Source organism: Lissotriton helveticus, chromosome 11 (assembly GCF_964261635.1).
Source record: "Lissotriton helveticus chromosome 11, aLisHel1.1, whole genome shotgun sequence".
NCBI classification, from domain to species: Eukaryota; Metazoa; Chordata; class Amphibia; order Caudata; family Salamandridae; genus Lissotriton; species Lissotriton helveticus.
Window position 1 is genome coordinate 783,477,401 of NC_136072.1, and position 243,793 is coordinate 783,721,193.

At 45.5% G+C, this 243,793-nt stretch overlaps 1 protein-coding gene across 1 annotated transcript; it reads left to right on the forward strand.

The window, feature by feature from the left end:
* The first annotated feature begins 102,368 nt into the window (after window positions 1-102,368).
* Window positions 102,369-243,037, forward strand: C11H2orf42 (chromosome 11 C2orf42 homolog). Its single transcript, XM_078666721.1, has 8 exons — window positions 102,369-102,663; window positions 127,076-127,920; window positions 155,375-155,476; window positions 160,648-160,752; window positions 174,743-174,850; window positions 187,098-187,198; window positions 226,320-226,479; window positions 241,892-243,037. Exons 2-8 carry the CDS (start codon window positions 127,092-127,094, stop codon window positions 242,098-242,100), a joined length of 1,614 nt encoding a protein of 537 aa, XP_078522847.1. The 5' UTR covers window positions 102,369-102,663; window positions 127,076-127,091; the 3' UTR covers window positions 242,101-243,037.
* The last annotated feature ends 756 nt before the right edge of the window (window positions 243,038-243,793 follow it).

The window sequence follows — 243,793 nt, forward strand, 5'->3', positions numbered from 1 at the left end:
AGCGGTGAGGGAGGGTGAGAAAAGAGCAGTGAGTGTAAGTAAAGAGGGGTGAAAGAGGGTGGATAAAAGTGAATAAGGGTAAGACATGGGGAGTGACAGAGAGAAAGGACAGAGAGAGTAAAGGAAGGAGTGACTGAAAGGGACTGAGTGAAGCAGCAAAGAAAGGTAAGTGAGGGAGTGTGGGTGAGTTATAGGGAGTGAGCATGACGAAAGAGTAGTGACAGAGTGAGGGGACAGAGACAGTGACGGTAAGAGAGACAGAGTGAGGGAACGGGAGTGAGGAACTGTGAGGACAGATGGACTGAGAGAAGGAGTGAGAGGAGTGAAGTAAGTGAGTAAGGGAAAGGGAATGAGTGATGGAGCGAAGGAAGGGAACAGAGGGTAAGGGAAGTAAAGCAGGGGAACTGAAAGAAGTTGAATGTGGTAGGAGAGTAAAGGAAAGAGGAGTAAACATGGAGGATAAGAATAAATGAGGGAAGCAGAGTAAGGAAACAGGAGTGAGGTAGGGTGAGAGAATAGTAGTGAGCTTAAAGCAAAGGGTGATGACAAACTACATTTTTGTAGTCACACTTACCATATAATTAATGTAAATTTAATTACATGTTTTTACTACACTTTGTATCTGTGAAAGAGAGAAGAAAAAATAAGTTATGATTAGTAAAATATATATTTTAAAATAGAAGAGACAGGTCAAGAAGTTAAAAATCATAAAAGTGTACTAAGAAATAAAGTAAGAGTGAACGACACAGAAAGGGAAATAAAATAATGTAGAAGGACAAAAAGAGGGATAAAGAAATAGAAGGAGAGCAAATTACTAAGAGTAAGGCAGATACATTCAGTGACAGAGAGGAAGAGAAGAAGAGAGAAATGAACTGAAGGTAAGAAAGATACTAAAAGAATGTGAGTTAGCAAAACTAAATCAGGAAAGAGGAGTAAGTAAAAAGGGAATGACTGAGAGGGAAAGGAGTCTGATTGAGGATGCATTTACAAGAATGAGGAATGGAAGATGACTGAGAGTGAGTGAAGGGGAGTCACAGAGTGAAGGGATGAAGGGAGAGAGGATAATATAGAAGGATTGAGGGAAAAGGAGTGAGGAAGTTAGTAGACAGAGGAACTAAGGGAAGGACTGAGTGAAGTGGAGTACAATGAGTGAGGAAAGGAAAATGAGTAAGCGAGCAAAAGAAGGAAAGATAGGGGAAGAGGACTAAAGCATTGGTACTGAGAGAATGTGATTCAGTCATGAAAGTAAAGAGAAGGACACTGAAAGATAGGAAATGAGGGGTAGTAATGGAACCGGACTAAAAGAAATGGGGTGAAGAACGATGAGAAAGGAGCAGTGAAGTTGTTGTAAGAGAAGTGATAGAAGGTAGATAAACACAAGTGAGCATAACACAAGGAGAGTGAGGGACTGAGGACATAGAGGTAGTGAACGAAAAATAGAGAGAAGAGGTCAAAAGAAAGGAGCAAAGAAAGATAAGTGAGGGAGAGTGGGTGAATTATAGTGACAGAGCGCGATAAAAGAGGCGAGTGAGTAAAGAGGAATTACTAAAAGAGCAAAGGAGGAAAAGACGGAAAAGGGAAGTAAAGCAAAGAGACTGAAAGCTGAAAAGTGGTGCAAGGGAGAGAGGGGATGCAGACAGTTGAAATGGGAATTAGGGGTTGTGAAAGAAGTGGAGTAAAGGAACGGGGGTGAAACAGAGTGAGAGAAAGACAGTGTGAGTAAGTAAAGAGAGCTGAAAGAGGGTGGAAAAAGGAAAATGAGTGTGAGACAATGGGAATACAATTTAAATTACACAATACAAACTATAGAATAACTTGTACAACATGTTACATAGTTTATTTTTGCTGTTGTCAGAATATATTGAATTTCACTAAAAATAGTGAGTTCAAACTACTCATCATATGACAGCGGGAAAAAAAAACACAATCTAAAAGATTGTGTTAAAAAAAACATATAAACTTACAAATCACATATGTACACTAATCTTTGATTCACTTACTTTTCTTTTAAGCCAAATAGTACATCATGAAGGTCCTTATCGTTGGAAAATACGCTGCTGTTCTCTAAAACTTCCATTTCATCGACTTTCTATAAGAAAAGCTCCAAGAACATGTGAAATATTTTTCAATGTTTTCATTTCCTTCTTGTGTTCAGTCATGACTCTTTGCTTATTCCTTCACTTTTCCATAAGGCCACATAGTGTCAGATGTATTAGTATGTTTTAAATTACTCAAAACAAACTCTGAAATTACCGTTTTCCCAACGTTCTGAAAGAAAAGCTCATACAACATTTTCACAATGTTTAAATATTCATATTTCCATCTCTGGCTCACTGATATTCAACATTTCCTATAATATTGATATCACTTACTATGAGATCCATTTACAGTACCTATATGACAACTAGAATTTTTATATTATCTTGAACACTTTTACTCACAATATAATTTTAAACAGCAGACTAACTTTTATTAACTGCTCCCGTCTTCATAGGCCAATTACCTTTACTTAAATTTTGGTTGTAAAAACACTAGGTATGAATTTTTTAAGTCAAAAGGCAAACGTTGTTTGAAAGTCAAATGAGTATCATTACAGTTAGTCCAACCTTTTCGACATTTTAAATAAATTGTATAATGCCCTGATGTTGTTGAAGGACCGTCATGATAAATAATAGCTACAGTTGCAAAAGTTCTTCCTGAAATTGATAAATGAGAAGCCACGAAATTTTTAATAGAAGTTGTCAATTTAGTTCCATCAGGTCTACATCGTTGGAACATTAAAATGACATACCGACCATAATTTTGTATAAATAATGTGGACAGCATTGCAGACTTACATTGGGTACACACCATATTGTGATCAGCTGCTTTAACTAGATTATTAAAAGACACTGATTTGCAGTCTGGTAAAGTCAAATATATAAATCTTTCGGTTTCTATTGTAGTACTACTTGATAAACTACAGTTGTCGCAGTCATGCTGCCATTGATAAGAAAGGCTAACAAGATTTTTTATATCTACACCTTCATCTTCCAATACATCAAACATATACATTAAAAATTCCTGACAATCTTGCTGAATATTCTGTGAAAATTGTTTTTGACCAGAACATATGTCTAAAAGATTTCGAATTTCTGAAACACTTTCTATTTTTGCTCTATCACTGCTACATTTCTCAAACACAGAATATAATAAACAACAGAATCTTTGATCCCGATTTTCAACAATCTGTTCTTGTAAAGTTTGAAGAAAAAAAACAACATTAACCACTACATTAGCATAGCAGTTGACACCAGAACTGTTTTCAAACTGAAATACAACAACATCTTCAACAGAATCCTTTTTCTTTCTGCTTACAATTACAGTTTCATCTACTTTTTGTCTTTTTGCTACTACCTAACTCAAGTCAAGTCAAGTCAAATGATCTTTATTCGGATTGTAAAACATCCATAAAAGTACACGTAAAATCCAGCAAAGATAAAAACACAAATAACATCCCACTTGATTACAGATTCATAACGATATACAATTTTATCATATGCAAAAATACAATCATTAGTGCAAAATATGCAATGTGCAATGGGCAATGTGCAAAGTGTGCATAGTGCAAGTGTTTCAGTCAATTAACAGAGAAGCATGAGACCGTACAGCGGCTTTGAGAAAGCAACTCACTCTAAAGATGGCCTCATCTGTTTTTAACATTAATAAGTCTTTAAGAGCCAATTTAAAATCGATCAGAGCGTTTTTCCTACAGTACGGCAATAGAAAGTGCAAAATGTGCATTCTATAAAAACCACAAAATAAAATAAAATGAAGCAGACTTTGTGTGCCGCCTAAGTTGCAGGGACAGTTTAGGTTTTCCACATGTTTGTTGAAGCCTAACGGGAAGCAGAGTAAATTTATAATACTTCCGTCCCTAAACCGAAATAGCAAACTCCTATTCCATCTGCCAAGCTTCAAGCGGAGGTAGCCCTGGGGCAGAGCAGGTGATTTCTCACTTGTCTCCACGAAGGAGGTGTATCTAATTGTAGTGGGTTTTACCAAATCACGCATTGATCTCTCCTTGCGGTAACGAGCATAGAGGGCCTTTTTTGTTAAATTCTTATGCGTGTGATCAATAAGTTGTGGAGTAGTAAAAAGATGGCCCATCCCCACACTCGATAGACTATTTTCCACAGCTTTAAGCCAAGGTATACAATTAGCCCTCTCACAGTTTAAACAGTCCATGATAATATCACGTGACAGGGAGGCAGCAGGATTACACCAGATTTTTATCCAGAACAGTGGGGGTCTAGATCTTAAAAAGTCTTCTGTATAAGGGAGGTTTAGTTCCCTATGACAGATGTAAGTTGGTGCACTAATGACCCCCCCAAAATCTTCCGGCAAAATCTATTTTCTTCGGTCTGTAATTGGGTACAGTTAGAATGACCCCATACCTCAGCACCATAGGTTCCCACGGGCAGGCATTGTGTTTTATAGATTTGTAAAAGTGACACAATCACATCTGCCTCATTGGGTTGACGAAGGGAGGTTAGAGAATTTATGGCCTTGCTCATTTTGTTCCTTGCTTGGGCAACGTGAGGTTGCCAGGAGCCAGTATTGGAAAATAACAAACCAAGATAAGGGAAAGTGCAAGTGCTTTTTAAAATGTCAACCCCTGATTGAATATGGCTCACTGCAATTATTCTCATTTCTTCTTTTTCGGCCTACCACACGTTTTTCAAACAGAGGATATTGAGGCAAATGTGGAGCATACTCTCTTCTTAACCTATTGTATTCTTTAACACAATCTAGATCTGCACAAATCTTTGTTTCATCACACTCAATCAAGTACAATCCTGATAAAGTTCTGACTCGTGATAATGCCACATATGCCATACCCTCTTTAAACACAGAACTTCCAATGTTCACCAAAGCACTATCTACACTTAAACCTTGAGATTTATGAATTGTCACCGCATATGCCAAACAAACAGGAAACTGTTTTCGGCGAACATATAAGTCTATTACAAGCAAAAATCTAGCAGAACAACGACTGATTTGTTGTACTTCCTCAATGCCATCAAATTTTATTTTTAAAAATTCAATTCCATCTATATTTCTGTAATTCAGAAATTCAACAACATGACCCATTGCTCCATTTACCAGACCTCTGTCAACATTTAAATTCCTTCTCAAAATGATACGACAATTTAAACACATATTCAGAGTCTTTTCAAAACCAGCAGTTTTAGATATACTCTTCTCTAATGAATCCAATTTTGATTTCAAATTTTCTGACTAAATAATTGTTGCTCCCATATGCTCTATTTTATCTATAGCTTCCAGTTTCACTATCTCTTCATTTTCTAACTTTAACATTTTGTTGTTGAAGATGAAACATTCTTGCAGAGTTGGCATCAAACATATCCCAGATTTGTTCTCATTAATTTTCTTAAAAATATTCTCTGTAAGAATGTTTTCATTTGGATACAAATTTGAAATTAATCGTGCATGTAAAGCTTCTTTCCCATGCTCACTTACTTTTCCGATTCTTACATCTTGTAAAATATTTTTATAATCTTCATCCTTTGCCTGTCGCATATTTTGAAGTAGTTCTGCATATTTGAAATGTAACCATATATTAACGTTTCCAATGCTTCCTAGGCACTTCCTGGTATCTTCATGCGTGACCATTTTAAACACTGGTTGTCCTTTCACTGGAGTCAACTGCAGTAGATCTCCAAAAACATTAATGTGTTTCCCTCCAAATAACACATCATACTCTGTTCTAAGAATTTCTTGCATTCTCAAATGCACAAAATCAAGCATTAGATTTGAGACCATGCTTACTTCATCAATGATAAGAAGTTTCATTTTCTTCAGGACTCTGGAAACTTCAGAACACGCATCTTCAGATAGCTTGTGGTATTGCAATTTATTATCATGCTCAACTGGTAGCATCAGTAAACGATATAAAGTAATCCCTTTAATGTTATGTGCTGCCAGCCCAGTTGGAGCGGTAACAACACAAGATAGCGGTGATTCAGTCCTTTTCTGCAGATAAGTTGCAATTGCTTTAATCAGAAAACTTTTTCCAGTTCCCGCTTCTCCACTCACGTACAGTCGGACAGGCTTAAATGATGTACATGAGCACTCTTTTTTCTCATGACTGAATCCATGTTCAATCTGTTCTGTGACTTCGTCATATATCTGTTTCTGCTCAAGGTTTAGTTGTTTCACCAAATCTTCTAAGTTAACTACATCATCTTGAGCTTGTTCCATAGCTCTTTCCACCTCATCCATGGCAGTGGCAGCTTCAGTTTGGATAATTGGTCCTCCTAGTGGATCCTGACTCAATGAAGTAGAACTCTGACTGTCTTGAGAACTGTCTCTAGCAATCTCTACAGCAATTGTGGCTTCTTGCTCTATTTCTTCGTTCAACATTTGCAGATAATTTGGAAAAACAGGACATTCTATGGTATCCTTGGTTGCATTAAAAGAATCTTCGTAACAGAGAAAATCTCCAAGTAGTTCCTCTTCTGTACGCCATGGCTTAAAGAGTTGCAAAAGAGCTAAATAGTAAAATTCCCTTTTCTCTGGATTTTCACAACTCAATTTTCGATGATTAATCAAATGGCCTTTTCTCTGCTTCACTAGACATCCTTCACACCCAATGACAGCATATATTCCATTATTGATATCTTCTGTGATGTTCCTCTTATAAATATAGTTTTGCAGAACTTCATACAAACAACTGTTCTCAAGATGACTACTTCTATTTGGATAGTATGTATCCAACATGTTTGTTTTCAAAATATCTGTACTGTTTGGTTCTTTCTCCGCCAAATACTCAATTTCTTGTACAGATTTCAAAACTCGGTTTCGTGTTGCAGCAAGACCTAGACTCGCCCAAATAATTGTTCTAGATTTGGTGTAGAGACTTGCTGATGATAACCGATCAGAACATTCATATGCTCCAATTTCTCGATGCGACAACATCTTCAGACTGAAACTGTATAATTTTTTACTTATACTCTTTTCATGTGAAATGTCCTCCCACATTTCCTTCAGTTCTGTCTTTTCTTTTTTTGTGATGTAAGACGTCACATATCGAGCCACAGCAATAGAGTTGTCAGCAACGAACTGAATATCCATGTTAGCATTCCACATGGACAAAATCACTGGGTTGTAGTCGTTGATGTACTTGGACTCTTCGTTTCTTTTTAAATTGTATGTATTTTTTGGTGATTTCCTCGTCACAGTATGACGCAGAGAAGACATCAAATTATTTACTCTTCCTTTAGAAATCACTTGTCGTGGAAACCCGAATCGACATTTTGTGTAGAACTTGTCCTTGTTTCTGAATTTTCGACGACAGTACTTTCCACAACGATGGGATTGAAAGCGTAAAACTTGTTGCCTTAAACTGTTTTCTTCTGTAGTTTTCGGAACAGCACATGTTGAATACTCTTCAATGAAACTCATCACTGTGTCATCCGAATCTGTTCCAAATTTGGGTGCATCTTTAATCCATAACAACATATGTATGTGAGATGCACCTCTCGCTTGATACTCTTTTCTCCAAAAGAAATCCAAAACCTCTCCAAGGGTAGGATTTTTTTTATTGGTAATGAAAGACATCATAGCTTCAAATCTATGATTGAAATATCTGCATACATTCACTGGATCCAAAGAACACAGTTCTCCAGGTGTTTTGAATTCTATATTTTGTATGTTTGCATTTGCCTCTCGTAGAAATTGAAGTAAGTCGTCCCATGCATACTCAGCACAGCTAAGAGTGAAGAACCATGTAGGAGTTCCTAAGTTTCTTAGCATACATTTCAATTCCCCATGACGATGGTACCAATACTCATTTGTACCACGCTGACATGCCATGAGATTGATTAGATGAGATTCCAAAATATTGTCTTGCAGATTGACTTTTTCCATAAAGTCCCTCGCCGAAACATTTTGCAGATGTGCTCCACTTTTCAGTATATGGTTTACTCCATAAGAAAGCCCAGACAAGTCACTTTCATACAGTAGATGAAACAAATGTGGAATGCATTGACGAAACCTTGGATCTTCAGCATATAATCTTAAAGTCCGGTATTCAGATGCAGGAATTTGAACTGGTCGATCGTCATATCGTCCACCTCGACCTGTTGGAAATAAATGTGGAAAACAACGAGCTTCCAAACTTTCTTCCCATACACTAATGGGACTTCCTTTTGCTGCTTTCATTTGAAACGAGTCAATTGCATTCCCCATTACTTCTTTGGAATGAAAAGGATGAACAGTATAATGTTCATATATTTCTTAACTTCTAGACACATCAACTTTTTCAATTTGGCCAGCTGAACAATCACTGTCTTCTTCTGCAGCTGTTTCCTCTGCTCCAACACATACATGTTTGTAGTACTCATTGTTTTTGACCAAATACAACGTTGCCTTTTTGACTTTCCTAACATCCACTAAATCTTGCCAGATTTTCTTACTCTTTGTCGGAACCCCATTAACTAGAATAACCAGAGGTTCCTCTTCCACTTTCTCTACACCAATTGTATCAATATTTTTCTTGAAATCTAGAGGCAAATAAACAACTCTTCCCTTTAATCCTCTCTGTAAATCTGAAGGAGGCAATTTCCCTATCTTAGGCTCCATGCGAACAATAGCCTGAAAAGGATGGACACATTGAATTAAAATAGATTCATATGTATTTAAATCCATCAATTCAGGAGGAATGTCTACCAACTCAAGATTATTATGAACAGCTCTAGCAGGTATTCTGTTTTCATTTAATTTATTATAACAATATTTACAAATACGCTGATCAGAACTCAAATCAAAAGAATTCTCCACCAACAAATAAGTTGCGAAATTCTTCCATTCACTATTATTTTCCATTTCCCTTTCTGCATATAAATCAACTAACCTAGTCTGAATCTTATAATGAGTCCGTCGACAACACACACAAGTAAAATTAGGCCTTTCACTTGATTTCACCTTAAACTTGGTAATTTCCTGGTCAAACTTTTCTGTACTTGAAATCTGTACATTGTCTTCCACATTACCTTCTATTACTGTGTCAATTTCTACACTGTCCTCTTTTTCACCAAAATAACAAATCTCAATTTCTTCACAAATCTTCTTCACATCTAATTCAGTTCCATGCAAAAGAGCACTGTTTAATTGTTTAAGCTTAAGTGCTGGACTTTTTGCATAATACAACCTTCTCACTAATTTCCTCATTTTGTTATGATGCACTGCTAACATCCTAAAATGATGAAAAACACTCTGACATACTTTTCTAGAAAGACAAGCCAGTGAATGCCCATGCAAACCTGTGTTTTCTCTCACTCTGCAAGGATCTAAGTCTTGCAACATCTTCATTTCTGTTTTAGACTTTTCTTACTATATGTACGTAAGAAATTACGAAGCAAATCGATTGAATCCTGTTGCACACTACAAATACTACTACACTTCCAAGTGTACACTGGACCCTTAGTACGTCTCCCTAAAAATTCATCAGTTAACACCTCTTCTGCATCTCTAGACACAAGTTTCTCTTTTTCAATCGGACAACCGTCTTTCACCTCATATGCTCGACCACTGGTGTCAACTGCATGCACCAAATCATTCTCCTGGAAGTAACTCTCCTCATTAAAAAATGGCTCACAACTTGAACTATGCATCCATTCTCCAGAAAAAACTTTACAAAAATTAGTCCGATTAATTACTCTTTTGCATCTACTGTTTGATTTGAAAAAATCAATTGTCTTGTTAAGTGTCCTAATTCTATTGATTACTAAAATAAATCATTTTTTCTTAACTTCAAAAGCCTGATCAACAATCTTCTCTACACTTTTCTTTTTCTTATAAAAAGCAGCTCTCTGTTTACCTTTCTTAATATTTTTTAACAAATTTAAAACTACCCTATTGCGAAACATTCGTTTACGAATGTCCCTAAATTTGTTTTGCCTTCTATTCCTATACATATTATTCTCTCCTGCTCCAGTAGTAACATTTTTGGGGGGGCCTCTCCTTCCTTTTCAAATTTGCTCTCTCCTTCTGTATATTCACATTCTCATTTTTTTTTGATCTACATATGTTCCGAAAGAAAGACTTAGTTGTCTTACCAGGAGCTTTTTTCCTGTTTTTTGAAGTATTTGTTGTAGAGGAGTGCTTTAATTCCGTTGCTGTTTTTGATTTTTTCCGCTTGGCATCTTTTCTTCTCCTCTGCCTGGAGGGCATATTTCCTTACTATTGAAATCTTGATTTCAATCTGTGTTAAAGAAAAAATAACACATTATAGACCACTATTACCAAACAACAAAGCAATGACAATAAGCAAACGATATAAACACTAGTTTACAACATATCTAAGTTTATATCACAGCAACTATGTAACTAGGAGTAAGACAGAGAAAAAGAGCTAAAGGAACTAACACAAAAAGACAGAGAGAGTCAGACAAAGAAACAGGTACAGGGAGTAAAACATAGAGAAGGAGTAAGACAGAAATAGTGTATAATATGTTGTAAGACAGAATAAGGATGTAATAGGGAGAGGGAGTAAGTCAAAGAAAGGGAGAAAGGGAGTAAGTCAGAAAAAGGATGTAACAGAGTGTAAGAGAGAGAGAGGGTGTAAAACGATGTAAGACAGAGAAAGGGTGTTAGAAGGTGAGAGAATGTAAAAGAGACTAAAACAGAGAGAGGCTGTAAAAGGTAGACAGAGAGAGTAAGTTTGAGAGAGGGTGTAAGAGGAAGTAAATCAGAGAGAGGATGTAACAAGGAGTAATGAGAGAGAGGGAATAAATCAGAGACAGGGTGTAAGAGAAAGTAAGTCAAAGAGAAAGTGTAAGAGAGTGTAACACAGAGTCAGGATGTAAAAAGGAATAAGTCAGAGAGAGGGTGTTAGAAGGGGACTGGTGGAAAAATAGAGTAAGTCAGGAAGAGAATATAAGAGAGACTTATACATTCTTGATAATACTTGGTAAAGAAATGTTGGTGCATAAAGGAATTGTATTTTATAAATGAGCGAGGTTTCAGTAGTGTAATGAAATGCTTATACATATGACCTTTTCTCTGTTTTTTAAATGTTATTCTAAAAAAAGATTTCGGGCACATGAATTGGTTTTACATTATTGACAAGGATTAGATAGTATATACATGATTTAAAAAATATATTAGCACATTTCACAATCATGTCACCTGTGTTTTCTCAGATTAGTAAGTATATTATGCACATGAGGTGAGGCCTGTCCAGGGATGCAGAGGAGGTGAGGCCTGTGTCCAAGAGTGCAATGGACAGGACTCACCTCCTCTGACCCTTGAACAAGCCTCACCTCCTCCGTGCACCCTGGACAGGCCTCAATGTATTGGGTATAATTGATGGTAACAGGATGCAGATAAGGTGAGGCCTAACCAGGAGTGCAGATGAGGTGAGGCCTGTCCAGGGGAGCAGAGGAGGTGAGGCCTGTGTCCAAGAGTACAGTGGACAGGACTTTATAAAGCCTCTCCCCACTGCACTCTTAGACACAGGCCTCACCTCCTCAGCAACTTTCACAATCATGAAAGCCATTTCGACTTTCCTCACCTCCTCTGCACCTTTCGCAATCATGTCAGGTGTGTTTCCTCATATTATGAATCAGATTGTGTTTTTTTATTGTTGCTTTCTGTTATTTTTTTGTTAATGCTTGGTAAAACATTTCTGCGGCATAGAGGAATTGTATTTTGTAAAAAAATGAGGTTTCAGTAGTGAAATGGAATGCTTGTACATATGACATGTGCTCAGTTTTTTTTAATGTTAATATAAAAACGATTAAAGGGCAAATGAATGGCTTTAGCATTTTTCAGAAGGATTAGAAAGTGAATAAATAAATATACCTGCACTTTTCACAAACATGTCTTATTTCTTGATAATACTTGGTAAAGAAATGTTACTACATAGAGGAATTGTATTTTGTAAAAAAATGAGGTTTCAGTAGCGCAATGAAATGCTTCTATATATGACCTGTGCTCTGTTTTTTAAATATTAATTAAAAATCGATTTAGGGCACATGAATTGGACCCCTGGACAGGCCTCACCTCATGTACACCCCTGGACAGGCCTCACCTCATCTGCACCCTGTTACCATCAATTATACCCAATACATTTAGGCCTGTTTAATAAACGATTTAGGTTTGCAGATGAGGTGAGGATTGTCCAGGGGTACAGAGGAGGTGAGGCCTGTGTTCAAGAGTGTAGTGGGAGAGAGGCGTGTCCTGGGGAGCAGAGGTGGTGAGGCCTGTGTCTAAGAGTGCAGTGGGCTGGACTTCATGAAGCCTCTCCCCCACTGCACTCTTAGACACAGGCCTCACCTCCTTTGCACCCCTGGACAGGCCTCTCTCCCACTACACTCTTGAACACATGCCTCACCTCCTCTGCACCCCTGGACAATCCTCACCTCATCTGCAACCCTGAACAGACCTCACCTCATCTGCACCCCTAGACAGGCCACTCTCCCACTACACTCTTGAACACAGGCCTCACCTCCTCTGCACCCCTGGACAATCCTCACCTCATCTACACCCCTGGACACGCCTCACCTCATCTGCACCCTGTTACCATCAATTATACCCAATACATTGAGGCCTGTCCAGGGGGCACAGAGGAGGTGAGTCTTGTCCAAGGGTCAGAGGAGGTGAGTCCTCTCCACTGCACTCATGGACACAGGCCTCACCTCCTTTGCACCCCTGGACATGCCTCACCTCATCTGCACAATCTACTTCCTAATCTGAGGAAACACAGGTGACATGATTTTAAAAGGTTCAAATATATTTATTTAATCTTGCAGACACTATTTATTCCTTCTCAAAAATGTAAAAGCCATTCATTTGCTCCAAAATCGTGTTTCCAATAACATTTACGAAACAGAGCGCATGTCATATGTACAAGCATTCCATTTCACTACTGAAACCTCACTATTTTTCAAAATACAATTCTTCTATCTAGGAAATGTTGATACCAAACATTATCATTAAACCTAACAAAAAGCAAGAAGAAAAAAGCTCAATCTGCTCCCTAATCTAGAGTAACACACGTGACATGATTGTGAAAACTGCAAATATATTTATTTAATCATGCACACACTATTTATTCCTAGTCAAAAATATAAAAGCTATTCATTTGCCCAAAAATCATTTTTCAAATAAGATTTAAGAAACAGAGCGCAGGTCCTATGTACAAGCATTCCATTTCACTACTGAAACCTCACTATTTTACAAAATACATTTCCTCTCTCTTGCAAACATTGATACCAAGCATAATCGAAAACCATGACACAATTCAACAAGAAAAAAGCTCAATCTGCTTCCTAATCTGAAGTAACACAGGTAACATCATTGTGAAAGCTTCAAATATATTTATTTAATCATGCAGACACTATTTATTCCTTCTCAAAAATGTAAAAGTCATTCATTTGCCCCAAAATCGTTTTTTAAATAACATTTAATAAACAGTGCGCAGATCCTATGTACAAGCATTCAATTTCACTAGTGAAACATTACTATTTTACAAAATACAATTCCTCTATCTTGCAAATATTGATACCAAGCTTTATCAAAAAACATGACACAAACCAACAAGAAAGAAGCTCAATCTGCTTCCTAATCTGAGGTAACACAGGTGACATCATTGTGAAAGGTTCAAAAATATTTATTTAATCATGCAGACACTATTTATTCCTTCTCAAAAATATAAAAGTCATTGATATGCCCCAAAATTGTTTTTTAAATAACATTTTAGAAACTGAGTGCAGGTCCTATGTACAAGCATTCAATTTCACTACTGAAACCTCACTATTTCACAAAATACAAATCCTCTATCTTGCAAATGTTCATACCAAGCATTATCAAAAAACATGACACAAACCAACAAGAAAGAAGCTCAATGTGCTTCCTAATTTGAGATAACACAGGTGACATCATTGTGAAAGGTTCATAAATATTTATTTAATCATGCAGACACTATTTATTCCTTCGCAAAAATATAAAAGCCATTGATTTGCCTCAAAATCGTGTTTTAAATAACATTTTAGAAACAGAGCGCAGGTCCTATGTACAAGCATTCAATTTCACTACTGAAACCTCACTATTTCACAAAATACAAATCCTCTGTCTTGCAAATGTTCATACCAAGCATTATCAAAAAACATGACACAAACCAACAAGAAAGAAGCTCAATGTGCTTCCTAATCTGAGATAACACAGGTGACATCATTGTGAAAGGTTCAAATATATTTCTTTAATCATGTAGACACTATTTATTCCTTCTCAAAAATGTAAACGCCATTCATTTTCCCCAAAATCTTTTTTCACATCACATTTATGAAACACAGCATAGGTCCTATGTGCAAGCATTCCATGTCACTACTGAAACTTCACAATTTTACAAAATACAATTCCTCTATGCAGCAAAAACTTTTTACCAAGCATTATCAAAAAACATGACACAAAGCAACATTAAAAAAACACATTTTGCTTCCAAATCTTCTCCATAGAGTATACAAGTCTCTATCAATATTAAATGAATCATTACTCACCTTTACAAATGCTTTGGGAGATTGAGAACAGTGTCAGACACACACACCAATATTTCTTTAGCAGAGCAAAAGGTATGCACTCCAGGCACTGCAACCATGAATGGCACAGAAAACCTCTAATTCTACACACATATCCCTCATGTTAACCAATTAAAACTCTTCCCTCTCTATTTTCAAACCAACACCCTTCCCCCCCCTCAGCCCTTTCTACCTGTTACCATAGCAACTCCCTCCTCACTGAACTCTCAGGTTTAAAAGTTTATTCTACAATGTTGCAAATGAACTCAGCAAGGATGTTTGACCTCTCAATACACCAGCTTATCCGGTGCAATGTTTCTTTAAATGACTTTTTCTTAACCATTCAAATTACTTCTTTCACAGAACAGAAGCATGCACCCTAACTTTCAGTTTTCAACTATCTGAATCCACCAATCATTGCACTGAAACTCCACAGTTTTTTTTGCAAACTCCTACTGTTCCAACTGCCATTTCATTCCTACACTTCATCTGACTGCACCAGAACCTCCTCTCACCATGTATTCTGTCTGGATTATTGGACATAGCTACATCCACTGGGCTCAAAGGTATGCAGCTATCAGAAATTTTCACAACCTTGATTTACCAAATGTAGACATCAAGTGGATTGGTCAGAGAGGATTGAGATGTCATCAATTGATACCATTGGTGAAAACCTTTCACCATCTGCCACACCCTGACCTCATAATTTTGCACTGTGGTGGAAATGACCTAGGCACTTTGACTGGGGTAGGTCTGGATATGCTTTTAAAGGACACCTTTGGGCAATTGATGACACTTTTTCCACAAACTGCCTTGGTATATTCCAATATATGCCAAAGACAGAAATGGAAGAGGTCCAACCAATTTTGTCCACAATTTGAGAAAGCACGGAAACATATGAATAAATCTGTTTCTGCTTACATGAGAGACTATGGAATGGGTTCAATATACAACAATAACTTGCGTTACAACATGCAAGATATCTACAGAGGAGATGGTGTGCACTTCTCAGATGAGGGGAATAGAATATTCCTCCTGAATTTAAGACTGTGCATTGGAACCTACTTGTAGGTACCTAAATCAGCCACAGAACCCAAAAGCTCTTTTCAGGGCTACCCTACCTCTCATCACTCAAAATGATTACTTTACTCTAACTTTTTTCACTGTTTTTCACCAAAGTACACTCCCCGGTACACTTCCGGGTGCGCTCCCCGGTACACTTCCCGGTGCGCGTACCGGGCGCTTCCCCCGCGAAAATTAAAAAAATATATAATTTTTTATGGCCTATATGGGCCTCCTAAGCCCCTCTCAGAAAACCTAGAGGGTCATGGGGTGGCTACCGTGCCCCCTTATACCCATTCCCAACGGTGTTTATCCTCCATCTTGTGTCTCAATTCTACCGAAACACAAGATGGAGGACTCCCGTTGCGCTGCCGGTGCGCGTACCGGGGCGCGCACCTGTAAGCGCCCCCAAAAATTTTTGTAAGTCAATTTACTTAAAAACCACTGGAGAAACTTTCACCAAATATAGAATAGGCCCTACTACATAACAGTCCCTACCATTTTCCCAAATTTGGTGGAATTCCATTGAGCCATTTGGGCTGTAGCCCTGTCTAAATATCCTGAGGTAAATGACATGACAAAAACACATATAAAGTGTTAGAATTTACAACCAATTAAAATGTTACTTTCATTTTCTACTTTTATGTGCTGACATTTGATTGGTTATGTACATGAATATATATGAAAAATGAGAGGGAAACACGGCCATTTTGACTAGAACTACCTGAGGTACATTTATACAGGATATTCTCAGAAAACTTCAACAGCTTTCTGTAAGGTAAGTTGTTAATTTGTAAGGGGAACTATGTTGTGCACTTTAAGTTAATTTGAAAAAACGTTTTCTGATAGTTATTTACTGTCCCTCTGTTATTGTTATAGATTGAGATAGGCTTCTCTGTTATAGTTATGGATTGAGTTAAGCTTCTCTGATATAATTATGAATTTACTTAGGCTTCATCACATGCACTTTTTTATATTTCTACTTCCTGCCTGAAACCATACACTGCCCAAAGATAACTTCACTGTTAAAAACTCAGAAGTACCTGTCTGAACTTAAACCCAACAGTGCCCTAACTCTACTGATATAGTTATTTTTTATGCAATTTACAGCAAGAAAATGGAAGGAAAAGAAGACACAATTAATATTTCTTTCGAAATTATGATTGAGAACAATCCTGAAGAAGATATTGATGACTTGGAATTTATGGATCAATCTCTGGACCAAGAATTAATTGACTGTGTTGAAAGCATAGAATCATGGAATCAAAATGAGGAGATTCCAGATGATCTAATGTTGGAAGTTCTTTTAAATTTTGAAAAATCAGAACAATACATTTATATTTAATAATTAAAAATTGTTCGAGACATTATTCATTTTTATATGTAATTCATGAAATAGTACCAAAATGATTATAATATAAAGTGAGACTTATAGTATACTATGCAACTTTTTTATGTTACATAGTAATTTTGCTCATAGTTACTTCCTTTCTCCCACTATATTATCTCCAATGTAAATGTAAATATAAATGTATTTGAGCTTGTAAAGTGCACTGCTACCCGTCCGTAGGTTTCCTGGCGCTGTATAACTCTGGGGAACCCATCCTGGCTTTCCCTGTGGGATGGTCCCTTCTGGGAGTCCCCAAGGTGGAGCCAGGCATCCCCAGAATTGATGGGGCCATTGTGGAGATTAGGTAAGCTAATGCCCAGAGTTGCCGAGTGGAACCCCTGATTAGAGTAAGCACCGAAGCGAGAATTATCGAGTCCGCTGACCCAAGTCCACGACCCTGCCGCGTCGGGAATTGAACCCTGGTCCCGGCCAAGTTCTGCTCCCGGGTCTGCCGCCTCTAACCAGTGAGCCACACTACTCCACCAATGTGTATTTGACATCTCTTTTTCATCTCCTGCCTCCATGTTGTTTCTGCTTTCCTGACAGACTATGGTATAGATTCCATATACCACAATAACTTCTGTAACAACATGCAAATTATCTACAGAGGAGACGGTGTACATTGAATTTAAGACTCTGCATTGGTACCTAAATGTTGGTACTTAAATCACCCACACAACACAACAACTCTATGCAGAGCTACCCTACCTCTAAGCACTTTAAATTATTATTTTACTGTTTCACTGGCTTTCCCCATGGTACACTCCCCGGTACGCTCCCCGTTGCGCGTACCGGGCGCTGCCCCCGCGAAAATCGGAAAAAAAAAAATTTTTTTTTTTGCCCCGCGAAGCCCTTTTATAGCTTCCACATCAAACCTAAGGGTTTAGGGGGGTTCTACCCTGCCCCCTTTTGGTCATTTCCCCCTTTGTTTTTGCCACCTCTTGTGTCTCGATCCTACCGAGACACAAGATGGCGGCCGCTCCGGACTGTTTGGAATATTGACAGACACCCGAGAGCCAATCAGCTTTCCGCTCGCGTACTCGCGTAGCGCGCTGGTACGCACCCCCGTGCGCGTACCGGGGCGCGCTTATAGATATATATTTTTTTTTTAACCTAAATTACTCAAAATCCACTGGAGCACATATCTTGAGACATAGCAAAGGCACATCGGGCTACCAGTCCCTACAATTTTGCCAAGTTTGGTGGAAATCCATTCAGCCGTTCGGGCTAAAAGTGAGTCCAACCGCCCTTTGGAAATTAACATGTGGAAAACATGTTTTGGAACCCCCAAAATATCTCGGCCCCCGCTTGACGAATCCCCCCCAAACTTTCAGGGAAGGAGCAGAGCGGAGCGGGCCATCTTCTTTGAGAAATTCGCGAAGATTCGTCCACCGGTGCCAAAGTTATTCCCAATAGAATGTTGGGGATTTCCTATGGAAAACAATCCTAACTATAACCACCTACTGGCGACCGCCAGTAGGTAATATATATATATCTTGCATACTTCGCTTCAGTCACTTCCTTCTACTCGACAAAAGACGGACACGGTGGACAACTGTTGAATTGTGTTGGTAATTTTATTTCAGACTGTCAGCCATAATGTGTTACACCCTTGATCACATGACAGTGCTGTATTGTGGGATCAGCTTATTTATTTATTTTTATTTTTTCATTTATTTTTTAAAATTTGTAAAGTGCGACGTATGCCCGTAGGCGTCTTGGCGCTATGACTCAACTTATTGTCCCAGTGGGATCAGTGTCAAATTATTTAAAAAGTAATGGGGTAAAGAGGGAGACTACTGGTCGAACAACCAAGTCTTCAACAGTTTCCTAAACTGAAACAGTGTAGGTGTGGATCTGATCACCAGCGGAAGAGTATTACAAAGTCTGGCTGCAGTGTTGGTGAAACATCTGTCACCCCAGGTGACAGTCCTGGTCCGTGGCACCACTAATTGGTGTAAATTTACGGATCTTAAATGTCGAGTGGGGCGATAGAGAATGAGCTTCTGTTTGAGAAACTCCGGCCCCAGATGATGAAAGGCTTTGAAGGTGAGACATAGAGTTTTGAATCTGATCCGGTTTTTAATCGTCAACCAGTGATAGTTCCTGATTACTTGCCTGATTGGTTTAAATTTGGGGGTCCCAGATAGCATTCTTGCCGCCGCATTCTGTACCAGTTGTAATTTGGCGACCACCCGAGATTGAGCATTTGCAAATAAACCGTTACAGTAATCTAGGGATGACAGTACCAGTGATCTCACCACAGTTTTCCCAGCACTTTCTGGAAGAAATGGAATTATTTTTCTTAAAAGTTTAAGTTTGTAGAATGCTGAGGACGCTATCTGATTAGCATGATTAACACAATTCAGTTTTTCGTCAAAGATAACCCCCAAATTCCTAACCTTCTGAACAGGGGTTGGTAAAGCTCCGAGTGATGGGGGCCACCAGACTGATGACCACATAGGTGACAGTTTCCCGAAAATAATCACCTCGGTCTTCTCGGAATTAAGCCTTAAGCAATTACAGGCTATCCACTCCTTGATTGCCAGCATGCCTTCTTGAAACCGAGCCGCCACCTTTTCTCCATCGTTATTGATGGCTAGCACCAACTGGGTGTCATCGGCATATGTGGTAAGGCTCATCCGGTAGGTCTTGATAACCCTAAATCAGGTACCTAAATCAGCCACAGAACCCAAAAGCTCTTTTCAGGGCTACCCTACCTCTCATCACTCAAAATGATTACTTTTCTCTAACTTTTTTAACTGTTTTTCACCAAAGTACACTCCCCGGTACACTTCCGGGTGCGCTCCCCGGTACACTTCCCGGTGCGCGTACCGGGCGCTTCCCCCGCGAAAATTAAAAAAATATATAATTTTTTATGGCCTATATGGGCCTCCTAAGCCCCTCTCAGAAAACCTAGGGGGTCATGGGGTGGCTACCGTGCCCCCTTATACCCATTCCCAACGGTGTTTATCCTCCATCTTGTGTCTCAATTCTACCGAAACACAAGATGGAGGACTCCCGTTGCGCTGCCGGTGCGCGTACCGGGGCGCGCACCTGTAAGCGCCCCCAAAAAATTTTTGTAAGTCAATTTACTTAAAAACCACTGGAGAAACTTTCACCAAATATAGAATAGGCCCTACTACATAACAGTCCCTACCATTTTCCCAAATTTGGTGGAATTCCATTGAGCCATTTGGGCTGTAGCCCTGTCTAAATATCCTGAGGTAAATGACATGACAAAAACACATATAAAGTGTTAGAATTTACAACCAATTAAAATGTTACTTTCATTTTCTACTTTTATGTGCTGACATTTGATTGGTTATGTACATGAATATATATGAAAAATGAGAGGGAAACACGGCCATTTTGACTAGAACTACCTGAGGTACATTTATACAGGATATTCTCAGAAAACTTCAACAGCTTTCTGTAAGGTAAGTTGTTAATTTGTAAGGGGAACTATGTTGTGCACTTTAAGTTAATTTGAAAAAACGTTTTCTGATAGTTATTTACTGTCCCTCTGTTATTGTTATAGATTGAGATAGGCTTCTCTGTTATAGTTATGGATTGAGTTAAGCTTCTCTGATATAATTATGAATTTACTTAGGCTTCATCACATGCACTTTTTTATATTTCTACTTCCTGCCTGAAACCATACACTGCCCAAAGATAACTTCACTGTTAAAAACTCAGAAGTACCTGTCTGAACTTAAACCCAACAGTGCCCTAACTCTACTGATATAGTTATTTTTTATGCAATTTACAGCAAGAAAATGGAAGGAAAAGAAGACACAATTAATATTTCTTTCGAAATTATGATTGAGAACAATCCTGAAGAAGATATTGATGACTTGGAATTTATGGATCAATCTCTGGACCAAGAATTAATTGACTGTGTTGAAAGCATAGAATCATGGAATCAAAATGAGGAGATTCCAGATGATCTAATGTTGGAAGTTCTTTTAAATTTTGAAAAATCAGAACAATACATTTATATTTAATAATTAAAAATTGTTCGAGACATTATTCATTTTTATATGTAATTCATGAAATAGTACCAAAATGATTATAATATAAAGTGAGACTTATAGTATACTATGCAACTTTTTTATGTTACATAGTAATTTTGCTCATAGTTACTTCCTTTCTCCCACTATATTATCTCCAATGTAAATGTAAATATAAATGTATTTGAGCTTGTAAAGCGCACTGCTACCCGTCCGTAGGTTTCCTGGCGCTGTATAACTCTGGGGAACCCATCCTGGCTTTCCCTGTGGGATGGTCCCTTCTGGGAGTCCCCAAGGTGGAGCCAGGCATCCCCAGAATTGATGGGACCATTGTGGAGATTAGGTAAGCTAATGCCCAGAGTTGCCGAGTGGAACCCCTGATTAGAGTAAGCACCGAAGCGAGAATTATCGAGTCCGCTGACCCAAGTCCACGACCCTGCCGCGTCGGGAATTGAACCCTGGTCCCGGCCAAGTTCTGCTCCCGGGTCTGCCGCCTCTAACCAGTGAGCCACACTACTCCACCAATGTGTATTTGACATCTCTTTTTCATCTCCTGCCTCCATGTTGTTTCTGCTTTCCTGACAGACTATGGTATAGATTCCATATACCACAATAACTTCTGTAACAACATGCAAATTATCTACAGAGGAGACGGTGTACATTGAATTTAAGACTCTGCATTGGTACCTAAATGTTGGTACTTAAATCACCCACACAACAACTCTATGCAGAGCTACCCTACCTCTAAGCACTTTAAATTATTATTTTACTGTTTCACTGGCTTTCCCCATGGTACACACCCCGGTACGCTCCCCGTTGCGCGTACCGGGCGCTGCCCCCGCGAAAATCGAAAAAAAAAAAAAAATGTTTTTTGCCCCGCGAAGCCCTTTTATAGCTTCCACATCAAACCTAAGGGTTTAGGGGGGGTCTACCCTGCCCCCTTTTGGTCATTTCCCCCTTTGTTTTTGCCACCTCTTGTGTCTCGATCCTACCGAGACACAAGATGGCGGCCGCTCCGGACTGTTTGGAATATTGACAGACACCCGAGAGCCAATCAGCTTTCCGCTCGCGTACTCGCGTAGCGCGCTGGTACGCACCCCCGTGCGCGTACCGGGGCGCGCTTATAGATATATATATTTTTTTTAACCTAAATTACTCAAAATCCACTGGAGCACATATCTTGAGACATAGCAAAGGCACATCGGGCTACCAGTCCCTACAATTTTGCCAAGTTTGGTGGAAATCCATTCAGCCGTTCGGGCTAAAAGTGAGTCCAACCGCCCTTTGGAAATTAACATGTGGAAAACATGTTTTGGAACCCCCAAAATATCTCGGCCCCCGCTTGACGAATCCCCCCCAAACTTTCAGGGAAGGAGCAGAGCGGAGCGGGCCATCTTCTTTGAGAAATTCGCGAAGATTCGTCCACCGGTGCCAAAATTATTCCCAATAGAATGTTGCGGATTTCCTATGGAAAACAATCCTAACTATAACCACCTACTGGCGACCGCCAGTAGGTAATATATATATATCTCGCATACTTCGCTTCAGTCACTTCCTTCTACTCGACAAAAGACGGACACGGTGGACAACTGTTGAATTGTGTTGGTAATTTTATTTCAGACTGTCAGCCATAATGTGTTACACCCTTGATCACATGACAGTGCTGTATTGTGGGATCAGCTTATTTATTTATTTTTATTTTTTCATTTATTTTTTAAAATTTGTAAAGTGCGACGTATGCCCGTAGGCGTCTTGGCGCTATGACTCAACTTATTGTCCCAGTGGGATCAGTGTCAAATTATTTAAAAAGTAATGGGGTAAAGAGGGAGACTATTGGTCGAACAACCAAGTCTTCAACAGTTTCCTAAACTGAAACAGTGTAGGTGTGGATCTGATCACCAGCGGAAGAGTATTACAAAGTCTGGCTGCAGTGTTGGTGAAACATCTGTCACCCCAGGTGACAGTCCTGGTCCGTGGCACCACTAATTGGTGTAAATTTACGGATCTTAAATGTCGAGTGGGGCGATAGAGAATGAGCTTCTGTTTGAGAAACTCCGGCCCCAGATGATGAAAGGCTTTGAAGGTGAGACATAGAGTTTTGAATCTGATCCGGTTTTTAATCGTCAACCAGTGATAGTTCCTTATTACTTGCCTGATTGGTTTAAATTTGGGGGTCCCAGATAGCATTCTTGCCGCCGCATTCTGTACCAGTTGTAATTTGGCGACCACCCGAGATTGAGCATTTGCAAATAAACCGTTACAGTAATCTAGGGATGACAGTACCAGTGATCTCACCACAGTTTTCCCAGCACTTTCTGGAAGAAATGGAATTATTTTTCTTAAAAGTTTAAGTTTGTAGAATGCTGAGGACGCTATCTGATTAGCATGATTAACACAATTCAGTTTTTCGTCAAAGATACCCCCAAATTCCTAACCTTCTGAACAGGGGTTGGTAAAGCTCCGAGTGATGGGGGCCACCAGACTGATGACCACATAGGTGACAGTTTCCCGAAAATAATCACCTCGGTCTTCTCGGAATTAAGCCTTAAGCAATTACAGGCTATCCACTCCTTGATTGCCAGCATGCCTTCTTGAAACCGAGCCGCCACCTTTTCTCCATCGTTATTGATGGCTAGCACCAACTGGGTGTCATCGGCATATGTGGTAAGGCTCATCCGGTAGGTCTTGATAACCCTAGCTAAGTCCGACACATAGATATTAAAAAGTGTCGGACTTAGGGATGAGCCTTGAGGAACCCCACAGGGTAAAGCCAAATCAGCCGATTTAAATGACCCCAGTGTTACGGCCTGGGTTCTACCAGACAGAAAGGAGGCAAGCAGGGCCCTGGCCCTGGATTGGATGCACAACTCTCCGACACGGTCAATCAAGATGGAATGATTGACCGTGTCGAAGGCCGCAGACAAGTCCAACAGAACCAGTACCGCCGTACCCCCCTGGTCTCTGATAGTTCTGATGTCATCAGCGGCTTTAATGAGCGCGGTCTCGGTGCCGTGCATTTTCCGAAACCCAAACTGCGAGTCATCGAGCAGTGCATTTTGTTCAATGTACTCTGAGAGTTGCTCATTCATTACTCTCTCGGCCACCTTGGCTAAAAAAGGCAGGCTGGCGATGGGTCTGTAGTTTTTCAATGAATCCTTATCTAGGCCGGGTTTTTTAAGAAGTGGTTTTAATAACGTGTTCTTTAGCCCATCCGGGAAGACCCCTGATTTAAACATCCCATTACAAATTTGCGTGATGATTTCACTAATCAGATCGATTACTGGAGGAAAGATCTTAGGAGGGCAGGGGTCTAGAGCTGAGCCCGTTTTTATGAGTGTGATGATGTCAACTATTTGATCCTCATTTGTTTCTTTAAATTGAGCTAGTGAACAATCCAGGTGTTTACTTAAGGAGGTGGGTCCGGAGGTAGTTGGTTTATCGACCGCTGAAAACTCGGAGTAAATATCATTTACTTTCAAGAAAAAGAAATTTGCCAAAGCGTCACAGAGCGCCTGGGAGGGAAGTGGGACCAAATCTGGAGATTTCCCAGCCAATGATTTCACCACCTCATACAGTTGTCTACTTGAGTTTTTGGCGTTATCAATTTGTTCCCCCAAAAATTTCTTTTTAGCCTCATTGATCATCTTTTTGTAGACGACCAGCGTCTCTTTGTATAGGAGTTTACTTTCTCTATCATAAGCCCTTCGCCAATTTCTTTCATGGTTCCTACAGATTTGTTTTTGCTTTCTTAAAGTTTCTGAGAACCATGGTGCAGAAGGGACCTTCCTATTTCTGGAGATTGACTTGAGTGGCACAAGTGCCTCCACCGCACTACCTAGCCAGACCGAAAATTGTTTTGCAGCTATGTTAGAATCTGCAGAAATGATGGGGCGGGAGTTGATTAGCGATGCTCTCAGGGTCGCATTATCAATGTCCTTCCAGACTCTAAAAGGTTCTTGACTTAGAGAAACCTGTTTGGGTGTGAAAGCCTGGGCAGTGGAAACATTACACAAGATGGCGTAATGATCGGACCAAGTAATGGGCAGTATATCGTATACTGTTATCTCTTTTACATTAGAAAAGATGCCGTCTAATGTGTGACCGGCCTCATGTGTGGGTGCTGTTACCAACTGGGTTAATCCTAGTGTTTCAAGATCGGCTATTAGAGATAGGGTTTCAATATCATCCTTTTTTTCAAGATGGAAGTTTAAATCTCCCAGGACCATAAAGGTGTCCTCAATTGCCAGAGACTCCATAAGCGACATAAAGGTGGACACAAATTCAGATCGTGCACCCGGGGGTCTATAGATAAGCGCTCCTTTAAGATTATATGAGGGAGTAAGCTTAATGGCGAAATGTAGGGCTTCACATGTTGTTGAGAATATGGGAGATATTCTAACCGGGAAAATAGTCTGGGCAATAATTGCCAAGCCCCCGCCTTTTTTCCCCTGTCTATCTAGCCGGTGTACAGAAAAACCATGCGGCACTGCCACCACTAAATCGGGACCGGACGATTCATCCATCCATGTCTCTGTAATAAAAAGTAAATCTATTTTCCTGTCCAGAATCAAGTCACCAATCTCCTGCCTATGCCTGCCCAAGGAGCGAGCATTAATGAGAGATATTGTGATGTTCTTAATTTTAGTGTTAGGAGCTTCTGAAGGGGTGGCTTTGGTATTAATAAGTGGTATAAAAGACTTACAGCTGGGGCAGCAAGAGATTATCACCTCGGAAATGGTTTCGGGGGTATACTGAGGACAGGTAACCCCACAAGGTGGTCTCAGCCGCCTAAGATCAGCTGAAGAGTATCTGGTCCAATCCATTGCGGCTGAGCCAGGGATCCTGGCGCTAGGCGCGAGTCCGGCGCGGACGGGCGCAGACGGGCTTGCCTTTGGCGCGCCCGCTGCGCCCGCCCGCTGCGCGGACGGGATGACGATCTCCTTTTATCCAGTTTGGAGTAGGGTGGGAAGCGGCCAGCTACTGGAGCGCCACCCTTCCTTCCCCCAATATGGCGGCTGCTCACCCTCTAATCCCCGGCGTCAGCACGTAGTCTGCTGCGCTGGGAACAGCGTGAGGAAGCGGCAGTTTTCGGCAAGTAAGGCTCGCAGAGTTTTAAAAAGGTCAAAGATTGAAAAGAAATGCCACAACTAAAAATATAATGCACACTTTTAAAATAACAATTCTGAGCCCCCGGCTTCCGCCTCAGGGGTGAGACTACAAATCAAGTCAGCGCACTCGCGCTATGAGGATGTTTAAATAGCCTGGGAGGGCGGGAAGCGGCCAGCTACTGGAGCGCCACCCTTCCTTCCCTCAATATAGTGGCTGCTCACCCTCTAATCCCCGGCGTCAGCACGTAGTCTGCTGCGCTGGGAACAGCGTGACGAAGCGGCAGTTTTCGGGAAGTAAGGCTCGCAGAGTTTTAAAAAGGTCAAAGTTTGAAAAGAAATGCCACAACTAAAAATATAATGCACACTTTTATAATTTATAGTGATAAGTACCTTTAACCAGGCAAATGGACACTGAAAACAGACTGCTTTAACATATGAATGTATATAAATATATACACATTTAAATATATGCAGAAATAAATACATGTGGACTTCGATAAGACATATATACTATGGTTTTACAATTACTGTAAAATACCTATTAACACCTGTATTGTCAAGATTCATATTCCCATATACATTGATAACTTGTCTAGTGTGAAGTTGCCTCCCATCTACAATATTGGCATAAATAATCCTTCTATCTCCCTCACATCTATTATCACAACTCATCAATAAGCAGTCTAAATTAATGTGCGGGGGGAACTTCAAGGAGAAAGGAATTTCTAGCAGCATTGAAGAGAGTGGCAAGCCTTAGGGTGCATTGGACGTAGTTGTACCTCTTCCCTGCCAAGTGAGGTAGAGAGGGGCCACATGAGACAGTGGGAGTTCAGTGGGAAAATCGATGTTTACCATATTTGGGAGCCCAGATATACCACGACCAAGCGGACCTACTAGAGGGCAATGTGGGGAGAGCATTGAGGGGAGTGAAAGCTAGTTTTGATTTCTGGGGAACCCTTCCCCTATCAGTAGCAAGCAGAGTAGCCTTACTGAAGATGGTGACCTTACCGAGACTCCTATACTATTTCGGAGTGCTGCCGGTTTGGATCCCAGCGGGGATGTTTAAACAGCTACAAGCATTGACAATGGCGTTTTTATGGGGAACGGAATGGCGCAGAGTAGCATTCTCAACGAGGCCATGGGCAGCAGGAGGGTTGGCGGCGACAGATTTTGAGTATTATTATATAGTGACCAAACAACAATGGCTCACAAAATGGATAGCAAACTGCGTGAGAGGGACGGTGCAACAAGGCGATAAAACACCAAGTCTGGAGCTCCTTTCACGTGCGGTATTGAGACTCCCCATTCAGGAATGAGAAATGACCACTGAACAAAACATAACTCGCAAATGCTGGAATAGAAGCCTGCAGAGATCTAAAACTAAATGCCCATATGCCCCTGAGATCCCACTGTCTATATGTGAAGCACTTTCGCAAGGGGGAGACTGGCGAAGATGCAGACCGTTGTGAATCTTACAGACCACTCTCTCTCATAAACACAGATACTAAGATACTTGCTAAGTTACTAGTGAATCGCCTAAGTCTTCTACTGGACAAATTGGTCCTTCCAGATCAGGCGGGATTCATTCCTGAGAGGGGACATCCCATAACCTTAGGACACTATTCCCCATCTTGCAAACTGTCGATCCCAAATTGGCGCCAGTGGCGGTGTTTCTGGACGCCTCCAAGGCTTTTGATTCGGTGGAGTGGGACTACCTATTCACTGTCTTACAATACATGGGGCTCCCCATGGGCTTCCTATCCTGGGTCCGACTACCGTATACCTCACCAATGGCAAGAGTTTTGATCAACAGACCACCTCACCCTCTTTCTTCCTATCCTGCGGCACTTGTCAGGGGTGTCCACTCTCCCCTATCCTCTTTGCCCTAGTAATGGAACCACTGGCAGCCAAGATTAGGCAACACTGCAATCACGTAGGCCTACCCTGCCTTCTATGCCACATCCTCATCTCTCTGTACGCTGTCACCCTCTACATTAAAGACCGTCGTCAAAATTTAAATCGACGACTGTCTATGTAGCTAGGGGCAGACCCAGGGCGTGGACGAAGATTTGGGGTCAGTGGAACGAATATCGTGGAAATATTTGTACTCCTCCCTTGGTTGACGCACCCGATGTCACCCTGTCTCCCTAGGCTGGTGTTCCCGAGATTTCTTATGCTGTTTTATGATTTGCCTTTCCTCCCCGCTGCCCCCCCCCCCGCCTTGCTGAGTCCTATCGATTGTGATTCCGTCTTCCTGATTAGTGACTTTCCCCTCCGCCTTCTGGGCTGACTTTGATTAGTATGCATTCGCCTTTTTGTGGTTTGTTGTTTTTTGTATGTATATAACAGAAAATTGTTGTGTCCTGTTCTATATTTCGAGTAACATTTGGTATCTGATCTGTGCCTGACCACGGGAGTGATCGTATGATCTTTACATTGTGCCTTGATTTTAGCGGCCAGCCCGTGTGGTTGTAGGCCCATCCTTGTAACCTTTATTTGATTGCTCAATAAAAGTTTTTACCCAAAAAAAAAAAAAAAAAAAATTTAAACCGACTAATGCACAAATTTGTTAAATTTGGGGGCCAATCAGGTATTAATATTAACTGGTCTAAATCACAAATATTTTCATTGACCAGCTCAGCTACCCCTTTTGAACCATATTTTCCCATTGTGTATTGTGAAGACAAGGTTAAATACTTGGGGATCCACGTTACAGTGGATCAGGATGAGCTTATGCGACTCAATTATGGGTGTGCTATGGATCATGTCACTGGCTGCATCAACCGTTGGATTGCACTACCCTTAACTATGGATGGTCGCATATCCCTCATAAAAATGGTTATTCTTCCCAAATTCTTATATTTATTGCTCAACATTCCTTACGATCCCAGTCGGCATTTTTTCATCACCCTTAGATCAGAACTGATTAGACTAGTTTGGGGCGGTAAGCAGCCACACATTCAGTGGGACACGCTGGTGCGGCCTTATGCGCATGGAGGCTTCGATGTCCCAAATTTCGAATTATACTATATAAGCGCTCAGGCGCACTTTACTCACTTCTGGTTTCACTCACCTCGCTATACCCCACATGTCGCCGCTGAACATTGGCTCGCAGACCCAATCCCGCAAGATGGTGTCTTACTCTCTAGTGTTGAACCTCGGGGGCGATGCCCCACCTCCGTGGACTGCACGATAAAGGCCTGGTACCGCATCTTGGATCGCACGTCCGAGTCCTGCCTCTATTCTCCCCTTCTGCCACACACCTATCACCCAGAGGTGGCATTATTGCAGGAAGGTATATTTAAGAAGATGGCTCGCACACAGAATATTCAGTGCTGGGGAGACCTATATATTGGAGGCAAGTTCCGCACTCTCCAACAACTGTGTCATGACCCCCCACCATCTACCATGGAAACCTTTTTATATGCTCGCCTTCGTCATGGCATCCAGGCTTGTCACCCCACATATCCCTCTGAACCGATTACCCTGACTCCATTGCACAAAATCTTGCGTGCTACCTCCGCTTCACACTTGGTGTCCACACTCTATCACACCTTGTATGTTGATAATGACTACCCGCCATGCGCAGCCCGTGCTAAATGGGCTATGGAACTAGGTCAGGACCTCACTGATGAACAATGGACGTTCTGCTGCAGGCAGAAGGAGCATGTCTCCTCCAATAGCAGGCTCTGCATCATCCACTATAGATTCCTACACCGCAGTTAATATACCCCGGTCAGGCTTCACAATCTTGGTTTACGGGACACAAACAGGTGCGACAGATGTAAGGCAGAACATGCTGACTTTTTGCACCTTGCATGGTGGTGTCCTGAGGTACTTCTCTATTGGCGTCAGGTCCTCACGGCCCTGGACTCTATGACTTCTATACCCATCTCCAGATCACCACTTATTACCCTCCTAGGGAACACTGAACACATTCCCGCCACATATCGGAAATTCGTGTCCTTTTGTCTTGTATTAGCTAAGCGGCGAGTGGCCTGTAGATGGGGCCGTGGCCGGGCACCCAAATTTAAGGAATGGCTGGGCGACATGATCCTCTGGAAAGATCAACTCTGCACATATGCTCAACTACTCCCCCATTCCTCACGCCCACGACATTTGGGGCACACTGCAGACATACCTGCTGGAACATCCTATCAATGCTACAGATATGCCAAGAGACTTACACGCTTTGTAACTTGGTACATACTATGGTCCCCTCTGGAAAGGGCCCTGCTGGATGTGCCCCTCCTTCCTCTGTCCTTGGTGTCCCGGGGCAGATCCCCCTGACTTCCTGAGTATACGGATGATTGTCATAGCAGCTGTACAGATTGCCCCTTCACTCTTCCATATACCTCAATATTACTCGCTGGCAATGTATATTTGTCTTCACTGATGTCTGTCATTTGCTCCTAGTATTACAGATGTTCATTGGATGTATATTCCTCAGTACAGCTCATAATATGGCTGCATATCTATTGTAACTGCTGACGTATTGATTGTATGTCATTGACGTAACTTCAATAAATTAATTTGAAAAAAAAAAAGAAGGTTAGAAGCGGGGGGTGTAGGGGTGATAATAGGGAGGCCCCTCTGCCTATACAGACACGAAACGAAGATGAGAGAACAACATGAAAGGACGGGGAAACTATGACATGCATCACTCCTTGGGAAAATAAGATGGTTACCATACATGACACGCCTGGTAAGGGGGAGGGGAGGGGGGAGTTTTTTTGCTGATTTGTGACTTTTGTTTCTTGGCCTATGACAAGAGGCGTGAGAAACGATGTAATACGCTTAAACTTACATCCTATTGAGGATTATTGATGTAAATAAGGGATTGTAGGGAGGCTGGGGACTTCAACAAAGATAAGAATTAAACATGCAATGATGAAAAGCCTTGAGATCTGGCAACAGCAGGAACTATGGGAACGAGTGAACTTTGAAAAATGCTTGAATGTAACAGTGACTGTAAGCGAATGTAAGATGGAATGAATAAATGCTCAATAAAATTTGTTTAAAAAAAATCAATAAGCAGCAATGTGCGTCACCACCTTAGTGAGAATATGAACTTACTGTAAAGTGCCAAAGTTCCATAAACAAAATTAGATAGCAGCAGTAATCACTATGAAGTAGTGTGTTAGTCCTAAAAAATCTTTCTTTACTTTCTTAATTCTTTATAATGGCACGGATGTCTTATAACCTTCGGTACATTGAATAAATAATATCAATTCACCATATTGTTCTTTGATAAAACCAATGCCAAATATAATGGTGGGGGATTATTCATATCATGATTGCTGTATGGCCAATTGACAACCCATATCAAAAATGCAGACTAGTAAAGAAATCCTCACTAGTATTGAGCCCCCCTGGTATATTGGTATCTAATTCCAAGATATAAAGAGTTTCAATTTTCTTAGCAATGCATCTCTTTTACCTCCTCTCCTAAGATGAGGCACTGCATCCAATAGATAATACCTCAGAGGTTTCAAATTATTCTCATGTTTCTCTTTGAAGTGGCGGGCGGCAGGATAAGTGGGATCTGATTTGTTGATGGCCCTGATATGCTGTAATATGCGTTTGTGGGCCTGTAATTTAGTGTTCCCAATGTACCCGAGTCCACAACTGCATTCCAGCACATAAATTACATGATCTTCTTTGCATGTAAGAAATTTGTTCATATTTGTTACCTTATCACTGAAAGCCTTTTCTAGTGGATTACCAAGTCCCCCCCTTCCCCTAACTCTGGACTGCTGTTAACCAGGGCATCACGCATGGAGGCAGATTTTCTGTATGTGATAGAGGGAACTTTAGGCAGTGTGTGACCGATAATAGGATCATCCAATACTAGTGGTCAGTTGCGTCTGATGATGTTCCTCAATTGTTTTTCCTGTTTGCTGTATGTGAAAATCAATCTAATTTGATCGAAATCTTGTGTTATCTGTAAAGGTCGGCAAGCTGTCTCACATCTAGTGTTGCCAAACAGTAGCTCAGATTTATTTTGTAGTTATGATTTTGCAATTGCTGTTTCTAACATCTTGATGGAATAGCCACTTGCTAGGACTCTCAATTTACTCTCATGTTGCACCTTTGTTAAATCCACATTGTTACTGCAAGTACGCCTCAATCTAAGTATGTCCCCATAGTGTATACTTTAGATCGGGTGATTTGGATGGGAGCTGTTGGCATGCAGTACTGAATTCCCTGCTGTTTCCTTGGGATTTAATGAAGTCAATAGTTTGCTGTCAACGGTACTGATCTGCACATCTAAAAAATTAACTGTGTGGGAGCTAACTGTTGCTGTGAAATTTATTTAGACTATCCTTTGTGCCTTGCCAAATTATAAAAAAATCGTCATTGAATCTTAACCACGTCACCACATGTTCATTCAATATGGCCCCGTATTTCACCCTGAGGACCAGCTCGTCCCAGCAGCCCATGTTTAGATACGGATAGCTGGGAGAGAAGCTGGACCCCATGGCAACACCCTGTGATTGGTGAGTTTGCTGTGTTTGCTGACAGATTTAATTTGGTAACATGAACAGGTTATTTTCCAGACAAAACAAAGTCATATTGATTAACATTTTACTATGTTGTAATAATTAAATTGGACTGTTACTCAGATAGTGTTCCAGTGCTCGAATAACATGTATAATACTTGTATAGAGCGATGTAACGTCAGGTTACATTTATTTATTTATTATTTATTTATTTATTTTAATGTTTTATATGGTGCAAACCAGACTCCAGGGGGTATCAGATTATTGGGTTTCCAAATTACATCCATTACATGAGCATAGCGAGATACAGTAAAAAAAAAACTGAGTTGTGAGAGTTTGTGGGAGGGAGGGAAAGGAGGAAGGAGCCAAAAACAGGGAGACAAGAAGCAACTGTGACCAATGTCCGGCCGGGTAGGTGACGGTCGAGGGGGATACCAGGGCCAATCTCCTCATTAGCTGTCTAGCAGCTCCACCAGGTATCAGCCATGTTGCTCAGGTCTCAGCATTCAGGTTTAAAAATAGATTAGACTCGAAGGTATCAAAGCGCTTTACATGACTTCCATATTGATCTAAAATTACATCAGTTACAGGTTACATCGGTTGCAGGGAACAGATGGAGATCTTGAGGACGAGATCAGAGGAACGTAGAGGGGTAAGGGGTGGGGTAACAGGGTAGGGGGGGAGATACGACGGAGAGACAAAAGGAAAAATCTGCCCAAAGTCCAGCTGGGCAGGTGACGGCCAAGGGGGAAGTCCACTGCCCATCTTCTCAATAGCTAACAAGTAGCTCCACCGGGCATCAGCCAAATAGCTAGGTCTCCACAAAACAGCATTTAAAAAATCATAGAAGACAGGATGAATGGAGAGTAGAGGGGTAGGGTGAGGGGGAAGGAGGGAGGTATGACAGAGAGACGAAGGAAGGTTTGTCCAAGGACCGGCCGCGTAGGTCACGGCCAAAGGGAAAGTCCACAACCCATCACCTCTTTAGCTATCCAGTAGCTCCACCGGGCATCTGTCAGAGAGCTAGGTCTCCACTGAACAACATTAAGGATCATAGAAGGCAGAATGAATGGAGCGAGAGGGGTAGGGTGATGGGGAAGGAGGAAGGTACGACAGAGAGACAAAGGAAGGACTGTCCAAGGACCGGCTGGGTAGGGGACAGCTGAGGGGGAAAAACCACAACCCATCTCCTCTTTACCTATCCAGTAGCTCCACCGGGCATCAGCCAGAAGGCTAGGTCTCAACTGCCAGAGGAAAGATCAGCAAGGTCTAAGTCCTGAGGGGTAATCATGATGGGGGATAATTATAAGGTCGGGTCGTAGTTTGGTTTATGTCCCAGAACAGTAGCAGAGCGTGGTAGGGACTACTGTGGGAGCCCTCATGAGGTCAGTTGAGGGCATTCTGACATTGGTGTTACATTCGCCTGGTCCCAATGTTATCTTTTGCTCGAAAGGGGGTATTTGTAGAGCAGTGGGGCAGCTAGAGGTCAGGGTTAGTGACCGCTCGCCTCCCAAGGAGGAGGAGAGTATAGCAGTATTGTAGCAACAAGGGGGAGAAACGGCCGACATTTTGGGATCAGGCGGTGCGCCTCCTATATCCCTCTTACTCTTCACTTAGCGATAACAACAAAAATGAGGACAGGTCTTGAGGCGCTGTTGGTTGAATGGAAGGTGGGTGGCAGGGTTTCAGCTGGATATTTAAATGATAGTGATCCCGGCCGTGGGAGCTTCTTGTCCAGCTTCAGATCGGCGGCCATCTTGGTGCTGGCTGACTTAGTGCTGCAGGTCCTTGGAGTTCAATGGACCAACTTTAATTCAGGCGTGCAAGCCTTAGGGCAAGGACTCTGCAAAACCTGCTGTTTTAGGGCCACCAGTGGATGTTTGCACAGTGGCGATCCTCCGCTTCACACTGCTCCCCCCTCCCAAAAAGAGAAATAAAAAGTCTTGGCGTCTGGCTTGACAAGGACCTCACCTTTCATACCCAAGCCAAGAAAACCGCTGGTGTGTGCTTTGGCCTGCTTTGCACCGCACGAAAATCCTCCCTCTTCTACCACCCCACTCTAGAAAACTTCTCATTCAGGGTCTCATCCTCACCAGGTTAGATTACGGCAACACCCTATACTTAGGTGCCCCGGAGACTGTCATAAACAAACTCCAACTCATCCAGAATTGGGCAGCCAGATTGCTCACAGGAACAAAAAAGCGATTTTCAGCTAAACCCGCCCTGAGATCCTTCCACTGGCTCCCAATCCAGGAAAGAATCAAATTTAAGTCCTTATGTCTATCGCTCAAAATTCTCCAGGGCAAGGGCCCCCCATTCTGAGAGCCTTGATCACTCCCTACAAAGCCAACAGAGTGTTAAGATCTGATCATCTCTTCCTGGCAAACACTCCCAGAATAAAGAAGGCACGAACAGGTGGACGTCTCTTCTCCCACAACGCCGCAAAGCTCTGGAACTCCCTCCCCCTCAACATACGTGAAGAAGCCAACCTTCTTAAATTCCGCAAACTCCTAAAAACCTTCCTTTTTCCCTAGGTTACTCTTGCTCCTTAGTCATGTCCATACACTCAGCGCTGGGATGCCCACAAGTAGCCATGCGCTCTACAAATTCATTTCCATTCCATTCCATTCCACTGCCTTGCGATAATGGTGGGATTCGGTCAACGCAGCCATTAAGGGGGTCAGGCAGCCCGGCGCCTGTCTGTGACAGCCTCCATTTTAAGGTCCGGCACCCCGCGTTGATTAGCACACCTCAGAGGCAAAGAACCTTTACCTCCAAAGCTTGCGGTGGCTGTATCTCAGGATCCCCAGTTCTCAGTGGGGACGTCGGAGCCAACGCCCGCCACCCCTCTTACTGTGTCAAACGTCTGGGTAAAAGAAGGCGGTGCAGGCTTCACCGCTGCGGCGCAGTCTCTCCAGACAGGCTGTCCAGTCTCGTAGCCCTCCTCTTGTCGGTCCATACGCTGTCGCCTCACTGCATGTTGGGATTGGCTCTTGTGGCAGCTTTCAGGGCTCCTTCCAAGTGCAGAAGTGGAGTCGTTGCGGTAACGACAGCCGCCATTGAGGGAGCTTCTGCTGCTCCACCTCGCTTCAATCAGGCTGTTAGGCTCGTCGGCGATGTCTCTCTGGACCCTGAAGAGAGAGGTAATGCGGGGGGATAGGGTTGGGGGTGAGATGGCAGGGTAACACAAGGATTTTCACTAGAAGTGATCCCGACCCTCAGGAGCTCATCGAGAGCCCTCTTGTTTTGAAGCCAACTTGAAAATCCTATACTCAAAGGCGTAGTCATCTTGCCAACCTATATCATGTATCCTCCACAGGAAGTCACTCGCATCTTGGATATATATATTATTATATTACTTACTGGCGGTCACCCGTAGGTACTTATTGTTAGGACCTAGTTTCAATAGGAAAAACGCTTTTTGTTTGGCCAATAACTTTGGTGCCATTTGATGAATCTTCACGAAATTTGCAAAATTAGTATGACACTCAGTTCAGCTGCTGTCTGGAAAGAGTGGGATGATTCGTGAAGCGGGGCCGAAAAAATGGAGGGTGGGGCCAAAACGCTTTTCAACCATGCAATTTTCCCTTGGGATTTTGAACATGACTACAGCCCGAACCGCTCGACGGAAGGACACCACATTTGACAGAAAGCTAGATCTTGGGCCAGATGGAGCCCTTTATGTAATTTGGTGGAAATCTGTACAGTAGTTTTGGAGTTATTAAAGGAAAAGAAATCGTATATCTGGGCGGAGCCTAAGAACAGATCTCATGGTGAGATCTGACTGGCTGCCAGCACTTCAACCAGAAGAGCTGGCAGCCATCTTGGGACTTGAACTCAGCCAAGTCCCAAGTGGGGATTCCACTTCTGTGGGAGAGTAAGAAAAAGGGTGTATGAATAGAAGGACATAAAGAAAAGTAGAGAAGGGTGGAAAGGGTCAGTTGTGTCTACAAATTGAGTCATGAACCTTAGGGTATTTTTACTCTTAATCTACTCCAAGGCCATCGGCACGCCGTTTTATGTAGAATGGTGTTTACGAATGTTAAAATTGTATGGTGTTGTCTTCGGAGAAGGGGCTATTGCAAGTTAAGCTCCTCCTTATCTAGGCATGCTCGAGGGTTAAATGAAGCATGTGCCTCTTTTGGTTAATAAGAGTGAATCTGGGCTTTCTGGCACACTCTGCATTTCTCCTGCTGTAACCAGTTGTTGGTGTGTTACCACGGGGTTAACCAAGGCTTGCTGACACGCTGCGCACTATTTATACACCAAGTTATTAAGTGAGACAGTGCGAGAGTTAGTACTCTGGTGACCTGAGCTGGCGGTGACTTGCAGCTAATCCATGGCAGCGCATCTTGTGTGGTCTGCCAGCATGGGCAGCTTCTTCTGCATTGTCAGGCGGCGCTTCAAACGAAGGTGCCAGAAGCGATCCAAGCGCAAAGGTAGAGTATTGTCTTTGGGGCATGTGAGTGAGTTGTTCAGGAAAGTATCCTTGCAGGAAACGGGCTACTACGCTCAAAGCATCTGCGAACAAACTTTTCCGATTTTACTCTCTATTGTTTAATGCTGCCATTTTCTTAAACGTATTTGTCAATAGGCAGTGCGTTAACAAGAAACCATTCATCTTGTTCTCTTTTTTTATTTTTCTTAAATTTTTATTGAAAAATACCTGGTATAGACAGCAATAAATAAATACATATTATCTCATCATACGAATTATTTAAAAACTATCCAATTTCATATAAAAGATGCATGCAACATTTCTTTACACAAAAGTAAAAATACCATAATACAAATGATAATTTCCTAGAAAGAGAGAGCAATAAAAACACATAGCAGCAGATACTTCAAAAATAGTAGATCACATTTTCCCAGTTTCCGTTCTTATTATCCTATATACAATTAGACGTTATACTTGTCCCTATATATGCGATGTCAACCAGCTAGTAACAGGACCCTAGATGGCCTGCCCCCTGCCCCTCATTTTCTTACCCCTTCGGGAGTAAAGAGCAGATTCTATATTATATATCCCTAAAAGTCTAGTCAGCCACATCTGATAAGACAGTGGAGCTAGATCTTTCCAACCAATTGCTATCAAGAGCCGTAAGACCGCTACACTAATAAATATAAAGGCTTCATTCTCCTTATTAAGATTCAGCGTGCTGTCCGTTCCTAATAACATCAAGGTAGGGGATAGATAGATCTTACAACCTAGCAGCTCCTCCAAGTAATCCTTGATCTGACCCCTAATTAAAATTGATTTGTCACAATGGAGGAACATATGTAATAAATTGGCTGGACCTTTTTGGTATCTAGGGCATTTGTCATCCTCACTTTTCCCCCAATTAAATAATTTGGCAGGAGTAAAATACAGATTAAAAATCGTTTTGTAGTGTAGAGCTTTCAAGTTTGATGACCTGAATGCTCCATCGGCCAACTGCAAAGATTTGTATATGTCAACATCAGAGTCAGACACTTTAGCCACCCAAGGCATCTCAAATTTTTCCAGAGCATCCTGTACACTTGCCAATAATGAGCCATAAATCATTCTAATTTTTGTACCACCTTTAAGCAAATATTTTATCATGTTAATCCGGCCTCCTGGGGCCAAGCAAGGCCTAATTCCATTAATAAGGGCCGAAATTTGTATAAACTTAAAGCTCTGATTCAAAGGGATTTTACATTTTTGCTGTAATTCATTAAAACTGAGAAGATTATCATTTTCATATATACCGCCCACTGTTTTAATCCCTCGTTGCTCCCATGTTGTACCCATATTATCATAGCTAAGTTGCGGAAAGATGCTGGAGTGCCATAAAGGTGTATAATAATTAATGAGAGGGATCCCCAGCACTTTTCGTGTCTGTTTCCAGACTTCCCAGAGACTGTTGATAACCTTATAATGCGACTTCTTATAATAACGCCTAGTATTTTTCCGTAACAGGACTCCAAGGGCCTCTCTACCTAGCAGTAGCTCATAAATAGTGGGAATTTCCTGGTTAGCATAGCAGGTATCTGATATTTTTGTAGCTGGATCAAATGCTATCGCCATCTGGCTCAGGAGACAGGCGAGTTGGTAAAACTTAATGTTAAGCATTGCCAGCCCTCCCCTTTGTTGTGGAAGTGATATATATTTCAATGACTGCCTGATTTTACCATAGCCCCAGATGAAATTCATAAAAGTACACGCAATTGATTTTAAAATTGCTTCGTCAATCAGATAGGGAATTGAACGGAAGAGGTATAATATTTTAGGGAGCATAGTCATCTTAAGTACATTTGATCTTCCTATTATAGATAGGTGTAGCACGTCTATTCTTCTAAGATCTGTATCCATTGTTTTCATCAACGGAATAAAATTTACTTTTCCGACCTCACTCATCACAGAATTTATCTTGTTCTCTTTTTATGCTCAAATATATTTTATTTTAGTGTTGAAATGCTGCCTCACAGACCAGACAGAACTCAAATAAAAATTTATTTTTCAAGATTTATTTTGGTCTGCCAGTTTTCGAAAGGCCTTTAGTGGAAATAATAATGGTTGCAAATTTCCACGAGAGTCAAGTAAAGCGCCTATAAGTGTTAATGTCGTAGGCTTACATTTTCTTCTTTTGCCTATTTTGTGTTTTTAGAAAAGCCTGCAGTTAAATGATTTTAGTCATTTGTCTTTTACGTTTAATGTACTCACATTGTTTTATGATATCAATGTTTATTTCTGTGCCTCTTTCAACCATAGAATATGGAGTCAAAGTGCAACTGACCCTTGTTGAGGCAAATGGTCCTTTTGTATAAAGCAAGTAGTGGCTTGAATTACGGTACGGTTCATTGTGACAGCCAAGTCTGCCGTGGAGGTAGCAGAGTTCACACAAATATTTAGGGGATACATGGGAAAACATTTTGATGTTTAACAATTCAAGTTTCTTGGAATAATTTGCTCTCAAATGTGTTGCTGTCAGTTGGAAATGTTCTGCTGCCATTTACATAGATCCATTATTCTTATTCCATGCCACCTATGCACAAATTGACTGAGGAGAGAGATATATTGTCCTTTTTTTATATGATGAATACCAGTCTTCCAATGCCATTCAATAATTCCTTATCTTTTACGTTTAATGGAGGCAATGCTTTAAAATATATATCTAGTTTTCTTTCTAATGAGAGCTGACTTGGCTAAATTTGTTTTGTAGAATCCGTATTTTAGGCACCAATTTGCCCACCTCTCCCTTGGCACTACATATGTAGTCCTAACACTGTATATGCTAAGAGCAAAATGCAAACTGTACAGAAGGTCAAACAGATTATCAAGCCAAATTGGATGAATGGAGAGGATTGGAATTAATCAGTCCAGATGAATACAAGTACTTGTGCAATGGTTTTCTTAAAATACTGATCATGTATCTCATTCCAAAAATTCACAAAGATGCAGCGACACCACCTGGCAGCCTACTATTTCCGCCAATGAGAGCTTACTGGAAAATACATCAATGTACATAAATTATTTCCTACAACCCTATGTGCGAAACTTGCCTTCTTACATCAAGGAAACAGGTGATTTTTGTAAGCACATTTACGATTTACCTTGGAGTTATGACTACTGTTTGATGACATTGGATGTGTCTACTCTTTATACCAGCATCAAACATCAGATGCAATACGTGCTGTAGTTTTTTCTTGCAGACTAGGCCTGTTAAATTGTACAAACACACGGAAATCTTAATATGATTAAATGGTGCTTAACAAGTATTTTTTTTGTTTAACAATCTGATTTTCAGACAAGTGTGTGGGACTGTAATGGGCACCTGCTTTGCCCCCAGCTACATGTGTTTACACATGGCTGGTGGGAGGAGCAGGTGCTAATCACAGAACACAAAAAGATGTGGGAGGATCATGTAGTTACATGGCTTTGTGTCCTTGACGACCTCTTTGTTATTCGGAAAGGGTCTGAAATTTCTGCTAGGGATTTCATCAATTGAATAAATCAGAACCAGCTAAATTTACACTTTAGTGGTACGATCAGCAAAGAGCAAGATGAATTCCTGGACTTACAAGCGTTCGTGAAACAGGGTAAGGTACAAACACAGCTTTTTAGAAAAGTTACCGCAGGGAATTCCACACTCTGTGCGGATAGTTTTCATCCAATCCATTTGAAGGCCAGCATCCCCTTTGAGGAGCTGCTTAGGTTAAAAAGAAACACCAGCCTAATTGAAGGTTGGCATATGGGAAAAGATGAAATAATAGACATTTCAGGGAGCAGAGTTATTCCTCTCAAACTTAGAAAACAGCACTTAACAAAGAACAGGCCAAGAATAGGGAAAATGTTTTGTTCCACAAGGCCAATAAGAAGGATTTAAACAAACAACCTATCAGGATGATACTTACTTTCAATTAGCAGGAAGAGCCATTACGAAAACAACATCTAGTGGCAGCTAGTGAGAGGAGATGCCATCTAGGGGCCCCTATGGCAAAATCACTGCAACTAACATTCAGAAGAGCATTCTCCATGAAAGATGCCCTAGTACGTAGTAGCCCTGAGGTAAATACATCAGGAACTTGGTTACAACAAGGCAATGGTTTTTAAAAATGTCATTGATGCAAAGTGTGTCTTCATGGAATCAATCATCTTTCCAGATCAAAGGCATGTATAACTTTAAGACAGAATTTGCAGTATATGTTCCTACTTGCAAATGTGGCCTAGCGTACATAGGCAGTACAATTCTCCAAGTCCACTGCCGTATTCTTCAACATCTAAGGGCAGTTAAGAACAAAGACTGGTCCTATCCGGTGGCCAGACATGTGCATGATCTGCATAACAAGGATGTGGATTCCTTATCATATTTGTAATTGATGAGGTCCCTAAATCTTTAAGAGGAGGGGACAGAGAAAGGCAACTTAGACAGATGGAATAGAAATACCTAGTAAACCTCGATACTAAGTTTCCAAATGTGTTGAATGTTGAGGAAGAGTTGTTATGCATTCCTTTAACTCGTGCTAAAATTGGAAAAATAATTCCTGTAGGAAAGTAGGATCTGCCTTCATGGTCACCCTCACTTTTTGCTGGTGTCATTATGTTTTACTGACTAGTCTGACTGGTATCCTGCTAATCAGGACTCTAGTGCTTCTTCCCTAAATTAGACATGCCGAGTACTTAGGTACACTCCAGATTGGCTACTGGGGTACCCTTGTAAGTCCCTAGCATATGGTTCTAAGGTAACCAGGGCATAGGTACACCAGGCGTCTCCCATGGGCTGAAGCATGTATTCTGCCACCCATGAGAGACCACTACAATTGTGACTACAGGCCTGCCATTGCAACCTGTATTAGCTGCTGCTAGCACCACTTATGACAGATATAAGTTTCCTTATATCTGAGCTCACTGAACTTCAAACCCTATAAGGCACCCCTAAGGCAGGCTATCAATCCTGAAGGCAGGGTGCTTGGTTATAAGTGAGAGGGTGCCCCTGCATGAGCAGGCCACCCCTACAACCTTCGGAGTCCATTCTTCTGGGTTGTAAGTGCATCAGAAATTAAGATACATAGAGTGGCCATGTGTCATTACGCAATGGCTATCTCTAAACTGGCTGTAACAAACCCTGTCGTGTTTGGTATCAAACATGTTGGAATCAGTATAATTCCATGCACTGTAAATCTCCTCTGGGAGGCCCTCAGTGCTCCCGGTACCAGGCTTCTCCATCCGGACAGCAAACTATGGCTTCTGCCGACCAGAGACACGATTCTGCCCTCCTGCTGCTGAGCCAAGCTTGAGCAGGGGAACGCAGGACAATAGGTTTCCTGTCACAGGGAGGTGTGACTACATCCCAGACAGGTCTAAGTGTATTGGGACAGGGTGGGGGCACTTGCTAGCGCCACTAGACTGCTTTGAAGGGCACATTTGGTGCCCTCCTTGCATACTCCAGTCCAAACTAGTTCAGGGAGCCATTGGCTCCCGCTCTGGCACGAAACTGGGCAAAGCACATGGGAGTATCCTCCCCACTGTCCAGCCCCTCCTCTGGGAGCGACCCCTGAATCGTCCCAACCCTTTCCTTAGGGTACTAAGAGCTTACCTGTGGATGGATTCCTAGATTTGTCGTGGGACAAGATTCAGATCCAAAACCACTTCAACTTCAACCGTCTGGGCTCTTTGGACTTTGCTGGACTTCGCTTTGGGAACCGAGACTGCAACTGGGAAGCCTGCTGCTGCTCCCGGTCTCGTTGTCCTGCAAGTCTGATGAATCATCACATGTCTGTGCTCCATACAGGTTCCTCACAGGGCGTGTGGACATCCAAGACACCAGAAGGACTCCCCCTTGGAGTGAAGGAGTCACTCCCCTGCATCTGCAGGCACCGCAACTTAGCTGACTGGTCTGCTGATCCGAGGCTCCCATGAACTACGAAAGGCTCAGCAACACAAGTGGTGGTTCTGCAACTCCCTCGAGGCCTGCACTGTCTGCTCACCGAGTTTGGGGCCAGTATCATTCGTCGGAACCGGTGGAATAGAACCCCTGTGCTCCGCGTTGACTTGCAGTTGCCAAGGCTTGTTGACTCTCTCCTCCAGCGATCTTTGGGCTCCAATAAGCTCCAGCCTCAAGCATCCCCTGCAGCCAAGATCTTTGCCTGACCGCATCCTTTGCACCGTGGGCCTGCATCCTTTGGTGAGCTGCTCGAGGTCCTCTGGCAACTCCTGTGGCTTCAGCCCGTGGGTCCTCTCAAGGGTCTTCTTTGGCTCCAGTGGGCTCCCCTGCTTGCTCAGACCTGCTCTGACTTACCTGCTCATGGTGAGTCACTTGGACCTTGCAGGTCCCAACACTGCACCTTTTTCTATGACTAAGTTGGTTGCCGTTTTCAAGGCTTGTTGGTGCCCTTGCCGGACACTGACCCCTTGGCTCTTGAAATCCGACATAAGACAGCTTGTGAACGGCTCCTGGTCTTCTACAGTGTGGTCTATGGCGGTTTCTGACATCACTTCGCACCTATTCACCCGGCTTCCCTGGCGTAGGTATTCTGGTTCCTGGGGTATCCGAGGGTGGGGTGACTTTCCAACCTTCCATCTTCCACAGGGTTTCTCCAGGGTCTGCTGAGAAGGGTAATTTTTCTGTAAACCTGCAACCCTGACTTACCTATTGACTTATGCGGTTGTGTTCCCACTCTGCACACAACCTCTGTGGGGTTCCTAGATACTCACCTTGGGTGGTTCCTTGGGTCCCTGGCTCTTCTATGTCTTCTTGGTCCATTCTCCACTTAGGTCGTGGTTTGCATTCCACTATTTTAATATATGGTTTGGTCTCCCCCTGGGGACCAATGTGTATTTGTGCTACTAACGTGTTCTATTTCCAAAGTATTTGTGTGTATTGTGTTTATATCTACGGGTAGGAGATATTGCAATGTGTTAGTGAGTGTTTATAATAAATACATATTTTTATAACTACACGGTGTTGTTCTTTTTCACTTAACCTACACCATAAGATTAAGTACCGGTAAAACAAGCTGCTTTACACTCCTTCTGGACTAAGCCTGAAGGATGCTCTCCACAGCTACCACTTAGAGAGCTTTGTAAGTTGTTAAAGACCACTAAAATCACCATGAGGGTTATCTGGATTAGAGCAGGGTGCTGCACTTACATAAGTGATCACGTTATACTAAGCCAGCCTCCTACACATCCCTATCTAAACTGCATCGGAATGAAGGCTAGACATGAGTGAAGTAGAGGCCAGAGAGTGGTCGAGGCGCGCATACGTTTTATGCGAGGGGAGTAATATGTATAGTTTGCTCAGTGGGGTGCTGAGCCCGCCACACATCATGCAATCCACTATCTTCCAGCCATCCCCTCCCCGTCGATGAGGTAGCCCCAGCTTAGTGCGTCCGCTGCCCCGACCTGTCCAGCCATCACGAGATTCAAATCTCCCCCAACCAGAATCGCGGCATCCGGGGCAGAGAGAACCTCCGCCAAGGCTGAGAGAAGGAAGGGTTCCTGTTTCTCATTTGGGGCATATAGTGACCCGATAGTAAGGTGTGTCCCCCCCATTGTACCCTTATGGCCAACATCCATCCCTTTATTTCTGCCACAGTCGATATTACCTTGCATGGGCAACGGGCTCCCAGTAAGATAGCCACCCCCTTTTTCTTGGACGGCCCAGCTGACCAAATCTGTTGCGGAAATCGTCTATCACGCATCCTTGATCACCTTGCAGCGCCGCCGGCAATTCCGCCCAGTGACAGAACACCTCAGGCAACAAGGCATTCAGTACTCTTGCGGTCATCCATTTCGCCTCATCTTTCGCTTCATCGGCAAGCTCCATCAGCTGCGATAGCTCACTGACTCTTGCCGACTGCTGGGCCTGGCGGTGCCTAGCGAGGAAGACGACCACCAAAGTACCAGTTCAGGGCCCGAGACCACGCCTTCGGGATGGCAGTGCCAGGGCCGACGTCGACGGGTCCGGAAGCCAAACGAAGCAGATATAGCAAAAAGCCAGCAGGATGCGCTAGCTTCTGCAACCGAGTGAACAGTTGATAATTGCACCTTTCTGGAACTGGCTCTCCGACTCCTGGATGGCAGCGGGGGGAGCCGGACCCCCCTCTTGGTCACACTACGAGCCCCACTTTTATGACCTCCTGGTTGTTCTGTGATGGCGGACACTGTTCTTGGAACTTGACTTTCTTCTTTGTTTTTTTTTTCATTTTTATAGTTGGGACACTAATTTTGAAAGTAGTTTTGGGGTTTTGTTTTGGTTATGGGTTCCCTCGTCCACCTCCTTTTATTGCCCTTCTGGAACCTTTTAGCACATGAGCCCGTGGCCCACTCCATCGACTCCTGTTATTTGATATAACCTGCAGCACACACCGCAACTCAGTTTGTCCAAGGTCCCCTGATGCCACACGGCTCCCTTAAGGTCCTTACGCTTAATGTGAGGGGTTTGAACAACCCAATCAAACGCAGAGCCATTCTCCACTACTTAGAGCACTCAAAAGCAGACATATGCCTCCTGCAGGAGACTCACCTTCTCTCCAAAGACCACCATAGATTGAAGTCCCGGGCCTTTCCAACACAGATGTTCTCCTCTAACACCTCCAAATCGGCTGGGGTAGCCATATTGGTCTCCCGCTCCTTTACCGGAAGGGTCATACAGAAAGAGGTGGAGATTAAGGGCCGCCTACTCACATATCAGTTCCCACTGGGTGGGATGACATTCGTAGTTGATTCTATATACGCACCTAATGATGGTCAGATCAAGTTCCTCCTCAATGCACTTCTGGAGGCGGCAGCTGCCGCGGACCGCCACCTGTTGCTGGGCGGTGATCTTAATATTGTTTTTGACAATGACATGGACCATTCCTGCCAGAGAACAAGCCAAGCGGGCATACTCACATCTACGGGGTGGACCCATCTTCAGGACCTGAGGCTGCTGGACCTCTGGCGCCACTTTCATCCACGCACTCGCAGCTACACTTTTTACTCAGGGACCCATAAAACATATGTGCGATTAGATTACTTCCTTAGCTCCTCATCACTTCAGGCACACGCATTAGGCGCCAAAATTGTGACAGCCTCCCTCTCAGACCATTCCCGTCATAGCCACTTTCCAGCTGCCGCCTCCTACGTGGCCTTTCAGACATTGGCGCCTACGAGACACGCTGCTACACCTCCCATCTGTAACTGAACAGGTCCAGAAAGCCATCAAAGACTTCGTCACCCTTAATGCTACCCCAGACACATCCCTGGCGACACAATGAGGGGCACTGAAGTCAGTCATACGGGGGGAATTTATAGCTATATCCTCAGCCCATAACCGGGAGAGGAGTCGCGAGCGAGTGGAACTCACCCAGGGGGTTTCAGAGCTTGATCAGATGCATCAACGAACCGGTGCCTCCCGTGCCTGGCGCCAGCTATGTGTAGAGTGGAAGCAGCTAACAGCCCTAGACCAGGGCAGAGCTGAGTATGCGACCCTCAGGCTTCGTCACTCCTACTATATGGGGGGACTGATGCGGCCATCTCCTGGCCAACAAGTTGCGAGAAGCCAGGCTGAGACAAGGTGTTCACACTATTCAGACACCGGGGGCGAGTCAGTTTCTGACAATGCGGCTATAGCTGAAACATTCCGAGATTTCTACGCTGGCCTCTACACGGGAGACCCACTAGATGCCCAGAATAGCTCCAACTATATAGCTACAGCTCGCATGCCCTCTTTGTCTCAGGCACAGGCTGAGCACCTAGATAGAGCCATACAGATAGAGGAGGTTGTCTCTGAGATCTCACGCCTCAAGCTAGGCAAATCACCCGGCCCAGATGGCTACAGGGCTACCTTCTACAAGGCGTTCTGCAGCCAGCTGGCCCCTATTCTGACAGGTTTGTTTAATACTTTCGAACAAGCAGGAGCCATACCGGGAGAAATGTTGGAGGCGGCAATAGCTGTTATCCCGAAACCTGGGAAGGACAGGACGGTCTGTAGCGCATATAGGCCTATATCTCTTTTGAACATAGATATTACAATATATACCAGCGTCATAGTGGCCCAATTAGCCCCATATATGATCGAACTGGCTGAACCGGACCAGGCGGGCTTTGTCCCGCAGAGGCAGACCAGTGATAAAACTAAACGCATCCTACACCTGATCGAAAAGGCGTCCCGTACTCAGGGAGAATACATGCTTCTGGCCAGCGATGCGGAGAAGGCCTTCGACAGGGTGCATTGGCTTTACCTGGAGATGGTCCTGATGGCTGCCGGCTTTGGTGAGAAGCTGTGTACTCTGATTTTACATTCCTACCGTTCCCCTATGGCGATGGTCCGAGTTAACGGTTACACGTCCTCCCGTTTTCCCATCAGGAGGGGCACTAGGCAGGGGTGCCCTCTGTCACACCTCCTTTTTCCGCTTTATATGGAACCTCTGGTGCTTAGAATTCGACAGCACCCTCTTATATCTGGGATTAAATTCGGGGTAGATGTCCACATCATAAGCCTTTACACGGATGATATCCTGCTCTCTCTCTCCAATCCGATCCCGGCTCTGCGCTCCCTCTTTATTGAGCTACATAGTTTTGTGCAAGGGTCGGGATTTAAAATTATTATGGACAAATCTATAGCTCTTAATATCTCACTCTCTCCGCATACTCTCACCCACCTGCAGTAGGAACACCCGATGCTGTGGGCATCTGCCGCGATTCCCTATCTAGGAATTCAATTGGCCCCCACCATACAGGCTACCACTGAGATTAACTATTCTAACCTCTGCACCCACATACGCAAGGAATTAAACAGGTGGAAACACTGCACAATATCTTGGCTAGGAAGGATTGCAGCTACCAAAATGACTATTCTTCCCCAGATTCTGTACCTTTTCCAGACCCTTCCCCTTCACCCCCCACTGGGTTGGATCCAACAGACCCAAGCAGACCTATCGTGCTTTATCTGGCATGGGTGTAAACCACGATTCTGTCACCAGATTGCGGTTTTCCACTGGAGAGTGAGGGTGCCTGACCTTCAACTGTGCTTCCATGCTGCCCAGCTTAGATACCTAGTGGAGTGGCACCGCCTGGAATCGGAGAAACACTGGCTGTTTCAGGACCAGGCAGTGGCAGGCAGGCCGCTGCAGGGTGTGCCCTTTCTCCGCAGACAGCACAGGCCGCCAAACCTCTATGCCTCATACATTACAAGCACTATTATGGAATCCGGGGATCGCACTAACGTTTCCAATCAGCTGACCACCTTCCCATCACGCCTCACATCATTATTTGACAATCCTGAGTTTCACCCCGGCACGTCGTCCGAACCTTTCAGGCCTGGCGCTCTTCCCCCTGCAGGTCTTTGGGTCACCTCTTCGACATAGATAGCATCATTCCATTTCCACGGCTTAAAGAGGACTACGGCCTCTTGGAACTAGAACGTTTGCCATATCTCCAAGTCAGACACTGGGCACTTCATCCACATGTTAGACCACAGGCACAAGGTCTCCTGACCCCATACGAAAAATGGCTTGTAACACGCACCTCTGACTACAAAATTATCTCCGACCTATATAAAATGCCTCTAACCACTACCACCCACACATATAATGCGGGCCGTGCCAGATGGGAAAGGGATTTAGGGAGAACATGAAGTCACAAGGAATGGGAAGGCATTTACCATAGGGCACGGCACTCGGCCTATCATATGGGCCTCACGGAGACCCTGACCAAGATTGCCACCTATTGGTACTACACGCCGGAGCGCATACATCGCTTCGACCCCCACCGGAGCGACCTGTGCTGGAGGGAGTGCGGGGAGGTGGGTACCCTAGAACACGTCCTCTGGAGCTGGGCTTGTATACAACTATATTGGTCCCAAGTCCTTGACGAAATAGACCTACATTTCGAGACACAGTTCCCACGTTGCCCCACTTACGACCTCTTGGGCCTGCCCAACTCATTGACATATCCACTTAAATACCGGAAGGGCCGGCTGATTGCTATTGCTCTAGGAGCAGCGATATAAAACATCCTGATACACTGGCGCTCTGCCCAACTCACAGCGCACTCTGGCTGGCTCCAGAGACTTTGGCTGGTGTTGGGCATGGAGAAACTCACTCATACGTTGGCCGGTAGAGGGTCTGAATTCCCTAAGTTGTGGCGGCCCTTCCTCACTTTACTAGTGTCCGAGTTCTGGGAAGCTTGTTTCCGGTCCAGGGAAGGCATGGCTTGGCAGTTCGGGCTGGACTGTTCCCATGAGGCACAGGGTCAGACTGATTTGCATATGGCCATGTCTGAACTGGGGTGGCAGAGTGGGCTAAAGAATGGTGATGGATTAAACCCAGATCAGTTGACTGGGGGTGAGTGCTTGTATTGTCAACGCTCCGTCCATCATTTCCTTTGGTTTTGCTTTGTTCGCCATAAGTTGGCAGGGTATGCTCAGACGTGAGTGCCTTGCTCACTCTGCCACTGGATTCAATCTAGCCTGGCTGAAGACGGCTGCAATTCCACAAACCGGTCCTTTGAAGCTTGTTTCCGGTTCAGGGAAGGCATGGCTTGGCAGTTCGGGCTGGACTGTTCCCATGAGGCACAGAGTCAGACTGATTTGCATATGGCCATGTCTGAACTGGGGTGGCAGAGTGGGCTAAAGAATGGTGATGGATTAAACCCAGATCAGTTGACTGGGGGTGAGTGCTTGTATTGTCAATGCTCCGTAAATCATTTCCTTTGGTTTTGCCGAGTTCTGAGCGTTGACATGCCCTCTGTATCTCCGACTACTTCGCCTTCCAGACACACAGGTTCCAAGTGGCGATCCCAGGAAAAAACGTAAACAACGTCGCTGAACACTGGGCTGCTTCCCCTTTTTATCTTTACGTTAAGGGTGGACGAGGGGAGGGCGCGGGAGGTGGGAGGATGGGGGGTATTTGGTTTTTTCCACTTGTTTCCCTATTTTGTTCAGTTTTGGGGGCCCGCTCCACGCTTATTACCTTTGGTAACGAAATGTATTGCGACCTTGTTGTCTCATGCACTATATTTAAGGAGCTGAGAGCCTTGTCTTTTCTACCGGTTTGAAAATCAATAAAAGATTTAAACCATTATATCTTCTGGGATCTGAGGGCGGGGACTATTTAGATCTCTTCCAAAAATTAAAGTCCTTGATGGTGAAGATAATTATGATGAGTCTGAGAAGGCTAAGCATAGATTAGAGGAATGGTTTAAACCCATTGTCAGTAAAACACTACAGATTCCATTTCTATACTAAGTATCAAAAAGAAAATGAGAGCTTTGATGACTCGTTAACAGCACTGAGAAGCCTTTCTCGTTCATGTAGTCTTGGGTCCACAACAGATGAGGTGATTTTGGACCAGCTGATGTTCAATATGAACTGTAACAACATAAACACTACGGTGAGGTAGGACCCAGGGGAGTATTTAAAGACCAAACTCTGTGAACAGTCCCCACAGATACAGAACAACAACAGGGTTCCAGAGGGTCTGAAAGAAAAGTGAGTTTATAGTGGGCAGTAAACCAGCCAAAACAAAAAACCCAAACTGACTACAGAAAAAGGTATGCAATGACAACTCGATGGATGGTCAAAGATACCCATCAGTTACCACTCGAAACCGCCCTTCATCATTTGGGATTTTTTTGGAACCATCCATGCAAGTATGTGTTTTACAGACGTGAGGAGACCAGGTGGTAAATAGTTCTCCTCCGCTGAACGAGCAATAGTATGGTCTACCACTCTCTGAGACTGATAAGTGGTGAAGCGTGGTGTGACTGGGGGGGGGTGCAGTGCAAAAACAGGACTTAAACGTGAAAAAGTAAAAGTACAAAAAGTGTATCTAAAATTGAATTAAGGAGCATAGAACAAACTTTATTCGGATGATTCTCGCTTCGCCAAAATAAAAATTATTTAAAGACAGTTTGAAAAATGCGCTGTCTAGAAATGGAGCCAGGCCAACATGTTTCAGCAATATATGGAAATGGTTGTCCTTGTTTTCTTCGGGACCTCATAACAATCGAATGCTACTGCAAAAAATATATGTTTAAATAATAGGTGACAGTATAAGACAGACAAGTACAACAAATCACCTTTTTTTGTAGTCAGTCTGGGTTTTTTGTTTTGGCTGGTTTACTGCCCACTATAAACTCACTTTTCTTTCAGACCCTCTGGAACCCTGTTGTTGTTCTGTATCTGTGGGGACTGTTCACAGAGTTTGGTCTTTAAATACTCCCCTGGGTCCTACCTCACCGTAGTGTTTATGTTGTTTTCTGAGCAGTCGTTTGGCTGCGGACCCTGTGTCTATGCGATAATTCTATATCGTGTACATGGCTTGCGACTAATGGTTGTTAAGCCTACTCTCTTTCCTTAGAGTGCAACACCTTCATTTTAATTCCCTCTGTCTCCTTCCCTTAAATATGGGCGAGAATTCGGGTCTTTCTTTTACTGACGACGATTTGTTAGCAGCACTTGCTGAACACCCTGATTTGGTTGAAACTACACCCACCATTATCTCTATCAATGAGGATGAATGGGGTAAACTACTGGGCCTAAAAAAATCACAGACCAGAACGGCACTGCATGGCGCGATAATGGCTCAGTATTTGCGCAATGATTGTGCCCCCACTGGCCTCATAGTAACGAATGCCCCGAGATTATTCCTCACAGATAAAGAGTTCCTAAAGAGTTGGGCGATGATCGCTTGGCGGTGTACCAGAGACTGGTTGATTTTAATTATCCAGACCGCCAAACTTATAGCAGACACTATACTTATTGAAATACAGATCATGGAGTCCAAAATTAAAACCACTCTCTCCTCAAAAGCCTTTCAAAAGAATCTGGATGATTCCAATAAGAATAACAGAGAATATAAGGAATATAAGGAATATACACTATCAGTAAAAATAGAGAAATTCAGGAAAGACCTCGATAAGTTCCAATTTGAAAAGGTATATCAATATTCCAGTGACTCCTACGTCCCTTCGGATTCAAATGGTCGGAGTATGGGCTCCACGTATGGTACATCAAGTTCTGATGACAACACCTCTGGGAGTGATACTAGCAACAGCAATTCTAACTCGCGAGGTCGAGGACGTGGTAAAAGGAATGCCAGAAATAATTGGAGAGGCAACCAGCAACAACAATGGTGGCCACCGAATCCGTGGCAGTTCGGAGGAGTTCCGCCTTTCTTTCCTCCTCAGCAACCACCCCCTTTTCAACAACCCATGGGCCCATGTATGCCCAATTTCCCGGCTAACTTCCAACCAAGTTTCCAAGGCAATTTTTCAGGCCAGGCTTTTTTAGGGTTTGGCCGAGGCAGGTCCCGAGGGAGAAGAAGAGCACAAACTCAACTCCAGGTCCATTACAGCCCCCGTCCACTTCAACAGGGACGAGGAACATGAGGAGCAATTCTGCCAAGACCAAGGAAGCAGCGCAGAACAGTGCGGCGCCGGAATAGTAATGAATCTTAGCAGACATATCCTGACTCCAATAGAGGATAAGGCCCTTAACAGAGGACTCGGTTTTGTACCTACCCATCGAAACGACCATTTTGAAACCCGTTTGGAGCTCGCCAATTTTCTCAGAAAGATAAGATTACATTTCTTTTTTTCAGAGAAAGAAACTCCATCACAAGATGAGAAAGATATCAATACTGGGCTGAAGTGCAAGTCTACTTTTACACCACCCACCCACTTGATGCCACCACAGGTCCTAGCCTATGAACAGGCTATCGAGAAAGAAGTAGAGAATCTATTTTCCGAAAACAGTGACATTTTTTATAACCTACCTAAATCAGAACATCTGGCACTGAAATCCCTCACAGCGAATAAAGAACTTACGATTAAACCGGCTGATAAGGGCGGATCGATTGTTCTTCTCGATACGGATGTTTACCGTTCGGAATGTCTGCGGCAACTCAACAACAGGAACGCTTACAGCCTTCTTGATCGAGATCCCACTGAAGAATTAAAACGAACTATCATGACAATGATTGAAGAGGCGTCATCCGAAGGCTGGATTACCCAAGCTGAAGCTGCCTTCTTGTTCACTGAACATCCGAAGATGCCCTATTTCTATGCCTTGCCCAAGGTCCACAAAGAACAGCGGCCACCCCCAGGCCGCCCTATAATTTCAGGTATAGGGTTGGCCCTGGAACCATTGTCCACTTTTGTGGACCATTTTTTACGACCGATGGTGCAAAAGATGCCCACGTATCTGAAGGATACCACGGACCTGCTACGTCTGCTACCCAACATTGAATTCGATATCACTACAGACCTCTTGGTCTCCTTCGATGTCGAGGCTCTTTATACCTCCATCCCCCAGGACGAGACCTTGGAAGTAATCCATTCTCTGCTGGACTCCAATGATCTGAATAGTATAACACCGGTTCATTTTATCACGGCCTGTGCCACTTTGGCCATGAAGCAGAATTTCTTTCAATTTGAGGATAACATCTACCTGCAGGTGTCGGGCACAGGCATGGGGAGAGTTTACGACCCCAGTCTAGCTAATTTATATGTTCACTCCTTTGAGCAGCAGCATATTTTCAGCAACCTCAATCCTTACATCGATAACTTGAAAACCTGGAAAAGGTATATCGATGACGTCCTGGTGACCTGGCGAGGCACTAAGGAAAGATGTCTGGAATTCCTTGAATGGTTGAACACCAGGAACTCCTTTCTCAAATTTACCATCGAGATAGGGGGTCATAAACTTGCTTTCCTTGACCTATTGATACTGGCCAAACCAGAGGGTCTACAATCAGAATTATATAGGAAACCCACCTCAAGGAATTCACTCCTGTTGTTTGATAGCCATCACCCTAGATCCCTAAGGGAAAATCTCCCCTTTGGGCAATTTTTGCGGGTCCAAAGGAACTGTTCCACGACTGCAGCTTACAAAAAACACTCTAGCACTTTGTGCAATCAGCTAATTGCACGCAAGTATCCGCCGAAGCTGGTAAAACAATCCATGAAACGGGCTATGAATAACAACCGTTCAGCTCTGTTGGAGCCCACGACACCAAAAGCTCCTTTGGAACGACTCACCTTCGTGCATACGTTTGGGACCATGTCGAATAGGATCCAGAAACTGGTTAAAAAACATTGGCCTATTCTCAATTCCGGACGTTTGACTTTGCAACAGCCATTGTTCTCATTTATGAGAGGTTCTAACTTGAGAGACAGGCTGGTACATACTAGACCCCTTGAAGTGCAACCCAGGGCTCTCGGATCACTATGGAACCTTCCTCCAGCTACAGGACACCATCCCTGTGGTATATGCCAAGCTTGCCCACAAACTAAAAAAACAACGGAGGTAGATATAGGAACATCAAGACCATGGAAACAAGTGAAATTCACAAACTGCAACAGTGACCGACTAGTTTATCTTATCACATGCCCATGTGGACTTAATTACGTAGGGATGACCACTCGTAAGATACGCATCAGAATATCGGAACATAAGAGCACAATCCGTTGCAAACGACAAGCTACTAAACTTACTGCACACTTTTTAGAAGCCAATCACTTGTCTACTGAATTCCAATGGACTGTGTTAGAACAACCCTTTATCCCATCCCACACTGCAGATGTAGCTAAATTTCTCATGGTCAAAGAACAAAAGTGGGTCCTGAAGATTAATACCCACAAGCAGGGGCTTAATGATGAGATCCCGCGGTCTACTCTGTAAACTGTAGTACTATTGTTAAAATCCAGTCCTATTACCTACACTGCCTCAGATTGGTTTTAAATGGATATGTATCCAGACACCTGTAATTCGACCCTCTGTGCCATGACAATACAACCATTTAATACCTTGTTCCTTTATCCAATTTTAGATACACTTTTTGTACTTTAACTTTTTCACGTTTAAGTCATGTTTTTGCACTGCACCCCCCCCCCCCCCCCAGTCACACCACGCTTCACCACTTATCAGTCTCAGAGAGTGGTAGACCATACTATTGCTCGTTCAGCGGAGGAGAACTATTTACCACCTGGTCTCCTCACGTCTGTAAAACACATACTTGCATGGATGGTTCCAAAAAAATCCCAAATGATGAAGGGCGGTTTCGAGTGGTGACTGATGGGTATCTTTGACCATCCATCGAGTTGTCATTGCATACCTTTTTTTGTAGTCAGTCTGGGTTTTTTGTTTTGGCTGGTTTACTGCCCACTATAACCTCACTTTTCTTTCAGACCCTCTGGAACCCTGTTGTTGTTCTGTATCTGTGGGGACTGTTCACAGAGTTTGGTCTTTAAATACTCCCCTGGGTCCAACCTCACCGTAGTGTTTATGTTGTTTTCTGAGCAGTCGTTTGGCTGCGGACCCTGTGTCTATGCGATAATTCTATATCGTGTACATGGCTTGCGACTAATGGTTGTTAAGCCTACGCTCTTTCCTTAGTGTGCAACACCTTCATTTTAATTCCCTCTGTCTCCTTCCCTTAAATATGGGCGAGAATTCGGGTCTTTCTTTTACTGACGACGATTTGTTAGCAGCACTTGCTGAACACCCTGATTTGGTTGAAACTACACCCACCATTATCTCTATCAATGAGGATGAATGGGGTAAACTACTGGGCCTCAAAAAATCACAGACCAGAACGGCACTGCATGGCGCGATAATGGCTCAGTATTTGCGCAATGATTGTGCCCCCACTGGCCTCATAGTAATAAATGCCCCGAGATTATTCATCACAGATAAAGAGTTCCTAAAGAGTTGGGCGATGATCGCTTGGCGGTGTACCAGAGACTGGTTGATTTTAATTATCCAGACCGCCAAACTTATAGCAGACACTATACTTATTGAAATACAGATCATGGAGTCCAAAATTAAAACCACTCTCTCCTCAAAAGCCTTTCAAAAGAATCTGGATGATTCCAATAAGAATAACAGAGAATATAAGGAATATACACTATCAGTAAAAATAGAGAAATTCAGGAAAGACCTCGATAAGTTCAAATTTGAAAAGGTATATCCATATTCCAGTGACTCCTACGTCCCTCCGGATTCTAATACTAATGGTCGGAGTATGGGCTCCACGTATGGTAGATCAAGTTCTGATGACAACACCTCTGGGTGTGATACTGGCAACAGCAATTCTAACTCGCGAGGTCGAGGACGTGGTAAAAGGAATGCCAGAAATAATTGGAGAGGCAACCAGCAACAACAATGGTGGCCACCGAATCCGTGGCAGTTCGGAGGAGTTCCGCCTTTCTTTCCTCCTCAGCAACCACCCCCTTTTCAACAACCCATGGGCCCATGTATGCCCAATTTCCCGGCTAACTTCCAACCAAGTTTCCAAGGCAATTTTTCAGGCTAGCATTTTTTAGGGTTTGGCCGAGGCAGGTCCCGAGGGAGAAGAGCACAAACTCAACTCCAGGTCCATTACAGCCCCCCGTCCACTTCAACGGGGAAGAGGAACCTGAGGAGCAATTCTGCCAAGACCAAGGAAGCAGCGCAGAACATTGCGGCGCCGGAATAGTAATGAATCTTAGCAGACATATCCTGACTCCAATAGAGGATAAGGCCCTTAACAGAGGACTCGGTTTTGTACCTACCCATCGAAACGACCATTTTGAAACCCGTTTGGAGCTCGCCAATTTTCTCAGAAAGATAAGATTACATTTCTTTTTTTCAGAGAAAGAAACTCCATCACAAGATGAGAAAGATATCAATACTGGGCTAAAGTGCAAGTCTACTTTTACACCACCCACCCACTTGATGCCACCACAGGTCCTAGCCTATGAACAGGCTATCGAGAAAGAAGTAGAGAATCTATTTTCCGAAAACAGTGACATTTTTTATAACCTACCTAAATCAGAACATCTGGCACTGAAATCCCTCACAGCGAATAAAGAACTTACGATTAAACCGGCTGATAAGGGCGGATCGATTGTTTTTCTCGATACGGATGTTTACCGTTCGGAATGTCTGCGTCAACTCAACAACAGGAATGCTTACATCCTTCTTGATCGAGATCCCACTGAAGAATTAAAACGAACTATCATGACAATGATTGAAGAGGTGTCATCCGAAGGCTGGATTACCCAAGCTGAAGCTGCCTTCTTGTACACTGAACATCCGAAGATGCCCTATTTCTATGCCTTGCCCAAGGTCCACAAAGAACAGCGGCCACCCCCAGGCCGCCCTATAATTTCAGGTATAGGGTCGGCCCTGGAACCATTGTCCACTTTTGTGGACCATTTTTTACGACCGATGGTGCAAAAGATGCCCACGTATCTGAAGGATACCACGGACCTGCTACGTCTGCTACCCGACATTGAATTCGATATCACTACAGACCTCTTGGTCTCCTTCGATGTCGAGGCTCTTTATACCTCCATCCCCCAGGACGAGACCTTGGAAGTCATCCATTCTCTGCTGGACTCCAATGATCTGAATAGTATAACACCGGTTCATTTTATCATGGCCTGTGCCACTTTGGCCATGAAGCAGAATTTCTTTCAATTTGAGGATAACATCTACCTGCAGGTGTCGGGCACAAGCATGGGGAGCGTTTACGCCCCCAGTCTAGCTAATTTATACGTTCACTCCTTTGAGCAGCAGCATATTTTCAGCAACCTCAATCCTTACATCGATAACTTGAAAACCTGGAAAAGGTATATCGATGACGTCCTGGTGACCTGGCGAGGCACTAAGGAAAGATGTCTGGAATTCCTTGAATGGTTGAACACCAGGAACTCCTTTCTCAAATTTACCATCGAGATAGGGGGGTCATAAACTTGCTTTCCTTGACCTATTGACACTGGCCAAACCAGCGGGTCTACAATCAGAATTATATAGGAACACCACCTCAAGGAATTCACTCCTGTTGTTTGATAGCCATCACCCTAGATCCCTAAGGGAAAATCTCCCCTTTGGGCAATTTTTGTGGGTCCAAAGGAACTGTTCCACGACTGCAGCTTACAAAAAACACTCTAGCACTTTGTGCAATCAGCTAATTGCACGCAAGTATCCGCCGAAGCTGGTAAAACAATCCATGAAACGGGCTATGAATAACAACCGTTCAGCTCTGTTGGAGCCCACGACACCAAAAGCTCCTTTGGAACGACTCACCTTCGTGCATACGTTTGGGACCATGTCGAATAGGATCCAGAAACTGGTTAAAAAACATTGGCCTATTCTCAATTCCGGACGTTTGACTTTGCAACAGCCATTGTTCTCATTTAAGAGAGGTTCTAACTTGAGAGACAGGCTGGTACATACTAGACCCCTTGAAGAGCAACCCAGGGCTCTCGGATCACTATGGAACCTTCCTCCAGTTACAGGACACCATCCCTGTGGTATATGCCAAGCTTGCCCACAAACTAAAAAAACAACGGAGGTAGATATAGGAACATCAAGACCATGGAAACAAGTGAAATTCACAAATTGCAACAGTGACCGACTAGTTTATCTTATCACATGCCCATGTGGACTTAATTACGTAGGGATGACCACTCGTAAGATACGCATCAGGATATCGGAACATAAGAGCACAATCCGTTGCAAACGACAAGCTACTAAACTTACTGCACACTTTTTAGAAGCCAATCACTTGTCTACTGAATTCCAATGGACTGTGTTAGAACAACCCTTTATCCCATCCCACACTGCAGATGTAGCTAAATTTCTCCTGGTCAAAGAACAAAAGTGGTCCTGAAGCTTAATACCCACAAGCAGGGGCTTAATGATGAGATCCTGTGGTCTACTCTGTAAACTGTAGTACTATTGTTAAAATCCAGTCCTATTACCTACACTGCCTCAGATTGGTTTTAAATGGATATGTATCCAGACACCTGTTATTCGACCCTCTGTGCCGTGACAATACAACCATTTAATACCTTGTGTATAAATCAGGTCTCATGTGCTATGGCCGGTGAGATTGCATTAGGGTGAATCGGCCTCGTAATAATAGCCGCTTCCCATCGGCTTCGTAATAAAGTCGTTTCCCATCAATTTCTGGGTTCTGTTCCTTTGCTTCTCGTAGGTCCTAAATAATGCACTGATGTGACTACCGTCCTGTATATTTTTGCGGGCTGATTTTACATTCTAGAGTGAACGACCTGTTCGCCCTCGATGTTTTGAAACACTTGTTACCCGGTGTGGTTCTGAAAATTCTGGATTCATATAATCGTTCTGGACTCGAGAATTAAAACTTCGTCGAAATATGACGAATTTGGTATCAAAAGACCGAGAATGACGAGCGCACCATGTACATGTATTTTCAGCACATTCGAGTGACGGTTTCACCTCGAAATCGTCATTTTCGTTCTGAACCCTTGGCTTCCATTTATGTGTTGCCCTTTACATAGGCCTTAATCCAGCTGAATTCAATTCCACAAGGACACATACTCCTTAATCGACTTTTCTTTGACCTATGCAAGTTGGAACCATTGCCCTAGGCCAAACTCGTTAGGTCAGTTCCCCTCCCAGTGGCCGAACAAGATAGCATCAAGGCTCAACAAGCCATAAAACCATTTCAGCGCGCACACCTGCCGTATCTCGCTCACATCTGTCTCCACTCATTTTCTTCATTTTCTTTATGATGGGGAGGTGCCCGTTTTTATTGGGGGTCCAGCGATATCTGATGAAATGTTGGGCCTTGCCAGGTGATTTGTTATGGGCAGCACGACATGAAATATGTACATGTCATCATGACTCTGTTTTTCTTTTGTAACCAAAACCTGTAAATGATATATTGCAAATTCGAAGAATGTTTGCCTGAAGCCGAATATTCTGTATAAAGAGAGAAGCCTGACTTTGTAAATTCGAGCAGTCTCCTGAGAATATACTTCCCCGTGTGTTGTACTTCTAGGACACTTGTTACCTTGGTGGCAGCCAATAAATCGATCTTTGATTTCACCTAGAAGACTCTGAGTTTCTGTGGTCTGGATCAGGAAGAACCCGAGGTCTCTGGGTGTACCCTGACACCGCTGGGTTACCGGTTCTGTGCCGGTTCTTAAAAACCCAGTACCTCAGCTGGCGCCCAACGTTTGGGGCGATTCCAGTGGTACCAGTCAGCCAGAGGTTCGTGAGGAGCTTCGTGTGAAAATTCCGGAGGACGGCCAACCACCTCATCGACCCCTGCATGTCGACGTGGTCCGAAGGTCTTTGCTGCGAGGTTCCCCGCTTACCGACGGCTACGAAGGACTGCTGCCCTGGCTATCGCCCTGATTTGGACCCTTGAAGTTTGGTAGAGCGAAACACTAAGACGAGTCTTCTGGTGACGTCATCGATATTTCAGTTAAGTATAAGTGGAGCGTCTCCCAGTCCTTAGTTGGTCTTAGTTTTTGGTATCCTTTGGAATAATTATTGGTACTTGCAAGCACCAAAACCGAACGACTCGTGTATTCACGAGAAAATATGGTAATCGATAATCCTTTGAAGTTTGGAACTAGACTAGAGAGCGAAGATGCCTGGTCTTAGACTTGGGAATTTGTTATGTCTTGGTTTTAATAATAGGGACTCCCGATTGGAGGACTCATGTCCGGTTCCTCCGGTTGGAACTCCAACTTACGAGTTATATGTGAAACATGGGGTAGGCCCCATCACATACAATGAAGTGTGGATCAAATACACCAGAAAAGATGGTGTTTTAAAATGGCCCCAATATGGTAGCTTTGATACCGAAATCTTAGATAACCTTGAAGTTAAACTGTTCAAAAAGAAAGCCCGGCCGGCGATGTTTGACTCTTTTCGCCTATGGCGTAAGGAGGCCAAACAAAAGGAAATTAAATTAGCGAAGAAAAATAAGAGAGAAGGGAATATGTCAGTAATGCAAGCTGCTATGCAGTTTAAAGACAATGAAGAAGAACAGATGAGTGAGCAGTTGCACAGGCAACATAAAATGGCAATAGATAAATGCTATCCAGTTTTGCCGTCTCTTCATCAAGAGGCCTCAAAAGAGCGTGAAAAAGATCCGTTAATGTCACATTTATTAAGTTCGCCACCACCCTATGCACAAAATGCCACAGCACCTCCGCAACCTTCAGTTGCGCCCCCTATAGTTGTTATGCCTGCTCCTCTACAGCACCCACCAGCTACTCTTCAGCTGGCTTCTGTCTCTCTGGTGCAGCCTCCTCAAGGCCCACCGATCACATCTACTTCTCCTAATGCTCCCTCTACGATTTTGCCTAGCACACCTTCTATTTCTCCTGATGCTCGTTCTGCAATTGCCTCTGTTTCTGCCTTATCTGACACTATTTTTCCACCCGTTCTTCCTTTAGTTTCACCTTCCGTTCGGCAGAAAATGGCCAACACTGTTACTAACCTTCTCTCACCCCTTTTCGGGTCGCCTACTACGACCCCTAACATAGGACGAAGACAGTTGCGAAGTCAACTGCCTGACTACCAAGAGAGAGATTTATTGAATCGTTTAGCGCGTAAATGGGCTATGGATACTGTAAAGTATGATGTAGAGTCTGTCATGGAAGTCTTCCGTCAATGGGTAGCACCGACGCAAAGATATGTTTTTGAACAAATGTGTGTTTTTCTTTGTGAGGATTTGGAAGACAATGATCTGGAATGCAACCCGCAAGAGTTGTGTCGTGTACGGTTTAAGTTTGGGGAAGGCATGATTGTAGGTCCTGATGTAGAGAAAGCGGTGGAAATATTGTTATCATATCGGAGTAAGGGGAGCAGTTCTGGGTCACAATCTGAGCCTGGTACATCTAGTAGGAAAAAGGCACGACAATACCCCATGAGGGAAGTTCCCCCACAATGGAGAGAGGGTGACACATCTGTTGACCCCCCCATTCTGCCACACTTTCAGCGTGTATGGGTACATGTCCCATGGAAGCGAGCTGAAGTTTTAGCACTCAAACAGACATTACCTGATCCGCGTAAAAATCCTGCAGGGTATTACAAAGAGTTGTCACAGACTGCTGGATCATGTATAATGAATTTGGCCGATATCGATATGCTATTTGGGAATGTTGTTCCACAGCCTTTATGGGGAAAAATTTGTCATACAGATCATGATCAGGAATTAGGGGACTCATGGGCCAATATTGCTGCCGCAGATGCCCGACAGGTTGGTGGTGCCAAGCCTGAGCCTTTGATAGCAGAACTCCCCGGTAAAATAGTAGATTACATGAAAACGATAATGCCTGCAATACGTGTAAATTGGGACAAGTTGTCTGCATGCAAGCAGAAGAAAGAAGAAACTGTCTCAGATTTCTTCACCAGGTTTGAAGAAACATTTGTCGATCACAGTGGTCAGGATATGACCACCGAAGGTGGTCAGAGATTGTTTGTCGATAAATTTGTGCACAATCTGCTTCCAGAATTGTGTAAAAAGTTAAAGGATTCAGAGAGTTCTTGGGCAGTTTCGTCTTCAGTGCAGATATTGGCTACTGCACAATATTACGAGAATAGAGACAAAGACGAGAAAGGTAGAGTAGAAAATAAAACCAAGGAATTAAAAACTAAGGTTCTGCTACAACAAGCATATCTGCCACGTGGTGGTGGTAATCAGAATAATAGTGGCCAGAATAACTATCAGAATAATTTTCAGCAGCCTCAACAGTATCAGAGGAACTCGCAAAGAGTCGAGTACATACAGCCACGTGTCCCTGTAGGCCCTAACCAGTGTTCATATTGCAAGGAAGAGGGTCATTTCAAGTATAATTGCCCTATTCTATTACAGCGTGCAAATGGTGCTTCTAGTGCGAGAGGTCGTGGTATTCAGCAAGCACCTAGAGGTAGAGGACGTGGAAACGTCCCCCAGAACGCACGTCCACTTCCACCACAAAATTCTATGAATAGGTTCGATCAACAGAACAACGCATCTGACAGGACAGCTCAATACTATGTTGATAATTACTATACAGAAGATGAGTATTTGGAGGGTAATGATTGCTAGGACAGCCATAGACAAAGAGAGGGAGTTGTTTCAGTTCCAGTAGATCAGAGTGGACCATACGTTGAGGTGATTACATCAGGTGTGTCAGAACCTTTTCTGTTGGATACTGGTGCTACAAAGAGTTCTATTATGCACTCCAAACTCCCTGGCGCACCTTTGTCTGGCGAAATGAACGTTTCTGTAGGTTTTTCTGGCGCCCTAGTTAGAAATCCGATTTCTGACCCTTTGTCTCTTTCTGTTGGTCCTTGCGAATTCGAAGAACCCCTTATTCTGACAACAGGTTGTGGCGAAAACTTGTTAGGATTGGATTTATTAAAAAGATTGTATGCGACTTTGTACTGTTCTCCTTCAGGAGTACAACTTACTTTAGGTAAGAAAGTGGTTTCTCCCATGTACCTGTCAAGAGATACACTTCCAGTAGAATTGTCGTTTCTTCCAGACATTCTTTGGGCCGCTGGTCCTAATGATGTAGGTCTTTTAGAAATTCCACCATATGTTGTAACATTGAAAGCCAACGTTAAAATGCCACGAATTCCCCAATACAAAATATCGAGTGAATGTGAAAAAGCATTGCTAGCGATCGTTTACGAATTGATTGAAAAGGATGTGATTGAAGAAACACGAGGCAACGTTTGCAATAGTCCTGTTCTGCCTGTTTTAAAACGAACTGACCCTTCTCAGCCACCTGTGTACAGATTCGTGATTGACCTTAGAGAGGTGAATAAAATAGTTGTGCCACAATTCCCAGTTGTCCCCGACATTACCACATTATTGACTATGATCCCAGCCTCTGCCTCATGGTTTTCGGTGATTGACCTGAAGAATGCTTTCTTCAGCATCCCAATTGCTGAGGAGAGCAGGGATATTTTTTCCTTCAGTTTAGGAGGTCGCAGCTTCCGCTTTAAACGCGCTCCTCAGGGCTACTGTGAAAGTCTGTCAATATACAGTCAAGCTCTAAAAACACAGCTTGATACGATTGTTTTGCCTAAAGGTGCTACTCTTGTACAGTATGTGGATGATTTGCTCATTGCTGCAGACACTGAGAAAATTTGTAAAAAGGCCACGCTGTCATTATTGCGTCATCTGTGTGATTTACATCACAAGGTGTCACTTTCCAAGCTTCAATATTGCCGACAAGAAGTGACCTACTTAGGTCACCTCTTATCGAAGGAGGGAAGAAAACTGACCCCAGAAAGAATTCAGGCAATAGCGAAATTGAGTGTGCCTAAAACACAAAGAGAAGTGCGTGCTTTCTTGGGCATTACATCATACTGTAGACAGTGGATTCCAAATTTCTCGTTATTAGCCAAACCTTTGGTGGCATTAACATGTAAAGGCACACCCAATCCTGTACCTTGGTCTGAAGAGTGCCAGAAAAGTTTTCTCGAATTGCGCACAGCATTATGTTCGGCTCCTGTGTTGGGTACCCCCGATTACAGTAAGCCTTTCACATTGTATGTCCACGAGAAGGAGGGCTGTGCATTGTCTGTGTTGACTCAGTTGTTTGGGGGCAGGCAGCGTCCATGTGCCTACTTTTCGTCGACTTTGGATCTGGTAGCTAAAGCATTGCCAAGTTGTTTAAGAGCCACAGCAGCAGCAGCTGTTTCTATTCGACAGTCTGCTGGTCTAGTAATGAATAACACACTGGTCGTGATGGTCCCACATGCAGTAGACACGTTGTTAAATAGAACCAAGACACAGCACTTAACTAGTGCTCGTCTGTCCAGTTACGAACTGACATTACTAGCGAGTCATGTGCACATAAAAAGGTGCAGCTCCTTAAACCTAGCTACGTTGTTGCCAATTGCAGAGGAATCAGATGTTTCAGAACAGCACGATTGTTTTCTCAGAACAGAGGAGGAGACGAAAGGGAGAGTAGACCTATCCGATACTCCTCTTGCTGAATGTGATGGTACATTATGGGTGGATGGTTCATGCTTCAAGCTCCCGAGTGGTGACACGACTGCAGCATATGCTGTCACGACTTTGCATACAGTTGTTGAAGCTGCACGTGTCCCACATAATTCGGCTCAAGCAGCAGAATTAATTGCACTCACGAGAGCATGTGTATTGTCCAAGGGAATGAAAGTGACTATCTACACTGATAGTCAGTATGCATTTGGAGTGGCTCACAGTTTTGGACGATTGTGGAGAGAACGTGGGTTCCTGACTTCGCATGGAGCTAAGATCCAGCATGGTCAGTTGGTGAATGAGCTTCTTGACTCACTGACCTTGCCCCTGCAAATGGCGATTGTGAAATGTAGTGCTCACAAGAAGGTGACTGATGATGCAGGTCGTGGAAATGCATTTGCTGACGAGGTCGCGAAAGAGACGGCAAAAAAATGTAATGAGCCGAATGTATGTTACAGGCCCTGCAAGATGGACTGGTGATGTTGGAATGTGTGAAGACACAATAGAGAGTGTGAAGTCCATTCAAGCTGAGGCCACAGAGAAAGAATTGAGTACGTGGAGAGAAAGTACGTGTAGAATGAATGCAAATGGTTGCTGGATTGAACTATCAGAGCATCAGAGATGGTTGTTACCCGATGCATATGTGTTTGCAGTGGTTACAATGGCTCATGGAATGGCTCATATCAGCGTGAAAGGGATTTGCGAGTTGTTGGCTCCAGTATGGAAGAATTCAGGGATTCCCAAGTGTGCAGAGAATGTTGTCAAGAATTGCATGGTATGTTTGAAACACAACCCAGGTAGGGGAACCCCAACTCCAGCTGGTCATTTTGCACCTCCTACGTATCCGTTCGAGGTTTTGCAGCTAGATTTCATCCACATGGAGAGGTGCAACAATTTAAAATACGTGCTCGTTGTTGTTTGTGCTTTCTCAAGATGGGTAGAAGCCTATCCCCTAAAAGACAATACTGCCTTGTCCACAGCAAAAGCCCTTGTGAAAGAGTACTTCCCCAGGTTTGGAATGCCTAGAATGGTCTGGTCTGATAATGGGAGTGAATTTGTGGGTCGTGTGATGAAGAGAGTGTGTGAAGGGCTAGGTATTAGGCAGAAGTTCCACGCTGCAAATCACCCCCAATCAGCTGGATTAGTAGAATGCTACAACGGCACTTTAAAACTTGAACTGGCCAAAATCCAAGCGAGCACAGGTCTTAAGTGGCCTGACGCTCTACCCTTAGCACTCCTGTCCACTAGAATGACTGTGCATTCACGAGTAAAACTTAGCCCGTATGAGATCGTTTTTGGCCGGCCAGCCAACATATGGGGAGTGCCTAGACCCACGAAATTTAGTGAGCTGGAACACCCTGTTTTGCTCGATTATCTGTATGAATTGACGGCTAAATTGCGTGTTTTGCATCAACAGGTCCACAACACCCTGCCTCCGGTCTCTGAGACTCCGGGTCACACCATTGACCCTGGTTCCTGGATTCTTGTCAGAAACTTTCAAAGAACAAAGAACGACCAGCCCAGGTGGACCGGGCCTCACCTCGTCCTTCTTTATACAAGATCTGCGGTTCGGGTGGAGGGGAAGGCCAACTGGGTCCACGGGATCCATTGTAAGAAAATCCCTTTTCCTCTGCCTCATGACCAGTGGGTCCAGAAGGGTGTCACTGACCCAGAACCTGATACCGTGTCACATGCCGTCCCTTTTAATGATTTGCACGTAAAAAGAACTGACTCTGAACCAGAAAATGAGAACATTTCGCACAAGGCTGTGCCACCATCCAAGCTATTGAACACTGCAGAGCCTGACCTTTTGTTCCAGGATCAGACAATACCTGGAAAACAACGATATAACTTGAGACCGAGAAAAACGAACTAATAAAACAATTTCTTTTGCAAATTTAAGACCAAGATCCATGGACTAATAAACAGATATTTTCTTTTTCCTCCCAAGTACTATTTTTTGAAAGCGCAGCTCTCCCATCTAAGAAACTTGCTTATTTTAGTTTTTTCGAACCGCCATCCGGGTTCCGCTGCTAGGGCCGCGGTTGATTAAAGTCTTTGGGGTGCAGCTGACGACGTTAGGTCGGTAGTTCTGGTTGGTCCAAGGGAGCTGCCCTAGAACCGACCACGTCCACACAGGGTACCGACTGAACTCATCATTTCTTTCGCAACTTTGGCTTTGAAGAAGAACTTCTTCACCTTTGAGGACGAGATGTTCCTACAGATCAAAGGCTCGGCAATGGGCTGTCCATTTGCCCCTGAGATGGCTATTCTGTTCATGGGCCAATTCGAAGAGAAATATGTTTTGAACAACAACCCATACAGAGGTCATATCGCCCAATGGCTCCGTTTCATAGACGACGTGTGGTGTGTGTGGAACGGGACACCGGCACAACTTGAGGAGTTCCACGTGTGGTTGAACGATAGGAGTCCAGATATAAAATTCAGCCTGACGCACAATGAGAAGTCCTTACCATTTCTTGATGTCGAGATATCTGTGAGAAATGATGTGCTCACATGCTCACTTTACCAGAAGAAAACTGACAAGAATAATGCCTTGCATTATAAGAGCTACCACCCGCGGAGTTTAAGAGACAATCTGCCCTATGGACAGTATCTCCGGGTGAGACGGAACTGTTCCACCATTCAACAGTTCGAGTTACATGGACAAGGACTGACTACGAAATTACAGGAACGTGGATACCCTCGCAAGCTCCTAAAACACTCTATGAAGAGAGCGAGATGGACACCAAGGGAACATCTTCTTGAGAAGAGACTGAGACCGACGACGGAAAGGATGGTCTGTGTGTCTACTTTTGGTCCCCATACCAATCAGCTCCAAAACATAATCAGAACAAGTTGGCATTTGGTGCAGGAAATAATGCCTGATATAGGCACACCTCTCTTTGCCTTAAAAAAGAACAGGAGCATTGGCCAAATGATTACATCGACCCGCCCTCCTCCAAAAAAGGATTCACAAGGTACGATTTTTGGAGCCAATCCAGTTTTGGGCCATCGGAAGTGCGGGACATGCTCGGTCTGTAACCTAACAATAGAAGGTTCCCTGTTTACAGATGGCAAAAAGTTCTGGCGACACAATGAACACACGAACTGTAAGACAAAATACACTGTGTATGCCATCCAGTGTCCGTGTAAAAAACTGTACATTGGTAAAACCACGCAGGAAGTCCGCCAAAGAATTATTCAACACCGCTCACGGATCAATAACAAGATCTTGACTGCTCCTCTTGTCTCTCATTTTTTGCAACAGAAACACTCCAGCCAGGATATAAGATGGACTGTCCTGGCGGTTATCAGGGGTGGCAGTGGATATCCTGACCTTCGCCTTTCTCAAAAAGAGGCGTATCTTATCCTGAAGTTCGATACATCCAATTCCGGATTGAACGAGATGTCTGAAACTGTCAATTTATGATTCCGCCCTTGATGTTGTCCAGTTTGGCTGTGCTGCACTACTATAACTTTCGCTGTGTAATTATTTTCCATTTTCTACTCACGTTTTTAACAATATCCACTGAGTCGCACAAGGTCTAGTATTGAGTCACCTTGTCTTTTGAGTCATGGCAGTGTCTATGGGTGCAATGCAATTATTGCTGTTCAGAACTCTGAAATGTACAATGAATTCAGAATTTTCATGTGCTAGATGGGTATATTGGCATGTACTACTGTAGTGAAAACAACGTGTATGAGGACGTGTAGTGATATTGTGTAAATATTGCTCATTTCGACTGATGAAAATGTCTTTTTTTTAAAGTGGCCTTGTAAATATGCCCATGCGCGGGGAGGAATGTCGCGTTTGGATGTGTATATGTACATGCACCATGTTGGGGAAAACAAGGGATATGATGAAATAGAGTGTTATTGTGTAAATGTGGCTCATTGTATTGACCTTGTAAATATGCCCATGTGCGGGGAGGAAAGTCATGAAAATCAGTTGAGCAAGCAGTTGTATTACGAAAATGGGGTTGCTTCTGGCATGCCTCCAAGCATAATATCAGCCGAGACGCTAGTCTTTAGTTGCATCAAAACTACAGATCCCAGCATTCCTCAGGGGCATCACGGTCACTGTGAACCGGATCCAAAATACCTTCTGGTGTCCAGGCGTCCCATCTACAAATTGCACGCCTGTAGAATTATGAAATTGCGAGGCTTTGGGCAGGCTTCCTTGTATAATATCAGCCGACAGGCCAGTCTTCAGTGTTCCCAAAAACTACAGATCCCAGCATTCTTAGGGGCTCCATTCCGTTTTTTGACCACACCCCCTGTTACTGTGAACTGGATTCAAAACACCCACTGGTGTCCCGGCGCTCCACCTACAGACAGCTTGTTCCTGGGAGAGAGTGAGCAACACGGACCTTCTGTGGCTTGATTACTTCATTCAGAAAAGTAAGCATTGCTATGCGCAGCGGTTTGTAACCAGCTCCGCTGCTGCCTCTTGACCCTGGCGCTCACAAAGGGTTTCTCTCTTTTTTCAGCGGGCCAACTTTAACTGCCGGCCTGAACTGAGGCCAGTGACCGGCCGCTTCCCTCCCTGTGGTCTGCATAGCCAGGTAGGAACCTCGCGCAAGCCGTTCTTGGCGATTGGGGGGGTGTTGTGCTGTGCACCCATGCCTTGAGAGATATATATTCCATACTTGATTTTGTATCACCCATCTAGACCTACACGCGCAAAATAATGTGAGCCGCCCTGATACCTGCAAGCTTCTGAAGCCTGACACCACGCCTTAAGTCCTGCTCTGCGCCTATTGCAGGTATGATTCATACATAGGACAGCCCGTTCGCCTTTCCTAGTGCGACCCTTTTAATTCCCGTGCACTAAGCACCTTTATATATGTCTTTTAGGTGTGAACACGACATACCTACGCCACGGCAACCTTTGTGCCCGCGTGCAGGTAAATACTTTCCACTTCTCATGGAGTCTGAGTAGGCATTTTACAGTACGTCAATGTACGTCTGACACCAAATTCTGTACTTTTTTGCAGAATCTGTTTCCCAGTCCCTGTCCTGAAGAGAACCTTGAATACTTAGGTTCGAAACGCGTCGACAATACCACCCTGTGGCTACAACAAAGGGTGCCGCTAGGATGTAAATCATACCACCACTCTGTATCCTAGCCTTGCAACCCTATTTAACATTACACCACAGGCTTTCGTTGACAGGCAGGCTTGTTTTTGATCTCAACCCCGCCTGTCACTTGGTTTTTTCAATCTCTAGGACTGGTTCCCGTTTGTTCGCTTATGGATTAATCTCTGCACTGTATATAATTGCAATTTATTTGAATTATTATACATTTGTGATTGTCTTTTGGTGTGTCTAACCAATCTTTTGTTTGATTCTTTGTTGGAAATTTGTAAATGTGTGCATTTGTAGATACTGTATATATGAACCTTTTGAATTGACAGTGGTTTTGTTTGTGCTTGTGTTTCAAAAAATTGCTGATAAATGTAAAAAAGAAAAATAAACTTGTTTGGAAAATTAAATCCAGTGGTCACACGGTACAGATTGACTGTGTGTCTGGGGAATTGTTTCACGAATAATCCTGTCCAGCCACCCTGTTCTGTTTTTCCTATTGTTGAGATCCGGGTTGGTCAGATGTAGGATCCAATACCTTTACTGTTTCACAGCTAGACTGACAAAAGCACCCCTTAGCAGAGGCAACCTCCCACCGCGGGCAGCACTTTAGAGAGGATGGAGTTTCCTGATGTGGAGAAACCTGCCAAACTAATGAACTGTAAACGCAAATTATGCAACGTGATGACAAAGAAAAGTTTTTTAATACTATGCATTTGTATGTTATTCAGTATGATGATATTTTTGATAAGTTACGTTTTATTCTCTTTTTGTGTAACATTTGCACCCACTGCATCGCCCATACCTCCTCCTACTGTTTCCTCTCATTATTTCCACCCCCTTCCTGACCATGAATCCAATAGAAGGTTAGAGTTCATTAATAACTCCTTTGTTCAACTGTTACACCAACACTAACTAGTAATGAACACGACTAACTGTTGGGTGTGTGGCCTTATGCCTCACACAACAGATAAAGGTATCCCGTATCTGGTTCTGCCTTTTAGTCGTAATGGGTCTGTGTGGGCATACAGAACAATGTTCATATACGCTCGTGAAGCCCACCCCCTACGTTCTTTAAAAGATAACCGTTAGACCTGGCACCTTGGCGTGAGTTTCCCTTCCACTTTTTGCTGTTGTGCCTCAAATGTTTTGCTGGTGTCTGCTACTCAGGGCACTGCGCCACGGCCAACCCGTGCCGCAGTGCAAGTGCTCCCTACTGTAAAGTGTACATGTGATTGATGTCCATGATTGGTTCATTGGATTTACTGTTAGTCCCTAGTAAAGTGCACCAGGAGTGCCAGGGCTTGTGAATGCCAACACTGCTAGTGGGCCTGCAGCGCTGGTTGCGCCACCCACAGAAGCAGCCTTAAAATGTGTCTAGGGTCTGCCATTGCAGAACCTGCGTGCAGTCTGGTACTGTCATGCTGGCTGGGCAAGTGCACACACTTGCCCACCCCTAAACCTTCCCTTAACTTCATATTAGTCACCCCTATGGTAGGCCTGAGGGCAGGGTGCATTGTAAGTGTAAGGTAGAACATGCCCTAATGTGTGTGGCATGTTCTAATAGTGAATTACTGCCAAATTCGTTTTTCACTATTGCAAGGCTACCAGTTCCCTTTAGGCCAGATGGGCTGCTGGAATTATTACACTCTATAATCCCCGCAGGCTCAGGGAACATGGTAGAAATTAATGTTTAGTATGCCTGAACTCAAAATAATAAAATACTTCTTTTAGTAAAGTTTATTTTAATATCCTGTGTTTGCAAATGCTACTTTTAGAAAGTTAGCATTTGCTGGCCTAACCATTTCAGCCCGCCTCTGCTTGGATGTGGATCTGACTGTCTGGTTTGTGTGAGTGACAGGGCTGGGAGTTGACAGGTAGTGAATAGCCAGATGACACCTTAGTGGGTGGTGGGAGTTTCCCCTGAATGATGCATCAGGCTGTGCTCTGCCACCACAATGCTGGCTCCGCCCTCCTGGGGAGCGACTGATGACTCAGCCTGCACCTGGCCCAGGAAGGACCGAAGCTTGTCAACAAAGTGCTCAAGCTGCCTCTGTCTTCACAATGCCGGCTCCGCCTGGGGAGCGGCTGATGTGCCTGCCCTCACACTGCATGCAGAAGCCAGAAGTACCCACAACAAGTGCTCAGAGACTGGAGCAGTTATGCAGAGGCCCCCCTGGCTTGCTAGAACAAAAGAAACTGGGTATAAAAGAAGGAGCCCTGCTCCTTGTAAATTAGATCCTGTTTGTGCTACAGAAGAAACTCTGCCCGAAGAGAAGGACCTGGAAGGACTACAAGGAGGAGTGCTGACTCTGGCCTGTGTCTGGTGCCTTGCTGCCAAAGGAGAGGAAGAGAAAAGCCTACAAGAGACTTTTACTTTTATTTTGAACTTTGTGCCAAACTCTGCTGAGAGATCTCCAAGGGCTTGCTGTTGAACTTGCCCCCTGACCAGCGCTCCAGGAACAGTGAGCGCTACCTTCCCTGACTAAGGCATCAGCTGTGTGTGCTGCTTATCGCTGCAGCGCTGACTGAGGAAGACGAGAGCATCAAGTCCCCCTGCACACCGTGACCGTGGGTGAGCAGATCGCCATAACAACGTGAAGCCCAGCCCGCCGCTGGCCTGAACACCGTGACGGCATCTGCACCTGGCCCCACGAGAGCAAAGTAACGGAGGACCCGTCCGGTCCAAGCACCGAAGTCTACTGGCCTCTGAAACCGAGACTCGCACTGCTCCTGGTCCGCGAGGCCCACGCGGAAAGCGTGAGCTTTTGCCGGCCGGGCCCGATCTCCTCTCTGAAGCGAGCGGAGACAGCGGAACGCGCATTGAGGCGCTGCAAGACACTGAACCTTGCTGAACCTGGGCAGAAGGCCCAAAAGATTGCTTATTGCTAAGAAAGAACTGTGGCAACGTGAAACTAAGTAAACTGGAACCGCTATTGAGAGTTTGAAGACTGTATTTACAAGCCTGCTTGAAATTATATAAAGAAGATATATTTTTACAAATACAGTTTGGTGTCATTGTGTGGTGGGTTGGTTGTGACGGTGTAATATTGCAAATGTTTAACCCTATGTGCCCCAGAGATTAGCCTAAGACTGCTTAAGCCACACTACCTAGAGGGTAAGCAGAGGTTGTCTTGAAGGTAACCCTCAGCCCTGACGGGGAAGAGAGAGTCCCTGCTTGTCGCCAGTGCTGCACTACGCCAACGAGAGACTCCCCCTTCCTACATTGGCAGCAGCGAGAGGATTTCGCGAATTTACATTTGCAGTGTTTTACCTTAGCTACTGACCATTGCATAGTGATTACAGTCCAGTAACTTAGCCACAGACTTTTTGATTTTTGATTTTGCTAAAAGAAGAAGATCCCTAGTGTTGAAACCATGCCTGGCACAAACAGCATTGATGGAGGAGAGTCCATAGCCTCTGGTGCGTTGGAGCTAGAATGGGATGCATCAAAGCTGGATAACTACACAAGAAACGAACTGAAGTTCTTCTGCAGGAAACTCAAGGTTCCACACGTGGGGTGCAGAAACAAACCTGAGCTCTACAAGGCCCTGAAGGCCTGGATGGAATCTAGGAAGGCGCCTGAGGATCAGGATGCACCTGTGGATCCTGTGAGTCTGGAAAAACCAGACAGCGTTCTTAGCTTTGGCAGAGGCCTGTCGCCAGAGGAGCTGGCAGACAGACAGGCAACCAGGGATCATGAGATAAAGCTGGCAGAATTGAATTTAAAGGGCCAAATGGAACTTGAAAGCAAAAGAATGGCTCTGGAAGAGCGAAAACTCCAAATGGAGTATGACGTGAAAATGAGGGAGATGAGTCTAAAAGAGAAAACCTTGGATCATCCTCCCTCTGGTGGCAGCGCAACGCCGGTGCAGGTAGAGTCTAGAGTGCACATCCCCAAAGATGTAGTTAAAGAGTTCTTTAAGGGGGATGACATAGGACAGTGGTTTAGGGCATATGAGGTAGCCATGTTTTCCCACCGGGTCCCTGAGAAGGATTGGGGAGCGGGGTTATGGGGAAGGTTCCTTAGCGAAGGGCGGGACACCCTGCTAGATTTGCCCACTGAAGACCAGAGATCCTATCCCCATATGAAAGAAGCTTTAATGACCAGGTATGGGCTTACCCCTGAAATGTATAGACAGAAGTTTAGGGGGTGTAATAAGCGGCCTGGGAATACCTATGTGGAGTTTGTGACTTTTTTTTGCAGAGCACTGGATGGTTGGGTGAAGGGTAACAAAGTGAATGATTTTCAAGGTCTCTTTGATTTAATTGCATGGGAGCACTTGTCTGATCAATGTTTTCCTGAGTTACGCCAGCACCTGATTGATAGCAAGCTGTCCAACCCGAGGAAGCTTGCTGAGGAGGCGGACCGCTGGCTCAGCACCAGGGTCCACAAGGGTCCAGTGGGAGACTCCGCCAAGGGTGGGCAGAGTCCCCAGCAGAAGAGTGGGGGGGACAAGGGAAAACAGAAAGGGTTCCAAAAAGGCCCCCAAAGTAATCCCCAAGGGGACCAGCTGAAAGGTTCTCAGCCTCCCCCACCCCCAAAGCAGAATGGGGCCCCGACAGGTAGACCTGTTCCAAAGGGGCCCTTCAATTGTTTCAAATGTGGTGACCCGGGGCACATAGCCAGTGACCCCAAGTGTCGCCTGTTTGGAAAACCAGCACCCACTGGTGCTCCGCCCCGACAAGTGACCAGTGTTCACTTAGGAGAAGAAGTGATGGTCCCGGGGGTGGAGATCCTGTTCAGATGACCCTAGTCTCACTAGGAGACAGTGAGATGGTCCCTACAAACTACCTGCCCTCAAACACTAAAAAATATGGGCAGGTGGTTACCATCAATGGTAGGAAAGCTGAGGCTCTTAGAGACACAGGAGCCAGTGTGACTGCAGTGAGGCATCACCTGGTGTCTCAAGAGCAGGTTGTACCCCATGCCTATTGTAGGGTTGTCAATGCTGACAACTCAGAGAGCCAATGTCCAATGGCTCAAGTTCCCTTCGAGTGGGGGGGGTCTCTGGTACTCTGCAGGTCTGTGTGAGGAAAGCCATGCCTGTTGACTGTTTGCTAGGGAATGACTTGGAGGACTCCCCTTGGGAAAAGGTGGAGAAAACAACTCACCTGAAGATGGTGGGTCTACCTGACTGGGCGTGCGTGACCACCCGGTCAATGGCAGCCAGTAGGGGTGATCAAGAGGTCCTGGGGCCTGACGGAGAGGCCCAGGAACCGGCCTTAGGGAGAAGGCGCAGGGTGCACGGGAAACCGGCCCCTGAAGTTCCCACGGTTCAGGAGGAAGCAGACCTTGAGGGGGATGCCCTGGAGCCTACTGGGGAACAGATTGCCGAACTGGGGGACCTGCCTGAGCTGACCCATTGGCAGCAAGAAGGAGGCCCCTCCAGGGAGGAATTCTGCAGGGAGCAGAAAGAATGCCCTTCTCTCGTGGGTATGCGGCAGCAGGCTGCAGACCAGGCCAATGGTGTTCAGGCCAAAACACATTATGTGTACTGGGAGAATGACCTCCTGTATTCAGAGCCTAAGGCTGCTGAACCTGGGTCAGCCCGTGTGCTGGTGGTACCCCAGAAGTTCAGAGCCTTCCTACTGGGACTGGCTCATGATGTGCCTTTAGCAGGACATTTGGGGATGGACAAGACCTATGACAGGCTTGTCACCCACTTCTACTGGCCCCAAATGCACAAGAGCTCAGATGCTCATTGTAGGACCTGTCCAACTTGCCAGGCAAGTGGGAAGAGCGGAGGGAAGAACAAGGCTCCCCTCCAACCCTTCCCTGTGGTCAGTACTCCATTCCAACGAGTGGGTATTGACATTGTTGGGCCTCTGGACCCCAAGACAGCCATGGGCAACAGGTTCATCCTGGTCTTGGTGGATCATGCCACCCGGTACCCTGAAGCCATCCCTCTGAGGACAGTGACGGCCCCCGTGGTGGGGCGTGCACTGATGGGAATTTTCTCCAGAGTGGGATTCCCTCTAGAGGTGGTGAGCGACAGGGGGACCAACTTTATATCCAAGTATATGAAGTCCCTTTGGCAAGAGTGTGGTGTAACCTACAAGTTCACCACACCTTACCATCCCCAAGGAAATGGGTTGGTTGAAAGATTCAACCGAACCCTGAAGGGCATGATCATGGGCCTGGAAGGCCCAATGAGGCGTAAGTGGGACGTCCTCTTACCATGCCTGCTCTTTGCATACCGCGAGGTGCCACAGAAGTCCCTAGGGTTCAGCCCCTTTGAACTGCTGTATGGTCACCCCGTGAGAGGACCACTGAGTTTGGTAAAGGAAGGCTGGGAGCAATCTCCCAGGAAACCTCCCCAGAATGTATATAGCTACATGCTGGCCTTCAGAAACCAAACCAGGCGCTTCAGACAACTTGCTGAGGCAAATCTGGAAGCTAGCCAGGAGGAGATGAAGCGGTGGTACGACCAGAATGCCACTCTGGTAGAGCTTCAGCCTGGACAGGAGGTGTATGTCTTGGCCCCAGTGGAACCCTGTGCACTTCAGGATAAGTGGACAGGCCCATTTGAGGTTGTGGAGCGCAAGAGCTCAGTGGCATACTTGGTGAACATGAAGACGCCCAGGAATCCTTTACGGGTCCTACATGTTAACCGCCTCAAGCCCCACTTGAAAAGGTCCGAAGTGGGCATGCTGTTGGCCACTGATGATGGAATGGAAGAGGAGTCTGAGCCTCTTCCTGACCTCTTAGTGGCCTGTGAGAAAGATGGGTCAGTGGATGGAGTTAACCTCTCACCCACCCTGACCCCTGAGCAACAGGAAGACTGCCGCCAATTGCTGGGGCAGTTTCCAGATCTGTTCTCCCTGGTTCCTAGTGTCACAGATTGGTGCGTCCATGATGTGGACACAGGAGACAGCTTACCTGTGAAGCATAAGGCTTACAGGGTAACTGACAGGGTCAGGGCCTGCATCAAGGAGGAGGTCTCCAAGATGCTTGCTCTTAGGGTGGTTGAGTCTTCCAGCAGTCCTTGGTCCAGCCCCGTGGTCTTGGTCCCAAAGGCTGCTGCGCCGGGAGCCACACCTGAACTCCGGTTCTGTGTGGACTACAGAGGACTCAATTCAGTCACCAAGACTGACGCGCACCCTATCCCCAGAGCTGATGAGCTCATTGATCGGCTAGGGGCTGCCCGGTTCCTCAGCACGTTTGATTTAACGTCTGGGTACTGGCAGATCGCCTTGACCGATGGGGCAAAGGAGAGGTCCGCATTCTCCACACCAGATGGGCATTTCCAGTTTCGGGTTATGCCATTTGGGATGAGGAATGCCCCTGCCACCTTTCAGAGGTTGGTCAACCAGGTGTTGGTTGGGCTGGATGAGTTCAGTGCCGCCTACCTGGATGACATCGCAGTGTTCAGTGGCACCTGGACAGAACACCTGCGACACCTCTGGGAAGTGTTGATGGCGCTGCGCAAGGCAGGCCTCACAATCAAGGCAAGCAAGTGCCAGATTGGGCAGGGTTCAGTGGTGTACTTGGGACACCAAGTGGGGAGTGGCAAGGTGGCACCCTTGCAACCCAAAATTGCAACCATCCTGGCTTGGGAACCCCCCAAGACCCAGACTGCAGTGAGAGCCTTCCTGGGGCTCACTGGGTATTACAGGAGGTTTGTCAAGGGCTATGGCACTATTGTGACCCCCTTGACAGAGCTGACTTCTAAGAAGCAGCCCAGGAATGTGATTTGGACTGACACCTGTCAGAAGGCTTTTGACACCCTGAAGACTGCCATGTGCACGGCGCCCGTGCTCCTGGCTCCTGATTTCTCCAAGGAATTCATAGTGCAAACAGACGCTTCAGAGCATGGTGTAGGGGCTGTTCTCTCACAGATGACTGAGGAGGGCTGGGACCAACCCGTAGCCTTCATCAGTAGGAGGTTACTTCCACGGGAAAGTAGGTGGAGTGCAATAGAGCGAGAAGCATTTGCTGTGGTCTGGGCGCTGAAGAAGCTAAGACCCTACTTGTTTGGGTCTCACTTCCGGGTTCAGACAGACCACAGGCCCCTCAGATGGTTGATGCGAATGAGGGGTGAGAACCCAAAACTGTTGAGGTGGTCCATCTCCCTTACAGGGTATGGACTTCACGGTGGAACACCGCCCTGGCACAGATCACGCCAATGCTGATGGTCTGTCCAGATTTTTCCGCCTTAGTGATGAGGAACTCCCTGGGGAAGGGTAGTTCCCCCCACATTTCAGCTGGAGGGGACACGTGTTAGACCTGGCACCTTGGCGTGAGTTTCCCTTCCACTTTTTGCTGTTGTGCCTCAAATGTTTTGCTGGTGTCTGCTACTCAGGGCACTGCGCCACGGCCAACCCGTGCCGCAGTGCAAGTGCTCCCTACTGTAAAGTGTACATGTGATTGATGTCCATGATTGGTTCATTGGATTTACTGTTAGTCCCTAGTAAAGTGCACCAGGAGTGCCAGGGCTTGTGAATGCCAACACTGCTAGTGGGCCTGCAGCGCTGGTTGCGCCACCCACAGAAGCAGCCTTAAAATGTGTCTAGGGTCTGCCATTGCAGAACCTGCGTGCAGTCTGGTACTGTCATGCTGGCTGGGCAAGTGCACACACTTGCCCACCCCTAAACCTTCCCTTAACTTCATATTAGTCACCCCTATGGTAGGCCTGAGGGCAGGGTGCATTGTAAGTGTAAGGTAGAACATGCCCTAATGTGTGTGGCATGTTCTAATAGTGAATTACTGCCAAATTCGTTTTTCACTATTGCAAGGCTACCAGTTCCCTTTAGGCCAGATGGGCTGCTGGAATTATTACACTCTATAATCCCCGCAGGCTCAGGGAACATGGTAGAAATTAATGTTTAGTATGCCTGAACTCAGAATAATAAAATACTTCTTTTAGTAAAGTTTATTTTAATATCCTGTGTTTGCAAATGCTACTTTTAGAAAGTTAGCATTTGCTGGCCTAACCATTTCAGCCCGCCTCTGCTTGGATGTGGATCTGACTGTCTGGTGTGTGTGAGTGACAGGGCTGGGAGTTGACAGGTAGTGAATAGCCAGATGACACCTTAGTGGGTGGTGGGAGTTTCCCCTGAATGATGCATCAGGCTGTGCTCTGCCACCACAATGCTGGCTCCGCCCTCCTGGGGAGTGACTGATGACTCAGCCTGCACCTGGCCCAGGAAGGACCGAAGCTTGTCAACAAAGTGCTCAAGCTGCCTCTGTCTTCACAATGCCGGCTCCGCCCCCCTGGGGAGCGGCTGATGTGCCTGCCCTCACACTGCATGCAGAAGCCAGAAGTACCCACAACAAGTGCTCAGAGACTGGAGCAGTTATGCAGAGGCCCCCCTGGCTTGCTAGAACAAAAGAAACTGGGTATAAAAGAAGGAGCCCTGCTCCTTGTAAATTAGATCCTGTTTGTGCTACAGAAGAAACTCTGCCCGAAGAGAAGGACCTGGAAGGACTACAAGGAGGAGTGCTGACTCTGGCCTGTGTCTGGTGCCTTGCTGCCAAAGGAGAGGAAGAGAAAAGCCTACAAGAGACTTTTACTTTTATTTTGAACTTTGTGCCAAACTCTGCTGAGAGATCTCCAAGGGCTTGCTGTTGAACTTGCCCCCTGACCAGCGCTCCAGGAACAGTGAGCGCTACCTTCCCTGACTAAGGCATCAGCTGTGTGTGCTGCTTATCGCTGCAGCGCTGACTGAGGAAGACGAGAGCATCAAGCCCCCCTGCACACCGTGACCGTGGGTGAGCAGATCGCCATAACAACGTGAAGCCCAGCCCGCCGCTGGCCTGAACACCGTGACGGCATCTGCACCTGGCCCCACGAGAGCAAAGTAACGGAGGACCCGTCCGGTCCAAGCACCGAAGTCTACTGGGCTCAAGCGCCGTAGATTCCCCTGCAAAGACGGACTGCCGCCCTTTGTCCTCTCCCTCGAACAGCGTCCTGCCTTCTGCCCCGCTGAACGGAGCACCAGCGCGACCAGCACTTTGGCTGGGTACGTCCCGCACTTGGGGACCGTACTGCCACTGCGCCACACCTAGCTGCCGCCGTCAGGACCGAAGCGAACCCTGAGAAGGGGGCCTGTGAACCCATCGAGCACCGCCGCCCGCCCGGGAAGCAACGCGACGTGGGACAGCTCCCCTGGAAGCCGTCCGCTTCAGAAATCCAAGGTACTGTGTTCTTTGTCCTCACGGTGCGAGCGTCCTGCGACCTGAGCTCGCACCGCGCTGCCTGCTTCACAGCGCGAGCCGCCTCTGAAACCGAGGCTCGCACTGCTCCTGGTCCGCGAGGCCCACGCGGAAAGCGTGAGCTTTGGCCGGCCGGGCCCGATCTCCTCTCTGAAGCGAGCGGAGACAGCGGAACGCGCATTGAGGCGCTGCAAGACACTGAACCTTGCTGAACCTGGGCAGAAGGCCCAAAAGATTGCTTATTGCTAAGAAAGAACTGTGGCAACGTGAAACTAAGTAAACTGGAACCGCTATTGAGAGTTTGAAGACTGTATTTACAAGCCTGCTTGAAATTATATAAAGAAGATATATTTTTACAAATACAGTTTGGTGTCATTGTGTGGTGGGTTGGTTGTGACGGTGTAATATTGCAAATGTTTAACCCTATGTGCCCCAGAGATTAGCCTAAGACTGCTTAAGCCACACTACCTAGAGGGTAAGCAGAGGTTGTCTTGAAGGTAACCCTCAGCCCTGACGGGGAAGAGAGAGTCCCTGCTTGTCGCCAGTGCTGCACTGCGCCAACGAGAGACTCCCGCTTCCTACAATAACCCCAAGAATAGTGCTCTAGTTAGGGGTATAGTCGACATGATTAAGGGAGAAATCTCTTATGAAAATACCCCGAGCGAAGAGATATTCGCATATGTAAATTGGAACGTGACCGGATATGAAGCCACTCTTAGTGAGAAACAGCAAGCTAAAGGATCCTCCCCAATCTGGATTGTACCCCATCAGGGTCACCTGTGTCTGCAAGGTACTGGCAAGAATCCCAGAGCTCAGCTAGGGAAGAGTATCTGTACAGAAACTTATGTTTTTGGATCTCAGACTTCCCCTGCGTTTTCGGCCGCTAAGGGTACTTATTTCATCTGCCATGATAGAGCCTATACATGGTTGCCCCCTGACTTCTCGGGCTCATGTTTTGTTTCATTCCTGTTACCTCCCACCTACACAGCAGCGGCGGGTTACCACAGGACAAGGGTAGTTAGAGGTGTCTTGAGTGAAGAAGACACTGCAGGTCAAGAATTTGGGGACTTTGCAAAGGGTTTTCTGCCGTTCTGGGGATCTATGGCTAACAGTAGGAACCTAAGGCAACTGACAAGGGTAGTTGAGTCCACCGTGATTGAAACTGCCGGTGCCCTTAGTAACCTGACTGCTGAGCTCCAGTCGGATCGTCTTATGACCCTTCAGAACAGGGTCGCATTAGATGTCATCCTTGCAGACCGAGGTGGAGTATGTAAATTGATCCAATCGAGTTGTTGCATTTTCATCCCAGATAACGCTCCAACAGTGTACCAGGCCATCTCCAAACTACATAAGATTTCCGAATCTATTCATGTGGATAAAGGAGATTGGTCGTTAATGGGATGGTTCTGGGAACTGATATCTGCCTGGGGATGGAAAATTCTAATGGTCATTGGGATGGTCTTAGCCATTCTTTTCCTGTTCTGTCTGTGCATACAGTGTGCTCCTGCAATATGTGGCCTCTGTGTTACATCATGTGTAAGGAAGCCTGTGTCAAGAGATGAACTAAGTACTAGGATGATGTTACAGCAACATCTCAATGACTTTAGGAATATAGATCTGGACTCAGACTAACATGGGGATAGATTAATTGCCTATGCAAGGGCAAAAGGAGGGTTTGTGGTTCTGAAAATTCAGGATTCATATAATCGTTCTGGACTCGAGAATTAAAACTTCGTCGAAATATGATGAATTTGGTATCAAAAGACCGAGAATGACGAGCGCACCATGTACATGTATTTTCAGCACATTCAAGTGACGATATCACCTCGAAATCGTCATTTTCGTTCTGAACCCTTGGCTTCCGTTTATGTGTTGCCCTTTACATAGGCCTTAATCCAGCTGAATTCAATTCCACAAGGACACATACTCCTTAATCGACTTTTCTTTGACCTATGCAAGTTGGCACCATTGCCCCAGGCCAAACTCGTTAGGTCAGTTCCCCTCCCAGTGGCCGAACAAGATAGCATCAAGGCTCAACAAGCCATAAAACCATTTCAGCGCGCACACCTGCCGTATCTCGCTCACATCTGTCTCCACTCCTTTTCTTCATTTTCTTTATGATGGGGAGGTGCCCGTTTTTATTGGGGGTCCAGCGATATCTGATGAAATGTTGGGCCTTGCCAGGTGATTTGTTATGGGCAGCACGACATGAAATATGTACATGTCATCATGACTCTGCTTTTCTTTTGTAACCAAAACCTGTAAATGATATATTGCAAATTCGAAGAATGTTTGCCTGAAGCCGAATATTCTGTATAAAGAGAGAAGCCTGACTTTGTAAATTCGAGCAGTCTCCTGAGAATATACTTCCCCGTGTGTTGTACTTTTAGGACACTTGTTACCTTGGTTGCAGCCTATAAATCGATCTTTGACTTCACCTAGAAGACTCTGAGTTTCTGTGGTCTGGATCATGAAGAACCCGAGGTCTCTGGGTGTACCCTGACACCGCTGGGTTACCGGTTCTGTGCCAGTTCTTAAAAACCCAGTACCTCACCGGGCGACGCTAGACAGCCAATAGCGAGCATCATTACTTCTTGCCTTGCTAACGAGCCAATCATAGTTCAGAACGAGCATGTCACGTGTGCCTTTGACCAACCAGCACTCTCCTTATAACGCAACACTTTCCGCCCGTTCGGTGCCTCCACAGTCGGTTCAGACGCCGGCTAAGGAGTACCGACGGTTAGGTAAGATTGTTTTTCTGCCTTTGCCAACAGCGTAGACCCATTATTTAACGCGCATTTTGCTAGAGATAGACGAGCCTTTTCTCTATATCGAGTTCGAGTTTTTGGACTCACTAATTAATGCGCACTCCACCAGAGACATACGAGCTGTTTCCCTACGTGGGTGTTTAGATTGATACCCCGGAAGGGTGTACGAAATTGAAGTGAGGTTATTGATGACTCCGTTTTGGTTTACACTGAAATGGGGTTACTGAACACCTTCCGTTTCTTTAATTGCTTTGCATACCTCCAGTTCATGGAAGGTTTTTTAATGTGAAGGTTTTTGCACACTTTGGTAAACATGTTTTCATTCATTTTTACGTGTTCTATAGAGCGGTGCTTCACTCTACTCCTGAGCCACTGCCAGGTGGGGTGAGGTCTTCACGTCTCACAGACTATGGTAAGATGTTATTTCTATACAATTTGGCATATAAACTATATATCCAGATAGTGGTCACTTAACTACACTACTGTTATGAGTGTTTTTAGTCAATACCATTAGTTTGACTCGGTCTAAGGTCCATACTGATTGTACCTAGTTTCTATGTGAGTTGATGTGGGTATTTAGCTAGTCTGACCCTTGACCCCTGTTTGTTCTGACCTTTCAGTGAACGACATTAGCCGTGAGCTAAAGACAAGACCCTTCACCTGGAGACTGCAGGTGATTTGTTGTACTTGTCTGTCTTATACTGTCACCTATTATTTAAACATATATTTTTTGCAGTAGCATTCGATTGTTATGAGGTCCTGAAGAAAGCAAGGACAACCATGTCCATATATTGCTGAAACATGTTGGCCTGGCTCCATTTCTAGACAGCGCATTTTTCAAACTGTCTTTAAATAATTTTTATTTTGGCGAAGCGAGCATCATCCGAATAAAGTTTGTTCTATGCTCCTTTATCCAATTTTAGATACACTTTTTGTACTTTTACTTTTTCACGTTTAAGTCCTGTTTTTGCACTGCACCCCCCCAGTCACACCACGCTTCACCACTTATCAGTCTCAGAGAGTGGTAGACCATACTATTGCTCGTTCAGCGGAGGAGAACTATTTACCACCTGGTCTCCTCACGTCTGTAAAACACATACTTGCATGGATGGTTCCAAAAAAATCCCAAATGATGAAGGGCGGTTTCGAGGGGTGACTGATGGGTATCTTTGACCATCCATCGAGTTGTCATTGCATACCTTTTTTTGTAGTCAGTCTGGGTTTTTTGTTTTGGCTGGTTTACTGCCCACTATAACCTCACTTTTCTTTCAGACCCTCTGGAACCCTGTTGTTGTTCAATATGAACTGTAAACATATTGAAGAACATCCTCTGGGTGATAGAAGACCCACCACTGGATGAAGTAAATCTGTCAAGGCCTTTGAACAATCTATGGTGTGGGTCAAAGAGGTAAATGAGGACAAGCAAAACAGCAAAACTGGTGAAGTATGTTTCACACTAGCAATACATATAAAGGGATTGTGTATACGAAAGGAAAACGTTATCAAAGTATATATGCTACTGGTGTGGGAGCAATTTCCATGTGGTAAATTATAATGGATATCTGGCTATGAAGAAAGATTGCAGTGTCTGCAAACCAAATGACAGGGGCATTTTGCTTAAATGTGCAGACAAAGGAACAGAAGTGGAAGAGTACAGTTGGCTCAAGTTTTTTAGGATAGCACAGGTGACACAGTTGTGGATGAAGAGATGTCAGACAGTATAACATTGGTACTAATAGTGAGAGAAGAAGGAGAACAAGTTCACAACCAACCGTCCAAGCTACCCATGTGCATTCTGAGAGTAATTGGGGTTGATGTAACATTCCTATCAGAGTCTGGTTCACCTTTCACTATTATTGCAAAGGACATTTTTGAAACTGTCTTCTCCTACAAAGTTGTACGTTGAATTGCTCCTGATGTCAGAGCTGGATCTTATGATGGGGATGTACTACATATCTTTTGGTCCTTTGTGGCAGCTGCGGAAATTAAAAACAGGTCTGTCGGGATCTAAATTTACGTTGCTAGAAAAGAGATTTGCATACTAGATTGAATGACCAAAGGTCTCTTGAAATAAAACTCAATCCATGTGATTCGGATCCAATGATGGTAATCACAGAAAGTTAAGAACATGTTTCCTAAAGTATTTAACAATGGTAATGGCAAAAACTAAAAGAGCGCCCCTTTGCATAAACTTGAAGAGAAACACAACCCATGTGAAAGAAATGTTCCTTTCAGTGTCTGTAGGGGACTCCAACTGCTACAGGAGAATCTCTAAAGAGAAGGCATCATCGTAGAAACTGAAGGCTTGGATTGGATTTCCTAACCAAGAAATGCAATGGGGACTTGAGACTGTGTAGATTTATGTCCTAAATGCTAGTATCACCATTGATAGTCATCTGTTGCCTAAAGGGAACAACCTCCTGGCTATGTTAGATATTGCATCCTTTTTTCCCACATTGGATCTCCGTAGAGTTTATCACACAATCGAACTGGCTGAGCAGTCTAGATCACTCACTGCATTTGCAGGGTATCAATTCACCAAAATGCCTGGGGTAGCGGAAGGGATATTGTGAGAAAGGGCCTCTTTTTGCATGGTGGGCCCCTAGTTTTGCCTGGTTTTGAAGTGGTTTCAAATGTAGTTCACAGGGTCCCTGCCAACCAGGTCCCCTGTGCCAGTGCTTCTTCCCCAAAACCAAATCCCCAATTGCTACTTCTAACCCTTGTAAGTCCCTGGTAAATGGCACCCTGGGTACCAAGCGCCTGGGAACTGAAGAGGGTCCCCTAGGTCCCCCCTCACTGGGACCATGCCACTGCCCTTGAAGGCCCTTGTGAGGGAGAAAACGACAAAGTTGACATGGCACCCTGCCTGGGTGCAATACCAAATGCCACTGCCTGAAGGCAAAGGTAAGTCACCCATCTAGCAGGGTGCACTATACCACTGGTGAGGGCACATCAGCATGAGTAAATATGCCCCTACAATATTGAGGTCCATTTCCTAATATTGTAAGTGCCAGGGAAGCCATAGAGACTACATGGGCTGGAAACTTAACAACTCTAGTTCCCCAGACCCATGGTGGCTTCACTGAACCCAGAAGTGTTTGGTACCAAACTACTCCTTTCAATAAATCCACATTGATGCTAGTGTAGAATGTATTGTACCATGTACACAGAGGGCACCTCAGAGGTGGCCTCCGAAAACCCACCAACCCTGGAGTCGTCTCTGACTGGCTGTAGGCAGCCAGCCACCACCAGACATGTTTCTTGACCCCTGGGTGGAGAGAACCTGCTCCCTCGGACCAGAAACAATGCACATCCTGGGCAGAGGTGTCACACCTGCTCCCCCATGATGGGCCAGTGCTCAGAGGGGCAAGTTTCAAATGCCTGTCACCTTTGTAATCCGGCCCCCACTTTGGGCATAAAAAACATTGGGAAAACTAGGAAGAATAGGAAGTGTGCTCCCCTCTGCCAACCCCACGCTTAAGGTGGGGAAGGCGAGGTGAAGCACATCTTTCAGTCCCCATCATCTTGAAGATGGGGACACCCCTCTAATCAAGGCTAGGTCTATGCCCCCTCCCACAGGAGCATGGCATAATAGAGGGTGTAGTCATCCCAGGTAAGGTGCATAGTGTCCCTACCTGCTACTCACCTAAAACGCCTTCTACATTTAGTATTTAGATGGCTCCCCCAGACCTAGAAACTATATATGCGATGACCTAAGAAGAAAGAAGATAACTCTGCAGAGAAGACTGAAGACGACGACTGTCTTGGTCCCAGCCCTACCGGCCTGTTTCCAGCTTCTGTGAACCTGCGACCAGTATTGCAGCCAGCTACTTCTGGAAACCTTGGGAGGACTGCTGCCTTCGAAAAAAGACTCCAATCTCCTGTGGATAATGGACATGTCCAAGAACAAACAAACTCCAAGGACTCTGGATCCAGGCGGATCCGCGTCTCCTTCTCACTCTGCACCCGACGCCCACGGCCCGAGTGGCTCACCTGTGCAGTGAAGTCTCCCCAGCGATCCTGACTACTTATCCAGTGTTGGCTGACTGCTCTGGACCTCCACGACAGTGCCTGCAGTGTGAAACCAGAGGTTCCCCCTGACTGCGACCGGCTCTGGTATGAAGACTCCGATGTTGAAAGACACACCTGAACCCAAAGCCCCTGGGCCTTGGTGAGCTGATCCGACGGTGCACCTATCCCCTACATCTCCACTTACCTCTGCTGTCATTGGTCTTCCTTCTGTAACCTCCGGTGCCACGCCTACAGCCTCTTTGCGGAAAGAAGAATCCCCATAGAAAATAATTGGGCTCCTGACGTAGAAATTTCACCCTGCACCCTGTACCTCTGGTGGTGTATGTTTGGTGCTGCTTTGTGGCCTCTCCCTGTGCTTAATCTAACATTTAAAGCTTGGCCCCTGTAATCGATCTACTTACCCGCAAGCAGTGTGACTCCAGGCACCCCCTGTCTCCATTGGAAATCATTGGGCCGAATTCTGAATTTGACTTTTGCACCTGGCTGCCTCTGTGCTGCTGCTGGTGCAGTTTTGGTACTTACCTGACCCCTGGCTCTTGCTAAATGTTGGGTCCGAAGACTGGATCTGTAAGTGCTTTACTTACCTGGTTAACAGCAATATTGTTTTCCGCAAAGGATAACATTGAACTGTTCGGCAAAGTTTCAAAGTGTCGATTTTTCAAAGTGAAAAGTTTTTTTTTTTTAAAACATACTTACCTTATTAAGAAGATATTGGTCTTAAAAAAAAGTATAAACAAAGTATAGATAAGTACCTGATTAGGAGGACCTATCCAGTCACCAATGCTAGCAATATCACCACAAGCTAAGCCATGGCTCTGGTCACTTTGGACTTGGGGGTGGGGGGAGTGGTTAGACAAAAAGAAGTAGTTGGGTCTCCAACCGTCCCTGTAGATTGTCTGCTTGGAAATGATTTGTAGACTTCCCCTTGACTGAAGTCGAACTGGGGACCCATGCCAGCAAGGTAAGTCTCTCAGGGTGGGGTTTTTATTACAACCAGAGCACAGAGCAAAGCTGTGAGTGGAAAAGAGGTGCTGGATCCTAGAAGAATGGACCAGCCCTCCAAGAGCAAGGGCAAGACTTGGGGACCAACTTCTAAACAGACCGCAAGTCATAACCCCTCTTCTCAGGACGAGGACTTGGTATTCTCAAAGGAAACTTAGCATGAAGAGGTTGGGCCTTAACAGGCAGATCTCTTGGGACCAGGGGACCTTCTAGGATCGATCTGTGCTAGGGACAAGAAACCTTTCCCACTCTTGAAAGCCTGAGACCAAAAACTGCTGCACAGGAAAAGTGTGATATCAGTGGCACCCACAGAGTCTATACACTGAGGCGAGAGACCCCAAAACTGGTGCAACCAGGAGGGTGGTAGTGCCTCAGTGTTTTAGAGAGATCCTCCTTACTTTGGCCCCTGATATCCTTTTAGCTGGGCACCTTGACCAGGATAAACTTGGAGTAGACTGGTCAATCACTTCTACTGGCCAGGGATGTCCCAGAAGGTTAATTTGTCAGTCCTGCATCATCTACCAAGCCTGTGGCAAGGCAGGTGGCCACCGAAAGGCCCTCTTAATTCCACTTCCAGTGGTTGAGGTACCCTTTGTAAGGGTATGGGTGACATTGTGGGCCCCCTTGCCCCTCAAACAGCCTCAGGTAACAGATATATTCTGGTGGTAGTGGATCATGGCACCAGGCATCCAGAAGCTATTCCACTAAGGACAACTACTTCTCCAGCAGTCGCAAATGCCCTCCTTGGTGTCTTTACCAGAGTTGGTTTTCCAAAGGAGGTAGTATCATACAGAGGTACAAACTTCATGTCTGCATACTTAAAACACATGTGGGATGAGTGTGGAGTGAACAACAGATTCACCACACCCTATCACCCACAAACCAATGACCTGGTAGAGAGATTCAACCAGACATTTAAATGCATTATTGGTGGGCTCCCTGAAAAACTCAGAAGGAGATGGGATGTCCTACTTCCATACCTGTGTTTTGCCTACAGAGGTGATGTTCAATGAACGAATTTCCACTTTGGCTGTTCTATATTTCTTGATGGGTATTTTCACCTACGAAAGTTAACCTGAGTGTCTTGTTACTGATAATGGGGTGTAATTTGCGTCTGAAGGAATGAGGGCTTCCCGGAACACTCATAATATAAAACATCTCAGATCAACACTTAATGACCCCTTGTGTAATAGGTTAGTAGAATGATTTAACAATTGGGTTTATTTGAAATGGTTCCCTGTACTGTAGTCATTAAGAAGAATCTTTGGGCATATGGAATTTCCCCAAATTCTGTAACAGGCTGTAGGAAGGTGGCTACCTGACTATGGTTACCCCAGATTTTTTGCCTGTGTTTAGCTGGTTTTTTGACTTAGTTGACCTGGTTCCCTGCTAATCAGGGCCCCAGGCCATCTGCTCTCTCTGTAAAATGGATTCCATGTACCCTAGGTACATACCACAATTGGAAATGGACTCCTTGTCAGCCCCTGTAGAATGCACTATAGGTGCACAGGGCACAGGAGCCACTAAGGCCTACCAGGGGCTGCAGCATATCTTTTGCCACCCCTGGCTGGTTCTTAAATTGACACAACTGGCTGATCACTCAGCTGGGGTAAGGTGGTGTACACACCCCTTGCTTAGATATAGTATACCTATGTCTAAACCTATATCTGGACACATGTAAACCTGTGAGCCACTCCTATAGACAGGCCTCACCAATCCTGGAGGCTGGGTGCATGGTTTTTATGTGAGATGGAGCTCTAGCATGAGCTGAGCCTGTCTGCAGCCGTCGGGAACAAATCCCTAAGCTGTTTCAGGATAATGCCATACCATATACTATTAAGTGCCTTATAATCCTCGCGGTTATTTAGCAACTTTGGTTTGGCTTTATCAAAACATGTCGTGTAAGGTGTCATACGCTTTGGAATACCATCCCCTCGCCAGTTCTGGCGACGGGGATGGCATTCCACCCCTCTAGAGGGGTAAGACATGTTACTTTGCTTTAATGCGGTTGATTTCTCCAAAGACCTTAGGATCCACAAAATGGATGCCTCTGCCACAGACAAATGTCTGGACCCCTGGAGCTGACCGAAACCCAGTCAAGGGGGTCCTGGACAAAGGGTTTCCTGTCACAGGAGGGTGTCACCGCCCTCCAGACAGGAGATAGTGTATTGTAGCAGGGAGGTTTGAAAGAAACCAGACACTGCCTGGGGCGCACAAGGCTGCCCCTTGCATAATCCGGCCAAACCGGTTCTGGGGCACTCCAGCCCTCGTGCCAGGGCGGCCTGGATCAAAGGAAGGGGGTGTATCCACCCACTTCCTGGGTCCCACCCATAGGAGGGGACCTAGCAGGTAATCACGCCCACCAGATTCGAATAAGAGTGGGAGCAGTGCCAATGCACATCAGATTTTCTGGAAGAAACATTTGAAACGATATTCTGGACCCTTCGCCCTCCATCTCAACGTGGAAGCCCGAAGAATCTCCCTTGTGGTCAAGGAGTGACCACCCTGCAGCAGCAGGCACCATCCAGCCCTCGACGTCTACTTGGTTGCAGTTCCCGCCGGAACTCGAGCGACTGAGATCGACGAGATCAAGCCTGCCCAGCTTCTAACAGCCCGATCCACAGTCCCTGCAAAGCTGAGACCCGTGGAGGCGACCGGAAGCGTGGGGCACGCCATCTTGAAGTGACCACGAGACGCTGACCGTGCAGCCCACGAGTGACCCTCGAAGCTGTACACCGGGGTTTGAGAAGCCCCCACCCTGAGCTACTCCTGAGCCGAAGTTCAGCCCTCCACACTCGACGAGTGCTGCGTGGGGCCCTTTGGCACGATTTGGCTCAACGCGTTGGCCCGGTCACTTGCCAGCTGGCTTGTGGTCCCTGTGCCGACGAACTACAAAAGAAGACTCGTGATTCTGGTTGCTCCAGATCCACACCAGCTCCCCTGAAAGGGAGCTCCGACTCTGACCTTCCTGGTCCGAGTGAGACGCCATCTTCCAATCCCGCGTGGATTGCTCTTACCAAGGCTTGTTTGCTCCAAACCGGAAGCCGACTGCACCGACGGTGAGAGCCTGCGTGGGACAGATCGTGACCTGCTCCTGGACGTCGCAGATGCCCCAGAGCCCACGTGACAGCGAAGAGAAGCGCCTCGACGACCACCTGATTGCGCCCGACATTGCCTGGTTCCGTCTTGGTTCCACCCTGGTCACTGCTGAGTGACCCAGACTCTGTCCCCTCTGCTTTCAGGTACTCTACAACTTGAGTCCACCCTTGGACTCCACCGGACACTTCGTCTTCACCCTGCCTGCAGCCCTTTCAGCTTCAAGCACCAAGAGCCTGCGTGTCAAAACCCGACGCCACTTCGACCCTGTGCACCCACTTCCTGTGGGTGAGGTAACTTTGCTCCGCCGGTGTTCCCACACTGGTGCACACCTCTAGGGTCTGTGTGTTAAGTTTTGTTCCTCTAGGTTCAGCGGAAGTGTCCTTAAACTTTAACTATTTGACTTTTACGCACCATTGGTTAACATTGGTGCATGCGTGCGCTTTCCGCACATCTCCCGAATCCCGAGGGCCATTCCCGACTTCAGCATTGCTTGTCCTGACTGCTCCCAGCGATTCCCTAGGCCCTAGGCCTAACCACTGTTCGAGTGGCCTCTCTTATACCACTTGTTTAGTATATGGTTTGAGTGGCCCCCTGCCCTCATCCATAATTGTGCAACTTTGTATGTTTAAACAGTGCTTTTGATTTAACGCTTGTGCCCCTTTATTCATAAAGAATACTGGGGATTGTTTTTAGTAATAAACACATATATTTTTATAATATATACTTGTGTGGTGTCCTTTCATTTGGTATTACAGGATTGTATGTGGTAAAACAGCTCGCTTAACACGACCTCTTAAGTTAAGCCTTTAGGCTGCTTAGTCCATGCTACCCCTAGGATAGCTTGTCTAATAAGGTTGACTTACAACCAGACACCATAAGGGGATTGTTTGGTCAGGTAGTAGGTGGTTCCAGAATTGGAAACATCCCCTACCAGGCCAACTTCTCACATTGGTGAGCAGCGGTGCGGATTTGAGCTTGCTGTTGTTTTACCATTGCAATCTTTATATCAAATTGAAAGATCACATCAAGTACCTCTAGGTACATATAAAATCAAAAGCTTAGCATATTAAGTTCTACTGAACTTAGTAGTTGTAGGTTGAAGGGAGTAGCACACCCCTGACTACAACTCACTAGCAAGGTCCAGTAGGAAAACACTTAGTGTAGGTAAGTGCACCACTTACACCTCACTAGTAACCATGTCCGACACAGGAAAGGCCTCAGGGTCTAGTCCTGTGACAGTTGACCCTACCCAGGCAACTTCTGGATATGACAAACTAACCCGCAGAGACTTGATTGTCTTGTGCAAAGCAAGAGGGTTAAAAAGGGGCAGAAGCCCCACCTGCCTAATCCTGATAGAACTCCTAGAACAGGATGACTTAGAGAAGGCAAAAGCAGCTTCCCTAGATACAGGAACTGGAGGGAACCCCCCTGCAGTTGATCCCCCTGAAGAGGAGGATGATGATGACTTGGATGAGGACTCAGAGGTTGAGGACTTAGAAGTACAGGATCAGGGTAGCCAGGTTCCAGTTGGTAGGCTTAGCCAGGCCAACTTGGACCTACTGGGGAATGGAGAGGGCCAGCACCTCCCCAGAACCCAACATATGATTCCCCCAGGCAACAGAAGAGTGAGATCTCCCTCAGGGGACTCTCATCTTTCTAGTGCCTCCAGAGAATCACAGAGGGGCATGAATGCTTCTCAAAAGTTAGAGCATAGGGCCAGAATGAGGGCTGTCAAACTCCAGATAGAGAGGGAGGAGGTAGCCTTGGCTCAAGCTAAACTTGCCTTGGCAAGAGAGCAGAAATTGTGTGGCTTAGATGCCACTGGTGGCAGCAATATTCCTAAAGAGAAACCCAGGTCCTATGATAGTAGAAACCTGACAAAGATTGTGCCCCCCTTCAAAGAAGGGGATGACATCCACAAATGGATGACTGCTCTTGAGAGAGCCTGCATGGTACAGCAGGTTCCTGAGGAACAGTGGGCAGCAATCTTATGGTACTCCTTTTCAGAGAAAGGGAGGGACAAGCTCCTCACTGTCAGACATGAGGATGCAAACAATTACAAAGTCCTGAAGAGTGTTCTGATAGATGGGTTTGGCTTAACCACTGAACAGTACAGGTTCAAGTTCAGAGACACCCAGAAGACACAGACTCAGGACTGGACTGATTTTGTAGATTGTGCTACTAAGGCTCTGGAGGGTTGGCTACATGGCAGCAAAGTACATGACTTTACAGGATTGTATAATTTGATTATGAGGGAGCAGATCCTAAGTAATTGTCAGAACCAGCTCTTACACCAGCACCTGGTAGACTCTGATCTGACCTCTCCCCAAGAATTGGGAAAGAAGGCAGACAAATGGGTCAGAACCAGGATTAGGCCTAAGAATCAGGACAGTAACCAGAAGAAGGAGTCTACCCAGCCTCAAGATAAGGGTGGGGATAAAAGTAAAGAAAAGACTTCCCCAGGGCCCCAAAACTCCAAGGATGGGGGTGGGTCCCAAGACACTTCTTCAACTGAGAAAAAACCCTATTGTTATCCCTGTAAACAGGTGGGGCATTACAAAACAGACAACTGTTGTCCCAAGAATAACAATAAAGAAAATATACCTCCAAAGCCAGCTTCAACACCTCCTGTTACTGTCAGCAGTAATCCCCCAGGAAGTGGAAGCACACCCAGGAATCTGGGTGGGTTTACTTTTGGAAATCAGGTGGACCCTGGCCTATCCAGGTCCCCATCACCCAATGATCTTGTTTATGAGGTTGGCATGGGGTTTGCCAACTTCTCTGCTTGCCCAAATACTTTGAGCAAGTATAGACAAGAACCCATCATCAATGGTTTGAAAGTTGAGGCTTTTAGAGACACAGGGGCTAGCATCACCATGGTGGCTGATGGCATAGTCCCCTCTAAGCAACTTTTACCTGGTGCCACATACCAGGTTACAAACATTGATGGAATCCAAACAAATCATCCCATGGCAGTAGTAAGTCTCAGCTGGGGAGGTGTCACTGGCCCAAAGAGAGTGGCAGTGTCCCCAAACTTGCCTGTAGACTGTCTACTGGGTAATGATTTAGAAATCTCAGCCTGGGCTGGGGTTGAACAGGAAATCCATTCTAGGATGGTAAATTCCAATGGAAAGGTTAGTGGGGCTGTAATGGCTACAGCCCCAATTCAAGATGTCCTTCCTGAAAAGGTTGGTAGGGCGGAGATACTCCCTGGCCCATCTTTAGCAAAAGCTCTTCCTGAACAGAATAGCAAAGCTGTTATGATAACAGCAGAAACCCAAACTGAGTCTCCTCCTGAAAAGGTTGGTGGGGCTGTGATGGCCACAGCCCAAACTCAAACTGACATGTGTGTTGTGAAACCTGAAATGATGGATAACTCCACACAAACTGAGAGCATGGAGGAGGAAGAGAAATCTCCCCCTCACCAGACTTTAGGACAGGATCAGCCTCCTCAGGGAACTGATCTTACCCCTGATGAGGGAGCTGCCCCAGAGGTGGTTGGGCCTAGCCTGACAGAACCTCTGATGTCAGTGGACCCTTCTCAGGTGGGACCCAGTCTGGAGCAGGTAACCTGCCCCTCTCTACCTTGCCTTAGCCAGCCCAGGGCTGCAGAGGACAAGAAGGACAGTGAGACCCAGAGGGCCCCCTGTCAAATAAAGCACCCCCATCAAAAGATTAGGTGCACCAAAACTAGTAGCCCTAGTAAGGTGAAAACTTTAAAAACTCCTGAGGGAGCCCCCTTAAAAACAGTTAGGGACCTCCCACAGATGGATTCTGTTGGGCACAGCCAAACCTGGGACCCAAGGGGCCCAAACCTGAACTGTCCCTCCAGCAAGCCAAACAGAGGGACCCAGCCTCCAGCTTTAGGTAGCCAGAGGTTGACCCTGAGAGCACAGTGCAACTCAGTTAAAGAGAGAAAGGCACACATGGTGGAAGATAATTGGAGGAAGCTAAGCCCTAAATTAGTAGAGCCTCGCTTCAATACTCCATATCCAAACCAGCCTTTAACTTTGCATAAACACACCCAAGGTAGTGATTCCCTATGGTGGAGACCCTCTAATACCCAAAGGGTGAGGGACTGCTTAGTGGACCATGAGACAGGGGGTACCCATGCTAGTGCAGGTACTTCCTTATATGGCCACTCAGGCAATATAGGCTTACCTGGCCAAGGATAGCCTTATCTCCTTTCGTTTGGGGGGGGGTTATGTAGGAAGGTGGCTACCTGACTATGGTTACCCCAGATTTTTTGCCTGTGTTTAGCTGGTTTTTTGACTTAGTTGACCTGGTTCCCTGCTAATCAGGGCCCCAGGCCATCTGCTCTCTCTGTAAAATGGATTCCATGTACCCTAGGTACATACCACAATTGGAAATGGACTCCTTGTCAGCCCCTGTAGAATGCACTATAGGTGCACAGGGCACAGGAGCCACTAAGGCCTACCAGGGGCTGCAGCATATCTTTTGCCACCCCTGGCTGGTTCTTAAATTGACACAACTGGCTGATCACTCAGCTGGGGTAAGGTGGTGTACACACCCCTTGCTTAGATATAGTATACCTATGTCTAAACCTATATCTGGACACATGTAAACCTGTGAGCCACTCCTATAGACAGGCCTCACCAATCCTGGAGGCTGGGTGCATGGTTTTTATGTGAGATGGAGCTCTAGCATGAGCTGAGCCTGTCTGCAGCCGTCGGGAACAAATCCCTAAGCTGTTTCAGGATAATGCCATACCATATACTATTAAGTGCCTTATAATCCTCGCGGTTATTTAGCAACTTTGGTTTGGCTTTATCAAAACATGTCGTGTAAGGTGTCATACGCTTTGGAATACCATCCCCTCGCCAGTTCTGGCGACGGGGATGGCATTCCACCCCTCTAGAGGGGTAAGACATGTTACTTTGCTTTAATGCGGTTGATTTCTCCAAAGACCTTAGGATCCACAAAATGGATGCCTCTGCCACAGACAAATGTCTGGACCCCTGGAGCTGACCGAAACCCAGTCAAGGGGGTCCTGGACAAAGGGTTTCCTGTCACAGGAGGGTGTCACCGCCCTCCAGACAGGAGATAGTGTATTGTAGCAGGGAGGTTTGAAAGAAACCAGACACTGCCTGGGGCGCACAAGGCTGCCCCTTGCATAATCCGGCCAAACCGGTTCTGGGGCACTCCAGCCCTCGTGCCAGGGCGGCCTGGATCAAAGGAAGGGGGTGTATCCACCCACTTCCTGGGTCCCACCCATAGGAGGGGACCTAGCAGGTAATCACGCCCACCAGATTCGAATAAGAGTGGGAGCAGTGCCAATGCACATCAGATTTTCTGGAAGAAACATTTGAAACGATATTCTGGACCCTTCGCCCTCCATCTCAACGTGGAAGCCCGAAGAATCTCCCTTGTGGTCAAGGAGTGACCACCCTGCAGCAGCAGGCACCATCCAGCCCTCGACGTCTACTTGGTTGCAGTTCCCGCCGGAACTCGAGCGACTGAGATCGACGAGATCAAGCCTGCCCAGCTTCTAACAGCCCGATCCACAGTCCCTGCAAAGCTGAGACCCGTGGAGGCGACCGGAAGCGTGGGGCACGCCATCTTGAAGTGACCACGAGACGCTGACCGTGCAGCCCACGAGTGACCCTCGAAGCTGTACACCGGGGTTTGAGAAGCCCCCACCCTGAGCTACTCCTGAGCCGAAGTTCAGCCCTCCACACTCGACGAGTGCTGCGTGGGGCCCTTTGGCACGATTTGGCTCAACGCGTTGGCCCGGTCACTTGCCAGCTGGCTTGTGGTCCCTGTGCCGACGAACTACAAAAGAAGACTCGTGATTCTGGTTGCTCCAGATCCACACCAGCTCCCCTGAAAGGGAGCTCCGACTCTGACCTTCCTGGTCCGAGTGAGACGCCATCTTCCAATCCCGCGTGGATTGCTCTTACCAAGGCTTGTTTGCTCCAAACCGGAAGCCGACTGCACCGACGGTGAGAGCCTGCGTGGGACAGATCGTGACCTGCTCCTGGACGTCGCAGATGCCCCAGAGCCCACGTGACAGCGAAGAGAAGCGCCTCGACGACCACCTGATTGCGCCCGACATTGCCTGGTTCCGTCTTGGTTCCACCCTGGTCACTGCTGAGTGACCCAGACTCTGTCCCCTCTGCTTTCAGGTACTCTACAACTTGAGTCCACCCTTGGACTCCACCGGACACTTCGTCTTCACCCTGCCTGCAGCCCTTTCAGCTTCAAGCACCAAGAGCCTGCGTGTCAAAACCCGACGCCACTTCGACCCTGTGCACCCACTTCCTGTGGGTGAGGTAACTTTGCTCCGCCGGTGTTCCCACACTGGTGCACACCTCTAGGGTCTGTGTGTTAAGTTTTGTTCCTCTAGGTTCAGCGGAAGTGTCCTTAAACTTTAACTATTTGACTTTTACGCACCATTGGTTAACATTGGTGCATGCGTGCGCTTTCCGCACATCTCCCGAATCCCGAGGGCCATTCCCGACTTCAGCATTGCTTGTCCTGACTGCTCCCAGCGATTCCCTAGGCCCTAGGCCTAACCACTGTTCGAGTGGCCTCTCTTATACCACTTGTTTAGTATATGGTTTGAGTGGCCCCCTGCCCTCATCCATAATTGTGCAACTTTGTATGTTTAAACAGTGCTTTTGATTTAACGCTTGTGCCCCTTTATTCATAAAGAATACTGGGGATTGTTTTTAGTAATAAACACATATATTTTTATAATATATACTTGTGTGGTGTCCTTTCATTTGGTATTACAGGATTGTATGTGGTAAAACAGCTCGCTTAACACGACCTCTTAAGTTAAGCCTTTAGGCTGCTTAGTCCATGCTACCCCTAGGATAGCTTGTCTAATAAGGTTGACTTACAACCAGACACCATAAGGGGATTGTTTGGTCAGGTAGTAGGTGGTTCCAGAATTGGAAACATCCCCTACCAGGCCAACTTCTCACACAGGCAAATCCCTATCTTTCCTTGTTAAGGTCAGAAAACCCACTTCATCCTTTTGACCCTGGTGGCTCAAATCATCAAGTCTAATGAGGACACAGACAAGGTCCTGAAAAGAGTGCAACATCACCAGGAAAAGTCCAAAATACATTTTGATGTGCACCACAAGGTGATGGATGCTAAAATTAATGTTGGGGATTTTTGTTAGGATCTGCATTCCCAGGAGGGAGAAAAAGGGGACCAGTAAGTACCATAAGCCGATCAGAGTAGTAAAACTCAATAAGAGAAGCGTTGTCACTCAAGATGGGAACTGCTGGGAGTCTAAATCCAGTGTCCAAATGTTCCAATAGATTGTCTCCTCAGTGTTGACATTTGTAAAAGAGATTTTTCTGGAGGTGGCCTTGATTTAGTACTACCCAGACTAGAATGTGCCCAACTTGTATGAAGAGTGTTATGACTCAATCTGAAGCATTAGCCTCCTCAGTGCCAGCCACTATATCTCCATGTTTAGCTGAAGGTGTCACATCACAGTCTGAGAAACTTACTTCTGCAAAATTACGTTTCAGCACAGGTCTAATCTGAGCTAGGGTCGGTAGTGGAACATGTCAAATATTCACCATATGTAAGACTTCCATCCTGGAAAGTTTTCCACAATTACTAAATTGTGAGTTTCCTTTGACAAAGATGGGATGTGCTGTATTATTTTTATTTGTTTTCATTACTGCCATTCACACATTGTATACTGTTTCTACATTTTCCCCTTTGCCTCTCTCACTCCACTCTGCCCTATATTTATTCCTCATAATTTCTTCATGCCACCTCCCTCATTCCCTGGTTGGTTTAACTCTTAGAATGCAGTTTGTTCGGGTTCCACTGTTAACAGATATTGCCAGCAATGGTGAACTATTGTTTAGCTCACATGCTCACCCAACCCTTTCTCAAAAACCAGTTCTTTTACCAGTCTGTGTTGGGACGCTGAGCAGTCCTTGTAAGGTATGTTCACCCTACTGCTTTCCATTAGACCCAGCGCAGAAAAATAGGGGGAACACGCAGGAACCGGGTTCCGGCAGCTACTTCTAGGCGGATCCCCAGGAAAACATGCTGATTTTGCTCTGATGGACTTTTCAGACACAATGACATAATTCGGTACAAAAGGGGGTGGTGATGGACGGAGCATCTGAACCAATCAAACACTCACACCCAGTCAAAAGATCTGGGTTTAATCCATCACTGTTCTTTAGCCCACTCTGCCACCCCAGTTCAGACATGGCCATATGCAAATCAGTCTGACCCTGTGCCTCATGGGAACAGTCCAGCCCGAACTGCCAAGCCATGCCTTCCCTGGACCGGAAACAAGCTTCCCAGGACCGGTTTTTGGCATTGCAGCCGTCTTCAGCCGGGCTAGCTTGAATCCAGTGGCAAAGTGAGCACGGGACTCACGTCTGAGCATACCCTGCCAACTTATGGCGAACAAAGCAAAACCAAAGGAAATGATGGACGGAGCGTTGACAATACAAGCACTCACCCCCTGTCAACTGATCTGGATTTAATCCATCACCATTCTTTAGCCCACTCTGCCACCCCAGTTCAGACATGGCCATATGCAAATCAGTCTGACCCAGTGCCTCATGGGAACAGTCCAGCTCGAATTGCCAAGCCATGCCTTCCCTGGACCGGAAACAAGCTTCTCAATGACATAATTCAGCAGCACCTGCATGTTACCTGCGTTATGTGCAGAGCAGCAACCTGCAGACAAGAGAGGGGGCTTTCATATTTTTACTTCCAACCAGGCCTAAAACAAAGGCCTGATTTAAAGAGTCATCGGCCCTTCTTTTGTTAAACTATCATCTTCACAGGGAGGCACCTGGAGCCTAACACCTAGATGACATGGAAACAAAAGCCCATTTGTCATTTTGAGGCTGCACACGCCACGCAGAAGCAGGTCTCCGAACGCCGAGCTGCTCCATCAGCATCCGCTCAGGCTATCAAGCCTGTACCTCTACATTTTATCTGAGCCTGCTGCCTAAATAAGCACCAAGTTGCTTCATCAGCTCCGCCTTTTACATGTCCGGCCTGCTACCTAACAACTATCCCAGCTTGCCATCTCAATCACTACGCAGCTGCACATATCCGAACCCTGAGCAACTCACCAGCTACAAGATGGTAGCGTCCTGAGGAAGACACTTAGGTGTTGAAACGCGTAGACGAAAAACCATCTTTCCTTCAGATCATTGGGAACATCTACACATAAAGCAATACATATCTATTGATTCTCCAATGAAATGAAAAATATTTTTATTGTTAACTGTCAATTTTGTCCATGTCATTGATTATCCTTATGACTATTTTTATCACTTTTATCAAATTAAATTTCTAACTGCTAACTTTTGTGCTTGATTTTGTTATCATTTTCTATTTTAAATTGTCATTGCTTGAACCTTGCCAGTACATTTGTTTTTTGCCTGGGTAAATTACCTTTTCACACATTGTTTGCCCTGACCCAGGAATTATACCTTTCTCAGGGGGTCCTTGTTTGTTACATATGGAAACAAAAGCACCCAGCTTATAACTTCACAAGTCCTTTAGAGAAACAATAACTTTGAGGCAGGTTACTTCCACAAATAATGATTTAAATGGCACCTTTTTATTAATTATGTTATAGCTCTACTCATCCCAGTGCAGTCAAAGAATCTTGTATAGCGCACAAATCACCGTTAGGTCTCAGGGTAGGGTGTCAGAGCACTTTACATCTCACAGAGAGGCATAATAAATGATACAAGTAATAAATAAATGTCTAGGAAATGTAACAAAAGACATGATGAGTATAAGGTGTAAGAATCCCATATCGTACTTACTTGTAAAACATTATATGTTAAGAATGAATGGTCAGGAGAAACACAAAGTTAGGATATATAACGTAGTACAGTGATTGTCTGTACTAAAAAGACTGTATTACTTCCCAAAGAAACCCTTCTTTGCAATCTTAGAACAGCAACAGATTGAGAAAGAAAACAATAAGGATCTAAACCAATGACTTACCATTTGGATGCAGCTCTTTGATGCCAGTAAATCGATCACTGTGTTATGTTAGAAGGATTGCAACTTATGAACTGGAAGTAAGAAAAGTATTTCAGTGTCAAAAGAGGTAGCCCACTTACATATCTACATGAAATGCAAACCTCTGGGAATGCCCCAAAAATCTGGAACTCTCTCCCCACTCACATCAGGACGAATCCCTCTTTCACGATCTTCAAGAGGCAACTAAAATAATTTCTCCTCAACCGCCACCTCTATGCTTCCGGACAATGACTTCGTTACTCTTGGTACCCAATATCCTTGTGATTCCAATTATACTTTATTGCTTATATTTTCACTTGTATGCTGTGAAGCGCTCTGATACCCCCGGGTCTTGCAAGTGCTATATAAAACTCCAAAAATAAAAAATAAATAAATAAGCATGACTCAAGCATATTAACCATGTCTGCTACTATTAACCATATTAAACATGTATGCTACTTTATGAGTCAAAACTGTGACTGGACAAAACACTGAACTCTCCATGAATTTCCTTAACCACTAGAGATCTCTTCTTGCTATTATAACTTCCTCATAATTGCTGGCCACATAAAGGTCTCTGCAATAAGTGTCTTTTTTTATGTATTTATTTAAAGCGATTTTCTATAGCGCGAATATTACCCGAAGGTGTCAGATCGTTTTACAAAAGAACCAATTCTACTTAAGGATTTAGGATTACATGAGTTACATAAAAGATACAAACAGGGAAAAAATTGCAAATGTACAAGTTGTAAAGTCACACAGGGAAGAGATACAAATAGAAATGGATATTGTAAAATGCAGCCTCTTTGTGACCAATTAAGTAAACTAGAATAGATTTACTGCCATGTCTTGTCAATTTATTTGCAGCCGATTTCTTTTGCAGATTATTATTTTTTTAAATGTAGGAGTTGACAGTCTGATTCTACTTTTCAAGCTCCGCCCTTTGTGACTCCACCTTCTTTTCTCTGCCACTCCTTGACCCCCGATGTATGGATTCCCATAGTGAATTGTTTTTAATTCCAGCACTTGGGCCCTACTATGTAGCTGACAGATTACATGCTATAGGCTGAAAACAGCTTCAATGCCTCGTCCATGGTCTTAGGCGCTCTATAAATACATTTACATTATTACTAATACGTAACTTTTCAGAAAACTCCTCAGTAGATTAGCGCTGCAAAGCGTTGAAATGGAATACATTATACACAAATCCCGTAAAAGGATAAGCGGTACAGTAGTTCTACAACCTCAGTAATACGAACGAAAATGAACACGAATTTTAGGTTAGGGGCGGGAAGTTGTGCTAGAACTACAACTTCCGGTAGCCTTACCTTCTCTAACGTGCTACGTGACTACGTTGAATGAGGCACCGCCCAATCCCTACTTTCGTTACAGGAAGCAGTCATCCATGTTTAGTAAGGAGCTGGAGCTGTGGTAATAGACCCAGGAAAGGGACGGGGCTAAATTCGCCGGCTCGGGCAGCTGTTAACACAGGCTGCAGGTCCAACCGGACCGTCCGACCTCACTGCTTCTGGCTGCTTCGACAAGCACCCGAAGGCGGGGCCGCACCGGCCTAAGGAAGATCGGGGGCGGATGCGAGCCTGGACTGAGACTGACCGGAAGTGGTATCCGAGAGACGTAAGTGGATGTTCTTGTTAGATTTCTTTCTTGATGCCCATCAATACACATTTCAGGCTGCCAGCAGTGAAGGGAAACCTGCACTGTGGTCGGCGTTGGGCCACTTTTCCTTTTAGAGATTCACCACTGGATCTTGCGTTGCTCGTTAGTATTTAACTCAGAAATATAAAATTATGAAGTGGCGAATGAGAGAGGCCTGCAGGGTTCATTATGACGATGGGGCAAAGAACAGATCGTGTAGTATCTTCCCGTGCTTTATAAATTACTTTGTTTCACCACTTGTGGATCTTTCTTGATGAACGGACGATTTAGCCTTATTTTGTGGACGATATACGGTGGTGAGTGCACCCATTTGTTGGGCGGCCAACCGTTTCACCCCGTCTGCTTAGCCATCAACGTGACGAGACCGTTTGACATCTGAAACTGCCCGTGTGAGGGTAGATGACTCGGAATTAGTATCCACAAGGACCGAAAACGCCCCGTGCGCTGAAACCTCTATTAAGTTATATGACCATAGGAAGCCTACCTAACTGTCAGTGATGCTAGCTGTAGTACATTGTAGTGTTTTTTATCGCTCTAGTCTTTCTAGAATATTACTACACTAGCCTCTTCGTGTTGGGAGTAGTCCTGCTCCAACCGCAGGATAACAACAAAGGGACCCCTGTATGTACCAGTTTGGCATCGGCCATTACAACGCAGAGATATTAACTTGAAGAAAACGCGCAATCACAGTTTTGTGTGGTGCAGATATTTTCTCGTTGAAGTCACTGGACCGCCAGAATTGTCCGCTTCAATTATACCTGCAGACGTGTGAAGTGTTTGTTTCCCTCGTATGCACACACAAGCTCGAAGCAGGTTTTAGGAACACATAGATTGCTCTATACTAGATACGCCCTGGACATACAGGAAACATGTCTGATAAGCTCCTCTGCCACAGCAACTGTCTTTTACAGAATGCTCAACCATGGGACCTATCCTTGTCACAACATGTCCTACATTCTCCCACTTTATAAGTATACAACCATAAACCCCTACCCTTTTCGCTTAAATAAAACCTAATTACAATAGATCAAGGAATATAACACATTGGAGAAGCAGATGAAAATACACAAAAAGTCAGAAATACAATACTCCATTATCACTAGAACAATATAACAATGGCAATAAGCCATATGAGAGTAAGTAAACTTAACCCACAACATAATCCTACAACCACCCAGGTAATTCCCGCTTCCTTCTTTCGCAGTTTGACACAGTCACTGTAGGTTTCAGTGCATCCTCACATTCTACATTACCACCCATAGTACGCTCCACTGAAACTGCACTGGACGTTCCTGCTCCCCCAACCCCACCTGTCCCATAGACTGTTACTCTGCATGTCTTTCAACCAAAGGGAATTCCTACTTCCGCTTCTAGGATTACCATCAGTACTTCCACTGATCCATTTAACCTAAAGCCACATGCTTAAGGTTCCACACTTTTCCACTCTTAAGTCTGACTGCATTTTGCAAATTTTCCCCTGCCTGTTCTGGTGCAAAATATTGGCTTTCATCCTTAGGAACCTAATTAGGTTTCTTCACACGTACCCAGTCACCACTTGTACGTGAACTATTTTGACTGCATGGACACTGTTGTAGTAAGACTTACTCTTCGTGTGTGCCTCTTCCAGTCTTTTTATTTTTTAAACTCTGTTCGGTGACGGTTGTTCCACCACACTGTCACACAACCAGGCTGTAGTGAACTTTCACTTGGTCTTCTTCCTCTCATAATCACAAATGGGGACAACCCTGTAGAATCATTCACAGTCACCCTATTTGCCCACACCACTTTTTGCACAGCAATCCACCAATCACACTGCTTCCCCACTGCACTCTGACTAACCCCTTGATCTTCCAGTTAATTTTTTGTATGTTGGCATTTCTACTGTGATTATAAAGAGACGTGGTCTTGTGATTCACACACACTTTCTTGAAATATGTCTTTGCAGCATTATAAACAAATTGCACACCATTAGCACTTATCAATATAGCAGGAACACCTTCCGACTCAAAGGTTCTGTCCAAAAACGTTAAAACTGTGGCTGTATCAGCTTTCTCCACTATGTCCACCACAAGCCATTTTAATAAAAGATCCATTAATACAAAAACATACTCCTGCAAATCCCCAACCAGACTTAACAAATCCACAGCCACACACTTCCAATGTTGCCTTTGGAATAAGGCACTCACTCATTGGTGGTCTCAAAGTCCCCAAAGATTTGTGAGCAGAGCAGCACATTTCATAGGTTCTGACAAACCTCTCCACTGCCTTGTCCACTCCCGGCCATCAAAATAAATCTTTGACAGCGGATTTAGTCCTTACTATACCAAAATGTCCCTCATGGTAGAGACTTAAAATCCTTTCATGGAAATCACCCGAAGGAATAATCTTACTACTTCTAAGAATCTACGGAAAGCTCCGATCTAACTTTCCAAAAAGGCATCAGCCAATTGTTCCTTCTTGGGCTAGCCTTCCAACATATACTGAAAAATAATCTGAAACCCATTATCCTCCCTCTGTTCATTTTCCAAATCTTTCTTTTTAATTGCTGGTGAGCCAGTCATGTACCAATGCAATCTTAGTGATTCCATTGATCGTCCTCCCTGTTCTCTAACGGGAAAGGCATTCTAGATAGGCAATTGGCCACCCTATTATCTTTACCGGGAACATACACTATGCAATAGATGTAATCCATCATCATCATTGACAACCTCACAATCCTGGCTGAAGAAGTAACACTCTTCTCTGTGGTCAGTAACTTAATGAGAGGTTTGTGGTCGCACTGGATAGTAACTGGTCTACCGCACACAAAAGTAAAAAATTGTTCCAGGGCCATGCACATGCAAGCGCCTCCTTCTCAATTATAGGATATTTCTCTTCAGCTGGAGATAACGACCTGGACACAAACGGGATAATATTCTTATTACCCCTAGCATCTTTCTGTGTTAATACTTCCTCAAACCCTTGGTTATTTGCATCCCTTGTGATACAAACAATCCAAGGCTGGTTCAAAACTGCCCGAAGCAGGTACTCTTTCCATGTCACACTTAATTTAGCAAAACTCCTCTTCACATTACGAGTCCCACACAAACTTCACAAGTTTTTTTGAGCAATTGCCTAATGTTATACACTGTCAGCAAAATTTGGGATGAATTTCGTCCAATACTCTGCGATTTCCAAAAACGAGCTCACTTCATCCGTACTTGCAGGCGCTGAGGCCCCAGTAATACCACTGATCAATGAAGGCTTATGTTTGACCCCCTACTCACTAATCACATGCCCCAAGTAAGTCACACTCCTCTCTGCAAACTTGTACTTGTTAAACTCTGTAGACAGTCCTTTACTTTCCAGTGTACTCAAAAGTTCAGCAACCTCTCGTTATGCTTTGTTCTGTTCTCCACAAATACTAAAATATCATCCTGGAAGAACATCACCCCCCTCTCTTTTCCCAACAGCTCATACATTAGACGCTGGGAAACAGCCACAAAAACACCTAAAGGGTGTGATCAATGACGGGACCTTCTTGGACATAGGCATGAGAACAATCTGATGATACGCAGCAGAGAGGTCTATAGTTGATAACCCCTTCGCCCCTTTCAAAAACAAGACTATCTTCATGATCTTTGGTATGGGAAAGCGATCAATGATATTATTGTTCAAGTATCTCAAATCCACACAGAGACGGATTTTGCCATTACTAAAGCATGCAACACAAATGGCGAAATCCAATCGGAACTCTCAATTGGTTCGATCTCATCCAGCTCCACTAGCTTGTCCAGCTCTTTAGAGACCTCCTCCCGTTCCATCATTGGTACCATCCCTAATTTATTTTCCATTAGTAGCGGTATCACCCGTGAGCACAATGTTGTGTTCAAACCCATGTAGCATTTCTAAACCTTTGCTGAGAACTTTTGGGAGCTTTTTTGCCTTGTCCTTTCACACAGAATTACTTTCATCCAACAGCTTTTCTGTGCTGTTGGGGTCCAGAACTATATGTAGGTGACCTTGATCCTGCCATCCCAGGAAAGTTGGTCCTCTGTTTGCTACATACTGTTTACCTCTTGTGTGTTGACCCTTAAAACAAGGGTCAACCACCGGAAGTCCAAAATATAAATTCTTTCCCCAGTGTAACTTTCAGGAATAATGTCGGATGGAGATGTGTGTGCAAATTTTTCTGCACAAACTTGTTCTTCCATATATCCTCAGTGAAAATAATAAGGGAGATCCAGAATTCGCATACATCCTGATAGGACATCGCCTATCGTGACGGCTTACCTTTTGACACTTCTCTTACTAATGTAAAGGACAAATTTCTCTAGTAAACTCATGACACTGTCCAATTTTGTAGTTTCTTTCTCCGTATCGCTCTCACTTGGACCTTCGTGGATGCGTTTTACATTACTCTTTATTTTATTATTTTTTTGCACTCTTTTGCAAAGTGACCCATAATGCCACAACTGCTGAATTTCTGCTTAAGCGCAGGACATGTCTTACAATCCGCCAGATGTTCCTTGCTGTAGCAGTGATAACATCTTCTATATTTACTCACGTTTTTCTTTGATACTACTTTTTTGATTTTGATGTTTCCCTATTTTACAAGCCATCACTTTGCAAATACAGTCTAGCCCTAATATTAAAGGCTTTCAATTATTAAACCATAAATACAAGTTTGAACAGCATTAACATATAAGCAAAAATGTTACTTTAGCTGCAGACCGTGTCCTTCCCTGATCCATAATGTGGTACTGCAAACTGGCAGCCAAAGGGTTTGTGCTGCAGGGGGTTGGGCCTACTTGTCCCAAGGACAAAATACACATAATACTTGTTGCCCTTGACCCCAAACAATATGTCCTGGGCGTCTGGCTATAGAAATTCCACATCCCTGCCTCTACCTGAAATCTATGACTTGCTGGCTCTTGCGGGTGTCTCCTCAAGTGGTGAATCACCATAATCGCTTCTGAATGATTGGGCTGTTGGCGTGCGTGACTAACTGATCCCTTGTCATCATGAAGGACTCCAAACTTACAATCCATTGCCAGTTTCTTCAAGCCTGCCACAGTCATTCAGACTCCCCACCTCCTTACTGTGCTTGCCCTGGAAAATCTAAATCTAGTAATGGCAATACATACTTTCAGCACAAAGTATTTATCTGAATCCTGTAATGCCACCACAAAAACATTAACATCCCTACTCGCAGTGCCCTTTGGTATATGAATGGAAAGTCTTCAACCCCACAGGACCCAAAGAGTGCAGCTGAATTATTTTGTTATGCTCACCACCACCATCAATTATTGAGAAGCAATTATAATCCTTCCACTCCACCCACTTGATAGAGGGCTCTATTTCGGATACCAAAAATGCATGTAGAGGACTGATTGTGAAATTTTGCTGCACCGTATTGATAATGTAACTGGTTAAAAAAAACAACGTTTCACAGCCCACACAATACCATGTAAGATGACCAGGGATCAATACCCTCACCTGTTTCCTTTAGTACTTCTGCCCCAACAGCCATCGGTAATTGCAACCGAAGAGGCCGAGATGCTCTCCCAGCTGTGCTCCAGGAGCCAAACCCGACCAAGATGGTCCCCCAGAAAGGTTACACGGCGTCCCCTGCTGCACAATACACTTAGAGACTTCCAGTCAATCAAGCACACTCTGTAGACGTTGCTTGAACGCAGGCACTCACCAATGCGGCACACATGCGTCAGACACTCAACAATGCGGCTACGTATCCAGAATCAGACATGTAGTTCATGGCCCTACCTCTGAGTTGCTGGCACCACACACTGGCAGAGACATTTGCTGACACCCGCATGCCGCAGCACGGCCTATACTTCGAATCACCAACCCTCTCGGGTTTGAAAGTAACAATGTAACGTACCATACTGCAGGGTAAAAGCCAATCCTTACTTCGGGCACCGGTGTGATGTATATTGTAGTGCTGTAAAGCGCCAAATTCTTCATAACTCTTGTTCAAGCGAGGCCGTTTCAGCAGGCACTTGTAGGTGTGCAGTAATAATAGACAACAATTCATCCAAATCAGCTCGTCGCCAAATTGTAGTGTGTGTGTGTGTGTGTGTGTGTGTCGCAGCCATGTATTAATAGATCTGGGCGGGTGACAACGGTGGGACAATGTCGTCACTGGTATGTACTGCCGTGTTGGTTGTTGCATCCTGATCTAGCTCTGCCGATTAAAAATCTAACAATATTGCATCCCATTCTGGGGCCAATGGTTGCCTACGTATCCCTATCGCTTCTTCGCGGCAAAGTGCAACACTCCGCCTGTGCCCAGCATAAGAGGGAGTGGTACCAGGCATGGGCAACTGGGGTTTCAGGAGATTTCCAACGGCGTGTGAGTAACCGTTTAGCCACTATGAGGCCTAAGTCTATGTATCTGGATGGCACTTTTTGTGTCTTAGACATGTGATAAAGACCCAGGATACACACCTCCCAGTTCCAATCCAGTGCCCGCTCTGTGCAAAATGCCAGTCCCGAGTAACTTCGGCCAAGTATGGCTGAATAATAGTGCAGGACTACAGCACATGTAAAAGATCTACCCCCAATTCGTTGCATCTGGCACACTTGGGCGTCTGCACAATTAAAAATTATATTAATTTTGGCAGGTGTAAGGTAAGCCCTGTGGGGGATATAGTACTGGATGAGCCTAAATTGTGTGTTACGAGGAATTTGCATAGGGCTCTCAAGTATGTGGCTCCATTCACGGTCTGTGAAGGTACACATCCCAATGGACTCGCAGAGACAGCGGCGGCGTTGTGTGGGCCCTTAGTGAGTCCGCGAACCATTTGGTGAGATGGCGACCAGCTCCAAGTTCGTGCAAATATTGTATGGTAAGATGTGTGTCTGGCTCCTGTAGCATGGTTCCCCACTGTTTGGTGAGCGTGCGAGTCACTGCTGCATGCTGTAGGAAATGCCCGCATGGCAGGCCAGTATTTTCTGCTAGGTCTTCAAAAGGGATAAGTTGTCCATCATTAAATAACGCTCCCACAGTTAGTATGCCCACTTCCTCCCATTGTATGATTTCCGCATTAGATACCACTTGTTTCCTTCTGGGAGTACCCAGTATAGGCAGAGCGGGCGCCTAAGGTACCAAGTGGTGTGTCGGGCGAAGGCAGCGGCGATGGCATTGATAAGCTATCTTTCGCAATAATGGTATAGTCGGGCTCCCTTTCCTGTTAGGGTTAAAGAGCACCACTATTTGAGGCTGGGTGTATCTGAGTGCCTGTGTTGCCGTGTCTCCATGATTGCGGGCACTGAGCCAGCGTGCCACCCACTGAAGTAGTGCTACTAAGTAGTAGTGTTCCATATTTGGTAATGACAGGCCTCCTTGTGTGGTTGACGGGTACATTTTAACCATTGGCACCCTGCTGCGTGAATCATGCCAGATAAAGTGCCGTATATCAGACTCCAAATCCTTGAACATAGGAAGACGGAGATAAAGGGGCAAGTTAGTAAAATTATAGCGTAATCGTGGCAAGACCACCCTTTTTATTAGCGCGATTCGGCCCATAACTGCTAGCGGTAAGGTATTCCAGAAGGACATTTGTGCCCGTATTGCCGTGTTGGCATGCGTCAGATTGCCCTCAAAGAGATCCTGCTGCTGTATATATGAACTCTGAGATAACAGACCGCTGTCATTTGCCAATGCACTGGTTTACCATTAATAACTAAGTGCGGGTCTTGGACAGGCTACACGAAGGAATAGAGGCATGATTTGTCCCAATTCCCTTTTTAGTCCAGATACTAAGGCAAAATGTTCCAGCGTACGCTCGACTGACCGGCAAGGCCATCGAATGTCTCAAAGATAAATGAGGAGGTCATCTGCATACACCGATACTGAATGTATGCCATCGCCTAGTGGAATCCCCCATTCATCTTTTGTGTTGCGAAGTGCCTCCGCTAAAGGTTCTACCGCCAGTGCGAACAGTAAGGGAGAGAGTGGACAACCATGCCACGTGCCACACCTAATGGGCATTTGGGTCGACACATATTGTCCAGTCCTGACTTTGTCTGTGGGGTTCGTGTATAACAGTTTAGCGATACTTAGAAACACCTCACCTAGGTCATACCTTTGTAACGATTGAAACAGAAAAATACATTCAAGGGTGTCAAAAGCCTTTTCTAGGTCCAGGACCAAGCACCCAGCACGTTGTAAAACACACTTGTTAGTTGCTGTTGGTGACTGGAGCTCGTCTGATCAATAGAAGTGGACAAAGTCATTCTGAAAATAGATAAGATATATTTGCACTGCTTGGTATTCCCTTCAAGATCCACACAGACAGCGGTCCACTATTATAGGGCAGGGATTTTGCATCTTACCTCCATTTTCGTACATCGAAAGTTCATTCCATTGTGGATACAGGCAAATAGCCAGGCAGAGATTTATCTGAACTTTAAGGTTATCTGCGTCTCTGAGCTGGAAAAAGACAACATAGAGTGGACATTGTATAGTGTCCTCAGGAATACCACAGCACTCCCCATGCATCTGCTAGGAACTTGCCATAGTCAAGTTGCTTGAATGCTCATCTGTTCACTGACTTCCATACCACTTTTCATAGATATGACCGTGAATACCTGTTTGTCAATTCAAGAAAGCTGAAAGGTGAATGATAAAATAAGGAGGAGGGCAAAAGGCATTGCTTTGTTGCAGGACTGTCGTCTTTACAGCAAGTACTAGCCAGTGTTTGAACCTCCTCTATCTCCAGTAACTGACAAAAAAAAACACTGGTGTCTGCTCTATGGTGGGACAATATTGTCACTGGTAATATATCCCTGTTTAAAAAATTCAACATTTGTAACGCCAGAGTCGTTACTGATTTGTTGCAAGAATATAGCGCTACAGTGACACCAGAAGTCAACATCAATGTGATGCTGTGGCTTGAAACACTGCAAACCAACAGCAGAGATGTACTTCCTGCTCTGGTCCACTCTTTTATAAACAAAAGGGTACCTGGCCACCAATTCACAGGACTGCTTATTTATTTTAGCAGATTTAAGGTGCAACACATTCAGTTGCTGTACCTTACTTCATCACTTGTAATAATTTAGAATAACCTTAAAGCAACCTTTTGTTTTTCATTGATGCATTCAAAGGATACATTCTTCATTTTTCAGATAGAAAACTTGATCAACGTATGGAACAAACTTGTGCAAAATATAACAAAACATTAAAAAAATTTAAATACATAACATTACAACTCGTGCATTTACAAACAATTGCACCAGTCGTTACTACTAATACTCAGCCTGCGTATAACTAAGATTATTTATACTTTATTTCTTTAAGTACAGACTAACTATGGGGAAATGAAAGTTTGAGTTCTCTCTGTGTGTGCTTCTTGCTGGAAAACCCTCTTGAGAGTCCAAGTCAAATTTAGTTCCCTCATAAATTCAAAGGAAAAAGGCCTATGGTCCAATCTTGGGCATCAGTTTGTAAGGATGGGTCAGAGACATACCAGGTCATGAGGATTTTCTTAGGTCACAAGGTCTCTATGGCATTGATATTTCACAACCTGTACTGAAGTCACTAAATCAGGATTTATAAAGTACGGTTTATCACCCAATTGTGTATCCAGGAGCTTGCAGGTCCTAGGAGCGAGGCTTATTTGAACAGCCAGGTCGTGAAGGCCATTTGGAATTCCAGAAGTTAGGTGACAGTCTGGAGTTGCGTGGGAATGCTGTTCCAGGTCTTTGCTGCAAAATGGGGAAAAGAGCGTACTCTACTTCATCTTCGGTGGATGCTGCGATTATAGGCAAATGAGAGGGAGGCGGAGCATAGTCTTCTCGCTGGCTGGTGGAAGTTCAGGTGGTGGTTAATGTCAGCGGGTCCTTGGTTGTGGGGAGCCTTTTTTACATCTAATACCTGAATTGTTTTGGGTTAGTTTGGTGAATTTAGCATCCTGTGTTTCTGAAGCAATGTTTAGAGACCACTCTAGCGTAAGGCTGCTGATATTTAAAACTTGTGGTGTTCTCGGAGTTGGTTGCAGCCAATTGACGTTTAGCTCAGCATACAATAAACAAATGGAACGTGTGGGGAAAATTAATGGATGTGTGCGCAGAGACCCGTATGTTTTTATCGGTCTCATTTAACTGCATAACCACTACTGTCAGATGAAAGTGTCCTCCCAACTAACCGGTCCCCTGCTAGAGAATGTCTATGCAGGCGATGGGTGCAAATGATACTGAAAAAAATGGTTTGATGTCCCAACGTGCTGCACAGTATACCCCACAGTCTGAAGGTCTTCTCTTCTTTACTTGAAGCAGGTAACCTATCTAACCTCAAAAAGAGACAACCTTTAAAAATATTCCCTCCGATAACAGTGTGGACATGGCAACTTTTTGCCATAATACAAGTTCCACTTTTTATTTTATATAAATGTTTTCATTGAGTTTTACTATATGAAACAATTGACACCCCACATTAAACCAGCACATGACCCATTTATATCAAAAGGAACATTATGCCCAACCCCCTCAATATTATAGATCAGCAATTGGATAAAAATTTCGACTGCCAGTCCTGATCATTTCCCACCTCCTCAACACGGTGTACCCCACACACACCCTTGGAATCTGTCCGGGTCTAGGGACCAGGCCTCCCACAGTAACACAACAAACTAATACTTCCCAACTCTCCTGTCCAAGCCTGCGGTATTCTCTCCATCTGGTCACTACTCTATCAATCTTTTTTGGGCAGCCCCTACTAGTATATGTCACTTTTTCTGCTTCCATGCACATGAGCCATTGTTATGTTATAACTAGATTTGTAGCGCGCACTGTTAGTCAAGACTGTCCTGGCGCGTGGGAGAAACAATGGCAGATAGAGCTGAGGAGTTAAACTACTTGATGAAACAGATGTGTTTTTAAGAGTTTTTTAAAGATGGGCAACTCAGCAGTATGTCTTAATCGGTCTGGTAGGTCGTTCCACATGGTGGCAGCTCTAACAGCCAGAGACTGACCACCTAGACGTGATTTCCTAAATCTGGAGACCACCAGGCGTCTAAGGGTCGCCGAGCGGAGTTGGCGCGTCGGTTGGTAGAACGTAAATCTGGCCCTCAGATAAGATGGACACGGGCCGTGTAGGGCTTTGTGAGTCAGGACCAACGCCTTGAATCGCACTCTTTGAGCCACCGGGAGCCAATGAAGATCACGAAGCTGTTTGCAGATACTTCGTCTCCTGGGGATGTCAAAGAGGAGCCGAACCTCCGCATTTTGAACCACTTGGAGTTTGTCCAGGAGAAAGCCGATGTAAAGGGCATTGGCGTAGTCCAGGCGCGAGAGTATCAGCGCCGTGGCGACTGCCTCCTTGGCAGCTTGGGGCAGAAGAGGAAAAAACTTCCTTAGGGTTGTTAGGATGCCGAAACATGAACCCGCCAGAAGCACAAGTCAGCCCCAAACCAAATCCCAAGGTTCTTTGCTACCCCACAATTCCCTTGGGGCAGGGGAATCCTTTAGGCCATAGTGAATCATTAAAGGCCACTGGAAATTGGCCATAGAGGAGTATTTCCGATTTATCCTCCTTGCATTTGAGGCTGGCCTGGGCAAGCCAAGCAAATACTGAGGACAGACAATGTTGGGCTTCATCAGTGCGCAGGTCACTGCCTTTCCAGGTAAAGAGGAGTTCGGCGTCATCGGCGTAGGCCATAATTTTGGCACCCAACCTCTCTGCTAGGTAGATAAGGGGGGGTCAGATAAACATTTAAAAGCAAGGGGCTCAAAGTCAACCGCTGCGGGACCCCTGTTTCTACTTTATCTGAGGAGTGGAAGGGTGGCATCCATACTTGCTGGAAACGGTCATTAAGAAATGATTCGACCCAGCTTAGAGCAGCGCCCGTGATGCCTATATCCGACAGCCTGGAGAGCAGCTGAAGATGGGGTACCGTATCGAACGCGGCAGAGAGGTCCAATAAAATCGGTGCCGCTCTGCCGCCCCCATCCAGACATTCTCTAATGGCCTCGGTGACCTCCGTCTCAGTGCTAAAAGATGTTCGGAAGCCGGATTGTGCGGGATGCAAGGCACCCGAGGACGCCACACATTTTTCTAGCTGTCTAAAAGCTACCTTCTCACAGACCTTGGCTAGTGCTGGGAGAAGGGAAATGGGGCGGTAATTAGATGGAAGCAGAGGGTCTGCCATCGGTTTCTTGATCAAAGGGAGAAGTTTTGCTTGTTTCCATTAGAGGGGCATCACACCTGACGTCAGGGATTCATTGACCAAGGACCCCACAAAAGGTGCGATAATTTCCGCCACCCCACTTAAAACCCTCGCTGGGCAGGGATCCGTTGGTGACCCTGATTTTAGTGATTTTAAGATAGCCATCACGTCCTTCACCTCTACCCGTTCAAAGCATGGAAAGAACTGGGATGGTTAATTACTGGCCTGAGCCAGCATAGTGGGGGGAGGATAAGTCAGGGCCATTGGCGTGTAGTTGTTACTTGTGACCCACCCCACAGCTTGGCAATGTCCATCTTTTCTAACATGAATCCTTGATTACAGAACAAGAGTCAGGCTCTCTTAAATTCTACATCACAGTCTATTACCAATAGGATGAACTGTGACAATTTAGTAATTGTCTCCAGGATGGCCTTCATTTCTTTGATGGTGTTCCAGTACCTGGTGATAAGGGTGCAGGACCAGAGAGTGTGTAGAAATGTAACCTCTCCCACACCACATCACTGACAGTGGGTGTTTGGAGTTGTACCCATTTGATACAATTCTCCTCTATTATAATAGGTCCTGTGTTGGATTTTTACCTGTGTTAATCTCAGTATGGACTTAATGGCCACTACTCTAGGATGCATTAAGGCAGATTCCCATTCCACTTTCTCCATGGAGCCAAGGTCTTTCTCTCAGGTTGCCCTGAGTTTTAGATGTCTGTCTGGTTTATTGTTTATAATGGTGTGATATGTTTGGAATATTTGCAAAACAGAACATGGCAGGGGCACAGTGCCTTGACATCCCAGCAATCGGATGCATTCTGATAAATGCAGTGCATGATAAACTTCTATTAAACAATCTTTTGTTTTCAACATGGTTGATGTAGCCAGTGCTCAGTATCTGCAGTCATAAGCTCATGTTTCAGAATAGTTGTCCTTCATCAATAAAGAGTTACACATACAGTAAGAAGTGCTTGAAATACTGCTCAAGTCTTTTCAGATGCACCTGTGCTCAGTGAGTTGTACAGAGACCAGAAAAGACTAAGAAGCATGGCGAGCACGCTTGAAATAAAGTGTTACTCTCTGCTGAAGATGGACAAATATCCTCAAGCCTTGAAAAATCATATAAATGTTACTAGACCGGCAGGCCTTGTAACTTGAATAATCTACTTGAGCTAACTGTAATGTACTTGACCCATAAACTCGTCTCATTATGTCATCCTTGGCAAATGTTTTATTTTGCAGAGCCACCCTTTTCTTCAATATCACATAGGAGAGCACATTCCAGTATGTGAGTTCAACATTCCTGCTGTACCAAAAACCTATTTAGTTTGATTTAATAGACTAAACGTTTGCTCCATGCATAATAAGAATCTAGCTCACTTATATTGGTACACATGACCTTTGACTTGCCTCTTAGTTCACTAACAGCATTGCTTACAGGGAAGGGGCAGGAATGTTTCTCAGTTCATCTATAAAAACATTAAAAAAATTACTATCAATCAGTAGATTTGTTGAGTGCTAAGTGCTATTTGTCACCTGTGAGGGTATTCAGGTTAAAGCATGAGGTGGTAGCGCACTGCCATTTACAGACTTAAAGGTTCTGTGGGACTTTTTATTTTATTTGTATTTTTCCCCGCGATTAATGATTCTCTCTTTTATTTATGTTCCTATTCTCCTCCATTTATTCTCCAAAATGGGTACAGTTCAGCATATACGTGGAAAAAAAACTGCAGATGTCGTAGTGGTCAAAAGTGTGATAATGTGCTACTTTTACAGTGATGCAAATATACAAGTGGGTTGTCTGCAGAGTTTGAAAATACAAAAAACACAGCCTCCCCAGCAACTGCCCACTCGCTGTAGCAGAAGATGGATTTAAATACCTGGGAGTTTTTGTCTCCACAGGCAAGGCTGTCCTGTATGACAGGAATCTGCTGCCGCCCTTGAAACGGCTCCAACGTGACTCCAGCACTTGGCAGAGGCTTCCGCTCTCCCTACTGGGCCGGGCGGCCCTCTTCAAAATGATGGCCCTGCCCAGATTTCTCTACGCCCTACAGAACTACCCGGATCTTGTGCCAAACTCCTACTTCGTGGCAGTTGAGGCGGCACAGCGTGCTCTCCTCTGGTCGAGTGCGCCCAGAATAGCGCTCCGCAAACTCACGCTGGGCTGGTACGACGGGGGGATAGCCCTTCCAGATATCCGTAAGTACTACTGGGCCGCCCACCTGTCAGCTATCAACCAGGGGACATATAGCGACGGTAACGACCCAGGCTACGGAATGGACAAGTGGCTACTCCCTGGGGGAACTATGAAGCAGCACTCTATTCTAGACCCGGGAAATACCAGCTGACGGGGCCGACAAAACACTCGGTACAAGTCTGGCATGCGGCACAGAGAAAGCTTGGATGGGCCAATACCCTGACCATGGCTACTCCCCTGTGGGCATCCGAGAAGCTGGGCAATCTGGGACGCACGAAGGGGTTCCGAAGCTGGGACCTTATCGGCATCTCGCAAATAAAAGACTTGTGGGGCCCCAAGGGAATCGGGTCCTTCACCTACCTGCAAGAGACGTACGATTTGGCACACACTGAATTTTTCAGATACATGCAGATCAGGCACTCCCTCCAATCCAACATACCACCGGACACAAAACCCCCTCAGGCCTCCTCACTTGAGGATAGGCTGCTTGACGGCCACATACCGGAACACGCCATCTCCCTGACATACAAAAAGCTAATAAACAACCCCCCTGACCCACTCCAATCCCTTAAAGAGAAGTGGGTGGCCGATGGGCTTGAAATTGACGATGAAGAATGGTTGGCGGCGCTAGCGTCCCCATGGGAGGTGGCGATTTCGGCCAGGCTTAGGCTCATACACCTCAAAATACTGCACAGAGTCTACATCTCCTGCACCAGATTACAGACGATGGGAGGTGGGGGGGAGGGGCTCTGTAGGCGAGGCTGCGGCGAGACTGGCTCCTTTTTTCATATACTTTGGGATTGCCCCTTAGTACAGAGGTACTGGAGACGTGTTCTGCACTGTATGCAGGAGGTGTGGGAGGTGGACATACGCCTAGAAGCGAAGAGATGCCTTCTGAACATTTGGGAGCCCACGGACTTGCCAGCGAAAGGGAGACTCTGGGTAGCGCTGGGGCAGATGGTGGCGAAAAGGAACATTGCCCGTCTCTGGGGTGTACCCGCCCTGCCGAAACTGGCCGACTGGCAAAGAGACATGGATTGGTGCATGCTGCAAGAGAAAACTGTATATATAGTGCGGGGTTGCCCTCGAAAGGGGGGGGGGCGGTGGCATCTGTGAGCCTCCGCAGGCCCATCGAAATGGGGTGGCAGATATGGTGTGACAGTTTGCTCTTCCAAGTCTACTCAATACACGTTCTAAAAGTTACTGCTGATGTACTTTGCTGGTGCTGTGAATGACTCTACTACATGAAAAGTGCTGATCGTACCCTGTTAATGTTACTTTGCAAATAAAAAGAATTAAAAAAAAAAGAGAATACAAAAAACTGTCTGCATTGTATTCAGTGATTCCTGTCTACAAGTGAATGGCAGACAATCCCTTCTAAAATTGGCGACATTTTGACCCTATAATCGATGTGCATGGGTCTCCTCAGGACAAGAAATGCCATCTGACACTTTACCTATGTAGGTGAGAATATAAGGAGGCCAATTTACGATATGCTTCAGACATATCTGTTTTAGTGAAGGAATACTTAATAAACCACAACTCCACCTCCAAGCAGTACACGTTTTTCACATGCAGGGGTGTCATATGATCCACACTAAAACAAATCAATGAAACAAATTCAGAATCTAAACGTGTATGTGCTGTTTTTGCATTTCATATCTACATAGCACCGTCTCATTGTCATTACCCATCTAATGTGTCATATCCCAATTCTACCAAATTACTGTGGGTTGATACCCGCTAGTAAGCCAAACCTCTGGTGGGTGGGGATCCAAAAAATGCATCAGCCCATTGCTGGGGAATTTGTAACTGGCCAACGCCCCAGTAACTCTGAACTATGTTGCGTACTGTTTGAGCTATAATGAATATCAAGCAAACACCCATTGTGGGGGATCACAAAATAAGCCAATCGCCATTGCGGCTTACCTTTACGTTACATACTGACTGAGCTATAATGAATACCCCAAACGGGAGCACCCCTTAGGGTGGGGTCACACTATTACCTAATAATTCTATAGCCAATATTAGTTGTCCATCTACACACCCATCGTAGGGAACACGGAATAGGTCAGACTCCATTGCGGCTTGACCTATATGTTACATTTTATCTTCCACAGTCCTCTCTGTGCACTAGACCATTAACCCTGTTGGCCATCTCATATATAATGAATAACATTGTGAATACCTCATAGGATCATGTTGCTATTCACACCCAGGGTTGCGTTTAACGAGTTTGATCATAACACTGAGATATGATGCAGGGAACTTTTTCTGACAGCACCTCCATTCTGAGCATGTTTTGAAGCCCCATACGCGATGCGAATGAAAAAGGGGAGTTATGATAGTATAATCTACCCAAGTATCTGTCTAAACTTCCAAATGGGCACATGTAAGAATATTATTCAAGCAACAGTGACAACCATTCCTGGAAGACAAATTCTAATAGTTCAATCTACTACAGTAACGATCTATTCATGTATCAGTGAGGACACTGATTATTGGTGGGAATTAATCCACATATAACAATTCCTATTGCAGAGTGGCTGCCATCCCCCTTAGTTCACATATGCCATTCAGTCCTTTTTCTGTGCTTTTCAGGAGGTTCATCTATCTGCACTCATGGGTCACCAATGGATCTCCTAGGTTCCTACCTCTTGTAGCCAGTCTCCACAAAGTACCACTGTAGCATATCTTGCGTTTGTTGAGCCTAGCTGTAATGTTTGACCAGTGTTGCATGTTCAGTTTTGCATCGGATGTGTCTTCATTGCTGGCAAGTTCTTTGTTTTCCTTCTGTGTTTGTCCTACGCACATCAATTCACAAGGGCATATAGGTAAGCCCACCACATTTTTACTGATTCAGTTAGTGTCCCCTCAATTGTATTCTTGTTCCTGCTACTTTAGTCACCTTAGTGTAATTTGCGGATTTCCATACCGCACAGTTCCCGCATCGAAATGGCCTATGATAGGTGGTAGTCCCCAAGCCTGTGCAATGGTCTCTATTTTTGTCTTCTCTCTATATATCCTGTATGCTTTTTTCCTTTTTGGTGGCGAACAGGGGACAATCACATTCCCTAGTTATATGCCAACCCCTATTAATGATTTTTCTAATGGACATGCTAGCAGGATTAAATGTGGATCCCATTATTGGGGGAAAAAGGCATAAGGGGCAGGGTTAAGATACACTGACCCCCTAGGCCTGGTGGTGGGGTTCCAGAAGGACCCCACCTGGTGCCATAACATTTTTTTTTGTAAACATTTTGCTGCAAATTCCCGAAGTAAAAAAAAAATACCTCTGGGTGGGCCATACGCAGTACACGTGTAATTTAGGGAAAATGGGGGGGAGCCCTAAATAATTGTTTTTGATCCACGGGGCCTATTAAGTGATTGGGGGGGCGGGTTGATTGACTTTCCAAAAACGGCTAATTTTGCATAATTTCTTCATGGATAGTTTCGGGATAACCTATCAGGTGGGGGCCGAGAAAGTGGTGGTGGGGGGGGGCAAAATGCACATGCAATTTCCATAAGGATTTTTGAATAGTGCGACAACCAAACTGACTGGATGGAATTGAACCAAATATAGCAAGGTGGTAGATATTGGCCCAGAAAGTCTACTTTTTTGTGATTTGCTATAAATCTATTCAGTGGTCTTGTTAGTTAAGGTTCAAAAGTATTTGTATACCTAGGCAGTTGGGCTCGTGGGACTCTTGCGAGAGTTCCGCGATCACAACGTAAGCAAATAGAGCATTAATATTGACCTAATAGGCTTTTTCCCCCCTTGGACCATCTTGCTCCTGCAGTAGTGAAGGTCCTTCAGGAGAGAGCGCTCTGAAGGGCTGACTGCAGCTTGAACATGGTGGTGGTCATTACAGGACTTTGCGGAGGGGGGGGGGGGTGTAATCCCGTGTCCTGAAAAATTAGTTTGAAAAAAAGGATATAAGGGGGCATGGATACCCTGTCCACCCTAGCAAGGGAAGTGGGAGGAGTCCCAGAGGGACCCCTAAACCACCCCCAAAAAGCTTTTGCCCCAAATTAATTAGTACTTGCACCCTCACCATAGTCTTCCATTTTATTAGAGCAGAAATAAAAGTAAAATTTAAAAAAAATGTATGATAACAATGGAAATCTAAAGAGTAGGTGAGTGATGGGGAGTGTTGAGAGAGTATAGACAGGAGGCAACGCGTTAGAAAGTGAATGATGAATATGTGGATGGGGTTTTGAGGAGAAAATCGGAGCAAAAAGGCAATGTGACTGCGTTAGACTAATTCATCTGAGTCGACTGTAAATTAATTAAACAAAGGGGACTGCAGATTTCTGTTTGCACTAATAAACGATAAATAATTTTATGGAGAACAAATTAGTTATTTTATTTACTTGTGCTCTAATGTGTAGCGCTTACAAATGTGTGTTGGTGTTTTTGACTGGAAGCAATAAGCTGTTGAGGCACAAAGTTTGTCTGGAGCCCTAGTTCACATCTCCTGTCAAGGACCTTAAATTAAGCTGACCTTCCTCATCATAATGTCCATAGATGAGCCACGTTCTGTTTTTTGTGCAATAGATGTGCCTTTCTTTCAGACATGTCTTCTCTCTTCCTTCCCTTCAATAAAATATCCCTATCTCATTGTATTTCTTTGGTTGCTGTTGAGGTCACAAAAACCTCGATTTGGTAAAAGACCAGCTTTAATTCAAGAAATGTATATTTGTAAAGCACATGTTGCCATTTGTGAATCTGAATTTGCAAACGGCTGCCGTAGAATAATGAATTTGTCTTCTATGTCAGAAAAGCCTGTTGATACATATATTAAATATTTGCGAACTGCTTTGTTGCTTTTTATTGAATAGTTTATTTACCTTTTTCTGGGCGGGGGGCCTGGTTTATGGTGGTGTTTTTAGGTCTCGCCTGTCGATGCGCATGCGCATCGAGCTTGCGAGCCTATTGCGGCTCAAACAACGTTTAACTACGAAGCAAGGAATCGTGGCGATTCCTTGCAGTGCCCGTGACTTTTAAGCTCAATGCGCATGTGCATTGAGCTTAAAAGCGCGTGCACAGCCGCCCGCATTCCTCCGACACCTTTGAAGTGAAGCTTAGCTTCACTTCAAAGGCCCGGCTTCTTCACACCCACATGCCGCTCTCGCTCTCCCCGCTCCGCTCCGCCCCCTCCCCTGCCCAGCCGGCTTCTTCACACCCACATGCCGCTCTCGCTCTCCCCGCTCCGCCCCCTCCCCTGCCCGCCGTGTGACCTCGGCTTACACTCACCCCTCCTTTCTCCCCTTTAGGCTGCTTTCGGATGCTTTGTTCGCAGCTTGTCATTTACTTTTGCATTGTGGGCGTATTATGATTCCTCATCAACATTCACTTGGATGAGTCAGAACATATTGGCCCTCAATATGGTAAACTTGAGCAATTATTGATTTAGCTGATCCAGTCCTTTTTCTGTTTGATTGTTTAACAGCACCACACCCATAATCTTTACTGTCCTAAATAGTCAGAAATCGTCAAGTAGAAGTGGGAGAAGGTCTGGTCTCAGTGGCGCAAATACAGAGGGAGTTGAGGTGCCTAAAAGTGTGTATTAAATGTATGGATGTATAATCGATCTTGCCTGTTTCATATACATCTAAAGTTGCCGCTCTGGCCATAAACTCTTGTAGCCGACCCTAGGGTCGCTCTTGGGGGTCGATGAATGTACTTGACATCCAACAAATGTTACACAAATTGACAACTGTATTGCATGCATGATTAACAATGAAAAGTATGTATTCAACTTGAGCTTGTTTTAATAAAAAAGATTTTGGGATTAAAGATCTTGCCCTAGCTTCTTGTATGCATGGTGGGGAAAGCTGTGATGAGTCCGGGGAACTAATGTGCATACTGGACCATGCAGTTTTGTTTTCCACCTTTAAAATGATTCTAATGTTTTAGGAGAGGACGCTTTGCAGTCTGGGACTAGTAGTTTCAGGTTTTACCATTACAAATAAGGCCATATACATCTCGCTAGGCAATCTCCTGTTCTTAAAGCATGGTGATGGTGCCATTGCACAGTTAAAAGTACAAAATAACAATAGCACGTTGCAGGGCTCCACTTAGTAGTTATTGAGCCGACTTCACTATTGGGGGTAACTGAATAACGAGAGAAAGCTGGGCGGATTTAAGCATCGTAGTTCATCCAGTCACAGACAGATGACCCGCGTCGTATATAACCGCCTCAGCCCGCCTTAACTATATTTTGTTTCAAACTGTAATTTATATTCTAGACCGGCCTGACTTGTAGGTCCTGATTAATGTAAAACCTGAAACTACATGTCCCACAATGCTTGTGCGTTGCTGAGACTAGAAGGCAGTGTCACATGGATGCATTTGGGCAAATCCTAGTAATTCCGTCGTTAATCTGCTTCAGCGCCACGATCCGGAAATAATGCGCTGCATTAATACAAATGCAGTGAGCAGTGTTAGCTTTTCTCGGCTCCTTTCCCCTCCCCCAGGTGCATATCCCACATTCCTGCAAAACAAAAGTTGCTATAGTTTCTAAAATCAACAGGCACCCTAAGTGTGTGTTCCCGTGCGTCCATGTAAATGTGTGATGGTATTGTAAATATGCAAAATATAGCTTTAGCAAATTATTACCTGCTTTATGTTCCTATTTAGAACAAAAATTCCTTTTTTATGTGAAAATAAATTCAGTTTTAGCAAACTAAAAGTGTTTGGAAGGTTAGTCTTGGTGTTTATGTATTCAAGGCTTTACAGCGACTCACTGGCACACGGCGCTGCTTGCAGTTAAGTTACTCTCCCGTATATCTTCCCCAAACACCTACCGCCCCTCACGGCTTGTTATTTAAGAGTAAGATTGTTCGTAATTGTGCCACTACACCCATTTTGTGAAAAAAAAACTCACTCCCTTACATAAAGAACAAAATGCTGCGCTGCAGGAAATAACTGATTACACTGATTACACGCCCAAAAGGACATTAAGCTGTCAACAGATATACAATCCAGAGCGAAACATAATACGAAAATAAACCGCAAAGCAAAATACGGGCTTTCCTACTCCGCTTACCCAGGCTCTTCCTAGGTGGCTTCCCCCTTTCATTTCACTGCGTTTCCATAGGCCTTTTTCAAATTTTTTCCTCTGGCTGTTTTCTCTCCCATCCCCCCCACTTTCTGTCGCTCCACACCCGTTTCCAAATATAATGTCCTGCTCCAACTGCTAATCCAGGAGGTGCCTGCCCCCCCGCAGCTCTCCAGTTTGCGCTTCAAGTCTGGGATCCAGTGTAGATCGATTCATAGAGCAGGACAGCCAGGGAAGTAATGCTGCCAGCAGCTACTTTTACCTACCTCACTTGGCCCTGCTGCCTCCTACCTATCTGCTCTACGTTCTATCTCAGGGGTCAACAGTGGACACTGCCAACACTCTAACAGCTGCCATTAATACATAAACAGTGAACAGTACCATCACAGCACTAACTAGGAGTGGCGTGCTACTGTAACCGCACAGCTGTGTCTACCGCAGTGATAACACACTAATAATGGGCACTAACAACACTACACGTTCACTGACAGCTGCCATTCCATATTGGGCGCAAGTATCCGCTTGCTTACTGTAATATGTTCTCTTAGCCTGGCATATTTCTTTGTGACCCGAGCTGGGTTGCTGCAGGTTGGCGTCTGCACTTCCCCCAAATAGTTCCCATATGTACAATTAATAACACTCACCCTCACTCACCCTCACTCACCCTCACTCACCCTCACTCACCCTCACTCACCCTCACTCACCCTCACTCACCCTCACTCACCCTCACTCACCCTCACTCACCCTCACTCACCCTCACTCACCCTCACTCACCCTCACTCACCCTCACTCACCCTCACTCACCCTCACTCACCCTCACTCACCCTCACTCACCCTCAAACCCTCACCCACACTCACCCTCACTCACCCTCACTCACCCTCACCCTCAACCCCTCACCCTAACTCACCCTCAACCCCTCACCCTCACTCACCCTCACTCACCCTCACTCACCCTCACTCACCCTCACTCACCCTCACCCACCCTCACCCTCACTCACCCTCACCCTCACTCACCCTCAACCCCTCACCCTCACCCACCCTCAACCCCTCACCCACCCTCAACCCCTCACCCTCCCTCAACCCCTCACCCTCACTCACAACACATATTGTGTTACAATAGGTGTCACATTTGCGAAAGATAAAACTATCTAGAGATGTAGCATAACGACCAGAGCTGCCATATAAGTCACATAAATACAAAACATGTTGCATTCCAAATGCTATAGGTGTCACATTCGCAAAAGTTATAACTATTGGCATTGTAAATGACAAAGCCATCAATTTAGCAATTTTTAACGACCAGAGCTGCCATATAAGTCACATAAATACAAAACATGTTGCATTCCAAATGCTATAGGTGTCACATTCGCAAAAGTTATAACTATTGGCATTGTAAATGACAAAGCCATCAATTTAGCAATTTTAACAACGAAAAAATAAATAAATTGTCATTTACAAGACCAATAACTACAACTTTTCTAATGCGAAACCTATTGCATTCCAACCCCACTCACCCACGCAACGCCACTCTCACACGCAACGCCACTCTCACACGCAACGCCACTCTCACACGCCACTCATCCACGCAACGCCACTCATCCACGCAACGCCACTCATCCATTTGCAAAACGAAAAAAGTTAAACTCTTCTATTGCGAGACCTATTGCATTTTCAATGCTTGTTTGTTGATGAGTTGGCATATTCAATTCTGTAGGCCTTGTCCTCGGCAATATTGCAGTGAGGTTGTAGTAGTGTCATGCAGTGCTTGCGCATTCGAGCACAAATTCTTAGCAACCAAGTTTTTTATTTTTTTGGGGGTTAAGGGAAAAGGTGAAGTGCAATATGTGGTAGTGACAGTTATTTCAGATGTGGAGTAGCAGTGGTCAAACTCTGAGGCATCCTGCATAAACCCCATCCTGTAAGACTAGATTGGTTACTTTTTGTCATGGCTTCAGGTATAGAGGAACAAATGGATGCTCTCAAAGACTGTAATTGAAATTTCTATTGATGTTTGCATTCCCTTCAACAGAATGTTAAGGTCCATCGTGTCATATATTGCTCAGATATCGAGACATATACATTTTGCATACTCTGGGAACTGTGCCCTCCCCAAAACATTTTTTCACACTCCTTTTTGAGCCTGATGTTCTATGTACTTCTGAAAATGTCTTGCCAGTTCTTTCATTGATTGGATCAGGTAAGAGGGGTTTAGGATATGCCAGTATTTTGCTAGCTTTTTTTTTGCGTTAACTATGAAATAAGTTCTCGAGTTCCTAAGCAGACTTAAAGGACTGGAGACTACACACCAAGATGGTCACGTTTATAAGGACTGTTGATTCCTGGGGCTTTATGGCTCTACAGGGATTCTGGAAAGAGAGTAGGATTTCTACAACAGTACACAGAACCTTAAAACGAGTCACACTTGAACCATGTTATTGTCTTTGAACTAATTTTTTAGTAATTTTATTGAACTGACTGAATTGTCAGGCTGGGACTGATAGTTCAGAGGGTGATCTGCAAACGACCCGAGCATACTGGTTTACCCCACCCACCCATGCTGTATCTGTACACTTACAACACAGCTTAAATGCAAATTCTTATTATTGTGTTGGTCTGTTGTAAGAGCTGGCCACACATACATTGTTGGCATACATCAATTTTCATACTCTTGAATCCAAGCTTCTAGTCCCCTGCTCGTGGGCTGGACACATTGCTCACCAGAACCAGCAATGCAACAAGTGGTGGTGGTGAATTTTCAGTTACTTTTCATAATGTGGAATGAATTTTAATTGTTTTATTATATTTTGGGGGACATGCTTTGTCATGTAAGTAATCAAGGGATAAGGGTGCAAACTCAAGCTGGAACTGACTAGTAGTTCTGTTATATTCTATGTCTTATTTGGCAGATCTACAAATAATTGTTTCTCTCTACAGGGACAGAAGACACAAGATGGATGCTTCTGCAGAAAAAGCCAAGGCAGCTGCATTTCTGTCAGATCTGGGGAAAGCCACTCTGCGGGGAATCCGTAAGTGTCCACAATGCGGTACCTTTAATGGCACCCGTGGCCTCAGTTGTAAGAACAAGTCCTGCGGGGCTGTTTTCCGCTGTGGTGTCCAGAAGGCTCCCAACATGGACGCTGTGCGGGTCATTACAGGATCAGAAATGCAGGTGTTTTCTGTCCGACTAAAAGATAAGGGGCCCGACTATCGATGTTTTGTGGAACTGGGCATCACAGAGACTGCCATAGAGACTGCTGATGGTATGTTTATAACCCAGCTCCAGTCCAGTCACTGCTATGCAGCTGCATGCATGAAGGTTGCTAACCAAGGCATAGAGGATACAAACTGCCAGCACATCAAACTGGCCCTGAATTGTCAGAGGGAAGCGACACCCCTCACATTGAAGAGCTCTGTCCTGAATGCCATGCAGGTCCCTGCAGAAACCAAATCTGTTATCTGGCAGCTGGCCACGGAGCCCACAGGACCACTTGTCCAGAGGATCACCAAGTCCATCATGGTAGTAAAATGCAAGATCAGCCCTAAACACAGCCTTGGGTACCTGCATGTTTCATTTGTAAGGAAGCCACGAAGCCAGTTTGTACCAGAGCACCGGTTCCTATGCACCTGTCAGCTAGGGCCAAAATCATCAGGCAAGGCGACTCCCAATGTTGAGGAGGCTACCGACAGATGCATTCATTTCTATGCATGCATTAGTGCTTTTGCCAGTGACGAGGCACTCTCTCAGGAGTTCTCAACCTTCCTTCGCTTCGAAAACAATGGTAAGTGTGTTTGTGTGTGTCTGTCTGCAATGTTGGTTGTAAATGTATTCTCCAAATTGAAAGGTGGAACTCGGGGGTTGGTGTGGATGTTTGTTTACGGCCTTCTGGGTCAGATTAGTCTCCTTTTAAGATTAACATACTATCTTAAAGTAGGCAGGCGCTTGCTTTAACCATTAGTCCTGAGCATTATTGAAGTTGTAAATTCAATTTGAACCTTCTATCTACTTGAGCAAGACACCAGTGCTATTTTCCTAACTGTAAGCTTAGCGCTAGAAACCACAGCAGTAGAGACTTGTATCTAACATTCCAAATAGGACATTGTGTTGAAATTAGACGATGGGTGGTCACAGAGGAGTGGGACAGCTAAAGCAGACAACACAGGTACAAAAGTGTTGACCTGGTACACCTATACAGGAAGCAGAATAACTTGCCTGCTTGTCCTTAACCGTTCTAGCTTTTCTATTCCAGCAACATCCTGTCATTTTACCTCCTTAAGGCTTTTATTGCTGCAGCCGATTATGTGCTGCTAAATATCTACCTTTCACTTTAGATATAGCGTTGAGGTTTTCAGAATTTCCCAGTTCTCCCTAAGTGCATTGTGGTAAATGTAGATCAAAGCAGTCTTTAACTTACAATTTTGAGTACTGAAGTGCAGCCTATGCTCCTAGGCCTTGGCACTTGAAGAGGAAAGAGTCCTTAGGAAGTAACTTGACCGTCTGCTTTTCTGTGTGGGGAAGTGTCAAACAGCCCCCAGGTGCAGGGCCCGGACTCCAAAAACCAAAGCAATCACCAGATCCCCGTAGTGAGAGGAGCTTGTATATATAGTCTTGGAGTCAGCATGCACTTATGCCACTGGTCTGTCTTGGTCCTCCCTAGTGCACCATGGCAAGGTTTTCAGCTGACACCCTCTTTAGATAATTGGTTGGTTACTCTGTGGTGATTGGAAAATGGTACATCTCTTACAATGAGCTTGGTTTTACAAGTGTTCATCTTAATCCTACCGAAAACTCGATTTACCACTATATATCACTTTAGAGGTAACATACTAATTCAACTCTTCTATGAAGTAACATCATACATTTGATGCAGAAGAGGTAAGTCAAATCTGGTCTCTTGCACCATTTTAATGTTGATTTTATGTTGAAGCCTTCATGTTGTTTCATGCTTCATTTAGTGATTGCTTATACTTACTGCCCGTAATGAAAGTTGCATAGGTCAAACTTTACGGTCAGCCTTTGCAGTTTTTAATTAGTGTATGCTTTTTATGGCAGATTGTTTTTTTTTCCTAAGCAGAACTGATTGTCATGGGTTTTGACACAAATCCTTATGTACAGACATTGGTAGACAGGAACTTGTGCCTCCACGATGCTGGTGCAAAGAGGAGAAATGTTTTTATTTCTCCTTGTTTTTCCAACTTTACTGCGATGCATTATGCAAAGTAGGAAAAGCATAGTTTTTGTACTGGAAGACTCCTTCCAGTAAAGAAGCCTATCCTTCAGGGAACGCCTACATCCGTGTATTATGGTGCATGGGTGTGTCCATCAGCGCATGGCTGCTAAGTGTACCAGCGCATGGGAAGGGAAAAATGCACAATATCTAGGTTGATACAACACATTTTTTCCTCTCTCTCCCTTAAAGGAAGGCCGCCAAGCAACTTTGGTGCAGCCTTGCCTTGAGACAAAAAATAGTAAATATGACATCCCCCGCCCCCCCCCCCCGCTCACCCACATCTGTGCAATATTACTTTTAGCTTCCATCATGCCCATTGTAATCCAGGTTTGGTCTGCCCGCAGTAGATCTGTGACCTCCCAGGTGTTAAGGAGGCATATCTTGGCCAATAGCCTCGTTGTTATACCTGTGACTTCATTCATGCATGCTAGGACCGCACTCCAGTAGGTTTGGACATTTGAGCATTCCCGCAATATATGGAAAAAAAATCCTACTTGACCACATTTGCTTAGACACGTTATCTTGGATACATCCCGTCCCTCTGTCTGCCCATATTTACCTGTGTAGTGCAGGAGACGTACACTCTGAAGAATTTTTGTTTCATTAATCGAAGGCTTAGTCGCACAGCGACTTCTCTCAGTGAAGCCAGGGCTTCTTCCCAGTCTTCGTTCTGAAAATCTTCTAAATCTGTCTGTATCCCAGCGTTTTCGGAGCTGGTTGACCGTGCCAGGGGAGTGTAAGAAACTGGCTCTATATACACTGCACCAAAGTGAGGTACATTGTGTATAGAGTCCAATAGACTTCAGAGGTTTGGCAGAGGTTAAAGTTAGATAGAACCTTACTCTCTAAAGTGGTAGCTTGGTCGAGCAGTAAGGCAGTATCAGAGGACCGTGTAAAGCATTTAATGTACACATTCAGTCAGCAAATGAATCCACACACTCAAGAATTGAACTCTAGGCCAATTGTTTTGTATAAAAAAATATACTGTTTTATTACTAGAACCAAGCAAGCCGGGTTCAGGTAAGCATAAAAATACTCTTCAGTAGTAAATTAATTGTATGAACAGAGTTCAAAATTGCAGTGCAACTTGTACTGGTTTTGGTTACAGTTTTAAGTAAGCAGTTTGCAACACATTGCTGGTATAGTACATTTAATTGAATGGGCTTTTGAAGTAAAATGCAGTTAATTACTTTTCAGATTACTTTTACTACCACAGGACTGGATCCTAGATTCAGCCCTGGGACATTTTCTGAAAACAGGCGAGTAAATGCGTTTTGGTTAAAGGTACGATTTTTAAAGAATATTATTGCATTTCAAAAGTTGACACTTAGAAACTTTTTCACGTAGAATCACCAATGTTATCCTATCGAAGGAAATTCACTTAGCAGGTAAGTTATGTTATCAATACTTTTTCTAACTCTGTGCTGGATCCTAGATTCAGCACTGGGACATTTCCTGAAAACAGTTGAGAAAATGCGTTTTTGTTATTCGGCTGTCTTTTAAGGAATATTTGTAGTTTTCAAAAGTCGACACTTTGACACTTTTTCTCCCAAAAAGTTTCTATGTTATCCTATGAGGAAAAATGAGTTATCGGTTTCAAGGCAAGTAATCTGTCTTTTGAATTAGGGTTCTGGGGTTAGACTTGGGGGTCTCCCAGGGTCAGTGATTCACTGTTGTTGCACGCTCAGCGGCACTAGGGCCACCGGGTGCAGAGTGTTGAGGCCCAATGTTTCCCTATGGGGATAGGGTGACTCCGGTTGGTGGCAGCTGGCGAGCAGGCCTCAGGGTTGTGGGAGCAAAGCTCCTAGGGTTAAGCTCAGGGCAAGTTGGGCAACAGGTTAGCACAAAAAGGGGCACCGTCAGCGGCACTAGGGTGCCGGGTGCTGTTTTGAGGTTGGGCGCCCTGTTGATTTCAGTGGAGATTCTCCGGAACAAAGAAACACTGCAGGCTTGGGGACGAGGATCTTCCAGGAGTGACCACCATTTTAAGGGGTAAGTTGGGATGTAGAGGGATGGTTAGGCACCGCTGGGCTGGGCATACAAGGGCGTAGGGTGCAGGGGTGCCTTTGGACGTCGGATTTTCTTACCCGCTCTGGTCGCGGTAAGGGGGGTCCTCTGGATTGAGTCTGCAGGCGTTTGGAGGCTTGAGCCAGGTCAGGGGTCGCCGGATCTCGGGTCAGGATCGCTGGGGGGACCTCCTCGTGGTGTTTGTTCACTCAAACACAGGCCGGGCTCAGCGGATGCAGAGTGGGCTGGATTTGCGGTTTCTGGCTGGCACCAGAAGCTGCCGTTAAACACGTCCGGTGTTCACAGGAGAAATAGCTTGGGAAGTGAATGCAGGCAAGTTATCTGGGGTTTTTGAGGTTGTCTGCCGCTGGACACGCCGGGGTTTCGCAGGAGCAGGTTTGAGGGGAGACCGGGCTGGGGCCAAGTCGGTGGGCGTCGTCCTCTTGTTAGCTTCTGCGCGACTTTTCGTCCTTCTTCTCCTTCTTTTCTTGTGGTTGCCGGATCTGAGGAAGGAAGGTTCAGGGTGCTCCTAAACACTAAATTTAGGGGTGTAACAGGTAGGTAAAGGGGCGGGACCAATGGGTCCCTTCCCTGGGGTGGGTACACCCCCTATTCTGCCACTCTCCAGTGGGTGGGGGCACGAGCCTGTCCCTGGTTGGCTGGGTCCCCGCCATCCTCAAGATGGCGGGGACTCTAGGTTGTGCTTCACCTCCCCTCCCCCACCTTATGGATGGAGTTGGCAGAGGTGGGCACACCTCTCTTCCTAACTTGTTTTTCCAGCTGGTTCTCCTGCCCAAAGTGGGGGGGTAGAACCAGTGGGGACCAGTTGCTGAGTACAGCAAGTGGTCTGGAGAGGCTCACAAAGGCGGGATGCCTTTGAAGCTTCTCCTTCGTGAACCCTGCCCATCCTGGGGGAGGCGGCTTGGCACCTCGTCCCAGGTTGTGCATTGTTTCAGGCCCCCAAGAGAAGCAAGCTCTCGACCCAGGGTCCAGAAACATGTCTGGTGGTGGCAGCCACCCAGTCAGATCAGTAGGAGTTGGCAGAGTTTCAGGGGGCGTCTCTAAGTTGCCCTCAGTCGTGCATTTTAGATTAAATCCCACAGTGGCATCAGTATGGGTTTAATGTGCTGTGAAGTTTGGTACCTGTTGGACTTGGCCCTTAGGGCAGGTTCACCCCTAAACTTTTTTGCTTTTATTTGTGACCCTGTGTTAGTGATTTTTGGGTCTCTGCGCACTTTTCCCTGTGTCCCAGAGTGAAAGTGCGTGCGTGTAGTATGGCTGGCCTGCCCTCCCATAGGAATGCATGGGGAATGTGTGTGTCCCTGGTAGTTCTGATGCGTGGGGAGTGCAGGCTCGAGTTTGGTATGTGTGAACTCGTGAGAGTGAATGCTGCGAAATGGTATGTGCGGCTTGTATGTGTCTAGTGGGGAAGTGCCATTCCTAGACATGGCTGTACGTGTGCCGTGAGGGTGCTGGAGCATGATTGGCTGGAGCTGGCTGGCATGCCAGGCTCCAGGAAGTCTGGATGGGTCTGCCCGGTGGTGAGTGTGAGATTAGCATGAGTGATGTGTGGGAGGAGTGTACCTGTGTCCTGGATGGGCTGGGTTTTCCCCCACACAATGCTGGCTCCGCCCCCCTGTGGTGTGTCTAACGACCCTAGCCTCCCCAGTGAATGAAAGGGGTGGTTGGGCCATCAAGGGTACTCCAAGACCAGCTGCAACTGGTCCCCCCCCCCCCCCCCCCCCCCCCCCACCCTGCACCTCCAAACAAAGGATTCTCTAGTATAAAAATGGGGCTGTGTCCCCACAGATGTTGTTCTCTTTTCTGATCCTGCCAGAGGGGGCTGTTGCTGCTGCTGGGGCCAGGAGGACCGCCACTTGGACTGTCTCCCTGCCTGGAGACCCAGTGTGCTGGCTCTGGGCCCAGCCTTGCCCCCCTGCCTGCCTCCAGCCCCTGCTGGAGCTTGTGCTGTGCATACAGAACTGAGAGCGCTGCTCTCTGCCCTTCAGCGCTGGGGAGCGCTGGAATCCCTTGGCTAGCGCTTGAGAGCGCTTTATTTGGCTCCTAGCGCTGTGAGCGCTGTATCTTGTCCTGTGGCGCTTGGGAGCGCCTTGCCTTCGTTGTTAGCGCTGTTAGCGCTTTGAGAGCCCAGCCGGTGCCCACCCGGCATCTGCTGATTGGGTGGTGCCAACCGTTTGATGTCCAAACGAAGGCCCCACGTGTTCGAAAGTCCCCCGTGAGGGGCCCCACTGGCCCAGAAAGCCGCATTCTTGTTTGGAGCCCCGAGGCTCCTGGGGGCGATTTGTATCTACGAGCCTGAGAGGCTCAGGGCATTCCTGTTTTTGAGCCCCGAGAGGCTCCACGCCCACAGTAGTTTAGCGAGCCCAGAGGAGGCTCGAGAAGCTCATCGCCCACATTTGCTATAGAGCCCTGAGAGAGGCTCGAGTGCCAGTTCATTAATGTAGAGCCCTGAGAGGCTCTGGGGCATTTTCATTGTTTTAGAGCGCTGAAGCTCTATAGTGCCAGCATAATTGTTTTGCGAGCCTAGAGAGGCTCAGGGGCACAGTTGTTCTGGAGAGTAGAGCCTGCAGGGCTCACAGGTGGTTCTTGAGCCCACGAGGCTCCAACGTTGCCCTAACTTTATCTGCACCAGTTGCCCAGCACTTTGTGGGCAACTGCCACGTTTAGGCCCCCTGACTTTGGGACACAGGGCGTCCTAGCCCTAGAGAGGCCAATTGGCCTAGGGACAGTCACAGGTGGTGACTTATGTGGGTTTGGCGCAATTGTTCATTTTCTACACCTCTGAATGTATTGTTGATGCATCATGTGTTTTCCTTCCTTACACCTCTGAATGAATGTTATGCATTGCATCATGTGTTCTGTTCTTACACCCCTACAGGTATTGTGATACTTAGGTGGTTGTTTTTCTCCTAGTGCAGGTGGTGCTAGTGAGGTCCTGGTTACCAGTAGTTACTGGTTGTATGCTCTCTTTTTATATTGTGTGCTACAGTGATTTTACATTCTTAAGTGCTATTTCTAAAAGTGCGTACCCCTGACAGTGGTCCAGGTGGCCCTGTCCTGTACAATATCCCTTGTAAATTTTGCCCGTGCCTCCTGCACAGTGTAACAAGATGTGTGTCTTATCTAATGTATGTTTATTATAATACAAAGGCTATTTTTTATATAACCTTGTGTGGAGTTTCCTTTGTGGTGGGCCCTGGGTGTTGTTGCTGGGGTGCGTGCGCAAATACTTAACTTACATCGCCTCCAAGTTTAGCCTTGCTGCTCGCGCCACGTTACCTAGAGGGTGAGCAGGGGTTATCTTGGCGTGTAACTCCCTTGCCCTGACTTGGCAGTGGTGGTCTCTGACTGACTTTGGCGAAAGCCCTGGCCAGCCGGGGATCCCATTTCCAACAGTACCTAACTTCCCATTCTTCAGTACAGCCATTATGGTGCTGTGGAGTTCATAATGACAAACTCCCAGCACCATATACTCTTAATGGCACCACTGCACTTACAGTGCCCAGGAATGGACCTGGGTACTGTAGGGGTACAGGGCTCATGCACCTGTACCCTCACCACTGGCATAGGGCACCCACCTAGAGGGGTGACTGATGTATGCCAGGGCAGTGGGTTGTAGGCATGGCACATAGGGATATGTGCCATGTAGACTCTTAACTTTGTTCTGCACCAAAACACGCAGCCTGCAAAAGCAGTGTGTGTAAAGGTACAGGTCCTCTAACGGTGGCACAGTAAGTGCTGCAGTCCTTAGAGGTCTTCCCTGGTCACAGTGCCCTGGGTACCAGTGGTACCATTTACCAGGGGCTGACCTGTGGCCAGAGAGGCCTATTGGGTTCGTTTTGTGGAAAGAACACAGGCTCTGGGAACCTGATTGGCAAGGACCCAGGGCACATCAAGTGAAAGTGCATAGTAGTCTGGCAAAAAGTGGGGGGTTACTGCAAAAGAAACCCACTTTCCTACAACAACCACCACCACTCGCGCTACGGGCTGTGAGTATAGTAGTTGCAGCCAGGATAAAGACATCGGGCCAAAGCCCATATGGCAGAGAACAGCAAAAAGTTAAGGCCATTCCACGGTATCCAAGGCCATGCGGGCGTAGAGTGACATGATCACTGCGTCCTCTTTGATTTTGTGTGACCGACCCAAGACTTCTTGGAGTCTTCATAGATTTAGCGTCTTATTGCGGCCAGGGATAAACCCTGATTTATCAGATGGACCAATTTTATATTAGTAATTTGTGAGGTCAAACGGAGGGCAAGGAGTTTAGCTAGTATCTTCAGTTGCATTCTGTAAGGAGATGGGCCTGTAGGAAGCGCATTGTTCCGGTGGTCTACAGTCCTTATAAATTACAACCACTGATGCAAGCCTCTGTTCCTCTGGAAGTGTGCCCACTTTTCTACATTCTTCAAACATTTTCAAAAGCTAGGGCCCGATGATGGGTTCCGTGAGTTTGTATAGTTATATGGGCATACCATTGGGCCCGTAGCTTTGCCCGGTTGTAGTGCTCGGACGGCTTGCTTCACTTCCTCTTCTGTGAGGTCGCTGTCTAAGAATAATACCTCATCCGGAGAAAGGGTCGGGAGGGGTCTGTCTGCTAGGAAGGTTAGGGAGTCCTCTTCCGCGGTCAATACGTTGGATGAGTATAATTTTGAATAATAGGCTGCGAAAGCGTCTGCGAATAGCTTGTGGGTCTCTCAGGCGCTCTCCATCTGGTGACTCCACTTTCGTCGCATCATTTTTCATTAAAATAGTGGGTTGTTTGTTGGGGGGGGGGGCTTCAATATCTCTCTCGCTATGTGCGTCACATCACGGAACTTCATTAGGGAAGAGGTCCATAAAATGAAAAGGTCCATTCGGGACAGGCTACCATGGACCCCAGAGTGAAAACTGAAATGTTCTAAAAATGGATTGAGGATTTTCCAGACCTCCACCATCCCCAGTGCAGTTAGAAAGTCTATCAGTTGGGTTTTAAGAGGGGGTGGGGGGTTGCCTCAAGGGAGGTCTGTCCATAGTGTCGTTCAGTGTCATATTGAAAACTCCTCCTATTAAGAACTCACCCTCCGGTGCCTGGAGCATGAGCGCACCTATGTCTGGGAGGATAGCGTTGTGCAAACCCGGGGGTACGTAGACCAATATGATGTTGGTCAGCTCCCCCCACACACAGGCCCGTCAAGACAGCATATCTACCCTGCTTGTCTGTCCAAGTCTTTTTAATTGAAATGTGGACGTTTTTTTAAAGAAGGATACCCGTTGCGCCTTAACTGGAGGTATAGTCTGTGTGCGCCGTCATTTTGTAACCCCAACGGTCAAGCGCCTTGCATGCAATACCCAGAAAATGTCTCTTGTAATAGAACGACATCTGGAGAGTGCCGTTTGATGTATTGTGACACTATTCCCCCTTTTAATTTTGTCCCCCAACATTCCAGGCTAGAATACGCAGCTCCGGGATCTTTATATCTGTTCCTGCTTTCATAAATCTATATGGGATATTTTCCCTTCCTCTCTCCTGGCCCTGTCATGGGATTCTCTTATACGGTTTCGTTCCTGCAGTGGCCCTACCAACCGTAGCTGGGGGTGCAATCCAGTGGCCCTAAACTTAAGTGTCAGTAACAATGATACACAGTTACAACCTAGGAAAAAGAAAAACAGAAAAAGATTTAACCACCCCCACCCCGCATCCCTGCCTGACGGACGTAGAAGTGCCCGCCCCGCCAACTCTGCAGAGTGCGTGTTGTCCCAACCCAACATGGTGTACTTAAGAGGTTGTAGGATGTTCCCTCGGCCCACCACCCATCTCCATATCCAATGTAATGTGTAGCGCCAACAAAGCCAGTAATTGAAAGTCTGACCCTCACGCTGGGGCATTTCTTGCTGTCTCTGGTCTCGCAGTGCCTTTTTGACTTCTAGAAAGTTATGTTTTTGTCTCTTGACCTTCAGTATAAAATCTGGAAAAAGGTTATTCTCACGTTGTCATAAAGGACTGGCGGTTCGGGCAGTCTGGAGAATTGAATCATGATCTCTGAAGTGAAAAAGCCGGGCAAGTGGAGAGTGCAGAGGAGCTCCAGGGTGAGGGCTATTTATTTATGTATTTTTCCCCCCTCCCCTTCCCCCAGCACTCCATGTGCTCCCTCCACGGAGAAAAACTTGGAGAGTCCACAGGGTTGGAGGTGTTTTAAGGATGAGTTCCTTCACAAAGCGGTCAGCAGCTGGCTCCTTGGCGCTTTCTGGGACCACCAAAATGTGGACATTGTTGTGTTGGGATTTACCCTCATAGTCTTTCAGCCGCTCCACGAAGAATCTGTTGGAGGCCTCCAAATCCTTCACCTGTGTTTTGAGACCTTTTGTATCTTGTAGTAAGGTGGACGTTGATTCTTCCACTTCCTGAACGCAAAACCCTAAGTTGCATAGGTCTGCACACAGCAGGGAAACTTCGGTAATAACATGGTCTGTCTATACAAAGTTCCAGTGCGGTACAGGCTCCCTGTATGGCTGCCATGATGTTGCGTAAAGACGCAGAGGCTTCATCTGGTGCCTGCGAGATGTCAGGAGCCGGTTAGTCTTGAGACATCTTCATGGATTTGGGCCTCTTGCTTGTGCAAACTTATCAATCTTTGTCTGATGGGACCCTTTTGTAGCCTTTCTGCTGGTCATCATGTAAGGGTAGAGGTGCAATATTGATGGGGGAAGGAGGGGAGATGGGGTAATCGCTGCTGCTTGTCTGTTATTTCCAAAGTATCCAACGCTGCCTCTCTGCATTCTCTCCGCTTGACACCCTCCAACACGCTCAGCTCCTTTGCTTGTGGTTCTACCAGCTCTAGGCCCTCACCGAGCACGTGCCCCTCGCTGCACTCACGGCAGTGTTACTATAGATGTGATGGTATAGCTCTACGGGAGATCTCTCCCCTCTGCAGGAGTGAGTGTGGGCTCACACTCCTCCTGTACAACTCCCCTAGATCGGGTGGTTATAGGGTCATGCCCTCTATGCTTTATTTTCACCCCCGCCTTCCTGAGGTGACTCCGCATGGATTGGTATGTGTGTGTGCAGAGTGAGTCGGGGGCTGCTCGGTAGGTTCTGGTGTCACCAGCAATGGGTCGTGGCTCTAGGGAACGTGATACGTGCGCCCCACGTCTGGGAGTCTAATGCACCCTCAGGTGGGCAAGTATGCTGCCATACTCAGAATTTCAAACAAACTGCCAGGTATGCTCCTCTTTACTGAGTGAGGGTAATCTGACCGGTATTCAGTGCTGTTCTATCCAGGTGCCCCCTGCTTGCTCTCCCGGTGTATGTGCCCAGCACCAGGCTGGCGGTGTGCTCGTCCGCAACGGGGGGAGGAGGGGCTTGAGGCCGGGTGGGCCAATTTTCAATTATTTACGCCCCTCCTGAGTTCCAGCATGCAGCCTCCTCTCACTGCCACCCCAGGCCCCACTCACACAAAGGGTCTGCTGGGGTCTCTCCGGCACAGTCATCCAGATCAAGCTGCATGCCTCAACCCCGCCGGGTGAGAGTTCTCCTTGCGGTGGCAGTCCCGCTGCTTCATGTCTTCACGGCTAAGGGATCGGGTGCCGCAGCCTCTGCTCCCTCGGATGTACGTTGTTACAAAGCATGTTGTAACAACGCATGCCTTTACCACGCAAGTCTTACAACGACTTGCGTTGGAGGGCGTGGATTTAGGAATCTTATAATTTTATATTCCAACACCAGTCCCCGTAACAGTAGGGAAGGTGTTGGAATATAAAATTGCAAGATTCCTTATCCCACAGCGCCATCCAGCGCAAGTCGTAGTAACGACTTGCGTAGTAATAGCTGCGGGGTAAAGGCACTGCGGTGTAAAAACCGCGTCGTAAACGATGTTCCCCTGGTCCCTCCCATGGTCCTGGCCAGCAGGTCGATTTATGCGCCCAGGAGGGCTTGCAGCCTTACGGACCTCCAGGCAGCGAACTAGAATCTAGGCCGGGTCATCGCGCCTTTCTCCTTCCCTGTGCTCCAGAACTGGGTGACTGAGCAGCCCCCACACCCCAGTGGCAGACCGACCTCTGTCGTGATTTTAGGTAGTTGGCGCTCTCATCGGATTGACAGGGGATTGTGGTGACGGTTGCCCTTTTGTCTCCAATTCAAACCATTTTTACTTACCTCCGCAGCTTCCATAGGTCCTGGCCCAGTTAAGTTTATTATATTTTGGTATTAAGGAAACCGTGAGAAAATAAAGCAGAGCCACCCAGAGTACTGATGTTGCCACCTGTGAGGCCTGGGGTGGCAGCCTGTGACCCATGGAGAACACTCCACAACGTCCATTAGTAAAACCTTAAAAAGTACTTCTACATAGGCGTTCTAGTTAAAGCGCAATTTTTACCTTGTGCAAGTCCTTGTATTATAATAGACAATCATGCAAGGCTTTTTAGGTCTCGCCTAGCGAACGCAGCACATGCGTTGCTTTGCCTTGGCGAGCCCTATAGTCGCCGGTTTCCCTGCCGAAGGGAGACAAGAGATGTGCACGCGTGGACAGGAGATGTGCACTCTGTACGCGTGCACGTCTCCTGTCCCCGCGTCAACACAGCGCGTGCATGGCGCACTTTCACTTTCCCTCTCTCCCCTTCAAAACATGAACTCGGACATTCCACGGCCACGACTTGTTGTATTTTGTTAACGTCTTTCTTCTTTGCCGTTCATCCAACAGTTGCAGGTCACTGCATTCCTAAGCGACTTCTCTGGAAGAAATAATTACATTTATAATTAACCGGCTCGTTTGTTCAAGTCACGAAGGTGATTCGAGCGGGAGAAAAATAAAGTGACTGAAACTGAACCAGTGCTTAATCACGCGTGCAAACACGCTGATAAGAGTGTCAGGAAAAAAAACATGACTGATAGATTAAATAGCAAACCGCCTTCACAGCCAGGAGGCATTTGTTTGTGAAAAAAGAAAATGCTTCATTCTCGCGCGGTCTGTCACCTTGTGGTGCCGAAAGGCTTACATGTAATGTGGCTGCATCAAATGAAACTGAGACAATCCAATACAATTGTATCTGATACATATCCATTCAGGGTTCAAATTAATAAAATACTGTCTACTACAGAATTTTAAAAAAAGTACCTTGTCGTCGGACGCTTGACTACTTGTATAAAATGTCAAAGGTCAAATAGAATTTGAAGATATCTTTGAACGTCCTGCCAGCCGAAAAATTGAACAAGCATATGCAATAGGACTCTCATTACTGAAAGTTTGAGCTATTGGTGTTGCAAGTAATAAAGCAATGCCACTAGCTCAAACTTTCAGTAATGCGAGACCTATTGCATTGCAAATGCTTGTTCTTGAGCTTCCAGGCAACCAGTGTTCTTGTCCAGCAACTGGGATGGTTAGTAATGTAATGACCAAGTAGTATATATTTTTTTGTAACACTCCACTTTTTAGGTCTCGCCAAGGCAGTGCATGCGCTTTCTCTTTGAGCATGCTGTATCTAGAATGTGTTTTATAGTTCAAAAGAGATTTTATTAAGGTAAAGTGATATAATGACAAGCAATAGCATAAAAATAAGAAAAACAATAAGCAAATGCATACTGTATAATACAACAGTTGAATTGGAAATCATACTAATAAGAAAAATGTAGCCTGTTCAAAGCTGAAATAGTAGAAACGGTTCTATCATGAAACGTAAGAAAAAATGAGAGCAAATGTTACAAAATTGGTAAAAACATTATAATACATAAGAAATGTAAACAGAATTCAATAATAGGAGAAGGAAGTCAAGGAGGTTTAGCTACTACTTGTTGTAAGGGAGTAAAAGAGGAAAGGCGCCTAGCACTAGAGTCAATAAATGATAGAACTGGTTCCCACAGCACTAACCGTTTGGGTGTTAAATGTTGTGGGTAAACAAATGTGGGATCTAGTCTATGATTGTAACAAACAGCATACCACCATGCTTGATATGAAATTTTGGTAAAGTCCTTCTAATTTGTGGTAATTTGTTGGAAAGCTACTGCTATCAATAAATCAATGATTCGTGTATTCGTGGGATGGTGTTCCCAAATAGGAGATAAACTACCCAGAAAGATATGCAAAAAAGGATTGGAATGAAAAATCAGATTAAGTTGTCACCAAACTCTTTCCCCAAAAACTTGAACAAATGGGCATGTAAACAACATATGAGATAAATCTGCCTGTGGCGATGAGCAAGCAAGACCAGCATGCATGTGAGGTGTCTGAACAATATGAGTGAAGGACAGAGGGAGTAAAAAGAAGTCTGTTGTAAATAAAAAGAGGGTTTGATTCGTGTTTGCAGCTCTAGAGGACTTCCGAAGCTTGAGCCATATTCTATTCCAAAAATATACATTCCAGAAAACGTACAGATCTTTTTCCCAAGCGAGTTCTGTTTTAGTTTTGTTTCGCGAAATAGGAGAAGAGTGAAAAAATGTATAAGTAGTAGAAGCTTTAGGACCACGAAGCAACAAAGTACGCAAGGTATCCGAAGAAGCAAGCTCGAGAGGAGCAACAACAGAGGGCGCTGTGTAATGGATGAGAGCAGATTGAATAGCACATGTTAAAAGGGAGTATTTTATGCGACAGGAGGAGGGAAAATCTAAATCACACACCTGTTTAAAGGACAAAAGTGAACTTTGACGATATAATTGATGGACCCAGAGTAATCCCCGGCGATGCCAAGATTTCCAGAAGAAAGGTTTATTATTTATTAAAATATGTTTATTGTGCCATATAGGTAAGTCAAAAAAAGATGTGGAAGAAGGAGCAGGAATAAGTTTTGAAGAGTATTTAAGGATAGGATTAAAAGTAAAGTGTGGTTTGCGCATGAAAGATAAGTATTCGCGAAAGGTAAAAGAGGAAATGAAAGATTGTTCAAGCTTCACCCAAAGAGGACGAGATGCAGATGGGATCGGATAGCCAATGAGAGGATTGGGCAAGTAAAAAAGATTTGTGATAAAGGGGAATGTCAGGAAAGTTTACCCTTCCCTCTGATTTAGGCCGAATTAATTAACGAATGGACATTCGTGATTTCTTATTCCCCATAGGAAGGCAGATAAAATAGAATTAATTTTTTAAAAATATTTAAGGGGAATCGGTAATGGAATGTTAGAAATTGTGTATAAAGCTATAGGGGAAAGCATCATTTTAATAGTATCTAAGCGGCCCACCAAGATAAATACAAGGGGTGGTATCTTGTTGTCAAAGAGGATAACCTATCAATACACTTTTCCATACAACGGGATATCCTACCTGGGCCTGTAGAGGTGAAATGTAGACCTAAGTATTTAATAGATTGTGAACTCCAAGAGAATCCTGAGGCAAAAAAGTCGGCACGAAAAGTATACTTCGTCAAGGGTAAAATTTCACACTTTTCCTTATATAATTTGTAGCCAGAGACTGACGCAAAGGATGCCACCTCACCTAAGAAAGCGGGTAGGGAAGACTGGGGATTTGAGAAAAATAACAGAGCATCATCTGCATAAGCCGCCATTTTGATGTCAAAGTCTTGAAAGGTGAAACCATGAATATTTGGGTTTTGTCGAATTCTGAGCAAGAAAGGCTCAAGAGCAATATTGAAAAGAAAGGGGGAAGAGGACATCCCTGTCGAACTCCCCTTCAAGGTTGAAATAAGAAGAAATGCTTCCATTCGCAGTAACAGCAGCTCTCGGGTTGGAGTACAAAATGGATATTAAAGAAATAATTTTGGGGCCAAACCATTCGAGTGTACGAAAGAGGTAAGGCCATTCAACTCTATCGAATGCCGTTTCTGCATCCAAAGCTATGGCAGCTAGAGGATGAGATATGAGATACTTTTGAAAGAATGTCGAAAAATAAACAAGTATTATCCGTAATAAGCCTCCCTTTAACAAAGCCGGATTGTTCAGACCCCAACAGCTCAGGAAGGAGAGATTCCAAACGCAATGCCAGAGCCTTCGAAAAAATCTTAGTCTATGTTGACCAGAGAAATAGGTCTATAATTTTTGCAATATTGGGAATCCTTGCCATCCTTAGGAATAAGACAAATAAGGGCATCAGAAAAGGAGCCAATTGAACATTCAGATTGCGAAAAAGAAAGAATAAGGGTGTGTAGCGGAGAGCATCATGAAGTTCTTTCTGAGTAATGTCAAGTTCTAAGGAGGAGAGATCCAGAAGTGACTGAGGAAGAATGAATCTCGTAGAGAAAGTGAGAAATAGAAAGTGCAGATGGTAAAGTGTCAGATGTATATAATGTTTGATAAAAGTTAGGGAATTCATTCAAAATATCTTCATCCTTGAATTTTAATGAATTATCAGGGCTGAAAACAGATTCTATAGTAAGTTTATTCTGTTTAGTTTTTAAATAATTGGCTAGCAATTTCCGGCCTTATTTCGACCGCCATAAAATTTCGCACTTGACTTTAATAAATAATTAGAAGCATTATTAGTGGTGTCTTGATTAAACTGAAATTTCATTTTTAGAAGTTCAGACAGACACTCCTTTGATTTGGAAGAATAATAAACATGTTCCAGTGCTTTTAATTTTGGAAAGAAGAGCAGTAGTTTTTTGGCTCACTTTTTTACGTTTATTAGAAGCAAAGCGGATAATGAAGTCCCTGGCAGAGGCCTTGAAGGCGTCCCAAATTGTATGAAAAGCCAGATCTTCAGTTTGGTTTAGAATGAAATATTCATTAAAAAACGAAGTAAAAGAGGAAGAAAAAGCAGGATCAAGAAGAGCCTTATTAAAACGCCACTTACGGGGAGAATTAGGTTTATTTAGAACATCAAGATGCACAGTGACAGGAGCATGATCAGATATCAAAATAGAACCAATATCTGATCTAACGAGTGATTGAGAGAGCCAACCTGCACGAAGGGATGAGAGATGTAGCCGAATGGATGACGACCAGCCGCCTGAAACTGAACTCTGACAAGACGGAGGTCCTCATCCTGGGATCCTCGCCCTCCGCCTGGGACGACTCCTGGTGGCCCCCCGCCCTGGGCACCGCACCCAAACCGACGGACCACGCACGCAACCTGGGCTTCATCCTGGACTCCTCCCTCTCCATGACCAGACAAGTCAACGCCGTCTCCTCATCTTGCTTCAACATCCTGCGCATGCTACGCAAGATCTTCCGATGGATCCCCACCGAGACGCGGCAGACGGTCACCCAGGCCCTCGTCACCAGCCGACTGGACTACGGCAACGCCCTCTACGCCGGAACCACCGCCAAGCTCCAGAAGAGACTCCAGCGGATCCAGAACGCCTCGGCCAGACTCATCCTCGACATCCCCCGACGCAGCCACATCTCCGGACACCTGAGAGATCTGCACTGGCTCCCGGTCAACAAGAGAATCACCTTCCGTCTCCTCACCCACGCACACAAAGCCCTACACGACCAAGGCCCGAGCTACCTCAACAACCGGATCAACTTCTACACTCCCAAGCGCCTCCTCAGATCAACCAACCACGCCCTCGCCGCCGTCCCCCGCATCCGAAGAGCGACAACAGGAGGAAGGTCCTTCTCCTACCTGGCCGCCAAGACCTGGAACTCACTCCCGACGAACCTGCGCCTGACCCAGGACCACCTCTCCTTCAGGAAGAAGCTCAAGACCTGGCTGTTCGAGCAGTAGCGGCACCCCCCCCTCCCAGCGCCTTGAGACCCTACGGGTGAGTAGTGCGCTCTATAAATGACCTGATTGATTGATTGATTGAGTGTGATACAAAAATGTAATCTAGACGAGATTGAGTGTGATGTGTCTGTGTAGAAGGAGTACTCCCTCATCATGGTATTGCAAAGTCTCCAGGCATCAATGAGTTTATGTTGTTTTATGGTATGTAAGAAGGATTTGTGAGATATATGGGGTGTGAAAGGGCTTGATAAGTGATGATTCAAAAAGCAGGCAAAAACTTTATTGCAGTCACCTGCAAGAATAAAATTTTCGTCATGAAACTGTGTAATTTGTTCGGAAAGGGACGTCCAAAAGGAAAGGTCACCCACTGTCGGAGCATAAACATTCAATAAGGAAACCGGGAGGTTGTCAATCAGAAAGTGAACAAACAGCCACCACCTAACTGATCGTGACAATGAGACAAAATTTTAATGGGTAGGAATTTACAAAAAAGAATAGCGACTACATTGCGCTTACCATCACCTGGGGAGAAGAGAACCTCGCCCACCCAGCCCCTCTTTAACTTAGCAGATTCAACATCCGATAAATGAGATTCTTGTAAACAAGCAATGTCTGTATCTAACTTAGCTAAATGCGTCATGGCTCTTTGGCGCTTAATAGGCGAATGTAAACCTCTGACATTCCATGAGAATTTTTACAGTCATAGAAAAAAATTGCACCAGTAGAAAACATTCCAATAAGTAGAACATCCTAAAGCAAACAAGGGATAATAAGTAACCAACCAACTGAGCAAGGAATAAAAAAGCAATACAAAAGAGATAAGACAAAAGAGAATGAAGAACAAGCGCTGAAAAAAGAGGGAAACGTAAGGTGAAGAAAATACATGAGTTAAAAAGATACATGAGAAAAGAGAAAGGAAAGATAAAAGGGAGAAAAAAGATGATAAAAGAAAGAAACTTGCATAAGATCCAAAACATACGTGAAATGGAGGGATGGAAGGCCACACCGAACAATGACACATCCAGGACCCACGAGGGAAGGCGGGATAGAGAGCGAAAAGAACGGACTTGGAGAAGAGGAGGTAGGAAGGTAATACGCACAAACATCTGTTTAAGCAAAAAAAAAAGAAAGTTAAATACCACAATAGAGAGTAACAATGCAGAATAAACATTGGATACACCTTAATGAACTAACGCAATATAAATACATTGATGAGTACTTCAAAGGAAAAGAAAAAGAAGGAATTAAATCGCATAACTAATTGAACACAGTCCACGGTAGCTATTTGGAACTCGTTGATGGAGCAGTTTCCATGGTATCAGCATGAAAGGAGTAGAGAAAACTCTTCAACTTTACTGGATCCTCATAGGTCCTTGTTTTGTCATTAATAGTCACTTTGAACAAACAAGGATGGAAAAGGCCATATCTTGCATTTGAGCGCAACTGCGGTCTCCAGGACAAAAATTCCTTACGCCTATCTGCCGTTGACTTAGCGTAATCTTGAGAAAAAAACAAAGATTTGCCTGACCACATAATGCGACCCATGGCTCTCGCTGCAGACAACACCATTAGTAAGTCAGTATACTCCAAGTACAAGATCATTCCTCTCGGTTTATGTGACGAAGAGGAAGACAATGGACGTGACAGTGATCCTAGTCGATGTGCTCTTTGAATATTTAGGTTTGTACTTTCAGGCAGCTTAAGAAGAGTTGGGAGAAATGTTTTAAAGAAGGCAAGTGGATCGGAGCCTTCCGTTCCCTCCGCAAGGCCATAAATGCGAAGGTTATTTCTCCTATTTCTGTTTTCCAAATTTTCAATCTGCTTATGAAGTACGGAGACTTGTGAAGAAATAGAATCCACCTTAGAAGCGGAAGAGGAGAAAGACTCAACAGTTTGTTCCAACACAGTAACACGTTGGTCAATGGTAGACCACTTCTCGGAGAGCAATTGTAGAGTGGATTTGGTTTCCTCCATAAATGGTCGTAAAGCCCGTATCTCTTCAAGCAAAAGATCCATTGTCACGGATGTAGACTGTTTAGGTGGAGAGGGGGGATCCTTCTTCATTCGTTTCGTAGAAGCCTTAGAAACAACAGAGCTATAGGTAGACTGGGGCGCTGAGGCACCTTTAGATGAAGAGGCGTCCGAGACCTCCATGGAAATGCAGTCAAAGCGAGAGCTAGTGCGTATGAGAAATTTGCGTGGCGCCGGTTTAGGCAATTGAAGAACCTTAGATAAACGTCCCATATACTTAGAGGAAAATGTTTCCACAGGATAGTACACCAGGAAATTCCAGACGTTGAAACATCAATGAACTAGACTTGTAATGCATATAAATACATAGAAAACATACCCAATGATGTCAACAGGCTGATACAATAGAATAGTAATACAATTTCGCAAAAAGCTAGAAATAATTATTGCGTCAGCTTACAGGTAAAAAACAAATTCACACCTGAAATAGCGGCTCAATTCATGTAAATACGTGAGAGGCAGCTAATACGCATCAAAAAGAGCAACAATTGAACATATGTACTCCTAAGCCGTTATAAAATGCGAGGTAAATCCATGGGAACATAAGGAGTAACTGAGGAGCAATAAGGTGGCATTAATGCTGGCAATTGACCTCATAAGTCATTGTGGTTCCAAGCCAAAGACATTGTAGGGTTAAAATAAGTCAATTGTAAGGCAAAAATGGTTGAATTGGAGTAGGAGTGAGGAAAAAACGCCTGAGGCAGCGAAGCTGCTGAGGGTGATGCTCAAAATGCCGGCGTTTAGGCTGTGAAGGGCACAAAATCTCCCGTGGTCCACACTCAAATCATTTAAAAAGTACCTTAAAGGAGGATGTTTGAGGCTGCTAAGGTCATCTGCGCATTAATGTAAACACTGAGGCACCGGGCGCCACTAGGAGAAACTTCCGTCTGCAGCGTTTGGGAAATTGCACAAAATGGTAGCCGCAACTCTCCAGAGCCGCGCCTCAGAAGAAGAGAGCAGAAAACCACCGTCAACAGTAACAGGTGCCCCAGAAACGATGTCCGCTGATGGTAGGAGGCGTCAGAGTCACTCCTACATTCCAAAGGCGATGAGGTGCGATGTAAGCGCCGTCCGCTTCGCTCAAAACCCCGCCACCGCAGGAGAGTCACGGAGCGGCTACCATCGTCGTCGGGCGCAAGCCGCGCCCCCTAGAATATGGGTTTTCGGCACTGCCCATCTTTCTAATTGGCTCCTTTGACTGTCCTTCGTAAATGGCTGGTCGTCTTATTTGGTTGATATGCTTAGTAGTCCCTCCTTTCCTACTTTTATTCTCCCATGAGGACTGCCCCTGTTACGTGTGCTCTTACTTGTCATGTAATTTATTACTTTCTGAGCACTCTGTGCATTTTTTTTTTTTTTTTTTTGCTGCTTTAGGCTCAGGAACTCATCTGCGCCCACACTTGCTCCCTCTCCTCTGGCTGCAGCTGCCTCATCCGTCCTAATTCTGAACAGCTGCTCTTATCATATGCGATGGCTCACTCTCTCCCTCTCCTCGGCTGCAGCAGCCTCCTCCTCCCTCCTGCTTGCCGGTCTCTTCTCCTGCAGCCCATGCGGTGCTGCTGATTCCCCACCCCTCCGTCTGTGCACCTCACCTCTGCTGATTCTGAGCTCTGGGCACTGTTCTAAAGCCCACAAGACTCTTAGGACTCCCCGCCCCCCCCCCCTCCCCTTGCCCCTTACTGCACCCTTGTTAGGTCTCGCCTGTCGATGCGCATCGAGCAAGCGAGACTATAGGGGCTCATCCACACTTTATCTAACTTGCAAGGAATCGTGGCGATTCCTTGCAGTGCCCGTGACTTTTAAGCTCAATGCGCATGTGCATTGAGCTTAAAAGCGCGTGCACAGCCGCCCGCATTCCTCCGACACCTTTGAAGTGAAGCTTAGCTTCACTTCAAAGGCCCGGCTTCTTCACACCTACATGCCGCTCTGCCCCGCTCCGCCCCCTCCCCTGAGTCATCCTGCCTGCCCTCGACGTTCCCCCCGCCCCCTCCCGCCACGCAATGCCGAGAGCTTTTTTTGATTAGCAATGGCGGCTTTGCTCTTCAGTGAACTTCTCCCTCCCGCTTTGGCTTTCCACCAGCATTTGCATGCCCGCCGTGTTACGGTGAAAGGCTTGTTATTATTTCATATTGCCAATGCTTGTTTTAAGATTGCTGTGACTCTTGCTCGTTTGCTCGCACTCCCTTGTTCTCTCGTGTGTGTGTGTGTGTGTGTGTGTGATGCTTTTCCCCTCTGCTCCTTTCCCATGTTGCGTTGCCTCCTCCCACCCACTCCTCAGCAAACTACTTGCAGGCACTTAAACATTTTTTCTTTTGTGTATTTTTCGAAAAAAGAAATCATAGGCCCAGGTTATTTGGTCAATGTTCCAATCAGATGTTACTCAGCGAGGAGTTACTTAGCTAAAGCACTGCTTGTTTCCTATCACCCCCAGACGTCCAAAAATAACATCTCCGTCGAACAAATGTGACTTTTGAAGTCAATGGAAAGAAACAAATTGCGCGGCCGGTTTCTATAACTTGCAGACACGTCACAGCTCTCCACACACTCCGTTGAGTAGAGCCAGCAGCTTAGCTAGCGTTACCAGCTCTGTGTCTAATCCGAAGCTCCTGAACGTGTGTTTTTGGTTAGGGCGAACAAACCATGAAGCTGCGTGGTAAGGCCGCCCGGCTCTTGGTAAAAGACGAGTCATTGTTTTTTCCTTCTTTCTTTATTCTTGTTAAACAACCGACCACGGTAATGATTAGGCTCCCACAGCATGTTTCCTCCCCCCTCTCTGTGCTCCCCCTCCCCCAACCCGCACACTCATGCTCCGAGGCCTCCAGACCCCCCATCTCTCCTCCCAGCACGTTTTCAATTAGTTTCGGCCGCTCGTTCTTGCTCCTCCACTTCCTCTTTCACCCTCACTCTCCCTTGTTCTCTCTTGCTACTCTTACCTCTCTTTCCCGTCTACCTTCCCCTATACTGTCTCCCCGCCCACCCACTTCATTCTTCCTCTCTTTCCCTTCCACTATCTCCTCCCCGATTCCCCCTTAAGAACCCATAAAATGCCACAGCTTACTTTGCCTGGGTTACAGCAGTGCAACATATTTTTTTTTCCTTATGGTGTGATGTGTGCATGTGATATTGTTATTGTGGTAACTCGTGCATGTAGTTGTTACATGGCAGTGTGACATATTCGAAATGACATCTGTGGCAGTATTTTGTGTGTGTTATGCTATGTTCTGACGGACTTGTGCATGTAATGATGTACATCTTGGTCGCATGTGCATTTTAAAGTGTGCGTTTATTGGAATATGATAGAGTATGTGGCTCATGACTGTGACTTGTGTATTTGGTGAAGTACGTGGCAAAGTGTGGGCATGTGATGACACTCACTCACTCTAACACCTTCTATAATTACATGCTTGCCTCTCTTCACCCGTCATAATCTGAAAATCTATTCCAGCACTTCCTTTTTTAAGTCCCAGTTCTCAGCAAAAATTAAATGTATCAATGTTTAAAGATTTATTACAAAAAGTAGAAACAAAAAAATGTTTATTACACTTTTAATCTTCATTTTTACAAATATTATAATACGCTACACATTATCACAAAAAAAATAAGCTAGTGCCATTATAAATTAGTGAAATTATTATGTAATTATTAATTATTTATAAAAAATAAAACCCATTACAATTTGTCATATCAATACATGTACGTTAGGTAAATACTAATCATGTATATTTAATAATGCTATAGGTGTCACATTTGCAATTTCTAAAAAAAGTCCCATTTATAATAACAAAATTAATGCATTTGAAATTATAAAAACATAAACAAAAATTTAAAAATTATTACATTTACAAGACCAATAACTCACACTTTTCTAATGCGAGACCTATTGCATTTCCAATGCTTGTTTTTAAATTATACGTTAAAGCTGATAAATGTGCTTGTTTCTATCTACTCCCGTTGAGTGTATTCTTTTTTTAACAACTCGTTTTCCTTATGTGTTGGGTGTGTTTTAGGCTTCTTTTGGCAACACAAGCATGTCTCAGGCTTGTTTTCAAGGGACACAGCGCTTGTTTTATCTTTCATCCCTTTTGATGGGATTGTCTTATGATGTCATTGAAAATATAAGGAAAAGTAGCAAACCTTTAAGACTGTGTATGCACAGAGGGGACAGGGTGAAGAAGGTATGTACTGTAATTACATTTCTGTAGTGCTTACATATTGTCTTTGATAAGCCGTAAAGCTCTTCACGTTGAGGAGCATGCTGTTGCGGGACACATGTGCTTATTTGATTGTGCCTAATCGGCATGCTTCATGGCTTTGCGCATGTTCATATCTGTGCGTAGCCCCTTGCCATATATCCGTGCCGCTATTGTCTATTATTGGGTGTCCCATTTACTTTATCATCTCTTCTTCGACTGTCGTTGAGAAAACAATATCTTCCCATGTTGAACAGACTGACACTGATATCAGTGCTGCGGTTCCTTGATTTGCGAATTTATATAGCACACGAACGTCCGGGAGCGTCTAGGTGCTGAGCAGTAAGAAGCCAAAAGAATGGTAGAAGTGGAGATTTAGTTAGCGAAGAGCCACGTTTTTAGTGCTTGTCTGAAGGAGAGCAGTGTTGGGCTATTTTTTATGTTAAAACCAAAATATATCCTGAGCTAAGAGCAACACATAAAGTTTGTCAATTCAATCACAAGTAGAGTAGTCTTCGTCTCTTCATTTATTCAAATATAGATCTTCTCAAAACAGTCTAGCCGCCAACACGTGTTTCGTCTATAGTGGTATCGACCACAGACTTCTTCAGGGCTATAGCTAGGCTACCCATTAGTTGTCTTCAAAAGAAAAGATCCATAAACTAATAATACGTCTCATCAGAATCTGTATAGAAAGGTTGAGGGTTCCTGGTAAAGTATATAAAAAATTCTTGTAAGAGACTCCAGCGTCATGGAAGTACCCCATATCACCTAAAACCAGTTACTTGTCTTTGTGGTTTTATTTTTTTGGCCACCATGCCATCTCAGGCAGACTCAACCTTTTTTTCCTTCAGATATAGATATGAAGTGATATTAAAGTGAGTCAGGGGTGTGTCATTGAGGGCTGTAGAGTAGTCCTGGCAACTTGCCCATCGTCTGGTCACCCTGGATGTTGGCGTAGAGTGGCACTTGCAAACCTAAGTGAAACGATTTCCATATTTTGCAAATGGGCCTTTTTGTGTGTGAAAAGCAAAGGCCAAACAGGCCACAAACTAATTCCAATCTTGCATTTTTCTTCAAATTAAAACCACCAGAATACTCAAGTGGTACTAGAATGTAGACTGCTCTATTATAAAAGAAGGAAAAGTACCCCATGTTGCCCACATTTTTAACTATTTTGGTCTTACTTGTGTAATAGGGCAGAGAAACACCAATACTTGATTTTGTCCACTTGCTGTCTCGACAGTTCATTTCAACCCAGGTATATTTTGTCTCATACAGAAAAGTACAGTCCTTCCTCCTAGGGTTTGCTGTGAAAAATGTAATGGCATCTTTTTTCTAGATCTCCTTCGTTGGTTGAGTTTTCCCTTTAGATTTGTATGTCTGATTTCTAAATGTTGAGTCTGTGCTCTCCTTCATTTTGCTAGTGAACTCCTATGAAGGATTCTGTTAATTGAAGCGTGCATCTTATTTGAGTCTCAATATTCCACTCCACGTGAAAGTACAGACAACCCTTCATCTATATGCATCTTTTGTATTGCCATAAAACTCAGTCCAGCAATCCTCTTTACTTTCCCTTCAACTCATCTGCCGATTGAAAATCCTCACTTTGAGTTTTAAATTGTATTATTTCTCATTTATACCATCCTGTCCCAATCAAAGGAATACACTCAGCAACACCCCATTCTGTGCCTCATAAAACATATTTTTGTGACTTTGATTTGTCATTCCCACAGCTTAGTTTCAGCCTTTAGACCCGTTTGTAGAAATGTTTGGTGATGTGCCATACTTCCTAATAGTAAGCTTTCATTGCTTTTTCAAATAAGCATAACCAGTCAACTTAACCTTATAAGATCCAAATTGGATAACCTCCCCCCCAACTCACCTGTCCATTGCCAAGAAATTGAAGTATTATTGGAGTTCCAACTGTATAATAATTGAAAAGTTGAAGTCCATAGAAGCATGTTTCTAGTTATTTGAAAGTGATTTGGAATCTTTGTATTTCAGGTTTTTTTTCCGAATACAGCCACTCCCTTTGCTACAGTTGAAATGGCTACTTTTCAAATCTTTCATACACAATGTTCTTTAATCTCTACAGTCCCCCTTGTATGCTTCAATCCGGGCTCATAATGGAGTTCATCAAGCACATCATGATGATTTGTCCTTTGATACTAATGCATAGTGCTTTAGTAAACTGCTGGGTGTCTTGTAGTGTGCTGCTCAACCTCTGTCTCCCAAATGTTGCTTTTATTTTCACCCTCTTTAGGATTCTACGGGCTTGATTTATAATTTTGGCAGACACGGTACTCTAGGGCACACATTCTGTCTGCCTTACTACAAGTGCTACAGGATATTATGCACTTGAACTCAGGTGGAAGGGCTAACCATCATGTCTGTGATTTAGTTACCCATCTGACTAACTCTAAATCGGGCCCTCCGTTTGGTTTATTCTAATCTCAGGTGGTATGTTAGAGGTGTGTCTCGTGTAAATACAACTGAACTCATTAATAGCCTGACACTGAGCGATGTACAGAGACAATTAGGTTCTTTCATCTGTGGAGAAGGGTTCAGCTAATTCACCCTGGATGATCTTCATTGGCTACCTATAGCAGATTATAGTTTTTACTCCCATATGTATTAACAATTTTCCATCTCATTACTTTTTTTAGGAAAATTTCCCTGCCCACTTACAAACTCCATTCAGTCTCTAAAGGTGGCATATACATTCCTGTTTGCTGGAAACTTTAGGCTGAGAACACTTTCTGTGTATAAGCAGCAAGATTCTGGAACAACCTTCCCAATTATCTCAACTTTTTTGAAAATATGAACACTTTCCCCAAGAATATAAAAGGTCATGTTTTCTATATGATTACCTCCTCCTATTTAAGTCCCAGAAATTGTTTGGCATCTTAAAGAGACCTTCTAGTTTGTGTGCTGTGTAAGTGGCTCACTGGCTTAACCGAGCAAACTACCCAACACCCGAAAGATGTTCGTTAAAAGGTAATCATTTAATAAGTGAATTAAATACAGATTTTCTGGTGGAAGATATAAGCACTATTATCATTTATAGGATATCTTGACTGCAATACCGATCTATGCACATGGAGTTAGGCTTAGGATGACTTATTCTTGAGCATATATGTCGATTATGAGTATTTGAATGTTAACATACCTTTCTTGTTGTAATTTATTTGACACATACATACACACACACACACACAACCAACCCGACCCCCAAACAACCTGTAGATCTGACTTCTCTGCATACAAAATATTCACTCGCCTAAATGTTTCTACAGGAATAGTAGAAGTACAAAATCTTTTTTTTATTATTGCTTCCTGTCTTTTTAGGTTCTTTCTGGACCAGAGTCTGTGATTACCAGTAATACTTTTGTTGCATATAAACAGCCAGCTTCTTAATGTTCTTTCTCTATTTATTTCAAATTCTAAGTTGTCATAAATGCCTATACCAGTTTTTCATCTGTGCCTCCATAAATTAAAGTCTCCTGTGATTAAATGATTGTTCGATACATTTTCTTCCCTACTCTATTCACAACCCAGTTTTTGAAAGTTTGGCTGCTGCTTTATATATTTTGTTGTCTATTAAATGTTTGGAATGGTCTACCTCGGTGCAAAATGTGATCTTGTTTAATGTACTTCAAATTAGAGTAGATTGCCCCATTTTTCAAATATTTGACACAACTCAAATTGGGGCACCTCCTTCTGGATATAGGGCTGTAAGGATTGTTCTACTTAAGTATACTGGAGAGGGGATGGAATTAAACTTAACAAGTATATTTTTGAGAGATGGTCCCCAGTTCAAATGATAGTACCCAAATTGTGTTTCGAGAAGAGAAAATAAAGTACTAATTTGCTGCTTATCCAGGCCCTACTCGTTTGCCTTCCTGGGTACGTGACACAGGAGGGCGAGTGTGCAATTCCCACCTCTAAGAAAAAGAAGGACCTTTATAATTTGGGATGCATCCATTATTCAAAGTAGATGGGAGGGAATGTCACTTGCACCCCCTCTCACGTTACGAAGTATAAATGACAGTTGCATGGAATGCTAGCTAGGCGTATAATGTAGTAATGCAATTTTAGGCTTGTGCACAGATATATAATAGAAGGAGCTGAGGCAGTTTTGACTTATAGTCGCTATTTTCTTTCCAGGTGCCCAAGTGGACAGTCCAATGCTCACCCAAGAAACGGTGAACAATGTAAAAAAAAGTACTCCAAAAAAGCCTGCTGCTGCTCCGACTTTGAAAAGACAAAGTAAGGCATTTTTGGTTCCTTTTATTGGTTGAATGGTTCTGTTTTGCCATGCTTGGTTCTACTTTATTTCCTGATTTATCCGTTATCTAGCCATGATGTTCTTTTACCATTGGATCTTACGGTGAGGGTATTTTCTCCTGTGTAGCCCAGAAGCCATAGTAGCCATCGGTTTTTATCATTTTCACACCGCACTTAGAACAAAAGGAAATTCTTTTTATTTGACATGACCTTTTAAGAGAGGGAGAGTTGGTGGGCCAGAAAGGAATTTCTTGTAACCTCTATATACTTCACATTGATGGAGATAAAAAAACGCAATGTAAGGTAGCAACAGCCACTCATAAAGTACATCCTTAAACATGGATACTGTAGCCCTAGAATGCTGGGCCTCAAGCCTCCTTCAACGAATCATTCTTTGTTACAGTGATGGACTTGTTGTGCTATACTGACAGCGGTTTGTTGTGGTCCGATAATTGGAAGAATGCGCATTGGTACCTTTTGTGACTTCACTCTTGTTTGTTTATTTTTCTTAAACCATTTTATTGAGTTTTCCATTTTGCACATTATATTCAACAGCATTATCATATACAAATAGCGGACAGTGAATTACATTACAACTCTGGAATGTGACCATCTTGGTTTTTGTTTGGTTGGGTTATCTGTTGTGTGGTCGCGATGGAAATGTGTTGGGACTGTATTTGCTGCCTTTGGTTCTAAGGCTTAATCGTTGGGCCTGTCTTCTTTGGGTAGGAGATGTGGTTTCGATTACCCATCTGGGGGATTAAACTGGGGTAGGTGGTTGGGAGAAGGGTGTAGGGCGGCCGTCTGTGTGTCTTTCTTTTGTGTGTCTTACTACACTGCGCGCAGGTTTGTTAAAGTGGTGCTGAGGAGGTGTACCATTTCGCAGGGCAAATCAGTGTTGTATCCCTGTGAGAGAGGCCGGGGGGAGGGGCAGGTGGGGGGCGCTCATGTGTGGGTATGATTGAGTGGGCTGGGTCCAAAAGTCCTGTTGTTGTAGGTGATTTCCTGGGCAATTGGGTTGGTGTCTTTTTTTTTTTTTTTTTTTTGAAATGTTGGAGATGTGGTGGTGACGCTGTGTCCCGCGTGCCTTCTCAAGTCTAATTGCGTCTTCTTCTTCTGCCGTGCCCTATTTAATTACAGCTCCTCTACAGGCCTCTAGTGGAGGCCCAGTAGGTGCACGCCAGTGCATTGCGATGCATCACTTTGCCAGAAGGAGGGTCAGCGATGCAAGCTTTTTGCCACCTTTCTATCTTTCCTACACCTGGAGATTCCCATGTGTTGAGACCCATGAGACGTGTGATTTCTTGTATTACGTTGTGTATTTTCGCCCAGTAGAGTTGCAGGGTGGGTCAGTTTCAGAACATGTGTCGGAATGTTGCATTGGGGGAGATGGCAACTTGGGCATTGGAATTGTCATAGGATAAAAACGCTGGAGTTTCGCTAGCGTCCGTTTTAAAGCACTGGCTACGTGACACTTTCTCGTGGTGTTCTAATGAAATCTGCCATTCTTTGTCGTTCAATGCTCGCCCAAATCCCTCCTCCCATTTCAGCCTAGGTTGGGTGAGTGGGGTGGCTGTGAGCTCTCGAATATCCCTATAGATCCACCTGATGTGGTGGCACCCTGTGCCCATGGTCCGTGGAGTGTTTGGTGTGTCGTGGGTCCCTGTTAAAGGAGGAGGCTGAAACTGCTAAATACTACTATTCTGTAACAAAAAATAAATAAATAATAAATGAAAATAGTTGTTTTTGTTATTATTCATCGGTAGTCCGTTGATTTACCAAGACGTTCATTTTTCGACAAAGGCTAGAACCATGATTAGTGAAGTACTTTCAGTTCCTTGCACTAACTGTGCTTCCTCATATTTAGGTGATCTGTTTCATGTAAATCGCCCCAGGATACTTACCTGAATTATTTTCCGCTGGGTTTCAAATGTTCAAACTGTGTGTCTGTTTTTTCTGCTCAAAACATTGTCCTCTCCTGATAAAATGTTATCTATCTTCCGTATTAAAAGAGGTAACCCTTTCAAATGTTGTACATTTAAGGAAGTGAATTGGTGCTTGCTTATGGACCCTCCTCCAGTAAGAATTGCACCAAATCAGAAAACTGCATATGTTGTTAGGCTATGACCTTTTCAGTCTACAATTAAAGGAGTCATTAAGGCCACATCAGCTGCTTACAAATTGTAGGGGTAGTCATCTCATAGATCTCCCAAAATCAAAAGGAGCTATTGCACTGAGGGAGTTACCGGTTTCCTTCCACACTCTAGAAATAATTTCAAATCTAATATTTGGAGTTTTGTTTTCCTCTAGACATCCCTCCATTGCCTTCAACATACCGACAAAGGTTCCCCAGGTGTTTAGCTAAGACTCTGTTTGTGCCATAGTCTGCTATGAAGGTTGTGACTTCTGTAACACCTGCACAGCCAGCACCATGCAGCATTTGCCTTGGTGAAGCCCCTTTCCTACCCTAACCAAGGACAAATCAGATTGTAGACAAATACTGCATATTTTAATATCCTTCCTAAAGAGGAGCTATCAACTGACCGTTATTTTAAGGATTTGTTGTTTTCCGGAAATAGTTGTATGCTAGCTTCTAGGGATCTAGGTCATGCTGAAAGGTAAGAGAGATTATAAATTAGGTAGTGGGGGTTGGGGGGGGGGGCAAATAAGGAAAAAAAGAGGAAATGACTATCAGTCCAGACCACATAGGCGAGTTATGAACTATTCAAATCACTAAAATAAACAATAGGCAGATTAACTGAGCAGCTACTATGATTATGGATTTGACTACTTGCTTGTCCTTGTTGTAGCTCCGAGTCGCGGTAAGAAGCTACAACAAGGACATGCAAGTGGCATTCCAGAGCTCCCGCCGCACTTGATGAAGTTTAATTAAACTCCCATAAAGTTATAGGTAGAACCATAACCTATAATAAAGTTATAGGTAGAACCATAACCTTTAAACCGGTTGATTACATGAATTAATGATGAAGATGGTTAAGTGACATTAACTTATCCAATGTGTCAAAGCAAATCTATCACGTTATCGCTATGACTAAGGTCCTGATGAAAGTACACCGATCTTTAGAGACACCCATGGACTGAAACATGTCGACCACTGAAATCATCGTTATGTAGGTGCGGTGGACCATTCACACATCCACCCGATCACCACACACTGTTTTTAATCTTACCTCATCCTGACGAATAAAACAAGTACTGTATAGGAGGTACTTTTAATTGATCACTTTTTTCCGCTAACACTATCGAAATCACGACCGTCAAAAAACCAGATGGTCTCCCTCCAGGTGGAGGAAGGTTGACTGCCTGGAGAACGGGAAACTCTGGCGGAAAAGGACCCAATGATAAAACCAATCACCTAGCCTTCTCAAGCGGAGAACCAAGATATGCTGCTGCCCATGGGTTGGAGTGTAAGAGGGCTTTTGTACAACACTTATAGACACTGGCTTTTTCAAGATACGTGGTTCATTCTCTTTTGAATATAAATTACACATATTATATGCAGTGACTTTGGCATGTCACACAGTGAGTGTGCCATGTCGTGTTTTCACACACTGTGTGCACCAGGTCACACAGTTCTGCATGCAATTTGTATGGGGGTCTCTTAGGGTGGCATAGTACATGCTGTAACCCTTAGGGACCCTCTTTAGTACCCATGACCTAGGTACCAGGGGTACAATTTGCCACGGACTTAAAGGGGTGCTAAAGTCCTTGCCAATTCGGTGAACAAGTAGACTTTACCTTGTTTTAGGGAATGAGCACTGGCACCTGGTTTGCGAGACTCCAGTGCACTGTCAGTCTGTCAGTCGAAAACCAGCACCTAGTAGTTCTAATCGGGGGCAAAAAGTGGTGGGACAACTGCAACAAAATTCCAGCTTCCTACACATGCCACTTTGACATGCCACTCCACCAAGCTACTTGCAGCTCCACTGCTACTTAATTCTACTGCATGACATGCCACTGCACTCTGCCACAGTATGCCACTCTACTCCACTGCATAACACTGATGCTCCATGCCTCTCTGCCCCGTGCCTCTCTGCCCCGTGCCCCTCTGCCCCTCCATTTAATTAAATCCTGGCTCTTCCTAAGGTTGGATCTTCTTTCTTTCAAACAGGTTTCTTTTCCAAAGTTAAACTTAACAAACCTTAAGCGACTTCTAGTTCTATGACTACTACTTTTCATCAACATATTGCCGACATATGATTTTAATAACCCAAACCTGATGGGTCCTAGATTGTATGGTTAATAAATCAACCATGCATGCACATATAGCAACATATTTTACTGAGTCCCATTCATGAAAAATGTGATAATGTATGCATCTTCAACCTTTGCTAATGATTGAGGTAGATCTACACAAATAGTTAGTGTCCCACATACCACAGTGGAGACTTTGTTGCTTTATTTATAGTCCTCTACCAGCATGTGGATGGTGAAAACGTAAAAAAGTTTTTTTTATTTTGCTGCCCACTAAGAAATTCTTGTATTCTCTGACTAGCCCTTCCTCTGCATTTAACTGAAATATGGGGTTTTAACCTTTCCATTTCTTCACGTAATCTGTCTTTTTAAGAGTGAATTTCCCAACTGGAGAAGGACCTGTGAAATGTTTAATACCCACAAACTATTTAGTGGGTGTTGTTAACCCACTTGCTGGGTAACTTTCAAGGAACCCCCTCTGTCTCTCTCATTTGGAGATTACTTCTAATGACAATCTGCGAAATGTGCATATTGTTTGAAGGAGTAATTCTGATATGCAGCTCGATGTAGGTCATGGGGACTAGGATCAAGGTATTTTTGCCCAAAGGTCAAACCACCATAGTCTAAAATCTACAGGTATTCCAGAATAAGAGTGGTACAGTAAAGTGCCATCGTTTAAAATAGTTTTCTAAACACTTCAATGAAGTTGAGTGTACTAAACTGGCAGATGCATGCTCTACTCCCCTTAAAGCCAAACTCTATTCAGAGCATCTATTTCTTTAATCCTGATACTCCTCTGTAGTTAGTTTTCTCTCCTAATGACTCTTGTTCTTGCACAAAATACTTTCTTCCTGCTTAATGGAGTGTTTTCCTTTATACGTTATTGCAGCATCTTTCTTGGTTTGTATAGTTATTTGGCAGTTTACTCTTTGTTTCAGTGTGTATCCAGGCGATGGATGAATCACAAGTGCTTTTAACCTTTCAAGACTGGCTAGCAAGTGTGACCGAGCGCATCCATCAGACTCTTCATTTCCAGTTCGATGGTAAGTTCAGGGTCAGAAAAAAATTCCATGGAACACTACATAACTTATGTGACCCTTATTGTGGTGGTGTAGTGTGGCCTAAGGCTTGCTTTGCATGCATATTATGTCAGCATGACTTATTAGAAGTTTAAACGCCATTTTACTTTTTGCCGCTTTTGCACACGACACTGCATATAGCTGTTTTTGTAAGTTAGGCTTCGTGAATGTCTGCACATGAGAAAAGGGTTGTTTTCGACAACATCCCTAGACTTACATCGTGCCCCTAGTCTGCACAGTGAGTGCTGAAGCCCTCATGGTTATCGTAACATAGTTGCTGCTGTTCGACATGATCGGCTAACGTTTTTAGACACAATTGGCAGCTGTGAACCAACAGATTCTGGCGCCCTTATTGGTTCAATGACTAAACCACTACTTTCTAAATAACGAATTCCTAAACAACGAATGCTGAACCCGAACAAAGCCAAACCATATATTTTTAACAACGACGTCCTGAACCACAAAAAATATACATAGTTAGGTAGTTTCCCGATTATACCACTCCGTTCTTAAAAAAAACACGTTTTGAACCCCAAGAAAAGCAAAGAATACATTGGGAATGCCTTACAACTTTGGCTCACCATATTTTCTTTTTTTTCACCATTTCGAAAGAATTCTTGTTTTGGTACCAACTAAAAAATGACAAATAATGAATTCCGCATGCCACAGTCTATACTATTTGTCTGCCATGTAATGAACGGCATGTAGTCTGATTGTGTGCACCTTCACTGGTGTTACACAAAAACAAATGTCGCCATGTGCATTAAATAACCGTATCGCCAGTCCTGCAGATGTTCCCTGAGAGTGCAATTAAACTTCAGAAGTGAAATAAGGACAAAGCCAAAATAAATGATAATTAAATAAAAAAGGTTAATTATATAGATCCCTTTAAAAAAAATTATTTAAATTCTCTGAAACAACAATAAATATATTAAATGTAGTCTCCACCCATTAACCCCTAACCCCTTAATTCCCTACATCCTGTCCCTATATGTAAATATGTCTAAGAAACCCGATTTCTAAAACTATATTACAATATTAATTAATAAATTCCCCAAAAATAATATAATTATGTCAATACATTTAAATTGCCTACCTGAAAGCCTTCAGCTTCTACCTAATTGTCCAGGAACGGCAGTGAATAAATGCTCTTTAAACTCATATTCGTGAATCTTCCCTTCTCTGCACTTTTTTCCCCTTCATGTACTACCTCCCCTTCCTTGCTGATAAAGTGGGTCCCTCTCCCTCACCGAATCCTCCGGCCAGAAACAAGACACCTAAACTTTGAAGCTGTTTGCCTTTTTCAAGCTTTGAACCACTTCTGGCTCGCTCCAAACCTGGAAATAGAAGATCTATGAACTTGCCAGTATGGTATATGCTTGGGGGGAGAGGAGACGCTACCGCATGCTGCAACCATGAAATGAACTTGTCTGCATGGAGACTCAAAAGTTTATTTCGTTGTTCATGTAAGCAGTGGTTCAATCGAGGAGTCGTTAAGGAAAGGTCGTTGTAAAAAATTTGTGGTTTAGTACCGTCGTGGTTAAAAATTCGTGATAAAGGCTGTTTCCCGCCCTTATTATTGCACAGTTGCCATGATTTCACACACTTGGAAGATTTTCGATTTCCAGAGATGCAGAGAGTTTTTGCCGTTCCTGATGTGATTTACTCTTACTGAGCGGAGAGGTAATGGGGTCCCCCCAAACAAGCCTAAGAGACCTTCTTTAGTTTATAATACATAGTTCCTATATAGGGAGGGTGTTAAAACTAGGTGCTATAAGACCTGTTTTCACCATCATTGTAATATGATTTCTCATTTTGTATTTTATGGAATTGTAACAATGCTGACCATATTATTTCTAATCATATGTTTGCTTATGGTTGGCTAAGATACTGCACTTGAGATCACGTCGTTAGAATAAATATTTTAACCTTACCGTGTCTTATTTACTCCTGTTGTGGACTGATATGAGAGTATAACGAAAGAGTGTTCTCACTTCCCACCATTCCTGAGCTTGTCCTAAGTCGAATGTTCTAGGTTGTCTAATCATTGGTTACTTTGCTTTAGGACGAAGAGCTAATGTGACACTGATGCTAGCTGGTTGGGGTTTTTTTAGGTACCAAGGTGAGTTTCTGGTACACCACAATTCACTGATGTCCTGGGTCTCTGTGCACAGTTCTGTGTATGAGCAGGATCCTTGCAACAGTGGTTCGAGTTAGAAGTACATTATCTTTGTCTGTTCAGTAGATATACCACGGTAGGGTGCTTTGAGGCACTCGCTGGTTACCTCTGCGCCAATTTGGCTTCAATCAAGATGAAAATGACCTACAATCTGTCTTGTTTTCCATCTTTATAAAATGTGATGTTAGCTGTAATGTGCACTTTTTTAGGTCTCGGCTAGCCGTCGGAGAACTATAGTCGGCGTCTCAGCAGTCTGAGAACGCCGAAGTGAGACAAGACCTGGCCGCGCGCAGCGTTTCCCCATAGGATAACGTTGTGCGCGCGGCCAGGTCTTGTCTCCGCAGCATTGCAGGGCAGACCGGATCGCGTCGCGCGCCTCTCTGGAATGCAGGGGGAGTCTGCAGAGAGGCGTGCGGTGCTGATAAGCGTCGAAGGTTGTTGTTGCTCTGTGGTGGCTCTCGGGTTACCGGTTCCTCCAGCCCTCGCTCGCCCCTCGTGGAAAGCAGGGGGAGCCTGCAGAGGGGCGCGCGCCCAGCATTCTCTATGGCGGCATCGGATTCCGACACGCGCCTTCGCCCCCAGAGTGAAAACATCAATGCTGTTGCGCCTCCTCCAGTTCAGAACATATTCCGTTTCCCGCCCCTCCATTTCATATTACACCTGGTGACCGGGTCTTCCCACTGCCCTTTTAAGCGTACACGTGCCCTGTCACCTTTCCTACAATTCCGTCCACGCCTGTTTGTCAAAACGTGCGGTGCCCTGGTGTCAGCAGGGGGAGGGCCAAGTAGGGAGGCCGCGGCTGCACCTAGGTGTCTGCTGTCCTATTTTACTTCACTTTCCAGACTTATTTGGATGGGTTTAAAGGGAATAGAAGCAGACGCCGTGTGGACTCGTGTAAAGAGGTAAGCGAGAGATGGCAGCGTTGTGGGGGGTAAGGGTGGTCGCGCGGTGGCAGGCAAACGAGCAAAGCTTTAAAGCGCTGCTGCAGAAGTGCAGAGCACTCACAGCCGATGGGCACTTCGACCATTCCCATTGTGCGGCGTCTGGGGCCACTTACTAACATCGCGCCGTGAAGCTTATCTTCTAGGCGTGGCGCGCCCGTTCTGTACCATGTGAAGGACACAGCAGTTGTGTGCAGGCGTTCTGCGCGCCCGAATGAATGTTTTATTTCCCCTTCTGTTTAACACCCGCAGTAAAATACCTCGGTGAAGTGTGCATTAGAGCATATTTACAATCAGGGTAAGATTGCTGCCAAGACCAATAGGCAATTGTAGGCAGTGTGACTTGCTCAGGAGGCCCCCGGGAATAAGTGGGACCGCGTACTCGGAGGGGTCCCTACACAAAGTAGCTCTACACAAAACGTTCGGGGATCATTTCTATAGGTCTTAACAAAACGTGTCAAATCATTGTTTGCTCTTTTGCTGCTTGTGCACTACGGAATGGGACAAACAGATTGTGCCCCACTTGTGAAAATGTCTTTTTGTGTCTACTTCTTAGAATGCCAACATCAGAGATAGTGTGAAAGAAATTTGCTCCATATACTGTATTCGTGTGAATTTTCAGTATTCCACAAGCCAGTGGACTGGCACGTTTTTTGTACCAGTCCAAAGTTTATGGGATGTGACCCAGGTTGACCGTGCTGCAAATCACGTAGCTGAATGTGTAAGACTGAGTTAGAGTCCCGACCCCCCCCACTTCAGCCAAGGGTAGCAGTGCAGAGAGGCCATCGCTTCTCTAGCCTCCTGCCCATGCACTCACCCCAGAGTTTATTCAGAAGGCACCTCCCTCAGAGTGCCAGGCTCGTAGTCCGTAATTGCCAGTTGCGTTTATTAAATCACATGCAGTTCACTATCATGTGGTGCAAAATCGTGTTAGCTGCACCTTTGACGAATCTGTAAGAGTGTTTTATGTGCCTCTCTGTCTGTGTGTCTGTGTCTGAGTGTATCTGTTTGTGCATCTCAGTTTCTGTTTGTGTTTCTGTCTCTGTGTATGCATGTCTGTGTCTGCAACTCTGTCTCTGTGTGTCTGTTTCTGTGTGTGTGTTTTTGCCTGTATGTGCAACTTTGTCTTGGTGTTGGATCGGTCTAAGTGTGTGTTTCTGTCTTTTTGTGTGTATGTCTTTGTCTTAGTGACTGAAAACCTGTTTTTGTGTGTACATCTATTTTTATTCCCACTTAAAGCCCTGCCTCACCCTGCATCTCTGACTGCCCATAGTAATCTTGGCCTTCTAATTCACAAGAGCTTGTGTTTTCTGTAGTGTTTCCATCCAACTCCCCCACTCCATCCATCCATCCATCACCCCACTCCATCCATCCATCCATCACCCCACTCCATCCATCCATCCATCACCCCACTCCATCCATCCATCCATCACCCCACTCCATCCATCCATCCATCCCCCACGCCATCCCTCGCCCCACACGCCTTCCCTCGCCCCACATGCCTTCCCTCGCCCCACACGCCTTCCCTCGCCCCACACGCCATCCCTCGCCCCACACGCCATCCCTCGCCCCACACGCCATCCCTCGCCCCACACGCCATCCCTCGCCCCACACGCCATCCCTCGCCCCACACGCCATCCCTCGCCCCACACGCCATCCCTCGCCCCACACGCCATCCCTCGCCCCACACGCCATCCCTCGCCCCACACGCCATCCCTCGCCCCACACGCCATCCCTCGCCCCACACGCCATCCCTCGCCCCACACGCCATCCCTCGCCCCACACGCCATCCCTCGCCCCACACGCCATCCCTCGCCCCACACGCCATCCCTCGCCCCACACGCCATCCCTCGCCCCACACGCCATCCCTCGCCCCACACGCCATCCCTCGCCCCACACGCCATCCCTCGCCCCACACGCCATCCCTCGCCCCACACGCCATCCCTCGCCCCACACGCCATCCCTCGCCCCACACGCCATCCCTCGCCCCACACGCCATCCCTCGCCCCACACGCCATCCCTCGCCCCCCCCCACACTCCATCCCTCGCCCCCCCACACTCCATCCCTCGCCCCCCCCACACTCCATCCCTCGCCCTCTATCTATCGCATCACCACATCACTCGGGGGCATCACAACATCACTCGGGGGCATCACAACATCACTCGGGGGCATCACAACATCACTCGGGGGCATCACAACATCACTATGCGCTACCAAAATGCTTATAACTACAACAGTAACTTACAATATTATTATAATATAATATTATTGCCAACATTGCTTAATATTTTTCAACAGCTATCATCTTGCAAATTATCTTCATACCATATTGTTAAAAGTTACCATAGAGCTGTATGCAGGGCCCGTGCAGCTTATTACACTCAAGAGTTTAAGAGCAGCCCTAACCCCGCTAAGCTGATCTTTAAGGTTCTTAAAGATCTGACTGCCAAACGAGCTCCCGCAGCGGAAATCTGCTCGCTGTCTCACTGCGAAGACCATGCGGCTTTTTTCGTAGAGAAGGTTCAGGCGATTTATCGCTCTTTTCCCAATACTCCGTCTCTCCATGAGTTCCCCAGGCTCAGTGTTAACACTTCTGGGCCATTTGCCTCCCTCCCTGTCATGTCAGTGGAGGTGTTTGACAGGCTAGTCTCCATGGTGAAATCGGGATCTCCGGCTGATCCCCCTCAGACCGGCGCAATTCAGAGAACTATCCACCCTCTGTCTTCCTTCTGTGCGCCATTTAATCAATCTGTTTTTGTCCTCAGGCTCAGTTCCGACTAAATGGAAGCAGGCGGTGGTCACCCCTATTCTTAAGAAGCCTATGCTAGATCCTCTTAAGTTGGAAAACTATCGCCCGATCTCACTCCTTCCTTGGGCTGCGAAAGTAGCCGAGGCCCATGTCAATGCTCTCCTCTCTGAGCATCTCCAAAGGGCCAATATTCTAGACCCTTCACAGAACGGTTTTCGTGCCGGCCATAGCACTGAGACTGCCCTTCTCGCAATGCCGGAACACTTGCGGGCCGTGCTCGACTCTGGTCACACAGCGGCACTGGTGTTACTTGACCTCAGTGCCGCGTTCGACACGGTCTCACATTCGATACTGCTGCAACGTCTTAGAGAAGCTGGTGTCTGTGGCCTGGCACTAAAATGGTTCCAATCTTTCTTGTCGGATCGCTCATTCCTGGTCGCCACTCCGCCTTTTGAGTCTAAATTCCATCCGTTAGACCTGGGTGTGCCGCAGGGATCGGCCTTAAGTCCCACTCTTTTCAACCTTTATGTTCACCCGTTGGCTGCGGTCGCCAAACAGTGGGATATGACCATCGTTTCCTACGCTGACGATACGCAGCTGCCGGTTGTGCTGAGCGGGAAGTCTGACCTTGATGCCCCCAGGTTTAGATCTGGGCTCTTGGCGGTGTCTGACTGGATGACAGCCAACTGTCTTCAGCTGAACGCTAAGAAGACTGAGATATTGGTTGTTGGCAAACACTGTGACATGTGGAGTGATGAGTGGTGGCCTCCTGAGTTAGGTGTTGCCCCATCTCCGGTATCTGAGGTAAAAAACTTAGGGGTCTAGCTGGACTCTGCCCTTAATTTCTGTGCTCATACTAAAAAAGTCGCAGCTACTTGTTTCGGTATACTTCGAGGACTGAGACCCACTTTGAAGTTCTTCGATGCCCCTACCAGGCAGTTGGTCATCCAGGCCACTATTTTGTGTCTGCTCGATTACGCCAGTTCGCTCCTGTTAAGGGCGAACCAGGCAGAAATCACCCGGATGCAGCGAATTCAAAATGCTGCGGCCAGAGCACGGGTGGGGCTTCCGAGGTTCTGCACGGTGAGTGCAACCATTCGGTCTCTTCATTGGCTGCCTATGGCGCAGAGGATTCATTTTAAAACTGTCTCTCTTTTAAAATTCTCAAGCTGTCTTCCCCTCAAATTCTTGAGAATCTTCTCATTCTTTATGCCCCTTCGCGCATCTTGAGATCGGCTGGTCAAAATCTGGTGGTAGTGCCTCGGTTCAAGCTGTGTAGAGCCGGAGGCCGGTCCTTCCGGGTTATGGCTGCTAAACTTTGGAACTCACTTCCGCCTCATATCCGCGCATTGGATGATTTGCTCGCATTCAGGAGCGCCATAAAAATTCACCTGTTCCCTAAGGTCCTCTAAACTGACTCTGGCCTGTAGTTTGTGTGATGTTATGCGTGTTTATCTGCCTGTCCAAAAGCGCCAGGACGCCCCTTTGCTGGGGCAGCTGCGCGCTATAAAAAATCCGTGTAACATAACATACACCAATGCAGACTTTGCAAAAAATTTAATGCAACACATTGTCATATACAATGCCAATAACTCAAACTTTAATGCTGCTAGACCTATTGCATTGCAAATGCTTGTTTTTTAAAGCACACAGACTTCATTAAAACATTGAATACAGCATTGGAAGCTTTTCTCACACTCAGACCTGTCATGAGGGCAGTAGCAGAACCTGTTTCTCTCACACGCAACCATCAAAGCACTGATTTTTAGGTCTCGTAGAGAGACCTATTACAGTGTAACCAAAAATTTTAACTAAAGCGGATTTCGACGAGTGCATGAGTTCTCGTGACCGCGCATTTATCCGAGCCGCCTGCCTCCAGAGAGCTTTAAATTAAAGCCATCTGTTGCTTCCCCAGCGCACTCGGCCTCACTTCTCCTCCCCCTAATTAACACACACTTCTAGCACGGCTGCGAGGCCGTGCTTCAAAGGGATCCGCTCCGGCTTGCCCCACATGGCTGCATGCCCCCCAGAGTGTATGGCTCACGAATTCCCCAGGCACTTGGCCTCACTTCTCCTCCCCCTAATTAACACACTCTTCTAGCACGGCCATGAGGCCGTGCTTCAAAGGGATCCGCTCCGGCTTGCTCCACATGGCTGCATGCCCCCCAGAGTGTATGGCTCACGAACTCCTCGAACACTTGACACTTCTGCCCCTGCTTAGTGACGTAGGTTTTACTGGAAATACCCATGTGATTTTTACCAACAGGTAGAGCAACAGGTAGAGCGCAGCACTGCTGAGTCCCGGCCTCTGTCTCATCTCGGACCCGACCATCACCGGAGACTCGACCTCCGGCGCACTCACCCGCCTGTCACCTCTGAGTCAGAGCGCACTCTGCTGTCACCGTCCCTGCACTCTCGTCTCAGTATCAGACCTCTCTCACTCTCGTCTCAGTGTGTGTCAGACCTCCCCCTTACTCTCCGCTCTCATCTCAGTGTCAGACCTCTTTCCCCTCTCACTCTCCACTCTCTCTTCCCTCTCACTCTCCGCTCTCACTCCCCTCTCACTCCCCTCTCACTCCCCTCTCACTCTCCTCTCACTCTCCTCACTCTCCACTCTCTCTCCCCTCTCACTCTCCGCTCTCTCTCCCCTCTCACTCTCCGCTCTCTCTCCCCTCTCACTCTCCGCTCTCTCTCCCCTCTCACTCTCCGCTCTCTCTCCCCTCTCACTCTCCGCTCTCTCTCCCCTCTCTCTCTCCCCTCTCACTCTCCGCTCTCTCTCCCCTCTCACTCTCCACTCTCTCTCCACTCTCACTCTCCGCGCTCTCTCCCCTCTCACTCTCTGCTCTCTCTCCCCTCTCACTCTCCACTCTCTCTCCCCTCTCACTCTCCACTCTCTTCCCTCTCACTCTCCGCTCTCTCTTCCCTCTCTCCGCTCTCTCTCCCCTGTCTAGGCTGCTCTGACTGTCTCCAGTGGCCTCTGTCTGTCTCTGGTCACCCCTCCTCACCATCACACACCCTCACATTCACTCACCCTCACACCCTCACCCACCCTCACACCCCCTCACCCCCTCACCCCCGCACCCTCGCACCCTCACTCACCTTCACACCCCCTCACCCTCACCCCCTCACACACCCTTACCCTCACACACCCTTTCACCCTCACACCATCACCCTCACACCATCACCCTCACCCTCACTCACCCTCACCCTCACTCACCCTCACTCACTCTCACCCCTCACACACCTTCACACCCCCTCACACACCCACTCACCCTCACACACCCTTACCCTCACCCCTCACCCTCACACACCCTCAGTCACCCTCATACCCTCACCCTCACACCCCCTAACCCTCACCCCCTCACACACCCTCACACCCCCTCACACCCTCACCCTCACACCCCCTCACTCACCCCCTCACTCACCCTCACCCACCCTCACACCCCCTCACCCTCACACCCCCTTACCCTCACACCCTCACCCTCAGTCACACTCACACCCCCTCACCCTCACACCCCCTCACCCTCACACCCCCTCACCCTCACACCCCCTCACCCTCACACCCCCTCACCCTCACACCCCCTCACCCCCTCACACCCTCACACCCCCTCACACCCTCACACCCCCTCACCCTCACACCCCCTCACCCTCACACCCCCTCACCCTCACACCCCCTCACCCTCACACCCCCTCACCCTCACACCCCCTCACCCTCACACCCCCTCACCCTCACACCCCCTCACCCTCACACCCCCTCACCCTCACACCCCCTCACACCCCCTCACCCTCACACCCCCTCACCCTCACACCCTCACCCATCCTCACTCACCCTCACGACCCCCTCACCCTCACACCCCCTAACCCTCACACACCCTAACCCTCACACACCCTCACACCCCCTCACACCCTCACCCTCACACCCCCTCACTCACCCCCTCACTCACCCTCACCCACCCTCACACCCCCTCACCCTCACACCCCCTTACCCTCACACCCTCACCCTCAGTCACACTCACACCCCCTCACCCTCACACCCCCTCACCCTCACACCCCCTCACCCTCACACCCCCTCACCCTCACACCCTCACACCCCCTCACACCCTCACACCCCCTCACCCTCACACCCCCTCACCCTCACACCCCCTCACCCTCACACCCCCTCACCCTCACACCCCCTCACCCTCACACCCCCTCACCCTCACACCCCCTCACCCTCACACCCCCTCACCCTCACACCCCCTCACCCTCACACCCCCTCACCCTCACACCCCCTCACACCCCCTCACCCTCACACCCCCTCACCCTCACACCCTCACCCATCCTCACTCACCCTCACGACCCTCTCACCCTCACACCCCCTAACCCTCACACACCCTCACCAGCATAGCATAGCAAAACCTAGCATAGCATAGCAAAACATAGCATAGCATAACAAAACATAGCATAGCATAACAAAACATAGCATAGCATAGCAAAACAAAGCATAGGATAGCAAAACCAAACCTAGCATAACAAAACAAGAAATAGCATAGCAAAACACAACACAGCATAGCATAGCATAACAAAACACAACAAAACATAGCATAACAAAACATAACCAAGCATAGCAAAACAAAACATAGCAAAACACACAACAAAACATATCATAAGATAAAACATAGCATAACATAACAAAGCATTGCATAACAAAACACAGCATACATAACAAAACATAGCATAACAAAGCATAACAAAACATAGCATAACAAAACACAGCATAGCATAACAAAACAAAGCTTAGCATTACAAAACATAGCATAACAAAACATAGCATAGCAAAACAAAGCATAGCATAATAAAACACAACAAAACATTGCATAGCATAACAAAGCATAGCATAGCATAACAAAGCATAGCATCGCAAAACACAACAAAACATAGCATAACAAAACATAGCATAGCATAAAAAACAAAGCATAGGATAGCAAAACTAAACATTGCATTGTATTACAAAAAAAGCATAGGATAGCAAAACAAAACATTGCATTGCATTACAAAAAAAGCATAGGATAGCAAAACAAAACATAACATAACATAACATCACAAAACATAGCATAACAAAACACAACAACACATAGCACAACAACACATAGCACAACAACACATAGCACAACAACACATAGCACAACAACACATAGCACAACAACACATAGCACAACAACACATAGCACAACAACACATAGCACAACAACACATAGCACAACAACACATAGCACAACAACACATAGCACAACAACACATAGCACAACAACACATAGCACAACAACACATAGCACAACAACACATAGCACAACAACACATAGCACAACAACACATAGCACAACAACACATAGCACAACAACACATAGCACAACACATAGCACAACAACACATAGCACAACAACACATAGCACAACAACACATAGCACAACAACACATAGCACAACAACACATAGCACAACAACACATAGCACAACAACACATAGCACAACAACACATAGCACAACAACACATAGCACAACAACACATAGCACAACAACACATAGCACAACAACACATAGCACAACAACACACAGCATAGCATAGCATAACAAAACATAACCAAGCATAGCCAAACAAAACCTAGCATAACAATACACAACAAAACATATCATAAGATAAAACATAGCATAACGAAACAAAGCATTGCATAACAAAACATAGCAAAACACAAAGCATAGTATAAAAAAACACAGCATACATAACAAAACATAGCATAACAAAGCATATCAAAACATAACATAACTTAGCATAACAAAACACAACAACACATAGCATAACAAAACACAACACAACATAACATAGCATAACAAAACACAACACAACACAGCATAGCATAACAAAACAAAGCATAACAAAACATAGCATAGCATAACAAAACAAAGCATAGCATAATAAAACACAACAAAACATTGCATAGCATAACAAAACATAGCATAACAAAGCATAGCATAGCAAACCACAACAAAGCATAGCATAAAAACAAAGCATAGGATAGCAAAACTAAACATATCATAGCATTACAAAAAAGCATAGGATAGCAAAACAAACCATAGCATAACATAAAATAACATAACAAAACATAGCATAACAAAACAAAACAACACATAGCATAACAAGACATAGCAAAACACAACAAAACAAAACATAGCAAAACACAACAAAGCATAGCATAGCAAAACACAGCAAAGCATAGCATAGCATAACAAAACAAAGCATAGCAGAGCATAACAAAACAAAGCATAGGATAGCAAAACTAAACATAGCATAGCATTACAAAAAAAGCATAGGATAGCAATACAAACCATAGCATAACATAACAACAAAACATAGCATAACAAAACACAACACATAGCATAACAAAATATAGCAAAACACAACAAAGCATAGCATAGCATAACAAAACACAACAAAACAAAGCATAGCATAACAAAACAAAGCATCGCAGGGCATAACAAAACAAAGCATAGGATAGCATATCAAAACATAGCATAGCAAAACAAAACATAGCATAGCATAACAAAACATAGCATAGCAAAACAAAGCATAGCATAATAAAACACAACAAAGCATAGCATAACAAAACATAGCATAACAAAGCATAGCAGAGCAAAGCATAGCATAACAAAACATAGCATAGCATAACAAAGCATAGCCTAGCAAAACACAACACAACAAAACATAGCATAGCATAACAAAACAAAGCATAGGATAGCAAAACTTAGCATAGCATAACAAAACATAGGATAGCAAAACAAAACATAGCATAACAAATCATAGCATAACATAACAAAACATAGCATAACAAAACACAACAAAACAGCATAGCTTAACAAAACAAAACATAGCATGGCTGAACAAAACAAAACATAATAGCATAGCAAAACACAGCATAGCATACCAACACAACACAACATAGCATAGCATAACAAAACATAGCATAGCAAAGCATAGCATAATAAAACATAACAAAACATAGCATAGCATAACAAAGCATAGCAGAGCAAAATATAGCATAGCATAACAAAGCATAGCATAGCAAAGCATAGCATAACAGCATAGCATAGCATAACAAAACAAAACATAGGATAGCAAAACAAAACATAGCATAGTATACAGCATCACTCAGCACCACCACAGCATCACTCAGTGGCACCACAACGTCACTGAGCTCCACCACAGCATCAATCTGTGCAACCATTCAACAACAACTGGTTCAAATATGTTATCTCAATGTTTCAAGCTTTATTACAAATGTAACAAAAATATGTTAATATTTGACATATGTTCTTGGATTTTCGTCACAATAAAATACACTGAACATAATCTTCACAAATGTTATTTACAAAAGTTTAAGCTATTGCCATTATAAATTACAACAACTTTTTTAAGTATTAATTATAAAAAAAAACATAGTTATTTGTAATATCAATACATGTAAGTCACGTAAATACAACACATATTGCATTACAAATGCTATAGGTGTCACATTTGCGAAAGTTATAACTATTGGCATGGTAAATGACAAAGCTATTAATTTCGCTATTTTCAAAAACAAAACCTAAATAAAAAATTTGTCATTTACAATACCAATAGCTCAAACTTTCCTAATACAAGACCTATTGCATTGCAAATGCTTGTTGCAGACAAGCTTCCGTCATTCAAATTGGATCACAGCCAACAGAACAGCACCAAAAGCTTAATCACTAAGGCATATAACTGATTCAGAATGTTGTACTGCAATTCGCCTCTCCCTCTCCTGAAAATATCACTTTCTCACCATGAGTTATAACGACTGAGCTGTGCACTGGGCTTTACAGAGATCAGCCAATAAGAGCAGGCTGAGATCGCATGTGAAAATGGCTGTGTGGCACTCCAATACCTCATGCTTCGTTTTTTTTCTTTTCTACTGACACGTTTGTGTTTACTTTAAGAATAATGTATTGCAATATTGTACAATCACTCTGATCAAACACGAGGCTGCATCCATCCTCAGCTGTAACTCTGCTCCCCCTCCTTCCCTCTAGGTAAGCCAGATCCACTGGTGTTCCACATTCCCCAGTGTTTCTTCGATGCCCTACAGCAAAGGATCTCCATTGGAAGCACTAAGAAGCGGATCCCTGACTCTACCACAGGTACTGGAGCTCCACACCCTTAGTCACTGGCTGGTACTTTATTTCTGTGAGGTTCCAGTAAGTAACTGGGGTGCGTGTAAGAGTGTTGCTCAGGGGCAATCGTACAGAAGAAATTGTGGACTTTCTAAGCTCTTTGAGTAACAACTTTCTATCTCTCCAACTTTTCTTTGTATCAAGGCAAACACTTATACAACACAAATAAGAAAATGAATGGTTCACATGTACACTGTGCTGCCGGATGCACACTATCTGGCGTGATTGTAAGGATTTAAACCTCACTACAAGACATTTGTTTATGTTCACGCTAGCAGTGCTTGAAGTTGCAAAACTGAACACATCGCACCTTTACGTAATTTAAAGTTCTACAGCTTCAGTAGTTCAAAGCACCTTCTGGTGGCACTTTCTCTAGCGTTTCAGAAATGCTTACTAAAGCAGTTCTTTTTCCACTTGAAAAGTAAATCCTTTTGTACTCATTTGTGAGATTTTTTTTCCTCTAGATCTGCATTCCTGAAAAAAATAGAACTTATCTTGCTTCCCTTGTAATTTGCTTTCTTCGTGCTTACTCCTTTACCTTTTGTATCAGTTTTTAGGTATTGTAAAATAATTTCAAAAGGTTTTTTAAAATCCTTTTTGTGCTTTTCTTGGCCAGAGCAGCCTGAAATCGTTTTTCTGAATTAGAAAGGCATTTTGCAAGAGAATCTATGACTGATGATTCTAATCCATTGGAAAAAAAGCATACATAGGTACTTTGGAGCACATGGTCTGATTCCAAATTCAGCAGATGGGGTAGCCATATTTAGTAACTGATGCATCCATGCGATTCATCTCTAAGGCGCAATTGGAATTTGGCTTATTCCATCAATCCCCAGTTAGGATGGCCGCACTGTCTAAGCTGTGCTGGAGATTCAGAGCTGCACTGCTAGAATCGCTGGCCGCCTTATGTTGGACAGAAATAGTCTGCAAAAATCCAGGAACAACTGGTCAACAGTGCTTCAACAGGCACTAACCTCGCTTAAGGTGAATGAAGCAAGGGACCTTAACTTCAGTTTTGCTGCCTTAAAAAAGTTGCCAACAATGCATCCAAAACACTAGCCTAGTCACTTGACAAAGCGGAGTTGGCAAGGAAAAGCAACAGATGGACGGTAGTGCAATCATATGAGAGTTGGGGCCCTCAACCCTACCTTATAATACAGCATTACCTTCTCCTTATTCACCTGGGAGCATTTGCAACAAAAGACCAGGTCCTATTGTGGAAACGAACAAGGCCAAACACCCTTTGCAGGCTTTGTGGCATTTCTGAAGAAACTGTATTATACCTGTTGTGCATCTTTCCTGAGGTTGGTCCAATGAGACTGCAAATATTGTTACCAGCACTCCGGTCTCTTGAGATGAGATCTTCTCCACCAGCTGTGATGACACTTTTGAACAACTGTAGAAAGTTTCAACCAACTTTCTCCAGGTACTAAATGAACAGCTACAAACAAAGCGGGAGGAGAGTGGAAATCAGACAGTACAAAAAAGGCACATGGAAATGATTTCTATATTAAAAGTATCCTCTTCTAAGCTTCAATTGCACGTCCATAATCAATCATGAATTTGCATTCCTTTGAGTTGGTCAAGAACAACAAGGTCAAAACTGACTAGGGAGCTACACCAGGAGTAGAGTTGACCTGGTGACCAAGCCCAGGCACACGGACCCACACCACTCACGAAAGGCCGAAGATGAGGGCACTGTGGCAAATTGAACTCTGAGTGAATCCCCTAACACGAGGCTCCTTCGGGAAAGTCCCACCCTCATTGAACTACAACATATGCCCATAAAGCAAAGCGACATGAATTCATTATGAATTGGCTTGGACTGAGCATTTAGAATGCATTCATCAGGTTCACACACCTTAGTTGACCAATAACACCAGTACAGCCACTTAAAAAAGAATTTTTAAACAAATGTTATCCATATTAGTGCACTGATTTTTATCTTTCTATATGATTTTTTAAACATTAATTGTTATGCATATGATCTATGTTTTTGTAAAGGTTTTAATTAACTAAACAATAAAGATATATTCTATTCTACTAGCCATTGCAATAGTTCTCAAAGTTTTTCTGACATGGAAAACTGTCCTTCTATTCAGGGACAATATGACTGCAATATATTACATTCAGAAACTGGAAACCCATGCCATACAATTATCCCAATTGGCAAAAAGATTTAGAAATGGGCCAACAGTCAAAGCACCCACCTCCTAGCACAAGATATACCAGGGTAGGACAGCACAATTGCGGATCTCCTCAGCAGAATACACTAACAGGTTCATGAATAGGAAATACACAGTACGTTATTCAAACATACTTCTAATGGCGGAGAACCCCCACAATAGACCTGTTTGCAACAAAAGAAAAAGCAAAATGCCAAAGCTTCTCATCCAGACATCCACACCCACAATCCAAGGGCAATATTCTCTTTGGATGAATTGGTCAGGGATATTTGAGCACGCTTTTCCTGATCTCCTACTCATACTTTCTGTAGTCTGGAAACTCAGATGGACTCAATGCCTTTAATTCTGATTGCACCCGCATAGGCTTTTCACCATGGTACACTACGCTATTGGAGCTCTTCCTACAACCTCAAGAGAAGCTACCCAAATATCCTTCTCACACACAGCAAAGGTAGGGTGAGACATCCCAATCCCCTGCAGTTTAATCTGGCAATCTGGCTCATTAGGTCATAGAATTTGGGCACCTCACCTTTAGGACGTCAATGGAATCAATCACAGGTTCAACTAAGAGATCTAGTGTTAGTAGACCGTCTCACCCATCGAAATGGTGACCCTTTATCGACCCTGTTCCACAGTTCGTGCTCACAGCAGACTCATCCCTCACAGGGTGTGGTGCCCATCTACAGCATCTAACAGTTCAGGGTCTATGGGACACCAAACACAAAAATCGCAACAACTACCTAGAGCTTCTAGCTGTTCACCTAGTGCTAAAAGCATTTTTACCTTACCTGATAGGGAAAGTTGTGAAAGCCCGGACGGACAATGACAGCTATGTACAAAAACATGGCGCAACCACATACTCTACAGTTATCATGCCTCTCTCAGACCATTTGGCTTTGGGCTATACATCACACTTGCTAGCAGAGCACCTTCCAGGGATGGGCAACGAATTTGACGACCTCCTCAGCGGGATGCAGCAACAAGTCCACAAGTGGGAATTCCACCCAAGTCCTCCCATACTTACACAAATCTCTTTACAACAGCACCAAACTCAAAATACCCAGACTTCACCTCCAGGTTCCCACACACTATCCAAAGGCAATGCCCTATGGATGAACTGGTAAGGGATATTTGCTTACTTTCCCGCCTCTTCCTCTTCTTCCATTTCTGGTTCAGAAGGTCAGGCAAACATCTCTCACCTTCATTTTAGTAGCTCCCACGTGGGCTCGTCAACCATGGTTCACCACTCTACTGGAACTTTCATAAGTTCCACACCCAAAGCTTCACCTCACCACAAACCTCGCACTCCGAACCATGGAGAAGTAAGACCTCCAATCCCCAGGGAGCTCAACCTAGAGATTTTGGCTACTGGAGTCATATTTTGGATACCTAAATCTACCATCAGATTGCATAACTATTCTTAAAGAAGCAAACAAAACTACAACTAGAGCATCCTATGCAGTAAAGTGGAAAAGATTTGTTATATATTGTAACAACCAGACAATTGAATGACCAGATGCTTCTATACAACAAATCATTTGTTATCTATTTCATCTACAGTGTGCAGGCCGTACATACACCTCTATACATCTACACCTTGCAGCAGTGGCTGCATATCTTCAAAACAAACACGTATCTGTTCAGAGTGCCAGTAAATAAAGTCTTTATGGAAGGCTTTAAAATAGTGATACCACATGCATGGAACCTTAATATTGTTCTAAATAGACTTGTGGGCCCACCTTTTGAACCATTATAGAATTGCCCTCTGCAATTCCTTTCTGGGAAGGTTGCTTTAGGCACTAACCTTGGAAGAACCATTCTTCCAACTTCATTGAGACAAATGTTTTTTTTTTTTTGCACTAACCCAAAGTTCCTTCCAAAAGTAATCTCTGCCTTTCATATTACTCAGTCAGTTGAGTTACCGGTTTTCTTCCCTCAACCTGATTTTGTAGCAGAAAGAGCTTTAGATACACCAAATGTCAAAAGAGCATTATTGTTTTAAATTGATAGAACAAAAGATTTTTGCAAAACAACTTTTTGTTGCCTTCACTCCCCCTCATAAGGGGAAACCGATCTCTAATTTTGGTATTTCTAGACTGATCGTTAAATGTATTCAACCATGTTAAATCAAAGCCAAAAGAACTTTGTCTATACCTCCTAGAGCACAGTCTGCTCGTAAAATAGGAGCATCTATGGCCTTTGTAGGTGACATTCCTATAGATGACATTTGTAAAGCATCTACATGGTCTACACCACACACATTTACTGAACACTATTGGGTGGATATATTAGCACGTCCACAAGCTAATGTAGGACAGGCAGTCCTGTGAACACTTTTTCGAACAACTGCAATGCCCACTGGTTACCCACCGCTTTAGGAGAGTACTGCCATACAGTCTATGTAAAGCATGTGTATCTACAGTACACATGCCTCAAATGGATTACATTAGTTACCCTGTAAGCATCTGTTCTTGGCATGTAGAGCTTTATATTCACATGCGACCTCCCTCCCCAAACACTTATGGTCGTTGCAGTTATTATTCACGCTGTACACTCATGGACATCTCTGTACAACACTTATTTACTCCATTCCATCCCTCTTGAGGGAAAACAATCTAACAATGGAGTTGATGCCCTTGCGCACTATCACCGAAAGGAAGATTCGCCTTACCTCGTGACTGAAGAAAAAAGCTTGCAAACATCCGGACCCACCACTAGATAGCAGTAGTACGCAAAGCATGTGAATCTACAGCTCAACATACTAATAACCAATGCTTACAGGATAAGCAACATAATTCTTGTGTGGGTGTATTATATATACATGTGTATGTGTGTATAAATCTAGATGTGTCTGAATCTAGATGTGTGTATCAATATGTACTTTGTGTGTGTATCTGAAAGAAACATGTAGTGATAGATTCCTTACCTTAGAATGACCCCCAGGCATCAGCCTGGATCTGTAAAGTTTTCGTCAGCTGTACCCCATGCGCATCTGTAGGCGTCGTCGTGCAGCTCCGCGTGAATCGTTGCCGCCGGGATGACGTCGTTCAAGCTACTTAGAGGTACCCACACGTGCTGACATCAGTCCTTTTTTCTTCCGCGCCACCAGACGCAGATCCGGGAAGAGCAAGTACCCTAGTCAATTTTTGACGAGTTTTTCGAGGCCTTTTTGTCTCTATTCTTAGGGTCGATCAACTCCTGGTGTCGTAGGGATGCCCGGCTTCAAGACATGCGGGGACTACCACCGCATGATGTCTGAGATGGACTTGCACCTCTACTCTACTGCCTGGGGCGCGACCACGACTCCAAGTCGTGCCCCGACTGCTGGGCTATGGAGACGAAGACTTTGTGGGAACGGTCCCGAAAGTTGCTAGAAGTCTGGCTGTCTGCTCTGTGCTGCTCATGGTCCTGGTCCAGAGGGAGGTCGAGGGACCGGTCGCGGCGCTGTCATCGTCGTTCTTCTGGATCGAAGTCTTCGCACTCTGGGTCAGATAAGTCAAAGCATTCCAAAAAGAAGTCGAAGAAGCGTGGTCGCTCCTCGACTTCCCCTCACGGCTGAGGATGTGGGTGGTGCCACCCCCGTGGCTCTGGCGGAGCCTGTGACGTTGCCACCGGCCTACCCGCCCTACCTGGGTCCTTCGGCGACGCCTGCTCAGTTGCAAGAATTTCTTGCTGCCATGGCCCGACTCTCTGGGCTGTCTGGCCCCGTTGGCCCGACGGGGGGTCCTGCTCTTCCATCATCGCCAGCTTCGGCCCCTGCGCCGCAGGACCCCCTTTGATCCAGGATTGGATCCCGGGCGACACCGGTTGACCTTATAACACCTTCACCGGTGTCGACCCCTCCTCCAGCACCACCTCCGACGTCCGATGCGACCACTGACTTCGACGCTGGTTTCTGCCCTGACCCGGACTCGGTGCCGGAATGGTGTTGCTAGACGCAGATTCCAACGCCGATGGGGTCTTTTTACCCATAGGTCCGTCGTCCTAATTTTCAGCCTGTTTCACAGACTTCGGAGGAAGGGAAGGACTGGGATGGGTCTGAGGACCCTCTCACACAACAGTGTTATGATCCGGACTGGGCAGAGGATTTGGGGGATGCAAGTGGTCTTGACACCTCACCTGACCGTGGCATGCTGTCTCCTCCTTCCGTGGCTACGGAAGAGGGAGCAAGTTACTCAGTGGTGGTGCATAGGGCGCCGGGACCCTCCACCTCGAACTCCCTACAGTGGCCGTCAGGACTAACCTGCGGACAGAAGTGCTTCAGCCGGCGGCTACCTCTGCGGAGCCACTGCTGCCCTTCAATGAGGCACTTTCTGATGTTCTTTTGGGCACCTGGTCCAGGCCCAACACCGGGGCTCCTGTGGACAGGAACGTGGCCCAGCGCCCGGCTCTGGGTGACCCCCTCTTTCTCTCCCAACACCCCACTCCTGAGAGCTTGGTTGTCCAAGCCTCTGCTTCCCAGAGAGCGTTCCCTTCCACCCCTCTGGATAGGGATTCCAAGAAGCTGGAGCAGCTGGCAATAAGTTGTTTTTATCTGCCAGCTTAGGGCTGCGGTCGGTGAACACTGCATGCCTCTTGGGCCATTATTCCCACTCTGCGTGGGACACGGTTGCGCAGGTGCTACCTAACTGTCCGGAGGATGCCCAGACAGTACTCTCCTAACCTATTGCTGCTGAGAGAGACCCAGCTAAGTTCACCACGCGTTGTGGGCTTGATACAGCTGACTCGCTGGGGCAGGGCGATTTCCACGACGATGGCGCTTCGGCGCCACGCCCGGCTAGGACAACTGGCTTCTCAGGGGTTGTCCAGAACACTCTGATGGACATGCCCTTTGATGGCATTCGCCTTTTTGGCAAGAAGGCAGATAGTGCGTTGGATCGCTTTAAGGACTCCTGGGCTACGGCCAACTCCTTGATAGTGCGTTGGATAGCTTTAAGGACTCCCAGGCTGCAACCAAGTCCTTGGGCCTGTCGGCCACTCTGCCTTCTGCTTTTTGCTCCTTTCGTGGCCAGGGAAGTGGTGCCCCAACACGTTAGTTCCAGAGCCACATGCCTGTGCAGCAACAACCTCAGCGCTGCCACGGACGTGGGAACTGTCGAGGCGGTTCTGGGGGCCAGCGGGTGGGTCAGTCCACCTCCACCCCTGCAGCATTCACTACAAAGCCTTCCTAGTCCGGACTTTCAGGCCCATCAAACGCCAGAATTTGCCATTATCTTCCCCCACTGGCGCAACCTCACATCTGACAAGTGGGCGCTGCAAATTGTCGGGTGCTACTTCCTCCCCTTTGAGACTACCCATCCAGCCATGCCACCTCAGTACCACCGCATGTCGGGGGACCATCTTGCGCTTCTTCAGCAGGAAGTCACAGCCCTCTTGGCTAAGGGGGACATTGAGCTCGTTCCTGGGCCAGAAGTAGTTTGCGGTTGTTATTCCCACTACTTTCTGGTCCACAAGAAGGACAAGAGCCTGCGTCCTATCTTGGACCTCAGGAACGTCAACTGCTTCCTCCGGAAGGAGAAGTTAAAGATGTTGACGCTAGCTCATGTCTTGTCTGCCCTCGACCCTGGAGACTGGATGGTAGCATTGGACTTGCAGGACGCATATTTCCACATCCCCGTCCTGCCGGCCCACCGGCGTTACCTGCGGTTCACAGTAGGCCACAAGCATTTTCAGTTTACAGTGCTCCCCTTCGGCCTTACCAGCGCCCGTCGGGTGTTCACGAAACTGATGGCGTGGTCGCAGCTCATCTGCGCCTATCAGGGGTTCTAGTCTTCCCCTATCTCGACGACTGGCTGTTGAAGGTGGGCTCGCCCCAGGCAGTCATTTCCCACCTCCAGACTACAGATGACCTCCTGCATTTGCTGGACTTCTCCATCAATGTGCCGAAGTCGCACCTGATTCCCTCTCAGAAGCTCCTCTTTATCGGAGTGGTTCTGGACTAGGCGCAGATCCGGGTTTATCCACCCGAGCAGCGAGTCTGGGATTTTCAGGCTATGATTCCGATCTTTCGGCCTCTATCCCCGGTCAGGATGACCCTTCGGTAAAAGGGCCTGATGACCTCCTGCATCCTGCTAGTGGATTCTGCCAGATGGCATATGCGGGCTCTGCAGTGGGACCTGAAGTTTCAATGGGCATAGCATCAGGGTAACCAGTCCGATCACGTCCAGATCTCGAAGAGCACTGCAAGCCAATTGCAGTGGTGGCTCACAAATCGCAATTAGGTCAATGGCAGATCCCTCTCCCTTTCCAAACCGGAACACAGTTGTGACAGACGTGTCCCTTCTGGGATGGGGCGGCCACCTGGGAGAGGCGGAGATCAGAGGCCTCAGGTCTCCGGCGGAGTCCCGGCTCCATAGCAACCTTCATAAGCTTCGGGTGATCCGAATTGCACTGAAGGCATTCCTTTCCTCTGTCGTGGGGCGGGTAGTGCAGGTGTTCACAGACCACACCACTTCCATGTGGTACTGCAGCAAACAGGGCGGGGTGGGATCGTGGACCTTATGTCAGGAGGCTCTGTGCCTCTGGACATGACTGAAACATTAGGGCATTTCCCTGGTGGTTCAACACCTGACATGTTCTCTGAACCCCAGGGTGGACGAACTCGGCCGCCGGTGCATGATGGATCACGAATGGCGTCTGAACTAGGACGTGGCGCAAGGTCTCTTTCAGCAGTGGGGAGAGCCTTGGTTAGATGTATTCTCCACCGAAGAGAACAGGCAATGTCCTCAGTTCTGCACGTTGGCATTTCTATGGCGGCACTCGCTAGTCGACTCTTTTCGTCGCGAGTGGAGTTGCAATCAACTATATGCCTTTCCGCTATATGCCACTTCTACCCAGAGTGCTGAAGAAGATCAAGCTCGACCGGGCCCAAGTCATTCTTGTGGCTCCAGACTGGGCTTGAAGACTATGGTATCCTGAGCGACTCAGTATGGCTATCGATCCCCCCGCTCCAACTACCTCTTCGGGAGGATCTTCTGTCGCAGCAGTAGGGGAGGGTCCTCCACCCAAACCTGTCCAGCCTCCTCCTCCTCCTCCTTGCATGGAGATTAAGCGGCGGCAGTTGACATCTTTTGACCTGCCTACCGAAGTTTGGAATATTATCTTGGCAGCCACGCGTCCCTCCACAAAAACGGTATACGCCTGCAGGTGGAATACATTTGTGGCATGGTGCACAGCAAAGGCTGTGGATCCCCTTTCTGCCCCTCTTTCAGAGGTCCTTCAATTTCTCTTTTCTTTACCCCAACAGGCCTCTGCTCTGGGCACTGTCAATGGTTATCTCTGCCATTTCAGCCTTTTTACGGCTTCCAGATCAGCCTTTCCTTTTCAAGTCCCCTGTTGTAAATACATTCTTAAAAGGCATTGCTCGTCTTTTCCCTCCTGTTCCTTTCAAAATGCCTCAGTGGGACTTGAACGTGGTTCTGATCTATCTGATGTGTGCTCCATTTGAGCCACTTCACAATTGTCTTCTTTGTCTTCTCACTTTAAAGACTGCTTTCCTGGTTGCCATCACTTCTGCCAGACGAGTGAGTGAGCTCCAGGCTCATTCTTCTAAACCTCCTGGTCTCTCGGTCCATCCGGACAAAGTTGTTCTAAGGACTCGGCCATCTTTTCTGCGAAAGGTTGTCACTGCCTTTCACATCGGGCAGATCATCACTTTGCAAACCTTCTTTCCGCCTCTGCATCCCTCAAGAGGAAGAGAGGCTCCACCGTCTGGACCCAAAACGTGCGTTGTCATTTTACCTCAGCTGCACACAACAGTTCCGTGTGGATTACCAGCTCTTTGTTGGCTACTTGGGCGCCAAGAAAGGTTGGGCAGTGCACAAGCGGACCATCTCTTGATGGGTCGTTCTGTGCATTAAGGCTTGTTATTCTTGGGCTAAAAAGGAGCTTCCGCTTGGGCTACACGCCCATTCTACCAGGGTGACAGCAGCCACTACTGCTTTAAGACGGGGCGTCCCCTTGCATGACATCTGTCTAGGACTTTCTGGTGTGATCTTGGTTCGCACACCTTCCACCGGGATTGGTATTGCTGGGGTATCTATTCTAAGGTAAGGAATCTATCACTACGGGTTTATTTCAGATGCACAAGTTACTTACCTTCGATACCAATACATCTGTAAGAAACATTATTAGCGATAGATTCCTTACCGCCCCACCCATCCTCCCCGTTCTGCGAACTGATTTCTAGGGTTAAGGTCATCCGTTTCAGGGCCTAGTTTCATGGCACCAGTGGTCAGTTTCTTGATTGGCTCTGCGTTCCTGCCGGGGAAAGTCTTGTACAGAACGGACATCAGCGCTTCTAAGTAGCTCCAACGACGTCATCCCGGCGCCAACGACACACGCGGTGCCGCACGATGACGCCTACCGACGCGCAGGGGTACTGCTGACAAAAAATTTCCGGATCCAATCTGACGCCTGAGGGTAATTCTAATGGAAGGAATCTATCACTACTAATGTTTCTTACAGATCTATTGTTACCGAAGGTAGTTAACGTGTGTGTGTGTGTGTGTGTATACGTGCTATATAAATATATACGTGCACGTATGTGTGTGTATGTACATGTATATGTGTGTGTGTATATATATATATATATATATATATATATATATATGTCACAAAAAAGGTTGCCCTCGTAGGAGTGCCACTCTCGAAGGGGTTACCGCACACCAGCCACCGGTAACAGCACCCAGTCTGGCACAATCACTTCGCTTTCGGTGCCATACGCGTTTCGGGCTCTCTAACGCCCTTGATCACTGGCTGCACAAACGGGAAACAGACGGCATTGATTGCGAGCACATATTTATTTCATTTAGTGAGCCCCGCCCTCATAGGCTGTAGCAGGACGGCATTCTGGTACTCGTCGTTTCCTGCCCGACTCCATTGTGCTTTGAGACCCCAGTGGGTGCCTTCTGTAGTCCGTTTCAATGTCTTGACCCAGGTGGGTGGAAATGAATTAAAACCAGCGCTGTAGTGCTGCCAATAACAGTGGCTCAGGCCCCCCTCATTCTCCTCACCGCTCGAAGTCCTGAGCAGGGCAGATCCGCATCCATTATATATATATATATAAAAAAAAATTCTGCGGAGGAAACCCACACATTTCTTTTATTAATTATATAATTGTTGTCTTTATTGTGGGAACCCTTTGTTTTATAATTACCGTTACCACCCTATACCTATTTCTGAACCCCATACTATCCAGGTTTTTTTTGTATACTTCAATGTAACAGGCATACCCAGACGTGGGTCTTGTGCTCACTGGAAGCAATCTATACCGGACTGATGGTCAAAACCGGTCTTGCATTGCTTGTGTTCCAGTTCATTCTTATATAATCTATCGTGCACATTTAACACCACTTCCGGAAGGACCAGAAAATATGGGCAGATTTGCTCCACTTCCAGGAGGAGTAGACCAATGTGTATGGAACCTGACCCTAACTCCCCCAATATATGTACACAATTGTATAGTTTAACCAAGGCTATAATTAACACTGAGTACTCCCAATGAGCTCCAAGCTTATTGCTGTACGTAACACATAATCTCGGGTGTGTTGCATCAATTAAGAGGATTCACATGCTTTACCTCACAAAGGAAAAGCTCTTATGTTTCCTCATTAAAGGGTTTCTTGTAGGTAAAATGCCATCATCTGTGGGATGGCGCCAGTGCTTGTGTTATCCCTCACACAGAGAATAATCTCCTTATTTGCCTTACTTTAGGGAGGCTTACAGAAGTTTTGACTTAACTGGGAAACATTCCCAATTGTGCTGCTCTGTGGAGGAGAGATGTGTGCATGGTCAAACCTAGGATATTCCACCTTGATATAGGGGAATTTCAAAAGCCTCTAATATTTTTGCAACACTAAACACCCATAATCATAAGAAATGCATTCTCTTGATTGTGCCACCATATTGTATTTTCATCTCCAATACATTTGTATTCGTCAAATGTTTTCCATCACTTTTCAGTTTGTTAGATTTTGATTCTTATTGATGGAATTGTTACTGTTTCTTCTTTGTGTTATCGATTTCAGCATTCGTCCGAAAAGATGCCCTTCCCCTTGGAACATTCAACAAATATACATGGCATGTAACCAGTGTGCTGGAAGTGAAGCAGATCTTCGACACAGCAGAAGTAAGCATTATTTTAAGCTTTCTGTCAGTTTGTTTACCTTAGCACATGGTCAGATGAAATATTGTCATGAGACTAGTCTTACCGGACAGTTGGTTTCTTTCTCTCCTCCTTTTACTCTGATCCACATACTTGTAGATTATTTGGGGACGTGGGGAAGTACTAGATGGATTGCTGGTCTTAGGATCTTAGGATCAAACAACAAAATCACTTCCCTACAAAGATGGAGTAGGTAGACCATGTGTCAATAAGGATCTACCAGCTACAACACACCTCTAAAAGGGTTGCAATCTAGAAATTGAAGTACTTGTGTGTGAGAAAGTGCCCTCTTTCTACATGGTTGCCCCCACTTTTTTGCTGAACTGGTGTACCTTGACTGAGTGTGTCCTGGGCTCCTGCCAATCAAGTGCTCGGGGCCTAAGTTCTTTCCTTAAAACTGCATTAAAGACCAAACCCAATTGGCACCCTCTGGCAACAGGTGAGTCCATGAGAAATGGTACCACAGGTCCCCAGGGCACTGTGACCAGGGAAGGCCTCTAAGGGCTGCAGTACTTATTGTGCCACCCTTGGAGGCCCTTTACCCTTACACTCACATACTGCCTTTTGCAGGCTGTGTGTTTTGGTGCAAAACAAAGTGCAGTCGACATGGCACACATCCCTGTGTGCCATGCCTACAACCCACTGCCCTAGCATCGATCAGCCACCCCTCTAGCTGGGTGCACTATACTAGTGGTGAGGTTAGTTACATGAGCCCTGTACCCCTACAGTGTCTAAGCCAATTCGTAGACATTTTAAGTGCAGTGAGTATATAATGCTGGGAGTTTGTCAGTATGAACTCCGCAGTACCATTTTATTTTTAGAATCAAACATTTTTATTGAGCGGTAAGATTCCAGATAACACAGCCCAGCTGCCTATATCAACCTGCCAGCAGGGCGGATACACAAGTCATAGACACGGCGTATGGGTCTACACGCCGGAGGTCGGCCCCACGTAAATGAAGGCTCCACCGCCCCACCTGCAACTCAGCCACCATTTTATACGTAACACAGCAATATAATGAGTAAAAGAGAAACAGTCCCCCACACCTCCCAAACCCCTACCCAGCCAGATCCCCCCCCCCCCATCCTCCCGCCACCCAAACCCACCCGCTCCGCATCAGCTCTACATTGTCCTAGGTAACCTTGCAATCCTACCAACCAGTCCAGTCACGTGTATTGTCCTACAAGGGCCCGGCGTGGCGCCCACGGGTTCTAACGGGATAAGCTGTAAGATTTGCAGATACTTCGGGCATGTCACTTCCCGTAAGTCTTTGGACAGGAGTCGCAGAAAAGGGCCCCACAGCTTAGCATATTCCGAACCCTTCCCATCCACACTCAAGCCAGAGTATGCCACAATCTTTGAATCCAGTCCCGAAAGTCAGGTATCGCCAGGGAACCCCAGTGAGCGAGCAGGACCTGTCGTGCCGCTAGTGGAGCCAACGCAATCTGCCTGCCCCTAAGAGAGCGCAGCGGAAAGAAGTGGAATGAGGTAACCCCAGCAGTGTATGTTCAGGAAGTTGCGGAAGAGTAATCTGAAAAGCAGTATCTCATTCATCAAGGACCGCTGCCCAGTAGCGCTCTTGTTTCGGGCACCGCCATAGCAAGTGTATCAGAGTCCCAGTCATCCCGCAGCCCCTCCAGCAGACACCGGACTTCGCCTTGTCCCATGTCTGGATGCGCGCGGGTGTGTAGTACCAATATGTCGCAGTTTTATAGGCCGATTCGGTCCCAGCAGTGTTGGATGTCGTGTGGTGCGCCCTATAAAACACGTACTTCCCACTCTTTGGGCGTCAGCGGGCGTCCTAACTCCATCTCCCAGCGGACCTGCGCCTTGGTGCGTTGCTTCCGCGGGCAGCGAAGGATCATTGCATAAAGCTCCGAGAAGGCTCCGATCATCCTTCTTGCACACCAGCCACCGTTCAAAGGCCGTGAGGGGCCGCGACATGAGTGCAACATTGGTTGGTTGAGTCACCCAATGTGCGACCTGCGCATGATAGAACTCGTCCTCTGTGCGCAGCTGGAAGTATTCCGATCGTAGAGTGTGAAATGGGATTAGCCCCTCCAGATCGAAGAGCGAGCCCACCCTCTTGCACCCCTCCTGTCGCCAGCGCTGGAAGATCGGGGAGGCACAACCCGGCCGAAAGTCAGGATTATCCACTATCGGCGTCATCGGAGAAGGGAAGGACGTCCAACCCTTGCGCAACCCCAACTGGTCCCAGGCCTTGAGCGTCGGTGAAGTTACTGGAGAAGAGTACAAACCCCACGCCCTATGTTTGCACGGCAACCAGAGCTCCCGCCAAATGTTACATCCAGCCACCGACTGGTCCATAAAGTTCCAGTGTTTACTGGACAGGGGCCTATTCCACTCAGCCATGTATCGAAGACAGGATGCTTGAAAGTAAGCAGCAAGGAGCTGAAAACCCAATCCTCCGGCGGCTTTCGGCGTAGTCACTGTAAAGGCAAAACGTGGCCTCTTATGATTCCATAGGAACTTATTGAGAAGACCCTGAAGCCCCATTTTATTTTTAAACCTACTTTATTAGTTTTTCAAATTTAAATCTCATACCATCACATCACATATTTGTTGCAGCAGCAGTCGTTTCTCTATAACAATAGTACATATTCACGTCATATTCCTGCTATAATATAACTATACATATTCAGTCTATATCATAATTGTAGCAAGATACCTCTCTTGCGTGCAAGCCATCCCAAGTGATGGTAGTGCATTATCACATTAATACGAGAAACAGTCCCCAACACCCCCCTCCCAATCCTCCCCGTCTCAAGCATACTTCTGAATCGTGCACCTTTTGCATTTTCGTGTATGTATAATACATCTCTCTGTCTTATTCGTTTTTAACAAGACTTAATTACTCTCCTCCACAGTCAATTGTATATCTTGCTTGGGGTCTTAATCTGCATCTGCCGATTTTATGGCATCCAACATCCCATCTCACTCCAGCGCTATTGGCGTTTTTCGTAGACCCCTTATATCTTCTCTCCGCAGTGCCCCACCGCAGTAACTCCGTATGCCAGGTCAATACATCTGGGGGTTTCCGCGATTTCCATCTGATAGTTATATTACGTATAGCTAAGATGAGTGCTAGGTTTATAAAGCGGTATTGCACTTTGTTTAGACATTTTTGTGGAGTCCCAAAATGCATTCTTCCACTGTGTTCTGTATTTCCTGGTTGGCCGCTTCCCCTGTTCTTTGCCTGACAGCATCCCAGTATCCCCACACCTTTGGACAGGTCCATAACATGTGGAGTAGGTGCGCTCCCTCTAGTAAGCATCTCGGACAATAATGTTGAGAATTGGGGAACATTCTATCTAATTTGTGGGGAGTAAGATCAGCACGGTGCAATACCATTGTCTGTATGTATTTGAATTTCGTGTTCTTCGATGTCTTCCTTGGGTGTTCCAGTATCCTTTCCCATTCTTTATCTGTTACTTCCCTACCTATGTCCCCTCCTATGTAGTCTTTAGTGCGCCCAGAGTGGCTTTCGTATGCGAACTGATGCTTGTATAGAGCCATCTAATGAGGTGCCTGCCTCTTCCCATATAATATATCATCTTGACCAAGTCATTGGTAGGGGGTTCTTGCCTTTGCGGCTCCCAGTGCGTATTGTATCAGTGCAGCGTGTAATATGTAGAAGTGTGCCGGACTACAGTTTCATTGGCAAAGGTTTCATGGTCTAGTAATATGCCATCCCCAAACAGATATGATACCGTGCTAATCCCCGCTTCCACCCAGGGCCCCAGCTTACGTTTCATGAGTCTACCTCCCGTTAGTGGAATCCCCACCAGGGGTATGTTACCCGCATATGCTGGGGGTGTTTGTGTGTATTGTAGTGCCTCCTTCCAGCAGCGGAGCACCGTAGCTAACAGGGGGGGGGGGGGAGGTCTCACGGGGTCTGCTAACTGGCAGTAATAACATATGCAGTGTACTGTTGTCAATATCTGTCTTTGTAAACCCTATTTTCTGCAGGTTGCGTCCTGCCGTCCAATATGACAGCCATTGTAATTGGCTTGCATAGTATTACGCTCGTAAGCCCAGGACACCCAGACCTCCCATCCGTGTACCTATTTGCAACTTCCGCAGGCTTATCCGTCTTCTACCATTTCCTCAAATGAGTTCAGTAATCATCGTGTTTAGCAGTTTGAACGTTGCCTGTGGTACAGGTAATGGTAAATTAGTGAAATAGTACAAGAGCCTCCGCAGCACCACCATTTTTGCAAGGGCCACCCTCCCCATAACAGATAGCGGCAATGCCGTCCAGAAAACTATACTGGACCGCAGAGCCCGGATTATTTTGTGTAGGTTACCATCTAGCATATCTTCCTACGTCATATAAATTTGTATGCCTAGGTATTTAAAAGTACTCGGGCCAGCGCTAGGTGAGTGTCTCCAAATTCTATACTTTCTGTGTCCGCATGTTCTGCGAAGAAGAAAGCATGTGATTTCCCCACATTGATAGCCAATCCAGACATAATTTCAAAGCGACGGAACGAGTCATATATTGAGGCCAGTGGCAAGTTGAGGTCCCGTAGATACAAAATGATGTTGTCTGCATACGCCAAGAACAAGTGTAGTGTATTTCCCAGCAATATGCCCCAGTATGCGTTTTTTTTTCTCATTGTTATGGCTAATGGTTCCAGCGCCAGTATAAAAATAAGAGGCGATAGGGGACACCCTTGCCTCGTCCCTTTATGTATGGAATATTCCTCCGAGATGTGGCTGCCAGTGCGGGTTCTTGCCGTAGGGGCCTTATATAGCAGACGCAACCAAGCAATATACCCCTCTGGGATCCCAAATCTCGCCAGCGCCTGAAACACATACTCCCAACTAATGGAATGAAAGGCTTGCCTCAAATCTAGGGAAAGACATCCCGTGTGTGGGTATCAGCTCGGGCTTCCGTCATTAGTTGGTTTAGCTTCCTAATATTTAACGATGTGCAACAGGACGGCAAGAACCCAGTTTGGTCAATGTGGATTAATCTGGACAGGGATGGCAATAACCTATTTGCCAGTACCTTACTCAGGATCTTATATTCCGTACTTGGGGACAACGGTCGATAGTTGGCTATATCTGTGGGATCTCGCTCAGCCTTCGATAGGGATATTACAAACGCTTGCGCCATTGTACTTGGCAAAGATCCCGTCTCCCCTGCTTCTTTATATAACCTCTCGAATTGAGGTACTAGGGAGTCGGCGTACGTACCATAGAATTCTATAGGGAGCCTGTATATGCCCGGGGGTTTATCTCGTGGAAGTCCCTTCATGGCTATTCTAATCTTAGATTGGGTAATGGGTCCTGTTAGGTCTTTCTGAGCTGCGGCTGTGAGCCTTGGGTATGTCAGGGGAAAAAGGATGGCTTCTGTTTGGGAGACCGTGTTACCCTCTGTTGCACTGTATAATGCGGTGTAGTATTGTCGAAAGGCGATGTTGATATCTGCCTGTGTATTAACTATTGTCCCATCCACTGTTACAATTTCATGTATAACCACCGTGGGGGGGGCGCGTCACGGATCAATTTAGCAAGTAGGGTCCCAGATCTATCTGCTTCACCGTGTGCTGTCCTCGTGTATGCCTGATAATCTATGACCCGCAGAGACTCTAGCAGTTCTGCATGTTTTATTCTCGCTTCCTGCAGCGGGCCCTTTCGGTCATCATTTGTCACAGCCTCCTGTTCCAATTTACCCATGCAGTCCTCCACCTCTATCAACACCTTAGGGAGTTCCTGTCAGACACCCACTCTCGTGCTTATCGATTTCCCCTGAATCACTGCTTTAAAAGCGTCCCACTCTGAGTCTGTTCATCGCCGTGTTATTTTCTGCAAAATAATAGTCACTGGTCTCAGAGAGGTCGTTACGGAATACTGAGTCTTCCAGCAGCTGTGGCCATAACTGCTATGTGGGAACCGGTGTGCGCACCCTCCCCCCTGCCTTTATCTCCAGTGGGTTATGATCAGAAAAAGTTTTTGGTTGCTACGTGGCATTGAGCGTTTGCATTGCTATTCTGGTTGAGCAGTATATCCTGTCTATTCTGGTGTGTAGGTCGTGGACTGTAGAATAATTGGCGTACTCCCTGTGCGCGGGGGGGAACGTCACTTAACTCCAATCCTTGCGCCCATCTATTCAATGCCTCAGCTTGTTTGAACACACCTTCTCCAAGTAGTGGCGGATGTGACATATCTATGGCCACATCCATTACCGCATTGCAGTCTCACCCCAGTATCCATGGCTGTGATTCCCATCCCGCCAGTGCCCCGCTAACAAGGTCCCAGTACTTATCTTGCTCCAAGTTCGGAGCGTATACCGTGCCCAGTATTACAGGTTGCCCGTCTAACGTACCCCTTACAAATATGTATCTTCCTAGTTTGTCCACCCTCTGTTCCAGGGCTATAAATGGCACTCCATGCCATACCCAAATAGTGGTCCTGTTAGACCTGGCATCCTTGGCGTGGTTTCCCCTGACTTTTTGATCTCTACCTCCTATGTTTTTGACTCTATGCTGGATTACGTTTTGCTGGTTTAGATGCTTTGGGCACTTTGCCACTGCTGATCAGTGCCAAAGTGCAAGTGCTCCTAGTAGGGCCTGTACATATGTAAGGGACATGCTGCAGTAGTGGATTACTGCCAAATTCGTTTTTCACTGTAGCAAGGCTACCTTGCCCATCGGACAGAATGAGGGGGGTGGGGGCCCATGGGTACCTGCCTATCTTCCCCCAGGAACAAGATAGAAAATCCAAACCTGGTTTCTCAGGATTCAGAAATCCATAATACATCTTTTAGCATAGGTGGTTTTTAAATGTTGTGTCTGAAAATAGCACTTTTAGAAAGTGGCTAATTTCTTGTCCAGTCTGTCTGTGGGCCTGCCTGGGTGTGCGAGTTAGAGGGAGTGTGACAGGGTCTGGGAAAGCTCCAGCAGTGGGATGATAGCTGGCTGCTCCTGAAGGTTAGGGGGAGGAGTGGTGCTGGGCTGTGCCCTGCCTTTTACGATACCGGCTCCCCTGTCTGCTGGAAGACGGATGTCCCTGCCTCCCTGCTTCAGAGAGAAAGATTCCCCAGGACCAAGAGACTCTCGCCGCCAAGGTCTGGACAAGGGCGACCCGTGCTTAAATCACAAAACCTCAAAGGCATCAAAGACAATTTTCTGTATAAAGGAAAGACCCGTGTACACTAGACTCAGACTACTTCTGACTGAAGAGGAGAATCCCTGCTGAAGAGGACACCGTAAGCAGACCCCAGGAACAGTGCTGCTATTGCTGTGTCTGGAAGCTGACCTGCTGTCTTGTCTTGTCCTGCCTAAGAGGGACCGTGGGGACTGTGCTGTGTGCTTGGTCCCCCTCCTGCCAAGAAGAACTCTCCAAGGGCTAGAAGTCGAGCTAGCCTCCAGAACCCAGGAATCAGGGCCATCCACTTCCTGCCGTTTTGACCTACACCGCTCTGCTGTCTTCAGAGCGGGAAGATCACCCTTTCTAGCCGCTGCACCGGAGGAGAACAAGAGCGGCGTGTGCCTTGCCGGCCCGCTCTCCCCCTGGTGCCTGTTTGACCAAAGATCACCGCTGCGGCCACGGGGCCTGTCTGGCCGTGCCTTCCCCCAAGTGCCGAGGGCCCCTGACCTCCACCGCTGGAGCCGCGAGGTCCAGAGGTGCCCCCCCCCCCCCCCCCGCAGAGGAATCGCACGGAGAAGATCGCCGTGAGGGAAGAGGGGCTCGTCGTCCCCGCCGTGCTGGGATTGGCCCGTGGGCCCTGACGTCATCGTTGGAGTCTCCAGAGGCCGCGCTGTGAGTGGCTCGCGACCCGCCGAGTCATCAGGAGGAAAGCCCGGAAGCAGTGCCGGGATTGGCCCAGCGCGTCTGCCAAGAGCTTCACGTCACCAGGAGCCCGGGAGCCGTACTGCCTGCTGCTTCCCCCCCAGGTAACGCTCGAGTGTGTGCCTCAGACGAGCGCGTGTCCACCGGGAGAGGGAGGCGCTGAAGGGATCCATCGCCGAGCCCCTCCCTAGAAGCCCGTACCGGCACCCGAGTGAAGTGCGGTACTGGGCTAAAAGGAAGCTCTTGTTGAGATCCATCATCCGAGGCCCCCTCAAGACCTACAGTGCATGGGGGCATTCCATTCTTACGCGCACCCGTGCCCAGGGTCCCCATGAAGAGGGGGGCAGTCCTTTTCAACCAAAGACTGCTCGGAGTGCATTTTGATTTGCCCAATCTTTTGCAACAGACTCTTTTTACGTTTTAAGAACACTTTCCATCAGAAGAATACTGTTGTTTCAAGAAGCCTATTTTATGTTGGTATATGTCCGTTTTAAGTCTGCCTAAAAGTATATAAAAATATTATTTTTATATCAGACCTGTGTGGTGTCCGTTTGTGGTGTTCATTATAATTACTGAAGGTGTTGGTGCAAATACTTTACACATTGCCCTGGAGATAAGCCTGTCTGCTCTGCCAAGCTACCAAGGGGGTGAGCAGAGATTATCTACTAACGCGTGTCCACCTTGCCCTGACTGGAGGAGAGGGTCCCGATTTGGTCAGAAAGCCTTGGCCTCTGCCAACTGGAGACCCCCGATTCTAACAGGTCCCTATTGCATAGCTGGAGTAAGTGGTGGAAAAAAACTAGCCCCCTCCACTTCTTGCTTAGTTTCACTACTTCACTGCCTATCATATGAGACTCTTGTAAGTATACTATTTGTGCTCTACGACGCTGTAGCTGATCATGTTTCCTTTGTCGCTTCTGTACTGTTCCCATACCCCGTATATTGCAAGTTATTATAGTGTATTTACCCCGTGTGGCCATTGCAACTAGTATGTAGCTTTAGGGAGATGAATGTGGTGCGTGAAGATAGGAGCCCAGTTTTCCATATCCATACTGTGAGACTTTCCCTCTTCCGTAATATCCCAATACTCTGTCTGGTCATCCAACTATACCGGACCATACAACTTAACTGAAACAATAAGTACTCAATGGTCATGCATAGCGCCTTTGCCATGTGGGGGACATCGCTAGCGCCCTCCATGTGGTGTCCTCTTCTACCAACAATTCAGTTGAGCTTCTACGGAACCTGGGCCTAAGCATTAATAAACAACCATTGTACATGTACTTTCAGCACAGTATACATTTCACAAATACCCATGGCGTGGTTACACAACATATACTTGCGGGCACAGTCAGCCATATAAGTCTTTGTTGACTTGCGGGGTCGCAGACTGGAACAGAGCCACACTGCCCTCAGAATCCGATTCGTGCGTGACTTCTTCCTCTGAGGAGGTCTTAGCCTCTACTCCCGAAGCATGTGTAAACTTGGCTGTAGCTCTAAGTGCCTTCGATTTGTTCTGGTGCATCTGTTGTGTGGTGAGGTATTGTCGTACCGGAGTCCGATGCGTCCATCGGTTACCACGCCCAGTGAGCCTCCCCGAGCTCACTCTGTTCTGATCAGTGAGTTGAGAGTTAGTCTGTGCAGCGCTTGTTAGTTCCATCACCTCTAGCCGATCCTCCACATCACCAGGACTTTCAAAGAAATAGGACTTTTGGTTGTGCAAGATTTTTAGGCGCGCCGGAAAGAACAATGCATATTTCAGATTTAAGTCTCGAAGTTTCTTCTCTATAGCTATGAAGGAGGAGCGCTGCCTTTGGACCAACATAGTGTAGTCTGGGTATAGGGAGATAGTTGTGTTCTCAAATTTTATCGGAGAGGACTCCCTAGCTTTTTGCAGGAGAATGTCTCTGTCGCGGAAGTTCAGCAATTTCACAATTAAAGGTCGAGGCAGAGCTCCTGGTTTCGGACGGCCGGTAGGTATCCTGTGTGCACACTCTATGCAATATTGCATGGAAAGTCCCTCATTGCTGACATGGTCTCGGAACCACTGCTCCATATATCTAGTCGCATCGTTTCCTTCGCTTTTCTCAGGCAGTCCTATGATGCGGATGTTATTGCATCGGGCCCTTCCTTCTGAGTCTTCCACCCGGTCTAGTAGGGTAGCCACTTGATCCTGCAGCTGTGTGATCTTAGCATCAGCCTGTGACTGCCGCGGGACGACCACCTTCCAACGTCGCCGCATTATCTTTCACTTTATCCGCAAGTTTAGCGTGGTCCGCTCTGAGTAAGTTAAGGCAAGTAGTTAGTCTCAATTTGGAGTCCTATCGCCTTCCTCGATTCACGTACTTCCTGCAGTATGAGATCCAGCTTATCTACAGGCGTAGGTACTACTGTCTGCGGGCTATTCTCCATTCCTGCTTTGTGATTCGTAAGAGCCGCTGTATCCTGGACAGGGTCCTGTTCGCCCTGGTCTTGTTGCTTCACTCCCTTACTTCCCATTGTGTAGGTCACTCCAGCAGCAGGCAGCCCGTGTGGAATGGACGCAATTTGAGGTGCCCCTCTCTAAGGTCACCAATGCGCCTCTTCAGTACTCTTCCCAGCTCCCTCACTGCGCCGTCACTGCCCTTTCACTTGTCGCACGCCGCACAGCCAATTGTCTAACCCTCTCTCACTGCGTGGCACGTTTTGCAGTGCTGCCGCTCTATTGCACACCGGGGCGGGGAGCCTCAGTTTATCCACAGTGGGTCTATGATAGCTGCAACCCCCACAGTTATAGCTCCAGATCCCTTTCCGTAACGCTAGCCGCAGTCAGGCAGCAGGAGCGCTGTGAGTCCTGCCAGCCTGGGGATCGCGTGTCACAGGCACGCCAGTGTCTGCTACAGGCAGCTCACCATCTGCCCCACCACTGTTGTGCACGTAGGACTCGTGCCCCTGTCTCCGGTCCCCCAGTCTCCGGTCCCCCACTGGAGCTGTCCCTGGTAAAACCTTGTCTATTTATCGAAATGCCCTCCCTCAAGTGGTGTCACAATGGGTATTACGCTCTCTATGCTTCTCCAGTCATTTCAGTCCCAGTGAAGTTCATCTACAGGCACACACCGCTGCCATTTGCCCCATCATGCCCGTCGCGGCTCAATTATGGGTTACTAATCACCCGCACGTCACTTTCAGGGATCTCAGTGTGAGCACCTTCTCCCGCTCCGTTTTCCACCTGTACCTGCGGTGTGCATGCGTCCTGCTTAGTGCCGGTACTGCCTGGAAATCATCGCCTGCAGCGCTCTTATGTTCTTGCCCTGCCGCGGTACCAGATAGTAGGCCGCTCCTCAACCCCGGCCTCGCGTAGTCACCGCTCTTGTGCCAGTACTCCTCACACTTTGTGTCCTCTGTGCGGCATCCGCCGCGGCGTCCCCTCAGTCCCGCCCGGCAGCAGGGCAATCCTGAACTCGTGGCAGTGTCCCCTTGTCGCAGCCACACTGCTCCACAAGCGCCGGGATCACTTGCCTCGGAGTCTGTCCAGCTCTTCCTGTTCGGGACCCCGCTGCACCATTAGGCCTTTAGACACATAACTTCGGTTGTGTACATTATTCCTCATTCCCAGCAACACCGAGTCTTCTGCGCTTCCTCCGCTGCTTATCCACACCGTATTTATAGCGTTCCTTCAGTACTTCAGGCCATACACCCCAGGATTATTCCTGCCCAGTTCCGGAGCTCCACTAAAGAACAGCCGTCATGCCTGGCTGCTAGCCACGCCCCCAACTCCACAGTACCATAATGGCTTTACTGAAAACTGAGAAGTTTGGTATAAAACTTAGCACATTAAACTCACACTGATGCCAGTGTGGGATTTATTGAAAAATGCACACAGAGGGCATCTTCGAGATGACCCCTGAAAAATAACCTAACACTAATGTCCAGGCTGAGTGGCTGCTCCCCAGCTGCCACCACCAGACATGTTTCTGGACGCCTGGGTCAAGAGCCTGCTACTCTCGGATGTGAAACAATGCACATCTTGGAACGAGGTGCCAAGCCTCCTCCCCCCAGGATGGGCAGGGTCCACGAAGGGGAAGCTTCAAAGGCTTGCCGCCTTTGTGAGCTTCCCCAGGCCTTTTGCTGCTTCCAGCAACTGGTCACCACCGGTTCTGACCCCCATTTTGGGCGGGAAAACCAAGTGAGGAAGGGAGGTGTGCCCACCTCTGCCAACCCCACCCCTTAGGTGGGGAAGGTGAGGTGAAGCACAATTCAGTCCCCGCCATCTTGCAGATGGGGGGACCCAGCCAACCAGAGTGAGGCATATGTTGGCATAATAGGGGGTGTACCCACCCCAAGGAAGAGACCCATTGGTCCCAACCTTTTGCTTGCAGGTAACGCACCTAAATCTAGTATTTAAGGGCACCCCTGAACCTTACCTCCTCAGACAAACTACAAGAAGAAAAGAAGAACCGACCAGCCGTGCCGAAGCTAAGAACAGGAGGATGCCCACTGACTTGGCCCAAGCCCTACCGGTCTGTCCCCACCTCGAACCCGCAGAAGCGAAACTCTTGCAGCCAGCAACCTTAAGAACCTAAAGGTCCGGCCCTGCCTTCCTAAGAAAAGACTTGGTCTCTCGTGAACACTGGACTTGTTCACCAACGGACTCCAGCTCCGGGGAAATCCACGAGTCTGCACCAGACGCCCACTGCCTGAGTTTGATTAGCCCAACACCATGAGGAGGTGTCCCCGGCGATCCTGACCTGAGATCCAGTGATCCCGGACCTGCCTCAAGCATCCAGCCTCAATCCGGAAGGTCCCACCAACCGTGCCCAGGAGCTGGTAAGCAGATCCGACCTTAAAAGACGCCCCTGCACCAGACGCCTCACGGCCTTGTGTGGCCCAATCGACTGTGTAACCTCCAGCATCCCAACTTACCTCTCCAAGTGGTGGTCGCACCCAGAAGACCTTTGTCCCAAAGCCTGTAGTGTGTTTAGAAACCGGAAACTCCGCATTGAAAGTAACAGGATGCCCGACGACAAACCAGCACCCTGCATCCGTCTGCCCTAGTACCACTGAGGGTGCACCTTTGGTGCTATCATGAATCCCCGTTTGCCCTGAGCATAAGTCCAGGAGCTTTGCTTCCACAACCTTGTGGCCTACTTGTGAGACTTCCTATCCCCCATTGGATAACATTGGGCCTCAGCACTTTGCACCCGGCCGCCCTAGTGCAGCTAAGGGTGTAACAAGAGTGCATCCTTGACCCTGGGGGACCGCTGAGTCTAACCCCAGGAGCCCAGCTCCCACAACAAAGTACTTGCCTGTTAACCGATAACACTATTTCCTCCAATAGGATAACATTGACTGTTTACAATGAAAATGTGTCTAAGTGAGGAGTTTGAAAATCTATAAAAGTCTCTAAAACTGTTACCAAATAACAAACGCTTTTACTTACCTGTTTACAGGAGATGTCTCAGTGTAGTATCCATGCATACTACACTGTGTAAGAAAAGTAATCTGTAAAGTAATCTACTTGACATTCTATTGCAAATCCAATACAAAGTGTGTGTGTGTATATATATATATATATATATATATATATATATATATATATATATATATTTCAAAGCATTGCATTACCAGTAATTCTACTGTAATCAAACCAAAGTATATATACAACTGCAATTCAAACTGTATTAGTACTGCAAAGTATAAATCACTTACCTGTGCCAAGCTTGCTTGGGACAAGGAAATAAAATAATTAAATGAATATTTTTATACAAAACCAATTGGTCTGAAGTTCAGTCTCTGAGTGTGTGACAACCATTTGCTGATTGAGTGTGTACAACAAATGTTTAACACTACCCTCTGATAAAGCCTTACTGCTACCCCACACTAACACAAATTGAGAGTAAGGTGCAGTCTACTTTTATCTCTGCCTACCTTTGGGGTTCCACTGAACTCTGTGCACACTATAACTCACTTTGTTAAGCATTTGTTGTACACACTCAGGCAGCAAATTATGTCACACACTCAAAGACTGAACTCTGACCAATTGGTTTGTATCAAACATTATTTAGTCATTTTATTTCTAGAACCAAGTCAAGCCTTGTGCAGGTTAGTGAAATAAATGCTTTGCAAAATCGTATGCAGTGTTTACAGTTGAATGCAGATTCAAATGCAGTTGGTTTAATTACAGGTAAGTCAACAGTTCGGAATTTACTTTTTAGTTACTTTACAGATTACTATGTATGTTACTTTTCACATTACTTTTGCTTATCACTGTGATATGCCTGGATATCACACTGAGACATCTCCTAGACAAAAGGTAAGTAATTCACTTTTAGTACATATGCAGTTTTTCAATGTTCCATACAAACCGACTCCAAACGTAATTTTTTTTTTTTTTAAAGAAAAGCAGTCAGTGAAATCCTATGGGAGGAAATTGAGTTATCGGTTTACAGGTAAGTACAAGTTTGTCGGAGTTGGTATCCTGGGGTTAGAACCAGGGTTCCCCCCGGGTCGGAGGATACACTCTCAAAGCACCGTCTGCCGCAATAGGGTGGCCGGGTGCAGAGTGTGGAGTCTCAATGTTATCCAATGGGGATAGGGGGCCTCCGGTCGGCGGCTGCTAATGAGCAGGCCACGAGGTTCTGGGAGCAAAGCTCCTGGTATTAGGCTCAGGGCAAGGGGGATCCGAATTAGCACCCTAAGTACACCCAGAGCGGCACAGGGGTGGCTGGGTGCAGGATGCTATTTTGGCATTGCATGCCCAGTTGATTTCAATGGGGATTCTCCAGTTTCACTAAGACTGGAGGCTCAGGGACAAATATCCTCTGGAGGTGCCCACCGGTTGGAGAGTTAAGTTGGGATGTTGGGACACTGGCGGCTGAGCCACCCAAGGCCGTGGGACGTCGCATGCAGGAGTCTCTTTAGGCTTTGGGTTTTCTTACCAACTCCGGTCGTGGTCAGGGGGATCCTCCAGAAAGGGGCTGCAGCCTTTGCTTTGAGATTCAAGGCAGGTCGAAGATCACCAGATCTCAGGTCCGTATCGCCGGGGAGACCACCTCGTGGTGTTGGGCCACTCGAACTCTGGACATGGGCATCGGGTGCAGACTCACTGTTTTGGCTGGGGCCAGAGTCTGTTGGTGAGCAAATCCGGTGCTCATTGGAGATAGTCTTGGATTTGGAAGGCAGGGCAGGTCCTTTGGGTTCTTGAGGCTGCTGGTTGCAAGACACACCGGGATCTCGCTGGAGCAGGTTCGAGGTGGGGACATGCCAGTAGGGCAGGGGCCATGTCTGTGGTTGTCCTCCTTAATTTCAGCACAGCTTCTTAGACACTGTAGGGGTACAGCATTCATGCATCTGTACCCTCTTCACTGGTATAGTGCAGCCAGCTAGAGCGGTGGCTGACCTATGCCAGGGGAGTGGGTTGTAATCATGGCACACAGGGATGTGTGCCATGTTGACTTAACTTTGTTCTGCACCTAAACACGCAGCCTTTAATGGCAGTGTGTGGGTGTTAAGGTACAGGGCCTCTAAGGGTGGCACAATAAGTGCTGCAGCCCCTCGAAGCCATCCCTGGCCACAGTGCCCGTGGTTCCTGTGGTACCATTTACAAGGGACTGACCTGTGGCCAAAGAGTGCCAATTGGGTTTTGTATTACTGCAGATTTAGGGAAAGAACATAGGCCCTGGCTACCTGTTTGGCAGTAACCCAGGGCACACTCAGTCGAAGTACATCAGCAGTTTAGCAAAAACTGTGGGCAACCATTCAAAAAGAAGCCACTTTCTTACAGCATGTAGGGAGACACTCAGGATTCAAATTGCATTGACTTCCTGCTGGCTCCAGATATTAATCCTTGCCTCCTGTTCATCTAAGCGGAAGGATTGCTGCCTATGTGCAAGGATGGGCAAACTTCACTTCCAAATAGTTTTTGCATCCAGTGGGGACATATTGTCTTTTTCTTCAAAGACCCCCTACAATGTTACGTCAACAGGAAATTTTGTTTAATTGCTGGCAGAGCTCCATCCTTTGTTGTGAAAAAAAAGAAAACACTGGCAACCAATCTTGTTTCTAAACAAGTAGCTCTAAAATCAGACATTCAAGATTGCCACTCTTATAGAAATCCCATGGTTCCTGCAGAAGGGAAAGTATAGGACATTAGATTTTCAGTGGACACACTTCCATAATCCTATTCATCCCAATCACTGAATGTATCTTTATTTCCAGGTAGCTGGATTTCACTACCAATATCGGGCATTGCTCTTGGTTCTCAAGTCAGCCCCACATGTCTTTATAGTATGTGTGGCTCTGGTTGGGGCCTCCCTCCAATGCCATGGTCATCAGATCTTCCCTTATCAAGACAACTGGCTTATAAATGGGGAAGCTGTCTAAAGCCTCAATCTATATCAAAGCTGGTTTACAAAAGTTCCACAAACCTGGATTGATTCTGACCCCAAACCAGTCTTCTGGTTCTAGCCACCAGAATTCTGGTCTTAGGAGCTGTTACTGACAACACAGAAGAGGGCGCCTTTCCCTCGGAGAACATGTTCTATGTTAGCAAGATCACTCCTGCTAATTTTAGAGAATAGAAATCAACAGTCCGTGGCGACAAATCTGTCCCTCAAAGGGCTGTCCAACAAGAACGACATTGCATATTTTTCATGCCTCACCTATTCCCTTTCATACTAACCACATATTCACCTCTGGAAGGTTTAGTTGTGTACCTCTGGAAGGTTTAGTTGTGTACCTCTGGAAGGTTTAGTTGTGTACCTCTAGAAGCTACCCACAAGAGGACCATGGACCCAAGCAGACGTTGAGCTTCCAGTAAATGTGTTGCACGTCAGAGGTATTCGACACATCACAGACGACAAAATACCCATATATTTTTCTTTTATATTATAAAGAATCGGCGAGCAACACACCATCAAACTCTGTTCAGATAAGCACAGAAGGGCATTGTGGGCAGACACTATTAGCCAATTGGTGGTGTAATTTCACAATGTGGTAAATTAATTACCTGAAGCTCGATTTCATATCCTGAGTATGTAAAAGAAACCCAAATCTATTTGCAATAAGAGTGAACAAGAAATGACTGTACTTAGCCAGCAGTCATGGTATGAAGGCCGTCCCCATCTGAATGAAGGACAGCTGTCTTAAGCTTAACTCAGCTCAGACAAGACAGAAGCCTCATCCTGGTCTCCTCACCCTCTGCCTGGGACATCTCTTGGTGGCCCGAAGCGCTCAGAATCTCCGCCTCACCCACGGACCACGCACAAACCGATGTTTCATCCTAGACTCCTCGCTCTCAATGAAACGCCTAATGAACGCAGTTTTGTTCTGCTGCTTCCACATGTTCTGCCTCCTTCATAAAATCTTCAAGTGGATACCGACTGAGTCCAGGAAAAGTCACCCTTGTGCGTGTCAGCAGCAGTCTCGACTACGGCAACACCCTTTACACCAAGAAACTCCCAAAAAATATGCAGAATACCTCTGGCAGACTCATCCTGAACATCCCACACCACAACCACATTACCGGCCAGCTAAGAGACTTTCACTGGCTACCTGTCAACAAAAGAATCACTAAGCTTCTCATGCAAGCCTACAAACCCTCCACACCACTGGACCGGCATACCTCTACCACCACCTCTCCTACACTCTGACCAGGCCCTGGCCACCATCCCACAGACCTGCAAGACAACAGCTGGAGGAAGATCCTTCTACCTCGCTCCGAAGACTTGGAACTCACTGCCTCTGCACCTCAGGTGATCACCATTGCTGCCGCAATTCAAGGAGGACCTCAAGACTTGGCTCTTAGACTGAACCGCAGATTACGGCAACCCCTGCCCCCCCCCCCCCCCCTCCACCTCCCCATTCAGTGCCTTGAGGCCCCTAGAGATGAGTAGTCACACTTTATAAAATTACTGATTGATCCCAGAACAGTGGGTGATTTATTTTCGGTGAGTTAGAGAGGAATATCTGCCTATACCATTAACCCACATTCCTATAACATCCACTAACAGGGAGAATATTTGTGTACCAGAATTGTATGAGCCGTGCCAGAGCTACCAGTAAGATACAGAATCTCTCCAACTGTCCATTGGTGATCCATTCCGTCAGGTCAAAAAACATTTTGCTTTTGCTGTGAAGAAAAGACTATTCTCCTGGGTCCATCTTTGTTCAAAGTTTGGCTCCATTTTCACTCCGCCTGAAATTTTGACTCCACGGCACAACAAATTGTCCATTTTAGACATTTCTAAAGACTGTAGAAAAATGCTCACTCAGGCCAGAGTTCATTCCACAAACAGAATTTATAAAGTTATGTGGTAGCAAGCATTTCTGTGTTTGGTGTGCCTTTAAAAAGTCTTCACTCAAGTCATATTCAACTAAATCGGTTGCTTCCCTAAAACTGGTGAAATCCAGTCTTAAGGTGCACCTGGCTGCAATTTCCAGATAGCCTTGCTCAAGATCAACAATCACTGTTGTCATCTATAACAAAAGTTACTCAAAAGACTTCTGAGCTGTAGAGATGTTGGTAAGGAAACCTTTTAATTGGTAAACTAACTCTGTTTTGGAACAGCTAATAAAGTCTGATTGAGCCCATATACAGGATCTGTTTGAACCCATGTACAGGATCGACCTATTGTGTGTCCTGGAAGCTTGCATTACGTGTCCCTCTAACATTCGACAGAAGGTTCAGTGAGTGGCGCTCATTAATAATGAACCATGCATGAAATCCACCAACAACCAGGTTATCCTTCATACCAATCGCACCTTTCATCACAAGATGTCTTTGGAATTCCTTCTGAATTATCCACTGGTTCTCAGGTCCTTCTTCCAGAAGCCCTCAAATGTGGTGGAAAGGGCCTATCATTACCTCAACGCTATATGATGCCTAAAATTCTATATGGCTAGGACTTGCCCATTCGGACAATCAGATCTACTTTTTGCATCCTTAAAACACCTGGGAAAGAGGGAACCTCTTTCAAAGCTGAGTATTACCATTTTGATTGCCGCAGCGGTTACATTTTGCCATAGTAAAACCAGCTGTCTGGAGTAGTCAGTGTCTACAGCATGTGAGGCTTAGCTCGAATGGCATCTCTGTATTTTGGAGTTCCATTGGCAGACATCTTTAAAGCAGTTCACTCGTATTTATCTGTAAGGCTGCTTCCTGAAAAAGCAAATACACATTCACAAAGGACTACTATTTGGACATGGAGTCAACTAGGCGAGCCTACTGTGGAACAAGCCAGCTTCTAACCCGCTGCAGCTGACCCGCTCTGATGTGCAAGGCCTTCAGCTGTGTGCAGCAGAGCTTGCTGCAGGGACTAGCCTTTCAAATATTTTTTTTTATTATGTAAAGCGAGTCCTGGAGTGTTGCCCGCAAGAGAAATTTTTCTTGTAAGGCAGCCAATACGATCTCTCAGTAATGCTGTTCCCACTTAGAAACCACAGTTCGAGAAGGAGAAAAAGCTCCCTCATCCAATTTAATATTTTTTTCCCTTCAAATTCCAGGTTTCACAATTTGAGGATCTGCAATTTTAAATGTTGCACAGCAGTCTTCCTAGGGTGATATTACCAAACTACCAAACGTTTTTACACCAAGCCCCCCCAAAACATGCTTTCTGAGTAGAGCTGTACTTTCATGCCACGTTGTGTGTAAATCATTTCAGCCGTTGGTAGCAAAACCTCCAATGGAGCTAAAATGGGATTGGCCTCTTCCGCACCCTGTTGGCTTCCCCTGAATGACATCTGCATGCTGGACTACAGTTGACTAAGGATTTGCAAAATTAGATGCAAATGCACACAGGAGGTCAAAAGTTATGGGAAAATAAAAGAAAATGCCTTTTCAATGGAAAGTGGTTCTGAACCATAGCTGTACAGTGGTGATCACTACTGTGTAATATATCTGCTCACGCATGTACTTTGAAATTCCCCCAAGGAGAGTAGAATTCAGAGCACTTTCACTTCATGGGCTGAAGTGTGTGTAATTTCCAATGAGGTAAATGGACTACTAAAATATCTGGTTTATTTTCTATGGCAAATTGGTGTTCTGCACTGCTGATGTATCTAGCAGAGACTCACTCTTTCCTTGATGACTGGTAATGATTCCAGCATATGAAGCCATGAAATATACCAATACTGTAGACCTGCATATTTACAGGTGAGTCACTTTTTTCTAACCTTGCTCTGAACGTGTATTTGCTCATTAATTCAGATGTCTCCATCATGGAGCTACCAACTTGCTGTATCTGTTCTATTATAACTTACATCTATAACCATGTGTATTATGACATCAAAGCTTTGACAGCAAATAAAACCTGGCAAGGACCTTGTTGACAAATAGCATGTAATTCTGGTTTGGGCACCTGGAACAACTCCAGGGTACTTGGATCTCTATCCTACAACATTCTCACCAGATTTTATCTGTTGAAAACTTGTGGCCAAATAAGACACGTGGAGCTAGTAAATGAGAAAATACTGGCTGACTTGGAATCTTTTTGTTAGTGTTTGTTAGTTCAAACTGGGGATTTCTCCCGAAATGGAATTTGCACCATTGTTGTAATTGGGACATATATGCTAATTTAAGCTAAGCTTAGATCAGTCACCTTCCCTCACCATGTTCATGGTTTATTACTTTGGATCTGGTGCATGAAATGCACAAACCTTCAAGATATTGCATGAACACTGCACAAGTTTACATCCCTTACTTCAGATCACACACCAATTATTTTTTGACGTGTTCTTCAACAATGAAACCATGAGATGCATATAGACACAAGGGAGCGAGCGGTGTCTGCTTGACAAGATCATCATTTTAGGAAATAATTGATTGAAACAAACTAGGATCTCATCTTTATCCTGCTTTTCACGCTATGAAACAATTTCAACAAGAGATGCAACCATGCATCTGTCATTCTATTAATTCACAACTCATATGGAAAATAGTGACATACATAGTGAATATTCTGTCAACATCTTCTCTTATTCCTCCACTCCAAATATCATACGTGGCTAGGTTTTTCAAGCCAATTGGCTCTCTTCAATGAGGTAGAAATGTGTTCCAATTGGCATGAAAAAAGCAAAGCCCTGATTCTTATTGCATCTCAATAAAGTGCTGTACCTAATTTCATTACAATCCCCCACTCCCCCAAGTTGACTGGGTTTTTGTCCTTTATTACCCTTAAGGCAGTTAACCACATTTCTCAAGCAAGATTATCCTTATTCATAAAAGCTACACAGACCTACTCCTCTTCAATTTCCTTAATGTGGACTGGAAAGAAAATTCTAGCTTTGTGTCTTAAGGATGATCTGCTCTAATTGATCCATCCAAACAGTTTGGTTGATCAAAGAAGGACTTGAAGGATCTTCTTGTCTCCTTAAATACTTGTTAATAGTTTAGTTTTAGTCAGAAGAAACGTGCAGTGCCATTGCCTCAGATGCTGAAAAGGCATTCTATAGACTTGATGTTTCGTGTATTTTTGTGTCCCAACCTTCCAAAGTCATTCATTTGTAATGAGCTCCCATGTTTTACACAAAGATATTGAATCTTTGTTAATAGATCTAGTTGCAAAGTGGGGTCTGCCCACCTAATCCCTCCGGGTTTTTCTCTTGGCAGTACTCTGTTTTTGGACTTTTATTGTGAACGAGTCTCACCACCTGAGTGTCACTCAATCTAATTTACAGTAATTTGATTGAGTGCTAACCACCAGTATCTATTTTTTAAGAGAAGTCCACTGCTGTATAGCTAGGGTAAGATGCTCTGGACTGGCTACAGGGAGCAGATGCGTGTGCCGACTACCGTTTTGCCGTATCTGCTCACAAGTGGTCTGTCACAGAAGGGACTCTTTAAGGATTACTATTGACCTACAGGGTAGGCATAATAATGTGAGTGGCATTAATAGTGTAGTTCTGAAGTGCTTACTGATGGTCTGTGTTGCTTAAACTGTATTACACATCATGGGCGAAATATGCACGAAAACACATTTTTGCCCCATGGGATCAACTGAGGAGTCAATCTAGGGGTAAACATGTACCCAAGTGTAGACACCGTACGTACACCCCGTATGGCACTTTAAGATGTCATGTTTTGAAGGCTCAGTGGTCCTGGTAAAGGAAGGAAGTCTGCACCTTTTAATTAACACTGCAAATGGCGCAGTCCAGGACCACAAAAACAGTGGGGGGGGCAGAATACTAAAGCAAACACTTGAGGGTCTTGACTTTAGCATTTTGGTGGGAGGCATCATGCAGCTGTGCCAGCTAGGGGTAGGACTGGGGCTCTCAGGGAAGCTCTTTCCACAGGATGGTTGGCACAGGGGTGGGGTTAGAATGCACCCCCTGAGATCTGCCATGGGCACCTGACTTCTAGAACTGTCCAATCCCACTTAAAACCCTCTGCACGAGGTGGAGACCAATGAGAAAACACCAGAATGCCTTGTTAGAAGCAGAAGCCACTTATTGCTCTACAAGGATGGACTTTAGGACTTTGACTCCAGCTGAACCCCAAGACTAGGATTAGCCTCTCCAACACAAGTGGTGCTGGCGTTCTCTTGCCACTTGAGGCGGGGAAATGGTCCTGCTGTGATGGTTGCCTCTGACATCTGAGGACTGGATCTTAAACCTTCTGACACACAGATGACCTTCAAGAAGCCAAGAGGCTATGTTACGTGGAGAGTAAAGCCGGGAAGGGTGTTCTGCGGTTTAGCTGTGGAGATGCAGTGGAAAACGAAACCAGCAGCAGAGAGCACCAGGAGGCCAGAGGGAGGAACCTTCTGGTGAAGGGAGCTGTAAAAATTAAGTTCCTCAAGAAAAGTGCCACTTTGGAGCCTGAAGCAAATAGTCCTGATGGCTAGTGTGGCCACCAGGAGTGGAATTTGACCAAGATCATGGAAATCAGGCATACGGTGCCGGAGAAATTGGCCTGCGAATTTTGGCTCTGAAGAAAAATGGAAAAACTAAAAGCGTGCTGCTTCACTGCCACTTTCCAGAATATCCCAGAGGTGATCTTGAGCCCACAGTACAGCACAACCTCGTATAATATTTCATGAGGTTGTGGTGTGTGTGGGAGGGCAAGGCTCTCTAGTGTCTTGTACTAAGGCTGCATTTGTTGCCTGATAAAAGTAAAAGAAAGACTTGGAAACACATGTATTAAATGCAATGCTTTGTTCACAATAGTAATGGGTAACAGTGCCAGGTTTAACAGTATAATGTTTGCTATTGACAGTTTAATAATTGACAGTGGTGAGTCATAACATATTGTTATTATACCCGTTTACTTCAGTGGTGTTACATTGTTCTCTGCTTTTACTGATGTGGGGGATACATGGACAAACCAGAAGGACTTTGTGATGTTGCATCTAATATATGTGTGGTGTATTGTGGTTACAAGGTTTAGGATCCACTATGTGTGTAATGGTATATGGGGGGGGTATCATCAGTAGTTTTTTTATCTACTTATAGATTTGTAATTTAATGTATAGCATTTAGTAGGGTGTAATAAAAGAAGTTTTTCATTTTTATGAGAAAAAATTAACTGATTAGACAGTGATTTATCAAGCCTTGTTTTTGCTTACCAGCGAGCTGGAGTTACTAGCCTACAATACCTCCCCTTAGTATGCCTTGGATGTCTCTGCTTTGCTAACCCAAGAGTCAAGCGATATAATAGGGTACTTTGTTCGAAATGAAAAAACAATTGTTGGCTTGCTAGCGAAGGACTTGCATCTGTCTCAGCTAATAACCCAATTTCTTACAAACATTCATCTGTGTATTTTGCACTCTACTGAAGTACACACCAGGAATGACCACTTCAGTCCTTTCTGTTAATACTGGCCTTAACCACATCCTCGAACATTTGAGTAAACATGAATATACAATGGTTTCTGTTATGCAAAACGAACTTTAAAAGATTAACTTAAGCAGGTGGCCTCATTTGCTTTCTTTCTGGCCCATCGCGGAATTCACTACGAACGGTATTCATGTGTTCTCTATCTGGACGGAAGTCAAATCAGAATATTATACACACTTAATCAACTATTCTGCTATGCTCAATATTCTGAACCTTGGCCTTCTATGGACATTATCCTCTGGTAACTAGTTTGATAATTGTTTATCGATCATCCTGGAAACAAGACTGAAAAACATCACAAAAAAATTGAGTAGACCATCAATTTGAGCTGGTTTGACATAATTAAGAAATGATCACTCAGGTCGTGCTCGCCTTCTAGCTGGGTCTCCATACTTTTCTTATCTACATTTTATAGAAAGGTCATCAAATCCTGACTAAGTCCTTTGTACTAGGAAAAACACCACAGGGACATGATATGGGTACCTTCTAGGGTTCCTTTCCATTCTAAAAGAATACTCGTGACTGTATCTGGACATTGCATCCTCTATTGCAGAGCTGTTAATTGAAAATGAAATGGCCAGACCAAAGAATAGATTCAAAGTCTATGTTGCTTTTGTGAGAATAACGCATCAAATTGAGGTAAATTATTAATGTCTTGAATTTGGTGCAGATTATATCAAAACCAATTGCAAAACAACTAAATGATACTATCCCATTGTCTTTGTATCTGAAAACTGTTTAGCATATGCTAAATAGACTACTCAGTTGGCAGACCCATGTGCCCAGTTAAGTCAAAATGAGAAACCAGCACTCCTTGGTACACAAAGAAAGAAAGACAAACTAAAACTGTATTGTACTAATCGGATAGACTCCAGAACCATACTTCTGACAAGGTATAACAATATAATTCAAGCAAGCTGTGAATGATTAATATCTTCTACATAAGAATATCACATACGTCTTCAGTTCTGATCATAATTCTTACTTTTCAGATTCTACAGAGTATGGTCTTCCAAAAACATCTGATAAAATAAAGACCTAAACTTATATATTTCTAAAGGAGATTAGCCTCACAGTCTACTCTGACCGACATACTGTGCCTATCTGTGGATTTCATAGCCACTTTAGTATAATCACAAGAGAAATCTTAAACTGTGTAACTATTACAAACTATTATTAAATGTTTGAATCCTTACTGCTTTTCTGCTCATCTAAGGAGTGTGACTGTGAACAATGACACTGTTCAACCCTGAAGGCTCTCTGTTCTACAGTGCCATGGAAGATGCTTGATGTCACCAGCAACGAAACAGTGGCATATGGGCGTCCTCTCAATCTCACAATGAACAAAGTGTTGAGACATTTGGCTTTGTAGCCTCGGGTCAATTTGTCTCATTGCCCCTTTCAACTCCTGGACAATTATTTATAATCAAATTCACAAATTAAGGAGAATGCTGCAAGTTGTAACCAAGGGGTTTTCTTGGAGCTCACCCTAGTCACATATCCCTCTGGTCTAAAGTGTGAAAGGGCCGTGTTCCCTCCAACTGAGATCTCCACTCTCCCCTACTAATGAAAACATATTGGCATTATGTTACACTTGCACTCCAAACTCTACATTCAAATTGAAAAGCTAGAACTGTATACACTTGCTCAGTAGTGCAATTGGTGTATTCCACTCTGGATCAAACCGTACATTTCCAGTGATACTTCTGTAGGATCCACCTTATTTTGGACTTAGTCACCTGAGCGCTTGTAGCTGTTTGAGGGGAAGGGATCACAAACCTGCCCCCTCTCTTCCTCCAGAGATATTCAGTCTCTAGACATTTCTACCCCCCCCCCCCCCCCCCCCCCCCACTTTGTTCTTTGTTTTGATGTGGTTCAAATGTAGTGCAAAGGGTCCCTAGCAACCAGGTCCCCTGTGCTAGTGCTCCATCTCTAAAAACAAACCCCTAATTTGCAATTCCGCCATCTGCAAGTCCTTATAAATGGTACTCTTGAGTACCTGGGAGCTGAAGAGGGTCCCCTGGGGCCCCCCTCACTAGGACCATGCCTCTGCCCTTGCAGCTTGCATGCCCCTGTGAGGGAGAAAATGATAGTCAGCATGGCACACTGCCTGGATGCCATGCCAGCTAACACGGTCTGAAGGCATAGGTAAGTCACCCCTCCAATAGTCCTCACAGCACTAAGGCAGGGTGTGCTATACCACAGGCAAGGGCATGTCTTCACTAGCAGATACCCCCCAACAATTTTGACGGTCCATTTCCTAATATTGTAAATGCCACTGAAGCCATAGAGCGTACATGGGCTAGAAACTAGACCACTTAAGCTCCACAGCACCCTGATGGCTTCACTGAATCCACGAGTGTTTGGTACCAAACTACTCCTCTCAAAACATTCAAACCGATGCCAGTGTAGGACTTATTGTGCCATGTACCTTACTTTATTTCGTCACCACGGATACGACTGCGGTTGCGGAGAAGACGGAATTGATACGAGGGCTCAACTTATCAGAGTTGTCCCTTACAGTGTCCAGGTGATATTTATCCACCGAGGAACGTTACTATTGCCAACTTTTAAGCTCAGAATTGTACTTGTTTTCGCCTTCTTACACGTAAGGATTGGGACAATTGAGTTAGGCCAGTTCAGGGTAGAGTGTAGCCCTGTGGTCGTGGGATTGCACCCATTGGCCGGAATGCCAGTGCTGGCATTGATTCACACATCTTGGAGTTCCGATTTTGTACATCACGGTATTCTTATTTTGGATCCTGGTCCCAGTCTTATTTGACGTGCTACAGTGATGTTTTGTCTACACACTAAAACTAGTCTACATTCTCAATTTTTAAAAAGTCAGTGTAACAGACGAAACACGTGTCAGCTAATCGTGTGCCGGGAGTTTTAATTGTTGGACTTTAATAAAGGATACAAGGAAACTCAACATGATGATTTGATTGGATTATTTTGAACTGATTGGTGTTTCTTCATCGTCCTCATTGTGCAGAGATCTAATACTACATCATGGGATTACTCTAATCTATGACCAATACAGTTCTTGGTTTTATAAACTGACGTTAAATGGTTGTGCTGTAATAGATTATGTTCGAAGCATATGAGCTGCAGATTACACACTGTGCACAGATCGACACCTGGTGTTGGGCCCGGATGTTTGCAGTTGTTTTTTTCCTGAAAAGTCTTTGGAAGTCACAAGATAGGTGACTCCTCCTTTGGATTACATTGCGCATGGGCATCGGCTCCAACCTTAGATTGTTTTTTTCTGCCATCAGGCTCGGATGTGTTTCCTGCGCTCCGAGTTGAAACCGATTCTCCATTGGCGCGCAATCCTCACCATTTTCGACGGTATTGTTTCAAACGCGTTTCCAATCAACACTACTCTTCAACTGTGAAGTCTTCGATTCCTGTCGTCGACTAATGCCATCGGGCCTACCTAGGCCTCGTTTTCTTGCTCATGGAAAAGACGCCATTTAAGAAATGTCCTCAATGTGGGTCAAAGTTTCCCCACACCAATCTTCATGAGGTGTGCAACCTTTGCCCCTCACCGGAGCACGCGGCCAGAGACTGTTCCGCTTGTGCCTTCTTCCGCTCCAAGAAGACGATTCGAGACCGACGAGCTAGAAGAACAATGGCTCGCTCGTCAGCTTCCATCCCAGACAACATCTTCCAAGAGGGCGTCGACGTGCCAGAACAGGAGCAAGAACATGGCGTCGACAGCAACTCCGAGGCCGATGACTAAGACGTCGAGGACATCACTCCGACACAGCGGGTCGTGAGTACACATGTCGACCCCGACCCTTCCTCGACACCCTCCAAAAAGGCTTCGGTCACACCCTCTCATTCGGGCACGGGTGCACACAGAGAGACTGCTTCCCATGCCCCAACCTTGAGCTCGGCAAAGAAGCTTTATAAGCCTTTAAGCGACTCGGGCTAGAGTCAGCCTGCCCCCCGGTGCCAGCGCACACCTACCGGCACCGAAAAAGAAGCCATATTCTTCCTCCACACCAGCTGCTTCCACATCTAAGCACTCGGCGCGAAGACTGGCACCGACTCCTCGGCACCACACTAGGAGCCGGGCAAAAAATTTGGCACCGAAAGTACCCGACTCACATGCCTCTGAGCCGAGAAAAGCCTCGGAACCGAAAAAAACACGTTCCACCGGCCAAAGACACTGCAAAAGAACATGTTTCAAAGCCTAAAGATGCTACCGGTTCGGTGCCGAAAAAGCCTACGGAACCAAAGCCCTCGGCACCGAAAGATCTACCTCCAACAGAGGAATTATTTCATCCAGATCCTACACAAAAGACTCTTGCAAAAGATCCAAAACTGGTCAATTGACTTAGTTCTAAAAAACGACCATTAGACACGCCTACACCAGCTCCTCATCCTAAGAAAAAGGACATTGCAACCTCTCCTCTAAGGATACCTCCTCCTCCTCCTCCCCTACCACATCACTCCACTCCACTACACCATCTCCTACTTCATTAGAAGAGGGTGATAACGGGGATGACACCTCTGATGACACAAGGGGTGGTTCAGATAATGAGCCACTAGATAATCCTAGTCCTCCTGGCTCACCTGACCCTTGGGATGATTATATAACCCCAGATGTCCCTAACATCCCACAAGATGACACATAACCCTCCAGGCCCTCCTCACCAGAGGACGCTATGGGATTTAACCAACTTGCCATAGGGCTGCCCAATACCATGAGATTGACCTACATACTGACCTAGTAGAGGAAGATTTCCTTATGATACCTTTGACACCACATAAAGGTTCACCTCGATTTTACCCATGCTTAAAGGGGTCATTAAGCATGCGCCAGAGGTCTTCAAAGATCCAGTTAGGGCTTGAATCATCAACCCCCAAATTGAGAAGAAGTATAAGGCTGCCCCCTCAGATCCAGCCTACATTAAAGGGCCTGCACCACTAGATTCCCTTGTAGTCTCTAACGCACGCAAAAGAGCCAATTCACAAACATCAGGCGAGGCTCCCCCACCAGATAAAGAGTCTAAGCTCCTTGATGCCTCAGGCAAAAGAACAGCATCACAGGCAGCAAACATATGGTGTATTGACAATACTCAGGCACTACTAGCAAGATACACCAGGGCACATTATGATGAGTTAGAATCCATAATGCAGCACCTTCCAGATAAATACAAAAATAGGGCCAATGAGCTTATACAAGAGGGTAAAACCATCACCAATGCCTCTGTTTGTTGTGCCCTGGATGCAGCAGATACTGCTTCAAGGGCGATTAATACCAGTGTCCTTTTGCATAGGCATGCCTGGCTATGCATTTTAGGTTTCAAACCTGAAGTACAAAGTGCCATCCTCAATCCACCCTTTGATGAGCAACACTTATTTGGGCCTAATGTGAACGTATCCCTTGAGAAAATGAAAAAGTATACGGACACAGCTAAATCTATGGGAGCCGTACAAAGTGCCATCCTCAATCCACCCTTTGATGAGCAACACTTATTTGGGCCTAATGTGAACGTATCCCTTGAGAAAATGAAAAAGTATACGGACACAGCTAAATCTATGGGAGCCTTACAGTCGCAAGCTCCCAGACGCTCCTTTCGTCACTCATCCTACAGAAGCACCACCAGAGGCTACTCCTCAGATAGTCCCTCTACTTCTTACAAAGCCCCTACCCAATACAGGGGTAACAACAACAAAGGCAGAGGCAAAACTAACAACTCCCGCTCTGCCTCCACCCCTGCCCAATGACCTCTCCACTTCCCCCACCACATTCCACTCCAGTTGGGGGAAGACTACAACAATTCCTTCCTGCCTGGACCAACATCACATCAGACAGGTGGGTGCGACAAATAATTCAATCCGGTTACTGTCTCGAACTAACATCTACCCCCCCCCCCCCCTCCCCCTCCCCCCCAAAATACCACCCAAACAGCACCCAATGTCACAAGAACATCTGCTTCTGCTGAGACAGGAGATAATGTCCCTCCTACAAAAAAGCGCAATCAAATTAGTTCCACCAAATCAACAAAACAAGGGAGTTTACTCTCTGTACTTTTCTTATCCCAAAAAAGGACGACTCGCTAAGGCCTATTCTAGACTTCAGACCACTAAACCTGTGCATACAATCAGACCACTTCCATATGGTCACACTCCAGCAGGTCCTTCCTCTCCTTTTACAAAACGACTTCCTTGCAACTAGATCTCAAGGACGCCTATTTCCACATTCCCATTCACACAGCTCACAGAAAGTATCTCAGATTTGTACTGGACGGTCAGCACTATCAATTCAAGGTACTCCCATTCGGAGTCACAACCGCACCAAGAGTGTTTACCAAGTGCCTAGCAGTAGTAGCAGCACACTTAAGAAGACCGAACATTCACGTCTTTCCATATCTCGACGACTGGCTCCTAAAAGCCAGCTCACAAAGTCAGTGTGTACAACACACTCACACCACCATCCAATTACTCCACGACTTGAGGTTCACAGTAAACCACACCAAGTCTCATCTGCAACCGTCCCACTTACAACAATATCTCCTTGCCACAATAAACACCTCAACAGCGCTAGCTTATCCATCTCCTGCCAGGATAACAAATATGCAAGCTCTTTTAACAAAATTCCAACCACAACACTCCCTTCCAGCTAGAGTGTTCATGCAACTCATAGGAATGATGGCCTCTTGCATATTCATAGTGCCTCATGCAAGACTACAAATGCGTCCTCTTCAAGAGTGCTTAGCACGAAAATGGAACCAGGCGCAAGGTCAATTAACAGACCTAGTGTTGGTAGGCGGTCGGACTCACCGCTCTCTGCAATGGTGGAATACCAAAAACCTTTCCAAGGGCCGACCGTTCCTAGAGCCAGTTCATCAAATAGTCATGACAGCGGACGCATCGCTCTCCGGCATTGGGAGCTCACCTACTGCAGCACACCATGCAGGGCAGGGGGACGCCGCAACAAAAGTCCACCTGGAGTTACTAGCCGTATGTCTAGCCCTAAAAGCATTCCAAAAGCAAATATTTGGTAAAGCTGTCTTAGTCTGCAAAGACAACATGACAGCTATGTACTACATAAATAGGCTTTCCTGTTTTCAGTTTCTATTCTTGGTAAACTCTGGTGGTGTTTTTTCTCAGTGTTTCCAGTGATTTTAATACCTAAAAAAAAGTGCTTTCCAGTGGTTACTCATTTTTGCGCCATAAAAAACAACAAACCGTGTTTTACCGGTGTTTATGGAACTCTTTGCTTTTATTCTTGCTTGCTTTCTTCATTGATGCATGGTATACAGGCAGTGTACGTACAGTGTATGAGTTCCAAATACAATCTTACAAGTCGAACTTATTGTAGTACACCATACAATATTTCTTCAGTGAGTCTTTGGTCATTCTTGCTCTCGCCTTCCTTCCCATGTAAAGTTTTATTTGTGAAAAGGCCCTCTCGACATTGGCACTTGAAACTTGCAACACCAAAGCAGCCAGTACACAATTTGCCAACTCTGGCCACTGACATAGCTTTCCATGGCAATTCTGGTGCACCTAAAGGTTGACATTCTTTGGAACATGTTCTGCAACATATGTGTTGAACTGGGTGCATAGGCCTTCAGAGGTATTAAAGCTGTCAATAATAAAGCTGTACTTTGCAAAGTCTGGAGAAAATTCCTCTTAACGGTAAGGATCTAACACTAGGGCAGAGTACCACGGTGAGGCTTCATTGACTTCAAAAGCCATGGTTGGTGAAGGGACATTTCTATTCTAAAGGAGGAGCTAGAACCAAAGTCTGCAGAGGCCCGGACATAGTGAACATTCTCAAATTGTCTCTACGCCCGCACAGCAGGAGCCACATAAAAGGCCCTAGTTGCTGTGGTGGCATACAGCCTAGGCCTGCAATTAACTCAACTGAAGTAGGTGTCTCTACAGGTTAAGATAACTTTGCCAACTCAGTTATGAGCTCCGAAGGAGGTGACCTGCCAAAAGTTACCCCACAAAAAAAAGAAAATATGTTCGATCCCTGGCTGAGCAACAGATCAGACAAATGTAGGCTCTAAAAACAGAAGGCTTGCTGTTCAGGGAATGAAATGAGTGGGCTAACCGATGCATATTGCACAGGGAATGCGTTCGATTATTCTAAATGCCTTAGAAGGAAAGCAACCATGTAATCAATGGCAAATGTGCACAAACCAACGGGTGGAACAGAAACTCCCAGTTAAAAAAATCAAAGAATACTTCACAAAACACACCGTAGTCAAACAAATCTATAGAACGGTTGTAACATAAAATGTATACAGGTGGAAACTAAAGGCTGCCTATGGCTGTTTTAATCGTTACACATTTCCTCCCACAAACAACGTATATAGATTGCTAGACTTGAGACGCTTGTTGCACATTAAATACAACACGATTTACACTGCAGGGCACATAGCGCTTTAAACAAGGATTTTATTAATTAGAACGGATCTGTGATTATACAGCGAACAATGTATGGATCTGTATTCCCAAAAACGGAAAGCACGCACACATGAATTAGAATAAATAAATGAATTAAAGTGCTCCAGCTCTAGCTGTTTTCCATGTAAGAGTGTAGCTGCAGGGGCTCTAAGAAGGGGTGAAGAACAACAAAGCCTCGTTATGTAAATTGTTTTTTTAAAGACCTGTGAAGTACTTGGGGTGCAGCCTCAGTAAGACAGACGGCAGACCACAACAGCTCCAAGCAGGGGGCCTGGTTTGTCCGTTGTCAAAGCTTCCAGGTGCTAGCCTTAATGTCACCATGTGTACATCCCAATAAAATGAGACCTGTAAGGGCCGAGTCAAGGGTAACACAGAGCAAGTTAGGGTTGAGTTGCAGCTGCCTTCTGTTGGCAAAATGAATGTTGCATCAATACGCATGCGTGCATAAAAAAGCACGAAGCATAGGAAATAAATTGCTGCCTTTCGTCATGGATTTGTGGCATGAAGAATGCCGTGGATTTGTGGTATGGAGAAGGAGTTGGTCTAACTTTGAACGTTCTCCCTCCTCGATCATTTTTGAGCAGGCTCGCCTGTGAGTCAGGTTAGGGGGAAGGGCTAGAAGTCCAACTCTCCCCTGGACTTGGCAAACATTTCTTTATAAGTGTAATTGTAGCAGTCCCATCCCTCAACTGCCCTCAGTGACTCTCATTGAAAGCATGTGTTCCATCAACCCTGCTGTCAGACTGTGGGCGGTGTGTGGAAGCCAGGCTTCCAATTTCAATTAGTTCACACGTCTCCAGTCAGCAATAGCAGCATCCCGCATCCGGCGTCCTGCACACTCCACTTAGCCCTGCACCATTCCCACCTGGCAGCAGAGGCCCAAATAGAGCCAAATTCCAGGTGGGAGAATCCTTAATTCTTCCAGACTGGAGATGAAGGGTTGAAAACAAAGCAAAGCCTCGTTAATATGTAAATGGTCTTTTTAAAGACCTGTGAAGTACTTGGGTGCGGCTCCGTCTGTGCCCGGGAAGTTTCCTAAGCAGGGGGGGGAAGGGGCTTTAGAATGCAGCCCTTTGAGCTCCATGCAGCTCTGCCTGCCAGCATCTTGGCCTTCCCACGCGGCCTCCTTACTGCTCACTGATTAATTACGTTCATTTTATTATTGATAATCACGCAAAGGCAGGACAATTAATGCACCACTGAACAATGCCCTGCCACCTTTCCTGTAAAACAGCTCCCTCGCAGAACTTATCTGCTGAGTCTTGGAGCACCAGCAGTCGTTGTCTCCTCTTGATATTCAATGCGGGCAGAGATGTTTGGGGACTGTTAGTGTTCGTGGTGAGTGCTGGATTGAGCTCCCTGGAAGCTGGTTACCTCCCACACTGCCCTCCCACCCCCCCTCCATGTATTTCTTCTTTGCTGGAAAGCAATCAAATCATTAAGCGCCCACACTAATTAGGGAGTTTAGCAACTTTAACACTGAATACATTACCCGCAGAGCACTCCACCGTGGAACACCACAAAACCTAGCGCAAAAACTGACACTATCGGGGGTCGCTTAGTACGCAGTTGCCAACCAATGTGGTGCCCCTAATTTAATGGGGGTGAATCAGTGTTTCCCACTGATTGCTGCCGCAAAGCAAGTTCCAGGATAGTCCGTGTCCCTTTAGAAGCTATGAGAGCTCCTTTTGCTGGTGCCGCCCCTCTGGCTGTTCTGCAGACCGAGGCGTGGCCGGAAACACTCCGCTGCCTTTGTCCAACGAACGCAGAGTGGGGGCTTCTCTTCGCTGCCCCCGCGACCCTGCTGGCTTAAATCCGCAGCAGTGGGAGGCGGCGCACGCCCAAACCCAGCCACTCACTCTCTTTCTCGGTGGGGTGGATGCTCCATTCCCGCTCCCTAAGTGCATAGGATAAAAAAACTGTACAATCTTTGGCATAGACAATCAGGCTAACTATGCTAAAAAGGCATCCTTTCCTGATTAAGGGCTGTTAAAGAATCCAATGAGCCGCTCCTCCACTATATAACCCCCTCAACGCCGCTCTGCTATGAAAACGCGGATGGAGCGGATAACGGCACCAAACGAGAGGAGCTGTGTGGTGCGGTACTGATACGGGGTTCGCAGCATGTAAATACGGGTGTTGTGTGCGAATGCGGCCGGTGGCAAACTTCCGACACCGAGCAGCAAGCACCAAGGGTCTCCACTTCACTCCAGCTGCAACGCTTTAACCACATTTAGACCTTTCTCCCCAGGTCTGACTTCTGGTGCGGTCGATGAACTAAATGTCCGTACCTTGGAATATTTGTCTCCAAAACTCCCAGGAGCCTGCCCTAAACGATAGACGACCTTCAGCACCATGAGCGGGCTGATCTCTCGTCTTCAGATGCTCTTTAATATGCAAGCAGGATAGTTCTTTTTTGTGCTCCTTTGGCTCTCTCAAGTGGCTAAGTGGAGCAACAAATATGTAAAAAATCTGTGACACTCGGATTAAACCGGGTCATCTGATTTTCAGTCGGTAGGGTGCTGTCGTTAACATTCGGTTTTAACCGAATTCCGGACAGCCTATACATAAACAAGCGAGGGGGGGTACACACTCTCTGCAACTCTGTTAGCGAACCAGATATGGAGATGGGCTATACCTCTAAACATCTTCCTCTTAGCCCAGCATGTTCCGGGGGTACAAAACACCATAGCAGATCTGTGAAGCCGTCTGACCCAACAGATCCTCGAGTGGGAATTTCATCCACAAGTTCTTCAACCGTTCTTTCAAATGTGGGTACAACCTCGGATAGACCTCTTCGCCACCCACGAAAACGCCAAATGCCCAAGCTTCGCCGCCAGATATCCACACCCGCTTTCCAAAGGCACTGCGATATGGATGAACTGCTCCGGCAAATTTGCGAACGCTTTTCCACCTCTCCCACTGCTTCCACTAGTGGTACGCAAACTACAGCCACATTCCCTCACTCTCATTCTAGTTGCTCCAACTTGGGCCAGACAACCGTGGTACACCACACTGCTGCAACTTTCTGTGATACGGCACCAAAAGTTATGCCTGCCTCCACCCTTCCTAACCCAGAACCATGGAGATATCAGACACCCGGACCCAGCTCAGCTCAGCCTAGCGACCTGGCTCCTGAGGTCCTAGAGTTCGGTTACCTTAACCTTCCCCCGGACTGTATAAACGTTATGAAAGAAGTTGGACGTCACACCACTAGGGCATGTTATGCAGCCAAGTGGAAACGTTTTGTAATCTACTGTCATAACAATGACATCAATCCTTTAGATGTGTCTATTCAACACATCATAGGATACTTACTACACCTCCAAAGATGTAACTTAGCGTACACGTCTATTAGACTGCATCTTGCTGCTATTGCAGCATGCCTACAAAATAGACCACATCTATCACTTTTTAGAGTACCTGCCATAAAGGCTTTTATGGAAGGCCTCAAAAGAATAATTCCTCCCAGAACACCACCTTCACCTGTGTGGAATTTAAACATTGTTCTCACACGGTTAATGGGACCTCCCTTTTAACCTTCACGTAAATGTGAACTGCATTTCTTAACTTGGAAAGTTGCTTTCCTAGTAGCTATTACTTCTCTCAGAAGAGTTAGTGAGCTACAAGCATTCACCATTCAAGAATCTTTTCTGCAAATGCACCATAATAAGGTTGTTCTCCAAACTAATCCTAAATATCCTTCCAAAAGTAATTTCACCCTTCCATCTCAATCAATCTGTAGAGCTGCCCGTATTCTTCTCGCAGCCACAAACCGTTTCAGAAAGAGCTCTTCATACCTTAGATGTCAAAAGAGCATTGCTTTACTACATTGAAAGAACACAACCTTTTCGTAAAACTAAACCACTTTGTGTCTTTTTCACCACCACACAAAGGCAGCCCCATATCAAAATCTGAGATAGCTAGGTGGATTGTCAAATGCATACAGATTTGCTACCATAAAGTTAAACGTACGTTATTTGTCCCTCCTAAAGCCCATTCTACAAGAAAGATAGGGTCTTCAATTGCGTTTTTAGGTACCATTCCCTTAGATGATATCTGCAAAGCATCTACAAGGTCTACACCGCACACATTCACAAAACACTATAGTGTAGATGTGCAAACTAAACAACAAGCGACTGTGGGCCAGGATGTGCTCAAAACACTGTTTCAAACGACTGCAACAGATACAAGTGGTCGCCGCTAAGAGTGGGTACTGCTATACAATCTATGCACAGTGTGTAATCTGCAGTTCAGATACCTCGAACGGAAAATGCTACTTACCAGCATGCATCTGTTCTTGGTCTGTAGCGCTGCAGAGTTAAACACGCCAGCCCGTCTCCCCGGCTACCGTTATCTGTTCCAGTATTATCTTAATTAGATACAGCTTACATAAGCATCCTTCTTGTTTCTTACAAAACTCCATCATTTCCCTGCTGGCGAAAAACAATCTAAGGATGGAGCCGATGCCCATGCGCAGTGTAATCCAAAGGAGGAGTCCCCTATCTTGTGACTTCCAAAGACTTTTCAGGACAAAAACAACTGCAAACATCCAGGCCCAACACTAGGTGGCGATTGATGCACCGTGTGTAACTCTGCAGCTCTACATGCCAAGAACAGATGCATACTGGTAAGTAGCATTTTCCTTTCTTATGTTTTGGTACCTCAGATGTGCCCCCTGAAAACCTGCCAACCCTGGTGTGGTCTCTGACCGGCTGTAGGCAGCCAGTCACCACCAGACTTGTTTCATGACCCCTGGGTACAGAGCCCCTTCTCTCTGGGACCAGAAACAATGCACATCTTGGGCAAAGGTGTCATGCCTCCTCCCTAAGGATGGGCCAGTGCTCGATGAGGCGAGGCCTCTGTAATGCGAGCCGCCAGTCTCTGCTGCTAACAGCAGAAAGCAGCCCCTGGTTTACACCTCCACTTTGGGTGGGAAAATCGGTGGGAAAACTTCAGAAGAATGGGAGGTGTGCCCACCTCTGCCAACTACACCCAGAGGTGGGGGAAGCAAGATTAAATGCATCTTTCTGTCCCCACCAACTTGAAGGTGGGCAGGGACCCTCGAATCAGGGTTAGGTCTATGGCCCCCTCCCACAGGAGGGTGGCATAATAGACGGTGTAGTCTCCCAGGTAAGGTGCCCATTGGCCCTAACTGCTACTTCCCTAAAACACCCCTAAATCTAGTCTTTAGGTGGCACCCCCTGACCTAGAAACTAGATCTGCGACGACCTAAGAAGAAAGAAGACTGCCTTGGCCCCAGCCCTACCAGCCTTTCTCCAGCTTCTGCGACCTGTCTTGCAGCCAGTCACCTCTGAAACTCTGGGAGGACTGCTGCTTTTGAAAGACTCCAATCTCCTGTGGACAGTGGATTTGTCCAGAAGAAACCTACTCCCAAAACTCCGGATCCAGGCGGATCTGCATCTCCTGCCCACGTTTCACGCAACGCCCACAGCCCGAGTCTGAGTGGCTCACCTGCGCAGTGAAGTCTCCCCTGCGATTCTGACCTTGTGTCCATCATTGGCTGACCGCTCCTGACCTCCACGACTGCGCCTGCAATGTGAATCGGGAGGATCCCCCTGACTGGCTCCGGAAAGAAGACTCCGACGTTGAAAAGCACCCCTGCACCTGAAGCCCCTGGGCCTTGGTGAGCTGAGCCAATGATGCTGCTATGACCCCCTACATCTCTACTTACCTCTGCTGTCGCTTGTCTTCCTCCAGCAACCTTCGGTGCTGTGCCTGCAGCCTTTTTGCCGAAAGAAGAATCCCCATTGAAAACATTGGGCGCCCAATATCAAAATTGCACCCTGCACCCGGCCTCCCCTGCGTCACTATTGGTGTATGTTTAGTTCTGCTTTGTGCCCCCCACCATGCTTAACCTAACAGCTGAAGCTTTGCCCCTGCAACTGGTCTACTTACCTACAAGCTGTGGGGCTTTAGGCACCCTTGTATCCATTGGAAAGCTTTGATTCGAACTCTGATTTTGACCTCTGCACCTGGCCGCCCCTGTGCCGTTGATGGTGCAGTTTTGGATCTCAGCTGACTTCTCGCCCTTGCTGACTTTTGGCTCAGAAGTCTGGGATTGACAGTGCAGTTCTTGCCTGTTTAACCGCAATATTGTTTTCCCCAGAGGATAACATTGGACTATGTTAAAAAAATGTCAGTGTTTATTTTTCGAAGTGAAAAGTATTTTAAATTACAAACTTACTTACCTTATTACGAAGATCTTAGTCTTAACATAAAGTGCAAACAAAGTATAATTTTCTAAAATTGCTCGGATGTCCTCCTGAATCGTGAGTCCATTATTGATCATTGTTATGCAATAAATGTCTTACACTCCTCTGCTAGGCCTAAGGCTACTCGCCTACACTACCACTAGTAGAGCACTTTGGGTTTTATATTGAGCCCTGTACACTTTTGGGGAACCCCTGGACTCTGCACGGTATTACCACCTAGTTGCAATATCATATACAGAGCCAGCTTCCTACAGCACCCTTTTTGTTTTATCTGACTACCTAAATAAACATCTCCCAACTCACTGTTTAGTACTGAAAAGTCTCAATGCTTTTAATTATTTTTTGATTTTCAGTGTTTGTCTTTGCCTCATTCCATAAAGAACATCAAATGAAAAAAGTTAAAATCCTAATCCAGATATTTTATCCCAGAGATGCATTTGGAACCAGAACATATGATTTCCTTACTGATTCAAAATTAATTAAATATTGTGTTTTCAGAAAGTGGCCAGTTTGGAAGGAAGAATTTAAATTGTGCAGCTTCTTATGATTTGTAATGATTTCAGTTCATAATAGGCTTACTGGGCTATCCCTATAGTTTTTGTCTGCAAGTTTTTGTTCCAGTTGCAATATTTTTGTTGTTGTTATGATGCTACTCTCTCATATCACATATCATTGTCTCTCCAGCCTCAACCTTTTCTATTCTCTTCATTTTCTCTATGCACTCTTCTCCCCTTCTGATACCCATTCATAATCTCTTTGCTTTTTCCTTCACTGCTCCAGATGCCTTTGGAAATCACACGCAGCTTTGTGCAGAACAGCGATGGCACCTACGAGCTCTTCAAATGCCCAAAGGTAGAGGTGGAGAGCATCGCTGAAAGCTATGGCCGGGCAGACAAGCAGCCCATCCGGCCCCTGGAGCTTAAAACCTTCCTTAAAGTGGGTATGTTCAGTCACGGCTATTATTCTGAATTCTGTATGGGGCCTACAAGAACTGTCTGCTCCATTCTACTCCACCTTTCCTGGTACTATTACATTTTCTCCCCATTCATCCCCTCTTTCTCACTTTTCCTGCATTCTCATTTCCCACTTCAGTACCTGTGTAACTTCCCCTTTCTTTTAGTTCCTTTTTGCACGCACCTGTTTTCCCTTTTACACTACCTAGCTGACCTCTTCGTCCTTCCCTCTGCTCTGACACACTTTTTCAATTAACCTTACTTTTCGTCCTAAATTCTTTTATATCTTTCTGCCATGTTCTCACTTGTCCCACTCATTCGGCATCATTGCTGTACCTTATTTTTTCTCTCTTTTGGTTTTCTCACTCCATCTTGCAGTAGCACGAGAGGTTGCTGCACGCGGTTTACTCACAATGATCCTCACTACTTCTCACTAGTGGCAGCACTGGCCCAAGTCCTCCTGAAAGGATGAAAGGGTGCTTTCTTCTTGCCTCCCTTGTTCCTTTTTTTTTTAATATCTGCTGCTCAATTTTTTTCATTAAATCTCTCCTATACGAGCTTCAGGACCTCAGAATAAGATTGCCAAGCACCTCTCAAAGACTTTTGTCTTTAACCGCCAGAACCTCTAAGCATCAGCCGCAAACATCAGTTGCTAGCTAAATCGAGGGGTCCTGGTGACATCATAAAGCATGAGTCCAAAGGCCAAGTGGTTTGTAAATGTCACCAGAACACCAAGATAACTGAATAGGGCCATATTACACATGATGCGTGTTAGGCCTGCCTTCCTTGGTGTGGTATTGGCTCAAGCATTTTGCCTTCACCCCATTCTGTATTGCTGGATTTGTATTTGTTGATTTTAGTGCTCGGTGCACTTTAGCACTGCTAACCAGTGCTAAAGTGCTTGTGCTTTCTCTCTCAAGCATGGTACAATTGGCTTACACCTATTAGGCACATTTAGTTTACTTGTGAGTTCCTAGTAAATGGTACTGCATGTACCCAAGGCCTGTAAATTAAATTAAACTAGCTGACCTGCAGCCCTCATTGTGTTACCCACTAAGGTAGCCTTTTAAAATCTGTCTCGGGCCTGTCCAGTGGCGTAGCTAGCGCTATGGCAGCCCGTGGCGGTCCAAGTGTTTTCTGCCCTTCTGAAGCTGCATTAAAGAGCAGGGTGGGGTGCTGGCAAGATTTTGACCATTTGCTGCCCTTCGGCTGCTGATTGAGGAGCGGGATGGGGGGGTGATTGCCACCTTGAGACGGCAGGCATGAGTGCGGGGGGGCTGCCGCCCCCAAAACTTGTGCTGCCTGGGGCAAACCGTACCCGCCCCCCCCCCCCCCCCTTGCTCTGCCACTGGGTCTGTCCGTGTTTTGCCAGCCTTAAACCTTCCTTTTTATTACATATAAATCACCCCCAAGATGGTCACGAAAGGCTCACAGGGCAATGTGCATTGTACATAAAAAGTAGGACTTGTGTACTCGTTTTTTCACTGTTGTAAGGCCTATCCCTCCCACTAACACTGGGTTACCTTAGTACATTTAATAAGTGATAACATTGGATTGGGTGCAAATGGAGATATTCAGATTACACTCAAATGAATTGTCATTTAAAAATCTCTTTAATGGTAAAGTTAGATGTTAAGTCACAATTATGAAAACACCCCTTTTAGGAAGTTGGCATTTTCTTGTCGTAACCATTTGTGCCTTCTGCCAGTGTCCTGGGTCACATTACTGTAAATGGCTCTGCTTTTCGGGTTTGTTTATTGCTCCCAGATAGTAAAACAAAGGGAGGGCTTCGTTTTGGACAGGATGGGCCATCCTGGCAGGATGTCTGGAGGGGGCTGTACCCTGCCCCACTTAATTTCAAAGGGCTTTGCCTACTACACACAAAACAATTGGATACCCTTTTGTCACCCCTAGACAGTTTAGTTAACAGGGGAAGGGAAGAACTTTCCAGAACCAGATGTAGAACAGGGAGGCTCTCCCCACACAAAAATGCTGGCACTTGGTATAAATGTTGTACCTCCAGAGGCTCTTATCAGAACACTAGTGAACTTGTGGACATTACTGAAAAAGGACTTCCCTGCTGCATGAGGACTGTCTTGCTGTCTGAGAAGGAAGAACAAACCTGCTTACCTTCATCCCAAGCTAGCCTGAGTGACTCAAAGTATCATTTGGCTAACTTCTTGTTTGAGCAACAGGGACATAAGCTCCGTAGACCTCCCTGCAGCTGACCGACTGCACCTGGACTTGCCTGAACCCTGCTGGGGATAATTCCTGTTCTCAATCCCCACCCCCACCCCCCAAGAGTTGCCTCCCTAACTCTTCTGGTCATGCCAATGCAGGCTGCATGTTTTGGTGCACAGAAAAGTGAAGAGTCAACATGGCACACAGCCCTGTGTTCCATGCCTGCAACCTACGGTCTAGGGCCTAGGTAAGTCACCCCTCTAGCAGGGTGCACTAGCCCCCAGGTGAGGGTATAGTGGCATGAGCCCTTTACCCCTACAGTGTCCAAGTCCATTCATTGAAAGTGTAGTAAAGCCATTGAGTATATGGCCTGAGAGTTGGATGTTACGAACTATACAGTTCCATAATGGCTTTACTAAAAGCTGGGAACTTTGGTAGCATACTTCTCAGCACATTAAACCCACACTGATGCCAGTGTGAACTTTAATGTAAAATGCATACAGAGGCCATCTTAGAGATGCCCCCTGAAAAACGACTAGCCCTGGTGTGGATCCAGAATGGTTGCCTGCTATTTGCCACAACCAGGCGGGTTTCTAGACCCCTGGGTAGAGAGCCTCGGCTCTGGGTCCATAAACAAAGTTCATCCTGGGCAGAGATGTCATGCCTCCTCCACCAGGATGGGCTGGGTCCACGAGAGGGGAAGCTTTAAAGGCCTACCGCCTTTGTATGTTGCCCCTGCCTTTTGCTGCCCCCAGCAATTGGCCCCCACCGGTTCTGATCCACACTTTGGGTGGGAGAGTCAGAGGAAAAACCAAGCTAGGATGAGGTGTGCCCACCTTTGCATGCAAGGCGAAGCACCATCTCAGTCCCCTCCATCCTGGAGATGAGGGTACCCATCCAATTAGGAAGAGGCTCATTAACCCACCCCGAGGAAGAGACTCATTGGTCCCGACCTGCACACCCATTTTAAGACACCTAAATTCAGTATTTAGAGGTGACCCTGAACCTTGCCTCCTCAGGTCCGAAGAGCCATACTGAAGAAGAGGACACCTACTGCTTTGGCCACAGCCCTACCGGCCTGTCCCGACTTCAACCTTCTTACAGCGAGAACCTCTGTGTGTCCAGCAGCCCCCCAGAGCCCTCAGGGCTTGCCCTGCACTCATCCGACAGACTTTGCCTCCAGTGAACACCGGATTTTGCTCAAGCAAAGACTCCCCCCACAGAATCCGGATCTTGGCGGCTCCACGATTCTGCACCACTCTGCACCCGATACCCACGGCCCGAGTTAGTGGCCCATCACCACGAGGAGGTCTCCCCAACAATCCTGAGCTGGCATATGGTGATCCCTGACCTCCCTCAAGCTTCAAGACTACGCCTGCAACCTCAAGCTGAAGACCCCTCCACTCCCCCGACCGTACCTGGTAAGAAGACCCACCACCTAAAGACACCCCTGCACCCGATGCCCCACGGCCATGGGTGTCCCAACCAACAGTGTCCAGGCATCCCCCAATAACCCAACTTACCTCCCCAGCCAGTGGTCTCCTTCAGGAAGTCTCCCTACCAGAGCCTGCAGCCTCTAGCCGAACCAAAGCTCTCCATTGGAATCCACAGGGTCCCGACGCCTCCTTGGCACACTGTACCCAGCCGCCCCTCGGCTGCTGGTGGTGCAGCTACTGTGCTTGTTGGCCCCTGCAATGCTGACCTTAACCCCAGTAGCTTTGCTCCCACACCCGAGTGTCCTGCTTGTAAGCAGCCCCTGACTGAAGCCCCCTTAGCCCTGTTAGCGAACGTTGGGCCCCTACACTCTGCACCCAGCCATTCCAGTGCTGCTGGTGGTGCAATTTGAGTGCCTACCTAGAACTTAGGGTAGCCTGGTCCTAACCCCCAAAACTCCCACTTGTAAGTCATTTACTTACCTGAGAACCGTTAATCCTTTTTCTCCCATAGGAACCAATGTTATGAGTTTTGTTCCTAAAAATATTCTGTCATGTTGTACTATTGTATGAAAGAAAAAGTAACTAAACGGCAAACCTTCGAAAGTCTTACCTTGTATTGTGAGATCCCTGGCATGTTATCTAGGCATACCACCCGAGTAATCAATGTAATCTTTCAAGGTAATGCCAGATTTCAGTCACACCAAACGTGGGCTCTGAGGGTTGTGGGTGTGTAGGGGAGAGCACCATGGTAATCGCCTGTGTCCTCCTACATCTAACTCTAAAATAGAGTGTGAATCAGGCCCTGTACCAGCAAACAAGAAAACAGAAGTCTGATAGGACAAATGCAGCATCCTCAGGACCCAGACAGTGGCTAAGCAAGAATTGTCCTGGCATCATGTTCTTTCTCACTTTCAAGCCTCCCAGAGTATTACATGTTGGTCAAACAGACCTGAAAAAAGGATGACCACAGCTCCCACCATGCTTATTCTGCTAAGCTCAGAGGAGTCTTCTCTGCCTATTCAGGCCAGCCTACTGTGGGGCACCTGACTAGGACTTTCACACCACTTACACACCTAATTCAGTTAAAGCGCTGACTGGACAGTTGCTAGAAAGTTAACAGAAATTAGCTTCCAGCAGTGTTAGGCAGGATAAATTCAACTTTATAAACGCTATACTTCCGGCATATTTAATAAAAATCTGACTTTACCATTAAGTTCGTTGTTTTTAAAATTTTAATTCTTAAAAAAAAAAGATTTTGAATAGTCTGTGCCTGGTAGAGGTGAAGCATTCTAGATTAAAGTGTATAATCTATACTTTGGCTTTACCTATATACTAGCTACTGCCTAACTAGCGACAGTGTAGTTTTGGGTCTAACTAGTTTTATGCCAATTTCAACGGCGATGGAGAGCAGTGTCTCAGTGTTAGAGTTCAGGATTACCAGCAAGTGAGTCCCAAAAACAATGGAAAACTGTGGACGAACCTAAAAGTGGTAACTTCACCTCCGATATCCACCCAGTTACTCCAGAGAATCTATTTTTTATTCAAGCCCTCCACAAATTGAAGAAAAAATAACTCCCTTGTCCCCTTTTCATTGTTGGTGATATTTTGGGCTTTATACATGCTCCTTGGACAGATGTTCTCTTCAGGGCTATCGATAATTTCAGAATTGCCTACTTACATTTTTACTATTGATATATGAAAGACACCTGGTTTTAAAAAGATTCCGCTATATAATGTTGGTTAATTTGGTGTGGTTTCAATCTGGTGCCCTAGCCACTTGTGACATGTTTTTGTTCTGCCACAAACAGTAGGATGTATTGATGATTGTTTGGTTTGAATAGATGTAAGTACTGACATCCTGCCAATCCTCTTGTACTACAATAGGCATTGCCTCAAATCAAATGGCCACCTTTTGCTTCATCTACTGGACTCATCAGTCCATGGGAAAGAATTCAGTTGTGCCCACCATTGTCTCACAGTTTGTTTTGACAACAATGTACGCCCTCTTTTGAGAAGTGTCAAGAGGGCTTCCATTACAAATAACTTGTTAACGCTGTAAAGTGGCTGGTTTATGATAAGCCAGCACTATACAAAACAAAAATGTGAGTGCAATCTAGAGAAGAATGTGTGGTTTTTGTAAAGGTTTGTTCTAGTGGGATGATGTGCAGTTTGTGCATGTATTTGGGGGATGAGATGTAGTTTTGCTGAAAGTTGTGGTCTAGTAGTGAAGAACTAGTTTCAAGGAAGATATGTTTACAGTAGAAATGGTGGTTTCAACAGAGGTGTTTAACAGTTTTAGTAATGCAAAGTTATATGTTCTGACTGGCTTTGTATCCCTTTCCCCACTTGATTCAGTGTTTGAATTAAGAACTTATTTGTTTGGGATCTGTTATTCTTCTACAATTGACTTTGCTTGTAATCAGTCTTCAAAAGAGATTACATTTGCCTTTGTGCTAATAAACACATGTTCTATTAGCATATAAAAATCTAATGAAATCTGATCATCCAAGTACTTATAAATTATTTGTTGTGAAATAGAAAGCAAGTAACAAGACCCATTTTCCCCTCTTAGATGTGTTATTAGACTAGTCCGTGTGTTGAAGCAGGAGATTCCAGATTGACTCCACAAACAATAAATGTTGCATCTTTGATGGAAGGGGTGAAGTTCATCACTTTGTCCAGCAAAGCATCTCCCTTAGCTACCATGGGGCATTTCAATTGTAGAAGCAACAACTGTGTTGAAAACAAAAAAATGTCTTCGCTCTAGGGGGGCTAGAGGCATCAGTCCAGGTGAACGAACAGGAGGTAGCTCAGATCTCTCAATGCTTGGGCAGTAGGGACCCCTTAAGTCCACTTCTCCTCCGGCTGGGCTTGGATGTAGTGGTGTTTCCACTGCAGGAGACACTCATGGTTGAGGGGGCCTGCACAAAGAGGCGTCATCGGCGACTGGGAGTCCAGTCCGTACAAACCAAGTTGGGGTTCGACGCTGGAGGGTCCACTTCAACTCTGGCTGGGGGTGTTGTGCTTTCCGGTATCAGAGTTTTCGAGATCCAGAGTCCTCGCAGTTCTACAGGGTGCAGTTGAGCAGCTCTGCTACTCCACAGGAGATCCTGGTTGCTTCTTGAAGTGCTGGCAGTCCTCCCTGGCTTTTGGAGGCAGAGCAGCCGCAGGACAAGTTGTCTTTGGTGCAATAGTTGGGGACAGCAGGCAGGCCAGCAGGGTTGGCCCAAGGCCAGTTGCTTCTCCTAAGGTCTGGCTTTTCGCAGCTCTCCTGTTTCCTCCTTCGTAGGTAGATATAATTTGCCTTCCTGGTGGGGGGGGCCCTAAATACTAGATTTAGGGGCATAAAGGAGAGTAAAGGGTGGTAGCCAGTCGACTACTTGTCCTTGAGGTCACTACACCCCCTATTTGATCACTTCCTGTGAGTAGTGGGCATAACCCTGTCCCAGAGTTCCTAATTCTGCCATCACCAACATGGTGGAATTTTCCTAAAGGGATGCACATCAGGCAGCTTACCTTAGGAGTGTGACTGACCTGGGAGTGCACCGTGGCTCCCTTCATATCTAATTTCCCTCCTGCCCTGGTGCTAAATGGGCCTAAGGCAGTGGGTTGGCATTTCCCCTGTCTGGGAAAGCTGTGGTCACACATCAAAGGTGGCAGTGGCCTATGAAGCCTCCTGCCTTGATATGCTGATTACTTAGCCATCCTGCTTGGAGGAAATGATAACCCCTCCGCAAGAACTGGCATTGTTTCTGCCCTCCGAGAGCTTAGGCTGTCACCTGCAGGAGATCAGAAACCTGTCTGGTGGCAGGCTGGTCGACACCTGTCAGCCAGCACACTAGAGGCTTTTAGGTTTTCAGGGGCACCTCTAAGGTGCCCTCTGGGTGAATGTATTAATAAATCCATCACTGGAATCAGTGTGGGATCATTAATTCAAGGGGTTTGATACCATAGATTTTAGTTAAGCCATCATGTAGCTGGGGAACTTGTTTTTACCAGTGCCCTGCGCATGTACTTAAAATGGCTTCCCTGTTCACTTGTGATATCTAAGAATGGACTTGGAATTCACAGGGGCATATCTGCTCATGCAGATATGTCCACACATATTGTATAGTGTACCCTGCCTTAGGGCTGCAAGACTGCTGTAGAGGTGGCTTACCTATACTGCATGCAGGGTCTGTAGGCATGGTACACAGGGATGTGTGCCATTTCGTGTTTTCTCTTTTATCCTCACCAAGACAAGTTCTGCAATATCAGTTTGCATGGGTTAGGTGAGGGGACCCTTAGGGTACCACAATATATGCTGTAGCCCTTAGGGACCCTCTTTAGTACCCATGCCCGGGATACTAGAGATACCATTTACTAGGGACTTATGGGGGTGCTAAAGGTGTGGACACTTGGAGGAACAATTGTACAGCTTTTAGAGCAGGAACTCTTGAATTAGGGACTTTGAATTGACTGTGAATGCCAGGGAATTTTTAACCTTTTTTTAAACACACTCACATAACTAGGTCCCTACACTTCACTGATATCACTCACACTGCACTGTCACATAGCCTCTGTCACAATTAACAGTGCTCCTGCGTAGTTCGTAGGTCGTAGCACGCCCCGCCCCGTAGAGGGACGGGAAGACCCCCATGATGAAGCATGACACTAAAGGATTTTTTTAGTGTGTGAGGGGTATTTTAAAAAGCACACTGTGCTCTCATCTTTACTACCCTAAGAGAGAGCCTATTATTCACACTACACGCATACAAAAAACTAAAATATCACTATCACACATTGATAGAATCTTTTTGTTTATGTATACCTATTTGGAGGGTGATTCTGTCAATACCTCTACACTTCCTCGATTGTTTTGGAGTTACTGGCAGCGTGCAGCTGCGGAAGTTTACTAGGATCCGTTCCTCTACACCACTCCGTGATTCTGCATCTCACAGTATCCAGCACAGGGAGGACAGAGGGACCGCTTATCTCTTGTCAGAAATGGCCGATCTAGGTCTTGCATTTACCGAAGATGAAATCTCCAATCTAATGTCCACTCTAGGGACTTTCGAAGGGCTTAACTCTGGGTGTCCTTCCACAAGAAATAGTGACTGGGACGAACTGGAGGAACTGAGGAGAACCCAGAAAAAAACTGCGATCCATGGGTTATTAATGTCTGAATATTTGAAGGTTAACACTGCTCCATCAGGCCTCGTAGTTTGAAATGAACCATTCATTTTTCTTGAAGACAAAACTTTTAAGATCGATTGTTCACAAATCTCGTGGATATGTACACGAGACTGGATCGTACTTATAATCAAAACGGCCAGTAGACTAGCAACTGACCTAAAGGTGGAGATGCAAACAATAGAAATACGTCTTAAGAACTACGAATTTCCGGCAAATCTGAAGAAATATCTTGACGAACTAAACAAAACATTAAATGACTTTGAAACAACTCTCAAAGCAAACCAATATGAGAAACTAAAAAAAGACACTAGCAGGTGGACAAAAGAGAAAATCTACCCTTACATAAAAGACAATTACAAACCATCAAGCGATAACGTCACAAACGATGATTCATCCGACGCTGGATCTAACAGCTCAAACTCGAGTGGTAACAAAAGCCCTAGATACCAGGGCACGCAAAGGAATCTTCGACGACCCAATTATCGTGGCACAAGGGGATGGAACAACTATCCACAGCCTATGATGTACCCCCAACCACAATATGGCCCACCGCCCTTTCAACATCCACAAGGTCCGTTCCCACAATGGGGATACCAACAAGACCATGGCTATTTTGATCAATCGGCTTCTTTTTTAGGCGCACGCCAAGGACGGAGCAAGGGGAGGAACCGGAGAGGCACCTCCGTACATTAGAACACAGAAGAGGAAGAAACCCCGAGGGTGTCCACCAGGAGCATGACAGGCGCGTCCAAGAATCAGAAATAAGCCTAGTGGTAAATCTTACCGGCACGGAATTATCTGAGTCTCAAAAAAGAGTACTGGAGAACGGTATAGGATATGTCCCTACTGCGAATATGGACAAATTCCACCTCCGCAAAGAAATTCAAGAATTCATAAGACGTTTAAAACTCCAGGTCTTCTTCAAAGATGAGAAGGACAACACCGAACGAGGAGACACGGGACTTAAGCCAAAATCTACTTTCACTCCTATGAACAACACACTCCCCCATCGAACTCCTGACATTCGAGAAAGCAATAATGAAGGATCTTGAGGAACTCAACCCAATGCAGAAACGAGTCTTCCAAAACATTTCTAATGAAGAACAACAAGCATTGCGAGAATTGAGCAACAACAAAGAAGTGGTGATAAAACCAGCGGATAAGGGGGGTGCAACAGTAATACAAAACAAAGAGCAGTATGACAAGGAGTGTACAAGACTACTACAAGATCAAAGAAATTATGAGGTCCTACGCACTGATCCCACCGAGAGAATAACAATCAAGATCAAGACGATGGTGGAGGAGGCGTTGACCCTACGCGCTGATCCCACCGAGAGAATAACAATCAAGATCAAGACGATGGTGGAGGAGGCGTTGACCCACAATTGGATCACCAGAAAAGGAGAGTTCCTGTGTCAGAAGAACCCAAGAACCCCTTACCTGTACACCCTACCGAAGATCCATAAAAACCTAGAGAACCCCCAGGGAAGACCCATCGTCTCAGGGATTGGGTCGGTTCTAGAACCGGTATCCAGATTTGCAGACGCATTTCTGAGACCAGTGGTCCAGAAGACATCAACCTATCTCAGAGACACAAAAGACGTGCTGAATTTACTTGAAGAATTGACATTTGATCCCAACACGCAGCTTCTAATCAGCTGTGACGTAGAGAGCCTTTACACCAGTCTGCCGCACAATGAAACCCTTGCAATAATCGAAGACGTTCTCTTTGAAGATGACTGGGAGTACCAAACCCCAAGAAACGTGGTCATGGAATGTTGTTCTGTGGCATTAAAGGAGAACTTTTTTTAATACAATGGCACCCTATACCTCCAGAAGCATGGTACCAGCATGGGGAGCACATTTGCTCCCAGCATAGCTGGTCACTATGTGCACCATCTGGAGGAAACTAGGATACTGAACTCCAGAAATCCATTCAGAAACAACATCAGGACCTGGAAAAGGTACATCGATGATATCCTTATCATCTGGGATGGAGATGAAAGGACCTCTCAACAGTTCCTCACCTGGCTCAACTCACAAGATGAGTTTTTGAAATTTACCAGCATCACCACAAACCGCAACCTGGTATTTCTGGATTTGAATATCTTCCCAAAAGATGGAAGATTGATGACAACAACACACTTTTAGAGCACTTCCAAGAACTGCCTATTGATGTATCAAAGTTTTCACCCGAAACATCTGAGGGACAACTTACCATACGGACAGTTCCTGCGCCTACGCAGGAACTGTACAGAAATCGTCAATTTCAAACCACAGTCCAATGACTTACGGGAGAAATTAAAAGCTAGAAATGACCCCAAGAGAATCATTGATCAAGCGTATAAAAGAGCTAGGAATAACTGCAGAGAAAGCCTCCTGGAGGAGAAAGTACATAAAGAGGAAGAGCAGAGACCCATATGTGTTACCACGTATAACACAAGCTCTGATCAAGTAACCAAGATCATCAATAGGAACTGGAAGATTGTTAACAGCGGCGGTCTACAGATTCCAAAACCAATATTTTCACACTAAAAAGCACAGAGTGTAAGAGATATCTTGGTACACACGAGACCGAAGGTGGATAAGGCAAATGCGCAAAGGAACCCGAACTTTGTACAAGGACATCACCCTTGCGGTGGATGCAAGGTGTGCTGTCTGACTAAGAAGAGTAAGACACTAACTTTTAATAATGGGACAAAATGGGAGCAGAGAAGCTTCAGTAACTGCAATAGTACTAATGTTGTGTACTTAATCACCTGCCCTTGCAGTCTTGAATACGTCGGCATGACAGGCAGGGCCATTAAGACCAGAATAGGTGAACATAAGAGCACAATAAAATGCAAGAAATCAAGCACAAAACTGACCAACCACTTCCTTGAAAGTGGTCACAAACCTGAGGACATCACCTGGACCGTGATAGAGCAGATTGATAACGAAAAGCACCTATTGGAAAAAGAACAAAGGTGGGTCTTTCGTATTATATCAAATAAGTATGGTCTTAATGATGAAATACCTTGGGGTCAGCTGTAAGAACCCGTAGACACACTCCCCAACTGAATGGAACCCTGCTTGTTAAAAATAACTGTTTTGAACACAAAGAGGCTCCTTATGGTAGCAGAATCAGGGATGACAAATGCTTCTGACTTAACATATAGACGTCACATGAGAATCGAAGTCAGACTGTTCACTTTAGCATCTCTGTGCAGTCTCGCATGGAGTTCGATTCCAACATTCCCCACTGTACCATATCACCATGCAAACGACCAACAAGCTTTCTCAAAGATTAACAATTTCTCAAGAAATGAAACGCTCCGCATAGTAGCACTATTAGGGCGAAAAACTGCTTGTTATAAAACATGTAGGCTTCTCATGAGACCTGAGGTCGGACTGTTCACCTTGGCTACTTCGTGCAGTTTCAAATGTAGCTCACTCGATACCATGAATGTACGAACTTCCCACTGTGCTACCCATCACGGAAACGATTAAAAACAAAATACTCCGTTTCTCAGTGAATATTGGGCAATACATGAATAACTATTGATAAAAATCATATGACATCGAACTTCATTCTACACATAAACATTGGTAGAAAGACTACCGCTTACGTGCCTTACAACCACCCGGTGTTCCGCGATCGGCGGCCATCTTGGGTGAGCGCTCTAGTTCTTTGCCAGCACCAGTCAATAGAGATGACAATGCATTTCATGGGCGTTATAACGAACGCCGAGAGCAGAAAGCCAATAGTCCTCAGAGCGGCAGAACGAGTAGGAATGAGGCAGTGCACTTATGCGGTAAATGTAAGTAATAGACTCCGACCATGAGTCTTTAACAAATATGGTCCACGAGGCAGCAACGAATTACGAGGGTATCCGTAATTCACGTAAAGGTTGCGGTTTTCTTTTGCAGTTTACCGAGTGAAGTACCCTTCGCCTGCCAGCTCATGGGGCATGCAACGTTGGTCACACTAGTATGTATTACAACTCCATTCTTTGTCTAGTGATAATTTTTAACACTTTTTAAATGTTTCTCTCGAATTAATCAGGTCCCCTCTACCCTCCGCCCTGTGGGGTGCTGTTGTGTGCATTGAGTCACGGGTGTGTGTGTGTTGATACAAGTCAGCCTTTAATTTATGGGGTTGAATGATACATGTTCGGTCACCAATTATGAACGAACACCCAGGGGAAGTTATAGTGTAACTCATTCCCTTGTACATGAAGCATTGAGACTAAGCTTCATGTGAGATCGCTGCCATTGTTAATAACCTGTGCTGAATGACAGATCATCTATATCTATCTATATATATATATATATATATATATATATATATATATATATATATATATTCAACGTAAAGAGTTGCCCCCAAGAAGAGCCTCCAGGTAGATTAGTATTGCACTCCTTTTATTAATGTAAATGCAGCAGCAGCAGTCAGAAAGGAACTTGCTTCCTTATCCATACGCCATACGCGTTTCAGGTTCTCCCTTTCTCAGTGGCGTTTTAGCAAAGGCAAAGTTGAGGCAGAACATGCAATTACTCAGTTTTATCGACCTGCCTCCCTGGCCGTGGCCCCCATGGCCTTCTGGTCGATGTAGTACATTTCGTATTTAACCTCCAGTGAGGCTGCCCAAAGCTTGCAGTTTATGCTTTAAAATAAAACCCATGTGGGTGAAAACACAGTTCCATCTGAAAAGCGCCGCTTTCTTATGCATAAACATTTGCAAAACTACCTCCCGTTAAGTAGGTGATTTATGTTGAAAAAATCATCTCGGGTCCGCTTTGGCAGTGTGGTTCTTCTGCGGCCGAGCAAGCCGCTAATAATCCAACGTAAAGAGTTGCCCCCAAGAAGAGCCTCCAGGTAGATTAGTATTGCACTCCTTTTATTAATGTAAATGCAGCAGCCAAAAAGGAACTTGCTTCCTTATCCATACGCCATACGCGTTTCAGGTTCTCCCTTCCTCAGTGGCGTTTTAGCAAAGGCAAAGTTGAGGCAGAACATGCAATTACTCAGTTTTATCGACCTGCCTCCCTGGGCGTGGCCCCCATGGCCTTCTGGTCGATGTAGTACATTTTGTATTTAACCTCCAGTGAGGCTGCCCAAAGTTTGCAATTTATGCTTTAAAATAAAACCCATGTGGGTGAAAACACAGTTCCATCTGAAAAGCGCCGCTTTCTTATGCATAAACATTTGCAAAACTACCTCCCGTTAAGTAGGTGATTTATGTTGAAAAAATCATCTTGGGTCCGCTTTGGCAGTGTGGTTCTTCTGTGGCCGAGCATAAACTCCTTATCCTTATCCATACGCGTATGGCGTATGGATAAGGAAGCAAGTTCCTTTTTGACTGCTGCTGCTGCATTTACATTAATAAAAGGAGTGCAATACTAATCTACCTGGAGGCTCTTCTTGGGGGCAACTCTTTACGTTGAATATATATATATATATATATATATATCTATCTGTTGTGTCTCTCTTTTACAGAGACCACAATAGGTCAATATTTTTGATAATTTATCATGCTTCATCCGGGCCAGCTCATGCCCTGAAGCCCAAACTACCAGCCGATTTATGCTGCTAGTTTATAGGACTGTAGGCTTATTACTTTAGCAACTGAGCACTTTTTAGTAGGGACCACTAGAAGGTCCTGATGAGTAAGCAGTAGGGGACTGCTTACGAAACATGTAGACCAGGTAGCAAGCTAATTGCTCTACCCCAAAACCCCCTTCTTAATGTTCCCAGCCAGAGAAGTGAATAAAATATATTTTTTCTACTAGCCAGGGAATTTTTAACCTTTTTTTAAACACACTCACATAACTAGGTCCCTACACTTCACTGATATCACTCACACTGCACTATCACATATCCTCTGTCACAATTAACAGTGCTCCCGCGTAGTTCGTAGGTCGTAGCACGCCCCGTAGAGGGACGGGAAGACCCCCATGATGAAGCATGACACTAAAGGATTTTTTTAGTGTGTGAGGGGTATTTTAAAAAGCACACTGTGCTCTCATCTTTACTACCCTAAGAGGGAGCCTATTATTCACACTACACGCATACAAAAAACTAAAATATCACTATCACACATTGATAGAATCTTTTTGTTTATGTAACACTAGACACCACCATAAGATCATCTGAAAACACCAAAATACTGTCATAATAAACAACACAAGAGTGTGTTGTCAGTTCTTTATGCAGCTGGCCAGTGGGATGCTGTGGAGGATGGGAGTTGTAGAGGTATTTCAGAGAAGAGTGCAATGGGGACCAGGAGGGAGGATGTAATATTCAGGTTGGGTTTGATGACTTGGGTGCCAGTGTTAAGAATGTAGTATGTTAACTAAGTTATGCATGACAGAGCTCCTAGGTGTCAGGAGACTGCTTATTTACTTGTGTCCACTGCTTCTATACTTTGCCCCCTCATGCAGCCTCTACCTGATGGATACATTTATCTGTTTGCCAACAGCTGAAAATGCATACGAATCTGGGGGGATTGGGAGATGGGTGTACTGGGAGGGCTACTTTGTGCCCTGGATGTTCAGGCTTTTGTAATGTGAGAAGTTAGAAGTGTGTCCTCTTATAAGTGTCATTTCTTTTTCTCTCTCTCTAAAGGTACCATGTCTCCAGACCAAAAAGAGCCAACGCCCTTCATCATCGAGTGGATCCCTGATATATTGCCAGAGTCAAAGATCGGTGAACTGCGAATCAAGTTTGAGTATGGGCATCACCGAAACGGACAGTCCGCTGATTACCTGGAGCTAGTTCCCCCGCTTGAACAGTCCTTGGAACTTACACCTCTAACCACTATAACATTCCCCTGAGGAACAAGAGCCAATTCGTCCATGCTTGGACAGGCCGAGAGCTCATGCCTCTGAAGTTCATCACATTCTCAGGCTGTAGGCAAGAACAGGACCCCCATTGTTTGAACCTTCCCTGGAGGTCTCCTTCTAAACACAGTTATAATCCTTGGTGGGATCTACAGACTGCAGAACAAGTACCATGTTCCTGGAACTGGATTCGCACTACAGGAACTAAACACCAAAGTTCCACCATGTCACCTCTAGAAGTCAACATATGGCAAGAACATGACCTGTTCTTAGGGCAGGATCTCACAACTTGGAGAGGCACGTACCTCACACTTCTTAGCTCCATTTGTTTTCCATCTAATGGGTCCGGACTGTGTTCACTAGTGCAGGATTCTCAGTGCTTGAGCAGGCTTTGAGCTCATAGCTCTTGATGCCACAATGTACTCCTATGTTGTCCTTGAAATTCACCCTAGAGCAGGATACTCGCTGCTTTGCTAGACCCATAGCTTACACCACTAGGCATCCATGTTCCAGAAGGGCTTTTGGCATACTAGAATCCTTAGTTCATGGAATGACCCCTAGCGCTTGCCTCCAATGACTAATATGCTCTCCTAGAGGTTCCCTCACCTCGATATTCATTTAAAGCTGGATTGTGGTGCTACATCAAAATCTGAATGGGCTTCTGGAACCATCTCACTTTATCTTAATGTGTAGCAGTCGGCAAGTAAAGACTGTTCATGCAGCAAACATTTATGCGAATTGGAAGCAGAAGTGGTCTCCGATTATGGTTTCATGGTCCTTTCATGTGAATAGTATGACGCTGCAAGAGCAGCATTAAGGATGCATCAGAGTGGGATGAACTGAGAGGAGGAATAATTTTGCCTTTCTTGTAGATACCTGCTGTGGGGTGTGCAAATGTATGGAAACATAAAAAGTACTTTTAGTCTCCTCAGAGATATGTGACCTGTTTACATGTGTGTATTTTAAAGCATCTGGAGGGAGTCTGGGATTACGTCAAAACTGCAGGACCTCCTACTCCTGACCCACTCTGCTCTGAAGTATAATAATTTAAACCAATTTGATGGAGCAGGCTAAATGTGCCTGTGTAAAGAGGGTGATGGTGTGAGCTCTGACCCATACCCCAACTTACTTTCCCTTTTCCTTCCCTTTCAACTCTGTTGCATCACCATCGCCCCAACACATTTCCATTAAGCCAACACCAAAACCCCTCCCTAGCACCATTGTTTTTGTTCTCGGACGAGAACACACCAAAGAAATGGGGATGGAGAATGGGAAGTCCTCTCATCCGTTAGATTGTAGTCATCAGAGTGTGGTATTGAGTCTGGTGTCTGTAATATACCATTCATGCATCACCCACCATAAAGCTCATTGAATAACCGTTCCTTACAAAGGCATGGTCTTTCCAAGAACTTTTTTGACCCACAGCACAGCCTTGGCCATTTTGTCTGAATAAGTTTGTCCTAACTTTGTTTACATCCGTTATCTTTCTTTTTGGGTACAATGATAGATTGTAGATGGCACCAAATCTTCACTTGACAAAATTAAATGTGATTGGGAGGTGCCACTATGTTATATATAGTAGTTTGACTTGCATTTTGCTATTGGTATGGCCATGCATTACCAATTTATAGTAACTAATGTAATAATCTCTCACTGAGAGACCATCTAAAATTGTATTACTAAGTAC

Bases quoted from the DNA above. Each gene is read 5' to 3' on its own strand.
- C11H2orf42 (XM_078666721.1), top strand. From the start codon at position 127,092: ATGGATGCTTCTGCAGAAAAAGCCAAGGCAGCTGCATTTCTGTCAGAT. The intron at 160,753-174,742 runs GTAAGTTCAGGG...CCTTCCCTCTAG, and splicing joins TCTTCATTTCCAGTTCGATG to GTAAGCCAGATCCACTGGTG. The intron at 174,851-187,097 runs GTACTGGAGCTC...TATCGATTTCAG, and splicing joins GATCCCTGACTCTACCACAG to CATTCGTCCGAAAAGATGCC.